Consider the following 253149-nt stretch of genomic DNA (forward strand, 5'->3'; position numbering starts at 1 on the left):
AAAAATTAATTTATGTACTTTATTGATATATATATAGGCGGGCAATGGAAAATAGATGATAAAGGATCATAGCAGCAAAAAAGACAGGCATCGGGAAATACATATAATATTAAATAACAAACGGGGCTTCTCATCATATTATACTATCTACATTACAAAAAGAGATACAGTTGAAAAGAGAGTTACATATTATAGGAAAGAGGAAAACATAACGAAATTGGCAGGACAGCGCATTGTAATCCGTCACCATACGTAAGTTTTATATTTACACATTTAAAAATATATTATACAAAATGATTCGCCAAGCATGCCCCGCTCCCGTTTTTTCATTTACTTAATAATACATTTATTAAAATTTAGATTCATGGAATTGTAAGTATACTACATTATAGACCATATTTTCAACTATTTATTATTATTTTTTTCAAGTGAATCTCAACGTTTTTTATTGTAAACTGTTAAGCAAATTATTTTTTTACAAATGTTTATATATCTTAATAAAAATTCAAACGATTTTATTATTAACATGTACATATTTATAATTAGTAATAATAACAGTTTGTAAAAATGGTTTTACAAAAATATAAAAAAAAATGTTTCTAATAGCAATATCTAATCTAGTATTACTTTATTAAACTTCATGAATTTTTAAAATTATAAATTTTTGATTAATTAATATTAATAACAATAATAACTGTAATTTTTAAAACTTCAATCTCTTCATATCTTCTTAGTTAGATTACTATCCTTAACACATAAAGTTAAATTTTTAAATCATTAGCTATTCGTTCAAGTTTAAAATTAGAAATATCAACATTAAAAAAAATCACGTAAGGTAGCAAATTCATGGAAAAAGATAATTCCCTTTTGAAAAATAATAGTTGATATCACTGTAGTCAACTTTTTAAATGTTGTATGGTATAAAAAATTAAACAAATTAGAATTCGAATAAATTGGTTTTTATTAAAATTACCCTGTACATATATATTATTATAGTCGACGGTGGTCGGTCGAGAAGGCTTGTTTGAAACTCAATTCGTTCAGTTACATATATATTATATACTATATAAATAGTGTATACATTATACATAATACATATATAATAACATGGAATTTATATGTACATAGTATAATAATACGTATACTGTAGAATCCTAGCAGTACCGTCCCGCCAATCAAAGATCGTTTGTCTGGCTAATTTCGCTTTTCATTTACACCCCGCCGCCGGCATTCAACCGCAAATTGTAGTATGTATATACACAAACATATTTCCTGTACGCGCCTTCCCTGCTTCAAATATTATATACGTATTGTGCCCGATTATAATATATCCATCTCTTTTACCCACCGCCTCTTTTTCAGTTTCAATTTAGCGTTAACGAGCCGCAGCTTTAACGTACATAATATACAACATTATATTATACCACATATATTACTGCCACACTTCCTAGATTCACAATTCATATTGGAATGTGGAAAAAATAAAAATATAAAACTCATATACAATATAAACAAAATAACGCGCCAGATAGTATTCGCATAAATCATATTACCATATTAAGTGCTTGAATTCCTTAACCATAATTCTTTCAATTATTATCTTCTAGTTCCATTCTCCAATAGTCTTCACATATTTTTCTTATCTTTGAATTGTAATATTTTTAAATAATATGTGTATGGTATTGAAATCTAGCATCCAAATAACATTGGCAATTAGCATGCGTACAAGGAATGGGGATGCACAGGAAGCCCTCGACATGTGATTAGTGCCCTAAAATGTAAGTCCAATAGCATATATATAAGTCCGTATTTTAAATGATTTTACTAGAATAAAAACGTAATTTTTCCTAAAATATCTGGTAAAAAATAAATTATGTTTTAATAAAACATAAAATATTTTAAATTTGCGTGGGAAAAACTTACTATGATTACAACAGCTAGATGTTATTGACTATGTAAGTACAAACAATAAATAAACAATGAAATTGTTTTAGAAAAATATACTAGGTTCAAGGAAATATTTAACTTGGTACTAATAATTACTAATTATTTACCATTGATTAATAAGTGATATATACTAATAAAGTTCAGTGATACGATTAGAGACCATCAATTGTTATTATGTAGGTAATAGAGTTATTTTTACATTTTGTGAAGTGGAAAATAAATACAACAAATTGATATATTATTTTTTATAACTATACAAATGAAACTATTATAAGTTGATTATTTTACTAAATACTAAGTATTAATCATGAGTTATTCTACAATAATCACTGTCTACTGAGTCAACATTTATAATGAAGTATTTTTTTTAAATTAAAATCATGCTATCTAAAAGCGATTCTCAAAAATGGAAAGAAAAAGTTAAAAATAGTATAGAATTAAGAAACACAAGATTCTTTTAATAAATGTATCCCCCCCACCTACAATAAATCGTAAGTATATAAGAGTAACAGTAATTTTTAAGTATAAATTCGTATAAATACTATTGAGTAATAAATGTAAAAAAAAACTAAAAGATATTTATTATTATTTCTTTCTACGATTATACATAATTTATTATTATTAAATTAAAAAGTTAATTACTTACTTGATAAAAATAGATAAATAAGTCACTAAAATAATTTAAATTATAAACGAAATATAAAATTTTAAAATAACACAAAAAAACCATGAACATATTGATGATAATAGTAAAAAGTGTATTATAATTATTAAAACAATAAATGCTCAAGTAGAAATTATTATAATATTTGCAATAAAGTCTGTAATTTATTATATTTTATTATTTTATTAATTATTTTCTATTATACAAAATATTATGCAACATAAATCGTAATCTCAAATTAACATTTTTATTATTATTAATGTTTCTAAATATATTATATTATAGCTATAGTTAACGACGAAAAGAAAATAATAAGTTATGACTAATGTTTATTCATATATTATAATTATTTATTAAATGTACATGTCTTATTAAGAGAAGGACAAAATTAAGAAAAAGTTCCAAAAATATTGTTGGCTACACCAAAATACAGGTCTCTGCACACCTATGCCAAAAGCCTGACCTGTGATAAGTTTCTAATTTAACACGTCCAAAATACGTTTTTGTACTACACAGTTGGCAATTTTCATTTAAAAATTAGATCATTCTCGGCATAATTATTTTTCTATTCACTCAACTTATACAATTCCTATCTTAGCCCCCTGTCAAAACAAAGCTGACCTTATTTTTGTTATGAGAGAACTGTTTAATTTTACTAAGTAATAATTTTAACTACCAACTAATTCCTAATAAAGACTTAAGTCCTTAAGACTAAAGTTAGTTAGACTAAAGTCAACTAAGTATTTATTTTATGATTTATTTTCAACTAAAATATTATTTTGCAGATGACACCGGAAATGTGGAGATGATAATCACCACTTTGTAAACTACTCACATCACGCACGACTTTTGTTCATCACTTTAGCTGATTATACAAAGCTTAAATTTAAGTAGACTTGTGTTTTTGGTTTTAAATAAATTGAGTTATATATTTATATGTAAATTAAACAAATATTGAAGTACTGGTTGCGCCATCTTAATAAAAAGACAAAAAGTCCTGATGTTCTGTGAATAAAATAATTCAGTATAATTAAGAATATAATATAATTGTATAATACGGTGTAAAAAAATTGCGTCACAAGATCCTCTTTTCATACGAATTACATCCCGATAATATTTAATAACTATATTAATTGCGTCCGATATAAGTACAATATTTTCTTTCCCATTTAATACAGATCTAAGACTGTCAATAGCAACATTAAATATTATAAATAATATGTTGCTAAAGGTAGTTTAAAAATATTGTTTTTTATCATTACGTCATTATGTAGGTACATCAAAAATATAGTTTTTGTCATAAAAGAATAAGTAAAAAAATAGTGAAAAGTATAAATTATATACTTATATGTGTTAGATATATTATATAATGTTATTTTAATATTATTTATGGTTCAGTAAAAATTTTATCGATAATATTATAGTTTTGACAAAATCAAAACGTGTTATTTCGTTCACGTCGTATTTAATCATTTCTTTTCTTAAAAATTCTTGTTTTTCGCATATTTCACGTCTTATTTTCTTTATTTGACTACTACTGTGAAATTTTATGTATCTTTTTGTGCATTTTTAAGCACATTAATAAATTTGTAGATATTTAGATGAGCAGAATAAAACATACCGTTAAATTTGAATGGAAAGCTTCACAGCTATTTATTGTTTGTGTAATTGAAAATTGAACATAGTAGTCGTTAAATATTATCAGGACGCAATTAGTATAGTCATATAGAAAATCCGGGACGTAATTAATATGCTACAAATCACAATTTTATATTGGGACGCAATTTGTATGCAGCCGTTTTATAGATGATTGATGAATACATTTTGAGTAATTTAAAAACTTGCGGTTAATATTATTTTAACTTTACTGGAGTTTAAAACCTATCAAAATTCCACATATGCATTAATTTATATTTTGCAGCTTTTATATTTTTAAATTTATGTAGTTACCGCTTATTATATTAGATTATAGAATCGTATTTACTGCATATTTAATTTTATTATAGCCGATTTAAACTATTTATTAACTTCTATTGACAGGCGGAGTTTATGTTAACACATTACAATACTAATTAAATTCTTGCAAGATATATTTTAGTCGTAAAAAAAATATATAACAAACTAATATATGTGTTTTTTCACTTTCTTTTTTTTCATTATAGACCGTGGGAATTATATATATTCCTATAAGAATAAAATAAATAAGTCGATCAGTTTACGTACCAATAATATAAATATTTACTATGTATAATTTTTATAAAATAATCACATTGTTTTTTTTTAATTAAATAGAATTTTAAATTGTTCTAGTTCATAAAATTATAACCATGGATTTTCATAGTAAAAGTAATATATTTTAATAATTTTCATCTTTAAAATTAGAGATGACAATATGTAGTAAATGCTCATTTTTATCCAACTATGTAGGTTTAACTAAAATTAAGTAGGGATGTAGCTATAGGACCTCAAAGAAGTAAACGCAGCTGCATCGGACCTTGTTGTTGTCAATGCATGTCACTATTGTAATTTGATTAAGGAAAGACTGGATAATTATTGCTAATAATGTAATATTTTATATAATTTATACTTTATAATATTTGTCATCGTCTATTTTATTATCATTGTTTTGATGATTTATTTATCTTTCAAAAAATATCACACGATAGTAGGTATACAAATATTTTCTTAAATTATTTTGAATTTAGTGTAATTTTACTAAATGCATTTTAACTACCATCCATATGTTAAATTTTAATTTTAATAACTGTGGAATCTGACATGCTGTAGTGACGTATTGTTTGTGATGGTGATTCTCAAAACATCCCTAAAATAACATGTTGTTAGTGATAGTTGATAATATAAATTTCATTTATCAATCAAAATTATAACTTAATTGTTTAAAGGAAATTTGGGTACAATTATTGCAATACACATTATTACGTACAAAAGTCGGCAAGACTCGAAAGATGGGTGTATAATACATTCATCAGCGGTGTCTAGAATTTCAAAGTCACACGGCGTAATGAATAGGCAATATAGGTACATTACAAAATGTTCAGGATTTATTTGTAATCTCATTTAAAATCATACCCAGTCACAGTTACCAGAGGGTGAATGTTAGCGATCCCGCCCACATGAAAAAAAATCTACTTAATAAACAGATGGGTGTGTTAATTATTATTATATCCTTCAATGTAGATACAGTAATCAGAATTCACAATTCCAGTACAACATAAAATTATCATATAATATAATATTTATGTAGAAACTAAATGCATGAAAGTATCTGTAGAAAAATGTTAAACATTAAAACCAGTAAAAATAATTTTGAATCTTTAATGAATTTTATTTATCTGGTATAATTAATTAATGACCGTAATAAAATGACGGAAGAAAAAAAAGAAGAATTATAATCAAAAACATTGCATACTTGACCAATATTACACTATTAAATTAAAGCTGTTCTCAAAAACCACTTAGATGAAGGTATACAAAATCCTGATAAGCCTAATCGGTATATACAATATGCTTGAAATGTATTTAGTGGTGGACCAGGGGAAGGGTATTATATATTATATTAACAAAAAAAACTTCACAGAAAAACTCTCAAGTATCGGATTTTGATAACTATTTTTTTATCTTAAGAAAGAATACTTTCTACAGCCCCACTAAACTATAATTTTTTATTTTGCTTCAAATAGTGATAAAAAATATTTTATAAGACATATAATAAAATTTAAAGTTAAAATATTGAAAAACAGACTTCAATGCGGCTGTAGAATATTTTCCTCTACTTAAAAAAAAAATCAAATTTTGTTGAGTTTATTGTATAATATCAATATTCTTGTATAAAATTTTTTTTTTTTTAAATTATTATAGCATCAAGTTTGGATTAAATAATTTATTTTATTATAAAATGCACGAACACACTCATTTCAATACAATATTAAAAACTCATATAATAATTATATTATTTTTAATTTCTGTCAATTAAAACTATTAATAAACATTTGATACATTTGTTGTTTAACTTTCATTTTATAAATTGTTTTTAATTACTTAATTAAAATAATTAAAAATACCTATAGTTTTTTTTCTTTTTAGTACAACTTAATAAATTTTGATTTATTTTTTTAGTATTAAATTTACAAGATTTACAATAATTTTTTTTTTAGTTATATGTACTAAATATTTTAATTGTATAGGTATCATCATAACTGAATATGAGTTATAATATTAAAGTACTATATCATACGTAATATATTTAAATCACTTGTTTTATTAATTCTATATATAGGGTAGATATCTAAGTATTTTTATAACATTTATAACTATAGGGTGAATGTTATTTGTGAAGTTGTGAGGTCCATATTGAACGCCTTAAGTCAATAAAGGGAACAAATATAACTATTGAGAACCAAAAAGTTTTTTTTTGTATTTATAATTTTAAAAATTATTAGTAAAATTAAATAATTAAATACATTTTTTTACACCCTATAACACATTTGTTGTAGTTTGGTGTTTATTTAATCATTATAATTTATTACACTGTTCCTCCTCAATCATAATTTATTTATACCTATTCTGTAAGTATCTACGCGTAAGTCATAGTATACTTTTATATTTACTATACCTATGCTTTTAAAAGAACTTACTTGAATGAATAAATAAACATATTACATGCTATCAATCTTAATTGTATATTTATTTGTAAGCTTCCTATTATAGTCACATAACATATTATATAGGTGTAAATTAGCGCTCTTAGATACGATAACAATAAACAATAGTGTTCTTACTGCTCAGACCGTATTAACTCAAACTACTATTTTTTTATATTTCTCTGTATACCTACTAGCTAATTTTATAGTATCTTAAATATTTTGTAAGTAGTAGGTAGTCTTCTTTTTATGAATATTTATAAATTGTATAATTAATCAAATTTATCCAAACTTTTTCTTCAAGAACTGTTCACGTGCCAACCATAGGTGAAAGTTTGTGTATAAATTGAAAAAAAAGAAGACATTCAGCGTCTTTAAATTAACAATTTTTGTTTATTTTAAAATCAAAATAAAACCTTTAGTATAACGCCGTAGTACACTTCAGTCGAGATTTAATAGTAGACACTGTTAAATGTAATCACTAGGGTTCAAAAGTTAATGTATTTTGTATTTTTTTTTTTTTTAATTTCTTAAACAATGTTTTTTAGCTGATTATGTGTTAATAACATCTGAAATTAAATAACTAATTTTTATTGTATAGAGTTACGGAAGAAATTCGAAAAACTTCCCAAAAGTAAATCAATCATTTTTTAGTACAGTCGTCACTCGTTAATTCAAAACTCGATAATTCGAAAAACTCCATAAATCGAACTAAACGCTAAGTCCCCTGAGAAAACCTCTATAATTAGAAGAAAATGCATGTATTCCGATCCCCTCGATAATTCGAAATGTCTGACGGTGGGACACACTCTACAATTTGAATTTTTATTCCATAAACCTCTATAATTCGAATTTCCTTAAACGCAATTATATGTAAGTTCATATACATGTACAGTGTACATACATATGAAGATAACGTACAATCTATTTGACATAATCGTATTGAAACTTATAAGTTGTAACGTTGGTGGTTTAATATTATCATAGTTGATAAACGTTATCGTACCTTACCTACCTAATCTAAAATTTTGTCAGGATTACATCAATTTTTTGAGTAATCTGAAATGAACGAAAAAAGATGCGATACAATTTTCAATGATATCAATAAGTTAGACAACGCTATAAACCAAATTGTGGCCACTGGCCTGCAATTTATCACAAAAAAAAATAACAGATTTCTTTAATATGTAAAATATAATAATAATATAATAAATAAATATAAATTAATAATTATAAAATATAATAATATATATGTATGTATATTTTGTATAATAAATAGATGTCAAAATAAATGTAATATGTACATACATACAATAATTTTTCACCTCTCTTTAATTCGAATTAGTTATTTTTCCTCAATTATTCAAACACTCGGTAAATCGAAAACCTCTATAAATCGAATTTTTAACTTGGTCCCCTGAATTTCGAATTATCGAGTGACTACTGTAATTAATATCAATAAAGTATTTTTGAAATGCCCATCACGTGTTCAATATTTCAAGAAAATGTAATTTAATACTTCTTTATCACCACAACCGGTATAGACCAGACAGCGTACTTGGCTAAAATCTGTTGCTTGTTTTAGTGAACATTTTATAAATTTAAAAACAATTTTTTTTTAATTATTTGTAATTTTTTAATTTTTTTAAAGTTATCAACTTCCAAATCCTAGTGATCAATATTATATACTTTAATAACAATATGAATGTATCATTAAATATACTTTGTAATATAGGCTGATAGTTTTTCCTCAGAATCTTTTTTCTTAAACAACGATTTATCATTGAACTAAAATTTAATACATACATTATAGTGACTTACTCAATATCGAGGTAGATTTGACATCTAACTATACTGCAGAGTAGTTACCTACTTCCCCTTTTTTTTGTATAATTCAAATTTTAAAAAAAATTTACCTTTAAATTAAAATTTCCATCAAATATTTTTATTTTTAAAATATTTCTTCGGAATATTTTTATGATTTTTTTTTTTTTAGATTGTTCACAAATTAAATATCATATTTTTATTTTTTATTTTTGTTAAGTTTAAAAACAAAAATTTAATAGTATTTAATAACTGAAATATTTAAATGCTTGTAATAATATGAATATAATAATCAATAACCATAATCTATCTTTAGAAATTAATGTTGATTCCTCTTTCTCCTTTTATCAGAATTTTCATATTCACCAAGTTATATTAATCCAAAATTAACATACTCATTACAGTGACCAATTCAATTATATAGAGTACACTTTTTAACTAACTATATAGCAGACTAAGTGTATTGGTTTTTGTTTTTTATTTTTTTTAAATTTAGTGTTGAAATCACGAATATTTAAATATTTCTATTTATGGGCCATTCAAAAATAAAAATATTTAATCTTAAAGTCTGAGACAAAATTTTTGGTAAGAGCATACATTATTTGTAACTGTATGGTAATTAAAATTGAATTCATATGATACAGCTGATGATACCCAACGGCCACACATATAAGATGACAATTTCATACATAGCACATTTTTGATATACATATTTGATATTTTTTAATTTTTAACTATCCTTTAGAGAAAAATGTTGTATGCATACCAAGGCACAATACAACTTTGTATAAATAAATTTTAAAACAATGCTCTAAAAATAAAAACAGATAAAAATCTATGCACTTGAGTTTGTTTATCAAAACTTAACCAGAGATTCTAGAGACAGACTCAAATTCAAAGAGGGTCTGATAATTAACATTATTTTATTGTTATGACACTACTGCGGGCCAGTGGGAATCCGAATGTACTATCACCACCAAAAAAATTATCTTTTCAGTTTAATTCTTAGAACTAAACATAGGAGAAGTTCATTTAAAATTTTGCCTAAATATATGTAGTACTAACTAACTAATGGTAGGAGTTTGTAACACATATTTTATATTACTAACTTATGTCTACTCAGATAATTATAAAATTAATGTACGAGTAAAATATGTGATAAAAGTTACTCAAGAATTATGACTAGAGTAGGATCTTTGTAACATCATTTAATATTAGGTATTAAATTGTTTACACATTGGTAGTGAGCTGTATTCTGCTCATAATCACTTAAAAGTGATAAATGTATCATAATAATAAAATAACATACATTAATCAAAATAAGTACCTATATTGAATTCAAAATGTACAAAATATTTTGAGTATAATAGTGTACAATACTATAATATTACAATATTTATGCTAACAACATTTTATGTAAAAATATTTGAACTAAACTTGATTAATAACATCCAGGAAATGGCTCTGGTCGGTTTTTACGTAGTACAAAATTAATCTTACGCTTCATATCTTCATCATAAATGGCTTTACATTTCTCATAATTAATTCTCCTTCTCATTTGCGTTGGTTTTTCATAAAACATTGTTCTTCTGTACTGATCCAAAAAACCTTCGGAACCCATTATTCGGTTCAATAAACGGCAGGCTTCATCCACATTTTCATTCCGTACCAACACAGTCCTCGAAATGAATTTTAAATGTTTCATAGCTAATGTTAAAACTAAAACTTTATGCTACAATGCTTTGATTTATATTTTCAAACAATAATAAAAGATTTGCATTAATTCAATTAGAAATTGGTACTTGGACACATAAAGCAATATCACAATTCACAATATTAGTCAACTTCTAAATAGTAAATAATAAATATTAAATAATATTAATTGTTATCTAATAATTATCTTTAAAAATCAAAATATCACACTATCAATTTTAGACAGTGTAACCACAAAGTAAAATATAATGTTCACATATGTATGTAATAAAGGTATCTTATACAGACTGATTTGCTCTAGTGTTTTTTTGAATTCTAATTTCTGAATAATTAGGTATTAGCATTCAGCAAAGCAATAATCAATAATCACTATTCATGAATAATGAAATGATGAATATTACATTAATTAACAATTATGAAATTTTTTTTTTTTTTTGAATGTATGCATAATTTACAATTTATAGTAGAAAAATCCTTCAATCTTCAATTTTGAAGGTAGTTTCTGATAGAAAATTAGACCTACAGATGGTACTTTGACTAGCCAAAATTATAAAACTACTAATACTTTTCAAAAAATAATCGAAAATCATTAAAATAAAGAAAAACAATTACGTGTGAATTTACTTTAAATTTTTTCAAAAATATGTTTATGTACTAGAATTTCATATACATGGTATAATTTTAAAAATATCTTAACTTTTTTTTTTGTTACTGATAAACATTAATATTCTTTTTATTTAAAAACATTATTTCTTTGAAAAAAATAAGCTTTTTAATAAAATGTAAAATGGAATACTATGTTCCACTTTGGTTATTCTATTAGTAATGTAAAATATTGAAAATTAAGGTACATACATTATTTTATTTATAAGCATTTGAAGTTCAAATTTTACTTTTAACAAATAAGATATTTGAATAAAAAATAACGATTCTAAATATTTTATTGTAACTCAAAAATATTTTTAATATTTTATGTTATTATATTTTTAATATTTGGTGACATCTTTGAAATTTCTTATTAACTGTTACAATTATATGCTAAGTACCTACCTAATACCTATTTATACTACCTATTCACACTGTGGTAACTGGTAACAGTAAAACAAAAGTATTAATATCATATTAAATGTTTTTGGTAAACATGATTTAACTGGCATATTCCTATTTATAAAACAAATTGCTATTTTAACTACAATATAAATATATTATAAAATGTACTTAGAAATATAGGTTTGCTTCAGAACTGTATTGAGATGCTGTTTTATCAATTTATTCAAATGCATTTAACTAACACAATACAATAAGACTCACTAATTTTAGTAAATACTGTAGCATGTGAAGTTTATTAAACACAGTATACAGTTGTACAGCAGAGCAGTTATCATTTCCCTCTTTTTATTTGGTTACTTAGAAAATTACCAAAAACGATAAGTACTCAATACACCTTGAGTATATACTCTACAAATCAGATCTACAAAATTATATTTGTGATTTTTCTGCTTTCTACTTATGTTTAAGCAATTAGGGAAAATACAGAATTGAGTTTTTTAAAGCCGACCTATTAACTGTGGTAGAACAAAAACTGACAAGAACCAAAATTATTTAACAAGCCAATTAACAGACTTCATAGTAAGATGACTACAAAAACAAAATAGTACAATATCCAGGATTAATCAAATGGATTACACATCATTATTAGAGAATACAATAATTAAAATATGCAATTGACATTTTTTATTAGTGCTTTACAATTTTTAATCTTTTTTTCTTTTACTGGGAATAATCAAAAACAATATTTTAATTACACAGTATTTAAAATTTAAAGTTGTACAAAATAATGAGTGATTTATTAACTTTCATCATCATCATCATCATCATCATCATCATCATCATCATCATCTTCATCATCTTCATCATCTTCAACTTCACTCTTTTCATTTTCATCTTCACTCTTTCCGTCTTCTGAAGACCTAAACTCAGACATATATTATTTTTAATATGAAACTTTTAATTTATAAATTTAAATTAACTAATAATAAATTAATAATAAAGTTAGTGTTGGTTTTTTATAAAGAATTACTTTGTTCAATTATCAAATGATCAAATGTTAGTGTTAATAATAATAATTATTATTTATTATAAAGAATGTTAAACTATAGTTTTATCTAGTTCTTTATTATTTTTAATTTAGATAATATGAAATTAAACCACATATCTAAAAGGTTAATCACTTGAATGTTTGATAGGCCTAGCATTAAAATTAAAATTGAATTTATTTTCTAAAAATGCCTTACCCAAAATTAGGCTCATATTCTTCATCATCAGAAGGAAATAGTTCAGCTGGTCCTCCACCATTTTCTTTTGGTTTATGTTTTTTTAAAGTAGGAATATTGAATTCTCCAAGCTAATAAATTAAAAATTATCATAAATCACTCATAAATAAATTTTTACTATAAATCAAATAACTTACTGCAATATTATTGGTTAATTTTCTAGCAACTTGCTGCTGATTTATTTTAAACCAGCTATCATAATATTGAGACATAGGAGTACCAGCTAACTTAATATCAGATTCCCACGCCTCAATACCTTTTAAATCATGAAGTAAAAGCCCACTTTTTCCTCGTTTTTCACATATAAAAGTTGATGTTTCTTTAACTTTATCCAACAAAGTACGTAACTTTCTAGTATAATTAATATTTTTACAATTTTTAAGAAACTCTTTCATCTAAATAAATAATAGTGTTAATGTTAAAATAATCTTGGTTTTAACCAAATTATATACCTAATAAGTGCAAATAAAACATACTTTGATAATAAATGGTACAACTATATCAGGAAAACTGATTGTATGTGCTTCAATTACAATATATTCCATTAAAGCACTATGTATATTTTCTATAACTGCATCTTTAAATACGTTTTCTTGTAATTGTGATTTTGATAAACGTAATATACAAGTAAAGTCCATAGGTCTCATTGATGTTTTTGAATGTCTCTTTTGAAAATCTACTATAGTAAGCACCTTAAAAATAAAAATAAAATTAATATATTGTACAAACCTTCACCTCATAGATTTATGCATAACTTAATCGATGAATACCTCTAAAATATGTGGTAAAATTGGTATGAATTTACCAGTTTCTCTACTAAGCTTAGTCAACATTGAAATACAATGAAATCTTAATGGCAAATATTGTACTGTTGGTATAAGTTTAGCACACCCAATAATAATCTAAAAAATATAATAATTGTTTAATATTCAATAATATAAAATACATTTTTTAAATTTCTTTTATTTAGTTTACTTGAACAAGAGGGTAAACCAAAGTTTGCAATTGTTTCTTATTTAATGTGGCACACAAAACATCTGTCCACAATTTAAGTGAATATATATACTGCCAATTGTAAACAGATTGTATATTTTCCTTAAAAATATAAGTTAAATAAGTTTAATATAATACATATTTTATAAATAGAAAAATTAATATGGTTAATGTACCTTTTTTTTTAAAGTTACAGCTGATCGAAGATGAATGGCTAATTGTCTTATATACAAAAATGCATGGTTATAAGATACTGATTCACTAATAGTAAACATTTCTGACAATGATTGTCTCATGAAGTTAATTCCAGGTAAGGCATTTGGAGTAACAAATTTGCTATTTGAAATATACCCCACATACATAGCCTAAAATATTATTTTCAATAAATTACATAAATATTTCCAGTTAAATAATTTAAATTGAATTACCTTTAAAGTCATTTCTAGATAAGATGATAAATCACTATTAGCTAACTTCAAGATACACAAGAAAGATACTACTTTAACTGTTTCACTTGCATTAGCACTCCATAGTGCCACAAATCTTTTTAAAACTGGTTTGACAATTGTTGGAAGACATGATAAAAATGGTATCATTTGGTGGTAATGCTTTAATAGAACACAGGTAATGTCTTCACTAGATACTGTAGTCAATAACTGAAATTATTTAAAATTATTTCTAAGTAATTTTAGAAGTTTTAAGAATTAATTAACTTTTGTTTTGTAAAATTTAGTTCAGTAATATTTTAAGTACATAAATATATTTCAATGAAGATATTATATCAAACTTATCAATTAAATTAACTTAAACAATAAAAAAAATAAATAATTATTACTCTAGTTAGATCTGTTAAATATGAACGTAGAGTCATTTTCACTTTTTTCCAATGCTTTGATTTAGAAATCATGGTTTTTGATGATGTACCAGGAGGAAGTTTCAAAAATTTCAAAAGAGCTGGTTGCAAATCAAACATACACATTTGAAGTACTGCATTGAATACTAAAAAATATATAACATATTAATAAAAAAAAAACATTTAATTTAAACTAAACTATATATGTACCTGAGCTTCCTTCAACTTTATAACATGTAGGCTTATTAATTTCATTTGCTGTTATACGTTGAAGTGCAGCTGTCATTGCCTTGGATGCTGTTGTAATGTATTTGAGTTTTTGTTTTCTAAAATAATAATTTATAATATTCGATTTTTATATGTACCTATAACCATATCATTAAATGAAATTTTTTTCATAAAAATTGTTCTTACGAATTTTGAAGTTTTTGTCTCCAAGTCTCTATCATTGACAATGTAATAACAGTTAAATCTCCTCCATTATTACTTGGTCCTTCATCATAATCACTTTCATCACTTCCAATCTAAAATATTACAACATTAAGGAATTTCCTTAAAAGTTTAACATCTACACAAAGTTACATATTAGTATAATACACATTATTTACTTCTAAATTATTAGGTGGTTTATGTATTTTTTCTGATTTTATTCCTTCCACATCATATTCGTCATAATCGTCATCATCATCATCATCATTAAAACTTTCATCGTTATCTTGTTCAGGCATATTTATCAGTTTTTTATCACATTCCTTTAAATATTTATAGAATTCTGGGTCAGAAGTTTTCAATTTTTCTAAATCTTCGTCCAAATCATCGCTGTCATACGCATTACCATCATTATCCTCACTTAAACTTGCATCATGATCAGATTCACCTGAAACAAAAAGAGTAGTTATAACTATAGAAGACAATGGTATCTTATAAATAATTTACTCACTGTTAAATTCAATTGCATCTAACGATCCATCGTCAGAATCATCGTTACTATCGCTCATTGCTTCTACTTTTTTAGAAATCACTTTTGAATTTTTTTTTAAAGATTTCTTGCTTTTTAATTGTTTTTTTTTCATGACACTTTTTGGAGCCATGTTAAAAGACAATTTAATACTTAAATGCTGTCTTGAATAAAAAGTTTAACTTACTTCGTCTATGGAATAAAAGTATTTTATTGAAATACGATGATAACCAAAAACACACGTGTTATTTATTTATTAAATGATGGGTATAATCGAGATATCTCAATTTTGAAAACAATCGATATATTTCGATTATGATAAAAATAATCGGGATATTTCAATTATGATAAAAATAATCGAATAAGTCAGTAAGTTCTTTTAAGAGTAAAATAATCGAATTTTGAAATGTTTTGAATTATTATCTGAAAATTGATTTAGTATATTTTAAATCTGAAAAATAGTATACATATAAAAAACGGCTATCCCCAAAAGATTTAGATTTTATTATATTTTTAAATAGCAATTTGAATTTGTTTTAAAATTTTTTGTTTATTTTTACATTTTTATACTTTGTCTAGTTTTGTTCATTAATTATTAATTATTTATATATTAACTATTACGAGCTGTTAAAAAGTTATTTTATTAGTTTACTATTATTTAATATTTTTAATTTAGAGGATATTTAATACATTTTATTTGAAACTTAAAATACATTGTTAACATTTGTTGGATTTGGTTGCTATACACATTTGTAATATACTTATAATAATGTTTCATTTCAAATAAATAAAAAATTATAGTAGTTTTTTAAAGCACTTATTAATAATGCATTATTAATATATCCTGATTATTATTATTCTTAAATTATAGTTTAATTTTTAACTAATATTATACCAACAAATAAAAAAAAAGCAAAATTTAACTAATAATTATTTACCATAAGTTTATTCATATTTCGAGTAATTTTTTGATTCTCTCAATTGTGAAAATGACTCAAATAGCAAATACGATTCATTTGATTATGCCCATCTGTTACTCTGTTTCACACTTCATAATATTAAATTTAATATCGTTCATGCATTATTATCATAAGTCGTTAACAGTGGTTACCATAAATTAAGGTACCGTGGTAGAAATACTTTATAAATGTAAAAATTTTAAATTAATAAACAAATAAACATAAAAATTGGAGTAAAAATTAGAAATTATTTTTTAATTAACATCAGTTAATAATAATTATCCAAACATTTAATAAAAATTGTATGTTTTTCCATAGAATATGTCTATCGTCTGATACATTACTATTTTTTTAAAGTATTTTGTAAAATATATTTGAATATTATTTCAGTAATATTCTTTTATTTTATTTAATGTAATAATAAAAATTAATAATATTATATTAATATGCTCCTGTTCTTTCACTTCTGTGATTTTTTTCATTAACATATTAATCGGTTTTATTAATTCCCAACTCAAATAAATTTATAACCACAAACTTAACTAAAGGGTATTAGCTTATAATAATAATACCGTTTAGGAATTATATTTGATGGTAGCACTGTAACCTGATGATGATTGTTGACAAACGAGAACAACAGTGCTACGGTAGTTATCGACTTACTCATGTTACGACTGTTATAAGTAAATAATAATTATGTTATGCCGTTGGTCCGTTGCTATACATTGATGAAAACTTTTTTTTGTCTCTCTTCCATTTTCGCGGTTTAATCGTATAGTACGTGTAGTGTAGTCGTGTGTAGTATGTACAACTACTTATTGCTATAACGATTAGAGTTGTGGTTACTTGTCAGTGGTTAATCTGTTCTTAATTCTTAATAATATTTATTAATCATTTTTAATAAAAAAAATAAATATTAATTGTATAGGTTTTAACCGAACAGGGTAAGTATTCAGTTACCGTGTATACATTTTTTGAAATATCTTCATTCTATATTTGTGAGTTTAACAATCGTAATTTTAATGGTAAATTCGTGAATAGTGTGTTCCGGTAACTGCAATAGTTGAAATGGATAGTCCTGACATGGAAATTGAAGATGATGATTACGAGCCGGCGAAAAACACTAAATCACTTAGTAAAAAAGACAATTTGAATAATTCAAAACTAGAGAATACTGTAAGTATTAAAACATATATTATTTTAAATGTATAGATACTATAACTAATTCCAAGATGTATAATTTTTTCAAATAGCTATTAATTAGTTTAATTTTTATATCTTAAATTTTTTAAGTTTATATTTTCTTGATTGCTGAGTTTCTAACAATTTAATTATATTTTACTAAAATTGTTGCTTGCATTAATATTTTAAAATATATTTCTCTTATAATTTCCTTGAAAGCTATCAGAAAATTCCAAATGTATGTTCAAGTTGTAAGTTCATAATATATGGCTTATAGAAACAAAAAGGAAACTTTTTATATGATTTTATTATTATTGGTATAATGGTATGAATTTACCTTTCATTAAATTTAAATAAAACATATAATCTGTGAATAGTTGAATATTTTCTGTGTAAAATTGTATTTATATTTAATGTGTAGCTGAAATATAAAAATTTTAATTACGGTAGAAATAGGTTTTAACTTGTTCTAAAAGCTAAGATGTTTCAATTAGAAGAAGTGCCTGTATTAAATGAAAAACAGAAAAATATCATCAAAAAAAGAAAAATCCTAATTTTGTATTATGTTAACTAACAATGCAACATAACAAGAAAATTCACTCTACTAACACAACTTTATAAACTTGACAACTCCAAAACCCATAGAAACATATTTATAAAAAAAAACCTTGTTTATAGTGCTTATGTGTCTATACCTATATATAGTTATTTACGTAATAAAAAATGATAATTTAAAACAATAGTAGATTTTTGAGTGTTTGACATTTTTAATATTTTGTTTTAAATATATTCATTATAGGTAATTGTTTATTTTAATATTCAATCACATAGTCATATGCCATGCATTAATATTTGTTTTAAGTAGTATCTTGTTTTAACCGATACTTATCATACAGATTTATACTGTTTTTTGTTAAAGTAGATTATTTACTTATAAGGTTATACTTTTGTAAGTTGGAAAAAACTAATTTGTGTTACTTTTACTCTGATGAAAACAGATGAGAAAATGAAAAATCACCTTTTTGAATATTACAAATTTATATTTAATAATCATATTTTACTAATAAATATAATAATAAGCAATAAAAAAAATCATCATTGTAAACTTAATTTAATAACTTAAATTTATTTTTTAGAACAATTCTGGATCTGAAGATGAAGTATCTCCATCCAAAGAAAAAGATGGAAAAGTTTTTGGCGTTAAAGTTGTAATAACAATTTATTATTAATAATAGTTAAATGACAACTTTTATTGAAAATCATTTATTCATATTATAGGAAACTGACCGTGGAAAGAGATTTGATTATCTTCTTAAACAAACAGAAATCTTTGCTCATTTTATGACAGCTAATCAGAAAAAAGATGGATCAAGCTCAGCTAATGCTACTGGAAACACACCAAAAAAAGCTAAGGGTAGACCTCGCAAGCCTAAAGCTGAGACCGGAGATTCTGCTGAGTAAATATTTTTACTATTTTTCTTGTAGATATAATGGCATATTTTATTTAAGCTTTTTACAAATAACAATTTTTTTTTAAATAGTATTTTTCAATTATTTCAATTACTTATTTTTAAGAATGTGGCAAACTCACCTGATAAGTATTAACTAAATAGTTGAAAAAAATAAAAAGATTGTCAGTAACAAGTGGTATATTCAGAATTTTTTCAATTAGGTGTCCTATACATAAAAAAAAAAATAATTTTTTAATAATTATTAAAATTATTTATTAATATTTATTATAATATTAATAATAATTAATATATTATATTATATATTATAATATAATATTATAATTTTATTATATATTATAATATTTATTATTTATTATTATTTATTAATATTTATTTTTTTTTAAATAATTTTTTAAAAATAATTTTTTCATACACAAAAAAGTTGATGGTAGGAAAAAGGTTTCAGTTTTCTTAAAGTAAATTCTACACATGATAACTAAGTTAAATCGGTTATCATATTACAAATATTGTTGTTAATTAATTAAATTTAATAATAATAATTGTATATTCTATGATAGTTATCAATGGAGTTATTGTACTTCCCTAATTTAATAAAAAATTGTTAGAAAAAAATATTGATTTTTTAAATGATAAAATAAACAGGTTGATTGGCTAACAAATATTGAAACTTTTATCCCGATTTGGTAACAACCAACTACTAAAAAATATGTTTATTGTTTTTTAGTTTTTTTCCAATAGATATTATTATCACTTTTGCTAATTGATAATTTTGTCAGACTTGTGACTTTTTAACTATTTTAAGATAATAATTAAATTAATAATAAAAATTTAAATTCATTCAAGTTTTCTCATTAATGATAAGATTACTTTGTATTATTAGTATAAATAATGCTTATTACATTGTAAAAACTTACAACTAGAAGAAAATGAATAAATTTTACAATTAATGGTATGATATCTTAAACAAGAAAATATTTAGATTTACTAACATCTACTACTAAGTTAATACTATAAATTAATTATGTATAATTCATATTCATAAATTTTATAAAATAACTAAGTGAGTGTATTATTATATTTTGATTTATTTCTAATTTTTCTTACCCGTTTTAAGTATTGAAATAATTAAATTTGTTTTGTCAAATATTTAACAATGTCTTTAAATTAAATATTATTAACAGAGCTCAGGAGTTAGTATACTTAGATCATAATAATATGTGCATACCTATGCATAATGATATATTAAAATAAGCACTTAAATATATGTTTACTTTTAATTAAAAAAAGACATGCTTGTATAAATAAAATGTGAAATTGATTATTACCCTATTGACATTATTGCAAACAAAGTCATAAGATAAAATTAATTTAGAACGAACAATGTATATTGTATCTACACATTTGTTTTCTAAATAATGTTTTTATAATGTGTTAAAAGGAAAAATTTACTTTAATATTTTTCAATTTTTTTGTAAATCAAATTTAAAAATATATAAATTTATAGAATATGCATTTAAAAAGAATAAATAATATTTGCAATATGCATATGATGAAAAAAACCTAAAATATGAAATAAAAAATTTTTGAATTTAAAATCCTTATATCAAAAAACAAATAGATATAAAATCCAATTTCTATTATCGATTTCCCGAATTTATATGGAAATCAATAAAGTACTGAACCCTAGTCATTAATATTATATATTATGGTTATGTATAGCCTTCGTCATCGCCAAACTGAACAAGAAGAAGATGAAGAACTATTAAAAGAATCATTGGCAGCAGATAAGTATATCACACAGTTTGATGAATCTCCATATTATATACAGAATGGGGAATTACGTGATTATCAAATACGTGGTTTGAATTGGATGATATCATTGTATGAAAATGGAATTAATGGTATTCTAGCTGATGAAATGGGCCTTGGTAAAACTTTACAAACAATATCACTTTTAGGGTAAGTAATAATATTTGATTTTGTAATTGCCTACTTTGTTTAACAACTTTATTTATTATTATTATTATTATTATTATCTGCTTACAGATACATGAAGCATTACAGAAATATACCTGGACCTCACATGGTTATTGTTCCTAAATCGACATTACAAAATTGGGTAAATGAATTTAAAAAATGGTGTCCCACGATTCGAACTGTTTGCATGATTGGAGATAGAGACGCACGGGTAAGTCAATATTAGTTAACTGTAATGAGCGTTATTGAATAGTATTTGATTGTTAGCATAAGCCATAAACTATTAAGAGGACATTGTACCTACATATGTTGGTTACATCTTTCCAATGCATGACATATTGAAATAATATACTTTTAGCAGTTTCAATTCTGTGTGTTTAGTTTAATTATTAGAGTGAAATTACCTGTAATCTAACTTAAAGGTAAAAACATTATCTATATTTCTTAGTTTTTTACAATCTTTTAATTTTAAAACGAGTTATGAGCATGTAAAATACTAATGTTTCAAAATTTTTATAGCTTTCTTAATAATTAAAATACTGTAACAAATTAACAAGAAAACATAGATAATGTATGTACCTTTAAATTTAATCATCTGAAAAATAAAATATTTTAAATGTTTAAAACTGTATCAAATAGTTTGAATATATCTAATTGCTAAGTAATTTGATATAACTATTGATATGTTTTTTTTTATTAATTATACACATTAAAAACTCAAAACCTTGAATTTTATCTGTCATGTACATATACATTATATAATATATTTTAGGTTAAATTTATTCGTGAAACATTTATACCTGGAGACTGGGATGTTTGTATTACTTCTTATGAAATGATTATTCGTGAAAGAGCTGTATTACGTAAAATTCAATGGAGATATTTAGTAATTGATGAAGCTCATAGAATAAAAAATGAAAAAAGTAAACTTTCTGAAATAATTAGAGAGTTTGAAACTACAAATCGATTATTGTTAACTGGTACACCATTGCAAAATAATTTGCATGAATTGTGGGCACTGTTGAACTTTTTACTACCAGATGTATTTAATTCATCAGATGTAAGTTATAACTTGGTAAAAATATTTTTTCTAACTATTAATTTAATTTTTTTCTTCAGGATTTTGATTCTTGGTTTAATACCAACAATTGCCTTGGGGATAATGCCTTAATTGAACGACTACATGCTGTAAGTTTATTTATAATACAACATTATATAATTATAATTATTAAATAATTATACAAAGTATAAATAATTTTAATATTTACATAGGTATTAAGACCATTTCTTTTAAGAAGATTAAAATCTGAAGTGGAAAAACGTCTGAAACCTAAAAAAGAAGTCAAAGTTTATGTTGGTCTAAGTAAATTACAAAGAGAATGGTAATTATGTATAATATACATGTATATTATTATACTTTAAATCTTAAATGTATTAGTTGAGTAATTTAAGTTATTGGTTTGTTTATTAAAGGTATACAAAAGTTTTAATGAAAGACATAGATGTAGTTAATGGTGCTGGTAAAGTAGAGAAAATGAGATTACAAAACATTCTTATGCAGCTACGAAAATGCAGTAATCATCCATATCTTTTTGATGGTGCTGAACCTGGCCCTCCTTATACTACTGATGAACATATTGTATGCCTTATCTTATGACTTATAAAAGAATTTATGATTTAACAATATGGTGTCTTAGGTTTATAACTGTGGAAAAATGGTTGTATTTGATAAGTTATTGAAAGCTTTAAAAGAACAGGACTCCCGTGTACTTGTGTTCAGTCAAATGACACGTATGATGGATATTTTGGAGGATTACATGCATTGGAAAGGGTATAATGTATGTATTAATTATTATTGATTTTATTAAGTGGATTATTTGGTATTAACCTTCATTTAAAAATTGCCTAATATTTTTAAAAATAGAATCTAAATTTTGTATTTTAGTGAAACATTCGTTTATATTTCTGAATATTCTTTTATGAATTAACTGTTTTGTTTAATTTCTGGTTTAATAATTTATACATAAATCATTATATTTCCAGTAGTGTTTATTTAAATTAATTAACTGTGTAAAATTATTTCTAGTATTGCCGTTTAGATGGTCAAACCCCTCATGAAGATCGCCAACGTCAAATTAATGAGTATAATGAACCAAACAGTAAAAAGTTTGTTTTCATACTTTCTACTCGAGCTGGTGGCTTAGGTATTAATTTAGCAACTGCAGATGTTGTTATTATATATGACTCTGATTGGAATCCTCAAATGGACTTACAAGCAATGGTTGGTATATTTTATTCTTTTAAAATTAGCAAACAATTAACAACATCTTTTAACAGGATCGTGCTCATAGAATTGGACAAAAAAAACAAGTAAGAGTATTCCGTCTTATCACTGAAAATACTGTCGAAGAAAAGATTGTTGAAAGAGCTGAAGTTAAACTTCGGTTGGATAAACTAGTTATTCAACAAGGTCGATTAATAGATAATCAAAAAAATACTCTGAATAAAGATGAAATGTTGAATATGATCAGACATGGTGCAAATCATGTTTTCCAGTCTAAAGATTCTGAAATTACTGATGAAGATATTGATACTATTTTACGGAAAGGAGAAGAAAAGGTAAAGATTTCAATTCAAACAATCATTTTAGTATTATAATATTAATAGGTATGTAAAAAAAAATGATTTTTTAACGAACTGACCTTATGCTCAGTTTAATTTGAGCTCTTAAAATTAAAGTAGAATTATTATAAGGATACATTTTTTAGAATCATAGTTTTGTTTAGTATTGTAACATATTTATATAGTAATCATTTTATAAAATATGAATTTATGTTTATTTAGACAGAAGAAATGAAGCAAAAGTTGGAGTCTTTAGGAGAGTCGTCATTGAGAAATTTTACATTAGATGCTCAAACAGAATCATCCTTGTACACATTCGAAGGAGAAGACTATAGGTATAATATAATATAACCATTGATAATGTTATGACAATTATTAAATATATATCTATGATTTAAATTAACTTGAATATTTACAGAGAAAAGCAAAAGTTAACTGGTATTGGAAATTGGATAGAACCACCTAAACGTGAACGCAAAGCTAATTATGCTGTTGATGCCTATTTTCGGGAAGCACTTAGAACATCTGAACCTAAACAACCTAAAGTAATAAATAATAATACTGATATATTTATAAATCATATAAGCTTATTTCATAAATAGTTTAAAAACTGAAAAATAATGTCGTTAAGTCAATTAAAAAAATATATATATGTTTATTATGTCAATATATTACATATAAATATTTTAACGTATGATCCTCTTGTGTTGATACATTGTTTCTAACAAGATTTCCATGTATCAAAGGTGTCACGACAGGTCTCTTCTGGAATGCCATTTAGAGAGTCCTGGTACATGTGTCTTTGATTTTGTCAACTGTTTCTAAATGATAACCTTTCTTTGAAATTTTCATTCGAGAAACAGAAATAAATCTAAAGAAGCCAAGACTGGGGTGGCTGGGGGAATTTTCGGAACCTTCAAATCAGCCAGAAATTGTGTCACAAGGAAAGCAATATGGACTGACACATCGTCATGGTGCAACTTCCAATTGTTTGTGTTTTCGAACCGGATACAATCACCTCTTTTGAAAATTCTTCTGAACTTCTACACAGTCCTTGGCTTTGATTATTGTATCTTGGATTCATGTAGTACAAGTTCTCTAATGTCTAAGAACATAACCATTGTCTGGATCTTTGACTTGCTCATTTTCACTTTCAATGGGTGAGAAGAGTGGCCTCTTCTGGTGTGTGCCATTTCGCACTCTACCTATTTGTTTCGGTTCTTATGTGAACACCTAAGATGTCTCTGGTGATAACATTATCTAAAAAGTGAGGGTACCTTCACCCAAATTCATAAGTTCCTGGCACACTTTAAGTCTATGCATTCTTTGATCGTCTGTTAACACTCTGGGCACCAGTTTTGCACACTTGCTTCTGCAAATTGTTTATCACAATTTTCTGAATGGTACTTTTTGAGATGTTCAATGTCTGTAACATCAAACTAAAGTCTAACCTACAATCTGTATTCAAAAGTTCTCTTGCACACATCACATTTTTTTTCGGTGGCGGTTGTTAATGGCTGACTGATGCAGACTTCATTGCTGAATATTTCACGGCCTTGTGCCAATAAAAGAATTGCTTTCCAATTAAGAATCATTACCAAATAATGTCTTTATCATACGAAAAGTTTTCACTGGTAAATCGTTAAGTTTTACTCTAAACTTGCTCTATCAAATACTGCATTATGGCTTGTACAGGAGACAAAAACTAGTATGACTATACACCTTATCATTTGTAGGATAGTTGGAGACTATTGGTGACTGCGTGATCGTATACCGGGATTCTATTATTTATTCTTAACTAATTTAATCGCGCAATGACAAATAATTATTTAAAATGAAATCACTGACATTACTTTTCAGACAAACCCTGTATATGCAAGTAAATTTATTATTGACTAAAATGAATTCTTTTCAATTTTCCTAGGCACCTCGACCACCTAAACAACCATTGGTTCAAGATTTTCAATTTTTCCCAACTCGTTTATTTGATTTACTTGATCAAGAAATTTATTATTACAGACAAACAGTTGGATATAAAGTAAGTTAATATTTAAATTCATTAATTATAATAAGAAATGGATTGAACCAAATTACTTAAACAATAAATAATCAATTACGTATTACTTATCAACCAATTTAATTATAAACTCAAATTAACAAGATTTAGATTAATTTTTAAATTTTAAATATTATTAATTTAATTAATTTAACAATTTTTAATTGAAATAGGTACCAAAAAATTCAGAATTAGGTGCCGATGCAGCCAAAATACAGAAAGAAGAACAAAGGAAAATAGATGAAGCCCAACCACTTACTGAAGAAGAACAAGCAGAAAAAGAAGTTTTATTAACAAAAGTAATTCATATTCTATTTTATTTTATTTTATTTTAATTATCTATTTGGTTTTTAGGGGTTTACAAATTGGAATAAACGTGATTTTAACCAGTTTATTAAAGCTAATGAAAAATATGGCAGAGATGACATTGATAATATATCTAAAGAAGTAGAAGGTATTTATGATTTAACTGTTATTATTTAATTATTGATATTAATTCCTTAACCTTATGTTCCTATGACTAAATAAAAATATGATATGTTTAAATTTCAGGTAAAACGGCTGAAGAAGTAAGAGAATACAGTGCTGTATTTTGGGAAAGATGTAATGAGTTTCAAGATATTGATAGAATCATGGGACAAATAGAAAGAGGAGAATCCAAAATACAACGCCGAGCTAGTATTAAAAGAGCTTTGGATGCTAAAGTAATATATTTTCATTTCTGTATTCAAACAATTTCTACAACTGTACCTTTTTTAATGTTATGATCTAATAGATGACTAGATATAGGGCTCCATTTCATCAATTGCGTATTTCATATGGAGCAAACAAAGGCAAAAATTATACTGAAGAAGAAGATAGATTCTTAGTTTGTATGCTTCATAAACTTGGATTTGATAAAGAAAATGTGTACGAAGAATTAAGAGCTGCTATAAGGTAAGATTGAGTTAAGTTGTTAATGTATTAATTAACAATAAATTTTAGTACCTACTACTTATGTTTAAATATTGTAAGTGTCTTATCATAAATATATGTAAAAATTTTAAATTAAAAAAAAAATTAAATCAACCTTAATTAATGAGTTACTAAAAATAAGTAAATTACAGAACAAAAATTAATTTCCATACTGTTTTATTTTATTTTAGTACATAATAATTATTATAATAATCTAAAAATTCATATATATGATGTATTTCTAATACATCATTTTTAAGTTTTCTTAACAAAGAATCATTGAATATTGTATTTTGAGTTATTAAGATTTAATATTTGTTTTAGGTGTGCTCCTCAATTTAGATTTGATTGGTTTATTAAAAGTCGTACTGCTAATGAATTACAAAGGCGCTGCAACACCTTAATTACACTAATAGAGCGGGAAAATCAAGAGTTAGAAGAAAAAGAAAGAGAACAGAAAAAATTGATTAAAAAGAATTTGAAGCCAGCTCCATCTCCTGCTCCAGTTAAAAAGAAAACAGACAAAGTTGAAAAAGCTGATGCAGGAGATCCTAAATCACCAGTTCCAAAAAAAAAGAAGAAGTAAAAATCTTTAAAAGGCATGTTTTTTTTTTTTTTAGTTTAGATTTAATGTATTTTTTTGTTTTAATCTCAAGTTTGTGAACATGTTTCATATACATTAAAATTAAAAAAAAACCATAATTAAACTTTTTCTTTTAAAAATAATTTTGTGCATAGTTATTAAAGTAACATTTGACACTTTTTTTTTTTTTTGTAATTTAGATTATACTCTTATTTCATATTTATTTTGATTACTTTTATAGAAATATTATTTTAAAATTATTAATATAACTTTTTATACATTGTGCTGGTTTCTCCTAAATTAGTTCTTATTAAAATAATTTCACTTTATTTTTTTGTTACAGCTACTAATTAATACATTTTTGTATTCTATCAATCAAATTTCACATTATTCAATAAAAATTTCAAACATACTTGAAATAAGTACTAATAGTTTTTGAAATGAACTATTATTTTATTTTAGAAGATCAAAATAATACATAATTGTATTTCTTTTCCTTCTTGTTATCCCCATTTCATGTTAAAAAAAAAAAAAAAAACCAATATGATTAAAATTCTGAATAATTAGGAATATATTAAATGGACCAAGTAATAACTTACTGTATTAGCATTTGCTGATAAGAAAAAATTTAGTTTGAAATATATCTTATACAACATAAAGGAAATACATGAATAGATTGGATGGAATAAAATAACATTTACGCATGTAATATAAGTTTATTTAAACAAATATTATATTTAATAACAAAACAAAGAGATGGTATTAATCAATATATTTTTTAATTTAAATTCTATAATATAAAAATAAATTGGATGAAGAATGAATGTTGAACTTTTATTTAACACTTTAAATCAATTGAACAGTACCATTTTTAACGAATTCCGCAACTGAACTATAAGGCATCAAATGCTGAGAACCATCTTCTAATACAATTTCTTCTTCCTGGCCTTCTAATGTATTTTTAATAATAACACTGTCTATATGCTTGTTACATTTTAAGAAAACAAAACTATTTAAATTGGGCTCGATAATTTTTTTATTTCTATCCAATTTGTTGTATAATTGAGGCATATGCCGGAGAATAGTATCAAAATGATTGTCTGCATTCAAAGAAAATTCTTTAGCAAATTTCAATTCTGCTGGCGATAAATACTTATCTTCTTCAGAACGAGTGGCTTCTTCTTCAAGCACACTCACACAAAAACTTTCTATTTTCTTCAACCTAGTTCGTAAATAGCTAGTAATTACAAATTTAATACGCTCTAGTTCAAGTTTGTGTAAGTCCACTTTTGGATCAGTTTTTGATAATTTAGCAAGGTTTCCTTCCATTCCCTTGATTTGTTCTAACAAACATTCAACATAGTCTGTCTGATGTGGCAGTATTTCTGGACTAAATTTTTCGTTTAACCATGCACGTTCAACATTTTGTAATACCTTCTGAGCAGTCATTTCTTCTTGATTTTCATCATCCTCATCATCTATCAACTCACGGATATCAATGTCCATAATAGTTCTGAAATAAAAATGGATATAGATCACTTGGTGAAAAATACTTAAATATACAATCAAATGATAACTAATATTAATATGCTGTTAAATATTTCATAGTTTTATTAAAATTAATTAAAACAAAGTAAACAATAATTTTTATATCATTATTAAATACATATTGATAATATATATGTTACGGTGAATGATGTAAATGTGGTAAAATACATCATTTACCTAAAAATTGGTAAACGTTGTAAATGTAGACATTCCCCGGTTAATGTCGTCAATTACCAATTTAATTGGAGAATGATGTTTAATACTTTTTTGTCGATGTGAATGATCAGTGATAAGCGTGTAGGTACCGAGTAATCTTCATTAGTTAAAAATATCATGACACAAGTAGATAGATAAACGAAAATCCCAACTAGCAATAACGTCGATAACCCGAGTAATAATGAGATAATCTTTTAGTTTATTAGGTAGTATCAACGAGCATATTATAACAAGTTGTATTTGCTACAAATGTGTGTTTTATAATATCATTTGTAAAAATTTGTGTACTAGTTGTGGTACTAAAAAATGTGCTTCAATGCAGCAGAAATGTTGTGCAGTTCAAAATGTCATGGTAACAAAAATTATACAAAGAAATAATTTGTAATATGCACATATTTTATTATTTTTAGTTAACCTATTATCCCATTCAAATAAATGTCTAAAATAAAAAAATGAAACATCCACCAACAATAAATCATTATTATAAATAGTACCTATACTAAAAAAATCAGTGTATTATTTGAGATTTATCATCATTTACCACTAGTTTTGGTAAATGACATCAATGACCGGTGAAAGATGTATATTTGAATTTAAAATCTGGTTTTTTACATAATTTACCTACATAATCGAATCATTTTGGTAAAAGACGTCATTCACCAATATTCATCTTTCACCGTAACATATATAGTATAAAAAATATTAGTGTTTTATATTTATAAAGCTTTAATACTATCAGTAAGTGGACCACCTTTGGAATTTTTTAATTATGTGTACATCATATAGATCTAATTTAAGTATACTGTTGATGATAAAAATTTCTGTTGATATAAAATATATTAAGTACTACAAATAGCATTCCAATCATTTACAACCATTCTGGCTCCTAAAATGTGTGAACCACAATTTACTATTCCATTTATAAGGAAAATTTGAAACAAACTGGACAGTTTGTTGAAATCTTCCACTGTGGTTTTATAATGTTCTATTCCTTCTTAATTATATATAGCATAATGTGAATAGTAAGATATATATTAATTTAATAAAAGTAGTTGGATAATATAGTTTATCTAAATACTCCATCATTAAAAGTATCTGAAAGTATTTTTATGAATTTTTATCCATATGATAATAAACTAGTGCTACATAGTCATTGCACATCATTAAATTTCTAAAAACAGATAAATGTTTTTCCACACATTGTACCTTGATATTGTTAAGACAACAAATTGCAATTCAGTGTCAGTAGTAAAATTAGGTAATGGTATACCATTTTTGTTGCCAACCATCATACAATCAACAATGTAACATCCAGCAACAGATGTATAGATAATAAGTTATCACATTTCTCAGGTTTAAATAGACTATAAAATGTCTTCAAAACATCAATTCCGACTAAACAAAAATTTGTCAACTTGCTGAATACCCCTATTTCGTAGTTGTTTTCAAACTGTGCTTGGACTGCCATAATTGTATTATAATATATTCCCAACTAATCCTGTATACAAAAATTGGCATAAATCACAAATAAAATCAAACATTTTAATATTTCTTAGCAAATACATTTTTATATAGACCATAAATAATAAGATGAAACTCATTTATAGTCTTATCATAAGATTGATAAGATTTTTCAATGTCAATTAAACAAATTCTTGATAAAATTGCCAGACATTTACACTAATTCACATTAAAAATACATTACCTCCTTCACATAATATGATAACTTATAAATCAATAATAATTTAAATTTCAATAGTACCTAATCAAAAATATTTATAATTTACACTTAAATTAATGAACTATTTTAATTAAACATCAAATTACAAACTATACATTAAACATGAAATAATATATTTTATTAAAAACTAATACATTCATTAATCACATAATATATAAATACATAACAAGTATAAACAATATTTATTGTTTTTTGAGATAATAATTTTGTAAATATTAATGTACTACTATAAATTAAATGTTATAATTTTTAAAATAAAAAATTAAGTTCATTAAATCATGATCAATGAACTATACATTTTAGTTAAGATTTTATATACCTATTCCATATAAATTATTTTAAAATTATAAGATGTCCACCATTTATTATTAAAATATTATAAATTATAGTTTATTTCAGAATATTCAAGACAATACACACTAAATATTAAAATATTAAACTTACAAATTAATTTTTGAAAGGAAAATTAAAAAAAAAAAATCTATTATAAGCCAAAGAGTCAAAGAAAATTTTTTAAGATTGATTATTTGATATTTAGAGTTATATTAAAATTTAATTTTAAAACATCCATCATTGTCTTTTGTCAAAATTAGGGAATCAATAACAGCGGTCAATAATTAATGAAAGTATCGTGTTCAAATCTTAATTATTTATCAATTTAAATGTATTTATAAAAATATTTACTTAACCGCTTTTAAAATTTGTATTTACAGTTTATCATACCTTTGGTTCAAACCACACAAAGACACGCATATTTCGACATAAACTTAAATATACTTACGTTTTCACAAATACTTTTTCCAAAAACAAATGGAACGAGATGTTAGTCCGTCTGAATTTTGAGGTAGCGAGTAGCGATGCTTGAGATTTGAAATTCTAACTTACTGACTTACTGTGATAGCAATGACAGAATTACTTTGTTTTGTTTCACTTGTTTTATCTTTTCTCTAACTTTTTTTAACCTAAAACTACAATCAGGAATAAATATTCAATGTGTTCCTAAATTAATCAACTAATACCAAGGATGTTTAGTGGATTGATAATAATTTAGAAACGCTTTTTTTGTTCATATGCTGGAACATATCGGTTAATAGTTATAACCATAATAAACCACAACTATTATCACTATCTTATCAATTGTGTGATTCATTGATATTTTTCATTTGATTTTTATTATGATTGTATTGTACTAAATTTAAAATTGTTTTCAGTATGTACAATTTTTTTTTTTTTTTAATTTTTGTAGGTGATCAAATCCCTTAATAATGAACAATAATTTAGTATTATTATATAGTTTAAATCACCTAATAATATAAATAAAACTTTAGATAAAAAGAAAAATTAATTAATTCATCTATTCTCAAAAAAAATCCGAAAGCACGTATCACAAATTTCATATTAGTGATAAATTTATAAGATAACATTGATTATAAAAGTCATTTTAGAGTTTTTAGACTCACAAAAAGTTTAGTCGAGATAATTAAATTAGGTTTATATAATATTTTTAATATTGTTAGAAAATACTTTATTTTTACTCCAAAATTACTTTTTATTTTTTTTTTTAAATCTCAAAAATACCATACTTACCATCCTGGGATGTCCACCTTTATTACAACATTTTTTTTTTTAGATGAACACAATCTTTTGATAAAATTGTATGTATGCTAGAACACAATACATCATTATCAAGATCTAAAAGTTTGTTCAAGATAAATTAGTACTATGTAGGTAAATACTTGACTGAATTTGTATTGTAATATATATATATATATAACAGATAATAAAAATTAATGGTAATATGATGCAGTGGTAGATCTAAATTCTAAAGCAAAGTCCTGAGCGTATACAAACTATGATCAAATGACGAAGTAATATTTGACATATTACAATCTTCTTGTGTAATATAATTTATATTTTTATTTTTTAGAATACAATACTAAATAAAACATGAAATGTTTATTCTCAATTACAGTCTTATTAACTCGATATGACGATTGACGAATGACAATATATAAGAATTGTTATAGCCTTATAGGTACTTGAATATTTTAAGATTTATAGTTCATAATTCATATCAGTGACTTTTGGCGCGAACAGTTATTATCAAATATATCTGATTTTAAATTCGTCCAGTCGTAAACTCGTAAAACCACTGATTGATGATAAGTTAATCAGCTTGATTACCTCCCCCCAACGGATTGGCCATCTGTTGTGTTTAAGAACAATCAAATCCAGCAGCTGACCAATTTGATGAATTTAGAACACACAAATTGTACAATATACAATATGTACAAGAATATCGGTTATCGTAGATGGTCATTTTTGTAATTCATAATATTAACACTCCACTTGTTACTATAATAATACACAGCACAAATACCCATACCGGTTTTGTATCTATTTACGTTTCTATAATCTAATTTGTTTACAAAACGATATCGTATCGTTAGGAATGATAAGACTCAAAACGATGAGCTAATACAATTTTTTAAAAAAGGTATCGTTTTTTCGTGACGTGTCTCATATTTGACAAAAAAACCTCTTAAAATATTTTACGCATATTATTTACCAACTATTTACAATGTAGTTAATAGTTTTATTTTTGTTGCTTTAGTATTTATTAGATAAAAAATTTTCATTTATGACTCAATTGCCCAAATCTGTTACCATTACTGAAAAACGAATGGAAGATGGTTTACACTCATTCAGAGCCATTGTATTCTTGGTTTTGTGGTATTTTTTCAGTGGGTGTACATTATTTTTGAACAAGTACATCCTTTCTTATTTAAATGGAGATCCTACAATACTGGGTAAATATTATTGTTATGAATGATATTAATTGCGATAAATGTTTAACTTCTGACTTTATATGTATTTAAAGGAGCATCTCAAATGATCATGACAACTATTTGTGGTTTTGTTCAACTGTATTTACCTTGTGGAATGTACAAACAACCAATACAGCGATCGACAAGGCCTCCAAACTTTTATATTCATATGTGTTTAGTTGGTTGTACACGGTAGTTTTGTTATGTTTACATATTTAAATTTATTTCCTTAAACTGTAACATTTATTTATTTTTCTTACAGATTTATTACTGTACTTTTAGGACTCATTTCACTAAATTATGTAGCAGTAAGTTTTACAGAAACAATTAAAAGTTCAGCTCCAATATTTACTGTATTTATTTCAAAATTGTTATTAGGTATGTTGAATATGATATTATTATTATATATATTATGTTTAAGAAAGTGAAAAACAGAATCAAGCATTTTTATCTTTTATAAATTTATAGTATTTATTTATTATTTAAATATTTAATGTAACTAGTGCTTTATCAGGCATTGAAATATGAAAATTGAAAAAAGAACATTTTTACAATAGAATAAATATGTATTTATTCATTATTAATATATGTTATATAAAATAATATTTTTATTAAATTTCAATTATTTTTTTTAACTAAAAATATAATTGTTTATATTAAGTAAAATATTTTTATTTTAGGTGAACAAACAAGCATTTTAGTAAGCTTATCTTTAGTTCCTATAATGGTTGGCCTGGCATTATGTTCTTCAAATGAAATTTCATTTAACCTACCAGGATTTATAGCTGCTCTTGCAACCAATTTTACTGAATGGTAAAAATATTTTTAAGGTTATTTTTTTCTTTGTATTCTTAGTACTATTTATTTCATTTTTCTTTAGTTTACAAAATGTTTACTCGAAAATGCTAATTAGTGGCGATAAATTCAAATATACGTAAGTATAAAATAATTTTAATTTTAAGTTTATTTTAATTGAATGTTTTTGTTTTAAAGACCTGCTGAATTACAATACTATACAAGTTTAGCTTCAATTATTATTCAAATTCCTGTGTCGTTGGTATTAGTAGATATTCAATCTGCGGTTTCTAATACTAGTTTATATCTTTTACTAATGTTTATATTAAATGGAGTGTTTTTCCATTTTCAAAGTATTACAGCGTACGTTCTTATGGATTATATAAGCCCAGTTACTTATAGGTAATAATCAATATAATTTTCAGTCTAATTTTTTAGATTCAAAATTTAAATTTCATATTTGATACAATTTAGTGTGGCCAATACTGTCAAACGTGCATTTCTCATATGGATGTCAATTATTTTATTTGGAAATTCTATTACTGTTTTAAGTGGGCTTGGTACTGTCATAGTTATTGCAGGAGTTGTAATATATAATAAAGTAAAACACTATGATATTAATCGCCAGTCAAATAATGTAAGTAATAGTTATTTTTTATTTTAAATTAAAACTTAGATAATTACTATTTTTAACACATTATGGCAAGACAACTAAATATTACTATTGTATATTGTACTATATTACTATAGTATTCATAACTATTAAAGTGTTATTTATTTTCTATTAGATATAAATTAATTTAAATAAATATGTATTGACAAACATTTTTAATTTTGTAAATTCTTGCATTTAATCAGTTATTTTGGATATTATATTTGAATTTACTTTAATACTATTTTCTTTTTCAGGAATTTGATAAAATACTTTTAACCTCACCATTCAAAATTCGAACAATTTAGTATAAATAATTTTATATTTTAACATTTTTATTTAATATATTTTATAATGATATTAAGATAAATATAGCAAAATTTTATATGATAACAGACATATTTATTCATACTTATAGCTAAAATTATTTTATCTAAAGGTCTGTCCTAATAATGTTAAAAACAGAAAACAGCCAACGAGGAATATGCCAACTGCCAAGGAAATCATACCTTAATAAACATATTTTGAAATATAAATAGTTATTATCTTTTGTATTTTTAATATTTAGAACTGACTTAATAAATAATTCCATTTCAAATGTAAAAAAAGTATATTTTTTTTAACAATAGTTATAAATATGTAATTTGAAATTTTAACTTTTTAATTAACTAATTAACCTTGGCTTGTTACTTCAAATTAATTAATAACAGAAAAAAACCAACCATTTGAATATATACATATATTTAAATAATATTATTTACCAATACTTTTAAGTATATAATTGTATGGTTTAAAAAATTTATAAATAATACTTAAAATCAAATTTTTAATCTTTTTTTATAATTTGTACTCACTCCACTTAAAATATGGTTAATCAAAAATAATATTGTACATAACAAGAAATAAAACTGTGAGCAAGTGGGCACTTATCATTAAGTAATAGATGAGTTAAATTTGAATTTAAAGATACAATTTTAAGCAAAATAATCTGTCATCCTATATCACTAAATATATTATTTGATGGTAAGTTTCTTCTTATTGGTATTAAAATATTTTTTTTTTTTACTTTTAGTTTTATTGTAAGTTGATTAAATTTTTTGCCAAAAACATTGCATTTATTATATTATTAATTTTAAATTACTATAATAATATGTATTTATACTAAACAACCATATTAAATTATTGTAATTAATGTGTTTGTATTTAAATACCATGAAAACTATCATAAAACGCTTCTAGCATGGGCATCCACAGAAATATTTCTAGGGGAGGGGAAATTAATTTTAAAAATAAAGATTTTTTAATACATTTTATTTATAGAACAACAATTATGTTTCGTCAGTATAACATTAAATTATTACAATTAGGAAACAAATTTAAAATTTTAAGGGGGGCAAGCACCCCGTCTTGCCCCCCCTCCCTAGAGACGCCCATGGCTCTTAGAAAAACCAAAAATAATCTTTCAATTTAATAATTCCTTTTAAAAAATGACCAAAATTGTATTTATAGACATACAACTATGCTAGCGGTAGGAAAACTTATTTACTTATCTACAATATTAAAAACACTTGTTTATCTTAACTAACAATAATACAACAAAAACAAAATACCAAAATTAGGTATACACAACAAATAAAATAAACAGTACATTTATTTAGTAAATTAATACGGTATTAATTCTCTAATGATTCTAATTGATCAATTAGTAGTTTGAATCTCTTTAAGATACCACATCTGATTCTCGTTAGAAATAAATAAATATAGTATTGCATAAAAATATAATTGATAGATCATTTTTAGCGTAAAGCCACATTCATTTTTTTTCAAATTACGTTGAAATTGAATATTCTCTCCAATTTTTGTTGTTTGTAGGTATTTATTATTTTAGATTTTGAACGGAACAATAAATACCTTGATTTTACAATGATGTGTTTTTTATTTCTCGTATAAATGATAAGTATTTAGAAGTTCAGATTTTTTCTATCTACATAATGCATACAATAACATACCTATTCAAATGAAGTGTTTTCGACAAATATTAATTTAACCTTGTTTAATATGAATTATAAAATAAAAAAATATAATAATATAGATAGGTATTAGAAAATATAACATGAAATATACTTATTGATATCATAGATTGATACCATACTCATAAACCGTCTCCGCACAGTATCCTTTTTCTTATACCTACATTGATATTTATTAGATTCAAATTTAACACCTCTTGACTTCAATCATAGTGATACACTGGATATCTATTGCACAGCAAAGCGGTACCCACTTGTCACTTTTTTTTATATAGGTACCTAGGTATTTAAAATTTAAAATTTTAATTCATGGTTTTTTATAAGTTTTACAATCTATAAAAAAAATTACTGTAAAGTCAAATTTATTTTTCATGATCGTTTGAAGTTAATATTTTTATGACATAACATAATATATTAACTTATAAAATAATAATTTATCCTTAAACAATTTTTTTTATTTTGTTGTAATTTAAAAACAAGTAACCCTAGGTCCCTAGATATTTGGAATGTTCACCAACTGTTTGTATATTTCAAAATACTTCGAAATGTAACAATAGGCTCCTCCATTAGATGTTCTTATACATATATGTATAACTATTTAGAAAAAATATTATGATTCTATACACTTACTACAATATAAGGAATCAATACTTTTTTTAAATTTAACCGACAGAATACCAACAAATAATATAATCAGATATCTGAGATTCTAAAATATCTAACACCTAAATATATATGACAATAATAATTGTTATTATTATTAAAATTAAAAAGGTAATAAATACATAACAAATAATATAATTTCAATGTTACCTACACCTACCTAATTCATAAATTGCGGCTGTTAGGAAATTTTAAGTTAGTTTTACGCGTCCGTTTACAAAAATAATATACGAAACGCATTTGAACTATTTCTTTTAACTACCTATACAACTTAATCGCTGATTTATCGTCGGTACCTACTCGTCAGCTTCCGAAAAGTATTGTTAGACCACTTGCTATCCAATTGGCCTCGACTCACAAAAAAATTAATTTTTGAATTTATTTATTTTACTATTGTTAAAAATTACACTATATACACTATTCAGTTAATAAGTCGGTCTTATAAATATTTGAAATTGACAGGTTCAGAGGGAAACATTAAAACTATACAATCAGTATAAATATTAATATTCTATACCTACAATGAAATTATTCATTTGATACTAACTATTATGATTTTGTTTTTTTAAAGTGAAGCTCTAGGAAATTGCCTAAGTTTCTTGCCGGCTACCATTAACGACAGTAATGTAAAAACTTATTTCGATCTACCAAGCTGTAAGAATTTTAATTCTCCGAAAAACAAAGTAGACTTTTAGAATCTTCTATAAATCAGCCAAAGAGACGTAAACGTTGAACATTGTAGAGGAAATGGCTAGGGAGGTGATTTACAAACAGAAATTAAAATGTGACTTCTTAAGTGGTGGGCTTAGACTTGCTCGCAAAGAGAACTGTGTCGCAGATCGTAAATGAAATGTTTAGTTAGTCAATTCTAATCAGTCCGAATAGACTATACATAAAGATTAGGAGAACCGGTAAGGGCATGTCCAGTGAGTCCTGTCTGCCTCCCATTAAGTTATATTAAGAATTACGCTTGCTGGGTATAAGTAAGCTGTGTGCTGCATATTTACTAGCCTATTTTCTCTAGCACTAAGGATAGAAGTTTCTGGCCTTCTTAGTAAGTCAATAATTTAATAAGATATACTATATATATAGTATAATATAGTATATTAGTATATACTATATATTGTTTTTTTCTCCGGTAAATGATACTTTATAGGGGTTTAGGGCCAAGTATTACAAAAGTTATAGGTACACCTCTATCTAATGAAAAAAATAAGGTATCTATATTAGCTATATAAATTTTAATAGATATTAGTAATTAGTATTATACCAACTATCCAAAGTAACTAAAATAAATCGATCATGTACAAATGAAAAACCAATTTCCGAATATATATAAAACTAATAATAAATAGTTAAAAAAAAAGCAACATACTTGATTTAGTGATTTTTGGATGAAACATATCTCTTCCCCCCAAAACAAAATATTAATCCTAAATTCCTAAATAGTTACTACACTGAATCTATTTCATAAAGATGACATAATTTACATTTACTATATAGTAAAGCAAGTTCCTCATTTTAAAACGATAAATTAAAAAACAATAATTTTGAAAAGAAACATGTTTTTTAGCAACTCATTTGTTATTATTTCTCTCCTAGGTCCAGAGACATTTATTCCATTTCACGTCGATTATGAAATTAAATGATTAAGAAACTAAGTACTAGCTCAAAATTCTATTAAATTAAGAAAAAAAAATTCAAAAAGGGTAATAGTTTAAGAACTAAAGAGTGTTATAAATTAAATCGGTGACTTTTGTAATTGGATATATTATTATAAAAAAAGAATGTTAGTAAATTACAATTTTAATCATAAGCAACCAATTAGCTAATAAAATTAGAAGTTTGTTAAGAAACCCACGTTTTATTTGTTAAATTTTAAAAATTAACAATATTCTCGTTGATGGTACAACACAACATTTAAAATATAATATTATAGGAATATATTGAATAATGTATAATGTTATTGTTGTGCTTCAATATTTATGAGTCATACCTTTTCTGCATTTTTGACTAATTAAATTAGTCTCTGTGCAGCAGCCATCAACAATCGTTTAAGATAAAGTAAAGTGGAATAAATGTAAAGATCTGGAACCTTATTATAGTATATTTCTAAACTCATAAATCTGGCTGAATAGCCTGAATAGTTCAAAGTCACAACTTCAACTCCGCTGGGTCTAGTGACGCTATCACTTATCAGTTATCACTTATCTGTCGTTTTTGAAGTTCACAAATAGGTATAGCGATTTTCAGTGGTTCTCAGCTACATGCCGTTTGGCGTGGGCATCGAATTAATCGAAGTGAGAAGAAATAATCGGCTAAGGAATTAATATACTTAATAATGAGTTTTTTCATTTTTGATCATCGTTTATTATCAATACATTTTAAACGCAGAATTTTTAATTTTCTATTTGATGACAATTGTAGTAAAACGATAAATTGTATACCTTTTTTTTTAAATTTAAAAACAAATAATTTAATCGAGTTTGTCGATAGTTACCATTTACCCCCGCGATCCACTTTAGACCACAGAGGTTGGCCGGTCTGGTGGCAGCGATTTTCCCCCGTTCACATGACAAACAAGCTTGCAGTGGCCAGTGACTGCATCGTGCGTATTGTTAAAAATTTCGTATGCAATATGGCTGTGTAAAACGTCAAATCTTATAACCCATTTTATATCATCTTTTTTTTATTAAAAACATTAATTGTTTCTTTTTTTATTATTACCAACGTTTTGTGTTATCGTTTGTATAGTGTTAGTATTAGTTCTTGTATTTTTTAAAGTTATTAATTTTTACCAAAATTTCGTATATTTTATATACATAATTTGTGCCCAACCCAATTTGGCACTGGCTGCCAACCGTATATATACATTTTTTGATTTTTTATCCATCCTGATCGCGTCCCGTGCGCTTCGCGTATATTTGTGATGACTATTTTCCGATCGGTTCGTCCATCGACGAATCACGACTGATACGATATGTTGACCAGGTTAATATCGTCAACTACCGGAATACCGAAGTTCAGCGTTAACATAGCACTGCACAAACGATCATAGTGAGCATGAACAATCGAAGCCAAAACCAGAGCCATCCAAGAAAATTCGAAGGGATGTATCAAAGTTAGTAATAATAAACTTCGACAATAAATTCCCAAATATCCTCGATCTATAATATATCACCTAGTTATTTATTGAGTTCGAATAAAATTCTAGAGATTACCTATAAAAAGAAGGTTCATGAGTAGTACCCAACTTTAATGTTATTAAAGTAGTAATTTTTCCCATTAACTAATATGTTCATCTGGATTGACTTTTGAAATCTTTGAAGTGTTTGATTGTGAAAAAATTGATTTATTGATGAATGATTCACTTACCACATAATATTAGTAAATGCAGATTAATGTGTGGAGCAATACAGATTAAATTCCAGTAAATTGATTACATTTGATTTAAATCATCTGCAACGGTAGAATGCCAGATTAAGTTGTTAGCATTTTTGTATGTTGTTATGTAGATGCCAAAGGTTATCTTAGAACTCCACGGATAGTATTAATGATAGTGAATACCTATCAAAAATTTTAATGTACCTATCTCAATTGGCTCTTCTATTCTATTGTGATATAATTGAAATCAATGTTTGCTTGTTATTTTCATTCAATAGTTTAACTTAATTTTGCCTTATAAAAGACATGTTTTTACTTACTTTTTTATTTATAATTATAAATAAAATAATAAAATTTATTTGACTTTTAGATGAAATACTTTAAAGATCATTTATATTTTCAAGAACAGTTTTTAATGCAAATGATTAACCAAATTATTTTTCCATCCTCATAGAATCTGTATAATTTCCAAGAAATTAGAATCGAGATATTAATTGATTATGTATTTGTTAGTAATTAGTATTATACTTAAATGCTATGTTCAAGTAGGTAATTAAATTGTTTTTAAGTAGGTAATTTTAAAGTATTTTCCCTGTATTTTGTATTTGTTTTAGTTTATTATTGCATTTCTCATAGCATATATGTATAAGATTAAGGACAGATAATTAGGTACCTAGCTTGGTCTTTAAATAGTATAGTTCTTACTAAGACATTAAATACTACCTATAAAATATTTAAATATATTATAGTATTTTAATTGATATGTTAACCTAATAGTATTATTAGGTTAAACATTCTTATCAATGATTATAATATATAATAGTTATACATTTAATACATATAAAATTATTTAAATTTGCGTTTCAATTAGAAAGTATTAAGTTAAGCATTAAATTATCTATCTGCAGAATAAATCACATCAAATTTAATTAATTAGGTAGGTAATTGATAAAATTTGTCTTTGTTATTTGATTTTAATTTTATTACAGGTAATATTAATGTATATAAAATTAAAATAAATTAATAGATCAAGTGATTCATCTTAGTATTGTATTATACATAACTTTTGTTAAAATTTTTGTTTATTTCATATTTTTTCTTTTAAATTTTACATTTTATTAAATATATATTTTGCTTTTATTAGCTTCTATAATGTCAGAGACCTAATAATCACTTATAGTATTTGGTAACAATGTGTTGAAGTAATTTTATTGCATAGGGATGGATATAGGTTAGTTATATATTTTCCATATTGAAAAGTACCTATTATTTTATAATAAATAAAAATAGCTTTTTATTTCCAATTAATCAAGAAAATGTTTTAGTTATTATAGTATTATATAATAATATATTTATTTGTATTATGTAAGTATACATTAAATTTATTATTTTATCATATTATTAAATGCAGACGGTACAGTCAAAATAATTTCATTTAGCTAAATAATTCTGTAAATAATGAATAATTATTCTTTTACTAAGTTTTAGATATTATAATACACGCATATGCTCAAAAATATAAGGTTTTTCTAATTAATTTTTGTATTATAATTCAAAATATGAATGTGGCATCATTACAGAACTTTACATGTTTGTAGTTGTACCTTGTCAGTAAAAACAGTATTTTTGTATAATTTAAAAAAATAAAATGAAAATGTTATAATAGGGGGACTTGCAACTAGTGCATTATTTCAGTTTCAAATCATATGATAATTGATAATAGTTGTGTTCCAATTTATATAGATAACTGTGGCTTATTGTAATACAGTGGCTATTAAGTATTGTTATTAATGAATACAACCAAGTTATTTAGGTAATATTTTGTATATTATTTTGGTAATAGTTATATTTTTTTTTCATTTGGCATATTATTGGCTTATAGAAAGATATTAACATTATTTAAGGAAAATTAATAATTTTAGTGGTAGGCATTTTTGGTAATCTGTTATTAAGTTTCAAAATTCAGTAATCTTTAGACCGTCTGTTTCTACACTGAACTTTGTTTTCGACAATCTTTATTAATGTGTCTTGATAGTTTGAACCTGACTGGAGCTATAGAGAGAAGAGGCCACCATTCCCAAATAATTTACCATATATTAAATGATTACTTTTCATGTTCAATTTTTTTCAGTTGAGAGCAGTTCATAGGTATCATTTATAAGATGTCATTTTGTACTTTTCCATTTCTCCTATTTGTAATTCTTAAGTCTTCTTTTAAGCTTGTATTACTTTGTATCATCCATATAAGTTATATAAGTTATCTAGATTTTGTTCAGCACAAAAAAAAAATTATTATTTTAATAATATATATTATCATAGATAGACATATTATTAACTGGATGAATTATTGATTTTCTAAATTGTTTTTAATGTTGCGGCATACTTCTTTTTGTTGAGCTATATTCAAAAGTCCAGGAAACCACTATTTAACAGATAAAATGTCATACCTAAATACATATACCAATGCATCCTATAATAAAAATTTCAATTATTTCATATTTTTATCATACAATTATTATATTTTGGCCCAATTTCGACTACTCGATACCAGTCAAAGGATCACTGAATTGGTGACCTACAAGCTATGCCAAGTGATGTGCATAAAGACAAATTAACCTTATAGTCTAGTTGATATAATAATTAATAATAATAAAATAAGTATATACGACGTATTTCTAAAATTATTAAAATGTAATCAATATCTATTTAAAAGAATTAAGTAACCTATAGATACCTCAACTATACTGTAGCTTGTAAAATTAAGTCATGCTCATAGACATATATGATCCTCTGTTACTAGATGTGCTTAAAATCCTTGTTCTAATCTTCATAATTATGTAATTATCAATAACAAAAATAAAAATATTTTGAAAACTTGAAAGATAAATAAAATCTACATAAACCACGTGAAAGGTAATTAATGGAAAATGTAATACTATAATAGGTATATATTTTTGGAAAGTCTAAGCTCTTTCAAGTCCTTTTTTCCAAATTACGCATAAGTTCATGTACTATAGTCTATAATTATTAAAATCTTGTATTTATTTTTATTTTATTTTTTAAATACATTTAATTTTTTTTTTTTTTTTAATATTATAAAGATAAGAAACAAAATTTAAGTGGTAAAAATATTGATTATTTAGATAAATAGCAATAAAAAACAATCACGCCATATAGTCTTTTTTTTATCTATAGCCTATCATTTTTTAATACATATTGTTGCCATATTATTTTGTTAACTATTTATTTATATTATGTTATTAAAACAATTTGCTTCCTACATATTGTGAATTATTTCCAACATGGGTTTAGCATTATTTTAGTGAGTTAAATAAAATTATCTTATTATTTAGAAATATTACAATAACAAGTAACAACCTAAGATATAATAAATAAATTTACAAAATATAATTTATGTAATTTACATAAAATCTAAATAAATAAATTACATAACTGAAAATATGTTTTATTATTATTAAATACATCAACAACACATTTTTAATAACTATTGTAATTTATTAATTATTACGTTGATATCAATAAATTATGTCTTGTAAGTAATTACTAGTTAAAGCCTGTATGCTACTATTATAAGTAAACTTGAATAAATAATATTAAAGTAATTGTAGAGTTATGATTATCATGGATTTTATTTTTACTGTATTTAAAGTTATCTTGATTAAAAAGATTCATTACTCATATAAATTTATAGATGATAAAAATACTTTACTATAGATTACGTGTATCTAGTATTTAGTATACTTAGTTGTAAGTAACTATTATCAATAATCATTCAAATGTCAAATTGAAATTATATGATAAACCGCTACATATCAATGAAAAACCTCAGTGTGTTATTCTTTATTTCTAAGGATATTTAATTATATTAATATTAAAGTTAAGTAATAAAATAGATCCAACTAATAATAACATAAACATTTCAAATTGCATATATTGTCATTGCTAACTTACAAATGAATACCGTGTAATATAGTATGAATAATTTAAAGTTATTAATTATTTTTCATAGTGTAAACAACTTGGGTGTATTAAAAGTAAAAATATATGGAACTATGAACAATTTTGAGTCCTTTTTTTTAATTAGGTACAGAAAAAAAAATTAAGTTCAAAATTTTTAATATTTTATTTCCTTGAAATTTAAACTTAAAATGTCTATTAATTTAAATTAAATATTCTAGCCTATATAATTTTTAAACACTAATACTGTATTAAAAAGGTGTCTATGTATTTTCAATATTATAAAATCCCTATGGTAACCTGTGAAAACTGTTATTTTAACATTTCAAGTTTTTTTTGTAAAGACAAAAGTATTATCAACATAATTAAAAATAAAAAGTTAAATATTTTAAGCATCTATGATGTGTAAGTGAACTAAATCATATTTAATAAGAACCAAAACATATTTGAATCATATTATATTATAAGAAATCTTAGATTAATATTTGTAAAATATTCCAAGATTTTTACAGTTGCTTGTATTTTTATTAACTACAAAAACACAATATTCTAGTTTCATAATACTTTTTTTTTTTGTTTTTACCGATTATTTTAAACATTCGCAGAAAGGCGTAGGTATTCATAGTTTATACATATTCTGTGAAGATTTTTCTTTTTATGACGAAGTTCAATATTTAATTTGCTAATTATAGAAATCTCCCTTAATATTTATATTTAGATCCAAGTATTTTTTATGATTAAGAAATGTGATGTCAGGTAAAAAAAAATCAATATATTCTCGCTTTACTTAGATTCTAAAATGCAACCTTGAAAAACCCTTCAGAAAAATGTTTAAAACCTTTAATTTAATTAATTGTAATCAAACTTGAAAATATTTCGATTCATTTATAACTTAATCTAATATTAGAATTATAGATAATTATTTATCACGATCTAAAAATACTAATTATTTCTCCCCCGAATTATTTAATTATATATATATGTGTTTTTTTTTATTTGATAACAAAATTTTATTTAAGAATTTAACATTGATGGTATAGTGTTAAATTTATGAGAATTCTAAATTTATAATACTTCTAATACTTAAGTTCAATTTATTTATTGGTCTTCATTTAGTTCTTCTGGAAAATCCTAACCTGAAAATAGAAATTAATATTTTAGATACTTTATAGTTTTCTGTGATGATATAGTCATTAAAAATTTAAGAATACAAATTGTTCGCAAATTAATTATTAATCATTTAATATTTTTTTTTTAATTATATATTTCCTGTGTTCTAAACCATTACATTTAACAACTATCTAAAATATTTTATCTATTAAAAGAATGTACTAATTATAAACCACCAATAGGAATTAATATTACCCAATATTGACAATAGCAAGAATATTTGTCATTGAATCGTAAAAAGTGTAATTTATAAAAATCAAGCGATTCTAAAAATTAACATTTAATTTTTACAGTAAAAAAGTGGTTACACTGCTATTATCATTATAATTTTGAATAAATTAATTAAAAAGTTGTATCATGTTAATAGATTAACAAGTTACTAATATCTTAGTACGTATATCTTCCCTATATTTTAATATTATTGTAATTCATTAATTTGTTAAAATATTGATTAATGTTCTTTTAAAATATTGGAAAATTATAATTTGTAGTTTTATATTATGGTTTAAGAAACCCTGTTTAAGTTATCGGTTAGAGGGGAGAGTAACAGCTGTTGCTTCATGTGCTGAGTTAGTGATTATCTGAAGGTAGTAGTGGTTATGCCAGCCTGGCATCCACGTTTGTTTAGCTATTTTAAACACAAACTAGTTGTCTAAAATATATTATAATTATTAATTTAAGTGAATTAATTGAACTATTTGTAAATCCTATCCCGATTTTTTTTTCGTGTACCATAATTTATGTATATATTTTTATTAGTTTTAATTTTTAAATATCATGAATGGTAGGATTATATTATTTTAAGAAATATGTTTTAATAAAGTTTTAAATATTCTGCACAATAATCTTTTTAATTAGATTAAGTATTAATTTGATGTATTTTATAATTATAAAATATCAAAATATTATTTATAAATTTTTGGTTATTTTTATTTATATTGCTAACTGGTGATATTATTTATTTTATTTGAATTCTTATAACTCTGATAACATTCTAAGTACTTAAATTAAAGTTTTTTTTTTTTTTAAGTATCTTATTTTAAAAACAAATTTTAAAAATACAAGTTGCTAATATCATTATTAATAAATCTTTAATTGTATGTATATTTTTTCAGACCCTAATCATCAGTTTCCCCAGGCTGTCCAAGTCCAAAATCCGGGGTATATAATTAGTGGTCCACGTAATTCAAGACATTATGTAAATCCAGGTACACATAACGTTAGTGATATGAAAAATAATCATATGACCAATATGACCCACGGTAAGTAAAATATAAGGAAAGAATAAGAAATATTATCACTGAATTAAAATAATACATTTCTAGGTCAAATCCAAATGGTACCTACACATATATCTCAAAGGCAGCAAGCTGTAAGTATATCATTGTAATTAAAAGTATAGTGTTTACCTATTAATATGCATTATTTTGCATTATTACAAATTAATAGTATTTATAAATTAACATTTTAAATTATATTCATAAACAAAGTTTATTTATTTGCATATAGAGTTTAAGTTTTGTATAGGTACTTAATGAATTATATTAAATTGCAGAAAAAAAAATCATTAAAAAGTTATACATGTATATTTATATCTCACAAATATATTATTTATTTCAAGTCACACCCGCATGTGTTGTCTTACAAATATATAATATAGAAAATTTAACTTTAGCAGAACTAATTATGTGTTATTTGTTTAAATATTAAAATTAACTTACTACCAAATTAAAAGGTAAGAACATATTTGTGTGTGTACATCAGATTTTAGATTTTGAGCGGAGCAACAAATGTATTAGTTTTGGATTTTTTTTTTTTTTTTTTTGTGGCTATTAAAGAAAATTTCCCATTGTCAGCTTTAGGGGGATTTCTGGTAACATATTGGATTTAATTTGTACTCTGGATTTATAATTTATTTGAAATTTTTATAATAAACATTACTTTTATGATTGTGATTAATGTGTAATAGAAATTTGATTGTGTTATGAAATATTCTATTATTATCTTATTAGTTAATATTGACATACTTAAAAATGTAAATAAAAATTTATATTATATATAGCTTTAAATTTTTCTAAATACTTTGAAAGTGTCATATATAAATAATAATTCATGTAGGCATATAGTGTGTCAATTAATATATACATTAAATATTGAAGATTTTTAATATTCAAGAATTTAGTGATACACACAAACTAACACCTTGTAAAATCATTCATTGATCCGTTCAAAATCTAAAATTTTTAACTGAATTAAAGCTTACTGTCATAAAAATGTTATATGGAGACAAAACATGGAGGTGCGTTTTAGTGATAAATGAAAAGAAAATAGTTTTAAATCTTAATGTATAATTTTTATAATAACTTTTAATTAAGTAAACTTTAAAAAAATGCATGTAATAATACAATTTATAAATTTAAAGATTTACATTTTATTGAATATAAGTAGCAGAGGAGCATTATTTCTAAGTTGTTAAATTAACATGATTGGGATTATGATATATTTAAATATAGAATATCCCCAATTTAACATTGGTGTTATGCTAAATAGCTTTTTTGTGGTTTTTTTATGGTGTTAGCAAATTCACTGATCTAATAGCCTGTTTCCCTTTAAGAATTTACCATTCAAACAATAATTAAGCCCTTTACATTGTTTTTAAGTATTAAAAAATGTTTATATATACCAAAAAAATTAGATGTATGAGCAAGAGGAATTTAAATTCAACATTTTATCTAATTGCATTAAATTTATTTTTATATATGTGTCAATTATAATTTTAAATATATTGGGCTAGTAATTGTCTGAATATGGTTATAAATAGTAATGAGAATTTGAATTTTATAGTTAATTTTTACTTAAGTTCTAACAATTTTAGAACTTGAAAAATTTATATTTTCATTCATATTTTATTTAACTTCAAGAAAATGTATTAAATCTCAATACTATTTAATACATAAATTAATACAAACAATTATTTGTTTAGTGATATGATGTCTAACTTTTTCCAAACTAATTTTTGTTATGTATATTAATGCTTGCTTTTTGTGCTCAGCTATCCCACCATATAAGACCAAATGCACCACGTAATTTACCAAGAGGACCCTTCCAGTATCAGGTAATTTTCGATGCAAATTACTGATTTGGTAAAAATAAAATGTATATATTATAATCTGTACATTTTCTTTCTGTTTAGTTAAATTGTGTCTTTTAAACAGTTCATTAAATATACATTTTGATAGACTCTTTTTTTTTCATAAGTTATAATTTCGTATAATTTTTTTTGTCCTTAAATGAAAAAACCAATTTACTAAAGATGTGTTTAAAATGTATTATGACATCTATTATAACTACTAAATATATTTGTTTTTAATACGAAAATAATAAATCCTTTTTAAATCTTTAATGTTAAATTTAATTTAATGCTAAAACTCACTATAATCTGAATTCAGAGACAAATATTTGGTCCTGTCAAAAATAAATTTTTATGTTTAAACACAAATTAAATAAAATAAATATTCATGATATCAAGATTTTGTATTTATTTAATTATTTTATTGTAATTAATGTTATACCCTAGCTTTAAAGCTATTAACATTTAATATAATTTTACTTAACATGTGCTTTATTAGTTACTTAGATATATTATATTAAAAAATAATTATTGTTAAATATACTAACATAATTATTGAAATTATTAAATATGGTATAATTTCTGTTGTTGTTTTGAACTAAATTTGCATTTATCTGGGTGTTGGACTTAAATAATACACATTTATTAACCCTTATTTTAGTTATTGGTTGTTATTAATTAACATAAATTATAATTTTAATTATTTACTTGAACTTGTACAATTTGTATTTATTTTTGGGCAGAACTATGTGTAAGCGAAACATAATTTGAAATTATTAACTTTATTAGGAAGACTAAAAAATATGGTTGAATGAAAATATTATTTATAGTAAAAAATTATTTTTATAGGTGTATTTGCCTAGCAATGTGGCTTACCAAGGATCCAGTAATCACCCTACAGCTTATTATCCATTTACTCCACAACAGGTACTTATTTGCTAGTATAAATATGATATAAAATAATTTCTTTGGTATACATTATTTTTTTCTGTATAATTCATTCTAATTTGCTAGTATTAATATAAATTTTAACTGTATTATTAAAAAGAAATTTCATTAGATTTTATTTATTAGTGTATTATATTATTTTTGTTTAGGCTTCACAAACAGCCTTACTAATGCCATATGTAAACTATCCTACCAATCAACAAGGTAATTACAATTTTGCTATTTTATTTTAAACTACATAATTGTTATTTTTATATTAATTACTTTTTTATGTTAAAAGTATTTTATTATAAATTATTTCTAGGTTCAGCTAAAATTAATTACTTATTCTTTAAAAAGTTTATATTATGAAATGTTGTAGGAAATTATTTTTCATTATTTGTACAGAATAAAATCTGTATTGTTTTATTTATTATTAACTTCTTAATATTACATTCATTTTATTTTTATCTGATTATAAAGTTTTTTTTTTAAATTGCAACTACTTTGAATTGTATTTGATAATCAGTAAAGTCATACTGTAGTTTCCTTCGAATTTAAGATTGTCAGTCTATTGCAAGCAAGATTATGCAAGATAATTATTGCTTGTTTTTAATGAGAAAATATGATTGATTTTGTTGGATTTTAAACTATTTTTACTCTTCGAGTTTAAACAAATATTTTATTGGTAAATTATAAAATAAAAATGTTTTGAATTTCAAACCACTAGAAATTTTAAATGTTAAGTTAATATTTCATTATTATATGATAAAATGTGTCATTTAAAATGGATGTTCTAAAATTATTATGAATTTATGTTAAAGTATCATTTGACAAAAGTAATGTATTAAAAAAAGAAGCAAGGAGAAAAACTAAGTTATACATTTTTAGTAGCAAATAGATTTTTATCTTAAAATAAATTTATTTTTAAGTGTTTACTAATTGTTTTTGTCTTGTGTTCAATTGATCAATAGTTCAGGGTTTCTTGTTGTGTCAAATTTAATTTCAATGATAAATAATAACATATATTTAAAAAAAAACCAAGATCTGTCAACCTTTATTTTCAAATTTTATTTTTATTTTATATTTATATTGCTAACATACTGCTCCTACTTCTTGGGATATTTTAATAACTTATTAACTAGCCAAACTTAAATCATACAACTAATAATTTATTGCTCCTTTTAGAATTTAAACTAAAAATATAATCATAAATATCAAATTTTATAAATATTTTAGATTCTCAGTAGATCAATGAATTTATTGGTTTTACAATTATATGTTTTTTTTATTTCATCATTTTTTTTTGTTAGTAAGAATGAGATATCTTGTAACAAAGTTAATCTTTTTTTATATTTTGTGGAGTTAAAAATAAAAAGTTTCTATTAATTTTTTTTAACCAAAATAATTATTGTTTTATGCAAATATTATTTTCCATTGACAATATAATTTTCAAACTATTTTCACTTTTAAATAAAAAATTTTAATTTTCTTAGTAGTTAAAACAAATGTTGATTAGAAATTGTTAGTTGGCTAAAAAAATGCTTGAAAATGTAATACAAAATTCCTCATTAATTGTTCGTTTCTAAAATTAATATTTATCTGTCACAACATTTTTTATGAGCGCTGAATATTTGAGTTTTAATATCAACTTAAATAGCTATGTGTCTTTGTGTATAAAAATAAACATCAATAAATATGTTTTGTGGTAATTTAAATTTAACACAACAATATAATCCTATGTGACATCTAATGTACAATAAAGTAATGCTCATGGGCTTACCTTTTTTTTTTTTTTTTTATATAATAATTTTATATAAATACTGTTACATTTAAGTTTAACACATCAAAATAAATTGTAATATTATTTAATTTTATTTGCTGTTTCAGGTATGTTTTTTACCCCACCTACTAGACCAATTCAGATGACTAATCTACCACAGGGACCACAAAATCCTCCTGTAGCTAATATGAGTAATGCTCAAAATTCCCATGGACAATCTCTGATTGTACAGTCTCAACCAATGGATATGACCCCTAATACACAACCTATGCAACAAGTACCACAGCAACCTTCAACTACTCCAATGCAAATTCCAGAATCGTCTCGACCTGTTCGGAAAAAAACTATTATTAAAATAATTGATCCTAATACAGGCCGTGAAGTTGACTTAATAAATTCACTACAAGGGCCACCAGTAAGATAATTACTATTAATATTATTAAACTTTTAGATTTATTAACTATATATTATATATTTTATTAAATTACACTTAAAAATACTTTTAAACAAATTGTATTAAAACAACATTTAATAATTTAGTAATAAATTTGAATTATACTAAGTATTTTTACCTTGTTTGTTTTATTAGACTGCTGATGAATTAGAAAAAATGAAAGTCCAAAGCCAATTCCAAAGTCAAGTACAAAGTGCTGTCAAAAAAGATGATATTAAATCATCTGATAGTAATCCGGTAATCTACATTTTATATTTCCAATTATGAGTTGCCTAGAATTTATTTATTATTTATCTTAAAATTTATTAAATTAACAAAATATGATTTTTGGTAATTGATAACTAAATATTAACCTAGTATTGACAATTTTTTTAATTTTTCTATATTTTTTTCCTAAAATAAAACTAATAATAATAATAATTTTACTTGTTTACAAAAATTTTAAATATGTATTTCAGAATAATGAAGGAGAAGATAAAGTTAGAAATGAGTTCCAATCACAAGTCAAAAAATTAGCAAGTGAAAGCACTTTAGGATCCTCAAAATCCATTGAAGTTGATGCTCAGGATTCTTTAGAAGTTATCAGTGAAGTTGAAGAGATAAGTGATGTTTCTACTAATGTAGAAGAAGTGCCCGCTGCAATAAGTGATACAACCTCTTTTGATGTTGGTTTGACTATAAGTACTGAAGATACCACTACTTTAGATTTTAAAGAAAGTGAATTAGTAGAAACACCAATAAATATTGTACCAAGTTGTACTACATCTCCTGAAGTACAGATACAAAATACTGATGTAACCATCATTTCAGAAGATCCTATTATTTCAAAAAAGAATATAGATGAAGAATCTACTAAATCAGGTAATAAATTTATGTTTGTTTATTTAAAAATCGAAAAGTTCTTTCATAATTCAATTTTATAAAATAATACTCGTAAAGAAAAGAAATATATAATAATAATAAATATAGTAGTTATTCCATCAAGTTGATTTCTTATTTTAAACTTCTCTTTAGTTTTTCTATAATTAACGTAATGTAGAAATTCAATTAACACTGTTAGAATTAAGATCCATGTTTTTTAAGTGCATAATAATTAAGAGGCTGTTCATTCATATTTTAATTTTTTAATAAAAATGAGATTGTGGATTTACCACAAATGGTCACAAATGCAAATTTCTGTTGTACTTTACCAGGGGTTGTCAATCTGTGCTCTTTTTGAGTAATTACTAGGGATTTTATGAACATATCCAAATTAAATCTAATATTAGTTGCTGCATTTTAACGTTTATATACAATACTACATGAACTATATTTTCTGAAAGTATGTTTAAAGTTAATAGTGTTAATACCTAATCTGTTTGAAAATAACATTAAATTAAAGTTCATAGTTAAGATTTAATAGTTTTGTATTTATTGACTTAAAACTAGACAATTTATTCAAATATTTTTCTCCTTAACCACTGTCTAATTATTTTACATTACTATTTATTTAGGCCTTATTATCATGTAGGCTTTATTATAAAACAAACGAATCAATTTCTATTAATGTCTGTATGTTATCTAAATTAACATAGCAATGATTTTCTTCAAACATTTATTAATATTTTACTTACAAAATTATGGATTTTATCATAGATTTTTTATACTCAGTCTAAAATTCCATAGGACTTGTGCTTTTCATAGTTAAAATAACATTCATTAAAAAATGTAAATAAAAATAAATTATATTACTGTGTGGAAGTAGTAAGATGTTTTTGTACATTTTCATTTTACAAAGTTGTATGTACTGTGTATCGAAAATAAACTATTCTTTATTATTTGTAAGGTTACTCCAATGATTCAGACTTCCTATAAATTATATTTTATTATATATTTATATTATAAGATTTAGGGATATTTATAAAGAATATTCACATTTATTTTCTTTATCATATTATGTTAACAGTAAAATTGATTAGAGTTAAGGTTCATTTTTATTAATATTATTGTACACTAGCTACACTGAATATTTATCACGAATTTAAGTTTTTTTTTATGAATGATACAAATAAATGCAGTTGGCATTACTGACCGGTATCAACTGTTTGCTGATGCAGAGGTCGTTTGTTGCCTTTCAAATTACTTTATTATTTTTCATACTATTGAATGCGCACGTGTTTTTATTTTCTTAAAACTTTTTATATTTTTTTATAAAAGCTATTTTACCTCAGAATATTAATATCAATCAGAAGAATGTCATTTTAGAATTTTGGAATAAATATGAAGGGACCTATTAGTGAGTACTTATCGATTTTTATTTAAAAAAGAAAAATTATTTCTCAAAACCTCCAGTCGATTATAATATTCTTTAATTAATTGAATTGTGTAATTTTATTTTAAATTCGTATTTTACATTAAATTATCGATGTTATTTTAGTTGTTAACTCATTTGTTTTATTCAATTTTAAGTTAAGGTCATTATAAAATACCCATATTTATGACCAGGAAATTTTATCTGATAATTAAATGGCATAAACCTATATAAAAAAAATTTAATTAAAAGGTTCATATATTTTTTATTTATTACTAATAAATAAAGTGTTAAGGATTGCTTATTTGGTATCCATTATTCAATCTATTTCATGTTAAATAAAATCAATGTTTAGGAAAAATAAATATTATTTTTTATACTTTATTATATATATATATGAGTGTTAAGTAAAAATAGTATTGTTTGTATATCTGAATTGTCATTTCCATCTTTAAGATCGAAAATCATAGTAAATATAATTTATTTTTATGTTATTTAGAAGAACTTGCCCAGTGGTTCTAAACTTTTCCTTGTGTTTTATTTTGATATAACCTATTTATTTTTAAACTAGTCTATACTAGTTTTATATTCATTTAAATTGAGTAAAATGTAATTAGAAAAGCTAAATTTGGCTTATATTTTTAAACTTAATTTATATTTAATTTCATATTTTTGATAGTAAAGTAGTTTTAAGAGGCTGACACATGATCCAGTAATATATAAATGGTATATCTTTCTCCTATTTTTAGTATTTTCATCATTGGGCTATTTCAGACTATTCTGGCAGCCTGTGTGGCTTGTGAATAGAACATCTGCTATGATGTTATTATCATAAAATTGTCACAAAATGTTGTTATCTTAATATCTTAAAATAATATATTAACTTAATAAGATAATTGATTATCATTTAATTTTTATAGTTAAACCTAAAAAATCTAAAATCAAGAAGAAGAATAATCAGCAAAAGAATTTGGTTAAATCAGATGTCAATGATGGTGCGAATGTAGATAATTCAATTGAACCTTCAACTATTGAGCCTGTTATAGAATCAAAAACAGTAAGTAAAATTACAGTTTCATTAATAATCTTTTAGTATTAGTTTATTATTGAATTGTATAAATGTATTGTCTAGCTAAGTGAAAACTGTATAGTTTATGGTAAAAAGACCTTTACAATTAATCAACAATTTAGTATACTTTATTTAATTCTAATTAAATAAGTATTAAAACTAAACAGTTATTAGATAATTATTTAATTTTATATTTAGATAATATCTATAAGAAACTAATATATTATAATGTTCCTATAAAATATATTTTAATATATACCTAACATTTAAACTTATTTAATAAAAACTAAGCTTCTAAAATTATAAAATATTTTTAATGATTTTTAATACAATTTATTTATTCATTTAATTTATTTCCTTATAAAGTATGTTAGGTAATTCACAGTCTTGTACCATATTTATAAAACTATAGTAATGAACCAAATTTTACCTTTTTAAATTAGTCCTTTATTTAACATAAATATATTTTACAGGATATTTTAAAACAACAAGAAAATAAAGAAAATGAAAATAATAACCATAACTCTAAAAATAAAGAGGAAGAGATTATTATTCCAAAATCAGAGGAATTATTACAACAACCAGAAGAAATCCAAAAAAATAATGGACTTAAACAAGAACCTGTTGAAAAAACAGTTCCAAAATTGCCTAGTTATTTAGAAAAATTACCCTATACTGAAGGTAGGATCATTTATTATTTAATTTGTTATTTTCACATAAGTACTAATGTATTCTATTTGTATATAGAACAATGGAGTATTACAAACCCAATAGGAAAGAAAGTGTATTCAAAAGTATTTTTGTTAGCCCTTGGTAATGAAGCCATTTGCCAAAAAAAACCTGATGTATTAAATAATTGGAGTAATCTAATTAAAACATCTGGTGCCACACCGTTTAATTCAGTAAGTTAAATAAAAAGATTACAGTACTTAATATTAAATTTAGATAATTTACATTAATATTATTGTTACCTATCTAATTATTTTATTATAAACACTTATTATTTTAAAATCTATTTTTTATTATTACCAGACAACAAAATTTATATAAATATTTGTTTAGATTCTAAGCGCAGCTATGAATGTATAAAATTGACAATATTTTATTTGATTTTCTGTTTATTGTCATTTATAAAGACAATAAAAATGCTTTAATTTTCAACTAAAAAAGTGGTTCTGGTAATAAATTTGGATTTTCAGTATTTCTCTTAATTTGAGAAAAATTAAATGAATCAAGTATTTTCTTCATTTGAAAGAATTGTGATTTAGTTGTAACATGAAATAAAAAGTTTTGGTAATTTAAGTTTTTTATAAACTGCAATATTCTATTAAAAATACAATATTTTTTAATTATTCATAGGTTTGAGAGATTTTTATTTTTCTAGAAATGTTGATTACAACTTTCTCAGTGATAGTGACAGATTGTCTCTTGCTCAGAAACCTTTATAATAGAATACAAATTTAACACACCCATAACAAACTCTTTACTTTATAGCCGAATGGGTACTTACTTACCTATTTTAAGTATTTCAATTTCTTGAGTAATAGACCTTAATTTTTGGGGATTATAACTACTATACTATATTAAAACTGTTTAATGTTTAAAGACATTAAAATCTAATAAGAAACTTTTTAGATGAACAAATTAATGTCCTTGTTTTAATAATATCTATAATTTATATACAAATCATAATTTTTTGTCTACACTTTGATTTTATATTTATTCAAATAATTGGTATTGTGTTTTAGTTTTAAATTTGTATTTTACAATTTTTATTATTATTTTTACTACTTTTTTATTTAAAATTATCTAAGATAAATATTCTCTTAATGGATTTTGATGTGTTTTAACATTTAATAGATGCTATTAAAAATCACAGTATATCTAATCCTGCTTATGTTTTAAAGTAGATATCACCAATTATTTATACTCGTTTCATTTCTTTTTTCTTCTGATAAACTTAATATTGTTTTATTTTTATAAGGGATCACTACCTCCTAATTTATCAAGGTCTCAAAGTGCTAGTGCAACTGGATTTATGCCTTCCTATTTTAAACCTGGTAATAGTCAACGTGGTAGTGGTATGCCTATTATGGTAAGTAATAAATAATTTGACAAAATCGATTGTTTCTTTAAAAAAAAACAATTTATGATCTCTTGTTATCATTTTTTTTTTTTTAGCAGCCAGGTGCTAAACGAAATAGTAGTCAAGGAAAAACAGCTAGTAAATCGTCAAAACCTAATACTATTCATATGTCTCTTTCTTTACGTGAAGAAGTTAAATTAAATCAGACTGAAAATGCTTGGGTTCCAACAGCTGCCAAAAAAGCTACCAAGTCCGAACTATCTAAAACCAAGAATGAAGAAGAACTAAAGAATGATGTAGGGTTTTAAATTAAATTAAACTTTTTAATAAACTAACCTATAAATTTATGTCATTTGATCATAAACTTTAATTTAATGTAAATAAGTTTGTATTCATAACAATTTTAGTAACTTTTCATATCAACCAAGTTTAAAAAACTCAAATGTTATTGAGTCAATAATAATATGAAACTTAAAATTTATTTGATAAGAATAAGTTAAAGTTTTTTAACTTAATTTAAATACAAAATCTCTTAATAATTTAATCAAATATAATTAATTTGACTTTTTTATCATATTAAAATGCATGTTTGAAATCTACTTATATTATGTAAATTATATTTATTGCAGGAAGTAAACAAAAACGTTCGGTCAATTTTGAATAAAATAACCCCTGATAATATGGTTTCATTAACTGAACGTTTTAAGGCATTACCTATTGACACAATTCATCGACTGGAAAAAACTATTGATTTAGTTTTTGAAAAGGTAATATTATATTTAAAAATAGTGTAATAAATTTGAATTAACAGTCTTATTTATTTGTAATACAATTATTTTATATCTCATGTGTCCAATTAGTAAATTATTTATTAATTTTTTTTTTTATATACATATAAAAAAATCAATTTGAATATGTAATAGTAATTAATTTAACTACCTCTAAATGTTTAAATTTAGAATTATATTCTTAATATAAAGACCTTTATGCTGAGTAATATTTTTTTTTTTCAGGCTATAGAAGAGCAAAGTTTTGCACCTCTTTATGCGTCTTTATGTTCTGCTATGCAGTCTGTACAAGTTAATTCTAAAGATGGAAAGACAGTATCATTTAAGAAGTTGATAATAAGTAAATGCCAAAGTCTATTTGAATTGGACAAGGCCCAAGAAATGGATTCTGCTAAGAAACTCGCTGAAATCAATTCATGCAAAGATCTAGTAATTTCAATAACCATCAAATATTTTAAAATGTATCATTGTTAACTTATAATGATTTTAATTTTTAGGAAAAGAAAAAAGAACTTCAATTAGAATATGAAGAAAATGAAAGAAGAGTACGCAAACGTTCTGTAGGAAATTGCAGGTAAAAATAAATTAATAAATAAATGTTTTCAAATTTCTATATTTCTTTATTCTATGTTATTAGATTTATTGGTGAACTGTTTAAACAAAAAATTCTTACTCCAAATATTATGTTGTATTGCATTGTGAATTTAGTCACTAAACATGTTGAAGAACCACTTGAATGTTTATGCAATTTATTAAAGACTGTCGGAAAAGAATTAGAACAAGTAAATCTGCTTTTATTTTATAATGTTTATAACAAATTTTATGTCCTTATATATATAATTTTTTTTTCAAATTAAATATATTGACTAACTTAGAACATGTGTTGATAAAGAGGAATTAAAATAATTTATTAATTATAGTCTGATTATCTGTTTAAGATCAAATGATATGATTAATATTATAATTTATCACATACTATTAAAGTTATTTCTTAAAAATAATTGCTATGGCAGGATTATAGCTAGGTAAAACATTTCGTCTTATACAATCTTACAAATGAATAATTAAAAACTGATCTTTAGGCATACAATGTTGTGCTTTATAATTAATATGACTTTACCTTTTATCTACCTAACTTTAAGTTTAAAATCGTTATTTATATTATCTTACATTAGCATTCTTACAGTTATTTAATTTTATTCAATTTGAAAATGTACAATATTATCATTTTGAAGTTAAAATTGTATAGTCAATATTACCATTTATCAACACAAATTTTTCTACTAAATTATATTTATAAAACTGAAATACTTGTTAGTGATTTCTATGTCAATGACTATGCTTATATTCGTAGTAATTTATACCGTTATTTAATTTATTTTTCATTTCTTTTTTTATAAATAATTTTTAAAGTTTATTCTTTAAGCCCTGAATTAATATTCTGTCTAATATTAAACTTTATACCTGCTTTATTATTGTTTCATTGAATTAATAATATATATTTTATTGTTTCAGTCATTCGATTTAAATGAGATCTTTGATAAACTAAAAGCTTTAACATCTAGAGACATGAAATCAAAGATTCCATCAAGAATAAAATTTATGATACAAGATGTCATTGATTTACGTAGGGATAAATGGGTACCAAGGCGTACTGATAGTAAACCTAAATTGATAAATGAAATAGAAAATGATGTTAAAAACGAAGCAATCGAACAACAGTCTATATCACTAGGTTATAATAGATCAGAGAAACGAGATCATCATCGTGGGGATGAAAAATTCAGGGGTGGGGAAAATAAAAGTCGCCGTACGTATCTTAAATTTGTATGAATAAAAATTTTAGAATATATTTAAAAAGTAATGTAATATTAAAGTTATTTTTATTATGTGTTTTTAAATGATTTATTATGTCTAATCTTCTCACTGAAAATATTAATTGTTGATAAATTACTCATGATAAAAACACATTGTAGTCACTTAAGTTCAATGATTGTTACGTTTATGTTAAGTACATATTTAATGTTGCATTAATTAGTATAATAAAAATATTTTTTGTAGGTGGAAATGAAAATGAGTGGAATGTTGTTCAAACTAATACCAAGTATAAACAACAAAATTACGTTATTGACCAAAACAAATTGCAAGGAATTAAGGTAATAAATTATATTAAATATTTAGCATATAGTGTTAATAAAATATTAAATACAATTAATTTTTAGGATAACTCATCTATGACAACCTTAGGCCCACCTAAATGGTCATTTTCCACTGGTGGTAAGAATACGACATTTACTAGTAGTAACCCATATGCTGTTCTAAATGATGACAAGAAATCATCAAATTCTTCACAAATGATGTAAGTATATTTGTCATTTTAATTTTATAATAATTATTATTTATACTTCTTACCTTATTTTTTAGGTCTAATAAAAACACATCACGAAAACCAGTTATATCAGAGTCTGAAGAAAGACAAAGAATGATGTCTGGTATGGCTTACTTTAATACATGAATATGTAACAAATAATAACTATCAAATAATATTTTGTCAGGTGTAGCGAGTATGATGCCTCAATTTGCTCAACCCACTCCTTCAATACCTTCTTCAAATTCACAGCCTAAAGAGCCTGTTGAAGAATCAGCATCAGATTTATATGCAATTTCTGAAAAAATTAATATGAAATGTAAAAATATTCTTCTTGAATATGAGCAATTGCAAAATTTAGATGTATGTATTTGATTCTAAAATATTAATAATGTATAATTTGAATCATAATATATATTCTTTTTTATAGGATATAATATATTCATTATCAGAAGATAAGTCTTCAGTAATCCGCACAAGACATGAAGAATTTGTTAAATCAATGTCACTTATAACATTAGATAATAGTCCAATCACTCGAACAACTGTGGCAGGAAAGATTTTTGCAGAACTTTTATCTAAAAAAATTCTTTCTATGGAAGCCGTAACTCATGGGTAATTTTTTTTACAAATTATGTAACTTATAAATTTTTATAAATTTTTTTTTTTTTTAATAAGAATTGATGCTGTTCTTAAAGATTGGAATGATTATTTGATGGATTACCCTCAATTTTTCTCTTATATTGCTGCCATTATTGGTAATTTTATATTTTTTTACTTAATCAATTATTCAAAGTATACAAGCTTTCTATAAATAAAACATTTTTTTTTTTTTATATATATATATAGCTCCATTATTATTATTACAAAATGCTTCCTTTGATTTCAATAATTTAAAAGATTGTTGTACGTCAATACGGCCAGATAATTCTAGTAAATTTTTCATAGAAGTATTAAATAAAATTCTTAGTTCCAAGGAAACGCAAAACATAAAAGAAGTAAGTAACAATTACCTGTTTAAATATTATAAGATCCTTTATAATTTATAGTTACATGTTTTTGACCACAATAAATTAATTTTTAGTTTTATTACTGGCTTATCAGAAAAAATTTTTTTTTGTTTAAGAAATATGTTAAGACAAAAAACTTATATCAAACATTTACTAAAACATTTTCTTGTTATCGTAAATTTTAAATATGTCCAAAGTTCTCCATAAGTTTTTCTCGAGATTCTATAACATTAAAAATGGGCAAGAATTTTTTTTTATGGACATAAGGTTATAAACATTAGGTTTAAACTGATATGATCTGATATTTAAATAAAAATTATACTTTTAGCTTTACATTAAATAAGACTAAAATCTTTTTCTCATAATTTCTGTATCCAATTAAAATTAAAATAATATTCTATTTATAGAAAATGTGATATGTTTAAAGCTTAGCCTTAAAAATTTTTTTGTATGTTATTTGATAGATATTTATTTCACTATAATTAATACAATTTTTGTATTTTTAGCAACTAGGTGGTATATTATGGATTTACAATAAATGGAGGACGTCAGAATATGTTCCTCTTGATGTATTTATGCCTAATAACCAAATAAATAATTTTTTTAAAAATGATGTAAGTTTTTTAGACCTTATTTTGTTATTTTAATTTTATTTATAAAACCTATTTAATTTTAGCGAATTGGAGTATTCCTCTTATCTATTGCTATGTATGATAAAATGAAGCTGACTGATAGTAAACTACTGTATGATATATTACATAGTTGGATAAGTGTGAGTAAATTAACTACTTAATAAAAATTGCATTATATTTCCTTTTTGCTTTTTGATAAGTGTTATCACTTTTAATTTTTTTGTTCTTAATTAAGGTTAATATCAGTGCAGAAATAATTAAATGCCCTCAATTTGTGCGGGCATTAACTATAGCTATTGTTATAGTATGTTCAAGTAAGTTACTACTTTTAAAACTATTGTAAACTAGTTATTAAAATATTAAATTTGAACTTTTAGAACCGAATCATTCTTATGAAGATTTCTTTGACCATGTTCATGTGAAATTATTAACTTGTTATATTCGGTCAGAACCACTTCCAGAACCTGAAATCCAGGCACGAGAAGTTCAATGTCTATATGGCATTCAAATAATGTCTGCTGCTCTTGAACATCCTGGAGGTCAGTAGTCAACTTTTAAATTTTTAGATTTAATATTAATACATTTGTTTTTCTATTAGGAATGGTGTTAAAACTGTTCCATAAACTCTATCAAGATAGTGTAATAAGTAAAGAATCATTTGAACTATGGAAAAAAGAAGATGAATTCAAAGCAGGATTTGATGAAGATTTAGAAACAAAAACCATGGCTGTCGTAGTTTTAAACTCATTCTTCCTTTCACTAGCAGCAAACGATTCTGATGAGGATGAAACAGTTGAATAGTGTAATGACACTATCTTAAAGCTGCATGTATTCATCAATCGACACAAATTCTTCTATTTTTTTTTTATTTTATTGTAGATACCATGTTATAAAAAATTTATATAAATAAGAAAAAATTCTAAATACTTAGCCATTTTTCATTTATTTCCTTTGGAATTCAATTATTTATAAATTTGCAAATATTTGTATACAGTGTTTTTTTGTTAAGGGTTTTATTTTAATTTATTTATCTTTTATACATCTGGTTTTACTTTATATTAAAGCTAGTCTCCTTAACATTAAAAAAAAAAAAAAAAAAAAAAAATGACCTAAATTGTTGCCTCTCCACTCTTCTCTTTTTGACAATGGGATTATGACAAATTTATTTTGTTGGTATATTTATATGAATTATTATATACAATTGATAATTGTGTGTTTTTAACTACATTAGTTTTTAATACACACTTCAGAAATTATGGAGACTATGCTATTTCAAAATTTCATTTCAAATAATGTGTCTTGATACAAGTTCTTATAAAAATTTCGAATTTACAAAATAATAATTGTTATGAAGATAATTCATTGAAGAAAATAACTATATTTTTCTATGTACGTTGATACCATTGTCGGACTATTGTGTACAGTTATATATAAATCAATAATGTGTAAAGTTGCGGTTAATGTTATTTCTAAAATATAAAAAAAAAAATAAAAAAAATTGTAAAAAAATAATTGGCTTTAAATATTTTAGTTTTAAACATTCTTTTGTTGATATCTGTATGTTTTAACCATAAATGTATACTAATCTTACCATATAAAAAATTAATTACCTGCCATGAGTGACCATTCTGGTGTATATGTTGTGGTAATTATGTTTAATTGGTCCTAATTATGCTCAGTGAGCAAAAACTGATAGATATTTACAAAACAGTTTTCAATTGTTTATTTTTATGTAATATGATTGTTAAAATTATGCCACATTATTTTGAAATATTAATTGAAACTTTTTCATAGTATTGAATATTAAATATTCTAATTTCTAACATTAAAAATAATATTTTGTTGTAGTTTATACTATTTAAAGTTCTCTGTATCACATTTTTGATTTAGGTTTTTATCAGCATACTCTGATGAAAATCATTATGCAATAAACATGCAAGTGATTACTTTCACCATATTGTAAAAGATATTGAAATCAAACGATATTACCTTACATGCAATACATTCATTACTTTGACACTAACGTGTAACTCGTGTAAGTAATACTTACCAAGTATATTAAATCGTCGACTGTCTTAACAATTACGTACCAATAGAAATTAGAATGCTATATTACACTTGGTTCAATTAAGATACTCGGCGGCAGACGCGCGCACTATCACGGTATGTCCACAGAGAGTTGTTACTGGTTTCGGTAGAACCAACAAACCAATGTTACTTCTGTTGCTTGACCAATACCTTATATAAATAGTGACCGCCAAATACTTTAAAATTGAACAGATATTATAATGATGAGTGATGAGTAGGGTCCCGATTTTTTTATAAATTTGCATGTTTTTTCTGAATAGTCCAAAAAATAGCTAGGTATGCTACAAGTTTGATTTTTAGTCAATAGATACTAAATATAAAGTTTTATTTTGCATATTTTGATATGTACTGTTTATTTCTGATTTTTACAATTTTTTCATTGCATATATACGGTTTTCGAATGCAAATATGTAATATTTTGCTTGTTTTAATTAAAATAACGTATTTTATAGTCTATGTAATTTGACAATATCGTTTTCCTATCTTATCTGACACATATATATCGGGACAACTGACAAGTAGTAATCTGTTATTGAGTAGATTTTAGTGAATCGTACACTTTCATGATCCGTGTGTGCATAACTTTCATTCGATTTAATTTATTTATACTTAATGAAAATAAAAGATTTTTTTGCATATTTGAATGATAATCAGTACATAAATGCATGCATATTTAATACATTTCTAGTGCATAAAAAAAAATTTGGCCATTATGATGGTTAATTTTATACATATATAATATTATGACAATATGAGTATGTATATAGTTATAGTATGTACTTTCTAGGATAATTCATTAGTCATTTAATATTCAATCTAAATTAAACGGTGTTTATAAATTATATTTGACAGTTCACTGGTATGTTTGTTTTAAATTCTAACTATGTCAGATTTATTGTAGGTGCTAAGGTATAACTATGAGGAGTGCAAATAATTTTTAATTATTGCTTATAAAAATAGGAATCTTATTTTTATTCTAGTTTTTTTTAGTTATTATCGTTGTAATCCTCTCTCACTCCATTCGCTTATTTACTACAATTAATATTATATTTTGTAATTTTTTGTTTCCATAATTTATAATATTATCATTAATATAAATATCTTGGCTATATTTAAAAAGTTAAAGAATCGAGATATGTACCTATCTATTAATTAAAAATTTTTGTTTTGAAAATAATACTTCAATTATTATTATAACGTTCAATATTTATAAACTAATAATTTAATTATTGATTAGATTGGGGAATTCTAGTCACGAACTCACGAGTATCACGACTTAAAATTTATTTAAATAAATGCTTAAACGTTTTCACATTTGAGCGCATGACGGCAACTAGGTAAATTGTAAATGAATGTGCTAAACTAAGACTGAACGTTCGTACCTATTATTATATTTTATACAATCGAATCGTGTGTGAACAATGAAGTAATGAACATTAAACATTAAACCGATTATTAACTAGTTACTGGTAAAGTCGGATAAGTATAAAACCGTAAGCAGTTCTCGCTGTAGCGAACTTGTCTAACAGCGCTCGAAGACATATTTAATGTGCGCCGCCGTAGTGCCATTAATTCATTTGATTATTCTGTGTTTCGTATAATTTTAACATTTTATTATTTTAAAAAATTGGGTACCTATAAACTATAAAGCTAAAATAAAAGTGAATAATAAAATCGAAATAAATCACGTGGTATTTAATAATTATCATTTATCATGTTGTCTAGGGTATTAATACTGAATAATTTGAATAGAATTTCCATGAACATAGACCTATAAACTAGAGTAAATAATTAAAGTTTAGAGGTCCATGTTCATGAGTGGATTTAGTATGAACGAAGGGCACAACAAGGGCATATCATAATTCATAGGCAACTCATCATCCACGACCAGTATGAGGACCATCTTATCAATAACTAGACCTTTATTATCAATGGAAAATTGAAAAACATTGATATTAAACTTGTTATTATGGATGGTGGAAACCAAGGTCATTAGATACTACATACTAGTATCTAAATAATAATATTAGGTGCCGGGTGGAAATGAATTTTGTTATCTCTAATTAGTATTCGGTATTTTCAATTTTGGCATTGGCGCATTATAAAAACTTCTGTTTCGTCTACTGTTAATCTGTTATATCTTATATAGTTTATAAGATCTGTCAGACCAGACGTGTTATTAGCTACTTTGAAATTTGAATAATGGTATGTCTTGTTCACTTTGTTAGTAGTTGATTTTAATTTAAAAAAATATTACATTGGGTTAAATCTTCATACAATTGAAATAAGAGTTGTTATTTTTAAATTATTTTTCAGTCTACGATTTTTGCAGCCCGACAATTTTCCACTTCGTCCGTTTGTAATCACATAATGAAACTGACCCGTCTGCGTGTAGTTGACAACAGTACAATTGGCAAGCAAGCGATGGCTGAAGGTAAACCCCCGCGTTGCATACACATTTATAATAAGAAAGGTATTGGCACAATTGGTGACAAAATATTGGTTGCTATCAAGGGTGAAAAAGTAAAAGCCATCATTGTAGGCTGCGTCAAGGAACAAAAACCCAATATTCCCAGGTTTGATAGCAACAATATAGTATTGATTGACGATAATGGCACACCACTTGGAACTCGTATTAATGTCCCCATTCCAATTGTTCTCAGAACTATATTAAAAGAAAAAACTTTCTCAAAAGGAGCTGATTACACTAAATTGTTGGCTATTGCTTCAAATTTTGTTTAAATATTAGTGTTAAGTATATATATATATATAAACTTAGTTGTATATTTTTCTATGTTATTTATGTACTGTGAGAATAAAAATGTATTAGAAGCTAAATTTTTTTTTTATCAAACATTTCCTTGTGGTTATAGTATGCTTCATATAATAGTTAATATGTGTTCAAGAAAATAAAAGTTGGACATGCATACACATTATTTCAGAAAAAAAATCTTTTTTATTGGGTGTCTGAGCACTGGTACACCAATTTACTCTACGCTTATGGATTACAGTATAATCAATTGTCATATTGCAACAATAAAATAAATGTATTTATTTAATTAAATTTATACACGGTTATCGAAGCAATCAGATTTTATATATTACTCGTAGAAAATGTATATACAATAAAAGTGTACATATACATTATCAATAGTTTTCAATTATCATGGTTATCAATAAATGTTTTTTTAAGCAACATGAAAATAATTCAAGGTTTAGTGTATATAAAATTTACCATTAACTGAAAACTGTTTTTAAACTGTTAACAATTAAAATGGTTTAAATTTTTATCATTTTTAATATATTGAAGCAAGTATTGAATTCTATCAGTTTCTATATTTTTATGGTAGTTAAAACAATGCTATAGTTATATTAATTGTTATGAGATTTAAAAATATTTGATTTTAAGTATTTCTATTAATTCTTTTATGAAATAAAAACAAAAAAACCTTCAAAATTACATTTTGTAATTTACAAATTTTAACAATTCTGTTTAATGAAGTTTTTAAAGTCAACATAATAAATATATATACATAAAAATGTAAATATTGGCTAGTAATAGAAAATATGCGTAACATGAATAATTATAAAAATAATAAAACAAAAATAATTTATTTAAAAATATAAAAATGTTTTCCAAACATAATATTACATACAAAATAAATGTATATTGAAAAAAAAAATTAATAATAATGTTGATCTTATTATTTTTAATAATTTTTTATACCACATTGAATTCAATTTCATATTGTTGGTCCAAACCAAGGTAACAATCTGACATCATATAGAAAGTCCAATTTAAATAACCTATAAAAATAAAAAGTAATACAAGATTCAAAATTATTATGCAATGTTGATAAATGTTAGGAAATAGATTTCAAAAACAATTGTAAAATTATTCACTTGGTTTTTCAGGTGTATTAAATGCTAATCTGCTAGAAGTTGTTCTATAGCGGTTATTAGTATGACGTTTTAGAGCTATCAGCTCCCATTGCTCTATAGAACCAAGAATCATAAACCAACCTACGTCCTTTGGTTTGGAAAATTTTGGTGCATATGCTTTTGATGGTATTAAACGATTGAGGACTTTTACCTCAGCAACTAATGTATACTCTGATCCAGCCATAATTTTCATTCTTTTACCATTCTCTACCAGTTTCTATAAAAATAAAAATATTATAGTTTTAATTTGATTCAACTAAAAAATGTAATAAATCTTAAAAAAAAAAATGTTCTATTACCTTTTGAACTTCTTCGCTATCAGACCAATTGCCTTGAATAAACAGATGGACTTCTACCACTGGCATATCTATGATAGTTTTATATACCTAAAAATTAAAATTAAATTAACAAAGCTTAAAAAATATTACTAGTTGGAATATTTTTAGTGAATTTTACTTTTTCGATTTCTTCATGTTCAAGTTGAGTTTTTAGCATAATCTCTTCAAACATTTTATAACTTTTAAGTGCTGTATTACATAGATGAGGTAAGCAAAGCAAAGGCAGCACTTGTGATGGTATTAAATGTTTTTCTACATTAGGTAAAGTGATTACAGGTGGGTCAGTGATCCATCGGGCTTGAATAATCATTTGCATTAGTTGCACTAATCTTAAACATGACACTAAGTAACCAGCTTCCGCACTGATATCTATCATTGCTTGTAGAATACGTATTGATTGATCTAATACTGACTTAAGATCAGTTATATAATCTGAACACGGCATTTTCAAATGGGAGAAATGTGCTTGAAGCAAAATCAATGTTTTGGTATGAGAAGATTCATACAAACGGCCGTCAATATCAAGAGGACATTGTTTGTCTAATTCACTGAATACAAAATAAGTGTTAAAAAAAAAAAAATTATATTTTTTTTTATTACTTACGTATTCATAAGATCTTCATTATGTCTAACTGGAAGTAAACTAAACTCCTCGGCATCAACTAAAACTTTTATTAAATCATTTATATCAAGTTCACTTTTAAGCCTCTCTTGAAAAGTTTTTACTGTTTTATGTTGTAAATAGTAATATGAAGCAATATGACCCAGTGGAGTAGATCTTACAGTTCGTTGATCCTAAATTGAAATGTGATTAAATGTTCTATTTTAAAAGTTCTATTAAAATAAATAAAAATATACTTCATCGATTTCCACACAGTAACTGGAATATAGAGTTCCAATACATCGTTCCACTAAATCAGAAAGAAATTTGTTAATAGAACTTTCTTCCAAGCTATGTAATCCATAATATTCTGGATTTTTCATCAATCTTTGTATAAGATAAGTCCAAGTCAAATATTCAATGGCATCTTGTTTAGTCTTAATAGTTCCAGCTACTATTTCAGCATTGAAATGGTCAGGTAATACATCTATTAAAGATGATTCAACAGGAAAAGGTTCATACAAAAATTTTTTATAAAAAGTTTTTTTTATATCATGGACCTGGAAACATAAATGTTTATTCATCAGTCATAACGCATAAAACTAACAAGTTGGTTAAATTTTTTTTATTCTTTATTTTTACCATGATTAGTGCTATTCCCATATTGTCATATTGAGGCCTTCCTGCTCTTCCCATCATTTGTAACACATCTGTAATTGGCATGTCAATATATCTTTTGAGCTTGCCATCATAAAATTCAGTACCTTTTACTATAACAAAGTGTGCTGGAAAATTAACACCCCATGCTAAAGTTGATGTAGCAATTAAAACCTTAAAACAAATAGAATAATTTTTATTATTTGCTTATATTTAAATAATAAGAAGATGTTGGTATCTTACTTGAATATGTTGGTTAATAAATAATTCTTCAACAATTTTACGGTCTTTATCTTGTAATCCTGCATGATGTAAACCTAAGCCAAAAGCAAGACAAAGCTTCAGGTTTGGATCTCTAACATTTTCGATGATTAGATCCATTTCCTACAAGATAATAATTTTAATTAAATTTTTATTCATAACAAAATAATAAATATTGTGCTACAATTTTATCTTACGTAATCACTTTTGCGAACCCACTGTTTAGGGTTATCTTCACCACCTAAATATGCAATCAGATCCAAAGCAGTTAGTCGAGTTTGTCTTCTAGATGACACAAAAATCATAACTGGTTGTGTTGGAGAGTGTTGTCTAATAGCTTGATAAATTGGTTTGTTCATGGTTGCCATTCTTGGACAATAATTTCGTCCAGCATAGCCACTAATGTGTACTTCTAGAGGAACCGGCCTGACAGATGGACGAAAGTTGTAAAGACCCATTTCCCCAATATGTAACCAAGCTGCAAGATCAGCAGCTGTTGACAGAGCAGTAGTCAAAGCTACAAGACGAGTATGTTGTCCTGTATGTGTTGATATAAAATTTAACCTAGAGATTATTATCTCTAACACTGGACCACGATCTTCACCCAAAAGATGGACTTCATCAAGTACTACTAAAGCCACTTGGCGAACATAGTTACGTGTTTGCCAACTACGAGAAACACCATCCCATTTTTCTGGAGTAGTGACAATAACTGATGAATTTGATATAGCTTTTATATCGGGCGTGACATCACCTAAAAAAAATAATTATTTAAAAATTAACTCAAAGAATTAAGTAAGTCAAATCAAATTTTAGAATTTTTTGTTAAAAAAAAAAAAGTGACTAAGATGGAATATTCAGGATTAAATTAATTGTTCTATGTATTACATATTTAATAATACCTGTTAATTCTACAACTGATTTTTTTAATTTATCTTCTAATCTAATTTTCCAATCATTCATTCGTTCTCTCACGAGTGCCTTTAATGGAGCTATGTATACTACCTAAAAACACAATGATATTATTTAACATGAGCAAATTATAATTTAAATTATCTAATTATTTATTACTTTTGCCTCTGGCTGTTCATTAAACACTCTGAACATGGCAATTTCAGCAGCTATTGTTTTACCAGATCCAGTAGGCGCTCCCAAAAGTACATTATTATCGGTATGATATAAACAGTGAAATATTTGTGTCTGTATTGGATTAAAGTGTGTAAAATTATATAAAGATTGATAACTCTGATTTTTAAGAGCAGATAGTGGTAATGGCTGAAGTTCCAATAAATCTAAAACACAATTTTTTTTTTTAATTAAAAAAAATGATTAAAACATTGTTGATTTATATACCTGTCACTGAAGCATGGCTATGTGGTATTATAAGATGCTGGAATGTTAATGGTGTAGTGAAAGTTGTACCTAACCATCTGTCTGAAGTACAATGAAGTATATATTGAGATGGTAATGGTTCAACTAAAGGTATGGTAAATATTAACTTTTGTGTTTCTTTTCTAATAACCTTAAAAACATAAACATAGTCTTAAGAAAATGCACAAGAAAGAAATTAATGGAAATAATGTTTTTTTCAATACCTGGTTTTTAGTGATAAGAAACTGTTCCCAATGGTATATCATATCTGTTTCTGGATCTTCGATCCAAATCCAAAATGCAACTGATGTTTTACCATGAAACCTATCATTCCATCTGAATTACAAAATAATACAACTTATTAATAAAAAAAAATAAGAACACAAATTTAATGAAACTTGTCATGTTACATACTCAAATTCTGGGAATAGTTCTAAATTTATCCTTAAAATAGTTCTAGTTATGGGTTGAATACTTTCAACAGCTTCAATATATGGAAGTTGCATAGCACACTTTTTGACAGCAGCACCTACATTCTGATTTCTAAGTAGTATCCCTAATTCTTTTGCGTTCATTTCTCGAATACGACTAAATGATAATTTTCTTTGTTCAATTTTATCTATAATTTCCCAAGGGAGAACATCAGAAAATTGTCGTAGTTCAGATTCAAAATCCCATTGAGTCATTTCAAACATTTGACAAATTTCCAATAATTTGGCAGACATCATAGCATTATTACGTCGTAACACCATGTCAAATAACGCACGTGCAATCCTTGTTGCATTCTATTAAAAATTTTTCTTTTACATATTTTAATTAAAAAATAACAGGTGTTTATATGAATTTTAAATTTACCTGCGAGATATATACCAGGTCAGATATTAATGAAAAAGATTTAGCTCTACCACGTGCTAGATATGTTTGTAAAAGTATATTAACTTTACCATTCACATTTACAGCTGAACTTTGACATTGAACATGACAATATTTACGAGACAATGTTTCCAACTCAATAACTTCATCATCACGAACCTTTAAAATATAATTTAAATTAATATGAATATAAATTATAATTTATGACATTAACTGTACTCTATCCAGAGAGAGAATGTACCCATTCTGGCATCCCACCCTAGTCAAACTGGTCTTGAGCGAGGATGCACAGAAAAAATAATTTTTATAAGGGTTGAGGCTTCTTCTCACACTGAACAGAGTACATATTTATTTATTATAATAAACCTTTAACTGATCAAATTCTTTTGCACTAGAAATCATTGATAAAATTTCTGACATATTCATAAAAGGCTTTAAACTTTGATTAAATATTTCAACACTGTCATAACTAATATAAAAATGACTAGCTGTGCGACCCATGTCTGTAAAATAAAATAAATATAATATAAATATAAATACACACTTAAAAAATAATTGAAGTTGGTTAATAATAAACCTGTAGATGAAAGATCTCCAGTTCTTTCATTGTAACGTAACATTTGTGCTCTATCTAAAGCCATTGCTGCATTAACAATAAACTCTTTTCTTTTGTTTACTAACATTGGATCTAACTGAAAGTAATAATCATAAAATATTTAAATAAAAATTACTTATACATAATATAAGACTGTTCATTTACTTCAACTTCTTCAAGCGATATGCCGTAAACGTGAGGATTTATACGCATTCTGACAAATAAATAAGTATAACTAAGCCACGTAACAGCTTCCTCGACATTTGATATTGTACCTAATACAACCTACAAATTAAAATAATACTATTAAGACCAGTGCTATTACAAAATTTTTAATTATTTGATTCATTGAAAATAGCTAAAACTTATTATATAATAATGCAAACCTCAGCATTCAAATTATTGACAAGATGTTGTACAAAACAACTTTCGATTGGTATTTGATTGGTAAGCAATGATAAATATTTGTGAAGTTTGGCATGTGGGGTGATAATCATTCCATGTCCAGAAGTATCAAATTGGGGTCTTCCAGCACGACCAAAAATTTGTAAAACATCAAGCATACCCAGATCAACAAATGTCCCATGTTTTGAGTCATATAATTCTGTTCCCTATAAATAATTTTATTTATTTATTTAAAATATGATAATATTCATAACAATTACAATATTTTATTTTTAACATTAAAATTAATGAAAATCCTATAGAAGTATATTGATTTTTCTTGAAAACAAAATAATGATAAATCTATAGGTTTATAATTTACCTTAATTATAACTGCATGAGCTGGAAGATTAACTCCCCATGCTAAAGTTGCTGTGCATACTAATACTTTAATAGCACCTTCAGAAAAGTACTTTTCAACAAGGTTTCTGTAAATACAGAAAAGGTAATTTTATTATGATTAGTCTAGACTTGTATGTCCTTAAAAACATTAAGAAACAATGCAATATGTATTTATGCACCAAAAAACTTTAAACACCTAAAATAAACTGTTTTATCTACCTTCTAAGTTGTAGATATTAACCATTTTTCTAAACTTCAATAAAGCTACAATACACTTAAAAAATATACATGTAAATTTATAAATTATTTACCTGTCAGATCTCAAAAGACCAGCATGATGAACAGAAAATCCACTATTTAATAATTCACTTAATTCTTTTGAATGACAACGCTCAAAAGCTTTTTTAGCTATACCTATTCTATTAGAATCTTGGGGTAAGAATGCAGTTTGATGATTTTTCTGGGTTGAAAGTTCCCTGAAAACATTAGCTGTTTTTATTGTAGCATTGCGAGCATGAACAAACACCATAACCTTAATACACAATAAACAAAAATTAAACTACTATATATTTATCAATATTACCAAATAAGCTTACCTGATGGCCTTTTTGTACCATTTCATATACTTTATCATAACAAATTATATCCATTTCTTGTGCCATTTTTATAGTTTTGCTGCCACGAACACCAATAAATGTTTGAACTAATGGTACTGGTCTAAATCGTCCATCAAAATAAAATAACCCTTTATAAAGATTGACTCTTAAGAAACGAGCTATGTCTTGATAGTTTGGTAATGTAGCAGATAAACCAACAATTCTAATCATGCTTTGAGAAGACTCTACTTGTCTTAAAGTACGTGCTACAAGAGCTTCAAGGACTGGACCACGATCACCATGTAATAAATGTACTTCATCTATAATTAATAGTTTAACTAAACTTGTTAACGCAATATCCCCTAAAATACAAACATATTAGTATTTATGATACATATAATATATATAAAATAAAAAAGCCTAACCAGTTCCTTTACGGGTAGCTACATCCCACTTCTCCGGAGTTGTAACTAATATTTGAGTATTGAGCATTTCTGTTTTAGTAAGTGACATGTCACCAGTAAATTCACGAACAGAAATCCCTAGGCTAGAAAGACGTTTAGAAAAATTTGCAGTCATTTCAGCAGCAAGAGCTTTCATTGGAGCTACATATACAATCTGAAACATAATATTAAAAAGTGAGAAAGGATATGATAATAAAGGTGAAAGTGTATACCTTAAATTCATTTTTATTTATTTCATTATTTTTTATGTGTTGTTTAATTTGATGGATTATAGTTAACAAAGCAACATTAGTCTTTCCAGCTCCAGTTGGAGCACATACTAGTAAATTTTCATTTGTATTATATGCTGCGTCAAAAACTACTGATTGTATTCTATTAAGATTAGTAATTCCATGAAATGCTTTCTGTCCAACCTTTAAATACAAAAATAAATGTAAGTTATACAATGTTTCATGACTAGCACACAATCAAATAACTTCATCAAGAGTTTTAATGGAAATCAATTCTTTTCCAACAGTCAGTTCTTGTGTCATTTTTGTAACTGGAATATAAACTTCTTCATGTGTTTTATGGTCTGTTCTTTTGGCTCCTGCAGGGATAACACATGACTCTCCAGATATGAAACCTATTTGATAAATATCATATTGTATAAAAACAAGAAATTAAAAAAAAAATTAAAAAAAAATACTTACAATTTGATACTTTTGATTCAAAATTCATATCATACACATGTGGGTATTTCTGAACTGAAGGAGCTTTTCTACTTTTCGGGTCAATAAACGTAGGAACATTTGCTGCACTTGTCCTTAAATGCAATAATCAACAATTTATATATTTAATTCATGGTTAAAGCAGATTAAGTCTAGTAATTTTTCTAACGTTTTAGAAACCATTTTTAAAATTTCTTCATCTGAATCTGAGTCATGACGGCGATTTAGTTTTTGGTAAGCCTTTTCTTCTTTTCTTAATTCCTTTCTAAGTAATTTATCTTCTTCAGTTTCAATAGTAATCATTTCCATATGTCTAGGTCTTTTTTCCATTTCTATTTAAATAATTAAAACAATTAAGAATTTATATTATATTAATATGCTATACTTTCATTTTCATACTTAAATTTGTTGAAAGCAAATTTTTTTTTTCATTTGTCATTAAACACTGTTTTAAAATATCTTTTCTGTGTTTTAAAAGTGTTTCAATGAGTGTAAGTCTAGTAAAGCCGAGTAGATTAAACAACTATAAAATAATGAAACAAAGTTAGTTTAAAATATAAAATTTAATAGATTTTTTGAAAAGTTATAGATACACTAGTTAAATTTAAATTTATATTGATTATGTATATAACTATATAATTAATATAATATTAATAGATAGTATGAATATTGATGTAGTGAAGTTTTTAATATGCAATAACAATTGATAAATGAATAATAAAAATTTAGCTTAGTTGTAACATTAAATATTATAATCAAATATTCAGAACTTTGAACATGTTCTGGTTAATTTGGTGCTAAACACACTTTTTTTTTACTATTCTTTACATAGATTTTTAGATTTTTTACTTTTAATTAAGGCAATCTAAATTTTTTATTCTTAATTTTTAATGTAAATATTTATATTTAAGTGAATTTAAGTTCTCGAAGCTTAAATAAAAAGTGTAGAGTACTTAAGTCTATATTATCTATCATTTGAGATTACACTACTTCAATGTAACTTTCCAATCATTTTCTATAATTATAATATTATCTTAATATTTTAAACATTATATATAATTAAAATACTATATTAGTTATTTTTATTAAAAAAAGTTTAAAAGTGTATTAACCTTTTTCTTAAATTTAAAAGTTTTAGCTTTTCAAAAATCATGTTTATGGAATCAACTATTATAATCATTGTTTATTTGTTTATTTTAAAATTTAAACAATGAAAAGATTATAATATGATAGATGCTAGATATTATGAATAGTATTATATAATACATTTATTGTTTAGAACAAAAAATAAAATTTTCACTTCAAAACACAAAATAACTTTAGTAAGACTTAGAATCAGTTAAATGAAAATTTCCCACAGCCACCTAATGCCCAAGGAAAAACTCAATTTGATCCGCTCGTAGTGTACAAGACACCACAAAACACATAATAATTGAATGCCGAGTATATATCAACCACCTGAATAATTTACATGCTTCCTGAATCAACAGCCGAAATACTTAATAACTATCCTCGGTCAATCACAAGCATCTTTTAAATTCATTACCGCTACCGCCTCTAGTCTACAACCTAAAATTTAACAATTCAAAATTAAAGTTTTTAAGAATTATTTTACTATGCGAACAGTGAGTTGTCTACACTGATTTTTATCAATTTTATTTAGCAGAAATCTGAAATTTATACATCGTGATACTAACTGTGATAAAAGTATAGACCCTTTAATATTAGATCTATGGATATTGGATAGTAGTACCATCATATTTATAAATCACTGAATAATTATAAATACTTAAAAGTAAAAAATTGGATGTAATTATAATTTAATATTTTATATTTAATGCACAAAACACAAAATTGTAAACAAATACACTATACAGTAAGTTATCACCACAAACTACAACATACTATTTTTTTAAGATTAGATGCAAGTGCTTACTGATTATTTGATAATTTTTGTTTTGATGAATTGTGATCGTAAATTTTAATTTTAAAGTTCATTGTCTTATAATAACTTTTGTACTGAGTGAAATTATTAGAAAAAATGAATATAAATATGAAGAAACTGACATTAAATGTTATACCTGGAATGTCTTTGTCTAGTATAAAACAATTTGCTAGCATTGAAACAGGTATGTTACAAAAGGACTTTTACTTGTTGTTTAATGGAAAAATTTTAAATGACGATACTGTTCAAAATGGTATTGTTTATATTGTACCTCGGGTAATGGGTGGCAAGGGAGGATTTGGTTCAATGCTACGAGCAATTGGTGCACAAATTGAAAAAACAACAAATCGTGAAGCTTGTCGAGATTTAAGCGGACGTCGATTACGTGATATAAATGAAGAAAAACGAGTTAAAGATTTTTTAGCCAAAGGAGGTCCTAGTACAGAAGATCCTGAAGAGCGCAAAAAACGAAAATTACAACGCCTATGTCAAGCACCCAAAACAGAATTTAAAGATGAACATTATGAAAAGCAAATGTCTGAAATGACAGAATCTGTATCAGATGCAATAGAGTGTGGTTTCAAAGCAGGCACATCGGAAATTCCAATCAAGAAAAAAATTAAATCCAAGGGATATTTTGATTCCGATTTGGATACAGATAGTAGCTGTGATGAATTAGATGAAGAAAAAGTGTCTATTGAGTCAACAAAAAAAGAACAATCAAATAAAGAACTAAAAGAAACAGAAAATGTTAATAAACGTAAAAGTTTAGATTTAGAATACACTGATACTGTTACAAAAAAAAAGATTAAAGTTTAACAATTAAAAAAAAATATATGTATATTATTAAATTAACAGATAATGTTTAATGTTAATTAACATTAAAAATGATTAATTTTTGTTAAGATATATAAATATAGATTTTCAAAAAAAAATAATTTTGAATTTATATTTTTAATGATTGTCTATAGGTATTATTGTAAACTTAAATAATATATAGATTAATTAATGGTTTATTTTTAATCATATTAAGGGAACATATCTAGTTATTTAAGATAAGTTTATAAATTTAATTGATTATGTCTAATACTATTTATGTACAAAATAAACTTATAATTTTAATTCTAAGCAAAGGGCAATTTTGTTATTATCCTATTTTTGGTAATATATTCAATTCAATTTAAGAAACATACTAGAAAGGGACCGGTTTTTATCGGACAGTAGTAGTCAGCATCACCTAATTTCCCCACCCAGCAAATTAACTGTATATCAACTATGTAGTGAAGTTATGCTTCTGCAAACGAATTGGCTATCAAGTACGTATCTTAATTTAAACAAAGTATAAAAGTGTTTAAAAAATTTTAATAAGCAACATTTAAGTTTAAAGATCAGATATAAATTAAGGATGTTAATTCAAGACAGCATTTTAAAAATCTAAGTTATCAAAGAAAAATAAACATATAAAAAGAATTTAAAAGGGAGATTTTAACTAATTTTTTCTCCAAAACATTTTTATGTATAAATATCAAATTTTAAATCTCAATTTGTCGATAGAAGACCCAGGTCTGAATTAAGCAGTAAGAAGTCTAGACTACAGCTTATAGAACCATAAATGATCATTGATTTAAGGGCACCATTCAATCATTTTTAATCTATATCATACAAAAATAAGTTAAAAATAATATCCTATTATATGTATAGTTCAAATTTTTTCAAGAACTATGAGGTACAGTAAATGTTAATTCGTAACCTATTTAAGCTAAAACAAAAATTAAGCTAATAATAATAATGTAAGAATCTAATCAGATATTTATTTTATTTAACAATCATTTTTCTGATACATAGAATTTTATGAAATTTAATATTTTTAAAATTTATTTAAAATTATTTTTTTATATTATATTAATTTAATTCTATGTTTATAATAATAAATAAATTATAAAATCGCTTACTTCATCTTGAAGTTCAGTATCAGATTTTTGAGTTGAAAGCAGATCTATGATATTAGTATAATAATCTTCATCTGAAACGCCTAAATCTATTGATGAGGTTTTAGTAATCTGTTTCAATAGCCAAGCTTTACCAAACTAAAAAAAAAATAAAAATAATATTTAAACTGTTCAACAAACTAACTTATTGACTATGAAGATAATTTCTAAAATATTGGGATGATGGAATTCATCTTAAAATAAATACTAATATTTTTAATATGTAAATTATTGTAAAATAAAAAAAGTAAGTCAATTTACATTTGGAGATCTATGATTTATTCTTTCTTCTTCGTTATAAGCCATGGAGAATAACTTAGAAGTCTTTGAATCGTAGTTCAGAATAGGTAACTTATCAAAATTTGGAGGTACCCATTTGGAGTTTAATTTATAACGTATTATATCAACAACCAAAGAATTCTGAACTTGGTTTTGATTTTCTTCATTATTAACTTTATGATCATCAAGCTTCTCCCAAAGTGTTTTCAATTGCTTCAAACTTTTTTCGTTCATCAACTGTTCTACTTCTTTAACCAACTGTGAAATTTAAATAAAATTATATTCTTATAAAATAGGCAAATTAATAAATTAAAAATTACTTTGTATATTTGATCTGCGTTATTATTTGATACTTTTCCAAACATACTTTTAAGTTCTAAAATATGTTTCATTAATAGTCCAGAAACGCCAATAAACAATTTGAAAAAAAACAAAACTGATGAACTCAATATTTCTGGTTGTTCATCTTTTGCTAGAAAATTAATAACATTTAGAATGTGAAAAATGTGTTATTGCTAAAAAAGAGCATAATATTGTATAAGAAAAATTCAATTTTTTTTACAAGATTATGAAATGTTATAAAAAGCTAAAAATACTTAATTATTTTAAAATGAATAATTATGTTAAAATATTGGTATGTTATTAATAATAACTACATTACTTAATACTTACAAAGTTCTTGTGCTATTCCATACAACATATGCAAATTCTTCATAATAATATCGTTTTTAGTTTCATTGATAACATTGCAAAGTTCATTAAATGTAAGGAATCTGAAAATTAAATCCATATTAAATATAATGAATTGTCATAACTTAATAACATTAAATGTATACAAATTACAGAAAGTCATAAAACTAATCTATAAAACATATTGACAGAATACAAAGTATAGGTATTAGGTGTTTGGTTTGTTCACTTCTGAGTAAAGTTGTGGTATATCTAATGAATAAAATTTAAAATTAAAAAATAAAATATTTTGAGCAATTAAAATGTACTATTTTTCTAACATTTCTTAAAAACTGTACAATTTTAAATTATTTTTCCATACATGCGTTAAAGTAAAAATTATGTTTTCATAGATTTTTAATTAGTAAATGGTGTTATTTGAATGTTGTAATATACTAATTTTCATCAAAAGCATATATAGACTAACACAATTGAAAAATAAAGATTACTAGGTACTATGTATTTAAAACTTAATTTTAATTAATAAGTAATTAAGTAAAAACCTAATATACCTTTATACATAAAAATTAAATATTAATAAAAATAATTACTTTTGAAATTTATTTTCTTCTTCATCTTTTTGTTTTTTAATAACATTAAAGTTATAATTCCAAATGTTAATTGGTTCCATATATTCTGTAATATCGTTGTTTAAATATACACGAATAGATCTTGAATATCTAGGTAGACTAATGTCAATGTGCTTACGCACATCAACTTTTACTTTTGCCATAGTTAAGTAAATGATTATCAGACCACCTATTTTAAAATAAAATTAATATTTAAATATTTGTATACTGAGAACTGTATTTTTAAAAGTGTTCTAATATTTTATCATACTTGACTTAAAGAGTTTGACAATTTCATCAACACAATATATTATATTAATTAATAAAAAAATTAATAACTACATACACACAAACATGAAAAATAAAACAGCTAATAATTTCAAATCTATTAACAGGCTTTATTTTTTTGAACGAAATTCAAAAATACTATTAAATGAATAATGATCGCTATTATACCTATTCAATACCTATTATATTATAGAGCCATGAGTGCATATATTGACATAATAATATATTTAAAATAATTCTTATCACTACCCAACTTCAACCATTTAAAGATAAGAAGATGAGAGAATTTGGTTTGAATTACTTTTTATCATAGTCCGTTGTTTGGATTGTACCCACAGATATATATATATATATCTGTAATTGTATTTACAAGCCATAGCTATAGATAACATCTAACTATCTTTAATCGTGTCACGAATCAAATTAATAAGATAATATATTATTGTAGTTTGTAGTTTATGGATTGTAAAATGATTGTATAATATATTCAAAATCTTTAAGTACCTAGTTTCCCACAGATCACATTTTAATCTGTGTAATGTATAGATACCCCGATTGACTTGATTTAAGTTAATCAAGGTAAATGTTAAATGGCAAATACTAAATAGTAAATACAGATTACGAAATTACAGCTGGTGTTAGGACTGTTAGGAGGACATGACTATATAATTTGAAGTAAGTGGTAATAATAATTACAGTTATCGTGGTTTATACCAGCATCAGCATGACGATAATATTATCAATAATCAAATGCGCAGTTTTGATTATTTTTAACTAATTTTTCTTGCTGTTGTATAAATGTATAATTACTTCGTAAATATTTAATTTAATTTTTTATTATGTAGTCGTCTTATTTGATCTCGTGCTTAAAGTAATAGGATATGAAATCCATTAATGAATGTAAATAGATAACATTGATCTCATATAAATCAAGAGGTACCTGTGCATTGAAGATTCTGGAGAACAAAGGTTTTTGAATTAATACCATACAGTATTATAGTCTATTATACTTTGACCTCCTATCATTATGTCCTTTGTTTTTTTTCTTTTGCAACATTCTAAAATAATTGTCAGTTTCATTTATTTTCTTAGTACTTTTTCTCTGTGATTTGAAATAGATTTTATTTTATGCTATTGTATGTTCTATTGTATTACAATTTCTTATATCTAATTATTACTATTTTTAGACACAATTATGCCTGAAACTGGATATCAAGTTCTTAGTTCTGAAAGAGAAGAAGAAGTTCATTTCCAGTTTACTCCTAATGTAGCTAGAAGTGAGTGTTCTAAAATATTTACATTTAATTTGAAGGAGATGCATAGTTATAATAATTATAGAACTGTTTATTAAATATAAACTATAATATCTGCATGTTATAATAATTTATTATTAATGTGATATTATATATTGTTTTAGACCGATGGAATCATATAGAAGACTTAGATACATTTTTTACAAGAATCTATCTTTATCATCAAAGACATGGATTTATTTGTCTAATTCTTCAATCGGCATTAGATCTTTTGCAAGTGATATTCTTGTTGGTGTTTTCTTTATTTCTGTTTTATTGTATTGACTATCCAGTACTTTTCAGGTATGATTTTATTTAAGTTATTATAATGACTGTTATTTAAATAATATCTCCAACAAGTCTATTTTGATAAAATTTTTTATTCAAAATATTATTAAACTACTCTATTATATCAATAAGGTATTTTAAGCTATAACATTTTAGGTTTGATGTTAATACTGCTAGTATAAGCCATAAATTTAAATTGTATTATTATATAATTGTAACAATTGCGAACAATAATCTGCAAACATCACATTATAATTTATAAATGGTGAGTCCAAAATTTTATCACCTTTATTTGACTTCAGTAATAATTTAACTTTAATAATAATATAAAATTAAATTAAATTTCCCTGTATAAAATCAATCTTGATTTAAATCTACAAACCCTGTTTCCTAAAATCTAATTGATTTTGGTATCTGTTATTATTTTACTGAATTAAAATGTTTTTATAATTAAAAGGATAATTCTGTGAATGTTATAATTACTTTCTAAATGGTTAAACAATAAAATACTGATTTAATACATTTATATTTATTATTAATTTTAAATCTTATTCAATATTTAGAGACAAACCAGCTGATTCAAACAGAGTAATAAATGGTACTGATAAAGTACGTTTATCTGATGTTATTCTGCCTGCATCAAAATGTACTAGCAAGTTTACAATTTTCACATATCTATATATGATACCACTATTAATGTTTGCTCTTTTCCGACTCATGAAAGTGTTCAATGTTGCTTATCATTATGCTGATATCAAAGCATTTTATAATGTTGCTCTTCATATACCTGATGTGAGATTATTAAAATAGTATCTTTCAGAATGTTAAAAAAAATTTTAATTAATCATATTCTAGAAAGAGTTACAAAACTACACTTGGCGAGAAATTATCCACAAAGTAATAGAAGCACAAAAAGAACAAAATATGTGTATACATAAACTTGATCTTACAGAACTTGACATTTATCAACGTATTTTAAGGTGACTTGAGCATATTTTTAGTATTTTTTTTTAAATAATTTAATACCTATCTAATTACTTTTTTTTTATTATTTGTTAGAACAAAAAACTACTTAATTGCTCTTGTGAATAAATCTGTGCTTCCTACACATTTTAACATACCATTTCTTGGTGATGTAATCTATTTTTCTAATGGAATGAAGTACAATTTAAATTTGTTGCTTTTCTGTGAGTAATTAAACAAAATAAATATATTTGAATAATCTAATTAAAAGTATGTTCTATTTTGTTTTACAAAGTTAATATTTATGTTATATACTTATACATGTATATTATAAAATAGTAAGTATAACATATAAAGAGTTGTATACAAATAACATATAGGTCCTTTATTAGTTATACAATATAACAGGAAAGCTCATCAAGTAAAATAGCTTACCATATGTATAAAACTCTAAAATGTTAATTTTGTGTTTTCATGTTTTGAATACATTTATTTTTATATATTTTCAAGTACTTGCAATACATTTTTGTCATACTAATTTTTAGGTTGTTATTTTATAAATAAAATATTACATTATTAATTGTTTATTTTAAAGATCTAAATATTTATTATTATTATTATTATTATTATAAATAATTGTGTAAGCTGTAAAGTACTCTAGATTATTTAAAAAATTATCTTTTAAAATATATATTTATATATATATTTTAGTAACAATATTAATTTCAGGGGGTCCATGGTCACCATTTGAAAATAATTGGCATCTGAAACCAGATTATAAACAACCTGGAAAGCGTTTGGAGTTGGCACAGTCAATGCGTAAAACTATTAGTTGGGTTGCTTTAATTAATGTATTGCTATCTCCAGTAATTTTTACTTGGCAATTAATTTACAAATTGTGTGACAATGCTCAAGTAAGATATTTAGTTTTAAAATATTATTCTTAACGTTTTAAATTTGTTGTATTAATTAGATGGTAAAAAATGAACCAAGTGTACTTAGTATTCGGATGTGGTCCTTATATTCAAAAATATATTTGCGTCACTTCAACGAACTAGACCACGAGCTCAGTGCCCGACTTAGTCGTGCATATGTGCCTGCAGCTAAATATTTACAAAGTTTTGCAGCGCCTGTTAGCGTTATAATCGCAAAGTATGGTTTAATTTCAAAATTAATTATTAAAAAATTAAAAATTTGTAATATCTTATTTGAATTTTAGGAATACAATGTTTTTCACAAGTGCTATCATGGTACCAATACTTGCACTAACTGTGTATGATGACAGTATTTTATCAATTGAACACATGATAACTATATTGAGTGGATTATCACTATTATTTTTGATTTGTCGGTTAGTTTAAAATGTTTAAATACATTAATATCATAACTAATAATTTAATTTTTAATAAATAATTGATTTTATAATTTTAGAAGTCTTGTTGATGATGATAAGGAAATTGTTTGTCAAGAATCATTAATGACTGCTATATTGACTGAAGTTCATTACCTACCAGATTCATGGGTTGGGAAAGCACATACACAACAAGTCAGTAATCAGTTTTCTCAAATTTTCCCATTCAAAGCTGTAAGTACTGAATATATTATATTAAATATTTAAATTCAGTATGTAAGAGATTTTTATTTTCAGAATTATTTGTTTAACGAATTAATTTCACCATTAGTCACACCATTTATACTGTTTTTCTGGCTTCGTCCTAGATCTTTGGAAATTGTAGATTTTTATCGTAATTATACTGCAGAAGTAGCAGGAGTTGGTGATGTATGTGCTTTTTCTATGATGAATTTACGGAAAAATGGTAACCCTGCTTGGCGTTCTCCTGGCCCTTCATCGCCTGGTACCCCTACAGCAAAATTGCCTCAAATAGATCAAGCTGAAGATGGGAAAGTAGAAATGTCTCTTCTCAGTTTCTCTGTACGGAATCCTACTTGGGATCCAGTGGATATTGAAGCTAAAGAGTTTGTTGATGAAATAATTGCTAAGACGCGTCAAAAATATTCATCCACTAGCAATTCTATAATAAATCCTGTAATTTTTTAATTGAATATTCATTATTATTGATTTTATAATATTTATATAATAATTTTTATTAATAATTTTTTTTAGTTTCAAAATCATGATATGATTGGTAGTACATTACATATTGCAGAAATACCTTCCTGTTTAATTGGGCTTGATCAGAGCACACGATTGTTGCATAAAGAAGGGTATATTATTTTTTTAAATTCATTAGTTATTTTATTTTAACAATAATTTTTTGATTATTTAGTTTAACTGGTCGACCAAACCGAATCAATAGTAGTTCTGTAATGTGCTCATCAATATTTTCTTCATCTGACTATTTAACTTCAATAGAAGTAAATCAAAGTGCATTGCTTTTACATAGCATTCATAGAAAGTAATAATATATTTATTAAATTATTAAATGAGTAATTATACTTACATCTGTTGTACTTTTTTAGACAACTTGAAGAACGAGGCAATCATGCAAGCACTTCAGTTTCTCAATCTGTTCTTAAAACTAACACCAATTTACAAGAACGAACTCCTTTGCTAAAACCAGTTGCTAGGATTATCTGATTGTATTTAATAAGAACCTCAAAATTGCTGTGATATTAATTAAGGTGTAGTAATATTCTTTTCCAATATTTTTGAGATTATATTCAATATTTCAAGGAACTGTTTTTATTGGTATGACTATTTTTAAGAAACTGAGATTTTATTGTGTGACACTAGTTTTTTTTTACAATAAGCTTTGTAATTATATGTTGTTTTTTTTTAATATAGTTATTTCATAATTTTTAATCCCGATTTTGCCCAATTGTTATAATTGAAATATAATCAATATTATAATATAGTTTTTATGTTAAATGATTGCTTAATCTGTAATAAAAAAAATTCGAAACTGTTCATCTTAATATTTTCTGTAATCAAAATTGTCTTGAGGGATAATATGTTTCATTTTTATTCTTTTTTTTCTTAACTCATGCTCTCATTTATATTCAGACAACTAATGTACCTACTACAACTTCCATTAGCTTCTGTTCATGATATTTTTACTTAATCAAACTATTTTCTGTCTATCTATTTCTCCTCTTGTCTTCCCTTCCCTACCACTCTATCTTTTTCTATATCTTCTAACCTTTCATTCTATATAATTTTAATGGGAAGGATTGTAATGCAAATTTTAAGCTAATTTTTACGTACTACTTATAATTTATAGCATATATACGATATGCTATCGGGCTATAATTTAATTTTTCTAAGTTTTAATGCTATAATATGCCAATTGCCTACATTAATTCAGCTAGCATGGAACAAGAATAAAATTAATTTCGTTTTGTAAAGTGTAAATCCATAGCCTGATATCTCCAAACTGTTATAATAGTATTGATAATAGGTGAATGCTAGAACGAGGTTAATATAAATAAAATTATAAATTATATTGACCTTGCCGTTCCTCAGAATATGCATACCTACTTAATATCATACTTAGCTGATATCATATTTATCAATATAAGTACGTATGTTTATCTTATCATTATGTGTAGATTATAAAATGGTATCAATACATAACTCGTATCATCACAGAATATTATAATTATTTGTGTGGATTTAAACATATTAAACGTTAAACATTTATTAACATTCATTCAATCATACTTAATTTTAACATCTTATTATTTTATCGTGATATTAATTTCTTACTGTTTATTTACCAAAACTAAAAAATTAACAATAATAAATGTAAGCAAACCAAATACAAGACAATTCATATTGTAAGTATGATAGTATGATAAATTATGATGCCTACTAATTTAAACCTTAAAGTACCATAATAAGTTTTAAATAAATAGTAATAGATGCATTGAAAATAAATTTAGGTCCTGCGTATAAATTCAGTTAATTTCTTGTTTACTTAAAATGTAGAATTAGGTAATGTCATTTCTTAAAATCTTACTGGAGATATTCCCCTAAAACTTTTCAATAGTTAAAGTAATAAAATCTCGTATAAACTGATGTATTGATTAGTTTTAGTTTCGTGCATTTATCTCTAGTGTATGAGTATTTAAGATTTTGAATTCGTAATTTATAACAAATATTATTAAGTCTAATAAAAAAAATAAAATTGGAAAATTATACCTACTACGACCTACAAGGATATAATATGTTTAAAACGTATTGGATTATTATTTGAAAACAAGCATTTACGTAGTGTTGCTTAAATTTCTAGGAAGTTTTTAAGTATACAAGAAAATTAAATAATACCAAAAAGTGTAATGACAAAAATTCTAAATTTCAAAAAATAATTTAATATGTCTTATTTTACTGTGGATTTTGTTCCGTGATTTTTGTACAGTTTTTTTCCCACAAGTTATTATTGCTGGTTACTTCATTGTGTAATATTTATAAAAGTGTATATAACTTAAGTAAATAGTATACCCAGCTAGTATCGATTCGTGTTCTAAAATAATGTGTTAGTAAATATAATAGTTATACATTTATCCTCGACTTAAGCTCTGTTTTGATATAATCACGCTTATAAATAGGTATGTTTTAGTATGCGATTAACATTCTATTATCTACGTTATCACGTGGAGTGAAAAAAAATCAACAATTAATGAGTTATATAAGCACACAATACACATCAAGTTAGAAAAGCAAAAAACGTGAAACAAATCCATCTATTTTGTTGGCCTATACAATTTTAGAAATTGTATATTGACATAATGTGTTAAAAAACCAATATTATAATGTAAGTAAGACGGCCCCAAACCCTTAAACATTTGTTTCATCCAATCTTTCCAAAATATTGCCCTACGCACTATAACTGGTGCTCCATGATACATGACAAACCTTTCACTTCACAATGACCTCGAAGTAATTATTAATGTCACAGACTACGCCAAATTTCACTACCACCATTTTTACTCCAAACTCAACCCCACCACAAATTCTCTCATTAAAAACATGGGTTTCATTTTATATCCCAGGCAACACCTCCACGCACACTTAAACGTAATTGGAATCGCGATCTACTTAAGTGATCGTAAATCCAACTAAAAGTTCGTAGGTGTCACCAGCGGCCAGCGGGCGACTTCCTTAAAAGCTGTTCTTGATATTATGTCATGTTTTTATTATATTATCTAAATTACTAATTGTGCTTGTTTGTACAGATCGTTTTTTTAAAATAAGAGGGAAAAAAAGTAATATATACATGCGTTATTATTATGTATTATATATGTATATATCGCAGGCACGAAGGATCAATTTGAAAGCGAGGGGTGAAAACGATAATCGCGAGCTATCAGAGCACGTCACAACAACATTAGGTATATAATAATATATTATAATGACGGACGAAGATCAATCGCCCATAAACGCACTGCCCGACGAGGTCCTGCTGTACGTATTCCGAACCATGTCCGCCACCGAGTTCGTCGCGATCCTGCCACTCGTCTGCGAACGATGGTCACGGATAATCGCGTCGGACTCGTGCACGCTAAAGCGGATCGGCATGCACCACGCGAACGCGATCGCAGCCGTCGAGTTCTTCTACTTCCGGGACGACAGCGAACGGTCGCAGATGTTCCACTGGCCGCCCGACGATTACGGGCGGCTGTTGCTGCGGCCGTCGGCGGCGGCGCGTGTGGGTTACGCGAACGCGTTCTACCTGTGCGCCCGGTACGCGGAGATCTGCGGTCACGTGGCCGCACTGATCATCTCGTCCGGCCTGTCCGTGTACGCTACCGACGGGTACACGTACGTGGACAGGCTGACCACGTTGGTGTTGCACGGCGTCCGCGTCGGCGAACAGGACCAGTACACGCTCGCCGAACTGGGCACGGTGTACTGCAACGTGCTGGACGTAGTGTACGTGAAGTGTTCGCTGGCCCCGCGCTTCGATCTGAAGTTCCTGTACGCCGGGTTCGGGCGGCTGCGGCGGTTCCGGACCGATCACAACGCCGTCGGCGTTCGTTTCCTCGGCGACCTGTTGAATGCGCACCGCCACACGCTGGAAACGGTCGTGCTGTGCTACTGTACGGTGACCGGTGACCGGTGGATAGACGTCCTGTCGGAGAGGCTCCGCGGACGGACCGTCAACCGGCTGACCATGCACAGCGCGTACTTCACGGATAGGTGCGTGAACCGGTTTCTCACCTCTGCCGACTTGGTCCTGCCCGACGACAGGTCCAACGTGGTCATCGATGGTAATCTAGGTCGGATCTCGTTCTCCATCGACATCGATCCCTTGCGATGATTTCGTTCATCGGCCATAGTTCTGCGAAGCATTTGATGAACTGAACGGTAAAATCGAAATCCTATTATTTTTCTCGTCCAACTACAAGTACTACATATACAACGATTCAGGCCCGATTTTCCGACAAATTGTGTAGGTTCTCATATAATACATAAATAATTTTTATATGAAAACATTACGATTTACAATCAAAATGTTGATAAAATTACACCAAAGCCAAGCATATTTATTTTAATCAAAGAGTTAATAAACCAGGAAAACAAACTTTGAGCTTGATCTCATAGCACATAAAAAATTGCAATCGGTCACCAAAAACGAAAACTAAATATCGGAAATTAAAACTTATTTTTTCAAACTTTAGAATTACAATTTTAGGCTACAAAGTGGAACTAATGTTTCATTTTCATTTAGAAAATAAAAGTTCATCTTAACTTATAACCTCATAATACTCATACTATATTATATTTTATATTATACTACTATATTATTTACTGTTGGCAAATTGGGTGTCGGCCAATTGGTACGACACGGTATATAGGTAATGATTTACTTTGTTATGCTTCGGATTACTGTGCGCTTAACGGTTATTTCATATTTGTCATTTGTCATATTGTGACAATACAATAACGCAAAATGTACTAATATGGGTACGGTTACCTAAATGTAAACGGATTTGTAATATTTTCATGTTTTATTTTTAGACTTAAGTTCATGGGTTTAAGCGTTAATTATTTATAGAAAATATAAAATTATGGTTTAATTTAATTATATTTTTTTTTTTTTGGATAATTAAAAAATTAATAATTATGATGTATTTGTTATACTAAAGATATTATTAAAAATTTCAATTCAACTGATGCATTATGAATTATACCGTTACACCGAGTACTGCATACATATGTATTTTAAAATCGTATATTTTAATGTTATTATTAAAAATTATACCATTGTTATCGATAAAATGAAAATAAATTATAAATACTATTAAATTACTGACTTCCTAACTAATGACATTAAATTATGTAACAAAAATAAAATATATACTCAGTGGCAAAGTTATCGGGACTCCAATCCTCCCACATTAAACTTAAACTAATTGAGAAAAATATAAAAAAAATGCATTTTTTTCGATGTTTAAGCCTTTATTTAATAAAAAAAAAAAACTATTACGTTCATTTTGTCGATTTATTTTAAATGAATTTAACTTATTTTACTATACAATGAGGTCCATCATTTTCAGAGCTCGTCAAACATTTTGTAGTATGGGTTTAGCTCTTAGTAATCGAATAAACAATAATTAGAGATTCGAAAAGTGGAAACACAAAGAGCCAGATCGTACCTAGGCAGTAGGCGTAACACCGTTGACCATTGCTTATAGTTTGTAACTTGTAGCTTTGTTTAAAAGTATTCAACTAAATAAATAGGTATATAATATGTATTGTTGGATAAACAAAAGATGTTCAAATTTGCCGAAATACTTTTTTTAAGACGAGAACTTTTAATATCAAATTCTGGTGGAACTTGAAAATTTAACAATTGAATCGTTAATATAGTGCATATACATATTTATATATTGTGATAAAATTCTAAAAGTTATTGAGGCTAAGTACTTACCAACTTGTAGTCACCTTAATTTTAAACTGAACGTTAATAAACAACTTCTGATTAAAGGTAATTCTGATCACTTCCAGTTCTATTGCTGCAAATGCGTAAATTATGAAAACGAAAGATGTGAGAATGGCACAAATCCCAAAAAAGGAACAATAAGCGTAACTGTCCTACAAAAACATCAACATGTTTTATGAACAATAGACAATAAATGTGCAAACGGTTTACAGCTGACACAACATTTGGGATCCAACTAGTATACTACCCTGTAATAGTACAACAATCCTGAATCTTCTCTGTGTCTGCCTCAACAATATTCTATAATGAAATTTTATGGGGTATATCTGGTATGAAAATATTCAGTCAACTACTTTACGATTTTATTATATAGGGTAATTCGACAAATATGCTTGTCTATTTTTCTTTTAATTCTAATTTTTGGAATTTTTAAACACACCTACTTAAACAAATTATTTTCAAGTACAAATACTTTTTAAATCATTTAAGAAGTGGTCCTTTGCGTTGATAACAGCTTCTTACTTTCAAATAAGAAATGGTCTTTTCTTCTATAAAGTGTTATGGTTTTAATAACTTTGTACTTGAAATTTTGAACTAAGATAATGTGATAATATAGAAAATTATATAAATTTACTAAAATTGTATAATAATGATTTTCTGTGGCTACAATCTCAAGAAATATAAAGTTCAAGATAATATGACCAAATCTAATTAAAATAAAAACAGTTTTTTTAAAGAAAATAATAAATATTCATTTTAAATAATATATTTAAAACATACACAATATATTATACATGAATATGTGTAAATTTTTATTTGTACATATAATCATCGGTAATTTGTATAAATATAAAATTTAACTGCAGAAGCTAAGGCGATTTGCTAATATACATAAGTGTTTTTCCATTGACATGAGATTTTATAAGTATTTAATAAATATAATTTTACATTTATAATTAATCTAATAGAAAACGCTTCATGTACATTTTGATCAAAATATAAAAATTTAAATAATGTTTTATTTATAGCAATCAGCGTTCATTTCATTATACACTAGTGTATACATTTTAAAATCTACAAAAAAATTATATTGGAAAACAAAAAAAAAAAAAAATGTTTTACATAGGTACATTTTCTATTGAAAAATATTTTGGTGTGTTAATTTGTAATAAATGTATACATGTACATTGTACATAAGATAAATAGTCAAAAAATATTATTATTAATATATTAAATAACAAATATAATATTTCAACAGCTCTTCATTTGACAATATCACACGGTCATTTGAAAAATCACGTAATGCTTTTTTTTTTAATGTAGAACTTTTAGACATTAAAATAATATTTATATTAAAAATTCAGACTAGTTCTTTCTAAAAAAAAAAAAATAATAATAATAATAATAAAAAAAAAGACATTGAACATATTTTTCAACTAATACTTAGAGAATGAACATTTTGTTGTCTCTAAAGCGCTGTCGTATAATACTACATAGGTAAATAATACTTGTACAAATAAAATTAAACCAGATCATCTGGTGTTATGACTGCAGACTATTAATTCTGTTCCCGTAACTTATAGTGTCACAGGATTAAATATGTTTGCTTACATTATGATTGTAATAGTATTGGCTCTATGACTGAATTTAAAGCATTAGAACTTTCCACGTTATTTTCATATAGATCTTTGGCTTTCAATAACCGATCAGCTCCTTTAAATAGTAGCATAAAAATATTATAAAGGAATGTAAAACATTAGAATAGCCACTTATTTAAACATACCAGAAGGTCGAAGTACTAAATAGTGTAGGATATCAGACAATGAGAGTATTCCAATGACTTTGTCCTCTGTGTCCACAACAACTAGCCTGTGCACCTGAAAAACAATTGGAAAATTAAAAATAAAATCATAAAAAAATTAATTTAAGTTTTCTTACTTCAGCACGAACAATTTTTTCAATTACACTAAATAATGTATCAGTCAGATGACATTTTTGTACACCTTCAAACCAATCACTTCGATACTCATTAGCTTGTTTTAGGGTAACATCTAAATTATTATATGTACGTTCAGCAGCTAAATTCTAATAACATAAAACACCAATTAAATATATATTTTAAATTATTAATATTTCATTTTGTGACTAATAACTTACAATAACATCAAATTTAGCAAATATATCAACAAGTCGACCTTCTTGATCAACCATAGGTAAAGCAGATACTCTACGTTCAACAAATTTTTTTAATGCTAATATAATAGATGTTTCTTCAGACACAGTCTCTATATTTTCATAAGTGCCAATTTTTAGTTCTTCTAGACTCTGAGATAAATATGCAGGTTTTGGTAAATCATTTATCTAAAATTTAAAAATAAGATTAATTATATAATATACAATACACTGTCTACCATATTAATAAAAAAAAAAACAAATATGAAAAAAAAAATAAAAAATAAAATTCAATACCCTTACGTAAAGAAGAAGAAATCGTAGAATGCGTTTATGTGTCACAATATAAAGAACATTCCCAGTTGCAGGATCAATTACTGGAAGCCTATGTATTTTATTATTTATAAGGGTTTGAATAGCGAAATATAGTGACATATCAGGGCCAATTGATATTAATTCTTGAGGACGTTCTTGATGTAATTCATCTGAAACATGAATTATTATCTTTAAAAACTTTTCTTTAAGGATATACAAATACTATATAATATTTTTTACTTCTCCAGGTATCCAACTTATGTTCTTCTAATTCTTCCATACTTGAAGATGAAGAAGAATAATACTTCTGTAGTATTCTGATAAAATCTGTAATAGTTAGCATGCCTACAAATTGTTGACGCTTATTGTCCCATAATGGAGCTGCTCGCACACCATTGTAGACCAAAGCGAAAAATGCCTTTTTTACAATTAATTGTGTATCGAATACAACCAATTTTGCACTGGTTGGTATGAGATCATAAGTTTTATGGAAGCGAAAAAATTTCACAAATATCTGACTTTCGTCTTCGACTAAAATTAAAAAGTTAGCAATTGTTATTTAACTTAATCATGTTATAGATAAATTTCTAAAAGTTTAGTCTATAACTTACCCAGGTCTTTTATTTTCACTTTTTCTAAGAATGGATCAGCAACAGGAAGCTAAAAAATAAACACAAATATTGAGCATTTATCAAATACATTAAATTGTGAACAAGGGTATTTGAATACTTACTCCTCGGGAATCTCTAAACAATATTGCTGCATGTGTAGGATCTAAAAGGCCATCAGAGTTTTTCCTTGAGTTAGATATAGTGCCCAGGGACAATCGACGAGTTTCAGGGTCTAGAGAACTTCTACGTAATAGGGCTCCTGGTAAAAAAAAAAAAAAAAACAAATAAAAATAAAAATAAATATTCAATACATTATTCATTAAACTTTTAAGAGCAAAAATGATGAAAAATATGAATTATTCATATGAGTATCATTTTATTTTATGATAAACATTGCAACATAATTTGTACATTATATTTATTCTTGTAGTGGCCTTTCAATGTCAAAGGGTCATGGTGATCATAATACAAATATTACAGACGATAATATCAAAATTAAAATGACAAATTAAAGACAATTCGTATGTTATACATGTATAATATAATGTTTTGATCAGCATTTGATTTTGGTATGTTAAAAAAAATATAATTATAATTCTTATACACCAATTGTAAAGAAATAAAAAGATTATTAATACTATTAATATTAAAGCAAAATGTGTCATCCTTGTTACATGATATAAAATACAAAATATTTGATTAATTTTATAGAAATCTTGAAAACAATTTTAATGATAATCATTATCTCATGTCATAAAAGGGCAAGAAATATAAACAAAGTGTCAATTAGAAAAAAAAATTATCTTCATCATTATACAGTACGATATACAATAAATATATAGGTACCATTTATTAATATTATTCAATATTAAATAAAGTTTCTATGTAGGCACATCAAAGGTCTAATTTCTCAGTATTTTCAATTCATATAAATTGAAATAATATATGTATTTACGAGTATGTATAATTTGTATTAAAATATAAATTGATACATATTTTATATATTATGTCTAAAATTATTTAACTAGCACCAACCAAATTATACAATTTATATTTAGTGAAGCAAAATTATGTTATTAATCATTAAAAGAGTGACACAATATGATTATATAATTACACGAGAAACAATATAATATTATGTATGTATGTAAGATATAATAATGTATTATTGATAATTACAATGTATACTAATCAACAAAAGCAAGTTATAAATATTCTTACATTGATATATATAGTGTATCACGATAATCTAATACATTTGAATGTAAAATCATCAAATTTTACTGATAACAGACGTTTAACTAGTATTTTCCCAAATTTAGTTTTAACTTTAAATACAGCCATTGATTTAAAGATAATGATAAAGAGGAAAACCCGTTTACATATAAATTTAAGTTCTGTAATCTGTATACAAGTAAATACATATTATTTACAATTTACAATAAAAAATGATAACAAAGAAAAATTTAAAATATATGGAATCTAAATTTCAAAAAAAAAAAAAAAATCAGGATTTTGATCACACTAATAACCAAAAATAAATAAGTACAGATTTAAAAAAAAAAAAATTTATTTCGCTATTTTATACTTCCAAAAACTAAACATGGAAGTAACAATAATTAAATAAAAAACGAATGTAAACATAAAATTCTATCAAATGAATGTGTATTTTTAATTTTCATTCATTAAATTAGCAATATAATATACCTATCACTAATACGTTTCAAACAATGTAAATAATTGCCCACTATTAAAAACTACTATAACACTCGCAAAAAGTATCTTTTTTTTTATATACATATACTAAACAAACAAATAGGTATTTCTTTTTTTTGAAACTCGAACTGTGCTAACATCAATGATAATCTATAATTGCATTATAAGTAATTAAAACTCAATTATTGGAGATCTGTTAAAATAAAAACGACGCAGCAGTCATATTTAATTTGGATTAAATGTTACAAACGCTTTTTAATATTATATAACCATTAACCAAACACATAATATATTATACTGTCCAGAACTTTAATATATACAAAGCATTTCTATTATTCTACTTTAATTATTTCAAGAATTCGGTATTTATTTGATTTGATTTAATTTTTTTTTGTATTTACTGTCAACTGGTTTTTAATAATTCTTATAATTCAGTAATAACTAGTAACATAATATTATACTGTATCTCCAAAACCTTATTCTTATTAACATATTTTTATTACCATTATTTTTATCATATTCCTATTATAAATGATTCTAATAGAGCACAGCAAATTAAAAAAAAAAAAAAAAAAAAAAAAAAAAAATTGAGTTCCATATAAAAACGAATTAACAACACTATAATCTCTGTGTAGTGTGCCAATATATATATATATATATATATATATATATATATATATTCTTACGCGTTGTCGTTTTATCAACGGTAATTATATCGAATAATGACCAAGTTATTTCATGATCTTCTTTTTTTTTTCCGTGAATAACACGTCAAGTCGTAACGTTGTACACTTAACACACACGATTCCAACACAAACGTCTACGCAATTAAACAAACCTAAGAACAAACACGGCCATTTAAACAACGAGAACGAGACGAACAAGATTTTATGACGTAGATACGTGTAGGAACGTAATATCCACAAAATCTTAGTTCGCCAAACAAAATAAAAAAATAAAAAAATAATAAAAAAAAAAAACCGCGAAAATAAATTAAATAACAAACAGACAGAAGCAGACAGGCGTACGCATTTTCTCGTCATAATTAATATTTATAACAAACGTGTTTAACGATTCATGCGTATGACAAGTGACAACTGTTCTAGTGTCTATAATGAAAACAATGCGAATCTTATCTGTAATGCGCTGACGTAGGATTTTACATCCTCGGTCATTATTATTACTTTTTATTGGTCACATTACTACTTATTTACCCTTCGCGAGAAAACGGCTCCGAACGCCGTCGACGGGTACGTATTGGTTGTTCTCGTTACCGCGCGGATTGAAACCGGTTGCGCGTTAAACCAGTTACACAAAGTTTCATGTGTACGGGCTACCATACACAATATTATATTAGCAATGATCGCATGCGATCTGTGTTTTGCGATTACTTATTTTTCTCGTTCACTTACGGTGAAGTAAATAAAAAAAAAAAAAAAAAAAAAACCGAACCGCACTGAAACTCAAGCCACTCAAGGACTTTGGTTCGCAATGATCGTAATAATATTTTTCTAGTCGTTAACACTACATACGTAAATAATGTATAATATAATATATTATCTACAATGAAAAGATCTCCTTTGACGTTTGTTTTCCTCTTCACGGTGTCCGATGAGAATTCTAAAGTCACTACTACCTACAGTGGTCTGTCTCATAGTGCAGGTTCACATGGTGTGATTATAAGGCGTCTATAAAGCCGGGTTTCACTATATATCACGCGTAGAAGGAAATCTGGCTTTATTATCTATAACTGTGTTAACCCTAGTGGCATATGTAAAAATAATTGAATGGGGTGGTGATAGCGGGGAGGGGTTAAGCCTGAGTGGCGTATGCACAATGCATTGTGGCAAATGTTTTACAGTAAAATTTATTATGGTTATTGCTAACCACATTTATGGAATACCCTTAATATCGTTTTTTAGTGGAATCTAGGATAAAAAATGCTACAGACAAAAAAAGCCATGTGATAAAAAATCCATCGATAAATTTTTGTGTCAAAAAACAACGTATACATATAGTATATACAATGTATTATATTTAATTTGAAATTTATGATCATTATATATTAATACGACTAACAAAAATAACCAAAAATAATAATAATTAAAATAATCGTATTATATAAGCAATAGCTGTAAAATATTCATCAATTGTTCCATTGCATCACTACATATTTTATGTACAACAGTCATCGATCGTGGAATTAAGTGCAAATAGTCATTGAGTCGGAAATGATCTGCGTCGATGACCGGTTAAAAAAAAAAAAAAAAACGAAAATAAAATTCAAGGTTGCTTTGACCGCCGAATATACGTTTCTACGATGTTCCGCGTTATATACTATGCATATATATTATTTCAAATGTTTGATATTATGCAAAAGGTGACCACCGCAATCGGAAAACTATACATAGGACATATTAATTAATTAGACCGATAAACTGCACAATAGACTTTATTATTATTAATTATCGGTGTGAACTAATTTTTTTTTTAGACGTATAGACTTCGCACACGATTGAAAATAATAATAATAATAATAATAATAATATGGAACATACGATGCCAACCAAAAGAATAGTAATATTGATATTATACATAGTAATATTACTTTTTTGTATGCCGTATAAGCCAATAAATTATGTAGGTAAGGTACCCACAGCAAAAATGTACCAAACATACTACTTACTACGGGTACACCGACATACCGTATAAAGAGTAAGTTAAGGCGAGTACAGGTCAATGCGACGATGGAGAAATCCTGGAAATCGTAGGTAGTCGCCTTTTGTACCATATAAGGTATATTATTTATTATACAGATAAATACGTCAGCGGTCACTGATCAGTACACGTGAGTTTTCTTTGTGATTTTTCGTTATATTTACGATTATTTCATTTTGGTTATTTTTATTATTATTATTATTATTATAGGAAATCAGTCTTCCGAAAAGACATCATTAATGTTTATACGGTTTATTGCGCCTCAAGACATAATTATTTTTAATAAACACTGTTGTTGTGAAGATATTTTTTTTCACTAAGTGATAAAAAAGAAAAACGGGTTTTCTTGGGTTTGATGACGAACATTTATAATATTTATGAGCAAAGAAGAAAACGAGTGCCAATTATTCGTTAGTATAGATAATAATATAATAAATAATACCTAATGTGATGCAAAATATATGCAACATCATAAATAAAAACTTTAAATCTTACTCGCAGAATGAATTAAGGAAGATATTAATTTAAGTGATAAATTTTGATAGGGTAGTAGAAAAAAATTATTATTTTAGTAATACAACGATTTTCAACTGATCCGCGGTATTACAAAACAATCGATGGCCTGCAACTTGATATCACAGGTATATCTGTAGTGTGTCATAATAAAGGCCTAAAGTTTAGTATCATTTTAAATATCTCAAAGATGAACCACGAAACTTTAATGCAGTTATTGCTCACACACTTCATAGTACCTTCTTTCAAAATGCTTTCGAATATCTTGTACGCGTCGCCGCTGTCAAGCCGTTGCCGACCTGAGGCGGCCTGTTGCTGCTGCAATAGCGTTTTCCTGGTGCCGTCGTCCAAAGACTTTGACCGGTTCCGGAAATGTCCGTCCTTGGGCACGTCCAACAGACACGACGCGTGCTGGTGGCCGGTCGCCCGGTCCACCGACAACGCCGAGGACGGCAATCGCTGCTGCGGCGTCGGCACCGTAAGCGCGGTGCTGTTGGCGACGGGCAACGGCGCGGCGCCATTCTTCGGGGTGCCGGTGAGCGCGCGGTAAGCGTCGTGCAAGAACGACGTGCGCGGCGATGACCGCCTGCTCGGGCTCGGCGACCGGGACGACGGCGACAGCGAGTACACGTTCTTCGGCACAGATTTCGGCGCGACCGGCTCATCGTCGGGCGGCGTGATATGGCACACCACGTGCGGCTTGGGCACGACCAGACGTAATGGCTTGGCCGCCTCCACTTCCATCGTTACGCTTCCGTTACCGTCCGTGGCGGTATAACGATAATTATTATATTGACGACGGCCGTCCGAGAAAAATAATTAAACAATATTTCTGATCGGACGACGGACTTGTGCTAAGTGTGTCGATATATTCGGCTTTTCTTCGTGTATTATTCGTTCGTCACACGGCGTATAATATAATATATTAGACTACGCGTGTATGCACACCGTTCGGTCGGTTTTGCGTGTACACAATACGTATGATAATAATAATAATTATAATATTATCTTGCCGTGTTCGCAGAAAATTACAAACGGAATCGACGTACGACGCAGCAGTTCTGCGCGACGACTGCGGTAGAACGTGCAACGGTCGTGCGATACTATAATAGCACGTTGCAGTGCTGGCCTGACGCGCGCGCGCGCGAGAAAAACGAGCGTGGCGAAAAACGTGCGCGTACGACTGGTTCGAAAAAACGGAGCGCGGCGACCCGGGCCACTGTGTTCTACCACCACGACCGGCCACCGACGATGTTGCGACGGCGGCGGTGGTGTTTCCTTCTCCCGAACGGCACGAAAACAAGTGCAGGGGAGGGGCCGGCCGACAAAGCAGGAGACGAAGGCGACGCGCGACCGGTCACACACGTACTCACTAACAATATATTTCGATACGATGTTGTACAATGATAAAATATGTTTGGTTCCGATGATCGACTTTGACCGGGTTCGTGGCTTACAGGTATGTGTGTGCATGTAATATTAATAATACTATATGGTAAAAATATTGGTAACCGCCTACGAAATCAGAGCTGTAACGCGCGAGCCTCAGAGTCAAAGGTCAATGACGAATACATTTTCATTTATTTGTTATAGCGTGGTAACTCGGATACACGCACTGTAATATAATAAATACAAACGACGAACTTTAGAACCGAATACAATTGTAAGTATAAAGGTCGGGAAATTTTTTCTCAATATATTATAATTGCTGAACGCGTGAAATATAATAAAATAATATCGGGTTTCACAACAACCGTAAATCACGAGTGTGCAAGCAAACTGCATGTATATTGGTTATTGCATTATAAGAATGCATTCGATAAATTCGGATACTGTTTGAATTGTTGAGTAGGACTATTATACGCATGTGATTCATTATAAAATGTTAACAGAAAAAACACTATTATAACACAAAATCTATATAAAAACATACGCAGTAATCGAGATAAACAAAAGTCAAATATAATAGTTTTTATTAGTTTATTTGTAAAAAAAAACCAAATTAAATACGTAGGTTATTAAGATCATATGACATATAGTATATACAGTTGTAAGACAGCTCAGAGTTATGTTTGGTTTCCAACATCTGGATCATTATTTACAATAAATATTATAAATGAGCATGGTTGATAAATATAAAACACCGGATTAATTTGTTGTGTTTAGAATGGAACTTTGGTCTATTATGATAATTCAAATAATAATATGACTAGAAGAAAGTTTCGTACATTCTCGATAGGTCAGTTAACTACTGTTTTTCTAAACCTATTTTCTTGATCAATATAAACTAATCAATAACATGGTAATTTAATATCGATTATATAACTTTTTATTTTAATAGATTTACATATTTTATAACATGTACCTATAATAAAATTATAGATATTTCTTGTCTAATAATGTATATTTATTCTTTGCAAAGCAACAAAGTTTTTAATTTTACAGTGTTTATTTATGTATTTAAAAAAATCTTTTAATATATTTTATAGTTTCCATTTTTATTTTATAAGCTTTTCAAAAAATAGCAGGAATAGGTTTAAATACATTTAATAATGCAATGGTAATTTTTTTAGTTTATAAAATGTTGATTATAGGTTACTATATACTAGGGGTGGCCAACATGAATAGGTTTGCGGGTCACATAGATAAATACAATGATACCAAGAGCCAAAATATTTAAAGACACATTTTATTTAATTTGATAATTTTAGTAAGGTAATACATAAAAAATTAAAATTCATAATAATATTAAATAAATTTTGATTTTATAAAAATGACATGAGCCGTATCTAACAATAACGAGAGCCAAATGTGGCTCGCGAGCCACAAGTTGGCCACCTATGTTATATATAGGTACGAATTTGAGTATTTTAAATAGGCAACCAAGAATTTTGATTTTAATAATAAAATAAATATTGATAGTATTAAATAAAAATTATGCTTAGAATATAATTTTGAAGTTAGTTTCAACTTTAAATATTACTAAATATCCCAATAAGATTATAACAAAATGTACCTAATTATTTTTTATATTTTTTACTATAGATGATAAAAAAATATCAATCTTCTATTTGACATTTCATAGTTCATACAACACAATATTATAATTTTATTATATAAGAATAAGATAGAAAGTGTTTATAATAAATGTTTTAATGTTATCAGTTAAATTTTTAAATGTTAATAGAATAAACTACTTTATATTTTTATTTTTATAATATAATACATATATAAATTGTTAATATTTTCTAATAAAATAAATATTTTTTAAACACGTTAAATTGAAGATTAAAGTTTGGATAAACACTGCTTTAATAATTGAAATTCTAAACCAAACGTTTAATGTAAAAACAAGTAAGATATGATTTTCTTGGGTGGGTTTACAACGGTTCAACGTATTTTTGGGCCATAAACTACCTGTTTTTTTATTTTAGCTATAATATTAGTAATACTAGTAATTCTTAACATTTTAAAAGAAAAATAATATTTATCATATAACTATTATAATTAATGAATTAAGAAAATATTTCTGAATAAAAAATTAATAAATAATTATAACTTTTATCTAATATAGTATTTATATAATTATTGAATTTTAAAGCACAGCGATTGATTAGAGATTAGACGGACAAAAAAAAAAAAAAAAACACTGAATTACTGTCAAATTAAGTAGTATAAAATATCTTCAATTTAAATTTTAATATTTATTATTTATGAAAATTTCCACGAACTCTAAAAAATAATTACAGATACTTATGAGTTATGACTTAAAAAATATTAAGAATATTGATCACCACATTAAAAATTTATCTTACATATTATAATTTTATACATCATAATCCCAGAAAAAAATATGATTACTGTGGTAATACTGAGATTTGAATTTGTTATCTCTGACTATCATATTACTCATTTTATGACCAATACTGTGAAGAGTTCTAGGTCGTCAATATTTAAGTTACTTGACCTATTGTCAAATTTACATCAAAATTAAAAGTATTTGGGTCGCTTGTGTATAAACAATATTTACAACATAATATATATCGTTACGTTAATTTTTTCCAATTTTTCAATTTTAAAACGATTCATATATCATGTTTCACTTTTCCAAAAGAAAAAAATATACAATATTATTCTATGGTAGAGCCATTTATTTTTATAATGCTTTATTATACATATTGTACATCAGTATTAAAGTTGGATTATATTATCTAAACACGATTTGATTAGTAAAAAAAATATAAGTCTATCATTGAATATTTAATGAGGAATAAAGGAAGTTAGAGGTTTTAAGGGGTTTAATTGGGATTTAATTAGTGTTTATTTTTACGAACTAATATTAGGGGTCAAGTTAAAAATATGGAGAAAATTTAATGCTACATAAAAAAGTAGTATATCTATACTGTTATGTCTAAAATAAAGTATTAACCAACAAATATTATGCGAAAGTTTGTTGTCTATGTTATTTAGTATAATTAACGTGATCACAAACCTACACATTTTAACAGAAAAACCATAATAATTTTTCAATTAAGTACTAATTTTTGTATCATTTTTATCTATGGAATATACTCTAGGGGAGGTTACCGTTTATAGTATAAAAGATAAATGTATATCAGGGTACAACGGGACGTATGTTAACGTAGGTAAAGTAGACAGTATACAATAATATAACAAATCGTTAAGCAGCTTAATCTCATATATTTACACATTTATCTATACATATATGAGTGTAGAAGAGTTTGATATAGGGAATTTTTTATCCATAATTCATGGTGAATATTATGATGAGTAAAATATTAAAAGATTAGTGAGTAACGTATGTGAGAACGTGTACAGTCGCGTACATAATAATACAATACAAACGAATCAATTTTATAATAAGTACCATGATAGTGAAAAATAAGTTTTGATTTCATTAACAATCGATTTGGTATGAGAACATTTTAATTTTATCAACTAAATTTTAAGTAGTTGTAATAATTTATAATTATATTTAAACGCAGAAAAAATATTTGAATTCATACATTACAATCATTACATGAAACATTAATAAAAAAATATAAATATATTATACACCTTTTATTTACTTCAAGTAAATATTATAATTAAAAATTAAAAATTTATAAATTAATTTAAAAAGAAAATAATATTTTAAAATATTAGACGTAAATTATTTATTAGTTGAAATGAAAATAACTATAGTATTGTACACAAAATAAAAATTCATCTAATGCTATGAAAAAAATGCTGTTTAAGTAAAAAAAAAAAAATTTTGTTTTTGCGTTTAATTAGGAGCACTACGTATTGAATAATTTATATATAGGAAAAAATATATAAGTTTATTATAATCATATGAAATTACGTGTGCAATTTATTTCAATTAAGTATGAAGTAGTAGGTTACAAGATTATCACAATACGATTATAATATTTAATTAATTATTATAAGTGGAAATTTGGTTATATTTTTAACGAGTTACCTAATTAAAATGAATAGTTATTTCCATGCAGTGAAAATCTTCAAAATACATAAGTCAATATGAAGTCAAAATCTATTGTTTAGGCCAATGATAGGTTTATTATGGTTGCAATTTGAAAACATAAAATTAAAAAATGTAATTTCTATTAATATAAAAACTATATTATAATTATAATAAAATGTACATAATTTAATGTATTTGAATGTATATTGTAGGTACATGTAACTTTTAAATAAATGATAAAAATTGATGTACACTATGTCATTATATAGACTGAATACTAAATTTTACATTATACATACGTTTGTAAACATCTAATTCAGAAGGTTAGGTTAGGTTAACTAACTCATTAGACCGGCAGTACCCACTGCGTGAACCTTTAACAAATTTTGTGCGGCCTGCACTAAAACTAAATTGTACATTCTAAAATTCAAAATAATGAAATAAACAATCGTTTCAATGATACCAAACACTTCTGTGGTGCATTTCGATTTATTGAAAATTTGTTAGCAGTAACAACAGAGGGGGTATCTGAAATTAATGTTTTTAATTAAAATGCCGGATTGTTGAAAAGCAAATTAATAGATTTACAACAAAAGATAACATCAGAGGATATTTTTAATGATAAAAATAATGCAATAGAATTTTGGAACGCATTGAAAAAAATCAGTATTCTTCCATTTAGGTACTTAATTTAAGAGCAATTTTAACATTTTTTTTGGGTCAACATGTTTGTGGGAAGTGACTTTTAGTAAATTAATATTTATCAAAAACAAAAATAGGAATCGTTTGTGTGATGCACATTTGGACAATTTATTGCGTTTGTCAATAACGAAATTACCCGCAGACATAAATAAAATAACAAAATAAACAAGAGAGGTGTCGTTCATCGTCATCAAAAAAACTTTAAATAAAAAATCAATATAAATTTGATACTATTATTAATAAACTAATACTATTCTAATAATTTTTATGAATTATGCATTTTTTATAACATTATACCTAGTTATAAACTAATAAACTATAATCAACTTAAATTTATTTTTTAATTATTACCGTTAAAAATGTATACGGCCTGCAAATAATTTTTAAAATTATTATTTTACCCTTTCTAAAATCCTAGTGAGAACCGTAGAGTACTTTGATTTTTGTGAATCATGTTAAATAAATGTATTTATGTTTGAGGAAAATAATTAGAAAAATGAAATAAACCTTTCCATAATTAGGTTTCGTCAAGTCACGTAAGTAGGATTAATTAATTTTTGTACCGAGAAAATTTTAATCACATTTAAAGCATTTAGATTCAGATAATTTTGTAGACACCACTTAAATATTTAAATTAAATTATTTTTGTCTACTGGATTAGACATAAAATAAAATAAAAATTATTTTATAAATTTAATTTAAATTAAATTAATAAAGGGATGAAATTGAATAATTATACGCCATGCCCATAAAGCACACGCATATAATATTATCAGAAATTAATAAGGAGTAATAAATACATTTTTAAATGTAAAGATAATAATAAAAAAAAGGAGAAAAATAGATACTGCAATATACTTTAAAAGTAGGTTCTAAGGGTGCCTCGTTAATGAGTAGTTCCTATTTTAATTCAGTATACAATTCTATATAAAAAATAATTTTGTTTGAAGATAGTCTATATATTACAAAAGCAAATTTCATGAACTTTTTTGGATTGTGATATTAAATTAATTAATTTTACAATTAACATTACAGTATATTGATTTATTTTTTGGTGAAAACTACGAAAACATTTGTTCTATTGTTAATATTCAATTATTACATAATAGTTTAATATATTTATATGATTTATTATTGTCATTAACTTTTGACTTTTGAGTCAATATCATTATACGGTAGTAACGGTGTGATGTCTATAATATAAATAAGCAATAATTTAAAATTTCAAGTTCCTATGAATAATATTTTTAAATTACAACAAAACAATTAAAATTGCTGCTATTCTTGGTTTAAATATCTAATTTTATCAAATTTAAACTTCAAACGACTAAAAAAAAAAAAATGTTACTTATATATTTTTCGGTTTCAGCATGAATAACTTATAAATTTATAATAATAAGAAACCTTGTAATAAATTTTCGAGCTTTTTGAATGAACATCTACAGATTTTTTTCAAATTTCATGTCTATACATAGCACAAAAAAAAATAGATATTGAAAATTATACTATGTATAGAAAACATTAGAATAAATATATGGTAAAAATTTCAAGTATATGTAGCTATATAGTTTTTTAAATTACAACAAATTAATTACGCAATATTCTATAATTTTTTTTACTTTTGTTTTTGATTATTTTAATTATTTAAAAAAATGAATAAGAATTTTTCACTTTTGACTCCTAATGAACTAAATAGGTTCAATTTCTTACCAGAAAAAAATATGGAAGTCTCTATTTCAGACACATAAAAATAATTATACAACCATTAAAAAATCAATAAATTCGCCGGTCTACTAAGAATCTTAAATGATTAATGGTTGGTCTTACATTAATTAGATAAATATATGTTTAATATAGATATAAATAATACATAGGTAAAAGTAAGAAACTACTTATTAAATTAAATATTAATAGTTTGTAAAATACAATATTATAGCCATAAAAATTATTAAATTGTTTTTGCTATTTTGAATTCATATTGACATTTTTAATTTATAGTAATTTTTGATAACAATTAATAGTTTTTAAATACAATATTGAATAAATGTCCTCAAATAAAATGTATTGTTGGATCGCCTCATTTTTACATATAATGAGAATTATGGGATATACTCGTATTATAGACTATAATATTTTGAGTAGTAATTAACAAATTATTAAATCCGAAAATCTATCTTTTTAATACACTAAAAGTTATTTTCAAACGATTCAAATTTTGAACAAAATGAATAACTAAAAACTTACAATTGGTAAATAATAAAGTAACTCTATGAAAATATTTTTCATTTTTTCCTGTATTAAGTTTTTAATTAATTTTGGTTTGACTATAATGAAAAACACGAAGAATGTTAAATTCCTGAAAACTCTCCTTATAAAATACGAAAATATGTTATCTTAATGATTTAAACGATACCTACTTGCGAAAATGTATCAGAACTACTAATTACTAAAATGACATATTTAAGTTACAGATTTCTAGAGACTTCAAATTTAATATTATGTAAAATAATACATGGATATTAAAAATAATTAAACATATAGACATATAAATTAAATAATATTGTACACTGGAATATCATAAAAGTATAATTTGTGAGACACAAGTCTTAGCATTTTTAAATTCGTATTAAAATGATTTTAATATTTATTTTAGAAACTTAAAACTAAAAATTCTGACTTGGGAATTTTAAAAACATCAAACATTATATGATTGTTCAATTAACTATTATAGTATACGACCGTATAAGATTTTTACATCACAATTCATAATTATTAAATAACATTCATAGTAAGGAATTTAAAACTTAAATAATAATTAGTTTTTTTTTGCTCATGAAAATATGTATTATAAATCAAATTATTAAATTATTGATAAATATTTATTTAAAAAAAACTATTTAAAATCGATTTCAAGTTAAATCCACAATCATAGTAAAATAAGTTAAGTCATTTATAAAATAGCAACTTATTTAAGGTTCATCTACATTTAATTTAAGTTGATCAATTAATAATATTACATTTTATACCAATACTAGATTTGATTCTAAAGTATCATAATTATTGACGTCAGAGATTAAAACTTAAATAATCTTGACCCAATGAAATGACCTATAATTTTCGTCATCCTATAATTATTAATAATAACAAAAACAAAATTTTTACTATCACACAAACTTAAAAATTAAGTGGTTTAGTATTTGTTATACTAGGTAAATTTACTATGTATTAGGTTAATAAGTTGTAAGTACTCACCTTGTGCAAAATTTGTCTGTGGAATATTGGCTGCTCTCTGTAAAAGAAAACAAAAATTTTTTAGTCCCAATAAGAATTTATGTAAAGTTAAGTAAAACAAGGTCGGGTATTCAATGTAAATTCATTAACAGGTCTTCGTATTATATCAAGTATTTCTTGTTTTAATAGTATCACAATAAAACAAATAACTTGAAAAATCTCAAAAGTATAATGAGACATTTTTTTTAGTTTAATAATCAAATTATTCATATTTTTTTATTGAAACTATTAGATGATAATTTTAATTGTTTCATAATAAAAAAAGTAGATAAATTCTGGTAATCTTTATTTATCATTATTGTTATTTGTTTATATTTATCATTTGCATGTTGGTATATAAAATATATATATTATCAATAATCAGTAATTATTTTTCAGTATAAAATATTTAACGTAATTTGAATGTATTTATGTGGAATAATTACACTATGACATATTCGATAAAGTATATGTACCATTTAATGTAACATTGTTCAACAATTCAACATAGTAAAAAAAAGGTACATAGTTTTCAACTATTAAATAGCAATTTTCTATTAATGTCATTAATTATTTTATATTAACAATTCCTTTGGAGTTTAATAATTTTGATTATCTTTATTACGTACCTATTGGAATGTAATATATACAATAATAAATAAAATATATTATGCTATTGTATAAAAATCTATATATTATTTCTTATGATAAATTTAAATGTTAATTGGTAATAATTAAATAATATATTTCTATCACAAAAAGCCAAAATAAATAGAAAAGCCTAAAATATAATATAAATTATTAATTGGCGTTGTTCTAGTACAGGGATCTAAAGCCTTTTTGTGCAAATGAGCCATATTTTTAAATAACTACAAGATCATGATTTTTTAAAGAGCATTAGTTAAGAAAATAACAAATATAATATAATATAATAAAATGAAAAACCAATTTCACAAATAAATTTTATCGAGAATTGGTAGGCATTAAAATATAATAAGTCTAATATTTAGAAAAATTTTATTTATATCTTATGGATCTCAATAATTGATGAATACTTCAGAGTCACATGTTCCTGACCTTTGTTCTAGTAGGTAGGTAAGTTTTTTTATCATATATACAGAGTGAATCATAATATACATATATGTATGTATTAGTATTTATAGTTAAATAATTCTAAATCTTGGAATTTTTAAATACACTTTAAGACCATAAATTAAAATTCTTTAGATTTCTTAATGGTGATACAAACTACTGTTTTTAAAGTAAGAAACACCATTTATTCATTTATTACTGTAGATTAATTATTAGTGTATAAGTATTTTTAAAACTTAATGTATCTAATTTAAAACTCGAAATAGAAGTTTTTTGAGTTATTTAACTTTGTGTTCTAAGGATAATAGCTCCATAATAATGTATTTGTAAGCTATGGGAATTATAGTAATTTATTTTAATTTTTCAATAAATTAAGAATCAGAATTTGAATTGTCTAATTCATTATCAAATGAAAAGTGAAGGTAAGCATGCTTGGTGAACCATACGGTTCATTAAAACTTACGAAGTTACGAAGGATTAAATATTTATAATTAAAATATAATAAAATATATTATGTGTTATTTTTTGGAGGGAGAATTTTTTAAAATGTAAAATAATATTTCTTATGATCTGAATAATCTATAACTGTCTAACACGATGAAAATATGGCACAAAAAAAAAAAAAAATGGATAATTTTTTTTAGAAAATCAGACATTTTAACCAATATAACTTTGAGGAATTGACTCCTCAAAAACAGGCTTGTAGTATAGATAGTGTATCTGAGAGTTGGCTATTATAATTTTTATCTCACTAATCAAAACATCAAAATTTGATTGATCCACCATACAAATATAAGGGTTATGAAATGTATTAACATGATACGAATTATTCAAGAAGCTTATAAAACATCGTAATGAAATCAATTTATTTATCGATAAATGCATTTTTAATACTGAATTATTACTAAATTATACGTACACACAGACGTGATAACTTCATAATATTATGAATAAGGAATCATTATCTTTTAGAAGTAATGCGGAACTATATACCTACCAAATATAATATTATAAATAACTCATATTAATTATAATTATTAATTAAATATCGAAAATAATATAAAAATGAAACAAAATATAGATTTATAATGATTTTTAGTAATAAGTTTAATAATTAATACAGAAATAGTTTTGATATCATTAATTAATACCTAATGGCTATTTCAGAATCATTACTGTTTAGATATTTAGTACATCAAGAAAAAAAATTGTAAGTATCTACTTATTATTATTATTTTTTTTTTTTACGAAAAAAATTATTCTATTAATTATAACTGTGTAACCTTCAATATTATTTTTTGAATTATGTACTTGTGTTATATAGAACGTGAGTTTCAAATATTACAAATCTTATCGAAATTGTTGTTTCTGGAGAGGTTATAATATATTAAATTGAAATCAAACGAGCTAACTAAATGGAAATAAATTTGAAAAATCACTACGCGACAATTTGTCTTGATTTTAGTAAAACCTTTTTTGTAATACATTTAAAAAAACAAAATTAAATTAATTTATATATTACCATAATTTATTAATACAATAAATATTAATGCTAATAGGAAACAAAAGTTAATATGACATTAAAATAATTACATTGACAATCACTATGTGCCTAGTGATAAGAGGAGAATCATATGCACATATCATGTTTCACAATTAAACCTCAACTCGTAGTAAAATAATATATATCATATTTTATAATGTATTTCTTATAAAATTAAGTTGGTTTAAACAAAATTAAAAACTGTGTTCTTTATAAAACACCCTATATATATTATAATATGAAATGCACATAATTTATACTATAGCACATTTAGGGCACAATATTTTAATTTCATTGTTCCAAATCATTACAGGAGTTTAAAATACGATGTATTATGTATAAGAAAGTTTAGTGTGTAAAACGAGGTTTTTTACTTGTTCTTCGATTTAGAAAGTACGAATATTATGAGTGATAAATTGTGGTGCATTAAATAAAATAATTTATTATATATTTGGGTTGTCATACAGGCTGTTCAAAAATGTATATATATAAATTATACATCGATTAGATTACGCCTGTATCTCAATTCAATTACATTAAACTATTGCTCTATTTCTAGGTTAGATTTAATATATGATCTATTATAAAGAGAAAACTTTGTTAAAATTTTAAATTCAGACTTGAATTCCAAACCACTGATCTAAATTCGAGCTCAGAACAAACTAATGCGTAGTATAATTTTTTAACAATGAATATTATTAATTAATTCCTTTACTGTTTCGATTAATAAAACCCAAAATTCTAAAGGCTTTTACACAATAAATATTTATATGTGCACTAAAAGTAAGATCTAACGATAATAAAAACCCCAAGAACTTAATAACTCTATAAATACATTTAATTAAACATTATAATTACGTAATTGAGTAACAGAAGGTTACATTGTGATAAAAAGAAAATGTTAACATTCATCAATGATCATACATAAAAACCAATTCGAATTTTCTAATAAATAAATCAATTTAGATCACTCATATTGAAGGAGTTCTTGATCCTAGCGATTCTTTAAAAAATTAAAATCATAAATAGTCGTATACCATTAACAAATAACAGACATTCACTATAACGGAAAATATAACTTCAGTAATTTAAAAAATTAAGACTAACCTAATCTAAGAATAGAGAATATGACGTGTCCTCCTTGTGGAACTTCGGAAGTAACTGTTATGGGGCCTGAAATATTATTATTTAACTATATACAATGATTACCGAGAAAATATAACTCGTTGACGCATCCAAATGAACGTTATCTACTATCTCAAAGTCTAATCTCCTTTACCACATTATACTACTCGGTAGTCAGCGATGGCAAAGACGACAGCGTACCATGCGAAACGATCGCACAGTAAACTGGTGGGAATGCGCTAGAATAAGTGAATTTTGGGCGCTGCCCAATGGTGTTCTTTCGATGAACAAGGTATTGTTATATTCTATTTTTCGGGTACGATAATAATTATTCTAATAGTTTACCATTTAATCCATGTTTTAACTAGTGTAACAAAAATATGTGGGTCAATCGAATCAAATTCTTTTTTTAAATCAGTATATACCACATCTTTTAGTTGGTTACCTTTAACTACATTATCAATTAAAACTTGATAAAATATTACTATACTCTGTTCGCCGAGAGACAGTATCACTTCGCGCATCTGTCTGACGGATATACAGAAACTCCATCAAAAATCCTCTCTCCGTCGACTAAAACTATTTTATACATAGAGTGAGTTAAAATAAAATGTTTTATAATGCGGAATGCGGGCAAACACAACATTTTATGGATCATAATCACTACAATAAAGCGCAAAATTGTATAACTTGTCATCACTCTAAAGCAATAGGTGATAAGTAGGCGAGTCGTAGCCGTCAAGTGTTATAGTAGGAAGAAACGACGAGTTTTCGTCCATCGCGCCGGTCCGATCTCTCGGTGAATTTACTTTAGATTGCAGGTATCGAACGATTAATTTTTATAGAACCATGTTATTCATCGGTCAGTATACCATTATACATTTTTGATAATTTTAGTAATAGTAGTTTTTTGAGCAATTTGAGTAAAAAATTATGTTTAAAGACCAGTCGATAATTTTTAATATCTGATCGTTTACTACTTTTGTATATAGGCGTTAAATAATTAATTTATTATGCTTTTATAAAAATATCCAAGTTAATTGAGTAATTAAAAATACAAAACTCGGATATGGCAATTTTTCCAAAAAATAATAAGAATCCTAGTCTGAACCTGGAACTAAGTCATCTTCAATCTATATTATTCTATCGAAAATTTCTGTGAACGAAATTATATGGATAACTGCTTAAAAATTACTATTTCTCAATTAAAAAAAAAAAAAATAATAACATATTTATCCACGTCAATTATAATTTATATTATTTGTGTTATTATTATGTAAAATGGACGTTTTCTGGTTCTTTTTAAACTAATGACACCCAATATATCAGTATTTAATATTTATAGAATGCGATGATTTCAAGTTGTTTATAATTCTTTATAAATTCCTAGATATCTGCATATTATAACACCTTACCAACTTGAAAAAATATAAATTGTTTATTTTTTGAGTTTTTCTATGTTTTGAATGTATTTTATCAAACATTTTCAGTGTTAAGAAGTAAACACGGTCTTGGGCGGTAGTAAATAACGGTTTCAGCTAATAGTCATGATAATAATTTATCTATTAAATATATTTAAAAAAAAAAGTTAGGTAAAAATTGTACTTATTATAAGTGAAATGAAGTTCATTCTGTATGTTGATTGACTACTTGTAAAAAAAAAATCAAAACAGTGCCAACAATAAATTTTACGACATAGATGTAAAGTGTAATGTATATCTTTCTAATCACATTTAAGTTACTGCAATGTATAGATGTATGTTATTTTAAGACTTAAAACATATACTTAAAATTTAAGTGTATACCAATATGACAATATATTATGAAGGTTGGTATAAAATTAAAAGATAAATAAGTCTATTTTTATTTTTTCTCACTATTTTATTAAGTAAATCCCCCAAGGAAAACTTAATTTATAAGTATAAAAAAACCATATTATATTTTAGACACTATTTTATGAATTTACACCAGAATTATGTATAGCGTGAATTATTAACCTAAACTGATGAGTGATTACAATATTATTGTAAGTAAATAGCAAGGTATAATACAATAATATTTTATTGATTGTATTTTGTAACTTATTTAAACAGTGATTAATAAGAAACTGATAGCATAATTTTTAATGAAATTATACTAAAAGTGTTATTCAGTTATAAAAGTTGATGGATTATTTTGAAGGTTGAGATTTTAAGGTTAATTCTAATTAATTGAAAATTACATAAAAGTCAAGGAAGTCTAGTAGGTAGTGTAAATCTAATCAAAAATATGAAGTTTATATAGACAATATACCAGTACTTATTTTTATTACATTAATATACGCATATATAAATAACATACAGGGCGATTCTTTTATAAACGAATATTCATTATTTGTCAATCTATTAATGTTTTTGAATATTTGTTTTTTTTTTACATAAGTTCCAATTGAAATAAAACAATATATTTTTAAGTTTATCAATGACAACATGCATTTTTAATTTCATATTTCATCGTAGAAAATTTTTCTTCTGACCATATTAATATGTAGAAATTTAAATTCAAACGTTTATGTATTATAAGTATTTAAAGTTTAGGTATGCGGAGTAGTAAAACATATTAAGGAATACTTTACTTTAACTTTAAATATTCATTCTACTAGTCCAAATTTCGATTAATATGTATCGAAATATTCGAAAAATATTCTGTTTTAGAATATGAAATTAAAAATGTATGTTGTTATTCCAAAAAGTAAAAGTTTAAATAATATGGTTATTTTTTTAAAAAATGTTATTTTATTTTGACTGAAAAATTATGTAAAAAATATATTTTCAACAGCATAAATAAATATCAAAATAATGAATATTGTTTGATAAATAAAAATCAAGACAATATACCAAACCATTTGGTATCCCGAACTAACCATATTACGTATATTTGTCGTTTAATTTGCTATAAAATATATATAGGCAATCATATATTGATATTATTATCATATATTAATAGTTTGTTATTATCCAAACTATTCTATACAATAACAATATATTATACTGGATATTTTTTTTCCATATAATTTGTAATAAATTGGTATGCATTGTGCAATAGCCAATAGGTTTAAATGGTTAGCAAAAATATATGATAATCATTCTAATTTATTTAAATATATAAATCATAAATCTATAAATTAATTAATATAAAAAATATATATATAAATGGCTTGAAAAAAAATAAAATAATAATTTATATGAAAATAATTTAATAAAATGTTGACGTATATAAGAGAAATAAAAGAAATATTAAGTTTAAAAATATTGTGTTTCTGTGTAGTAATTGAGTCCAATATTTTATTTAAATAAAACTTCATTAGTTTTGCATACTTAAAATTCAAAATTTAGCACGAAAATAATCGAAAAACTAAATAAATATTAAATGCGACATTTTGTAATATTAAAATAAAGTATCTACTCGTAAGTATATATTATATACCATATGTATTACCATTTAATGTACATTAAATATTTGTGATCAATATGAAAGTATTAGTATTCTTAAACAACTATAAACTTTAAAATGTAATAATAAAGTGCATTTTTGGAATGTAATATTATTAGGTTACACATTACAAAATAAAAAAAAAAATAATTTAATTGTTGAAATTGATCCCACAATATTGGTCAAATCTTAATAATAAATAAAATCACATCTATACAATACTAAAACTAATTATCAGCTCTTTTTAAGTGAACTTTTTACTGCTTATTTATTTAATTTTTTTATTAGAATTTAACAAGTTAGTTATTCTAGCTAAACACTAAGTTAAATATTATTTTAATGCAAAATCAAAATTATTTCCATTTACGTCAAATATTCTGTCAATACTTAATATTTAATAAATAACTTTTATATTTTATCGTTTAAAATATTAAAAAAAAAAAACTTATCAAAATTGTTAATGATTTCGTTGCTTTGCAACTCAATATTTAAAACATTTATCAAATTATTATTACATGGCTACATCTTAGTCAATAATTATGTACTTGAAGTGAAATTTCTTCTTAACACGTTCTTGATGTTAGCCATATAAAACTTTTTATCAAATTATTCTACATTATAATATTCAGTTGTCGTGACATTGTTTATTATGATAATATAATGCTCTTTATAAATCATTCTTTTTTTTTTACACAAGTTTTATTATTAAAAACTTAATAATACGATAAATATGTAATTTTAATCTATTATAAAAACACAAACATAATAATTAATTATCCTATGTGTAGAGAATGCAGTTATAATATTATTCTATTCAAGATCATTTTTCAAATCCACCACCAATATTCATAATATATACCTAAAATATAATTTTGAAAAATATAGCTTAAGTTAATAAATTATTATAATTCAAAAGTTATATGATGCGATTAAATTTAATGTTAAAGTTGATTTCAACATTCAAATAATTCAACGTTTTTGACTTCTATTAAATTCAACAAAAATTAAAAATAAAATAATAATTATAAAATAAAATACTTCAGTAAAATATTGAGGTGCCCATTATCTAACATTAAAAAAAAAAGTAAGCAAGTATAATAAAGCCGGTAAAAAAGGAATACTTCTCTAAACGCTTTAAAGCGGCAATTTTCTTCTACTTCTGATACTTAGGAAGTTTATTTTTTTGATTTTATTCAAAGGCATCCTCAGGAAAATATTCTAAAGGGAAGGGAAATTCTTTTTTTTTTTAACTAGAAAAAAATGATTTTTTAGGATTTTAATGATATGTTAATTAACCTGCTATTAATTCAATTCAAACATTTAAAATTGACCAAATATTGCATTTGAAATTTCATAAGCTATTGATAAGTTCCTCCAACAAACAATATATGTAAGTAGGTACTTTAATAGATCACTGAATATAATTGTACTAGATTCAATATCATCAAATCAATGTATCACCAAATTAGCATAATACTTAAATATTTTAAATAAATGATAGTATTTATTTATGTATAACGCATTGTCAATTTTAAGATTTTGTCTAAATATCTAATATATGTTCTTAATTAGTATTTTATTAAATTTTACAAGTGCATTATTTTACATTTTTAAGGGCATTTTCTTAGTTTTTATGGTATCAAACATCCAGACCAATTTATAAGTATATAATTTTAAAAATAATAATTAGCGAAATTGTTTTAACGTGAAATATAAGACGCACCAACAAAACTACAGGGAAATAAGATGGTAAAAGTAATTTTAATCCATAATTCATTGACCATTATACAGAAAACTATGTTTTACTTCAATGTGGTTTATCAACAACAACAAAAAAAACATAATATGTATATTATACAAGCTACGCTATTTAATGGATTTTTGATTAGTGGATATATGATTTTTTTTTAGCCTGATACTCGTATCAATAATCCAGGGGAGCATTCTTTGAGTAGGTACTTTTATTTTTTTGTTATATCAACTGCAGTTAGTAGTTAAGTGATATATATTATAAACGCATTTAAATGATTTAAGGTGAACGTAGTATTTTTAACGTTTCTTATCAATATATATATTTTTTTTAATTGACTAACATTAATTATTTGAGTCTTGAAATACGTAAAAAGTCATAGACATATACGTATTAAGTAATTTACTCTTTTTATGAACCTCACCACCAACGCATCAAAGATAACATTACAGAAGTATGAGTATGACACAGACTTTATTGATAAGCATTTTAAACGCATGAAAATAATATAATACGTTAATGCCGGAGGTTTATGAACACGGAGATTTTGAAAACGATCATTCAATAATAACATTACAACAAACTATAACGATAGTGATATATGTGCTGCTGTAGTTTTTACACATACAGCAACTGATATAGTATAATATACTATAATATAGTATCATTATAATAATATTTCTATTAAAGCATATGACACTGTGGTCATACAAGTCAAATCCATCAAAATTATGTAACCTGTTTATTATAATATTCATAGTGATAGTATATCCAAAGACCGTCCAATAGGATAACGTAAGGGGAGTAGCCAATTGTGGAGAGAAAACTACGGTTTATAAACTGTAGATTAATACATCAATATAAACACCACACTAATACGCCTATATACGATAATAATATACCTTATAACAAGTAATAATAAACATATTTACACGATGACTGTAGCTATAATATTGAAACAATTAGACACCAGAGCACTTGTCGTTTTATTTTGAAATACGATATGTTATATAAATGAATTATAATTTATAAAGCATCGAATATAGAATTTGATAGTCACGAGAGATACGGTAAACATAAACAATAAAAGTAAAGGCATGCCCTTACTAAATGTGAACATTCAACATATTATAGCTTTGTAATCGGTTAGGTTAGGTTGACTAATTGACCGAGTTAAATTATGGATATTACTTATTCGTTACTACTATATCATGGTGTTATAACTCACCTATGCTTCTAGCGATTCAATCGAAAAATAAAATGTAGCAGATGTAAAATCATAATTGATTTTTTTATTATTTATGACAAACAATACCAACTATTAATATCATAATCAAAAAATTCTCAATTACAAACAGTTGCTTACATGGGTTATGATATATTTGAGTATAATTAAATTTGTTACTATTATATAAATTTAATTGGATACAAACATTACAAACAATAAACATTATTATTATTAAAATCGTAACAGGATTGCAGGAAGGTCACGAATCGCGTTAATTATATTTCATAATTAAAGAGGTAGTTTCTTAACAGGTAAATAAAATTATTATAATCTTAATATGAATAGGAAAATGCATTGGCACTCGTTTCACTCTCAATTTACTTTATTTATTTCATATTTTTACAACAACATAACTAATTTACATTTAAAACAAAAGTAAATCTTATAATTTATAAATTGACATAAAAATAAAGAAAATATAAAATCTGTAATATTTAGTAAATTATTAATCAATAGGCAGATAATCCTGCACATTATTTAAACAATTTAGTAATCTAGTCAGTTTTAGATTTATCTGTAAAATATGCTTGTTTAATTTTAATTTTTTCTTTTATTTAATACTTGGAAGTTTTGTAGTATTAATCTGTTATAATAATAATGAATAAACCCTATTTTTTTTTACTTTTAATTTGTTTTAAAATTAATATAGATTATATACATTAAAAAATAAATAATCGCCCCCGGTACAGTGGTTTAATGCAGATATAAAGATATATTGTCTACCTGTAGGAAAAAAAATGTAATAGTATTAGTTTTCTAAGATTTATAATTACATTATATATCTTTCATAAAACGAATGCCAATACACTATATTAAATATTATAGGAATTATTCACCTATAAGATTTAAGATAGGCATTATAAAGTTAGAAAATTATTGTTATTTTATATATTTGTTATGTCAGAATAAGGGCCACATAAAAATGAAAAAACTAGGTTAGTTTACCCGGAAGGGAGAGAGCTCCCTCAAGAAAACATTTCATATAAACCAAAATAAATGTTTTTTATAGAAACACAAAAATTTAATTTGTCAGTATCTATACATTTTATTACAGTATCAATTATTTTTAAATACGCGTATTATTATTCAACTACACGAGTTTATTAATTAATACGCATCTGGTATATATACTATATACACAAATATACTTTAATTTGATAATAGCGATCTTGATTTGTTATAAACCGCATAAAAAAAAATTAAAAAATAATATCTAGAGTTTTAAATGTTTTAATTAGTTTAATTTGGCTGTTCAAAACAACTATTTGTCATTTTTTATCATTGCTCGTTTCTTGTACCTAGTAGGTTTATGTCTTCGACTATAACTACTAAATAGCTAAGTAGGTAAGATTGATTTTTTTTTTTTTTTAACTTTGACATAATACTCGAATTATTTGCTGAGTACAATACTTGAAATCGCCTTTTTTTCTCGGTCAAAACACGAGTGCATAAAATTGTGTCCGCGTATACACCGAACATGTACACTGCACTAGTGTACTATACAGTTCTTACGCAACAGGTATACGTGTAAAGTAATAATAATATTAATAATAGCAACGGGTATTGTGTAAGCACTATAAACGTACTCTGCGGGCAGAGATAAAGTGAACCAGACAGAGAAGGAGGAGTGATATGGAGAGGGGGCGTAGAGAGCAACGAAGAGTTCCGACGGAGGGAGCGAGAGGGCGTATTACCGAGAGATACATACGAAGGGTAACGCCGAAAGCATTGTCACGGGTAGCCGGATGGGTGACTGCGCGACTGCGGCCGGCTGTAGCGTGGCCAGATGAAAGGTGGCCGGGGCCGCGGTGGGCGGCTGCAGATTGTGGTGGTGCTTGACGAAATCAACGGGATTTCCGCCGTCCAGTGACCGGCTGCGCGGCTTGTTGACGGCCGGTACAGCCGCGGACGGATCCTGTTGCTGGCTGAACATCCATCGGAAGTACCACGACATCGCCCGGGCATATTGCGCCGGTCCGCGCACACCACGCTCGGTGATGGACACCACACTGCGCAGCGAAAACCGATGACAGTTATTAGTTAAAGATAACGCGGACAACGGGCACGAGACAAGACCACGGTGACGGAGCGACAGACGGCGGACTGACGCTGTGACGACGTCGGTGTGCGGACAGCGTACGCCGTGTCATACCTAGGCAACGCGGACGGCCGCGGCGAGGACCACTACCACCGGCCGCCGCACAGAAGCGGTGGATGGATGGAACCCACCACAGACGCGACACTGATTTTTGGAGGAAGGGAACCGGTTTTCGGTGTTTGCGCGAACGAGCGGTGCGTGCTCTCGCATGGAAATAGACGTGAGAAAAACAGAAATAGTAATATCGTCGAATATTACAATTATTATGATAATAGTAATGATGATGAGGATAATAAAAACAGAAACAGAACAGCGGTGAGTGAGTATCTTTAATATATTATACCAGTACGAAAAAATATGTTTGCAGTGCACTAGAACGCGTGCGCCTGCCATAGCCGACAACAAAATCCTTGGAGGGGACACGATAAATAATAATATTATAATAATAATAACATATACGAGCAATTAGTCGTGTTGTTTACAAGGTCTTTCGTGACACTTTCACTAAACACCGGCCACGACTCCCACCCACTCGGAATGCCACTTCTACAGTGTAATGGTGCCCGCCGAGGGTCATTCGGAAAGACAGTCGTAGAACCCGGAGTCGTTTTCGAGATTACCTACCTACTTCAAATATTTGTCCAAATACTAATCACCATGTATGAGATAATTTATTAAATTATTATAAATATATTACAATTCGCTGAACTTGTAGACCCCATAGTAATTCACTGAAATTCCAAATTGTCATAAATAAATACAGCATGGGTGAGTCGACTATTATTGTTATGCTGGACGATTTCATAAATTGGGTCAGTGGGCTCACATAAAAAACTGGTTATTATATCATCGGTTCACCTTCCCCACCAAACCTGTCTCTTCACTCGTTAATTTCCAATGGAGTAAAATTGTACAAAAACACTGTTGTTCTATTTCTACGTGAATTACAAAAAATGTATAACAATTAACAATGATTTACATTTTTATAACTACAAAACGTATAAATACACCAGTACAACGAGTAATGACAAACTCATGTAATCAAAAGTTACAAAAAGTCACGTACCTATCTTGTCATCTAGACTCATTATATTATATATTATAATTTTTAACAATTAGATTACCTACTGGCCACTATTATTTTTTATAATATTAACTAAGCTACTTTGTATAATAAAAAAACAATTTTAAAATTTTAAAGTCGGTCACTTGTTTAAAAAAAAATATTTATAGAAGACTTCTCCCTCCTACTTACAAAATACACAAGTAAAAAATGTCTATAACAAATAAATAAACTATCCAACTACTTGTTTACGTCCATGTGTTTTTACTTTTCATTACCTAAATAGCAAAAATGAAACGTCTATAAATTAAAACATTATACTCGAATACGTTAAGAAGGACTCCTGTTTAATGTACTAATGTGTGTATACATTTTTATTTTTTTTCTACAATACTTTTTCAATAATACTTTCACACAATTGTTCATTTAATATTAGTAGTCGACTAGGTAAATTATCTGAATTTAAATTGAAAAGAATTCAACTTTTATAAATTCTAATATTCTTAATGTTATAGATTACATAAGGTCTGATGACTGAAAAGTAAACACATAAACTTGGCTTTTAATAACTTTTTACATTAAAAAAATAAATACTGATTCTAAATAATCATTGATATTAATATTATGAAACAAACTTATTCATAGAAGATTTACAGTTAAAAATATTAAATTAAACACATATGTTTGATACTGTAATCTTAACAAACCAAGGTCACAAATAGTCAAGGATCGGTGTCTACATTTTAGTAAACATTATAATATCATTAATGGAGAATATTCATTGTATAAGACATATATTAAACATGTTAAATATATTAATTTTTTTTTTCATTTATAGTTATTTCTTAAGTATTTTTGAAAGCTTTTAAAATGTTTTTATTTAATGCTTAAAATTTCCTCTCACATAAATAACACCAAAGTATTAATAATAACATTAATATAAATGTATAATAATTTTTTTAGATTAGAATGATTAGAGATCTAAGAATATTTTATTCCAAGTATACATTAGGTAATTAATTATTGAACTTACAGCTTTTCGTTTGTCTTCCGCAGAAACAGCACTTTGAGATCTATGTCTAAATAAATCCATCATTTTAGAAACAGCCCCTTTAGTACTAGCACTATCTGATCCAGCTCGTGGTCTTGCAGCTACTGCAGTTTGCTTATAACGATTTCGAGTTGGAGGGGGCACCAAATTATTGAATTCAACAGTATCACTAGATAAATTTGATCCACTAATACTATTTCGAGCACTTGAACCAGGTGATTTAAGAGTTTGCTGAAAACATTAAGAAAAGAATAATTTATGAATTAAGTGTATCTACTAATACATAATTTGTAAATAATAAATTGGCTTTTAATAATAAATTATTATTCTATAGAGATAATTTAAATTATTAACTGGCTTGCAAATAACAAATTAAAGGAAAAAAACATAATCAACTTTAATTTTAAACTTACATTATTAGTTTATCCTCTTACAAGATAAGATATTAATGTGTACTTAATAATTAATATAAATTGATTAAAAAAAAGAAAAACACTGAATTGTAAAATATTACAATAATATATATGTATATTGTATACAATATACATAAGAATTAATAATAATTTGATTAACAAACAAACTTAACATCTAGAGGCTAAACAATGTTTGAGTAAAGTAAAGAATGTATTTTTTAATACAATAAACAAACAAATAAATATTTTTTCATCATAATTATAGTTATTAGGTTTTGGCAAGCAATATTATATATAGATGGAGTGCTCAAAAATTTTTATGTAACACCATCTAAGACGTTTCCAGAGGACTGTGAGCGATTGTATTATTGATAATAAATAATTTTTCTAAGAAATATCAACACAGGGCTACATGTATAAGATTACTCTAACTATGATTTAAATTGTAAAATAAATAATTCTATGACAAGTTACTTGATATTTGAATATATTTCTATGAGAATGAAACAATATACAAAATCTACGAATCAATTTTCATAAAGATAATAAATTTAGGTTTTATAAATTTAAAACAAAAAAAAATAATTAAAAATCATTTTGTAATTATTCCATACAATAAATATTTTTTATTTTGTGTTTTTATCACATTCATGATTAGTATATTATCATGTCTATTTCACATATAGAGAATGGTTTAACATACATTTCTTAAGCATATACCTCATTTAGAATATGTTAGCTATATTCAAATATTCTATAATGTATGACACCATTAAAGAATTATAGATTGGAGATGAAAAAAATAAGATTAGATTTTTTATTTTTCTATAAAATAACCATCAAAATATTTGAAAAAATATCTATAAGGGTGGGGGACTTAACTTCATTCAAAATCAATTTTTGATGATACATGATTATTTTTAATACTATCTATCACTGAAAATGGTAAAGCAAAATTAAATGTCTAATCAAATTGTATAATCTCAGTATTCTGTCTTTCTTTTTTATCAAATTTTTATTAAAAAGTCAGTAATCATTAAATCATTTAATCATTAACTAAAATAAATTAATATAATACTAACTTGAATAGAGTTTTTCATTTGTAATATTATAGTGTTGTTCTTTTTAGATGCTGCATCAGATTTTGATCGAGGTCTAAAAGCATCTAAAAGTGTATTTGTCTTACGAGTATGAGAAGGAGATTGTCCAGAACGAGGTTTTGGTGACATTTTCTTTTGGATATTTTGAGATGGTTGAGTTTGTTGTGATTGCAATTGTTGAGTTTTATTTTTTGATGGTTGTATTTTTGGAGTACCTTTAGCTAAAATATCATCACCAGATTGTCGTCTTTCTACACCAGCCGATGCTTTTTTAGTTTTAGCCAGAGCAGCTACCACTGCAGGTAGCAGTATAGGGGCTGAACCACCTTTACTCCAAGTACCTAATTAAATTATAAAAATAATTTAAATACGCTTCTTACTTTCAAATTTTTCTTATCATTAAAAATAAATCAATATTTAATTAATTATATAGTAAAAACACTAATATTATTTACATCAACAAAATCCTTAAGATAATCATTATTCAGAATATTAAATCAACTTTAAGTAGAAACAAATCTTAAAAAATACAATTTTTGTACATTACCTGAAAAATCATACTCGGATATTTCAAACATTATCAATAATAAATTTGATTTTAAATCAATGTTCAAATTACTTATTTTTTCAGTTCATTAAAAACAAATAATATAAAATAAACAACAAAGAAAAAAATATTGAATGTACTTTGTTAGATTATGATCTATGTAGGCAAAAACTAAAAGTAGATTTATAATTTTCTAGTTAGCCCTGACTTTATATTGAAATAACTGTTTATTTTTTCCATAATTGGAAGTAACAAATAAAATGAGACAATGATAAATTCAAACAGATTGATAAGATATGAATTAATAATAATGATTAATAATTATAATGATTTTGATTAAATTAACAAATACTTATATACTATTTTTAAATTATTTAGTAGTACAATATAATTATTGGTTAGTTTCGTTCCTTGTTCAATTTAATTAGGAATTTAAATATTTTACAACAAAATTCAATAATGTATAAAAATAATATAAATAAATAAATTTTACCAGATCTTGGACGATTGATTGATACACATTGACCATCTGATTCATCTGCTGTAGTTGGTAAAGGTTGTGATCCAAGTTCCTGCAAAAAAAAATTTAATAACGTTTGATATAACTATAAATTTATCAGTGCTCATTTATACAAAAAAAATAATGATTAACATGGAGAGGTATATGCTTAGTGTCAATTATATCACCAAATGTATAAATAAATCATATCATTAATTGTTGGTAATAAAATTTTGAACTAATTTAAAATAATATAATTAATAGCCAAAGAAACATACTATATTTAAACTTAAAAATTAAAATAATCTAGAAAAGTCTAATGTATACATAAAAATATAACAGGTACTCAAGTCATTTAATGCAACAGGTTTTAAAGCCAATTAAGTAATCTTTATAAATGTCATTAGTTTAACTTTTTTTGTTTGCAAATATGTAGATTAAACATAAATATATTTATAAGTTTATAACTAGGTTTTTATCATTAGTTTATTTATTATGTTTTTATTTGTGAAAAAAATTTCATTTACGAAACAATTTATATGTATATAAAATGTGTAACTACTACATAACTAATTTTATCTATTTATAAAAATTTATAATACATTTTATTTTCCATAGATAAAACAAAATTAATAATTTATTTTGTAACCATTAAAAACCATAAACTAAAATTAACTTCTATAGTATTTTATATTATTTGTATAATTATTGTAGGTGATAATTTAAAATAATTCTTAGAAACATAATTAATTAAAAAATTGTTTTAATTTCTTATATACTTAGTAGTAATTTGATAATTTAATTGTTCTAACAAATAAAGGCAATTTAATGTTTTTAACAATTTTCTAAAAATATATAATGATAATAACTTTATTTGTAAATAATTTTATGTTATTGGAAAACAATAACATCTTAGAGTGTTTTATAACCGATTGAATATAATTTATAAATAATAAAAATGATGTAGATAAAAGATGGTTTCCATAATATAAATATATAAAAGACATGAATAGGTTTTGAAAAAAAAAAAGTAATGTTTTGAATTCACAATCTGGATTCTATTTGTTAAATAGAAAGTAAACTATGATAATAATAGAATTCTAAACACTTTTTAAAATGATTTATTACTTATTAGTAACAAATGATTAATACTATTAAATGAATTTTGAAGTCAGTAAAAGGTCAGAATTCATTTGAGATCCAATTGAAAAAGACTTAATAAATAAAATTTTTCTTGAAAATAGCCAAATTTATTTGGTTAAGTTATAACATTGATTATAAAATAAATTATAAAAACAGTTTTGATAATCAATGGTTATATTTAACTGTCTTTCAGAAACAATGTTTTTCAGAAGTATGAAATTTTTTAAATAGAAGAGTAATTTGTTATAGAAGAATATTTACCTTTCTTAAAATTTAGAGAAATATTTAGTTTTCCAGATTATAGTACTATACAGTTTTACAGCATATTTATTTTTGATTGTCTACCTTCCAACTATATTTACAATTAACTTCTTTATAACTTAATAGCTTTCTACTTATACTATAAAACTTAAATTATCAAATTTAAGTACTTATTTAATCTATGAACAATTTTTAAGAAATATTAAAATAAATAATTTAATCTTTAGCCAAAAACTACTAAACTTTAAAATAATTGGTCTATATTTGAGGTTTACCAAATAAAAAAAAAAACAGTTTTTCCAAATATAACCTTAGATCAATAACTGGGGAAATAAAATATTTAGATTAATCTTATCAAGACAAGAAAATATCGATTATGGCCATGATTAAACACTGACATTATTTCACTATTGTTCAAAAAATAATATTTTAATCCATATTTTTTTATTTTTTATACATATTTATTATTTTTTTTTACTATAAGAAACTTCCAACTCCACCCAAATATTTAAAATTCAATAATAACAAATAAACATAAAATATATTTTATACATACTGATCGACGTTTTGATGTTTCTGCATCATGGCGTTTAATCCATACATCATCTGTTGAATCATAATCTAAAGTAGATGTTGAAGATGCTTGAGACTTCATTTCTACCAAATTAACATCAAAAAAGTGTTTATCTCTATGATGTGATGGTGGTGATATTGGAGGTGTTGATTTAGCACTTATGTTAGCACTATTTTGTTGGTCATCTGTCACTGGTGATTTTAAATTATTTTCAATATGTTCATCTTCTTCTTTACATTCTGAAAGACGTCTAGCAACAAACTGATGACTTCTTGATGGTAAGCGATTAACGTGGCGCAAAAAATAATGTTGAAACCAATCGGCGTCTTCAGGACTATCTTGAGCTCCTTTAACAAAAATTATAATTCATTAAAGACTATTAATGGAAAAAAAAAAAAAAAAAAAACAGTATAAGTTAAAACTAAAATTGAGTACAAAGTGTATAAGTTTGAAGTACCTAATCAGAAAACATAACATACAATTCAGTTTAATTTTCATTTAAAAAAGCAACTAAAAAATATAATTTATACATTTATCAACTAAATTTAAATACATGCAATTTTACAATCTGAGAATAAAATAAATAAAATTTTTAAGAAAAATAAATAATAAATAGTATTTACATATCAACTCATATTGAAGTTTGATACAAGTCGATACATTTTATTGATATATCACACATATAACTTTTTCAACTTTTAATATAGAAACAATATGTATCTAATACTTCAATATCTTCCTTGAAAATATTGAAATTTTTATATTATTTAAATGACATTCCATTAAACTGATATTAACTTTTCTTAATTTCAATAGTGCATGCATTTAAAAAATGTTATGATTTAATTATAATTAAATAAAAAAAAAAGTAAAACTTTTTAATATTTTATAACACTGTGTACTTAAAAGTGTTCAATATATGATACTTACAGTCATGGCTAATTTTAATATAATAAAATAAAATAGTTATTTAAAATTTTTATACTATAAATTATTTAAATATAATTATATATTATAAGTAATAATTATACATTTATATTAGGTATATACTAAATCCAGAGAGAACATACCATGATAGAATAAAACTCAGTTCTTCTACACATCCCAACACAAAATCTTACTATAGTTGAGTTGGTGTTAACAGTAGGATGTCACATCAGGATATAGAGAATCACTGTGTTTTTTTTTTTTTCATTGAACAGTATATAGTTGTAATTAATTTTAATATAAAATTAACATAAGAATTTAAATTTATCTGTATCAAAGCTCTTCTAATGGAGGTTTCTTTACCCTGAGAATATTTTATTTTCTATACCACATTTATTTATTGTTTTAGATAATAAAATAGATTGTATGATAAAAAAAAAAATATATTTATTTATGAAGTTTGGACAATTTATTAAAAATCCAGTAATTTTATGAATAGAATGATTTTTTACCAAACAACACTCATTATTTTGATACTAATTAATGTTTTAAAAAATATATTTTGAGCCACTTATTAGTGACACTTTAGCTAATCTATTGTAGAAAGTTTTGGCTTCTTCGTTAATTGTAAAAGAAGGTTATTATGGAGTGTATGATTTGAAACGAAATAAGGGGCATTTATAATTTTGCAGAGTAAAATACTTTGGAATGTTGTTGGTATTTGATTTTTTGGCTATTTTCCAGAGTTGTAGTCCATATAGGTTTTATTAGAGATTAATATATTATTATTTTTGTTTATAAATTTGTGAATTGGTTAGAATAAAGTGATTTGAGTAGGCGGGAGCGTAAGAATTTAGTAGAAGTATTTTAGGTTTTATATGATTATTTCATGTTAAACATTTTTCAAGATGAAGACATAAATATTTGACTGAATCAGATGTGGGGATTGGAGTATTATTTATGAAAACATTAGGATAGTATTCTAATCTTAATGTGAAAGTAATGTAGACTGATTTTCTACTATTAATTTTGATCCTATATTTTTTGTCATTAGGTTTTGAAGAGTAACTGAAACTATATCTGGGTTTTCATGCATAGATATAATGGCTTTATTGTATGCATAATCCACTACTAAAGTTTCAGTGAGCTTGGGTTGATCAGAGAGGAAAATATTAAATAATATAGAGGATAGTATACCATCTTGTGGTACTCTTGCATTAATTGTTAAACCTTTTGCCCTTTTTCTCTGAAATTTGCAAAAAACTTAACCTTAAACGATTATTCTCACACATCATCCTCAATAATATTCTCCCTCACTCACAATTTAGTTTGCGATGTAAGCATAACACAATTCACCAAGTGCACAGTCATGGATGCCATCTGATTTTCTCTAGAAAAGAAACAATACTGTACTACTTTTTGACATATCTCAAATGTTTGACAGGGTCTAGCATCAGGGTTTATTATTTAAACTCTAGAAATGCCTTCTTTCAGCACTTTTTCTATTAATAAAATTATATCTAGACAGATGTCATTTTCAAATTCGTCACAGCTCAGCCATCTCAAATAAAAACTTATAACTCATAAACTACTCGTCTGAATATCAATTTTTATGTATTAAAATACTCCAAAAATATTTTGCTTCAGAACGTGAAATTAAAAATATGTGTTAGCATTCAAAAAAGTAAAAAAAAAAAAAAACCGTATTGTTTTATTTTGACTAAAAATTATGTACGAATTGTTTTATCAAATGCTTTAATAGATTTTAAAATAATTAGTGTTGTTTGATAAAAGAATCACCTATTTGATAGAGAAGGTAAATTCGCTCTTAATTATAGTTTTTGTATATAGTTTTATTTTTGGAAAAATACTATTTAATATGATAAATTGATTACATATAGATTACTACAATTAAATAAAATGCATTTATTGTAACTCCTAGAATTTTAAAAAGCCAAATAGAAAATTTTATAATTTTATTTATAGAGCTATGTGATATTGAACATTAATAATATATAACTCTTCTCAAACAATGCATGTATTACACAATTTTAACGTTTACTATTAAATCACATAAATTAAATAATAATAAACTATTAATATTTAGTTTCTATCTAATAAGGATTTGATTCATTCACTGAAATAAAGTTGATACAATCAAAATTTGTATTTGGTAACACATATCATCATTAGGCATCATGCACTTAACTAAAACAAAACTCTGTTAATCGAGAAATAATACATATAACTACTAAGAAAAAAATTTGTTCATGTTTTCATTAATTAATTATATTGGTACTAAAATTAAATACTTAATAGTTTTCAGTTTTTAAAATATAACAGCAAAATATGATCATATATTTATTAAATATTTCTCTAACCTTTTTTTTTTATAGCGGGCCAAAACTTTTTACTTATAAATCAATAAATTAAAAAATGATGAAAACTAATATATTATTTTTTAAACATTAATTAGTTTAGGCCATAGATTAGAGACCCCCGATATAAACTACAAAAAAAGGTTAGGTTTGAAAAAAAAAATTTAATTTAATAATAAATAGTATAAAATGAGTTAACTAAATAATATTCATCAATATTACTGATCATTTATTTAAAAATCTTAATTTATCAATAATATTAAAACATTTTGGTTTTAAATTTTAATCTTTTGTTCTAATTCATTAAATTTAAAATTTAATATTGTTGTCATTGTGTTAGGTATTAAATAATTTGAAAAAAATAACAATAGTTCAAACATACAAAATAGCTTTGGAGTTATAAATAAACTTAATGGCAAATCTCTAAATTATGTTATAAACATAATATAGGTAGCTAATATAAGTGTAATCAGCAGTTAAAATATGATACTCATTAAAATTGTATTGTCATATATTTCAATAAAAACTGTTTAAAATGAAGGTGAAAAACTAGATATTTTTAATATAGCCTGACAGCTCTAATACTTTAAAAGTGTTAGATTCAAATTGATGTAAAGCTTTAAATAAAATAACTAATATTAAAATACTTATAGATAATTAACATTTCAAATTGGCACCTATTCATAAATATATGATTAAGTTATACTTGTAATGTTAAATTGAAATAAAATAGAATATTATATGATTATAAAAATTCAAATGATTTTAATTTAAGTGTTATAAATTCAGATTCATTTATTCAAATAATAAAATTATATGATCTTTTCTTTGTAATTAAAAATATGTAAATGCATTGTAAATATTAAGGTATCTCTTATAATAATATATCAAATAATTAAGAAAACATTGAGAAAAAATAAGTTTTATATTTAAAAAAATAAAAGTTAATTTAATATTAAAATCACTGATTAGTCTATTAGCTATATATAAATTATATTAAATGAATATAATTGAATTGAAGACCAATAGATCAAAACCAAAACACATGTTTCATATGGACCACCATAAAAATAGGTAATATGATCAGCTGTTGATATCTATGTGCAAATTATATTTATTATTTTTACCAAGTATTTCTTTGAGTACTGCCATAGATGATATAGTGTTATAATTAATGGTGTTGTAATTGATGGCAGACACCAGGTCTCCGACTTCATCGTCCTCTTCTTCACCCTCATCGTCCTGTCCAGTGTTGTTACTTTGCTTCCCAGCTGTTGATGACATTTTCACCTTAATTTCCAATACAAAGCATCGAAACACCAATGAACATTTTGTAGGAACGAATACCAATCAATAAAAGAATTGCCCCCACAAAACATTCGGTATGGGGATCCCTTTAGAAATGAAACAACACAAGATATTTATATATATATATATATAAGAACAAATACGATAACATAATATGTATACAATGTACATATTATACACAACACACACGGTATAATTGAGTTTATTTATTAGTCATATTTTAATAACAAAATTTGATATGTACCTTAGTTTCTTAAAAAATGTGCCGGATAACCATTATGATCCGAGGCTCTGAAACAAAGCGAGTGAGTATCGGAACACAGTCGTACTCTCGGACTGGACGATGTTCGGTGTAGACCGATCATGAACAGATTGCCAGTAAAGAAAAAACCTTTGCAACGACAATTTACTTTACGAAAGCCGAATTTTTATGTTATTTTCCCCTGTGTTTTTGTTTAGCCATATCGATGTGCATGATGAGGGCGGTAAGAAGCTGCAAACCCGGCCGAAAAGATGGCGCCACCGACTGTATTGTTATTGTTCTCATTAGCGATATGACTTGTTAAAGTATTTCTCGGCATTTTAAAAATAGTAAATACAGGATATTATATGCAATACACAATTGTTATCCATCGACACACACACATGCAATACCATTTAACACCCACCATAGTCCACAATCTTAATAATATGTAATGTTCTTTATGGCGATTTTTCGTCATTTTTTTTTATAAAATAATCTACGAAACACCAGAGTAGTAAATTTATAAGAAACGCGCAAGCGCAGTTTGTGATTATAAAAATTGTAGCCTGTTGGTAGTACATACTACTTACCGTGGTTATGGATCTTATCCGATCGGTCAATTTTACTAACCACTAATCATCGATTCTGAATAATATTTTTTTTCCGACCGTCGTTGTTCAACTTTTCGCGTTTGTATTTATTGTTAATTTACTGACAACTTTCGGTTACTGATATATTATTATTTTATTTTTGTCGTCATAGGATCATTTCTATCCGTTTTCTCTCATCGACTAATTTATACATGTATATTATGCGCTTTTATATGTATGCAGTACGCGAACGTTGTCGTTTGTTTACGTCAAGTTTTGACCGACTGCGAGTGAAGTGCTGCCGCCGCTGTTGACCAGCGACGACAACAACGATGCGTTATAGATGAAGCTCATTACGTTTGCAGACCACTGCCATCGAAAACAACTTACTTTTGGACCCTCGCGAATGCGCTCAAGCGACAGCAAATTCAGACCCGTCGAAAGTATGCACTGCTGCTCCTGTTGCACAATACCATAAAGCCGACCGACTGACAACCACAGTGATGACTGAATGGAAATCCAGATCGTTACCTAGCAATTTTGAAATACTTTCCCTGTCAAATGTGCCAGTCGGTCCTTCGTGTTTACGTTCAAACTCCAAGAAAACATACATCAGCCGCAATGTATCCTTTCCGGACGATGAAAGTCAAATTGTCACTGGCGTTCTCGAAACCATGCATCCTTGGGAATCCAGTAAATAACTAATTATATAGAATTATAACTGTCCTTGATATAATGTAGTTTTAGAAACATAGTGTATAATTAAATTTATCTTTTATTTTTCTCAGTGGAAAACGTAACTGTAGAGTTACTTATAGCCAAGTATAAAGAATCATGTGAAAGACACAATACTAATCCATTATACTCTGTCCTGAATCAAATAAAATCTATAAATACAAATTTGGAGAGGAACGAGTGTCTTGATTTAAAAGGCGTTTTATTAACCAGTGTCGACTGGGAGAGCCTTGAAGAAATTTTTAAAAGAGTTCAATTTAAAACTATAAATGTTGAAGCAACTGGATTAAATGACGATGTAAGAAAACTTAAATATTTTATTTTTTATTAAATTTGTTTTAAACTATTTACAATTATAGTCAGGAAATGGAGTTTTTGAAAGTAAAACTTAGAAAAGTCTATTTAAAATAAGTTTGCTTGTTAATTTTACCTGTAAGAGTTTGATTAAATTGCTTGAGTTAATTAGTAAATCATAACTAGTGTATTGTTAATTTTTTTTAAAAATAATTTCCTGATAACCAATTTTTATAAATTTCTAAAGTAATTCCAACATAGGTATTAGGTACTACTTTGAGTATTAAAAGAAAATACATGACTGTCTTTGATCAGCAAAAAATTAAAAATAAATAGATATTTCTTTAAAATTAAAGGAGTTCAAGTTTATTATGAATACAACTTAATTCAAAATATTTTAATTGAAACAGAATTAAACTACTTATTTCTTTGTTTGCTAATCCATTTTTAATTTAATTGATATGAATTTTTTTTCCCTAATATATATATATTTGTATTTATCTACCTATAAATAAAATCATTTCAACACTTTCCATATCAACAAATAATAAATACCTACCTATTGAATTGTGTAATAAATTTCACAAATTTTAAATAAATGTAGTTTTGATAATATAAATTGTATTGTTTAAAATGTTATATTATGATATTTAATTAGTATAATACAATTTCCATTGATTACATTTTTGTCTTTGATAAACAGGTGATTTATACCCATTCAATTGTACTCCATAGTAGTAATCTTCTAAACATTGGCTGTTCTGTAGAAAAAAATTTCCTATAAATGGTTGAACTTAGCAATAATAGAAAGATATTTCCTAGTTTTCTTTTTTCCTTATATTTATTTTAAAGAACACAATAGTTTGTTAAATATTAATATTTAAATTTTTGAAAAATATTTTTTAAATATATATTTAATTTTTAGACTGCAATTGCATTGTTTGATATGTTAGACTTTTATGAGTCTGCCATTTGTCTAAACATATCTTCTAACAATGATATTGGCACTAGAGGATGGCAAGCATGTGCTCGTACATTAAAAAAGGTGAATAGTAATTATAATTTGGGAAATAATTCATTTTTAATTTAATTTAAATTTATTTTTAGTCAAAATGTTTAGAAGAATTAGAAGCAAGAAACACAATTCTTAATGAATCAAATGTGGCTTCTTTAGGCCGTTCATTAAAATTTGGTTCACAATTATGTGTCTTAAAACTTGAAAATTGTAATCTTGCAGACCGGCCATTAACATCATTAGGTGATTATTTTTAAATACAATATTGTATATTATTATTTATTTTTATTTAATTATTTTAATTAATTTAAAAAAACTTAATCAAATGATTTTTAATTATATAAACCTTGAAACAGTATATCACCTGTAGATGTTTTATGTATATAATAAAGGTAAATGAAAAAATATCAAAATAATTATATTAAATTTATTGTTACAATTTGTTTCAGTTTCTTTAATAAAATTAAATAATACATTAAAAGAACTTTATTTGGGTGAAAATTATTTAAATGAAAATGATGCTAAACAACTTTCAATTTTACTAAAATGTAATACCACTTTGCAGTTGTTGGATTTAAGGTAAACACGTAGATTTTTATTAGTAACATAATATTTTTGAAGTATTAATATACATATCAATACCTAATTAATTATTATTTCTGATTTTAGCAATAATAATATTCAAAATAAAGGTTTTAAATTACTTTGTGAAAGCATTGTGAATCAAAATTCTCCTTTGACAATTTTAATTGTGTGGAATAATAACTTGAATCAAGAATGTTCAGAATGCTTGTCAAACTTATTGGTAAAATATTAAATTTTTTTTTATTGAAATATTAGGTGGGTTTGGATCCAATTTTATAAAGGAAAAATAAATTTAGTTAAAATTAATTAATATTTAGAAAGAAATCCTTTAGAAATCAAAATGTACTCTACTAATCATGGTATACATATATATTGTTTGTATATTTTTTTTTATTTATAGGAGGCAGAAACCAAATTAGAAATGCTCAATGTTGGGTTTAATTGTTTACTTGACACCACAGCCAGTGCTATTGAAACACCATTGAAAAACAACAAAAATTTAGTACGCTTAGGATTGCAAAGTACTCAAATTACTTGTAAAGGAGTCAAATATTTAGCAGAAGCACTGGAAGTCAATACTTCATTACAAGTAAATACCCCTGTTTGGTTTTACACATTTTATAACTAATTCATTTAAAAATCTATCTCATTTAAAGTAAATATAGTGTTATATACAAAATAATTATTTACCATTTTATTACTCGTATAATAGATATTACACAATAACATCAACTAATAAAAATTAATTTTTCAAATATACACTTATCAATGTTATTTGATCTATTATTTTCATGAATTAGATTTGAACTTAATGTTTGAAACAAAAGAAAAAAAAAATATTACTTAAGAATTGTAGTAGCTTTAAATTTTCTATTTTTATTTATTATTAATCAAGAATAAATATGTCTATTCTAAAAATTACTAAAACAAAGATATTTTTAATTATCATATCTTTAAATATTTAATTTTTTTCCTTCATATGCCATAAGTTCTTATATATTTTTACTTTAATTTATTACACATTAGTTGGGACCGGATTTATATGCACAAAAAATCCTTAAAATTTAATATGGTTTTAAAAATGCTATAATATGCTACTGAAAATTTAATCGAAAATATATTATCTAAAATTATGTAAAAAAAATATATTTAATTATTTAAATAGGTTTTAAAAGTATAAAGTATTTCATCATCTTCGCCATTTAACATTCTTTATCTTCAGTATATTAGCCCATATTAATAAAATATTAAAACAAAAATTTGATTTATATTAATATGTTATATATATGTTGCATGTGAATGTGATATTGTATCTTTAGCAATAACAACGAGTTGTAATTTTATCGATATTATGTGGCTGTGAACATGAAAATACAATAAAAAACAAATATAATATGTGCTATAAAACTACTGATATGCATTAAATATGCATTTAATATGTAAAATCATTGAAATATTCAAAATATGCATACTACAATTAGTGTTATTTTAACAAGAATAATCTAAATCAGGGACAATTCTCGTCAGATTTCAAAAATCTTATTCTAATACAGTGATGACCAACTTCTTTGGCAGGCCACTTTGGTAAACAATTATCTTCAAACAGGCTACAAAGTATAAAAGTACAAAAATAATTTTATATATTGGACTTGTTTTCTTATCTTTTATTGTCTATTGAAAAGATTATGAATTGAGGTACGCATTAGTTTGATCAGTATGTTATTTTAAGTACACGGGTGATATCGATATTTAATTGTAAAGTTTCCGTATGAAAAATGTCAGACAAAAAAAATGCAAATATAATGATGATTTTACTTTGATGAATTTCAAAAAATGAAACAAAACAATATTTTAAAATTTTATTCAAAACTTCCTCATGAAGATTTCCCTGCTTTAAGAGACTTAATAATGAAAATGGCTACTGTATTTGGCTCAACATATATATGCAAAAATATTTTCATGAATGAAACAAATAAAATCGGTTCATAAATCGTGATTTATGAATAAACACCTTCATTCAATTTTGAGGATTGGAACCACTAAATTTCAACCAGATATTTCATTATTAGTAAAAGAAGTATAAACTGAAATTTTACATTAAAAATAAGAGTAAAACATTTTTGTATAGTTTTTAGTTTTTTTTATTATTATTATTATAATGGTATTTTTTGGAATAATTATTAAACAAATTCATGAATTTAAATAAAAATAATTTATATGAAAATTAATAATTTAAAATTTTTTTCATATATTTTAAATTATTTTTTTTATTTTAGAAAATTCGTAACGGGCCACATAGAATACCTTCGCGAACCACGGGTTGGGCACCACTGTTCTAATACATATATGCATTTGCATATGAATCCTGTCCCTACACATCAGTTTTAAAATGTCTTATATTATAGTTTTATTATAGTTAATCACTTATCTTGTTTATCTATGTATCAATCACATGAGTAGTATTATAAACCTGGTAGTTTAAGTTAAGTAAAGTATAAAGCTCCTATAGTATATAAGGATAATCAATTCATAATTGTTATTATAACTTATAAATTAATAAAAAAAAAAAAAGTAGTCTTTAGTTTTGTATTTAGAAATGTTTTTAGATTTTAAACCTCCTTATGTATTGTAATATTGTTGGCTTTTGCAGAGATTAGATTTACGTGATAATAATATTGAAGTTGAAGGGCTGAGAAATTTAAAAGAGTCTATTTCAAAAAATTTTAGAATTACACGCCTAGATTTAGATCCTCTGCCACGTAACAAATATGCAGCTGTAAGACATTGTTTTTATATTTTATAATAATAATAATTTTAATATATTATCAATTGTATATCTAAATATATTACCTATTTCAAATTATTTATTTATTTAATTTAGGACAAAACTAAGGAGTACACAAATTTAACAGAGCAGATCAAACAAATGTGTGAAGAAAATGAAAAAAAACACTGTAGTAAAGAAATTGATGACAATCTACTTGACCAGATTACAGATGAGTCCAATATAACAAAAGCTATCAAAATACCAAATGTAGATTCTAGAAAAATATCTCTTACATGTGAATCACTTATGATGCAGTATACTTCTCTTAAAAATCCCAATTATCTTAGTTCAGGCGATTACTCACCTATATCACGAGGAAGTAGTGGTAGATTAAGGAGTCCTGCTCCAAGTCCTATACACAGCCCAATTGCTAGTAGTCCAATGTGCAGCCCTTCATTAACGTCTACACGAAATCGTTTCCATGTATCTAAAGTGTCTGAACAAAAACAAAAAGAATGTCGATTTAAGGTGACTAAATTGAATAATTTAAATGATAAAGCACCAACAGCTAGTAACGAATCATTATCTGACGATTCTTTTGGTCCTACTAATTTGGAACTCACAGTTGATAGTTTGGATTTATGCAAACATAAAAATGATACCAAAAAAGAAGATCAAAGAACTAGGAAAGTATCTTGGGTTATGGGTTCTCGACCCTTGTTGACTTCATTGCAAAATATTACCTCGAGTTTGGATCATGCCACCTCATCTGGAGTTGACAAGCTTCTTAGTTTATTTAGTCCTTTTTCTAGTGCTGATAAATCCTCGGCATCTATTGACACAGTTGAATCTAATGATTCTGTTTTTGAATCAGACCCTGAATCAAAGAAACCAGTTACACTGGATCAAGCTACTTGGCCACCAGTATTCGGAAGCTTGAAAAAAACCACTTCTATTTGCAGGCCATTGTCAGATAAAGGTAGACGTAGTTTAAGCGATTTACGTACTTTTTAAATTTGATGTTAAGAGAGGTAGTGACCATACTCAAGCAATGATACTAGTAGATCAAATGCATTTAGGTTGTTTATTTATATTATAAGGTCTCTTCAGAGCAAATCTCGTTTACAGTAGTATCTTTTACAAACTACATTGTGATTCACAAGCACATGAGTACAAATTTTGTTTTTATCATTGTTGAACAATTTATAAATATTTATGGAATCGTTTTTAGTTGTTAGTATTATATGTATAATTTAAACACCCTCTAACCAAACATACGACTACTGTAACGAGAATTCATATAACAATTGATTATATTATCTGGTGTGCAAACAACTGTGGACTTGAAACCATTTACAATACATTAATAAAAAAATAATTACCTAAAAATTTGTACAATTTAATATGAAAATAAATTGCTTTTTTGCATACAAAATAATTTATTGAACTCAAATATTTGAATACTGATCAATACAATTTTTTGTGTTTAATATTATTACTATGTTTGCATTTTATTGATTGGTTTCTTGTCCAGTGATGTTTTAAATTAATGAACTGGTCTCAGTATGATTACAATTTAATTTTAGGTACTTATGCATATAATAACATTAATTATTGTAATATTAAAAGTTACCAACCAGTGTTTAAACAAACGGAACAAAAAGATAATCATATTATTGTTATATTATGTACATGGCTAGTAGGTATCTTTTCTGTATTATTTGAGCACAAATTTTTTGTATATTTTAGTTTCTTGAGTTCACTTGCCAATTCTTTGTGTTTTAAATTTAATCAAAGTATCTTGATTTTTTTCTTAACTAATGTTGTTTTAGTCATCTGATTGTTAAAAGTGCAATAATCTATGTCTGAATTCAACATGTAAAGCACAAAATGTTTTCAGACATTTGAGAGTTAATAATTATCATTAATTTGTTTGCAGAATACTATTAAAAATACTTATTTTTTATGAGTTTGTTTATCTACAGTAAAACATTGTTACAGTTACATATTTTATTTTCTATTTTTCCGAATTCTTGGATATTTTTATTGTCTGTGATTTTTATCTTGGGTTTTTCTTTGTGATAATTGTTTTTAATAATCATAAAAATTAATAATGAATATATATGATACTGTTTTTTTTTTTTTTTTAATTCAGTTACTTAAATTTTATTGAAACGAAAATATTCCAAAGACTGACATTTTCCAAACAGTATTTGGAAAGACTTTTAAGTCAATTTATCCATTAAAAAAAAACTTAACTCTCATAATATCATATATTTCTTTACAGGTGCCATTTTCTTTTACTTTATATAATGTTTAAGTCCAAACTAGTTGGAAAATATTGTTACCAAATTTACTATCAAATAATTATTAAATAGTAGTTAGTCTATACATTATATTAGAGTTATGTATAGTTTAAAATATATTATGAATGTAGCTTTAGTGTACTTAAGAGGTTTATTAATTTTTTATTATGTTTTATAATATTGAACGAACATATTGTGTTCTTATGATAAATAAAGTTGCTACATATGTTTATGACCTTTGCATTTAAAATTAACGCTCTTGTCGCGACATGTTTATATAATATTATGTTGTTATTTACATATTATTTTTTGTTATTTCAAAAAAAGAAAAATTATTACTATTTTAAAATACGTCCTTTATAGTTTTTAAACTATTAAAAATGTATTACTTTACTTAAAGTTTATTGTATACATTACACACATATATAATATATAAAACATACATATTGATTTCTGTTATTTTTATTTTTTTATTGGGTTGTCTAAAATTAATGTTATGACATGCGTTATGTTATTTGAACAGATTAAATTTTATCGTTATTATATATATAAATATATTCTGTAGAAAAAATCTTAATTATATGTATAATGTACGACACACAACTTGTATTATGAAATCACGTGTCAAAATTAAAACTGAAAATGTTTTCAAATCTGTGTATAATACAACACTATATAATGAAAAATAATAATAAACAAAAAATGTAGATTGTTACTCATTGTATATAGATATTATTTTATTCTTTAAATTATTTCACCTACTGCTCATAAGTGCAGATTGGTAAACTTGTTTGGAAACACTAAGCCCTAGTTTTATTTTCTTGTGAACTTTATTATTTAAATAAATAAAATTTAACTTAATTAAAATAGGTTGCTGCTCTGCTCTACAACATGAGATAAGTGTTAAATTTATCATTACATACAATTAGCGATTCTGAATGGAGACGGTCTGTCTTTGTTATATTCTGTGATATTACCAAGTATATTTAATCATATATTAATATTGTTACTATAGTAATTATTTTTCTATTAATAATATGGTATAAATAGACAATTGGTTAAAATTAAATATTTTGAAGATGTTATTGAATATATTAAAAAATAATAATATAAGTATTTTAAACAGCAATAAAATGTACATACTTAATAACATCTGATGTGGGATATTGTATTTTAATTCTTAAACTCGATCTAACATATTTTTTTTTTATCGCCATTTATAGAAAAAAAAATGTCCTATTATTTTAAATGTATAGAAATAGTTTAACAAAATAAAAATAACATGTATAAATAATGCTAATATAAATGATTGGTGAAAATGTCTTGACATTTTTCTTTTATTATTATAATATAAAAAAATCAATTTTATCAAACTAGTTTTGTGTAAAAATCTATTTAATTAAAATTTTTATATAAGCAAATATTAGAAATCTTTTACTTTTTGATCTTAAAAATGTTAATTAAATTCAAACCAAATAAGGTATTACAATTGAAAATTTAATTATTTTTACTATTTCAAAAAGTGATGATAGATACTAAAATAAAAATATGTTGTAAAATAAACACATTTATCACGTTGCTCAGAATCCAAGAATTAGAATATATCATCTGAATATTTTTCCATACAACACGATTCAGCAATAATAATTATAGTTCACTTTCATTATTTCTAATTATTTTAATTCTCTTAGCTGAACATAGATTTGTTATATTGTTAGTTTATAACATGAACTAAGAAGATCTATTTTTATTTTTTTATTTTTTCTTCGTGGTTTATAAAATGATTACAATACTTGAGAGTATAAGCATTCATTTAAATAAAAATAAATTTATCAACTGTAATAAGTTTAACTGTTTTTGACATTACTTGAACTTTAACGCTCTTAATATGAGAAACACTAATAATATACACTAATAATAGCTAATATATATTTGAAGTAATAATATTCAATGTATTATATTTGTAATATGAACACCCTTTAACAATAGTAAGTTACAATAATAATAAAATCAGTCAAACTGAATTTATAGATTTTACTATATATTAATTGGATTACATAAAAAAAAATTTTTCAACATTAACAACTAAGAGTATTGTATGATATATTATTTAAGCTATTTCAGATGGCATATGTGATGAAACACTTTCAGGAATATTTTCTAAAAGTACCTGCAAAATTTTTTTAAATATTTATCATTAAGGTTATTTAAATTAATTAAGATAAAAATAACTCACTTTAGTTACTTTAAGTGCAACTCCTTCAGGTAAATTTCTCTGAACATACTCCAAAAAGGTTTCCGCAGTAGAACCAGTAAGCTTATGAAAATGAATAAATCTAAACCACGTTCTTACTTCATATTGTACTCTACATCTTTTATGTACGTGAATGGAACGTAATAATGTATACCGCTCATGATGAGCTTTACGTGGTGACCAGCTAAAATAAAATTGTACATTACAACAATTTTTATTACTGTTAATTCTAAATTAAATGTTAGAATGTAACAAATTAAAAAAATTATTCTAAAAATTATTACAACCCTCATCAATAATTAAAATCTACAATATTTCATATACTGATATTATATATGTAAAATATAAATGTAGCAATGGTCCGTCCTAATGATTTTGAGTATTTATTTAAACATGTCATGTAAAAAAAATTATTAGTTTTAACATTATTCTTCTAAATTCATAAAATAAATTATTTAATGGATTATTTTGTTGAAAAAGTAAATATAAAATTCTATAACAAAGTCTTAAAGTATTGGTTTTAAATTTTCATCTTATTTAGATAAGTCATAAAATAAATGTACAATTAATTTACATTTAAGATACCTAGTTAGAACGAGGTAGATAAGAGGGTAAAAACAGTTCTTCAATATTATTACACAGAAATATTGATCACTTATGATTATTTTATAATATATCTACCTTTTATTTTTGTTTAAAAAAATAATACATACCATTTTCCAATTTGAATCCCTAATTCATTTGCAGCCATTGTTGCAAATTGGGTGTAACTACGCAACACTGCAGGATCATTGCTGCGACATTCAAATTCTATGGTTTTGTATAATTTATCTAACTCTTCATTCTAAAATTATAAATATAAATATATAAAACCAAGTTCAATACTTCAGTAAGTATAATATTGTAAACATAATGACGACAATGATGAGCAATTCACTGACCATTGACCGATGACCATAGGCGAAACTACGGGTCAGGCCAGTCAGGCTATGGCCTGACCTAATACTGGCGGAAAATTTTTATAATGTATATTATATATTTTAATAATTATTTGGGCACATATTTTTTTATATTTATTTTATTTGGCCTGACCTAATAAAAATGTCTAGTTTCGCCTATGCCGATGACAATTATTAATCGCTGATCTATAATTATAATACATATTACCTGAGCGGTAATAGATGCCGAATCATTTTGGTCGATTTTACTACCCTCGGATCTTTGTGGCTTGGCGCAGAACCATCTTGTAGATAAATTATAATTAGAAGGTAGCAATGCTGACGTTTTTCTACTGTTCATCAATAAGGTTTTCAAGAAAGTCGTCATTATGTTGTGCCGTTGTAAACCGTCGAAAATTAAAAATTTAAAAAATTACATCAAGATCAGTTGAATGTTGAATCGTATGATTTACTGTCATCGAGTAAATCACACATACCTCAGTAATCAGTACTCCGAAGTCACGATTATTTTTATTTTTCTTTATCGTTATCACACATCTGTTATCATAAATAATTTTATAATTTTTTTCCTCTTCTGTTTGCTATAAATAAAGTTTGTGCAAAAGTAACAAATTATAACGAAATCAATAAGCAAACAATTAGATGATTGTTACTAATGTCATAGAACTATAGTGATTTTTGATACGACTTATGAAGTTTTTCATTATCAAAAGTCAAAAGACTTCAAAAGATCTTAAAGTCGATCAGAAAAGAGATTATATGTATGAAAAAACACGTTTCATGCGATATCTAGGGGAATAAAAAAGATTTCACATTCCAAATTTCATATCCATCATTAGAAACGGTGCTTGAAACCTATTAGCACAAAAAAGACGAACAATTGTGAAACATTTTTTTTTTAATGGCCCACCGGTATTTTTGGGCGTTTTTACTTGTAAAAAAATCACTATTGAGGTAGTAGGATGTGAAATTTGCGTTTGAGTTAACCAAATATGATGAAAACGGTGTCGCTCTACATTATTATGTAATGAAAAATATGATTTTCGAAAGTCTAACAACCGTAGGCCCTTAAAAACCGTTTTTTTGAAAAAACACGTTTCATGCGATATCTAAAGGAATAAAAAAGATTTCACATTCCAAATTTCATATCCATCATTAGAAACGGTGCTTGAAACCAATTAGCACAATAAAGACGAACAATAGTGAAACATTTTTTTTTTTAATGGCCCACCGGTATTTTTGGGCGTTTTTACTTGTAAAAATCGAAAATCACTAAATTTGAGGTAGTAGGATGTTGAAATTTGCGTTTGAGTTAACCAAATATGATGAAAACGGTGTCGCTCTACATTATAATGTAATGAAAAATATGATTTTCGAAAGTCTAACATTCGTAGGCCCTTAAAAACCGTTTTTTTGAAAAAACACGTTTCATGCGATATCTAGGGAATAAAAGATTTCACATTCCAAATTTCATATCCATCATTAGAAACGTGCTTGAAACCTATTAGCACAAAAGACGAACAATAGGAACATTTTTAATGGCCCACGGTATTTTGGGCGTTTTACTTGTAAAATCGAAAATCAAATTTGAGGTAGTAGGATGTTGAAATTTGCGTTTGAGTTAACCAAATGATGAAACGGTCGTCTCACATTATTATGTAATGAAAATATGATTTCGAAATTAACACGTAGGCTTAAAACCGTTTTGAAAACACGTTTTCGATATCTAGGAATAAAAGATTTCTCATTCAAATTTCATCCATCATTAGAAACGGTGCTTGAAACCTTTAGACAAAAGACGAACAATGAAACATTTTTAATGGCCCACCGGTATTTTGGGCGTTTTACTTGTAAAATCGAAAATCACTAAATTTGAGGTAGTAGGATGTTGAAATTTGCGTGAGTTAACCAAATATGATGTAAACGGTGTCGCTCTACATTATAATGTAAATATGATTTTCGAAATCTAACACGTAGGCTTAAAACCGTTTTGAAAACACTTTCATGCGATATCTAGGAATAAAAAGATTTCACATTCCATTTCATATCCATCATTAGAACGGTGCTTAAACCTATTAGCACAAAAGACAATGAAACATTTTTAATGGCACTGTATTTTTGGGCGTTTTACTTGTAAAATCGAAAATCACTAAATTTGAGGTAGTAGGATGTTGAAATTTGCGTTTGAGTTAACCAAATATGATGTAAACGGTGTCGCTCTACATATATGTAATGAAAATATGATTTTCGAAATTCTAACAACCGTAGGTCTAAACCGTTTTGAAAACACGTTTCATGCGATATCTAGGGAATAAAAAGATTTCATTCAAATTTCATATCCATCATTAGAAGATGCTTGAAACCTATTAGACAAAAGACGAACAATTGTGAAACATTTTTAATGGCCCACGTATTTTTGGCGTTTTACTTGTAAAATCGAAAATCACTAATTTGAGGTAGTAGGATGTTGAAATTTGCGTTTGAGTTAACCAAATATGATGTAAACGGTGTCGCTCTACATATTATGTAATGAAAATATGATTTTCGAAATTCTAACAACCGTAGGCCTTAAAACCGTTTTGAAAAACACGTTTCATGCGATATCTAGGGAATAAAAGATTTACATTCCAAATTTCATATCCACTTAGAAACGGTGCTTGAAACCTATTAGCACAAAAGACGAACAATTGTGAAACATTTTTAATTACACCGGTATTTTTGGGCGTTTTACTTGTAAAAACGAAAATCACTAAATTTGAGGTAGTAGGATGTTGAAAGGTTTGAGTTAACAAATATGATGTAAACGGTGTTGTCACATATTATGTAATGAAAATATGATTTTCGAAATTTAACAACCTCCTAAAACCGTTTTTGAAAACACGTTTCATGCGATATCTAGGGAATAAAAGATTTCATTCCAAATTTCATATCCATCATTAGAACAGTGCTTGAAACCTATTAGCACAAAAAGACGAACATAGAAACATTTTTAATGGCCCACCGGTATTTTTGCGTTTTACTTGTAAAATCGAAAATCACTATTTGAGGTAGTAGGATGTTGAAATTGCGTTTGAGTTAACCAAATATGATGTAAACGGTGTCGCTCTACATTATTATGTAATGAAAATATGATTTTCTAACAACCGTAGCCCTTAAACCGTTTTTTTGAAAAAACACGTTTCATGCGATATCTAGGGGAATAAAAAAGATTTCATATTCCAAATTTCATATCCATCATTAGAAACGGTGCTTGAAACCTATTAGCACAAAAAAGACGAACAATTGTGAAACATTTTTTTTTTTAATGGCCCACCGGTATTTTTGGGCGTTTTTACTTGTAAAAATCGAAAATCACTAAATTTGAGGTAGTAGGATGTTGAAATTTGCGTTTGAGTTAACCAAATATGATGTAAACGGTGTCGCTCTACATTATTATGTAATGAAAAATATGATTTTCGAAATTCTAACAACCGTAGGCCCTTAAAAACCGTTGGATATGTGGGTGTATGTGTTTGCCATGGATTTGTCACTAAAAGCTCGGGTAGTCACTCATCCGAGAGCTAGCGACGCTGGCCAGTGGTTGACCTCGAAACACATTAGTGAACGAAACCAACCACCGCGCCACACCAAGCAACTGTTAGATTTTATCATTTGTATTATATGAATTATAATAATCATCATGATTATTGATTTTAAGTACTTTGTATCTTGTATTATAGACGAAATTCATGATTTGAGTTTTTAATTATGATTAGGTAAATATTTATTACCTATAATTGAAATTATGATGGTAATAATAAATATGTAAACGATAAGCATATGTAATATTTTAGTAATTAAGCCATGTTCTCACGGTTAGGAAATTAAAATTATATTCTTATTTTTCTATGTCTAAACAATTATTTAAGATAAAATATTTTTGTATATTTAGTTATAGCTTATAAGTAGTTTATAAGCATAGTTTAAATAAAGTTTATACTTGAAATTTTTAACACGGTATTTGATTATTCCAGTACTAATTATTTACAAATAGTTCTCGCATAAGGATGCACTATAGCTTATTAAAATCTTGTTCAAATTCTTTTTTTCACCAAAATAAACCTTTTATATTCTATAAAAAACTTTTAGTTTTAGAATAAATCATCTTTTAGTTATTGAAATAACTAAAAATCATATTTGACAAACAATAAAGTATCGTATCAAAATTACTGAAAACTCTATACATATGCGCATAATGTATAATAAAATAAATCTTAAATAGTTAAATGCGAAATTTGGTTACTTCCATCAGTTTCATCCGCAAAAGCTATTAGTTATTTTGTTGTAATTCATAAACATTCGCGGGGACTCAAAATGTATATGTATATCTATATATGGCATATATAATTACACATTTATTGATCGTAAAAAACATTTATTGTAAAAACAAATAATATTTAACAAATTATAAATACACTTGGTACTGAGCTCTAAGCGCTTCGGCGTATAACGCACAATTCACTACAATAACATTTAATAGTATCAAGTTATCTGAGTATTGAACACTGATAAGCATTAATATTTTACTATACACAATGACATTTTCAAAATATTTAGATTAATTTTAAGCTACTACCCATTTTTAGTTTATCCCGTAACACTAATGGTAAATGAATTACTATAATACAATAGCAATATAAATATATTTTGAATATTGTCAAATATACTTAATAATATAGACTAACAAACGTCTCCGCTCAGAATCGTTTTTCGTTTAAAATTATTTATTATTGAATTCAAATTTAACACATCTATTTCAGTGACCTACTCAAAACCTCGAAATCTATTTATACTATAGATTTTTAATTTTAACGTATCGGACTTCTGCTATATGACGTCAATTCAGAATCCCTAATAATGCATCATTAATTCAAGAATGAAATATTGGAACACAATTACACAAATACTGAATTTTACATTAAAAATTATTGCAAATTTATAACAAGTTTCCAAGAGGGAAGCAAGTATGAATCTAGACTGAGCTACAGTGATACAAATGTTATTTATACATCTTCAAAATTAATATTATAAAACTAATACAATTATAAGTAACAACAGTTCAGTTAGGTAGTTAAGTATCACTTGTAGTGGATTATAGCGAGTTATTTCAACCAGTATATATCTATTAAATACTTGTAAAATATAATCAATCTTTTAAAATGCTTATAAAATAATTTTACAGTAGGTTTATTCTTAATTAAAAAGACTAGTTAAATTAAATAATTAAAAATGATATAATTATGTATATATTTCTATTTTAATCTATAAAACCATATAACTATTTTAATTTTAGTAAATATATCTACCTAATTATTTCAAAAAAAAAAAAAAAAAATCACCGAGTTTAATACAATTTATATTGCAGATCACATACTATAAATTACTATTATACGGGTATAAAATATAGTATCTAATTTTTTATAGTCATGTATGAATAATATATCCTAATATTTTTACCCGTAACACATATCTTATTTATTTAAAATATACTATTCAGTATTCCGTTTAGAGTATAACAATAATTGTCAACAATTATGTGTATCATTGATTTAAAAAAATATAATTCAGAAACACAGAAGATAAAATCGCCTACAAAGTCAATAAATTGCGGATTTTACATTTTTTTTTATTTTTTTTTTTTTTAATGCCAGTTAACGGTTTGGTTTATAATATATATTACATAAATCCCAAACCAATAATAAACGCTTACAATTTCTTACTTAATCCATACGTGACAAGAAAAATAATAATAAAATTCTTACAGAACAATTGCCCAACTATATAAAATAACTGTAATTTTTTCAACTCCGTGGATGATTTAGTTTTATTTTCTTTTTTTTTTCTTTGTATTTTTTATTCATCTCTATATGTATCTCAAGTTATTGTTATTTATTTTCTTCTTTCACAAAAATCTAAAATGCTTACCTATTCAATGATTCAATTGATTTAGTCATATTACTCTACCAATATAGCATCAAGTGAATATAGAAACCTCATTCTTCACTCGTTAAAATGTATTCAGTTAACAAAATAATTATTTCCAAACCGATATGATTAACCTTAATTCTTTTGGATCTACGTGCTCAACACACCTTATTAAACCTTTAGAGTTTTATTTTTGTTTGTTCAGGCATAAGTACAATAAATAATATTTGTGAAGTTTCCTGGTAGCGCTAGGTAGACATAAAACATTGATCAATAAATTGAATTAAGCACAAATTATTAATAAACTCCGTAGATATTAGTTAATGTTTTATTGTTTTCATACATAACATCTAAGCTAAATTGTATGCTATAATGCAAATATTAATTTATATTGCACTGACAGAAATTATTATATGTTTTAAATTATCATTTACGTCCTTAATATAGTAATATTTACAAGTAGTCAGTTTTGGCACTAAATTTTTCAGTTTCTAATTTCTTCATTGATACTTAATATTTCATATTAATAACTTCTAAAAAAAAAATTGTTTTTTATAGAAACATTATAACATTAGTATTACTAATGAAAGGTGAGCATTACTTCGTTAATAAATTTTCTATACATATGAACTTAACTAGTTTAACTTATAAATATTTAAATATACTTAAATAACATTTTTTATACCTAGGGATGTTAAATCATGGTTTTTTTTCCGTATAATAACGTATTATACCAGTATTATAAATTTATACCATATAGAACTTTGTAGCATCGGAAATTTAACACAGGTTATAAAACCATTATTAATAATGAAATATGAGTCATTGTAAAATTAGTTAATTGAAAAATGGCTATAAGGTCAGAAAACATTTAAAAAATATATATACATAATATAAGAATTATTTTAGACCAATTTTACCAAATGCATATCTAGTCTTGCTACCGATTATAATGTACTATGTACCAAAATTTCATGTACCTAGTAACTAGAAATGATTTAAATTTAAAATATTTTCACAGTAAATTATATTTTTAAAATATCAAACTAAATCTTCTTAATATCTTTAAAAATAAATAAGGATTTTAGCCTTATTATAACCTTATTATTTAATAAATACTTAACATAAAAATATATCTACTAACTTTTTGATTCCACATTTTTTACTTCTTTTAAAAAGTACTTCCATTTTATATTTAGAAAGTAAGTAAAAAATGTGTTTTATCTTTAAAAAGTTTTAATAAACAACGGTATTAGGGTATCTGTGAGTTAGATTTTTATTAGAAATTTATCTTAAACCATAATTAATACTTACATGTCTTACATAGGTACTATCTCATTATACCGATATTTACAATATTAAAATAGTGAAATTGGTTTTCATCATTTCTAACACATGAATACTAAAATAAACACGTTACGATTATAAATAATAATAATAAAAAATTAAAATATTGTTAATAATAATAGTAACTAAAAAATAATGCCTTAATTTTTTTTACGCCATCTATATAAAATGACTTAATATCTTATATAGGTAATACAAACCCACATCTCTAGACTTATACCTACTGATTAAATAATTTTTAAACTTGATTTAAAAATCAAAAATAAATTAAAAATGTATTAGACATTTTTAGTTTTAATGATTTTATAAATTAATTACTAAAATATGCATTATTATTTTAAATAAAAATATAATCTAATACTTTAATTTTTGCTTTCTTAATAGCACAACATACTTTTTATAATATGTTCCACGTACTTTATAGTAGATAATTTTTTTTTTTTAAATAAGTTTAATTTACCAAACCTTTGATCGGGTGTGGCGCAAAAGATCATTTTTTAAACTCAAGCTGTATTTACCTGCACCTTACTATTTAATTTAAAATCATACATAAAAAATCGCAGATTTATTGTACTCTATTTAAATTTATGCTCAGCTATAAAAAATATAAAAGCAGGTGTTTTCAAGGATCTATCACCTGTTATCTATAATGTATTCACCACTGATACATCTACATCCACAAAAATACTACTTGCCACATTTGATAATGACACTGCAATTCTAGTAGCTGACAAAGACCTAACCATAGTAGTAAACTTTGTCAAATCACATTTAAACAATATTACGCAATGGGCAAAAAAGTGAAAAATAAAAATAAACAGAAAAAAATTCATTTAAGGAAATTATACCTTGAGCTGAAACTAATGCCCCAACCCCATTTTAACGAAGAGCCAATCGTAATCCATCCCTTAACAAAATATTTGGGTATCGTCCAAGACAAACACAACACTAAATTTAAACGTAAATAGGCAAATTCTTGTCTTCATCTCCAAAAACACAAAATGTGTTTCAAACACAAAACTTTAATTTATAAAACCACAATTAAACTAATCTAGTCTTATAACATTTAAATTTAGAGTCCTACCAAACCTTCTAACATTCGCCAACTCCAAGCTTTCCAATCTATTTGCCTCAGAATTTTAACGGGAATCCCTTGGTTTGTTACTAGCGAATCTCTCCATAAAAACCTCCGTATTACAATAGTCGCGGAACTTACCAAAATGTATTATAAAAGATTCCACGCTAAATTATTAAACAATCCCAACCCCTTCATCAAAAATATGTCTTCCTTTTCCCTTCCCGGTAATGTTCAATGACGTCTAAAACGTAACTGACAAAGACATCTACTTAGGTTAATTTTTTTTTTAAGCGTGAACAACTTAATGTACAATTCTGAGGTATCATTAGTGAACGACTTCCTTCTCAAATGTTCATGTGTATTTTATTTTAATTTCTTTTATCTATCAAATTTGCATTTAAATTAACATATTGTAAATTAAATTAAATAATAAAAAAAAGAAAAAAACTTAGTTTAATATTTTTATTCATATCAACTTTAAACAGAGGAGTTAAATGTATTATTTGTTAACTATTAAATGTTAACTTAACAACCTTTTATTGATTTAATTAAACTTGAGTTAATACTTTCAATTAACCTTTCCCTCTTTGCTACTAAGTGTTATTATGAGAATAAACGACAAGATTAATGATAAGTTCTACGTTTATATTAAAAGTTTTGTTAAACATTACTATTATTTCATCACATTTAAATATATAGTAGGGATATAATGTATACCAATTTTCTTAATAACAAATTTTTAACATTGAACTCTTGCTTAATTTTAAAATAGTTATATTTTTAATTGTACGAATTGTTTAGAAATTCAAAATTTTTTTAATTTTAATTTTGAACATTATAGGTAACATCGTTTTCTTGGTTCTAACAAACTCGTGGTATTATAATAAACTTTGTTTCTCACTTTTTAAAATGCGTTATATCACGAGTTTTACTCATAACTTCTAGATCTGTAACTTAATTTTTAAACATAGATAATATTATGAGGATCTTCTTATAATCATAATTATTTCTGTTAATTGTTTTTTACGTTTAAACCATAATCAGAATAAATAGAACAGAGGATTTAAATGTTTTGCTATTTTAATTGCGAAGTAGGTTATTTTATTACTTTATCTAAAGGAAAGTTCTATAGTAGATAAATAATTACTAAATATGTACAGAAAACAAATCTTAAATTATGTTTTCCAAGTCCATAAAAAATATTTATTTGACACTTAAATTATAATGTCCTAAAGATACTAGACTGTAATCATGATAAATATAGTACCGATAAAGTAGTTATAAGTACTTGACAAAAGATAGTAACACAGAATTTTCTTCCCACGCAGAAAACTTTTAGTTGTGTTATTCATTCTAACTATGCCAATTTCATATATCCATTAATGAAATTATATTTAAAGTGTTATCAAGTATTTGGTTATTACATATTGGTAATTAGTCATCATTTTTGTACTTATATCATCAGTATCCAAAACACTTTTTTTATACAATAATATAATTCACAAGTCATATAACTATCAGCAAAATATAATATGATAATTTCATCATAAATAATTTATCATTTAAATACTTATAGATTATAATTCATTGTATAGAAGTAATTATTTGTTAATTATTATACTTAATAGTTTGATACATGAGAAATACATGATACTATAAAATTGATAAAATTCACAACACGAAAACTTGAACTTATAACATGAGATTTTTATGTAGTGATGCTATTAAAAATATTTTAACTACCGTTAGTAAACAATAATGTAAATATAATCTTATATCAATAAATATTTTTTCAATCGTTAATACTAAATAAGTTTATGAATACAACTTTTGATTATAATCTAATCATAAAAAATTAATTTTTTCAAAAAATATTATACATATTATAAGAAATTATCTTAAAGCTGGAATTATACTAGGAGAAAATGATTAATATTATAGTAATATTTTACAACAAACTGTGTAACTGTACATAAGGATTTAATATTATAAGGCATTAAATTTGCAGTGCTTAACAAAAGTTTTTTTTTTATAATTTATAATATTAATTACCTATCAAATATCTACCTATTTTTATAATAACATAATATCACGTTGAAAAATATTAAAAGATAAAAATTTGCAATAATGTTATATGAATGCGATAGAAATGTGAGACAGGCATGTCAAAAAGGATAATTTATTTTTATTACAAATATTTTTTGCTTGACCGCAAAACAATATACTGTAATATCATATACTTATTTATTCATATTGTTCAATTGTCACATTGTCTGAGATACCAAATCTGTAAGCTTCACAAAAATATTCATTTCAGAGATTCCTATTTTGAATTTTGATACAAAACCATTTGGCATAAGCATCTATGAGACAAAAATTGCGATAATTCTGAAGAAAATAAATTTAATTTTCAAATTAATAAATTTTTATTATGCATTTTTGATAAGCAAAAATACAGGAATTTATTTAATATTTGAAAATTAGGCATATACTTAAGTATTATCCAATAAAGTATTAATCGTTATATATATTTCAATCACAATTGTAATAAATTAAAAATTATTAAAAAAAAAATAACTTAAATTAAATTATATCAAGAAGGTGTCAGCGCACTATTTGTTCTCTCTTTTTCGCCTACATTGCAAATTTGCGACAAACTCCTGCAAAATCTGTATATTGCATTATTAGATGAAACATAAGAGTTAATTAATTGATAATAAAATCAACTTACAAACAGTATATCTATTTTTTACGAATGATATTTTTATAATATTTCAATCTATATGTAGTTATTATAGGTATGCACTGTATTGAAATTTAAAATTTCGCATTAATCGCGTAAACAATTTAAAATATTGTAGTTTTATAACACAAAAAATAATCTTGAATTTTTTTCTACCATTTTATTAGTAAGTTTATTTGATCTATTATTAATTAATATAAATACTAACATAATACTAATTCTTTTAAACAAAAATTTGCTATATTGCGCACCAGTCAAAGAAAAAAACAAACAGTGCGCTAAAATCTTAAAAAATAAAAATAAAATATGTTAGTAATTTTTGTGTAAGTATATAATACATAAGTATAATTATTGTATTTATAACTAAGCAATAAAATTATTTTTTTTTCGTGAATTTTAATTTTTTCCATTTGAATATTTATTTATTTTTTCTACTTACTATAATTTATCATTATAGTAAGTCATACGTTTATTTAACACTTTAACTATCTTCATAAAACTTAAAATTTATTAAAAATGAATTTAAACCTAAACATATTTTAGCAATTTAAATTATTAGTAACTAATAAAATAAAGTAGGTATTAAAAAGATTTTGAGAAGTTGTTTTATTATACTACTGCAATTATTTGTATAGAATACACATATTTAAATGCTCTTTGGTATTCTAAAAAAAAAAAAAAAAATTGATATATCAATTAAATAATAATCAATAAGTATGGTCAAAATTTCTATGGTTACCATATATAATAATTTATACCGATAGGCGGTATAACTTTAAAATTATATCGTCATAATTACATTGAAGTGATTTCTCATTATCAACCAATTTATAAACATTAAAACGCATGTGTCAAATACGTGAATAGTAAAAAATTGTGAAGCGAACTCGTCATGTTTTTAACGTAAATTTTACACATTTTTTAGAACTAAATTTTAAATTGTATAAAAATGTAAAAAATAATATGGTTTTAAAATAAATTTAAAAACTCGATTGTTTTTTAAAAAAAATATCAATAAAATTGTACAAAACACACATATGCGCATAGTGCACTTAACCATTTATCAATATCATCGCTGTGATCTTTGACTGTCAAACAGCAGAACAATTCCAGCAAGCTGAAAGCTTTTTTTCGTCATGCTTAAGCGATTTTGATGAGGAAGAAATTTATTTTTATTATTATAGTAGATATTATGCACCAGAGAGTATATCAACGCCTCTCGTTGAAATCGAGGCTATTATGCTATTGTCATTCGTACATACAATATATATTTATGCACAACGCGACAGTAGAATAACTTTTTACCACGATAACTTTGAATAACGCATTGTAAATGGTTATGACTTTATGAGCCCATATTTCTTTGAGCTTTTATAGATTCCGCCGATTTTGCATCAACTCCGCCTGCTCCTTTATTAATAATCATTAGCCATATTACCTATCAACAGAATCAGTGATAACATCTGATCACACCAAAGTAAACTAACTTTTTAAATTTCTTTTTTAACCTATACTTTAAAAATGTACGATGATACGAATGTATACAGTCATATCCGTATGAACCAGTATTGTTCTAAATTATAGTTACATATACAAGAACTTTCAGAGGTGAAAATAAATATTCAACAATTATTTGTAAGTAATTTTCAATACCTATATTGTATTTAGTAGAAATCAGGTGATTATAAAAAATAGTTTAAAACCAATTGACTTTTTTATCTTCTTTATCCCATATTTATGGAACTTATATTAAATTTTATCGTAGTTACATCCTTCTACGCTTATAATATAACCGATAAAAATTAGCATATAAAACATATTATGAGTTTTGCTAGGACCTTTAATTTTAGGTCGTTAAGCCCGATGGCTAATATGTCACTAAAAGGCTGAATATTATAGCATTGCAGCATTCCAAAGATAACTACGAAAAAAAGCCTAATCCGAATTGCGGGTTTTAATTTATATTAATCTAAACTGCAACCCGATTAATATTAATCATTTTAAGATGATCATATCATACTAAAATATTATTGCTACCTTTTTAACAACAACAATAACTATGAACTACTAATGGCTATGAAACTTTTTATTCAAAGTTCAAAAACGGCATTTTCTACTATGATCATTCAATTAATATTCTCGTATTTTTCAATGTTTGAAAATACACAATACAATTCATATATTTAACTATGATATACTTACTTAAATAATCACAGAATAAATACAATACACAAATAAACATTTATTAGAAATTCTATGACATTATAAAAAGACAGGAAATTAACAAATTTAAATTTAAATAAGTTTGTACCACTGCTACAATATGACATAATCAAACAAAATGTATAGCATATTTAAAACAAAAATATGGTAGCAAATTAAAAAAGGTAAACAAGTGAACACTGTTCTGTCGTACAGTAAATGTTATGTGGGCCACTGTAATGAATTTGTTAAATTTAATTCCAATAATAATATATACAAAAAATCAAAAAAAAACGATTCTAATCAATGACGGTCTATCAGCCTATATCACTATTCACTAAATATATTTCATGATATATTCATTAATATTGCTATTCAAATAATTTAAGTCATCTTTTATTCAAATTAATGTCCACAAAATTTTCAAATAATTTTAACTCCAATAATATCATAAGTAAATTAAAATTAAAATTCGTTAAAAATTATAATTTTTTCGGGACAGGAGTGTTTGAGGGGCGCAGGATAATATTTTAGATACCTATAGGTACATAACTCAGAAAATGTATCTGCAGTATGGCTAGAGTCACCATTGGTTTTAACTTTAACTCACTGGCATGCAATTAAATATTATGGTATAAAGTTTTTCAATAAGTTGGTCCAAAAATTACTTTTTAAATACAAAACATTTAAAATTTTAAATAATTACTAGATATAATTATTATTGAAATATATAATGCTATATATAATGTTATATACGCATGATTATACTTATATTTAATGAGTAACAACTTACCAGTAAATGATAAATAAATATATTTTTAAGTATGCATTTTTATCTGTCTGTGAAGTTCCTTCTGTACTTACTCTGAAGCTTCGCACTTAAAGTGAGTTGAATGTTGTTGCATAGACCACGCTTTTCCCATTCCCGTACCAAAACAAATACAATTAATAGGTGAATCTAAAAGCTGTCATTAATTGCATCGAAGCTAACCAGCTACTAGAAAATCGCATAGTGAATAAATTAAACGCTAGTCAATTAAGCACGTACTTTTCTCAAATAAATAATATAAAGGTTTACAGTCTTGTGACTACAATGCTACAATTCAAATCAGCATTATTTTTAAAATAAGTTCTTATACTATGAAATCATACAATTAATTAATTAATTGATTTTTTCCCATACTAACAATTTGCTTAGATAGGTACTTTACAAATGTAATTTAAATAGCTCAAATTCGAATAGGTACTTAATTTGGTAGGTGACCGCTGCATAAGCCAGCTTAAAGTTTTTGACCTCCCAAAGTAAGTTATAATAAAGCTTCAGCTGTAAAGTTTAAGTAAAATTCAAAATAGGTACTTGAATTTATATCAGCAATTGAGCAATTTATTGAAGTTTTTTCGTAAATTTATTATTATAGTTATAAAAAAATATAGTAAATATACAGGTTACACATAGTGGCTTATTATTATTATTAAACATTAATTATATACATTTGAATTTATAATAATATAATACAAAAACGGTTTTAAGCAAGAAATTAAATAATTTAATTTAATTTAATTTAATTATTTAAATTGAATTCATGAATTCGTAAAAATACATTATCGACACCAGGATTGTGGGACATTTTTGGTCGACACGTTTTTTAGGGTGGTCGGTATAATTGAGCCACATATTTTTATCTACCAGCTTCGTATAAAATATTCGTTAGCATTTTATTACCCTGGCATTGGACCATAAATGTATAAAACGAAAATATATGATTTGTAATATTTATTAATTTTAGTACCTTTATAATTTAATTTTTTAATTGATATACAATATAAATTAGGCAGATACATAAAATTAGTCAAATTATTATTAATTTGTTTTTAAATAATACAATACAGATTTCACAAATTAAAATCTGGATTTTCCTTTTCTCCGTGAAATTTAATATTATTATTTTTAATTTAAATTAATTTCTATGCTTTAAATGATCATAGGCTTCTTTAAAAAAGTGACCCAATGACCGAAAACTTTTTTGAAAAAGGTACATTGCAGCTTAATTCCTGGGTGCCTATTTTTGTGCCATTTGCGGTCAATTTATTTTAATCAAACTTAAATAACAAAAATAAACAATATAATTAAATAAACACACTGTAATATAGATTTAGATATATTTAAACTTTCCTTTACACTTTTCCATACTTAGGACTAACGGCAGTATTTTTTTGAGAAACAATATTTCTAAATTAAATTGGACATAATAGAACCTTTAAGGCCATAGGCTGTAATTCTATATTCACTTCTGTCATCAAATGATAAAAATTCAGAATCGTTAGGACCTACCTATAACAAAAATTTAAAATATCTTACAATAAGGGTTTTAGTTTCAATATTTTTAAAAACTTTCAGTTCAAATACCGATATTATTAATTTTAGTCTCAAACCCTGACAGCAATAATTCTCATATTTATTTTGTGGGCAAGTATATTATCATACTTTAGTAATTTACAGAAACATATAGATACCTAGTCAAAGAGCGGTGTATAAGTCAAATAATTGTTTAAAAGCCTTCATAATTATTTTTAGTTTTGGGATGTAGAATATAAATTTAAAAAATGTATTTAATTTCTGAATACAAATTTACTGTATTCAAATTTATTGTTACATATATAGTTTTTAAAAATATGTTAAACATTATTACTGTTTAATATTTTGATTGCCTTGAATAGTTAAATATTATAAATCATTGTACACTTACAAAAATACTAATGTCATCTAGCGTTTGAACTTGTATGCACTTCAAAAGCTTAAAATAATATGCATTTATCATTTTTGCATCAAGTCTTGTAATGTGCACTTTCAAGGCTCTAATCTTTTTAAATAATAAATAAAAATATACTGCAAACAATTTTTAAACTTTGAAATAAGGTTTTGAATCCTATATAAAATAAATAATTGTTTTTTGTTCTTATTTGATTTGCGTTTTTAAGCATTACTATGTAAAGCTATATCAACGTATTGTACTTGAAATATTTTTGTACAAATGATTTGTTTTTGACACAATTGACAAAACCTTACCAAATGATCTGTGATAAACAAGATATGGTCTGTTCTATTTTAAAATTTACAAATGTACTAACAATAAATATAAATATAAAACATAAATTTATACATTTATAAATGTATTTATAAATGAAAAATTAATAAGAAAAAAATCATACATAAAATTATATACATAGAACAAGGATCGCGAAACGATGTCTAGTATATTCTATAGGTGATTAGTGATTACTATTATTGGTGATTATGCCCAACAACATATTTAAAAAAATCACATATTTAAAAAATCTAAGAATAAAAATGGTTTAAAAATAAAATTTAAACAAAATTGCTATTAACCACCTTGCATTATATGTACAAGGTATAATTTGAACAAAAACCATCCAAAAATGCGAAGATTACAATTTAATTCCATACAATAAACTCAAAAATTATAATCTGGTTTGTACAATGAAATAGAAATAAAATAACTGGCATAAAAAACGTTTGTACAAAATTTTGTAAATGTACTATCATGCTTAAAATATGCATTATGTTTATGCAAGATTTATTTTTTCTATGGATTCTCTGCAACACAAATCATCCATACCTTTTAATCCCATCAAACTCTGTATACTCATAAGAATGAGATAAATTAATAAGAAACCGGACCCTAGTCTTTTAATCAATAACTTATAAGGTGTATGACAATTGATTAATTAATGAAGTCTCACTTTGTTGATTGTTCTTATTATTGAGACTTTTAATATTCAACAGCCCAATATTGATGTAGTTTATTTGCATAGTCTTCGAAATTCCAGATACAGCTCATGTTTAAATATGGTTTGTGCTTAGGTAGTCACTTTTCAAGTTAAATTCCCCTTTCAACGTCAAAAAATAAAATGTGATTTTTTTTGTTAAAGAAACTCTTACTGATTATACCTTCCTTTATAATTTCAAACCATAAGAATACTTGAAACTAGTTATAATTAGAGTTATTGTGTCTATACATATTTAATACAAGAATATAATTATCTTATTTAATAAAAATACAATATATTAAAAAAAGTGGATCTAAACCATTTAATAATTAATTCGTTGGTATCTTTACAAAAAAATTTTACATAATGAATAACAGAACTTCTATTTTTTATTCTTTTTAGCAAGTTTGTTAATTTCATGAGCTTGATTTGCACCCCAACTGTAAATTTGCTTAACTTTATTACGCCTCTCCGCATCACTAAAAGTTAATGAGAATATTAATGTAGAATAGAATAAAATGTTTTAACAATGATAAAATATAAGAATATTTTTACTACCTTTTAGCTTGTTCATGGTACTTAAGTTTAGACAAGAAACTATTATCTTTTCTAATTTCTCGAACAGCAGATTTCATCTCACGTTTATATCGATGCAGAAGTTTTGATCTCTCAGCTTTTTCTTTAGACTCAGTTTTGAATGTTCGGCCATCATATCTGTGAAAAAAGAATATCAAGAATATATTTTACTAAAAGTTTTTTGACATTAATAATCAAAACGTACACTTTTTGAATTCTAGGTTCATACAAGCGAAGGGCTTTAGGTCTATTAGATAATGTTTGAAGTTTTTCTAATTTTTTATCAATCGTCTGTAATTGCAGCTTTGTTTTATCAATTTGTGCATTCATTTCGTCAGAATTAATCTAAGAAAATACATTAAATATAGATAAAATAACTACTAAAACATACAAATTTAAACTTAAAAACAAAAATATTAATGAATATTTTAATTAAGTAAAATATAAACATATATGAGTTAGTTTTTGAACAATTTTTTTATTTATAAAAAAAAATATTATACTTTTTTGGGTATTTTAATAAAATCTGTATAATTTTTTATAAAATAAAATTTTTTCAGTATATCATACAAAGAAAATAGCTAATATAGAGTATACTTAAATATGCTATATAAACTACTATTAAAACACAAAGTAGTTTATAAACATTGTAATCACTAATCAATAGAATACATTTTTTGAAAACAATTATTAAATAACTTACCTATACATATAATTTAAATAAAAATCATATTCTATCTTTCACAGTCATCGTTTCATTTATTATTTATCCACCCTTTCTTCATTTTTCTTAAATTATTTTGCTTCTACACATCATATACCAAGGAAATTAATTACGATATTAGTCTCATTCTTTTTTATTGACTTACATTTAGGCCTGCCTAGTAATTTAACCTTTTATGTCATTTTTCTATTCTCAGCTACTCTTTTCCTAATAACACTATTCATAGTTTTCATTAACCTCTTGTTATAATTTTCATACATAATTAATTTATTATTAACACTTACATCTTAATTAAAATTTTTTTTAGTTATTCATGAATAATGAATTATCAAATGTATTCCTAATATATACTATTTACTTTAGAACAATGTTAGAAATAATGAAAATAAAAAATTTTAATTACCTTTAATACAGTTATAATTGATAAATGGGGTGCCCAAATTTCATTAACACTATGTATATCTTCACATAATTTGCTAAACCTAAATATTAAATCTAATACAACATATAATGAAGTAAATTTGAATGCATCATCTATATTTTCTTCACTAAATATTTCATTTATGCTCAATTTTTTTGACCATTCAATTTGAGTTGCATTATTTTCTATCATTAGTAATTTCATGTTAGGCTTGAATTGTTGTACATAACTAACGGAATTGTTTTCACTAGTAGTCATTAATAACATTCCTCGTAAGATATTTACTACTTCTGGTATGTATCTTTTAGACAACTGAACATACTAAACACAATTCAAAATATTAAAACTTATTAAATTACAATTAACCATTAGAAATAACTTTATTATTTGATTAATTTTTATACAAATCACACTCACTTCTAATAAAATTGTTGTCAGCAATAAACAAGATGCTATGTCTGAACGTTTTTTAATTTTGGTTTGTGATAAAATCTCACTAGCTATCATTACAGCAAATGTACAAACTGGATGGTAATAGTCAGATGTTGGGAATAACAGAGGAACCAATTTAAAAAAAATTAACTATAACAAAAAATAACAACATGATTTATACTTTACAATATTTAAATTAATTTAAATTAACATATCTGAAGTTATCTGTTTTAGTGATGAATCAATAAAATCAGTATGTTTTTCTTTTAATACTTCAATAAAACATTTGGCTGCATGTTCTGGAAAAAACTGTGTTAGGTCATACAAATGAGGGGCTAAAGAATTAAGTATCTTCCAACCATCCTAAAAAGAACAAGCAAACATACATAGTATAAAAAAAATAAATTTTTTTAGTTTTGAAGTAAAGAACTCACTATAGAACATGAATTATCATTCAAATGTTGCAAAAGATAAGGATACAGACGCTGTAAATTTGATCTGTTATCATTACCTAAGCTTGGATGATTTACTTTGATCATTCGCTCAATAATTACTATTTGCTCTTTAATAGATCTATCTTCCAATATTTCTTGGAATCCTTCATATGATTCAGCAACTGAAATTTAAAAATACATTTAATCTAGTTTTTTATTTGTTGAAGTATACTATGTTTTTTTACTAGTTTATGAACAAAATATACATAATATTGAAGTTGTGATAAGAAGTACTTTAAATAAATGTATAAAAAATATAAATATAATCATATTGTATATGATATCATTATAGATACTATTCATAATCATTACCTGTAAAAGTATAAGGTAATTGTTTTCTTGCTTCATCCATTAATACTTTTTTTTCCTTCAACTTTTTAGCAAATAATTTGGTTGATTTATTTTTATCTGTATTTTCAATACATATATTTGTTTCTTCATCATTAGAACTCTCGTCATCTTTAAGATCACTCATATCATTATTTAAATTATTCTCATTTTCATCATCATCATCATCGTCGTCATCATCATCATCATCATCATCGTCATCATCATCATTATTTTCTTCATCTGATTTCATTTCATCATCAACATTTTCAGAATAATCATCATTTAAACCTAGAAAATTATCATAAACTAAAGTATTAAATTAAATAGAAATTAATCTACACTCAAAATTAATTTATAATTGATAATAATTAATAACAAAAATACTTAAAACAAAAGTATTTTATTATAAAATATTTATTAACATAATTTGAATAAATATTACCATTTTGTTCTTCATCAACAGAAATTAAATCAGAATTGAGTGGTTTTCCTTCAGAGTTGTAGGCTAAAGGCTGTACCTCATCGTCACCAAAATCAAAACTAAACAATAAGTTATTTTAATAAAAAAAGTAACAATTATTAAGCCTTGAAATATTAAACAAAACATAATACATACCCATCATCCAAATCATCAGCACTTCGATGTTTGACAATACCATCATCTTCAATTCCTTTCATTCTTTTTAATCTTTCAGATTCTAACTTCTCAAGTCGTTCCTTTTCTTCTTTAGCAATTTCTTCTTCGGATTTTAATTTATCACTAGCCTACCAAATAAATAAATATACAAATTAACTTAAAGTATAATTACTCAAACTATTTAAATAAAAATGCAATAGTTTTACCATTCCTCTGGGGTCAAATTTTAATGATCTCATTAAAATATCATAAGAATTTTTATCGACTTTCTTTTTAGTAGGAGGCTCATCTTCAGTATCTGTTTCACCACGATTCTTTGTAGGTACAACGGGCATGAGTTCCTTCCAATCTTTATCTAACTGTTCAGTCAGCTCATTTGTTTCTTGTTTAAGTTGTTTTTTTTCATACTTTCTCAATTTAGATTCAGCTATCAATTTATCAATCAAATCTCGGTGACTAGTTTCACCATCACCAGCTCGACTTAAAATGCCTCCACCAAAATGAGCTTTTTCAACAAACTCAGCTAAATAAAATTAAGACACTACTCATAAAATAAAATACAATATGCAATAAAAAAGTAAACAGTAAAACACAAATAAATGTATTCCAAACCTGCCAACTTTCCACCACTTCGATCATCATCTGAATCAGAATCATCATCACTCATAGGTTTTTCAAATTTTTCAATGGTAGACAATGATTGACCATGATGAGTAAGATCCTCTTCTTCACCCAAGTTATACTTCATTTTCTTTTAAAATTAATATAATTATGTATAATAAATAATGATAATTAAAATTATAATATAAATAATAATACTAATAAATATTTTTTGTGCCTTGACTCTGCTTGCTGTAAATCGCGCAATAACACGATCATCAGCTGTCATTGCTTGATTTTTTTCACCAATTCGACGATCCACGAATTTATTCGATTTGTCTTTAAGTTTGTACTCAAGCAATAATGATTTTTTTCTCTGAAATTAAAACATAAATTAAGTCTGAAAAGATTTTGTTACAAAAACACTCGTATACCTTTTGAATAGACTTCGATCGAGCAATACCAGGTTTACCCACTTCATTTTTGGATTTACGACCTAGTATAGTGAACTTCTTGTTATTTATATGTAATTCAAATGGATTAGGTTGTTTTTCTTTATTTTTTTTAACTTTCATTTTAAAATAATAGCAAATATAAAAGTAATTAACTAATAAATTACCTACTTAATTATTAAAATTAAAACGCACGTGTTATTAAGTGTTAAGAATTTATACAACTATATTTATGATAATGCATGATAATAAATTTGATTATAAAGATAATAACAGTTCTAAGTTATGATAACGTGTTTTAAAACCACAGATAAGACTCATGGAAGAATTCCCGGGTGATATAATGTACAATGTTATATTATAATTATGTTGGAACCATAAAGCAGCAGTTTCCAACCTTTTTCGTTATGAGGATCATCAATTTTGTAAAAAAAACTTTGAGACCCATCTATGTACGTTAACACATACACACACACACACACACACACACACATATATATATATAAATATATATATGCATACAGCAGTTATTAAAAGTAAACAAATTAAATATTATTAGGTACCTATATAATAAAAATATGTAATACTATTATTTTAAATATATAGGTATTATATAATATTTAATATTATATGGTTCACGGTTGAATAACACTCTGCTCACGGTCTACAAGTGGGTCGCGGCCCATGGATTAGGAACCGCTGCCATAGAGTATTACTGATTACTCTATGGTTGGAACATTAACAATAGTTATATAGATAGTAACACTATTTTTTTATTTTTTTATCCATTTTACTTTCCATCACGGCACCGCATAAACTAAATTTTAAAATAATTATGTAGACTAATTTTTTTTGACTTATAGTTTTTCAAAACATTTATAAGCACAGAATATATTGATCTATTCATTCATAAGATTATATTATATGTCCATTGCCTGGTACCAGCTAGTTCATACACTAAAAACTATCGATAATATACGCTTAAAATCACTAAAAGAAATGTACTAAGTGAATATTCGTAATTTTATTTACGTTTAAGAAAAAGGTTTTTAATGTAAATTGTATAAAAATATATTTTTTGTTTACACTAGAAATATGTTCTGAATTAAGATAGCAAATTATAAAAGTAATAAATAATGTTCCTAATAATTGTATTTATAAGTATTTGATTTTAAGATTTTTTAAATATATTTTAAAACATTTACTTGTACATACCATAATTCTAATAATTCTAAGTATTAGTTACATAAACTGTAATCATTTAAATAAACTAAAATATTTTCGATTTTCGTGAGCCAAGACAAAACGCATGCGTCATCAAACTCATAAAAACCTTCCTTCGACTTAGTGATAGGTATTACTTTTATTGAAAACGGTCCAATAGTCTTGGAGTCTATAAATAATAAATAAATAAACATTAATTTATAAATATATATACAACTATAGATGATCGTACTCGTTAAATTCGTATGGAGCAATAAATGTAGTAATTGATTTCACGTAATTAATGTGTGTGTTTTTTGTTGTTGTCATCTCTAGGGCTCGGAAGTTATTGCAATTCCATGGTTTTTTTTTTTTTTGGAGCTATTATATTTATTACTAATAGAAAGCTTTAAATTAATTTCACAACTCCACGAAAATAATATTAAAAGTTTATAGGACATATTTTTAAATATTTAATGATTTTTGTAATTTAATGAGTATATTTTTCAATTTTACCATTTTTCAAAGCATATTTGATCGACTGTAGTTAATTGTTTAAAAAATCTATTAACATTAACTGAGTTATATACTTTTGTAATGATATGCACACATATCATAATTGTATATTACTTAACTATTCAATAAAATAAATAACGGTCAAGTTGTCGCACACAGATAGCTGTTAAAACCCTATAAAGTATAAACACTATTAATCACTGATGAAAGAAACGATTTACATTATTTGGCACGTAGGAACTCACACTTAGTTATGACAATGTGGCGCAATATGTGTAATCTATTTCGTATGCCACCATAGACAAGGGTAGGCCTAATGAGGGTCTCTATTGCCAAAGAAAAAGCCAATTTCTTTGGAAAACGCAAAGACCTTTAATGGAGCTGCCTGCGAATCTGGCTAGCTTTACCCGGTCGTCTTCTCTCATCAGTGTATGCGCACTTAACAAGAACTCTCTACACAAGATTCTACGAGCGACAACTGGACTTCTTCTCAATAAGCTAAACCAGAGTTGTTTTTTTTTATTTGAACTCAAGTGTTTCGTAACTTGTTTCTTAAATTGTATTACGTCTACCTTTTCCCAAAGAAAATACTACATATTTACTGCTGCGAATCTAGTAAAATGCATGATCATTAAATACTTATTATATTTAGCCATTATAGTTTTTTATGTTTAATTTACTTAACGGTGTACTTAATCACTTTAATAAGACACGACCTCGAGAATCCTCCGAAGATCAGGAAGAAGATAATAACTTGAATTTAATATAAGTATTTGATGAGTGATTATAATTTCCTAGCACTTATAAGTGTAGAAGTATATTGCCACATTTCTCATATTTTTTAAATTATTATACTTATATTTAATTTCAAAACATGGCAATTTACATTATCACAATTAAGGATTTTGATAAATTTTCAAATAATTAGATTGTGGACAACCTAATTTCAAGATTTAAACTATTTTTGTACATGCTACCATAGACCATAGTATGTAGTACTTATATGTGTGTGTGTGTGTGTGTTTATGTCTTTATATTACTATAGTAGATTTTAGCTTTATGGCTAGCTTGCGTGGACACAAAAATATTATATTCACAGATTGTCATAAAAATGAACCATAATTTGTGAATTAAATAAATTTTATTATTTCTTTTAGAAAAGTTTTGTAGGTACCATTTAAATTTTTCAATTAACTGTAAGAAGGGATTGTTCTAAAATGTTTTAAAAGTGGAAGTGCTGTATATAGTACAATATGATACTTTCACACAGTTTAATGTGAAATATAAAACATAGCTGAAGGCAAAACAAAAGATAGGTTATTAATTACATTAGTGGCGTAGTTGGAAAAAAGAGAGATCAATGAGATACTAATTTTTTAGTTATTACAGACCCGTGATGGTTGAAAAAGAGAGTTGTAACCTAAAAACTATCCCTTACATGCACCATTTTTGTTGTCAAGTACTAAAATAATGTAAAAATTAAATCATAGCTTTTAAATGTAGGTAAATAATAATGAAATATTATTGATAATTATTAATAGTATATTTATTATACGCAATCAACGTATTTAATATTATATTTTTTATTCCTTAATTGCACTAAATATACATTTTTAATTAGGTAATAAAAAATTTCTAGTTGCCTCGGTTCCTTAGTTATCTCATCCAACACTTCATCTGGTGTAATAGGTGTTATTTCTCTATAGATCGCTGACATAGTTAAACCATTTAAATAGTCCTAAAACAAACAAGATTGATAATTTAAAAATGTGTAATATTTAATTAAAATTAATTATTTTAAAATTTTATCTAGGTTATTGAATTCTTCAACCATGTCTTCACTCGTTATAATACAGAAAATGTTCTTTTAGGTGTTGATGTCAATACAGGTAAAGTGCATACAATTTTCAATGCCTAGTTTATTTTGTATGGTAAATAAAAAAACAACAAACTCGCAATGCATTTAATGCCGTTCTTATAACCATTTGGTTTTAAAATAATTTTGTTCTCCAAATATTTTATTTTACCAACTGTTGTCTTTGTTTACATAAATTAAATAAAAACCAAATTTTACTAGCCTTCAGATTAAATGTTTATTAAGTTAATGCATTTTAATTTTAATATATAATATATACCTACTGCATAACCTACCTTTGCATTTATTTTCTTATCCTAGAAATTTAGCAATATTATAGAAATATATGCAGTAAATTTACAATACTTTATAACACATTTAGTTGCTATCAATTAAGCACATTAGTTATTACTGTTATTAGAAATAACAAGATAAAAACAAATTTTTTAGAGAAATGAAAAATATTTAAAACACAAATTTGTATTTTGAATTATCTATATACTTTTTCAAATTTAGGTAAAACATTAGTAAAAAATATACTCCAAAGGGAGAGATATGACTCCTTTAACTCCCTACCAGTGAACATATCACTGAACTTCATTTAAATATCTAAGTAACTTTGTAATTTTCTTACAATAAAAATATCAATAATTACTTATTAGTATAATAAAAATGTTAATAGTGAAAGTGTCTATGTATGCAATCAAGTTATGCAAGCATCAACATGCATTAATGAGAGCTTACTGCGTCAACATTTTAAATATTATGTAAAGCTATATAGCAGTACTAATGTACTATCATAAACTATGAAAGTATAAGACGTTAAAAAGATGAGATTATGATTTATGAGAATGAGGGCTATTATGATGTTGAATAGATGCCTTCATGATAAGACGAAATACCAATTTATAATTAAAATATTTCAGTAAGTAATAAGATTGTAAAACAACACAAATGATACTACTATCACTAAACATTTCGAAAGGATAGTCTTGAATTTAAATTAAGTTTTTAGGAGGTAAAAAGAAGTACTTACAGAAATACACATTGTAGAGCATATTTAAAAAAAAAAATAAAAAAAAAAAAAGAAGGAAGACTTTTTGGTAATTTTTTTTCTACAAAATGAAATAAAAAATGCAAAAATTGCAGTTTTTTAACGAATTGATGTTTTGGACCGTTCCTCAACACACAATACAGACAGCTCTTTCATTATATTCAATGAAAAAATAATTTTCATTGAAAAATTAGCAATAACTACTATATGTACGTTGTTTTATATAAAATATTTTTCAGATTTATCTTTATTGAAATATAAATAATAATATAGTATTTTCTATAGATTATTAGTATAAAATACAATAAAAACGAAATATTGCAATATAAAGTGTAAAAAATTCAAAAGTAAAAGATAGTACATGAATCACAAGAGTATAGGTACAATATGGTAATTAAATATTAAATTTATATTATTCGTAGTTACATTTTTCTAATGTGGCTCACCAAAAAAAAAGTTAGATAACACTGTTTTAAATTTTAAAAGATACATATATAACGTACATATATAAGTTTTATAATGAAGTGTGTTTTTTTATGTTCAAAGACACTTTATAGTGAAAAAAATAAACAACTTCAAGGAAGTAGGTTTTTGATAGCAAATAGGATATAATTTGTATTCAGACATTTTTCAGTACTTATTAAAATAATTGGGTAAAACAAAAACAAAATTATTTTTTTTTAAATCTTAATATTATCAAAACAATTGTTTGGTAACTATGGTTGCAAAAATATTATTTTAAATTCTTCATTGAATAAAAAACTAAAACGACTTAAAAAACGTGAAGAATATTTCCCTATGATTTTAATAGGTAATATTTAACTTTTAATATTTTTTACATTTTTATATTTTTTTTTTTTTTTATTATATTTGGTAAGTAATATAATTTCAAAATGTTTCATGATTATTTTTAGTATTTTTAGGACATATTATAACATCATTATTTGATAATTTTTAAAGCATTATTTGAGGTTTTCAATGTGTTAAATTCTGTTTCCTAATTATGAACCGTTATATTGTTTTGAAAGTTGTTTAGGTTGGTTTAAATATATATAATTTATACGTCTTAAAAGCTTTAAAAGTGATAATTAACGTAAGTATTGTTTTTATTTAACGTTTTTCATACACAGTCACGACTCACGAATTACAATACTGACTCTATTACGAATTTTTAAAATTAGAGTTCATAATATACAGTTAGATGTTTGCCAACACTAAAATATTATATGCTTAAATTAAATAATTATAAAAATAAAACATTTAATTTTTAACATTTTATGATCACAATGTGTAATTTTAATTTTCAATAAAGTAACGATAACCAATAATAATTGCATAATTAAAATTCGTACAGTTATCATTTATATTATAGCAGTTACTTTTAGCATAATTTTCTTTGAGGATGCTATATTATCATAAATTATAATAGTATACTTCCAGAAAGCTCCAGATATACTTGAAACATGTCCATCATATTATATTATTCGACATATACTATGTGTTTTCATAAATAAACATATACTCCCCCACACCGAACTCGCGCGCATGCGCGCACGCACGTGCTTCTATAGATACATAATGTTAAAATGTCTATTACACACATTCACAGGGCCACAAAGGCGTAGTACAAGCCAAGTGACCTACTGAAGACTACCCTGTAGATGAATAGGCTTTTGTATTACAAGGGTTCCTTTTACCTATGATACAGGAAAGTCGGACATTAGATTATAAAGAATACTTTCTAGGATTATCTATAATACGTATCATGGTATAAATCTAGGTACATGTGCACACTACATTAGTTTATTATGATCGCGGGATGCACTATATGTACCGGAGCTGGTATACCATGTTTCGTTCGTAGGATGAATGAACGTAGTCTTTGGACGACTAGGAGCCACTGCACGAAAATTAAAAAAATCACTGCAGGCCTTTACAAAATAATAATAATAATAATAATAGTAATAATATGACGGGCCTCGCGGAACGCGCGTAGCAGCGGTGGCGGCGGCGGCATTAGCGGCGGCGCCATCGAAATATCGATACGTTTGCCCGTGTTGTTACATATAGAAACGCCACTCGACTTTTGCGGATTCGCTGCCGAGCTTGCGCTTTAGCCGCCATATATATGCAAGCGATATGTACGCACACAGACAGTCGCGGACAAAACGAGCGCACGCACACTCGCGCGTAACGCCGAGCTATATTGCCCGCAGTGTATGTATAATAGTCACTCACCCCTCCGCGTCGAAAGTGCACGTTAAGCGCTGTTTTAGTGCACCTTACTACTACCATATATCGTCTATTTTTCATTTTAATATTATTATTGTCTATTAGCGTATCGTGGTACAAACAAAAACAAACCCCGTGAAAATCGTTTTTCGACTTTCGATTTCCACACATCAAACGCTGCTTACGCCAAACGGTACGTTCGAGAAACGCACAGCGGTCACTTGAGCAGAACCAGTAGCAGCAACCCGCAAACTGCACGTGAACTGCTCGGACAATAGTCAAAAGGTAAAAAGGAAGGGAACGGAAAAGCTATGATTACGATACTCGGCTTTTATGATGATCGATAACTTTTTACGATTATAAAATATTGGAGAAATGGGAAAAAAAATAAAACGATATTTTCACGCATCCGTCCATATAATATTACTATTATTGTTAGGTATTTAAGTATTGCCTCCTCTTCTCGATCAAACGAAATGTTCGAGACAAGCGCGCGCGGTAGACGTCGTCGAACTTGCAGCTTTATCCCCGATAAACGTCAGGTGCAGCGCTGTCGACGTCTTTATAACGACGTGTAATTGGGTTTTCGAGCTGGCTGCGAATTTTGCTGACAGGTGCCTTTTCCTCTCCTACTCACACACAGACGCACACACACACACACACACACACACACAATTATTATTATTGTTATTTACGTGGATTGACTGCTGCCGCGGTAGAAAGTCGAGTGGGAGACAAAACCGCCGTACTTTACCCATCTCACGACGAGTGGCGCGCACACAGCTGCGGTATGGCACTTGCTGTCTCATTAACAACACAAAAGAGATTATACACGCTCGCTTTAATATTATAATGCCCGTTAGGGTTTCCGACGTGCAAAAACGTCACCCGAACTGTAGTCGTATGCTCATAGGTATCCCATCTGTCATCGATCTACCTACGTAGTTAACTATATCGGTCGGTTTACGCCTGTGTTGTGAGCGGGTGGGTGTTTGAAATCGTTTGAATACGTCGATTCGTTTTTACCCCCATGATGGACAGTTTTTTTCCGGTGAAATTCGATAATGTGTACAAACGTACTATAATTGCATCAACCAAAAAAAGATAAACATACTATGTTATCAAATAACATAACGTAATCGCTCGAGGAAAACAATGCGGGACGTTACGTTAAAAAAATATAGTAAAAACACGTCATAATATACGCACATGAATAATGTATTTTATAATATAATATTATAGGGGTAATCGACCGACACTAAAATGCATCATGCACGTCAGAGTATTTTTTTTTATTTTTTTATAATACGCAAAAACTTTTTTTTCAAAAATATTACAAACATTTACTGTATATTAAATTATTATCATATATATATATTTAGTTGTCGATGTATACTACAATGATTATATTGTTGACATTGTTAAGCGCTAAAGATGGGTCAGCAGTGTATGTAATATAAGATGTATAAATTGTATATAGTCACTGACTGTGGGGAATATGAGTGGAGAGACGGTGGAGTAGAAACAGTTGGAATCAATAAAAAGTTTCGGGGGGCGTATAAACTCAGCCGTTGTAATAAAGTCGCCAATTTTACTTATAAAATATAGAGTAACCTGATGTGGCTCACTTAATGGTCTGAATCAACGAGAATGTTTAGTTATAATTATATTTTGTCACCCTTTCTTTATTTTATATTGTTTTTCGAACAAAATAAATTATACAATTTAAATCCAATATGTATTACTACATCATATTATTATCATCTTATTTAAAACATGCTTTAATTGTCACAAACAAGAAATTTAAGTACAATTCGTTGAATTAAATAAACTAAAACTTACTATTAGGATGGATATGGTACATATAAATTAAATTTATCACAATCACGATCCGGACAAGAATAATATTTAATTTGTCCATAAACGATTTGGAATTTTACAAACCCATTACATTCCTTTTGCATTAATAAACGTCCTGGGTATGCAAAATACTATTAGGATTATTTTCCTCACCCTATCATATTTTCTTTTATATCTTCTCTGAAACGGACATTCTTCTTACTTGTAAAATTCCAAACATGCCATTGATGGCATAATTCTGTTTACGGGTAAACTACTCACGAGAATCTGAGATTTTATTTGTAAAATATTTTCAATCATATATAAACAATCAAGCCATAAAATTACTTTTATCATGCTATCAACATGCATATCAAAATTGAGTTTATATTTTATACAAATACAATTATGGATAAAAATATTTAAATTGTACCTAATGTTTAAACATTTAAAAAATGTAATTATTAGCTGTAATAATTAAATAAATATTTTTAATTTTAAAATAGAATCAATGGCTTATTTAAGATTGTTTTTCGAAGGAATATAAAATAAAGTAGTGAAGGTGATCAAACGTTTTACTAAATGTAACAAATACACCTTTAAGTTTAATTAAGTTTTTTATTTAAACTCAACATGTAAATTATATTAAAGTGTATTAATACTTAAACATAATTCATGATTCATATAATACAATATATAATAAATTAAATCTTTATCATCTTCTTTTTTCAAATATAATATTATTACTACGTCACTGAGTGTTATTTTTAATGTATTTTAACACACAGTGGCATGTTAATTTATTCAACTCATTTGCAATATAGTGCGATAAATAATACCAAAAATTATAAAATAACATTTAAAATTTATTAAGATAATACTTTATAGTGATAAATATAATGTAGAACGACAACATAATACAGAATTTTTTCATTATCGTCCTATATCAGTATTTACTATTCAGTAATATGTAATCGGAAACCGATTCATTCTCTATGCTATATGTTAACAATAATTAATATACTATAACACTATATGTGTAACATAATGATATTGTTAAGTTTTTAAATTCAAAAAATAAAAATTTGAATATTTCTAAAATATTAACCACATAATTCAAAATTACGTATATTTCTTAATTTGAAAATTAGGGAAAAAATTTAACAATACTAAAATTAACTATTACTATCAATATCAAAAATCAGTAAAAATAATCAATACTATTAAGCATTAAATATTTGATTGCTTTTGATTTAAGCTCAAAACTAAAAATTAAGTAAGGAGAATATATGTGTTTCCTAGCACCTCTTCCACCACTGCATTAATACAACATATTTTAAATTTCAAATATTTCCCTGTCAAAATGTTTAGCCTATAATAAGGATATATTTACATGTTATTACTCTTTACGCAAAAACCATTTTTTTTTATTTACACATATATCCTAACCCTCAACTTCCTCCAAAAAAGTTTTATTCTAGCAAAAATAAAGTAAAAAGTTTCATGAACAATACATCGTTAACCATTTAAAAAAGTTAAAGAATACTGACAAATGACATAAACTAAACTTACCAGTCAATTTAAAAAATAATAACTGGAGTCTGACGATATTATTTACATCGCTTGTTATTGTCTACATCATAGAATTTCCTACATTGAAGGTAACATACACAATATACATGTAGGTATTGGAATGTGCATGAAAAACGCTATTTCCAACAATCCAGAAACATATTTTGTTAATATAATTAAATGATATGCGTATAAACATTATAATAATTTAATGTCAGTGTTATAGTTGCCTCTACAAAGACTGACCGAAAACATTTTTCTAGATATTTGATTATTTATTATAAAAATTTTAACCTATTTCAATGCAGAATGTTTATACTTAACAATTTTCTTAATTAGTAATATTTTTTATTAAAAATTTAATTCGAATTTTCTTCTGAAAAATCATGTTACTTAACCAAAAAATTATTTTAAGCCCGCGTTTGAATTAAATTATTAATAGGTAGGTATACTCAAACAACTTCCAGACACATTTAAAAAAAATCATTTAAGATATAGGTACTTCAAATTATTAACATTCTTCTAGAGAACTAATTACTAAGTATAACGAAAGATTTTTTTCATCACTTAAAAGAATAAAATATTATTATAGGTAACTCTTATATTAAGAACTATTAAGAACAGAGAAATTTAACAACAACAAAATAAACTTTAACGATTAACTTTAAATAAGTATCCTAAAATTATAAGTAGGTGGTATAAATTAGAAATGTATACTATAATACCTATGACATATTATAATTAAATTTAATCTTCTACATAAATAATATTAATTTTCAATATAAGATTGCATAATTGGTACTATTATTATTTATAAAAATTAAGGTACACGAGTATTAATACAATATTATGAATGTCATGATCATAAATTAAAAATAAATTGTATTGGTTAAATGCAGTACTTAATGTATATTTAATATTTATATGTATACCAAAAGATAAAAATTTTAATTTTAATTCATCAAAATAATTAAAAATCTAACCCTTATTCAACTCCAAAAACATGCGGACACTGAATAAAATACATAACATATATAATTTACCTATATGTATTTATTATGATGAATTAAAATTAAAAATTGGTCTTATAGAAAAATATTGACGTACTCAAATTTTGGCACATATATTCAAAGCCATTAATGGTACCACTTCACTAAAATTATTATTTTTTGAATAATAACCAAATTGATTTTGTTAAGAATGGGTGTGGCATAAGTTGCAAAATTGTTCACGGTTTTTTATTTATATTCACAATTTATCTACTTATGATAATCAATAGAAAGGCGCACACAATAAGTAAACAACTATCCAAACATATGTTTTAATTTTTCTATTGTAACTTATGTTTATATAAATAGGTATCATAGTCATAATATTATATTATTTGAAAATCTCTTTTTTCGTAACGTTTTATATAAACTTTGTTCTAGAAAGAATTGCGTATCTGTCATATGGTTGGACAGAAGAGGCCAAGTAGATCATGTTCAATATTGATATGGGGTGGCTTCCTATTGCTTTACGCCGGACTTACGGCCATCATAGATTGCACTCAGAGCAATGGGACAAGCACGACAGTTATTCCATTGTCGTACAATGTCAACCAACTTTTATCCGCAGCCCCGGTGACCACGGATAATATTTCTACGTCCGAAAACGGTCAAACAATTCTTTCAACACAATCTTCACTTCAAAATGAAAATCAAACTATGGAGAGCATTTCGGTACATAATTATAATTACAATAATATTATACAGTTGTTACTTAAAAGTTAAGAACGAATCATATTTAATCTTTTTGACATTTAATTTATGTAGTTAAATAATTCAAAGATAAATTAAATGCAAATAAATAATTCATAGTAAAATAAAACAAAATTTTAAGTTATAATAGCTATGACACTATGTAGTAAGTATCTAATTCACATAGCTGGACATAACTATAAATATATTTTTTTTTAATTATATCATTCTATTTTTTATTATACAGCAATAATTTAATATAGATAACAAGTATTAAAACTAAACACTATAAATCATATAAAAATGGTTCTATAGATAAATAAACAAGAAATACTTAAATACTAATAATACCATTAATTGTAATTAGTAGCTGTTTGTCGCTCTAATTACTTTTTTAATTACAGTAAAATACTAATATTTGTGTTAACATGCTTGAATACCACTAAAAATTATTTACAACTTAAATGTATAATATCCTTTAAAGAAAAAATACATTAAATACAATAATATTAAAGTATTGAAAAAACTAACAATAATTAATAAAAAATCTATTTTATAACACAATAATATGAGTAATACACTATATTGCGTTAAGTATAAAATGTATACTTAATTTATATTTATATAATATTGTTATTTAATAACAATATTATATAATCAAAATCTTCAACCTACTTAAAATACCTAATAATTTTTTTTTGTAATATCGAAACAGATAAACAATACATATCACGTTTAATACCACCTTGATTTTATAAAAGACGAATAACATACCTACGTATATATAAAAAAATATAATTTTGATATTAACACTTTAGGGTAATTCAATTATATCAATTTTAGGAAATTAAAGTTTGAAAATCAACTTTTATTCATATAATTTTTTGATTTTAGTAAAATCATATATTTCGATTTTAATATTTGTATATTTCATATTTGTATAGAATTAAAATATGAGCATATAATAATTTAAACACTACCTATACTTGAATTTTTGTGTTTTTTTTATTTACGTCTTTTCTTATTTTTTTTCTGCTATAGATTTATTTGTTATTTATTATTTATTGATATTATGTTAAAAAAATAAAATCAAAAACCTTACTTTTAATCTACATGCATATAAATTTAAAAAATTTCTTGAATTGATTGAAAATTAAATTATGAATACGTTAAAAATATAATTATTTATAATAATTAATAGAATATGGCTAGCTTGAATATTGAAGGTGATTCTTTTAACTGATTATTAATTCAAAAATAATTTTCTTTCATCATTATTTTCTCTTGAGAAAATTTACAATACACACAATATTCTAAAATTTGACAATGTTCACCAGTATTTTTATCAAAAAAACTTAGAAGACCCTTTTTAATGTTTACAAAAATAAATCGTAAAATTAGAATTTTATTTTTTTCCATATATTTTTCAAATAAAATTAAAATGTTATTTTTCAGAATTTAAGTACAGCAAACACATCATCAATTATGAGCAACGAATCGTCTGAGAAATGCACTCCACCAGCAATAAAACAATTCCCCAGACCCTTTATGAGACCCTCAGTGCGACGACGAGGAGGAATATTAATCCACATAATTATATGTATCTATAGCTTCTTAGGATTAGCAATCGTATGTGATCACTATTTTGTAAAGTCGTTGGATAGAATTTGTGAAGGTAAATATAATTATATCAGTGTACTCAGCCTAAACAGTAAAATCTTCTGTATCTGATACCTCTTAATAGCAGTCAAAATATCAATGACTGAGGTGTCAAGTATTTAGAAGTTTCGCAGTAAAATATATAATGCATTTATACAACACGACTAGTTTCCACTAATTTCTTGCTGCATATGTATGAACTTACATTTATTAAGACTGAATAAAGAATCATTTTAAAAAATCAAATATTTTGTGTGTATTATGATGTGTTATAGTTTTTAAACTAATAAAAAAGTGTGATAAAAGATACTATATACTTATAAGTTAATTTAATGTATACATTTTAAATTAATAAAAATTATAATTTTCAATTATTTTTTTTAGAACTAAAAGTAAGTCCTGATGTTGCGGGTGCAACATTCATGGCAGCTGGTAGTTCTGCACCTGAATTGGCCACTGTTGTCATTGGTGTATTTCTAGCCAAAGATGATATAGGTGTAAGTGGAGTCATCGGATCTGCCGTATTCAATATTATGTTTGTCATAGCTATTTGTGGTTTAGCATCCACAACTGTGACTTACCTCAACTGGTGGCCACTTTGCAGAGATTCGTTTTTCTACACCATAAGCATACTCATCATGCTGTTAGCTATTTACAACGAAACTATTTCATGGTATTAATAATTTTAAACTTGTGCTTATATTCAATTAAAATAATCTATTCATAATACTTAAAATTAAAATTTATTAAACACTATAGGATTGAAAGTTCTATGTTGCTTCTGGCGTATGTCATATATTGTGTAGCGCTGTACTACAATTTGTATTTGGAGGCATGGGCCAATACTTGGAACTTACCATTTCCACCAAGAAATCACGGACAAGTTATTAAATACTTATTGACTATAATGTACTTGATATTGAATTGCAATTATACAATTAATATTTTATTTAACAGATAAACGAATTATTTGCCGATCAACAGACTTCAGATGTTAAAGAAGGCCAAGAACAAATTCAATTGACCGGTACTAAAAGTCCAACGGGTTATGACACTACTGGTTCAACAGGGATAGACCAACAGGAACAAAACCAACAGCAAAAAAATCAACAAACCCAACAAAATCCAGACTATTATATACCTAAAGTGTATCATGAAGCTGATGAGGTTTGTGCAATAGTTTTTATACCTATTTATTTATTACAATGTATGTTCGCAGTTGGTTTATGCTGATAGTCATTTGTAAATAATATATACTATTATAGATAATATACTAATTATAATACAGATTAAGTATTAGGTTATATGTATTATTCATTTAAATTATGTTAAATTTAATTTACAAAATTTGTTGATCTCTTAATACGTAGACAAAATCACTTAAAATATTATATAACTTACTCGTAATATAGGTAAATTTAAAGTGATACACCTATGACCTATACACATAAATACATGAATTATAACGGTTGGATAAATTGAATATTAATATACTTACCTTATAAATAATAAAATCGTTTAACACTTTTTTATTGTTTTTTTGTTTTATTTAATGTAGGTAAATCCTTTGCTTAAGCCGGAAAATGGAAATATTTTACATGTTATTCAATGGGCCGTTATGTATCCAATTTATTTTAGTTGTTATTATACAATGCCAGACTGTCGGAAAGAAAATTTCAAAAACTGGTATGGTTTAACATTCGTCATATCAATGCTATGGATTTCAGTGTATTCTTATATAATGGTTTGGATGATTACAGTGATTGGTAAGTTCTGTTACAAATACTTTGGTGCCTATAATGATTGACGTATATTAAGAAAAATAATGTGAACTTTAATTTATTTTATTGAAAAGTTTATAAATATATAATTTTTATTGAATAACTAGATAGTTACATTTTAATACTAAATTAAATTTAACTCGCAGGTAATACACTTGGGATACCAGACACGGTTATGGGTCTAACGTTTGTTGCAGCTGGAGTTAGTGTACCAGACGCTCTATCAAGTCTTTCAGTAGTTAAAGAAGGTGAGATTAAAATGTTAAAAAGATATAATAAAAAATATTTTCTTTTTTTTAAAAAAACTAATACTTTTTAATGAAATATTATTATAATACAATGCATTGCAGTATATGATTTTAGTATTACCGTGTAAAAATAGTTTAATCGCTCAGGATACGAATTTTGTATATCATATAGGTAACCAACATTTGATAAACACACGTCATACTATACAAACATCAAAATATTTATAACTAAAACTATATTAATTAGGTACCTACTGTAAACAGTTCCAAAATAGAAAGACAAATATGCTATGTTCTATATTAATTCTGAATACAATTTTTAATTCGTCAATTTGTTTCTTATAGGTTTAAACAGAAATGCACATTATTAATTTTATGTTTTTTCTTACTTGTATATTGCTAATTATATATTATGTATATATGCAATATGCATAGAAAATTTAATTTTTTTCAAAATATACTTATATTTTATACTATTACAGAATTAAGTCTAGGTATATAAGATACTTACATATTAAAACTAATTTACAAAATTAAAATCCTACAACTGAAAGTATATTTATTTTTATTCAAATAATTGGTCTAAACATATGAAAAATATGGATTTCTACAGTCACTTACCTATAGTATATATAAATATATAATAATGAAAATAAAAATTTTGTCCTATTCTTTATAATATGTTTCATAAATCATAATTTATAATCACATTACCAAATTTATTTTTAGGGTACGGTGACATGGCTGTATCTAACGCTATCGGAAGTAACGTGTTTGACATATTAGTATGTCTAGGACTTCCATGGTTTTTGCAAACTGCTATATTTAATCCAGGAAGCACTGTAAAAGTATACAGTAAAGGTAAGTAAATTTAAATTAACATTATTTATATTAAATTAAGTTTCAAATAAAGTTATACAACTAAAACATTTAGCAATACGTTTAAACGTTTGTTATTTCGTTTTATATAATTTGTTTATATGAATTTAATTTTATAAAAAAAATACCTAATAAAAACTAATAAAAATAAACTATTATTATAGTTTCAACTTGCTCTAATTTATAATTGATTCTTTAATGTAAAAAAAAAAAATTGTGCCTGTAATATGTATACTTGTTTTAATACCTTCATATACATGACATATTTTTGTTATTATTTTTATAGGTTTAACTTATTGCACATTAACACTTCTATCAACTGTAGTATTTTTGTTGGTGGCAACGCACATGAATGGATGGAAGTTGGATAGAAAATTTGGAGCTGTCCTTATGTTGTGGTATTTAATTTTCATCGCAATAGCTAGTTTATATGAAATGAACGGTACTATGAATCCACCTAGCTGTTTGACCGACTATTAATGTTATTTTATACAAAATATTTAAACTGTAGGTTACGTATAATTTATTTATTTTGGTTTTAAATAAGTTTGTTTTGTATTTTTCGTTCAAAATAATGTTATTCTCCTGTCGTGCCTGACAGTTCAGCATCCTGTGATTTTTTTGTATAAGTAATATATTATAAAGAAAACATATGATATAAAGTATAATGCATTAAGCTATTATACTTGAATTGCGTAAATGCGTTTTCTGGGATTAATGCTGATATTATCTGGAATAATTATTTTTAATTGGAAATGTCAGAAAACTTAAATGCTACGATGTTTTCTTACAATAACACGCTGTTTTTATAGTTAGAGTTTTATTTTATCGATTTGAATCATAAGTTAAACTTATACAAAAGTTATGTTATTATTAATCGCACAATTTAGATTAGTTATAAATGAGTATTATACTGTTCTTATTCTATTACATTCAATGTGATAATATTATGGAAGACTTTGTTTTCCAATTTAAGATCCATGTTTTTCTGTATAATTTTCAAAATCGCTTTATTTAAAATTATAATAAATCAAAATTAATTTTCATAATTATTAACATGTGTTTTTTTAGTTGAAAATAATAATAATTATTGTTATTATATTTCCAATTATAAATAAAATACCTAGATATATAGAAGATAAAACTGTTAAAAAATGTTATTGTTATTATTTTATTATTTTTTTGTTATTTAAAAAAAATATTCATTCTTTTTTAATTGAATAATTATTTAGATACTACCTTAATATATTTTACGGTTTTTTTTTTTATTTTTATTAAAAAGTTTGAATGTTAGCTATTATAATTAATTGCAATAAAATAATAAATTTAGAAAAAATTATTATTGCCTACTCTAAACTTAAGTGTTGATAAAATTTATTTAACTTCAATATCATTAGATAGAGTTAAATTACTTATTTGAAACTAAAATAATCGAGACAATAATTAGTTTCATAAGTCGTATAATATTAAATTTGTATTGATAGTTAATTTTAAGATAATGTTATTAAACTTTTAGCTTATTTACGTCATATTGTACTTACCTGTATAATATGTATACCGTATTATGTACCCGCTATAATTACTTAAAACAATTCATAAACTATAAAATCCTTCATATATATTATTACCAATTACCATATTATATTCTGTCTAATTAATATCTTCGTGCTTTTATAATATTCCTATATCCTTGTTGTCTATAATTCAAAATTTTCTAAATTATTGTTTTTATGTATAATCACTAATAATCAGTAATAATTGTACTTGTAACCAAAAATTGTTACTTGTTTTTTATTTAATACTATAATATTATATTAGTTTTACAATGTGTTATGAACTTTATATTATTTAAGTTATAGTTACATGACATATATCTATGAAATGTATTTATAGTATACCTAAACAATACCTATACTCAAACATTAAAACATTATTGGTTATGATTATTAGATGATATTATATTTGTTTTGTTTATTAAGACTATTAAAACTAATAGAAAGCACAAATAATATATACCTAGAAATTGCCAATCAAACTCATTTTTAATTACTTAATTAATGTTTATATTGCAGTATATGAATCCCATGAGTATGTGTTAACTACTTTTATGTGTGTTTCAAATTATCTTAAATTAATTATAAGATGTTAATATTGTAAAATATTTTAAAATTTACTATACTATATTACAATTATATATTAATATATAAATATATATTATAAACTGATATTCAGTTAGTAATATACTATTGTTACACCGTTGAAATCCATTTATTTATATCGAAAAAACATTTAAGTAAATATACTGCATATGTTTATTTTCTTTGACGTCCTCCTATACAATAATCTAAACTATATCCTGATATTCCTAATCTAGTATCTACAAGTAATAAGCTATTTAACATCACCATCTTTAAGTAATTCAAAATATATAATATGATGTTTCTCTTTAGTTATCACTTATCTGTCTATATATAATGAATGGACCGTTAAGTTTGTGCTTTTTAGTTCATAGTATAAAACAACTCACAAAGCTTATAAAAAAATATTCACAATAATACCACCCAATCAGCACCGGATCTAGGGGGAGGGCAATCCGGGGCACGTGCCCCGGATACTAGTCATAAAGGGGCGCAAATTTCTAATTATGTAATAAGTAAAAAAATAAAAAAAGGTTATTGATATAAAAGGGCGCCAATTTCATATTTTGCCCCGGGTTAAAAAAATGTTAGATCCGGCACTGCACCCAATATCTATTTGACTTTGTTCTTCGTCGTAAATTTTTAATTTTAATTTCAGAATTTAGTAGGTATATTTTTCTTTAATCTTAAAAATTATAAGAAACATCCAACTCAATTAAAAGAAACCATTAAATTTAAATGTAATTTAAATTTTAGAAAATACCATAAAGCAATTTTTTATTATTAGTGTACGTAAAATAAATTTCATAAACCCAGTGGTCGGCAATAGGCGGTCCACGGGCCAAATCTGGCCCGTGAAAGAAAAATAATTGGACCACAAAAAATATTTTTTTTTTAATAATGCTGGTTTTCCACACATAATATATATTTTATCTATTTTATGATGTATTTAGAGATTACGATGCAGTGTTTATCGTTTATTGCTATTTACAATAATAGCTGCGATAACACTGCAACAATTATTAACTAATATCTGAGTTTTTAGTTTTTACTGGCCCTCGAATTTTTTTTTTTTTTGTTGATATTCTGGACCTTCATAGAATTTAATTTCCAACCTCTGGTATAAACTATAAAATAAGTATACAATGATACTATGAATTGAAAATATCGGTAAAAACTGTCTAAATAACTGAAGCATCTAAACGTAGCAAAAACTCTCGAACTCCTCAAAATGTCTTTTATAAAAAAATACTTGTTATTTCAAAAACTATTAATTATTTCGAAAATATTTTTACTACATTATTTCTATATTTTACATTTCTATTTTTATCATTATAATTTTTCATGACTCGTTCAAACTTTAATTTTTTTAAGAATAATATAAGTTAATTTAATATCTATTGTCTATAGTTAATTTCCTGTGAATAATTTTTATTCTAAGAATTGATAGGATTTTAAATTTAAATTTTTATAATTGTATCTATATGTATTTTACAATTTCAATATTTTTATGTGTATTTAAATAATCTAATAAAATTTATAAAATGTCATCATTAATATTTACGGTATAGGAATTTTTTTTATCAAATTCTACGTTACTTATTTTTACGAAGAATAGAATTATAAAACTAATTGACTATTTTCATTGCGGATGGATAATATTTAACAGTATTTTATACATTTCCAGTTAATATTAATGACGTGTTTATTTCTAAAATATTCACAACAAAAAGAACATTACAAAGAAATAATATATTGTTTTAATATTTCAGAATAAATAATTTATTAATATTTAGGTCAATTGTATAATATAGTGCTATAAACATGGTCCATGGATGATTATTTTTTGATGATAGATTTAAAAAAATTGTCATTGATAGAAAGTACTACATAAATATTTTATAATAGGTATAATTTACCTACAATTATGTAATGTTTATCATAAAAAAAAAAAAAAAACAAAGAATTATACTATATTATACTTTTTTTTATAAAACGGGTATTGGGTATTAGATTAGTTATTTTAAACATAATAATTATTTATCAAAAAAGAACAACTTGATATTTGATCTATTTATAAACTTATTTTCGTATTTTTTTTTTTTAATGGAAGGTACATTCAGTATTCATATAAAAATAAGAATATATTCAATAAACATATTTTCATCACAACACGTCCAAGAACTTTGAAAATATTAAAATGATTAATATTTCTAATTAGAAATGAAGTGGTTATAAATACAAATTTAAATATAAATAAACATCATATAATACCACAAAGTATAGTAATGTATTAAATTGTTTTTATAAAATTAACTGAAATACATATCAGATTTTTTAAACGTTGAACACCATAAATAAATAATTCACTAAATGTGTTTTGTGTAAATTAATAAGTAATAATTATTAAATTCTGTCGGTTATTTGTTTTTTAATTGATTATTTTATAGCATGCTACCTGCAGGTAATTAGATAATATTTAAAAAATTTCCGTAATAAAGACAGAACTCAAAACATCTAAGATTTTTTCTATAACCTTTCGTTATTTATAAAATATATCGCGGTTAATTATCGGTTACAGAAGATTAGTGGGTTGGACACACATGACATATTGTGAAGCAAAAACTAACTTTAACACATGATTATGGAAGAATCCAGTAGGAAAAGGCCAATTAGGAAACTCCGTTTGAAACAGAAAGATACCTATATGATTTAAAAATATATAAAATTATAAATGTAGGACCAGACAGAAAGCATAAATAACTAATAAGGTAAATTGAAGAATTTAGTGTATGGGTGCATGAATGCATGATGATCTAAAAAGCCATAGATTTGAAGACAAGAAGATATATACCTAACAATAATAGCAAAAAATATTGTGTGTGAAAATAACCCTACTTAACGTACCTAGTACCTACTAACGTGCTACACTTGATTTTTTTTACACTGCATGGAAAAACATTAAATCATTATTTATCATTATTGATTTTATATATTCGTTTAAAAATTATAAAAAAAAAAAATGTAACATTAACACGCCTATTATAGTAATAAAACCATTCAACACCTAATATACCTACCTACAACATAACGATACCCACTTGCCTATCTTTATAAATAAATTTAATTATTCATCGGCCATCTCTACCCTATAAGACTAGGTATTTGATTATTTAGATTTAAAAAAAAACTTTTAAAAACAATTTGGTACTATCATTTATTATAATTTATAGAATATTCTATTCTATAATCAATGATATTATGTATGCGTGTGGTGTGATATTAAAAAGGCTTGGCTTGAATAGATCCTGTCCCTGAGTAGAAATGTATCTACATCAAAGACACGGTGTGATAGACTAGGTAGGTAGGTAAGTACTGATATCATAACTGGTACTATGTAGGTAATGTAAGTACAAAACATAGATTATTAGGTACCTAACTAATTAATTAATTAACTATAACTAACTAATATAGTACCTACCTACCTAAGACAGTAAGTATTGATTGATACTTTAAGTTAACAGACAATTATAAATAATATTGTTATATTTACTTACAATTACAAATACTATATTAACATTAGTTTTTATGATGCGGTACTTATTTATCATTTACATTTTATCGTTTTATGACGTGATAATAATTATTTATTATGTCCAATAAACGTAATAGTTGTTCACCTGCGACCTGCCGTCGCTTCTCCAACAATAAAATACTTTACTAGTTATTAAGTGGTGTAGGTAGACATATAAGTATACAACATTGTTGTTATTTAGGTACTAATTTTATAACAATTATTTAGATCGAATCGATACATAAAATACCATTCATAACTCTTTAATAACGCACAATAAAAACATATTGCTATTTAATAGTAATTAGATAATATTATTTCGCGATAGCCCATTAACATCTATTGTCGAATGTTGTAAAATGATTCGCGAGGAAAATGACTGCATGTAATATTGATTATACGAATGTCCGCAATAGAGATGTTTGTTGACTGTTGTAAATTATAACACGTCATGTGCAATGTGCTATCATGCTATTTTGATTGCATAATATGTTTGAAAAAATAATATTAATATAAATTAATGTACTATTGTGAGTATTGAGTATTGTCTATCGTTGTTGTGATATTGTTTATCAGTATAAAGTATAGATCAGGGGTCACCAACTAATTTCTATGGGGGTCCGTTTTGAAACTTACTAAACTTTACGCGGTCCAAACAGTTTTAATGACTTTTGCACACGTTAATAAATAGGTATTTATAATTTATAAATTTGTGATTATACTTATTTATTTATTAAAATTGTATTATATACACGTTAATAAATAGTAGGTAAATACATTTTTTAAATTTGTATTTATATTTATTTATTTATTCATATTAAATTCATTTATTAATATAAAATGAAAACGCGCTCGCGGTCCGTAAAAAAAGTACTCAAGGTCCGTATCCGGACCGTGGTCCGCCAGTTGGTGACCCCTGGTATAGATCATAGAACACAATTACAGCATCTATGTTTTTGAGAACGTTTTGGTGAATGAGATGTCGAGTGTCGACGTACCTACTCGATTAGATGAATAACAAAGACGGAAAGTAAAAAAGATTTACTAGGCGAGCAGGAACTGGCTGCACTGCGATCTCTTGTAATGGTATCGCTATTGATATAATAATATATATTTATTATTATTGTTGTTGATAAGACAAGTGGGAGTAATAAGATAATAAAAGTCCTCTTAGCCGGAGGAAGTGGAAATGGTAAAAAATAAAAATCGTGATAGTTTTTTTTTTTTTTAACAACGTTTAGTTAATTATTGTTCGCTCATCTGTTCCGTCCGCTCATGCGTAGGGTTCGGCTCGTCGCACGTGAATTAATTAAATTATATTATAAGATAACTGTTTAATATTTAATAATATCAATGTTTTCATTTTCTGCTATTGTTGTTTAACTACAATGTTGAGTATCACACCATTTTAAAATATCATTAGTGTAAATCGGTTGATGATATCAACATATTTTATCCTCACAATTGTTTACTACTATTGCGTACCTATTGAAAATTTAACTACCGACTGAGCTTGATGAATGTTCATCAGCGATATGCTCACCTCAAAGGATCTTCATCGCATACTGCCTATCATTAAAGTGCTAATTATCATATTTTTAACATTAGTTCAAATTCAATATGTTTGCTGTAAGTATTTTTAATTTTATAACATTTTATATTAATTATATCCATCACAAATATCATAAAATCTATAATAATAGGTATTCTAAAAATGAATCTATGGAGTTGTAATTGATTTACCTTTTCTTTTTGATTATATGATATCATAAGTTGTAATTACACTTGATGTAGATGCCTAAATAGTCTCTCTAAAAATTGTTGTTACTATTTTAAATTAGATCATTTCCTGATTAAATAAAATATAATTTAAGCACTTCTTACTATATTATCATGGTAAAGATTTATCATGTAAATGAATTTACTAAGTACAGTTTACTGAATTGAATGCATAGTTAAAGTTATCATTTTTTTATTCAATGGGGAAAATATTTATTTTAAGTTCTAATTAATGCATTTTTCTTTGAAATTACAATTTTGAAGAAATTTAATTAAACAATTTATTATTTATGTCATGAAATTATTGACTTAGTAGGTGATATTGGAATTTTGCCATTAGAGCTAAATACATAACTGCTATTGACTATATTATTTATCTTAGGGATTTTTTATTTTTTATTGTAGACTCTGTTTAAATAATAATTGTATGTTAAGCTTATGCATAATATTTATATTCTAATAATATTTGCTGATTTTAACTAATGAAAATGAATTAGTTGTATTCATAAAAAAGTCATAAAGCAATATAATTGATTATACAAGATTACAAGCAGTTTTTAAATTGTAAAATATCCTTTTTTTCTCATAATATTAATCCAGATATCCCCATATATATTTTTGATGAAAATATTATTGTGTTTATAAACAGATATTGTAGGTAAAGGTCTTAAGTCCCCTAGGATGTTTTCAAACTTCTTTTTTAAAAACTTAACCTACAATATTTATTATATTAAATTAAATATATTATGACTCATTAGTTACTTTATTTATATTTATATAACTCTATACATAGTTGAAGACATAATTTTGGTAGTTGAAGGTTAAATCTAGCTTAATTTTGATAATAGGTAAAAATATGCCCCCTATTTTACTAAAAAAACTAGACATTTTAATCAGTTTTGATGTTTATTCCGCATGGTTTTCGTTATGTTATTTATCATTTAATAGTTTTTTTTCTGCTTACAACTTTTGGTACTCAAACTAATAATTATAAACATTTTTAACTTTTTCCATTTAATTTGTCATATTATAAACTTCCATTATTATGTAATAAAAAAACATAATAGTAAAAAAATAAACTTGTAAATTATCACTTTTAACACTAAACTTTAATAGTACCTATAGTGCAAATTATTAAAAATGAGTTATGTTCAAAATGATTCAATAATATCAAACTCGTGATTTTTTTAATATCTTTGATTGAGAATATCCTTGTTCATAAATTAGGTACTTGTCTATTTTACTTATAAAAATAATTTAAAACCAACATTTTTTTTTTTTTTAATTATTGAAACCTCGATTGAAACTATTGATTCATTTTCTTAATACCATAGATAAAGATGATAGGTAATTTTGTGTTACGTGGTGTATCTTTTTTACAATAAAAAAGTGAATGCAACTGATATACCTTGTAGGAAGCCATTCAAGTTAATTTTAACTTGGTACCTGATATTATTTCTTTACTTATGTATCTAACTAAAAAAATGTTTAACAAGTACAATAATCATTAATTTATGATATGTATTTATGTATTACCTATTATTTATTCTAGTACTCATTGTTTTATGTTTATAATATATAAAACTACATATATATGTATAAATATCTAATCTATTTTTTATTGCTAGTTATTATCAGTGCAATGTTTGAATATTAGTTATGTCCTGTATGTTTTATATTACTTTTTTTTCTCTGTTATAAAGACAATTATTTTTATTTTGTGATATATATTATGTAGGTTAGTTACTAAACTCAGCAGACTCATATTATTTATATAACAATCATTTTTGTTCCTGATCAATGATTCTTACATAAACCAATAGTAATCCTTGACAAGTCTCAGGGGAAGAAAATGCAAAAATATTTTGCATTTAAATATTTCACCTTTTCCTTGATGATCACCTATATGATACCTATATGATACCTATATTGTTCATAAGAAATAAATTGAAATGCTGTACACAACATATTCAATTCTACACATATTTATGATTATATGATATAATTTGTATTTATAATAAATGTTTTGTTTTGACTGAGATGATTGAAGACTAATAAAGTTACTATGTTTTAACTCATTTACATAAAAATAGACAAATTCCTTTAATAATAAATTAATTGCTCTTAAAAATGAGTGATAAATAAGTATAAACAAATGTCTAAAATTCAAAATTAAGATTTGCATAATTTAGTAGATTAATAACAAGCACACCATATAGTTTTACACTGTATTTCATAATAACATCTCTTAAAATTTTTCAATCCAAAAATGCTGTTTAAAGTAGCGTTCAACAGGAGTCATTTCTCTATTCTTTTTCATTTTAGTTATAACTGTATCAAGATTAAAAAATGTCTACTTATATTGTTGATTACCTAATTTCGACTCTGTTATAATTATTAGTTGAACACTATTGAAGTTCATGGTGATTGTTTCAGTATAATTAACTATTTAAGAAGACATCACATCCGCATGTGTTGTCTCCGTCTTATAAACATGCAACATAGCAAATTTTTATTAAATTGAAGCAATTTTTTGTGTTTAAGTTAAATACTTGGTTAAATATTAAATTAAAATGATCTATTAAGTATCTGTGTTTTCTTATCAGTTTTATGTAAGTGAATTATGAGAATTTTAAAATATCAATATTTTACATACTTGTAACTCGCTTAAAAATTAAAACATCATAAAAACCTGACAAAAGGATACAGATAATATTCTTACCTTTAAGTTTAATTATAGATCAAAAAAATTTTGTAAATTTAAATTAATACTTTATTTTTTTGAGGTAATATTTAGACAAATCTATATGTCATAACCTCAAAAATATTATTCTCTATTATTTGGAATGGGTGATTTTATTTTTATAAACCTGTATACCAAAATTTTCTTTAGTGATACACATTTAATTTCGGTATAATATATTATATTTTAAAATTGTATAATTCAATAAATAATTCAGACAATAACACTCTACTCCTCTCAAATAAACTTTTAATAGGTTCTATTATGAGAAACCTTTTATTGAATTTTCAAGCATTTTGTCAGAACTTAAGATTTGTTATCAACATTTTAAAAATAAAAACTATATAAATTCAAAATTGTAAATTATCAATACATAGCTTAAAATTAGTCTGATTATATTAAAAATGAATTTCATTGAATCAAGAAAAAAATTATTTAAATAACAATAAGTTGTTTTAAGTTCTACAGTTAATACTTTTTTGAAAAACAACAATAAAAAAGGTAAATAAGTGTATTGTTCTACTGTATAGGATAGATTAGGTGTTGATGAGTCACTATTTTAGGCGAGTTAAATTTCAATTTGATTATGAACTTTGTATACAAAAAATCGGTTTATCTACCTATAACACCAAATTATATATATTTTTTTATTATACCTATTAAAGTCATTTACTTTAATTTTAGAACTATAGCAGGTTGTTATAATTTCTAACTTCGAAATAGTTTGCAATTTTTTACAAATTTTACAAAAATTCTAAATTCTAACTCCAAATATATAAAAATAAAAGTTGTGCTCATGTATTTTTAATATTTTTGTGTAGTTATAACAACAATGAAAAATCTTGTATTAATTTTTCAAAAATTTTAACCCAGTAAATAATTTTTTGATCGACAATTATAAAAATTTAAAATTTAAATTTATTAAAAGAGTTAAAATATTTTGAAAATGTTATCATATAATGAAAAAATAATATAAATATTTGATAAAAATTTCAAACATCTTCTATTATTTATTTATTTAATTTTTTAAATACAATAAAATATTAAAATCTGTTTGAAAAGAAATAACGGGTGAATATCTAATGTACAAATTTGATTTTCAAATGCTAATTAAAAATTGATTTCGTTTTTTGGTGAATTTTTTGTTTCATTTAAAGCTTAAAACACTAATAAAAAAATTTTAAATCACAGAAATAAAAACAAAATTTTTATTAATTTCTATTTTATAAAAATTTATAAAAAACCATTTATTATATTTTCTAAACTTAGATATAAAAAGAAAAGTTAATGAATTTTTAACTACAAAATAATTATTGTGATTATGTATTTTTTACATTTTTCATTAGTATATGTACAACTCATAAAAAACCTTGAATTAAATTATAGGTTTTTTAAACAAAACCAAAAATATTAAATAATTTTAATCTCGCTTTTAATTACGTGTCAAAATATTTTAAATTTTTTTTCGTGACTAGTAAATTTAAATATGAATATTTGTTATAAATTTTAAGTAATATAGATTCTCTATTGTTATTTATTTTTAAACTACATCAAAAAATATCAAAAATTGTAGGTTATCCGTTAAAATTTCCCATTTTTCTAAATGCTAAAATATTAAATACCTGTAGGTAAATAGTTTAACGTTACTTTGAATATTTATAAAATTCAATCATGAATAATAAAATGTAATTTAAGTAATGATGAAATTTTTCAATTTTCTAAAATTATTCATTTTTGAATTGCAATATAATAAAAATCATCTAAGAACAAAGTCGTTATTTTACGTTTGAATATATCCATATTCGAAAAAATTTAAACTTCAGACAATCAAAAAAATATATGTAGCTATATATTTTTGATATTTTTTTATTGCTTTAAAAACTATAGTAAGTTATATAATTATAAAACTATAATGTTGAAATTTATTTAAAAAAAATGTATCAATGTAAACAACAATAAAAAAAAAAAATTAAATACAACATAATTGTTAAATATTTATAAATATCTAAAATATTTTGAAAAATATAACATGTCTCGAAGATGATAAAATAAATAATTGGTATTTATAGTTTTTAATAATCCCTCAATATTGAAAATTAAAGAAATTTTATTTCTATCATTAAAAGTTTCTTAAGACAAAAAAAAAACTGTTTGTTGTAATTTCAATATATTTACCACGATCATATAGTTTCAAAATAAAATATTTATGTATCAAAATCTAAAATTATAGGTAACTTGTAAATGTAATAATTAAAAACCAACTAAGCAAGTTTAAACATTTTTTTTTTTTTAATTTTATTAATTTTACATAAATTATTATATATACTATAAACTGTAATACATGTAATGGCATAACTGTAGCCTGCATATAATCAATTCATATCCCGTCATGTTTGTTATTTTTTATCATTTATTATAATGATTTTAAATACATATTTTTATTAATTATAATAACAAATTATACCAAATTTAAGATAAATAATTACATTTCCTTTGTGTATTACATTTCTAACATGTCTTATCGTTCTCTACACATGTTATATAAAGGATTTTATTTGCATCTGTGACAATCCATTTTCAAAGAAAAAAAATTGCGCTCTTTTAAAGGGTTCAAAATGTAATACGAGCTTGATATGAAAACTTATTCTATAATAATCATCCCGCATAATATTGAATATTTACATAAAAGAATAATGTACCTATGTATCCAACATAATGTAATATTATAAACCACAGTGAAAAGTACATCATCAACCCATAGTTACTTTAATCTATAAATTATACTTCTTGTAAATTGAACTATGACTCTGTGTACTATTATAACTTATAAGTTATAACTGTATACATTAGTTTAAAAAAAAATAATGTATGTTTTTGTTTAGTGAAAAAAACAAAATAGGTATTTATTTTTATTAAAATACGTATTAAGCACCTATCAAAAAAATAAATAAAGCAAATTAACTATAAATATATAGATATAACTTAGCGGAAAAAAATCAAAATTTCAACACGAATAAATGCTTGACATAAATCAGCATATATGCGTATACATTATGACAAATTATTATAAGAAGTAAAAACTAAGATGTTAAAATTTATTTATTTTTTTATTATTTTGTTAGTGTTTAGTATTTAAAAAATATGTTGAATTACTAGAAAATTTAAAGTATTAACGTATTGATACTGATATTTCACAACATTTGCAGACTTGGAGTATAAACTTTCTAATCGTTTTAAAATTTTCATTTGGAAATTTTTTTAAGTATGCACTCATTTTTAATAAATTTTTGATTTTAGGTATTATATATATATAAAAAACGACACAAATTCAATGTACGAAGATATAAAAGAACAATACAAATAATTTCACCTGATCAGTATCTATAGTCATTTACTAAAACGTTACCTACTTGTCGGTAACGTTTATGATAATGACATTTAAGTTAAATATGTAAAAATATATGAAATAAATTTGGACTTATTTAAATTAGAATTATCTAATACATATATCGGATGTACATTTTTATCTAGTTAAATATATCTTTTTTTTAAATATATGTTTAAAATAAAATAAAATATAAATCACATTTATAATTATAAATGTGTGGCTATTTTCAAAATCTATAGTAGTCATAAAACTAAAAGAATTTTAGATTACATCCGAATTAATTCCTAATATTTTATGCAACAGACGTCCAAATCAGTTCCTACTGGTGTTGAATGAAAAATGTAATCTCATTGTTATAAAAAAATATAATAATGTCTTGAGTATAATTTTTTATTGAATAATTTATAAAATTATTTTTAGATATCCCTGGATATCCTGTTTGACTTATATTAGATTTTTTAAATTCCCATGATACTATGTGTCTATTATATGTTCTATATAATACCTAATGCTTGTGGTGAATTTCACTAGAAGTAGGTACTGTACAAAGCACGTGTTTCGTGTATATGTCATAAGATAATAGAGTATATAATTAAATTTGTGTGAATAATAATTTATTTTTTTTGTATTCACGGAAATAAAAAAAAAAAATCTTAACAACCGTTTCGGTCGCAGTGTTTCTCATCGCTTAAGTTTAATACTAGACCATCAGTAAACACATTGGTTTTTTCATTCTGTTTATTAATTCAATGTTTTTATTTTATTATTTTATTATGTCACTGTATTTTTAGTCACACATAATCTTTATTATGAAAATTCCTTGTTTTGTTTTTTTATTTATTAATAAAAATATTTTTAAACTATTAATATTATAATATATTTCTGTTTGCCTTTACTATGTATGGATCTACATACAATTTTAATTTTTAAAGCCTTTAACATTTTATATCGTAGTAATAACTATTATATCTTACTAATAAAAATATTAGTTTCTAATAAAAACGACACCTAATGGTTGGCAATTAGACAAATTCATATATCAAACAGACAAAAGTTGTAATATAATATCCTGTCAATATTTTTTAAAGTAACTTAAGAATCAAATTTCAAATGAAAAGTTAATTTATTTATTACTTTATGAATTTATAATATATTGTAATTATCTAAAAATTTAAATCAGAGGGATAGAATAAAACAGAATTACTCCATAATTTTTTTTTCCATATTTCGCGCTCATAAAATCTTTAAATAGGTACTTATAAATATATTATAAGTTATAACTAATAATTTAATTTTTATTCATTTGAATGATCAAAAAAATATTAATATTGTAAAAAATATCATTTTTTCATCAAAATTGTTTTGTAATGGTCCAAAATAATATGAATAAAATATTTCCAAAAACTTTGTAACTTTGAGAAAATGAATTTTTACCTTTTGAAAAACCGCATAGTTTATACCTATGATGTATAATATTTAATTTTTATTTGATGAAAAGTTTATAAATAATACGCTTTTTCTCTCGAAATCTTGTGTATGTATATATAGATTATACAAACGTGTTATTTTATCATAACATTCATAACAAACAACATAAATATTTAAAAATATATCAACAGACTTTGTTTAAAAAAATATTTTTAATGTTTGTTTTCATTCTCCAAAAAGTTCTTTATACAATTTTTGTTTTGGTAACCATTTGTGTATTTCTAAAAATTTCTAGTTATTTCTAGACTACTAGTGACGAAAAATATTAAAATGAAATTAATTTCGAAAATACCTAAATCAAGGACACAATTAAACACAATGTTTATAGAAATTTATTTATTTTATAGCTGTTATGTATAATATTTATGTTTATGAAACCTTTTTAAAAATTATACTAAACGGTCTTTAATTAATTTCAGCAATATTTATATGTAATATGTATACAAATTAAACTTGTTATATTTAGGCCAAATAAACTAAACGAATGTATAATATAATATATAAACAATATTTCAAAAGTATAGTGATAGTATTAAAAAAAAAAATAATAATACTATTTAAAGACAAAACCGGAAATTGAATCATGTAATTACTGGGTCGCTCTGCCTTGAGTTTTAATTTGTCATTAAGAAGTCATATGAGTCATAAAAACGAATGGTATCAATAAGCAATAATAGTTTCATTCTTTGGAATCTTAATTTTTTTTCTTAATATTTATAAATATTATTCAAATTTAAAAATGTAATAATTTATTGGGATTCACATTTAATGATTTAATTTAATTAGTAAAATATACATACTTCTTATGTAGCTCGCCGTTTAGTACAAGTCAAACTTTTAATCACAAGATTTTTTTCAAGTAAATTAATTAAATTTGTATTATTAAAACATTTCTTTTCTAACTACTTACAGAATTTTTATTTTTAAGTCCAAATTTTTGATGTAGACGCTCATATCTTCTCTTGAGATGATATCATGACAAAACATCTATCTTCCACTTTATTTCGGGTTTGTTTATTGTACTTATGTTATGTATAATGAACATTTTATATCGTATATGAATTAATAGTAAATTTTTCTATTTTAATGTAAAAATGTTAATCTTTTATCTATGGTACGATTTTAGTTTATTCAATTGGTCATTGTTCCGTTCTATACAGGATGTATGTATTGAATATATTATTCGAGTATTATTTTATTTATATACCTATGACATATGCAATTTATTTAATTTGTACTAGTTTGATTCGCTGTGTCATTGAAACATTCAATCATTATAGTAGTTAACGTGTCATAATTTATGTTTAGTAAAACTGTTAGCTATACTTAATAAACATTTACTTTAATTTGTAACGGATTTCCACAATTATGCACAAGTAATAATTCTAAGAAAGTAAAATTATTAAGATAATATTATACAGCTCAAAGTTTTGTGTAGGTACGTGTTTAAATAAATCATTTAATTAATCAAAGCATTTAATTATTGTTTGTAATTACACTGTGGGAACGAAGTGTACAAAGTATAGGATAGGTAGATTATTAATCCAATATTTACTACATTTTACTTTTAAATGATGTACACAAAAAACTAATACATTTTATTAATCTAAAATTAAATCATTTTATTTTAGAGCTTTATCCTATTATTGGAAAGTATTTTTATAAAAATATTCATCAATAATAAACTTTCTAATCAATATAAATTATTTATGTATATATTTATTTCTTCAATTTGTGTTTTATAAAACATTAATCTTAATCATAAGAAAATGTCTCACCGACATTTGTTATCTTCATCCTATAAATGCATAATATAATAAACTTATACTCTGTAGTTAATGTTGCGCTTCGTTGATTTTAAATTTTATTATTAGAAAATTGTGATTTATCATTTACAGATAAGTGAGTTATAATCACTTTTAAATTTTAATATTCATCCCTATTAAACTTATTTCAAAATTATAATATCGGAAAAAAGTTTCTATTAAACCACTGACAATGTTGTTATCTTTAGGGTTGATAATAACTAATTAGTTTACTTTAATTAACAAAACAAAAAGTGAACTGTTATTCTTACATTTGCCATATATCACACTAACAAGTCTTTCAATACGAGAACAATAAATTGGGTCAAAGTTCTTTTTAAAGATCTTAATTATTTCAATCATTATTCAGAATCGTATTTATAATTAAGAATCGAATAAATATTCACATTATTACATTATTTATTGGCATATTAAATTTAAAACGATTGATTTTAAAACTATAAATTTATCTAGATACTTGATATTGTATTGAGTTTTTTATTTATTCTTTATTTCAATTTTTATTATGTCTCTTTTCGAAAATAATTTTATTTTTAAATCGTATTTTTCCTATACCTATAATCCGTATACTATTAATTAATTAACATTATAATGGTGAAATAGTACATCTTTATAAATATAATTTAACTATATCTATTTTGTATTGTTAATAAAAAAAGTAAAACAAATTTTTCTATTCAAAAAATAGTTGACGTTTGAAAATAGCTTCCGGAATCATTGTTTGATGTAAGATTTTATATTATTTATTGTAGCCCTTTTAGTATATTATTTTATAGTTTTAATAATATCATGATTAAGAAAATGCCACACCCACAGTATTGCCTCTGTCTTACTAACGTAGTACAATATAGCGAATTTGTATTCAGTAGAACTAATTTTACGTCAATAACTTTAATATTAAAATGAATTTACCAATTATATTATCTTATCAAATTTAAAGGTAATGAGTGAGTTATTAGCATTTTAAAAATGTGAAGGTTAATAAAAGCCTACGTGATGCCAAACTTGGTTCTTCTGAAACACATTTTTTTTTTTTATGTTATAAGTTTGTAGGATAAATGTAAGACACGTGCGGGTGTGGCGTTCTCTTAACTGAGAGTTCATACTAACGATTATATACATTTTTTTGGAAAGCTTGATATTTCCTGTAATCAATAAAAAAAAATTATATGTACTAATTACTTATTAGTTATAAATTATAAATTTAAATTTCCATTAAATTTACGTAATTTTAAAATTATTGTATGAATTCATAAACCAATATTTTGTAAAAATGATCTTCGTAAAAAAAAACTTCTATTTATTACAAAGTGCATATTAATTTATTCACTGCATGAATGAATTTTTTAATTTTTATGTGAAACATTATTAAAACACTATTTATTTTTTATCAGGGCGTATATTATTAATAAATTATTTTGAGATAGAGTGAACAATACGTAATTAATTCTAATAAGGATAACTTATAAAATAACAATATATTCTTAATTTATTGATATGCATTAATACTAGTAAATCGAGCTTCCCTTAAAATAATTTTCTCAATATAATATTATAATTAACGTTTTTTTTCAAAATTAATTTTTAATTTTTCAAATACGACGTTGTACATTAGTAAGTACATTGTTCCAATGTTCCATTTTTTGCCTGTGTCAAGGTGATTAAAATAAGATGAGTACTCATAACTCCCAATTCTATAAAGTCCTATATCTCACCTTTCTAGTTTTCAATCAATGTTATAGTGAGATTGAGTTATAAAAGATAAAATAAGAAATTTAAAATGATGATAGCATTTGGTTTCTATCTTTAACAAGCGCTTAACATAACATATTTTCTTTTGGAATTTCATGTTTAGTTTCGTTTGTTGAAAATCGATTGAAATATTAATAAATTTAGAGATAAGACCATGAACATTTTCCTAAAAAGTTTTTTTCAATAATTTAATTTTTAAGTGACTTTAAGTAAACATTTTTTTAACGTTATTTTAAAATATAATAAAATAAAATAAAATATAAAATATAGTAAAAGCAAATTGATAATATGTTTGATTTGATCCAAAAAAAATAATAAAAATAATGTAAATTAAAAGTTTCATAAATTTAATTAGAATATTAAAAACCTATGTAATATACATAGTTATATAATATATGTTATTTTATTTTTAGGTACTTGCTTCACTTCCCTCACATTAGTAAGCACGTATTTGTTAACAATAATAAACAAATTGATACATTTTTACATTTCTTAAAAATATCCCGTAGGCTGTAGGTAGTTTTCTCATATTATATATTTGTAAAATACCAGAGAGATAAAAATTAGCTTTTTTAAATACTATTTAGAATAATTTTTTGATCTTAAACATTATTGTAAAACTATTAAATTCTTAGCTTTGCTCAGAATCTAAAACTGTATTATTGAATATGCAGTTATCTAAAAATGTTATTTAAATTTAACTGATAATATATAATTTTCACCATAATTATTAATTGATTAATAATAATTGAGGCCTATTATTAAAATTTAAATAGATTAAGCTGTGTTGAATTGTAAGACTATTCATATTTAGTTATTATAAGTTGAAATTAGTTATCCTTAAATATACACTTTTATCTATAAAATAAGTGTGACTATATATTTTTAGATCTAAAGTAAAGAATTGAACTTCGAAGAAAACAATTCTTATGATGTGGTATTTTTTATTTTGTTGTTTGGTGTCACAACATGCTCACCAAAATTTTTATGAAAAACGTTTAAATTATTTTATTTTAATTTAGAACTAACAACCCTAAAAAACTTTTTATCATATCAATTATTAGTTAAACTCACATTTTATTGATATAAAATAATTGCCAACTAACTAGTCTCGTTTTTATATTAAGTATAATTTTTTAATTTTGTTTGTTTTACATTTATTATTGTAGTATTTTAAATAGGTATAACCTTAGTATTGTTTGATTTTTTTTTAATCCGTACTACCAAATATTATTTTTATTTAAAAATTGTATTTTAATGAATAGTTGATATAGTGTAACAGTATAAAACTTTATTGTTGTTTTTGATTTACACTATTGAAATTTTATTAGTAAATATTGTTGATTTTTGGTTCAGAATGAAAATAAAATAAAATTTAGGTCGTTCAACAACAACAAAAAAGAAGACTAATTTTCAAAAATTTTGCTGTTAAATAGTTAAAAAAGCAACACTAGGCGGGACATATATTGATATGTTGGAAATATAATCTATACACCAAAAATATTATTTATCCACATACGTTACGCTAAATGTTAGCATTAGGCAATCAAATTTAACACGAATGCATTTTGTACGAGCAATAAATGCATGGGGATAGCTAGTTTTTGATAAATATCAATGTAGTAAGAATATAATGTTCGAATTGGGACATAACATCTCTGATTTTACTTTTGTGATATAAGTGGATCAAAAATTCAACATTTGTTTTTTTTTCCTAATTTTGTAAAATATTTTTTTAACTTTTCCACTATCTTATATTTTTAATAAAAATTAACAAAAATATGAAGACATTTTATTATGACTTAAATATATTTGTGGAAAATATAAAAATGTAATATACCTATTTAAATACTAATATTTTTTTATTTTGTCTATTTTTATCATAGAAGCGAGTCTGAGACTCACTTGCCTAACCTAGCAAGCAACCACTATGATGAGAATCTATTTGATTACTAGTATATGTATAATAAAAGAACATTGTAAATTTCCTTAGAATATTATTTTAAAGTGTTTGTTTTGTTAGTGTTAAGCATTTTAATAGTAAGTATATCTTATAATTAGATACCATACTTCCATAACAGATTTAATGTTAAAACATTAGAACATTTCTATTTGTTGATTTTATTTTAGTGGACCCCTGATTAATTTTTACAGAAGCTTTTTTTGTGTTAAAATGTATTCAATTATATGAAATTAGTATTAATATAGATATACCTAACTGAATATTTATAATTTTCAGGTGGAATAACTGATCAAATCGACAATCAATTCAATAACTATGCATTTATCGAACCAAAATTATTTAATACAAGGCATAAAAGAGAAATTCAATCAACCAAAATAAATCCGGTTAGTTCATATTATACAATATAAATTATATTAATTTATTTGAAATTCTATGAGAATAAAAATACTAATATTAATATTGCTTATTGTTTTGTGTAATTTTTAATAACTGTAATCAATAACTCTATATTTATACATTATATTATATGCACAATTATTTCAAGTAAAACATTTTAAAATATATTGTTCAAATAATTTTAAATGTGACATTTATGTAATTGGGATTCCGCTATTTTAATAATAAAAATGAATATCAATCACATGAATTATGTTCAAATTATCAGTTTTATTTGATAATTCCAATAGTACTATAATGATTGGTTATACTGATTAAAATCCATGATAATTATTGTATGTTTCTTGATTACATACCTATAGTCTATATGTAGTACTGAACATTATAAAATTATTTAAATTCTTTCCAGTATTAGACTATTTAATATTTAGTTAAGCAGACGATATTTGATAAGGAATTTGTAAAGTTTTTTATAAAAACCGACTTATAAATTATATACAATAGTGTCCACTATTCAGACAACCTTTCGTTAAATGAGAATTTTTCATATATCCTAAGTTTATCCAATTGTTCCAATGAATGTTCTTAGGATGATTCATAATTTAATATGTATATTATGCCGCACTTACAAGCTTTTGTTGTGAGGTGATTGGTTTATGGGATTAAAATACAGGCACTAATTACATTACCTCCAATCGACGTACACGAATATAAGATGTATCTAAAAATTAAAGTAATAATACCTATCAGTGAATATTTCGAAATAGTTTTATAATTTACATGTTTCTGTTTGATTAGGTATACTGAATTTTAAAATGTAAGTTCAAAACACATTGAGAACATTTAATTTGTTACTTTTTTACGCAATAATTTATCTGTGGATTTTGATACTTAATACCAATTTGCAACGATGAGTTAGTCGTTGGAAATTACTACACTAAAAGAAAGTACCCATCAAAGGTATCAAATCTACCTAGGTAAATTCAATTTTACATTATGTGACTATATAGCGCTATGGTTTAATTATAGCATGCCTTGTTACTTTAGATATTAATTTATCTATAATATTATTAAAACAATTTTATCTGATATTTATACTTACTTATTTAAAATATTAGTCGGTGATAATAGAGCCTCTTCATTTATTATAATACATCTGCTATTAAAGTTCGCGAGGGCACAAATGATAATATTATTTTTTAAACTTTAAACACTTTCAGTTGTTTATTTGTATGACTTTAAGATAGGTTTTCGATATTATGTAATTGTATCTATACCTAACGTTTATGGGTCTCTTTAAAAACTTTTAAATGAGACTCATAAATTATTGAATAATAATGTTTTAATTCATCAATAACAATAAATGATAAGTAAATTACAATTTGTTGAAATGTAGTATCAACATAAAATATTGATTAAATTAGATATAAATTTGTCGGTAATCGATGTCTACTAAACTTCATATCTAAGAAAATATAGTACTTAAAAATGTTTAAAACTATTTTAATCATAATTCATTTGTACATAACCATGACAATAATATTTAACCAACATAAACAATTTTTCAAATATAATTTGTACATCTCATTTCCATCATACTTTTCTAATAAAATGATAATATTTTAAATGGATTTATTGACCCCTTAAATTTAAATTTTAGTCACAATAAATAAATATGTATTTTCAAAAATGCAAACTTACATTAACATTTTTTTTTTCAATTACAAAACCTATAATATTTTGTATACCTCTACGATTCATGTAATATACGAATATGCCTTTAAAATTAAGTATTAAATAAAATAATAAGTCAAAATTCAAATGAAAATTATTATAAATGTATTATATAACATATAAATACTAAAACAAATAATATCGTATAACATACTAGCATGTTTGCATCAAAAATGGACAAATATCCCGTAAAACCATGTTTTTTTACAAAAGTAGAATTTTGGTTCTAAATTATTAAACTAATGGTTTAAACAAGTTACAATAAGCAACGTTTATTTATTAATTTACCATCGTATAGTTGTAATTTCTTATAAAATTATAGTAAATTCAGAAAAATAAAATATAGTATAAAATAATAATTAAATTAGTAGAATTTAAATTTATTTTTTGCTTCTACTGGGTTTACATTGGACAGGCTTTATTAAAATCTTTTTTTTTCTTTTTTTTTAGTGCTTTTATTTGAAACATTACAGCACAACAATTACAAAGTAGTATAATGTACCATAATAAGATCATAAATGATCTTAAGATTGTAAAATATGCTTTAAAACCTTTGAAATGTTGAAATACGCTTAAATATATACTCTCGAAGAAGTAATAATTTTAATCATCCTTTTATGAAATATATTCTTTATTTACTTATCATACAATTTACTATGATCAGCCATATACTCGTACTTATAAGTAGAGCGCCGTTACGCTTACCTTGAGGCTTGAAGAATCGTCTTTATTATGGCATCGTTCAAGATCTTCTAATCTTCGTTCACATCAAGGACGCTTCTAAATTACTACATTGTTACTAATTCGTTAGGTTCAAAAAATTATCGTCCGTGCGCATCATTATCAATGAATAACGTTCTCTTTTGAAAGTTAATATTTCTTTTTAGACATCATATTAAACTGTCTGATTCATTCTCAATGACATAATGTAGTCAAATATATTTAGGTAAAATAATATTATAATTTATTACAATATTACAATCGATTGTTTAATATAGAGTTGTGCTTCAAAAGCTGTTTACATTTTAAAATTACTCTAAATATGGTCGTGAAATTAAAAATACATAGACAGTTTTTAATAACTTAAAAATAGACTCGCCGGGGTGAACGTATCTGATTTTTGACCAAATTTTGAACACGTATACGAAAAAGTCCTATTTTTTTATTTTTAAGCTTATTGTATTGGGGGGTGGGGGGGTGACACTATGTAGAAAATCAGACATTACTTTCTATTATGTCTGAATATTGATTACTTACTAAATGTCTGTTAACTTTAAAACACAAATCTTGATGTAAATTACAACATGTAATTAATATAATATGTGAACTATTTAATATAGATAAATATCTTTTATGTTTATATATGCCATAAATTTATTTCTGTTCTGCATTTTAATTATATAAGTGAAACAGAACAATTATTATCAGTGATCTTATTTTTTATAGTTTGACAAGATATCTACAGTTTTAATATTACTAAATAAGATTTGTATTCTTATGATATTGTTTTATTATATTTTCTTGTACTTTTGTAGAATGGCCTGGAGCATGCCCATGATATTACATTAACATTTGTTGACAATGGACAAGACTATATTATTGATCTCAGCCTCAATAGGTAAATCAAAATATTATTTAATCTAAACAATAATCTTAATAATAATTATAAAATTAATTTATTTCATAACTTTTTATTATCCACAGAGGACTAATTCCTGTTAATTATTTTGAAAAACATCAGAAAGATGGAGCTCATGTGATAAATAGACCAAAAGCTGATGTAATTTACATTTTCATTATATCATAACAATTTAATCATATTATTTAGTTAATTTACATTTATATTAATAGGAACTTGAATTCTGTAATTATAATGGTAAAATTCGCAATCTACCAAATTCCTGGGCAGCAATTTCTACTTGTGATGGCATAAGGTTATTATAATAATTACTTATAAAATAATCGAATGATTAAATAATTATTAACTTTTCTTTTTACAGGGGAATGTTTTTTGATGAGATTTCATACCATTATATTGAAAATGCTGAACGCGAACCGGGTAATAAGTTTCATATTTTATACAAACATAAAGATTTAAGAGCTAATTTTACTTGTGGTAAGTGATTGTAAAATTGTATTTTGAATTTTTAAGCATAACCTTTTATTTTCAGGATTTCCTAGTACTCCAGAATTTACACCTAATAAAATCATTAAACGTGTAAGTAAATTTATCTTTATTAGTGATAACATACTATGAAATAAGTTCTTATATGTAATATATGATATATATATTTTATATTTTAGAATAAAAGAAACACAAATTCTTTGAAGGGACCATATCATCAAAATGACAAATCTAGATTTATTGAATTAGTACTTGTTGTTGACCAAGAAGAGTATTTGTCGTTTAATAGCGAATTATCTAAAGTTTATCAACATGCTAAAAATATTGCAAATATAATAAATTCTGTAGGTGGTATCTATTCATTAATATTGAGACATTGCATGACATGTTATTGTTATTTTTCAGCTTTATATACCATTGAACATATTCATTACACTTGTTGGAGTAGTTGTATGGACTGAATATAATGAAATTGCATTAGTGTCAAATGGTGACACTACGTTGACTAATTTCTTACACTATCGTCGTGATCATCTTGTCAAAGATCATCCTAATGATAATGCTCAATTACTAACGTACATTTAATACTTTGAAAATCATAAAAAATGATACAATATGTTTTTTAAATTTTGATTTTTTTCTTTCAGAAAAATCCAATTTGAAAATGGTGTCGTTGGTAAAGCTTTAAAAGGACCTATATGTACTTATGAATTTAGTGGTGGTGTAAATAATGACCATAGTATTGTACAGGGCTTGGTAGCATCAACTATAGCTCATGAAATAGGCCACAACTTGGGTATGGAACATGATACAGCTGAGTGTGATTGTCCTAGTGAACGTTGTATTATGGCATCTTCTTCAGGGTATGATGATAGTTAAACTTAAATTTTACATAAACTATACCTATTTAATTTTATATTTTTATTCAGAACCCCAGGTCCAACTCATTGGAGTTTGTGTAGTATGGAATATTTAGCGCTTGCGTTTGAACACGGAATGGACTACTGTTTGAGAAATAAACCTAATAGGTAAAGTTTACTAAACAAAATTTTAATGTTTTTCCAAATTTTCTTTTAAATAATATAAACAGGGTTAATATTTTATCAAACAATACTCATTACATTATTCATTACTCATTATATCTATTAACTTTTTTTGAAAATATTTGTTTTTTACATAATTTCTAGTTGAAATAAAACAATATTTTCAAAATGTTAATAGATATTGAAGTAATGAGTGTTGTTTGATAAAATATCACCCAGTATACTCGTATAATTAAATAATATATTTATTCATATTTTATGCTTTTATTTTTATAGATTATTTGAAAGCCCAGTGTGTGGTAATAGTTTTGTAGAAGAAGGAGAACAGTGTGATTGTGGGGTAAAAGATATGTGTACCAATCCTTGTTGTAATCCTGATACATGTATGTTTTATAAAAATGCCACATGTGCCACTGGAGAATGTTGTGATATAAATGTAAGTGGAAACTGCTTACTTGTAATTTTAATAAATATTCAATATGTAATAGTTAAAATTTAATTTATTTTTTTTAGACTTGCCATTTTAAGTTAGCCGGTGTGGAATGTAGATCGGCTCTACATGAATGTGATTTACCTGAATACTGTACAGGAGATTCAGAGTATTGTCCAGATAACGTGTTTAAATTTGACGGGTCTACTTGTGAAGCAAATAAGGTATGTTTAAAATAGGCTATATTTTAATTTCTAAGGGTAACTAATCATGTTATACATTAGAATATCTAAGATCATCCATCCATCCATTAGGTAAGTCGACCACTAGGACCATGTTGATATACAACCTTGCATCTAGTTTTCCCTATCCGATACTTATTGTATCGTCTTATTGAATCCTCCTCCTAATGCTTCCATACCTTTCCTTACTATAATCTTCCTTCTCAATTGTGATCTTTTTCCATAAGGAATTTTTTCTAGTATTATACATATGACATGCGAATTGATTTGAACTTTTCTATGCATGCTCAACCCATTGTAATGTTTTTGATCCTTATCACTCCTCGTATACTCGTGGAAAAGTGTTTCTAATTATTCATCATTTTTATTCTCCACTCACCACATAGTGAGTTCTTTATAGGTCCAAAAATTTTTTGCACTTTTTTTTCTCTCCAAAACCTAACGGCCATGTCTTAGCTCCATACAAAATTACTGATTGTATTAATTTAATGTATAATTGTATTTTCAAATCTTTTGATAGTGATTATGATCTCAGTAATATTTTTCAAAATTATATAAACATTTATTTCCAACCTAAATTCTTGCTATTATTTCTTTTTCAATTTCATATCTAAGTTAATAAAAAGAATATACTTTTTAATCAAAAATTATACTATTCAATCTTAAAACAATTACATTCCAAAATATTATAAAAATTAAAATTTTTAATACATATCATAATTAATAATTTTATTTCTTTTATAGGCATATTGCTTTAATGGATCTTGTCGAACACATGCAGATCAATGTCGTTTATTATGGGGTCCTACTGGGGAATCATCAGAAAACATGTGTTACTTAGGGAATACTAAGGGTTCACCACAAGGAAACTGTGGTTACAACCGTCTAAACAAGACTTATGTCAAATGTACCCAAAAGTTGGTTAATTTTTTTTACTAATAATTTATTGAAATACTAATTTTTAATTTTGGTTTTAATGTATTATATGCCTATTTTTTCAACTAGAAATATTAAATGTGGCATGTTGCAATGTAAGCATAAAAATGAACGTTTAGAATTTGGTATGGAAACTGTATCCATCATATCGCATACATTTATAGACGTTAATGGATCAATGACACCTTGTAGAACTGCTATTGTGGACTTGGGTTTAAATGATGTTGATCCTGGTTTAACACCAAATGGTGCAAAATGTGGTGAAAATATGGTTTGTATTATAATTGTATAAAATATTATTTTTATATGTATAGAATTATTTATTATTTTAATTTTAAGATGTGTGTAAACCAAGTATGCATGGCTGTAGAAGAATTCAGAGCGCAAAGTAAAAATTGTAAAAATAATTGCAATGGAAATGGAGTGTGCAACAACAAAGGCAATTGTCACTGTAAAATTGGTTATGCACCACCATACTGTGATTATCCTGGTCCTGGAGGAAGTGATGATTCTGGACCAGCATCCAGTCCAAACAGTACTTTAATGTTTTAAAAATTGTATTCATTGTTGGTATTTATTTGTTTTTAATTTCAGCACTCAAAGGATTTATGACTGGAATGTATGTTCTAACATTTGGAGCCATTCCACTCTTGTTAGCTATTTTGTTATTTGCCTATTGTTCGAAGAATCATCGTACACCATCTGACTGGAATAAAACTAATCGCCTAAAGCTATCGTATGTATCTAAATGTTTGCCATTTATCCAACATTTGCAACATTTAGTCATTGATGATGGTGATGGTAATAGTAATGCTTGCACTACAACTACTACTACAACTAGACAGCTACCTAGTATAAATACTGTGTCATCCCTAGTTACGCAATACAACAATGATATTTACTCAGAACCATCTAAGATTAGTAATTTAAATAAAAATATGTCAGAGCCAATTTTAGAAAATACTTTTATCAACAATGCATGTTCTATACCACCACCAAATTACATTGATGCCGTGAAGTCTCGTCTAAGTAAAAGTGATATTATTATTACCAACCTTATGTCTACAACTAATCCTCAAGTGAATAGTTATTTGCAAAATGGTGTATGGGGAAATTCAAAATAATTATTCTTTTAGAGTTAATTATCATTTTTATAGCTTATAGCAACTGTAAAATTGAGATTACTTATACTAAACACAAAATTCTCAGTGATCCGGCTACTTAATAATTTTACACATCTAGTAATCTGCCCCTTTTAATTTTCAATAATAATTAGTCTATGGCTACAGTTATTTATAAATTTGCATGTTTTTTTTTTTTTATTTAAGTTCACTATGATTAATAATACTTATTCTTTGCATATTTTAAAATTTAAACTTAAATTGTCAAAATGTGATTAACTACTAATTAATTTCTAATTTTTGTGTAAAAAATATTTATAACATTAATCATTGGGTATAAAATTTATAAATTTAAATACAACCTCAATAAATTAATTAAATATTTTATCCAAAAAAGGTTAAGCCTAATCTCAACAAACATTTCAAAAAAAAAAAAACTATATATAAAGTTTAAAACCATAATAATATGTATATGTATACTTAATTTAATATAGTTTTTTTCCAATACTTTGGTTCTGTGTGTGCTAGATTACCAAGAATACTGTAATTTCAAAAGACTTAATATTAAGAATAGTATCTAATAAATTAATAAGTATACATTATTTGTATTATCATTTATGATTAATACTTTCATTACAATTGTATTTCTTTTCTGTTAAATTGTTTATAAATTCCTATGATATTTAAACTTTAAAAATTATATTTAGGAAACATTTATATAATTTAAAATACCTGCTATTGTTTAACTAATTAATTCTCGCTTAACATGTAATACACATATGCTTTAGATGTGGATTGCGGATATGTATTTTGCTTTTCTTAACTACTAATGTTTATTAGTATTTACACTTGATGTTATTTTATAAAATGCTTCATTTGTGTTTCTAATTATTAGTCTATGAGATGTTAACATTATCTTATGCACGCTATACAATCATATACATTTTATTCAACTGAACTATTGCTATTGGTCTTACACTTGCTGGTGTTAAATATTCTCAAATTTTCTTTTAACAGCAATGATTCAGAAATTGGTAACAAACCTAATGGTATCGTTTCACCTTCAAGTACATTATTGATAGACAATCAAAAACCGCCTTCACTCCATGCGGACCTAGTAGGTAACTACAAAGGATTTAGCATTAAGCCGTTAGTGCAAAGTGAACAACCAGTCGTCTGTCGGACTCCAATCAGACCGGCACCTTCTGCGCCTGCCACTGTTGGCGTGTTAAACGAAAGAAGTGGTAGATTGCAAATAAGTCAACCGGTGTTGGACGCAACAACGTCGTCTACCGTACACAAGTTAGTGTCTATACCATCTAAACCGGCACCACCAATACCAACTGCCACCAGGCCTACGTCGTTGATAGCCGCGGAAAACAAAAATAGTGGTGTCGGGGGGGGAGGGTATCCAACATTGCGAAGGATTACATCATTCATGAAAAATCAGAAGACCGACGAGAAAAAACACACGATCCCTCGTGCCAATGCCAAGTTCGACAAGGAAGAATTGAAAAAACTGGAAATATCCCACCCAATCCTCCAGAAGGAGATAAACGTACCGTCAGAACCGTTGCCACTGGAGGCAGATCAACACAAAGCGGTCGTGCTCAGAGCTCAGAGCCTGCGCGTCGCTAACCACACTAATCATAAGCCACGCGTACCGAATTTTGGGTCAATGAAGTATAAGCGGCCCACCAGCGTTGCCGCCCCAACGGCGGCGGCGTCCGCCACCATCGCCTGTTCAAGACCCACTTCGCCGCCTCCACCTCGTCCGCCGGCTTTGCAACCAGTTCAGGTCCAAGCTGACTATCAGATACCTCGACCACTGGCGACCGACTGCAGAGGCAACAGTTTGGAGACCGCAAATGTCAGTGGTGAAGAACCGCACTCGGAGAATATCTATTCAGTGATCGACGAGCGACCCGCGGCGGACGTAGACGAGGACGACTCGTGTACATACAAAGTACCCAGATCTTTAGAGAGTTCGTTGCTGGGCGAAATCGTGTCGGCGATACAGGAACGCAATCAGGAGTCCATTTACACCAGTAAACCAACCGTCGATCTTCCTCCGCCACAGCAGCAGCAGCAGCAGACTTACGAAAACTATAAGTCTTTGTCGGCTGGTTCGACCACCAGTTCTGGGTACATGCGCCCCGTGGACGTCAAGTCGCGGGTCGCCTCATATGACCAGCCGGACTTGGTCAAAAACTGTGATGACAACCGATCATTAAACCCTTCGCCAGACGTGCTCGAAGCAAAAAAGCTACCCTCGACGGACAAACCGACCGTACTGTTTCCAAAACCAGTTGTCGGTGTGGCTAATAAGTCGGCGTTAACAGCTACGGTAGGTCTGAAAAAAAAACTTTCGGACGGTAGCCGATACCCATCAAAAGGTGTGGCCGATATTCAAAAGAAATTTGAAAACCGCGGAAATGTACTGAAAAATCCTCCAGTGTCGACTAAACCGACAAACTCTGGGAACAGGTAATGGTGGCCGACATCAGTACAAAGATGTTTTATTATTATTAATTATTTATTTTTTATGGGGTGGACGAAAGACTGCTGTCATGACATCCGCTTTTTTGTATACAATTTTTTACATACACAATGGTGCTTATATTTATCATTTTTATTTAGGAGTTAATTATTACTTGTGTGTAATTATTTCGGTGTACATATGGCATTGTTTTATTATTATTTTTTTTGAACAAAATGACTTATTATTTAAAAAAAACGATGTGATAAATTTTACTCAAAATTAATTTTATTTGTGTTCGAAAAATGTTAGTTCCTTTAAAGAAAATATTGCAAATTTCAATTTTTTGGAGTAATATTATAATACTATTTTCATTTTATAGATATTCTTTAAACTACGCATCAAACTATAATATAATAAATACCTAATTAACCATACATTATTTAACTATGGCTTCATGGCATACAATTTTTATTTATTTTCTCTATTTTTTATTTTACTAGTCATTATGTTTAATACTTTAATGTGAATTTATGTATATTATTTTATGTGTTTTGTGTTCATGTACTATTCATTTTTTTCGTCTATGCTTTTAAAAGCTTTATTACCAGCTAATGATCCATGTATACAACTATAATAATTACAATTGCTAATTGCTAAACAGTATATATTTCTTTTTATTAATATTAAATTCCACGCTGTTAGATTTCTATGAATTTTTTTTGTTGCAAATATACTTCAAAGGAAAATAAAATAAAAGACACTAATGTTATTGACGCCAAAGGCTCATGTTCCTCATAGTCTATTATTATATTATATAATTATTTTATTTATTATTATTAATTGTATTTGTATATATTGTACTTGTATTTTATATTTTTATTTGAAAATAAAATTAAAATTTTATACTAAATTTTTATTAGCATTGATTTTTCATTTTGAATTTATGCTAAAAGTATAAAAATTTAAATTAAAAAGTCAACTTCTAACACTAAAATTATTATAATAAAATGTTATCATTATATTTTTATATAGTAGACTGCATAGTGTATTTACATACATTAAAAAACTATTCATAAGTAGGTACTGTATAAAAACATTCAGATAATATTCTATGAGTGTTACAAATTTTTCCCAGTACAAAAAATTGATGTTCTATATATATTTGAGGTACTTAAATATTTCATTTTTATAACATAAAATAATATGTATAAATAATATTATAGTGTGTAATTGGTAAACACTATGAAAAAATGAGAGGAAAAATATTTTGAAACAAGTCTGGCAAATATATGAAGAATTTTCCTTTATTCTTGCATACCTAAGAGTTATTGGTAATAAAAATAATGAACTTTCAACCAAAATGTTAACTGTTTAATTATAATTTAGATGATTTTAATTGTAAATATGATATCACCTAAAAGTGGAATAAAAGATGTTTGATAAAATGTTAACATTAAAACAAAGTGATAATAAGAAAAAAAATACATACAAAATGGAAAAAAATATAAACTTTAGTGCCTTCTTTAAAATGTAGGTAATATAATATATTCATATTAATAATAAAAATTATGCTTATCTTAAAACGAATCTAAAATAACTATTGATAAAAAAAAAAGGTAAAACGTATCACCGATTATCACAAAATACAAATACAAATTGTATTTTATTCAGACTTATATATTTTTTCTAATATATTATCTATTTTATTTTTAAAAGCTCCAAATGAAAAAATATCATTGAATCTTTTTTTACCATGTTTCCCAAATAATTCAGCTTTTCCTTCAATTTCTATCAACTGTTTTATAGCATCAGCAAAATCTTCAGGTTCAGCATTTCTTAAGTATCCATTATGATTGTTTTCAATAGTTTCTTTGGGTCCACCATTATTAACTGCTACAACAGGTTTGCCACAATACATAGCTTCTAATGGCACAATACCAAAATGTTCATAGGATGGAGTATATACTAAGCATAAGCAATACCTAAGGAGTGATATTTTTACAGTGTCTGATGGTGATTTCAAAAATATAACACGTTCATTGAGTTTCATATTTTGAACAAGATTCACCAACTCATGAAAATATTCAATATTTTCTAAATTCAAAGGATCATAACCTCCGGCCAAGACAAGTTTCATTTTTTTATCAGATAATAAATTAAAACTATGGATTGCCAAATCCAGATTTTTCTTCCTCTCAAATCTATTTATGGATAAAATGAACTTACAATTATCCACATCTATTAAATCTTTCAACTGTATGGTTTCAGTATTATCAAAAAACTCAGTGTTAATGGACGGGTAGACGACTATTGGCACTGTCTTAATACTTTTAAACGTTTTCCTGAAAACATCTAATGTGAAATTACTGTTGACCAAGATCGTGTGAGCACACGCAGTGGTTTTCTCTTCTAACCAGTCCAACGGTAGACGATAATATCGTTTCAAGGTGTCGTCATGTGCAGCTAATAGTTGATCGGGATAGTGGCAGTAGAATAGTACTTTGCACGACATCCAATTTAGTATGGGGATGCAAGCCGATATCTGGTCGACAAACACTACATCCGGATGGATGGAACTTAAAAACGTCAAGTACAACGCGGCGTACACCATACGTACGTAACTGCACAGCGCATAACACTTGCCGAACACCGTTCTAGGTAGCCAGTCGCCGACAACAGTCACTGGCAAAGTACCGTCCCTGGTCTCTTCGAAACAGTGAGAGACACTGTGATGATTGGTGACGAACCTAACGGAATGGCCCGATTGTTTCATCGCCATAGCCGCGTCGACCACCAATCGTTCGGCACCGCCGATGCCCAGATCTGGGTGCAGGAAAACTACGTTTAATTTCATTGTGAAACGTCCTCTTCAAACGAAAACATGTAATTATAAATAGACAAAAGACACGTCACTAACACATGTATTATTATAAAATGTTATAAACCGCCAAACATTTATTCATATAAATATTTAATAATTGCTGCGAAAATCAGAAAATGTGTTACGTTTATTATTTATTATTATTATATTTTATATTTAAGTTGTCTCAAAATCTTAAAATTACAAAAATTCAAATAATTTTTATCACTTATCTACATTTTTTGACATTAACAATAGATAATATCTTTGTTATCTATCTCAGTCCCAGCCCGTCGATTTCATGAACATAATAATATATACTGTAGTTGTTTCTTATATTCTGTGATTATATTACCACTGTTCCGTGATTGTGATACTAATATATGTATAGAAAATCATGGAAACAAATATAATTATCAATGTATAATAACATTATTGACTTATCAAAAACAATAATAATAAATAATAATTAAAAATATTGTTGCTTCTCAAATCCAGGATTTGTATCGAAAAATTTAAAAATTATCATTACATTTTAAGTTGTCTAAACAATTTACAATGTCCTGGCAAATTTGTTAACGATCTTGTTTACCCACATACCAAGTAAGTTTATTGCGGCGTACACGTAAGACATATGACGCAGTTCAAGGACTATTTTAACCCACTTTTCATACTCGTACAATCTTTTGAAGTTGTTTTTTTTTTCTCGATTAAACAGACCAAAATGACTGATGACCTTTCACGTAACGAAGCTGCTCGCCAACGACAAGAACGTTGGGAGCATCATATGCACGGCCTTTGTATACTTGACAATCACTTAAATGTCGAAATGGAAATTGCCTCTCACCGTTCATCTGTACTCAACCATCTTGTCGAGCAAGCCAACAGGGTTAAAGATTTGTGGCTTGAATTTCAACGGAAATCTGATAATGGACGTGTATTAGAAGATACTGCTGTACAAATGGCTATTGAACAACATGGTCTACAGAGCCATAATTTTCATCAGCCACAATTACAAAATAAAACGGTTAGTACCTAAATGATTATCTTAGTAATGTAATTTTTATTCTATTCAATAAATGTTTTCCTTAATTTTAGATTGTATCACAATCTCAAAGTAAACCTCCTGAAATAGATTGTGATGATGTTTTCAATCAAGCTGTATCTGCAGCAATTATCGCAAATGGATTAATAACTACTACATCTACTCAACCAGAAAATTATAACATGTAATAATTTTATGTAAATAAAAATGTATATCATCACTAAGGGACAACATCTTGGAAAGAAAAAAAATATTTCTACATCATTACTTTATACATCTTTTAGAAAAATTTGAAAAATATTAACATAAGAATATTTAATATTTGAAGTCTTAACATGTGATAGAAACGTAGGTACCTTTTTTTTTTTTAAGTATTTATAACTTTTTAAGTCTTCATTTACTTTACCTATTATTTTTAGTGAAATGATTTATTTCATTTTTAAACTGTTTATTTCTCAGACTATTATGTATTTTCTTTGTACAAAGTTTGAACATTACAACATTTTATTATTAAGTTTTTTCTCTTATTTTACAAAATTAATTTAATTTAATCTGCAGACGGTGATGGAAATAATATTTTATATATTTATAAAACAAAAATAAAAACTTGTATTAAAGATGATAAATATATTAGTCCCTATTGTGATTGATATGAATCAATAAAAGGTTTATGTTAACTAAATGTGGTTTGATCCACAATTAATAAAATATATGTCTACAAATATATTTTGTTTTATAGATGTGTACAAATTATAATAATGATTATGTTCATAATACATACATATATTATTATTTTTACATACTATTGTTGTTATTACTTTAAAAACACATTATTAATTATCATAGATTGCTATTCCATTTATATATTATATAATATATTAAAATTACAAAATAATCAATTGTCTAATAAAAATATTAAGTGTTATAGTCAAAATTTTTATTTTTAGAAAAATCAATTTTTCTAGAAAAGTCTTAATTAATACAGTTACTCTTAAAATAAATGTTTTTGTGATTTTTGTTTTTAATTATTATTGTGTTTTATGTTTTTGATAAATATTATATTTAGTTTTTATTTTATAATTAATTTCCTATTTTTATTGTGACAAAAGTTAAAGCTATACATTATTCCTTATTTCTTAATCATATATTATTTTTATTTATTTATCTCAAAACTACTGTATATCTGGTTTATTCTAAAAATTAGTGAAAATAAATGAGTAATTTTGATTAATGTATATTTTAATGTTAATTAATTTAATGATATAACTATTGTAAATAATATTTGAACTGTGTACATAAATCTACTTGCCCATTTGTGACTTTAAAAAAAAATAATACAGTTTACACTTAATTATAACTAATTGAAATTTAAAACCCACCGTTTGACTATTAAACAATATGTACAAGTGTATAAATAAGATTTTCAAAGGTATTTAACTCAACAACTCAAGATAGTTGTTTTAAGAAGTAACTTGTACAATCAAAGCACCATTAAATTTATTTCTCCTTTCAAGGGTTTCAATATCAAAATTGGTTTCTTGTTGTTCAATAAACGTGCTCATTATATTTGTTTTATATGCAAGTACTCCTAAAAGCCGCTTTTGATTACGTTCAATCTAGATTATGCTAAAATTGCAATATTTTGATGAGGATTCAAAATGACTGAAATTTTTAAATAGAACTAGACAAAAATAAAATAATTTGCATTTTTTAACAATTACAAGGTATGAAACCATAGGTAGGTAACCTACACATTGTATCATCGTATTTCGCAGTATTATTTTGCTTATATTTATTATTTTTTTTGCGTAGCATTCTTTATTTGCTTTCGTTAATTAAATAAGTAAATACCTAATTAAAAATCGGTTATTCTTATTTTCAATCATATAGTATTGTTTATTAAACATCTATACCGACTATACCCATCTCACAGTTTTAAGTATTGTTTCAAAGAGGCTAAAAAGCATATCCAATAATTTACTTATTATCATAACATTTATTTATTGTGAGTATATTTATAAATATATCATTCAAAATAACAAAATCACTGAAGCATTGACACAAAACTTTTCCAGTGAACCATCAAATGGTCAAGCTTCGAAAAAAAGTCAATAACACCGAGTTTTAATAACTAAGCGATATTATAATTCAATGCCAATCATCAACAATTATTCAACATTGATAACATCTCGCAATGACGATGATTCAATTGAGCCCAACGTCGTCTCAATGCAATCGATTATGAACGCATCTCCTACAAATAACCAATCACCATCGTTGCAGCAGGTATCTGATAATCCTAAGGAAGAGGACCGTTCAAACGGGATATGACGAACCCTGAGTTAGCGGGTCCACCACTAAGATGTATTTCACTGCCGAACATTGCATTATACACAACGCTTAAGAAAATTGAAGTAGAGTACACCACTACACAAATTTCGGCAGAATTTTCCAGTACCAAAACAAGTGCGGGGACAAAAATGTTTCTGTGCTCTATATTTTGTTGCGCAAAACACAATCGGCAGCATAAAACATTTCTAGAAAAATTTTAGTATCAAAAACTTTTACTAAGGTTGAGTCAATAATTTTTAAACAATTTTTAAAGTTTGCTTAAATTCTAGTTTATGTTTTGTTCATCAGTGTTACAGCGGTTATCAAGAAAATCTATTTGAAATGATATAAAATTGTGAAAACTTCAAAAAATCATAGAAAATAAACGCCTGAATATTTTTCATTTTTTTTTTTTTTTTGCGAACACTTTTGAAAAAATCATATAAACAAAATGGCTATTTTGATTTTTAAAGTTTTTGCGATGTTGTTTGTATAACTTTCTATTCAGTTAATTAACATTTTATGTGTTTAAAACTGAATAATATAAAATAAAATGATGTACCTAATAAGTTTATTATGATAATATATTACTGTTTATATAATTAATACGAATAATGTACGAAAAAAAAATACAAGTTCTTAAAATAGCTTTTAGTAAATTTTGTTTAGAAATTTTAATTGTCTGACTGAGTAAATAAAAAAGAAAATATGATGATTTGTAAATAACGAAGTATTTGCAATAATATATTTTCAACTATAAACACATTTTACAATTTTAACTGATTTTATGTCATAATAATATATTGTAGTAATAAGATACAGTGTACTGTCAATTTTTAAATTGTTGTCATCGCCGGTCAACCAAACAAACGGTATCATAACAAATATTTATACATAAATCTATAATTGAATTAAAAGTTTTTAAGAATAGACTCAAATTGCTGAAATGACTTCATCAAGTGCACGAAATGGTTATCGTCCATCTTCCAGAATTGATCAGCTGGCTAAGCTGTTGGCGCGATTTCGCAAACCGCTTATTCTGTTGAAAGCCGTTTTCCGGGGTAAGCGAAACTATTGCTAGTAAAACTATGACAATAATAATGTAGTATGAATTACGAGTAAATATCCTGGTTAGTGAATAAAAAATACATACTCCTAGGCATCAGCATATTATCTAAATCTGCAATACCTCTAAAACAGATTTTCTTCACTGTACAAATTATTATACTAATAAGTAATAACTAAAATTTAAAATACGTTTTCAATAAACATTTCATTCTCTTTAACATTAATTGCTTTTGAATCCAGGAATATTAAACATTACAGATCAAACAAACATAACAACATTTAAAATAAAAGTACATATTTATTTAATTTATATCATAAACCGTGAAAACTTTTTTCTATGATATAATACGTAATTTTCTATAGGTACCAAAAACTCTTTATGATAGTAAATTATACTAGCCAGAAGATCCGTCGCTTAAAGTTTAGTTTTGCTATTTATTTGTTATTTCCCAAAATATGATCATAAGGATACATTAAAAATATCACAACTTTAAAATGTATACGATTCAACTAAAATTAAACATCACTGGCTCCGAATTTCAATCCAACCGTGGTTATCAGTACGTTCTTACTAAATTTATTTTTGTTATTTTTTATTTCACCCGAGTTTTTTTTAATTTGAGTTCGTCTTTGTGTTATCTACAACGCTGTGTATATATAAATTTATATATAAATTACAAACACATTACAATATCATTTTATCATACATACTTTTTCATAGAAATTGATCATCAGATTCCGTAGTGCAAAAAGGGGCCCCGATTTTCCCGATTAAAAAATTCAAGGTATACATTCACCACCTCAACGAGAAACAACCGAAACTGGTGTATCTCGTACAGCAATTAAGTATGAAACATCGGAAAATATTAAATGATTGGCCAAACACCGACCAATACTTAAAGCGGACGACGATAAAAAAGTGTTTTTCTGTGAAGCCATTGTCACTTATTTACAAGCCATCGCTTCGTATTCATCAACTCTCCAAGCCCCGGATCCACGTGGTGAAGACATGATCATCGTTTCAATTGTTGTTATTGTTATTAGTAATACAAAATAGCCTGTTCTTAAAATATTAAATATCCTTAATATGCAGATTTCATTGATAATAATTAATATTAAATTCACCACATATTAATGCATATCGCGGATGATCTATCGACTAAAAAAATTATTTACTCGCATTCATGGCACATTTGCTAAAATATAGCAACCACAGATCATTGCAAATGCAGCTGTTTAACGTTCAATAAGCGTTTATTTTGTTTCGTTTTTAAAGTTAAATCCCATTTTATTATTAATTTTATTGAAATGACAACTCGTTGTGCAACTAGCTGATGTAAATATCAATGGCGTACTTACAAACTTATTTGGGAGGATAACAGGAGAGAATCTAGAAATTGTCTATGGGGGTAGCATAAACAGCAAAAAAAAAAAGGTCATAATAATTTTAGTCAGCAATTCTAAAGACTGCAGCCCTCACGATTATTTTCTAAGATCGTCCCTGATAAAATTATTTATAAATGTCCAAAATACTCTATCAGATAATCTAATAATACGAGTAAATTGTTTTTACCTCAAACGTCTTTTGCCTATTTTAAAATAAGGAAAATAGCTGTTTAAAAATTTGAAACTATACAAATAATTTATATATATTATTCTACAAAATGGTCTTGAAAAAATTTCAATTACGTATTTTCAGGTTCACGTATTTTATTAATTGCGCATTCGGGAATAAAATATGCATCTACGTAATCCGCCGGGTAACAGATAGTTCACCACAATAAATATATGTTTATTTTAAGTCTAAAAAGTAAATTATAAAACTTCAAAAGAATAGGAAATTAAACTTACGTAAACATAGAACTCTTGGTGAGATTTAGTTGCGTCATATTTAATGTCCAATTACATCGCTACCAAAGGAACAGCTTTCGTCATCTGTCTTAATCGTATTTTGAATTAAAAAAGATATTAAGATATTTAGTTATATTTAGGTATATAGTACAGTACGATTTAATAAATTGTAGGTACGTCTATTTTTTTCTAGATTGAAATTATTACAACAATACAATTGTTAATCGTTTCCGGTGAAGAGCGATGATTGAAGATTGTCATAGATGATAGATATTTTAATATGACAAATCCACAGACCATATATTGCACTATGTTGTAATATCATTATTAATTAGATTTTAAACAATAATAAGTAATAACAATAGCTATACAATTGTAATTTGTAAAATGTTTAATACCTACCATGATATACCTAATATCCATACCAAATACAGTAATTACTAAATACTATACCCAATTTATAAACTGTTTTAAATATATATTTAATTATATGTTAAGTAAAAAACGTTATTAAAATTTGGAAGAATTAAAAACAAATTAAGAACGAATATCTTGTATAATATATAAATAAGTAAACGTTACTGGACTCGTAATATTGGAGCCAGAACATGATATTTTATAGTCAATAAGTTTATATGACATAGATGATACTATACAAAAATTTGTTTCGATTGTAAAAGCTATCAAACAATTTTTAATCAAATACTTACCTACTTTAAAAAACGCTGTATTGCTTTAAATTGCTAGGTAGGTAATAAACATTTATAAGGACTAAAATCCTGAAATATATACAAATTAAAAAAGCAGTTATGATGTAGGATCTCCAACTTTAGAGTATTCATAACCAAAATGTAAAATATAAATACCCTACAATCTTTTTAACCAATCAATTAATACGTTAAATAGATGCACCTTGGTACGTTAGCAATAACTCTCCTTAACCGAAAAGATGTAAACAGGTGAAATGGATTCAAAAATAAACAATGGATTATTTCGTTCAATTTTTTGTTTTTATCAAAAAGAATAAGTAGCGTTATATATTTAATATAAAATTTATTGTTATATTATTATTATTATTAACCGTCTGCAAACGAATTGTAATCATTACAATAACATAATATAATACTTATAACACTATTGTAAAAATATTTATGTACCTATATATAATATTATAAACTCTAATATATGCGTTAGTTAACATTAATTATAAATAATAAGTTATAAGTTAAATGTTAATGTTACAAATTAAACTAAAAAGAACAAATTTTAAAAACAACGCATAAAATGTATAAGGGTACCTAATGTTAGTCGTTATACGCGCGGAAATAAAAAAAATGTAAACGTTCTGTTTAACACGTATGGGGCTATATAGTAATAAAAATGAACGAAAATAGGGAGTAGGGAATTGAATTCCACCTTCTTGAAATATTTTCAATGGAAAAGCATAAAAATTCTAAATTAATTTTAAGTATTTTTTTTTTAATGATTAGTGATAATTATGAACTCTACCCACCCCCTCCACCATAAAAAATTCCTGCAATCCATTATGACACCGATCAACACGTACCTATAATACAATATTATAATTTAATTATTAGCTTTTATAAAATAATCTTCATGTATTAATATTGTATACATACAGATCGGGTAAGTGTTAATCTAAATAATTAATTCCAATTTCAGAATTAAAAACGATATAAGTATTATTTTAATTCAAAATAGCAATTTCGACGATTCAGACTGCGCCCGAAGCTCGTTGGAGTTAAGTTATAATACCTATATGTATTATGACTTATATCTAAGATTTATATCAGTATTAATATTCAGAGCTCGAATTATGTGGATAAGTATACAGGGGTGAAAATACTCTAATAATATATTTTATTAATACGAGGGGACGGTGTACATTCTTTTGCAAAAATATTTTTGAAAATTTTATTATTCAACATTGATATAATATTATTTATATTATGTAACTATTTCAGTCCTTTATTAACTCGGATAAATTTAGTAAATTATGAATTTTATTAATGATAAAAACCATGACTTGAGATCAATGATACATATATAATAGGTAATATGTTCCCAATGATACGAATAAACAGTCTCGAAATCGAGTACTTTCACCATTTGAGGTCAAAATATTGAACGGTCGAGTCTGAGGTTTAACATTTTGTCATGTTAATACATATTCAAATTTAATGTACTCAGTGTATATCGATCGGAGTATATAATATTAACAATTGTGCTAAAAAGTTTATGTCATTTATTGCATATCCCCCCTCCCCCCAGAGAGTTATCTACATTGAGTTAAATCATTGCAATGGACGCCAGTTTTGTTTTCACGTCTCATTTTAGCACCCCCCACTGTTTTATTTTTCGAATTCGAGCACTGATTATTTATTATCAGATTGTTGTCATCGTACGAACGAGACTTGAGGACGGAAATGTTTGTGACCAGAGAGATCGCAGTCTGCGGGGTCGGGCGACGGCGGTCGTCCGTCGTGGCGTTGAAACGGTGGTGGCGGCGGTGGTGGTGGTGGTGCGAGTGATGGTTAGTATTCGTCTCCGTCGTCGCCGTCCGCCGAATCGGTGGCTACCTCCTCATAATCCTTCTCGAGCGCGGCCAGGTCCTCGCGAGCCTCGCTAAACTCGCCCTCTTCCATGCCCTCGCCCACGTACCAGTGGACGAAAGCCCGTTTCGCGTACATCAGGTCGAACTTATGGTCGAGCCGAGCCCAGGCCTCGGCGATGGCCGTCGTATTCGACAGCATGCACACGGCCCGTTGCACCTTGGCCAGATCGCCGCCCGGAACCACCGTCGGCGGTTGGTAGTTGATGCCGACCTTGAACCCGGTCGGGCACCAGTCCACGAACTGAATGGTCCTCTTCGTTTTGATGGTGGCGATGGCCGCGTTCACGTCCTTCGGCACCACGTCGCCCCTGTACAGCATGCAACACGCCATGTACTTGCCGTGCCGTGGATCGCACTTGACCATCTGGTTGGCCGGTTCGAAACAGGCGTTGGTGATTTCGGACACGGTCATCTGTTCGTGGTACGCCTTCTCGGCCGATATTACCGGCGCGTAGGTGGCCAGCGGGAAGTGGATACGCGGATACGGCACCAGATTCGTCTGTAGCAAATCGGATACGTACACGCAATTTGTATTATTATTTGTACATATATTTTTTTTATAATTACCCACTGGAGCTTTACCTTCTCCCTCTCCCCTTTCTATTCAAATGTTTAAGACTTGTTTCAATTTTTTTTTTAAGAAATTTAAAGTTAGATGATGTATATACGTAGCTATCATATTGACCGATTTTCTAAAAAGGTGGTTCCTCGTACTTAAGATGTATGCTATTCATTTTTACTGAATACAGTTTATAATTAACGTTACTCATAATGAAATAGATAAATTCATAATTTGATAACAAATCTATATAAATACAGAAAATTTTTACTAGTGAAAATTACAAAACGTCTTATGAAGTTATCATTATCTATATGATGATATCGTTGGTATTAGTATTAAATATGTGTAGATCACTTGCATTATTTTACTGTTCAATGTTAATTATTATTTATTTATTTTGAACTGATATCGTATAAGTTCAAAAATTAATTTATTTTGAAGAATTCATAAATAATTTAATTTTAAGAGGAAATATTATGAGCACCATAGTTACATTTATAGTCTTTCAAGCCTCACCTATAAAAAATTATAAAAATATTCATCATATTATTTTATTTCATAAATATTTTCCAAAATATCCTTAGAAAAATTTAACTATAAATATAAAATAAAATGTTTTCTTAGTATAATACAATATACAAGTATTGGTAACTAGTAAATATTATTTTAACTAAAATAAATTCAAATTTTTAGGGACAACCAACTGTTTTTATTTTAAAAGTAAATTATAAAAAAAATAACAGAGAACTTGCTTTCGCTGCATATAGTTTAATTGAATATTTTCAATAAATCTTTTAGGTATACAAATAAACCATTAGAATAATTCAGAGTATGGCTAATTTTAACTTAAAATTCCTAATTAAATAAAATTGTAGTCATGTTTTACGATATTTTTAAATTTTTGTAAGAATAATTTCAAAGAGATATTGTTGTATCAATTTTCACACCTTAGGTATTTTAATTGAAAATGAAATGATGTTTTAAATATTAAATAATTGTACATTTTTGGGATTTGAATACATATTACAATTATAGATTGAAATAATAATAATAATTTTGTTATATTATCTACGAGTTATAATGGAATGTTAATATCAGTAATTCGAAAGAAGATTAAATAAATATTACGGTAAACTTAATGAAAACAATTAATTGAATTAGGTTAGTTCTCAGTGCCGTAGCCAAGGGGGGGGCACCGGGGGCACGTGCCCCCCCCCGAAATCCGTAGTATTCTATTATCTTGTACAGAGCCACTACAGACATTTTTATAAATTATATCATTAATATACATATTTATATAATTCAAAGTAAATCCATAATAACGATAAATTATTTGTAATTTCAAATTTGTATTTTGTTTTCAAAAATATCAATTAATATTAAATAGTGATATGCACGAAATATGATTGAAAAACCGGGCCTAAACTGATTAAAGATTTATCTGTGATTGTGGTGATAAAATAAATACCGACCACGATGTAGAGAAGAGAAGGTGATAACACTCGACTTGATTGAAAGAAAAAAAGTGGCTTATTTTTATACTTTAAATTTAAAAATGTTCATAAATTTTGTTTAGTCTTAACTTGCTAGTATGATATATTCATATTTCATATGAATTATGTCAATTATGAAATTTGAACAATATTATTATATTATAAAATTCATTTTCAATGCACCTTAATAGGAAATAATAATTAACGTAACCGGCCTTCGAGTACTGTGGCGGTGCCTGGTGGTATTTGTGTTAACTAAAATAGTGCCGTCGGAAAATAAGCCACTTTTTTCACGGAGTGTTATCAACTAGTGAAAATAGACTTAATGGACTAGCACTACTCAATGTACATAGAGATATAGATTTAGACATAGACTCATTAATTGATGTTTTTGCAAACAAAAAAGAGAGACGTCTAGATTTTAAATTATAAGTAGGTAAGTAGATACAAGATAGTAGATACCTAATATAATTTAAAAAAAATTATGTCTGTAGATAATTTATTTTAAAACTAAGTTGTTATTTTATTTTATCAGTTGGTCATTGTTACTACTTTATTATAATATCAAAGAATAATTTGTTATTTTTAATATTTACATTTTTTTTTAATCTATTTGTTATATTATAAAATAAAGAAATATTTTGTTGAGTTTTTAATCATTTAACATATTTTTTCAGGTTCATCACAATCTCCTTTATTTTTAACTATCCCCTTTCTATCAACTAAGACTAGTTTTATATAATATGTTTTATAAAAGTTAAAAGTTATGAACTTGTATTCTTGTTAGTAAATAGAAATAATATTTCCACAAAAAACAAAATGTTGTGTTTACAAAACATACAATTGATATAATGTTATTAATATACTTATATAGGTATACTAACTAATGCATTAATATATGGTTAACATTTTACAATTACAATATTATTTATACATTGTTATGTTAAATGTATGGGAATCAATGGAACCATAGTTTGTTAATATAATAGTAGTCATAAAAAAAGTATATGTGCAGTAAAAAAACTATTGTTACAAAATTTGAGGTGCCCCCCCCAAAAAAATATTCTGGCTACGGCACTGTTAGTTCTAATAGTCAAAATAAATAACGTTAAGATAGAAGTTAATAGTATTAACAAGTAATAAATTTAACTCTATAAAATTAAAGTTATAATATAGTGAAAAATATTAATTTATAACTGTCTAAGTTTTTATATTTTCACATATAATATAACGAAGGCAGAACTTTAAATTGTTTTCAAGTGTACCTACTTATTATTGCATTTTACTCTTATTTTTGTTTTAAAACTTTTATAATGATAATTGCCATAAATCATTTTTAAATATTTATATATTAAAATAAATTAATCAAATGGAAGGAGGAATCGCTCCCATCGGTCGAAAACCAAAATTATTGCCTTAGATATAGAAAGTAAGTATAATGTGTGTGCTTATATATGAGTGACGAAGTAGGCTTTTTTGAGACCATTGGCTCACGCCAAAAATGGACAAATGGGTAGATAAGTATCGAGAAATAAAACGTTTTTAATAATAATATTCATTCTATCAACTATTAAGTAAAAAAAAAAAAAAAAAATGTAAATTAAAAGTGGTTGATGTGGTCAAACGGTTTTCCTCAACCTTAAAAATTATAAGCACGCTACTGCTTATATCTATCCGTTAACCATAAAGAAGTACATGGATACCTAAGTATAAAACGACGCTTAGATAGTACATCACAAAATATTTTGTTTGAAATCCGAAAAGCAAAAGCGTCAATCGATGATAAAAATAAAAATTGGCAAAACATAATATAATGGATTGCGTATATATAGGTATAACTCACGCACGGGAATAGCCAAATCTTGGAACTCATGATACGTGCATGACGTGCAAGAACTTATTTTAATTACTCTACGAGACTTGAATGCGGTTGGTGTTTTTGTTGAGACAACGTTATTTCAAATTACACGTTCAGAATAATTAATTTAATTATTTTTTTTTTTAATAATATAATAAATTAATCTATTATCAATTTTAAAATTAAGATTATTTTCTAAAGGATTCTTTTTATACTTTATTTTTAAAGGGGTGATTATTATGAATTATAATCGTCGTATGTTTTTGGTAAATTTAAAATGCTTATAACTTTCTACTAAATTATAATATTAAAAAAAAACTTTGGTATAACCCTCTATGGCTTAATTAATATTTTTTACTTTTTAATTTTATGATTGGTACTCTTTATTCACTTTAATGGACTATTCTGAAAGTAAAATTGTCTGTGTTTATCTAACCTATCATAGAAAAGAATAAAAACAGTATTATTGTATACTTCGTATCAACATTTATATTATTAAAACGATAAAACTACGATTTTATACGCAGTAAATACAACAATGGCAAATTTTAAAATTTAATTAAATATTATATAAACTGAACTGGAAATTAATTTGTTTAGGTACCTATATGAACTCTATAATAGTCATGCTGATACCATTGATAAAATATGATCATTTTTTGATTTAAATTATACAATTATTTGAGTAAATTTGTAAATTCATAATATTTTATCGTCTATTTTCAAAAGTTTTGTATTTAGGTATATAATTTCTCACAATAATTAGAACAATTTAAGGTCTAACATGATTTCTATCCAGTTAATATACATTAATTTATATTAAGTCTATGTTTACATGTCCAAGTCCCAAGAAACCTTTACTCATGGTCAGAGATCAAAGAAAAATATTTGTTTAAGGGTGATGAAAAAAATGTATGCACCTACTCTAGATACGATAATAATTAATATATTATAAATAAAAGACAATCTCGGTTTAATTTTAAAATTGTATTAAGGGTATTCATTAATTTTATTATAATTTTTACTTGAAATTCTGTCAGGTCGACGTTCAACGCTCCGTCAAATCTTAGCGACGCCGTAATGGAAGATACGATCTGGCCGATCAATCGGTTCAGGTTGGTATACGTAGGTCGTTCAATGTCCAAGTTTCGGCGGCATATATCATAGATAGCCTCATTATCTACCATGAACGAACAGTCCGAGTGCTCGAGGGTGGTGTGTGTGGTCAATATGGAATTGTACGGCTCTACCACGGCCGTGGACACCTGCGGCGCCGGGTAAATGGAGAACTCCAACTTGCTCTTTTTCCCGTAGTCCACGCTCAGCCGTTCCATGAGTAGTGACGTGAACCCGGAACCGGTACCGCCGCCGAATGAGTGGAATACCAAGAAACCCTGCAGCCCAGTGCATTGATCAGACAGCTTCCGGATCCGGTCCAGCACGATGTCCACAATTTCCTTACCAATCGTGTAGTGGCCACGAGCATAGTTGTTGGCAGCGTCCTCTTTGCCGGTGATCAACTGTTCGGGATGAAATAATTGTCTGTACGTACCGGTACGCACTTCGTCTACAACAACAACATATAGGTGATGATTTGTAAGGATTTATCACATAAATTATATATTTTATGTTATACGTTACGATTCGTTAGTATTTAGTGGAAATTACAGTGCTTGAAGCGAAGAAACTACGGGCTTGTATGTATAAAACAGTAGACATTGTATACAATTTTGGAAGGAGTTTTTAGAAATATTTAGGCACGTGATAAAAATAACAAATAATAATTCCGTTGAAATCAAAAGGTAAATTTTATAAAATATTATAACTGCAAAACTAGCACAATGTTTTATGGATTGGAATATTAAGTAGTGGACAGTAAAATAGATGAAGAGATGAATAAAACAGATATGTGAAAGCTAATTTGGATCTGTAGAGTGACAATGAAAGATAGAATAAGAAATTAATTCATTATGAGTAGTGTAAGTGCCGCACGAATTGCATACCAAATGAAGGGCGGTGGTAAACTCTCCCGATTTTTAAAAATAGTAAACTCTCCCGATGGTAAACTCTCCTGGGTTAATATTATGTTTACCTGAAGTAAATGTGTAAACTCTTCCGGGTTAATATTATGTTTACCTGAAGTAAATGTGTAAACTCTCCCGGGTCAACTTTATAGTGAGTCGTTCCATTCGCATTTAAATTCATATTTCTCAAGTACTCATCCATCTTTATTTATATTTATTAATGCTCTAACGGATTTTCAAATTGAAATATATTTCAATAAATAATTAAATATTTTGTATTTGTAATTTATATTATTATTATTGACTATTTTTAAAAGAAACTTAAATGTATATTGGATTTTTTGAAATTTTATTTTTTATTGTATTTTGACTATAATATCATTTTCATAGGAGCTAAAGACATTAATTTATATTGTTATTATTATTATTATTATATATTATGATTGACTATTTTTAAACGCAACTTAAATGTATATTAAATTTATTTTATGATTTTTACTAGACCCGGGAGAGTTTACATGTTTCCGTTAGGTAGTACAGGAATAAATCCGGGAGAGTTTACACGTTTCCGTCAGGTAGTACTGGAGTAGACCCGGGAGAGTGTACCATCGAGAAAGTTTACAATCGCCCCAAATGAAGGTGAATATAGCATGAAATGGTTCGGTTACATTATGAATAAAGGTAAATCGGATGAAATAAGAGAGACTATGGGCATAAATGTATTAGGAAAAAGATGGAAAGTAAGCCCAAAAAAATGGTTAGATAGATTAGATAACTAAACGATTATCTATTCAAAAAAGTTAGGGTGGAGTATAGGAAAAAATTCCAGAAATCAGTGGATAAATTCATTATTAACAAAAAAAATTAAGGTAGCATGTTTGGAGAATAAATCAAATAATATAAATTTTATATATAAATATATATATATAATTTCTTCTTCTTCATTGGCATTACAACTCTTCAAGAGTTTTTGCCACCACCGACACCGCCTTTCACTCAAAATCCACCAATTTAGAAATACTAAATTGGAGAGAATATATATATAACAGTTATTTAAAAAAAATGAACAACTTTTAGAAATAATGAGTGTCATACGTTTGAAAAATCAACATGGACGATTAAATACTTTGATAATTCAAGTATAAAGATTCATCAAACACAATCTGTTTGTGGAGTACAAATAAATTATTATCTTTATTTTAAAACATATATGGTTATTGACTACAAATTGGTTTATGATGATAGTTTTCAGTACGTTTAATATTATAGGTAGAGAAAAAATTGCTTACCGACAACGGTTGGCTCCAAATCGACAAACACAGCTCTCGGAACGTGTTTTCCAGCTCCGGTCTCACTGAAAAATGTGTTAAAACTATCATCGCCACCGCCAATCGTCTTATCCGATGGCATTTGTCCGTCAGGTTGAATGCCATGTTCCAAGCAATATAACTCCCAACACGCATTACCGATCTGGACACCGGCTTGACCAATATGAACTGATATACATTCACGCTAAAAATAAATATTTACATAATATTAATAATTATTATTATGTCGAACAAAATGTTCAATTCACTACAAGTGAAAATATTAGAATGCAAAAAGTAAATTATTATGTTTTTCTATACTTGATTACTATTTATATAATAACCTGAATTACATTTGGTTAAATTTCGATTATTTTTGGAGTGGGGTATAATTTTTATTATTTATATACATTCTATCTACTCGTATATATGTACTCGATAATGTTTTGATTTCATTAATCTTTTAAATTTCCTAGTATTTAAATTTATTTAGACGTTTTTAAGGAATTGATTTGGATTTAAACAAATACGAATGTACATAACTTCCGTGAATGAAAATTCTTCAGCAAAAAAATAAAAGAAGCAGGAAGTAAATTCAATTGATAATAATAAATTATCGATAAAGATTATGTATAAAAAATGATTGGTAATCAATCATCACTAATCGTATATTGATAGCTGGAGAAATATAAAATCTACGAGTATTTTTTAGAAACAAATAGAAGATTTGAAAAAAAATTATATTTCAGCATTGGTTTTATTAAAACTATGTCTTTTAAATATCAAAAGCGAATAACATTTTGTAAATATTTTTTTCTTTCAATCGACGTAACTTATTTGCTGATTGTAAATTCAGATGAAAATAATATATACTGATTAATATTTTCTATAATATTTGAAAATATTATTATACACACATGCTATTATTATAATTTTTTTAGCCTGTTACATAATTATTCATAATCTTCATTTCACTTTATAATTATCAGAACTCAAGAGTAAGTATTATTATGTATGACTAATTTATGATTGGTAGATAATATTAATAATATTTTTATTCGATTGTAAAATGGTAGATATACAGTATACATCCATAATGTAGTAATAATAATTAACAGTAAACGTAAAATAACTACAGTGCAGTGACAAATTTTGAAAATGTATTAAAGACCTATAATTAAGCTATAAGTCACCGATCATTCCCAGTGTAGGTATACCAGGAAACAGATAGGTGTCTATCGTTATTGCTATCGTCTTTGTACACACGGTATTATTATTTTTATTTTAAATAAGCAAGATAAACAGGTTCGATTTGAAATTTAAAAACCTATGAAAATAAAAATAATAATGATTGAAAATATACGTTTTGTTTTTATCTGAATTGCTTATTTTTCTTAATTATGTTTTTTTTTTTATGATTAAATGGATTTTTTTTCTGCACATGTACCACTATTGACGACGGTGACGCGTTAAACCGTGTCTTTGCATTCTGTATCATTACCCAGTATTATTATTTTTATTTATTTTACTTTTACGTAGTCGTCATTGTCGTCGTCGAGTCGTAAGATGACTAGCGATCCGAAAATGGTTCGACTGAAATCTATGAAAACGAAAGGCAAATGATAATGATATATACAAGAGACGTCGCGGTCGAAGTGAACGGAAGACATAATGTTAACGTAATCCCACCATAACTAAAATGGAAGAACCCAATTGCGAATTACCCTGGAACGCAGGAAACCGTCATACGACACACAGTGCCTATATATATATATTTAATACAAATCTAATATCGTAATCAAACTACCGTCTACCGGACGGGAGCGGCAACAAAATTAGGTATAAATTGGTGTATGTGGGTATATTCTCTCTCTCCATCGGATATGATGAAAAAAATATGATAATATATAAGGACAACGGTGATAATAAAAATGAGAAACGACAGAAATCTCTAATGGAAACAATTACCATAATTATAATATTATTGTTAAATGGGTATTGTCAGACATATTATACTATAATAGGGCATTTATATTATAGGTATGTATAATATATAATATAAATGTATGTACGAATGAGGCATAATATACCGGACGATATAGGCGTTGGGCTAGGTGGATAATTACATGGAGGCCACCGTCTTACTTCTAAGAATTAAGACGTGATCGTGATGATAAAAATAATAAATATTACATATGGAGTTGTATAGAAGCATTTTTATGCGACAAATCCTTGCATAAACTTAAGATACGCTGTTTTGATTAATATTTTAACACGACCGTTTTGGATGAGCGAATAAAATATTATATTAAAATTTTTTTTTAATTCTACTATCTATATTCGAACACTTGATAACAATATATAAATATTATGGGAAGAATTTTGGTAATTTTTTTTTTTTGTGGAGTGGGAACAATGAGAGCTACTATTTCTAAAATAAATTGTCTCTTCATAATGATATTTATTCTGAATATTCTTTATTCTGCAGTAGTGCAGCATAACAGTAGTAAAAAAATGAGTGTATACCGATTCCATCAGATATTGATTTCGCCAATTACATTTAAACAATAGTTAATATTAACTACTTATCAATTTTTACAAAGCCTCAAGTTTAAAATTATATGAAATTTAAAAATGTTGACCATATAGTTGATTAGTTTTCAAATGTATACATAATATAAATCTATAAATCATTACGTTAAATAAAATGCTTCTATATTAAAAATATTATAACTTATTTATTTGGCCCTAAAGCCATTTAAAGCTTAAATAAATAAATGTATCATTTGAATCACGATATAGACTATTGACTATTATAATCTAGAATTCCGGGTACCAATAGTTAACGGAACTCATTATACTAATACAATAATACATTATAATATTATATATTAATAAATAAATTATTTTAATAAAAATTCAGAGAAATATTAAAGCAATCTAATATGCTGATGGCTAATTTTTACCGTTTTTATAAATTTAAGACTCTGTGGAGTCGATAAAGGTAAAGAGTATGAATAGTTAATAGGTATTTTTTCCGAAATATGATATTTCAACGGAGTCAATAAAATACACATGCACAATTAATTTTTTTTTTTATAAAAAAATTAATTTAAGATAAATGCCCAACATACCGTAACATAGCAATCACACAGCTAGTGACGTATTCTTTTTTTCAACCGTCTTAGTAAATGCCTTCTAATACACACGCATAATTGTTATTATTAACCTAATAACCTCGATACATCATGATATCTCGTAAATCATAATAAATATTATGTGGTTACCTACATTCTATTTACACTTCTCAATTTTCTTCTAGGTACTGTTTTATTAATTGCCTTGACACTAACCCTGAAAAAAGCCTAATAAACTTTATGTCCCTAAATATAGTCTATAGACAACACCCTATATTATGTCATTTTCATCAGTAGGTACACTCCCAATTCATTTTATAGAGGAGAATTTATTGTCATCGATATAATTTCAATTAAAATACTTCTTAGTTTATAAAATTAAAGTGTATAACTAAAAATATTTCACACAATATGTGCCCATTTCCTAAATATAATATATTATATATGCATATTATATATCATGTAATCGGGTAATTCAATAATATAAAGCCATTCTAAATAATTTAATGAAAATAAAGAATATCATGTATATTACTATATTACTATTCTGTTTTTTATTTTTGCATTATAAACCTATTTATAAATATGCTTAAGTGAATTTAAAAATATTGCAATGAAAATGGAAAATAATAAAATAATCAGATTACCTTCATTAATTAGAAGTTATAATAAATAACAAGGTACTTGAATACTTATTACTTGATACAGTGACGGCTATCTAGAAAAATTTTACAGGCAATCATTTAAAAATCTAGTAGGTACCCCTTCCAGTATTATGGGTAACCTAAAAAATATTCATTTCATAAAAAAATTTTAATCTACCGACATTTAAAGTGGTTTTTAATTTTTTTAGAATTTATCTTATAAAAACTTTTGGACTTTTAAATGCATTCAATTCACACATATTATGTACTAAATCTAAGTATGAGTGAATACATTTTATTATTCACTATTATATCTATTACTCTCATTCCTTAGCTTTAAATACCAGTTTATTAAAAAAATAAGAGTCTTGTGAGTTGATAATAGGGTCTAGATTTCCGAGATCTAATGGTTCCAACCCATCCATTTCAATTATGAAAGAGATGCTTGAGCACCTTTTTAGGTATGTGATAGTTGTCACTGATATTATAGTAATTAGTTGATGGTTGATAATCATATTATAAGATAATTTTGGATATTATATGATATTGCTACCTATTTAGAGAAACACTAATACTTTATGTTAGACAGAATTTCAATTTAATTTAAATAATATACCTTAGGTAGGTATTTGAATAAACGTATCTTGATAAATTGATTAAGTACTCGTTTTGTTTAAAATATTGTATGACAAAATTAACATAATTTCTGTTAAGCAATAACCTAATAAATAATAATCATTATAAATGTATTAAATTTCAACTGTATTTTTAATTTTAATATTTACAAAACCTTATAAGTATTCTAAAACATTTAATACTTGCTTATTGTTTACTATTTTTCTTTTGATAATCAATTGATAATTACTCATTATGATAAGTAGTAAGTACTCATTGAACTGACATTGTGATATTTGATTACCAATGAACAAATATAAACACATTTTTTAATGCATCTGACCTATTTTTAAATTCTTCCTCACTCTTTAAAACTAAATTGCAATTTCTTTATTTAAGGCTAAATAAATACAAATTATACGGATATTATATAACAATATTAAAAAAAATTATTATGGAGTATTAAAATGTTGCTATTTTAATTTTCAATGCTATAAATAAATGTATTTTCATTTTCATATACATATAATTAATTTTAGAGCTTATCAGAAAACTGCCACTATCCTACCTAATAAAATACAATATTATACCTTACCAAACCTAATTAAATCTAAAAATAATTTTTATCATAATTTTACTGTATTTTTATTATTTTAGTCCAATAATAAAATTTGTTTTTTATGAAAGATGTTCAAATTTTTTAATATAATAATATTTTTGCAAGTTAACACATTTAATTTTTAATGTATTAGGTAATAATGATTCTTTAGGGTTTAATCGGAAATATTAGTTAATTTAATTATGTAATTCATGCTATTAAAATAATTTGAATAATATTTTTAACTATAACGACAATATATTATTCTTCACTCTTAACCTTAAAATATAATCAATAATCTTTATATAATCCGAAATCAATCATAAAAAAGTTTTTATGGAGGAGTTTTAAATTATTTTTAAATAAAAAAAAATATAAAAAAACTCTTTTTTTTATAAAACGCATAGGTATTACATAAAATGTCATAATTGAGAAACACTTTTAATTCTATATGTTTGTACCTAGTTAAAAATATAATTAATACTACTCAACTCCAAAGTATTACAACTAAAAAAAAATACATTAAGTAATATGTACCAATATAATTTTATATTCCATTGTAAATATTTTATGAATTATATATAATATTATTCACACTATTATTTCTGTCACCTGTCAGCTATCATATTATATATTATTAAGACCTAACATACGTATTTGTAATCCTCATCACTGCTGTATTTCTTTTTTAAAGCCCGATATAACGGGATTGTTTTCATCTATTATATACTTTCGATCTTAAAAGTACGTATTATCATGTATATAGCATAAAACTCCTGTTGAAACCCAATATACGAGTATTTTAAATTTTAATACTGCAATACATGGTAGATGAAAAAAAATATTTCACACCCATTATGCTTTTGTGTGGCTTATCGTAGATGAATAAGCAACTTTTTTTTATTTGTTGTTTTTGCATTTTAATGAAACCTAATATACATATAACTATTTTATTGTTGCGAAACAAATCATGTCTGTTTAAATTACTATCACACAATAACGCAAATGACTTTGGATCACTCATATTAAGTATAGTTGAATTGGATGAATAAGAAGATAGGTACCTAACCTATTATAAGTGATTTTAATAATTTATTATTCATATCGTTTATCGATACACACGCCACTATTTTGAGGTATTTGTGTATCAAAAATCTTAAACAGTCAATTGTCATAATATATAACATAAAACTCGTAATAGTGTAACACAATTTCTCAAATTATATTCTACACATTTTATTTACATATATACTCAATATCTACTAAACATAGACATTCGAATGCGATCGTCAAAAAAAGAATACACTAAGCTACTGAGCTATTTTTTATTACAGCCCATTAATTCTCTGTAAAAAGTACTCTTATCTTTTATTATTTTTCCTATACAACTATTTATGAAATATTATTATAATATATAATCACTCGTCAAACTTTAAATATTTAGGCCCATCACTTATAAATAAAAACTACTGAGTATTGGAAAAAAATAATTACTTATTTATTATTCCATTGACTATAGACTATAGTATAGACCATTGACAACTAATAAAATTTTTTATGTTGATAGCGTGATAGATTTGTATTATGAAATTGTGAATTATTAAATATTTAAATATTTATGTTTACCAAGGTACTTATTAAACATTTTATTGAGTATTTTTATACTAATATTATATATAAATACAATGATTATTATAATTATTTTATAGTTAAGTGTAATATCTAAATATTATATATATATATATACACCCATTTTATAAGTTGTCTTTTTGTCTTTATATAAAATAAAAACTAAACCAAAAATAAGTCGTAGTAAAAGAAAAGAGAATTCTTTTTTAAGGTTACACCCATAATCATGAAACAAAAAATACTGTTTTATTTGATTACATCCTAATTTGTTAACCACAAAAATATTTGTGTCACGCAAAGCAATTTTCACTTAAATACAATATTATTTTGATTCTCATTATAGGTTTACTTTTAGTTAAAGGTTTTCTTCTTTAAACAAAACTATTAAATATGTATACATTTATATCTACCATATATATATATATATATATATTGTTTTTACAAGAAAAAAAATAAAAAAGATATTAATATTTCATAATTTTTAAATTATTTCCCATCAAAAAATAAATTTTATGATTTAAAACAAAAAAATTTGCTTATCAAAATTGAATACCAAGTTTTTAAAATATATATAAAATTTAGAAATGGAATATTTTTAAATCTACATTCCTTATATTTATTAAATAATATAAGTAATTAATGTAAAAGTTAAAACTTGCACTTTACTGTTCTAGTTCTACACTTATATGCCAGAAATTATCAATCAAATTAATAAGTACCTATATAAATATTTCGACTACAATATATTTTTAATAATGTTGAAGTATATTCACTTTTCTTGAATTGTTGAAGATATTCATACTTCTTGGTGTAAATATTTATGCTCTGATTTAAGATTATATTAATTTTTTTACATTTACTTAGATCTCAGACAACATATTTTAATATTAAAGATTAAACAATTTTTTGTTGTAGAGATGAAGTAGAAATAGATAGTAAAATAAATAAAATAATTTAAACATTATTGTATACGATAAAATTGAAATCACACATAATGAAATATATTATATCAAATATTAATTATGCCTATATAATATATGAAAAAATGTTCACGTATAACTAAGCCTTTTATTTTATATTGTTTGGAAGTTAGTTGAACTAATGAAAAACTTGATTTTTTAGAATTTTATCATCATTATAGAATATAATAACGAACTTTTTTTTGATCTATTGGAATTTGTTTTATATATTTAATTTCAATAACATTGGTATACTCCGAATTTAAACAATATTTTCTAAGATAGTTTAACTCTTAACCGAAAACCTTTCATAATTTTACATGTTCCCACGACATCTATAGAATGTATAAATCTTTTAGATTTAATGTGATGTGATGGTGTATACACTCAATACGCTCACGGTGTCCACCGCAATTATTAGCGATTTGTTACACATGCACATGTATGTGTACCTATATGACAAGCTGTTAATATAATGTGTAGCGACTGTCATCAACATAAAATATGTATATGTATTATACCTTTTCTATGGGGTTCGTTCACTCGTGTAGAATCAATGATTTTTACTTAAGTTTGGAGAAAATATTATGTAAGAAATTTATTATGTATACGTGTTTTATTTTACTCTCCTTCATCTGCAGTATTCATAAAAATGGATTTACAGAAACAACGAATCGAAAAGGAAGTGAAAACCGCAGATGTGCAGCGTTAAATGTATATATTGTGTATGTACGTATAATACATAATATTGTCCATTGCAGACGACGAACGGTCAAATCGATTAGCGACGGTTTTAGTGTAAGACGTAACCGTCGTCCCGGGAAATGACAATTTTCCTAAATGGAAAGCGCGCGATAAAAAAGACGAAGAAAATCGTGACTAATGTCGTCGAACGTTCCGGAACGTCGGCGACGCAACGATTCAAAAGTCTGTTCGATAAAATTTGAACGACAAGAAAAACAAAAATAATAATAATTATAATACTAATAAAAAATAAATAATAAAAAAACAATAAAAAACTCTAATATCCGCTTACCATTTTCGTCGGATATCTACAGCGGTTTTGATCTCAACAGTAAACACTGTGTATATGAGTTTTCGGCAACGTTTGAAGTTGTTTCGTATGGGCTTAATGAAAGACACTGAGACACTTCACTTATCGTGCTCACCTTCTTATATAGACGCGACCGCCGCCGCTACCGCTGTACACGAGGACTGCAATACGGGTATGCGTCTTGGTCGGTTGCACCCGCGAGTCAGCGGCCCCTTCCACCGCCCTCAAATGAATATACCTAATGATGAAAAAAAACAACAAAAAACACGAATTGGACGTTTAATATGTGCACTATTAAACCATGTATGTAAATAATAATATAATTTTTGTATATATATATGTGTGTGTATCTACCCACTATTAATCCATTGATAGGGTTGCTTGCATCACTTGCGGGTCCTGCAGTCGTCGGCCGATTACCACAAATGGATTTTATCGAGGTCGGTCCACGAACGATTTACATGAAAAAAAATTATACTTACTTGTGTTATTTGCATTTTTATGAGCCTGCACTTGATTTTAAGATGAAAGGTATGTAGGTATAAGGTATATCCAAAATACGACTACATCAACGCACTACGCCTTATCGTTATCCCACACAGGACGCAGTTTATATTATTACAAAATAAATTATTTCCTTTGTATTAATCGTTTTATGTTTGTCTTTAAAGGAGTAATAGGAGTTATTAGAAATTGTTAAAGTCTAAAGACAATATTTATAAATTTTATTAATTTAGTATTATGCATTTGTATTTATTACACAAATGTTATTTTCTTATTAGATATTTTGCAAATAATATGTAGTATAAAATTAATACTGTACAAATTAATAATTATATATTATGTTGCAGGATAAAACAAATGCACAGCATTGAAAATGTCATAATTTTCATATTATTTAATTAATAGTGAGCTTTAAATGATGACTTAGTATGGGTCGTTTCTGATAATGTTTATGCGTTTATCTATATTGAGTAGATAATAATCATATCCATTAACTATTTATATTATACTCTAGATATTTTTTTTTTAGATACAATTATTTTAAATTTTTCTTCTCGTGACTATTTCTAAAATAAAATTAAATCAGGTGTTACTACGGGTAACATCATTGTCATTTATTTTGGTTGTTAAAAATATATCTACATATAAGCACATCAATACTCAAACATAGTTACCTACATTTCGGTATTTTAAAAATAGTCAATAACGCTTTATTCATTATTGAGTATTTAAGTACCCAATAGTACCTTGTACCTATTACTAAAGAATAAAAATATATTCTTACAAAAAGTTATAATAAAAATCCAAGTTAATCATTTCAATTATTTTACCATTATTTATGTTTTGCAAAAACTTAAAATTATATACCTAAAATAAATATTTAAAAAAATTTTGTTTTCTAAAATGAGTGTAATAAGATGGTATATTATAATTTATAAGAAATGTTTTTTAAAAAAAAATAGTTGAAACTAACAAGTTCAGAAAACGCTAATAATAAATATGTAATAAACATAGAGATTAAGAAATTGATGTTTATTCACCCATCACTTTAACGTAGAATTATTTTGTCAAATAAAATGATTTTATTATTTGATTCAAACAATGTAACACAGTAACACATCTATTACAGTGATCTTCTTAATGATGAAGTACGCACAAAACCCACTTATTAAATCTACAACAGAGCGAGTTGCCAGTTTTTTAAAATATTTTTAAATTATACTAAAAATCATGTGATAAAACCTCAGAAAGTTTTCTTATTTATAAAATTTAAAATTATATTGTATACACTAATAATATAGTAATATATAACTTATGTATACGTAGTATGTTATATAATTTATATCATTAATATTATATACCATATGTGTGATGTATAATATATAGTATATAGCATATGTATATAACATATCAATACGTGGAACAGATGGAAAAATTAAAATTTATAATATTGGTTCCTCTTAAAACATTTAAAATGTTATGTAATACGCATTTTTTTTACTATACCTACTAAATTTCTTTTAAAAAAATCCAAAAAAATATAGTCTAATGATATTTACTATTTTTATAAATTCAATCTAAATTGAAATTCTAATTTAGCTAAAAAAAGTAATCTGATATTTATTGCTAGGAAAAATTCCAACTGAAATGTACGACATTGCTGTACGATGAGCGTAACTTTTGCCTGTGTTATCTAAATATGTATAGACATGGACAGTTGGAGAAAACATTTCATGGTATAATATAGTATATTAAATTATTAACACACAATTTTGTAAAAATTTCTAAAGATTAAAATAATATGTTAATGCCTAATGGTAGGTACCTATATAAAACATTATTCAAAATATTAGTGAGTCGACTATCCAAAGCAAGAATAACCTATCGTAATTTTCAAAGTCCATTTTATTTTTAGTGCCAAGCATTAATAAATAATAATATAATATCCAATTTAACTTTAGTAATAAGCTGAAATATTGCACGTTTTATCGCAAACATTTTTTTGTTTTAGTTTATGCGTAGTTGTTAAAAATATTCTATTCCTACATATTCATTTTAATTTGTTCTTATTTCGTATTATTTTACTTTTACAAAACATATATGTAGTATTTCCTTTTTAAAGTGCGTTTATAATTAAATGTTTGGAACAATCATTTTAAAAATTTGATGAAATTTGTCACTAATATTATTTATTCAATAATTCCTTTACCTGTAAAAACTTAACTAAGATTTCTTTTGGCACTATAATAGTGCCCTTTTCACCCATTTGTCCATTTATCTTTATAAGTACTTAATTTTCATAAAATCATGGCGAGTTTTAAACAAAAATTATATATTTATTAATATCAATATGAAATTGAGAGAAAAGAAATTTTATTACAGGAGATATTTTTTGACATTATTTATTTTTATAGCAAATTATAAAAATTTGACATTATTTTAATTAGAGATTTTACTAGATTCCGCTAATATGGAATTATGCACTAAATTTTTCGAATTTAAGCTGCTATAGGCAATACTTTAACTTTGATAAAACACCCACTATAGTTGTAATTCTCTCACAAGGTTTTTCTATATTATCTATTAGAGAGACTGAGATAGTAAATGTTGGTATAATGTCCTTTTAAACAATGTAAATTGAAACGCTCCGCGTACGTACGCGTCCATGTGAAGCGGGCCTCTAGTTAGATTAAATGAGCAAAAGCAAGTCATAGTGTCGAGACTGTACAGGTGGGATGAACCATTAAATAAAATAAAATAAAAGTGATTCATTAGAAAAATTTAAATATTTCTAGAGATAAAGGAAAAAAATTAACATTAAGTTCAACTTTAAACATTACAAAAAACTAAAATGTACTTATCTATTTCTGACTGATTGTAAATTCCAGTTATAACACAATTTTAAAAATTTAATTTTTATAAATACAATGCCAGATGATTTTAAAAAAATAACAATTTCATATCAAAAAATCTTGTATAAACAAATGCATTATTATTTTAATGTTTTGTAATGTAGAATATTCTAGTATTCTGCCGTCGTATAAAAAACTTGATAACTAAAAATTTCTGAAAATAGTTCACAATATTTACGCATAATTGAAGACATAATATTTAATAATATGACTGAGTTATGGTTTATTTCCTTAAAAGAAATATAATTTTAAATTATCTTAATAGATTTTGTGAAAAACTGCATAAGCTATTTAATTCGATACCAAAATACCTTGTTTTTATGTATCAAAGCACTAGTTTTAATTGTAAAAAGTTTATACATAAGTGTAATTTTGTAGATAAACTATAAGATAAATATTGATTACGATTTTCAAATTCATAACTAAAAATACTATAATGATATTCTATTGTGCTATATGCACTAACACGATATATTATTATCGTACCAACATTTACCCAATTCTTATCATTTTTAAATTTATTAATTAAGAAAGGCATTTAGTCAGTAAAATGCTTTTACGGGATAAATCATAAAAATGATCGATTTATGTATACAATAAATTAGTTCCAACATATTTTATACATATTATCATTTATATAATAACGAGGAAAAACGAATGTTATTATAACATTTTCTTGAACGAATCAATTTGTATTTTTAAATTCAATACAAGTGAAAACCAAAATATTTTTTTATACCTATGTGCTTTAGTAAATTGCGTATTAAGTATTAACATGTAAATGTATTAGAAAATTTAATCAATAAGACTTGTACTTTTATTTTTTATAGTACCAATGTATAAAAACATAAATCATGTACAGATTATGAAATGCATGCAACATGATAAACGATCTCCTCTGGAATAAATATGAATATGTTACGGTTAGAGTATTTAAAAATGTTATTTTGTTACAAATTTACTACAAATTTAGTTTAAGTGTTTAATCATAAATTTTCCAGAAAAATCAATGTATATCAATATATCATAGTTCAGTGGAGGGAATTATTGGCTAAATCAATAATTCTCTTACAAATAAAAATGTCTAGCGAAATTAATAAACACTCATGTAAATTTCTCTTAAAATAAAGGTATTAATTAATTTAATACTAAATTGAATTAAACAAATAGATTTTTTTTAATTAATTCTAATGAATTCTTAATATACAAAATAAAATTATTAAACTAAGTTGAACATTAATAATAATATTCAAAATGTAACTTTAACATATTTTTTACGGATATTTTAAACTAAATACCTATAATTTTTATTAAAGATCTTGCTCAATAATCAGATACTAAATCCAATTAATAATATAAGCATTGACATAGGTATATAAATATATTTTTTAACACATTTTGTAATTTTTTATACATTTATGTTACATTTAGAGCTTCATTAGTTCTTAAAACTCAAAATTGTAAAAAGTTAAACTTCGACACATTTTATTAAAGATTATTTTTCTAAAATATTGAATTTATGGTTTGATTAGAATTTACTTAAATGTATTTAATTGTATATATACGATTTCTAAGCTGAATTTATCTATAGACTTTTTTTGCTTACTCATATTAGGTAGACTTTATATAATGCACTATTATTTCTTACAAATTTCTTGGGGTTTAAAATAAATTGTTCTAACGTAAGTAAGTATGCACATAATAATGTAGGTACCCAGTGCCTAATTTAAAGAAATTGGACTAATTGCAAGAGCCAACTAAGTTCTATCCATTCATGTTAATGTTAATGTATCTACTCAACAAAACACCCTCAAATATCCCTAAATTAAGATTCATTTATATTGAAAAATAATTTTAAATTAAGTGTTTTACGTAAAATAGAACCATATGTCGTATTGTGTAATAAAAATTTTGCATTCTATTAAAATAAAAAAATTATAATACGCCCATACATAAAGACTAAAATTCTTCATTTTTGGAATACACTCATACACTGACAACAGTTACAAAGATTGTATGGATATTAGAAACAAAATAATTATTAATTATTACCTATATTACAGTAATTAGTCTATTTAATATTGATTTTAAACAACGCAATACAGCTAATACAAATTTAATATATTAATTAAAGATTAAATATTTTATTATATCCATAACCTATATAAGTATAATATTTGGTTATTTTGGATATTTGGATTATGAAGTCACTAAATTTTTGGGGCCAAATGTAGGTGCACTCATTTTATTTACGTTAATCTGAGTACGGATAGTACCTATATTGTCCTAATAATAATATCAAAGGTAACATTTTAAAATATTTTGTATATAGCTGGCGTTAAATATAAATACAGCAGAGTTCATTATAAATAAAGTCTTTGAAATATTAAATAATAACATTAATTAACTCAGAAATCTAATAGCTCAAATCAACAATAATCGCAAAAGGGCGCACAATTTTTTCAAGTTTAATAAGTAATAGGTACATACGCATGTACATTGTACATAATACATACATTCTTAACTATGTCCACGCAATATAGGTATAAAATATAAAAAAACCATTGTTTTTAATATTTAATGTATTCAAATAAATAGATTGATGAGAAATATATGATAATATTGTAGTTATCTAAGCTTAAATTTTTTATTGTTTAGATTTGAGGTAAGTATTTAACATATTGTCATATAAGTATTTTACTTTAAATAATATAAGATATAACAACAACAAAAATTATGATGCGAGTAAAGTAATACAAACTGATTGATGCAGTTTAAATCGTAATACAATACGAAGGAAAAAATGGAGTAATATATTAAATCTACGTATAAATAAGTCGCGTGTATACCAGTAGATACACCACACCTGTTTTATGCAACATTATGTACTAATACAACCTATTATAAAAATTATTACTTAAAATTAATAAATTTATAAACTATGTACAAAATTTGCTGAATAGTGAGTTATTAAAATAGTGATTGTTGATTATTTACTATTAAATATTCACCTTAGTTGTTTAGTTGACAGTTGTATATAATATTATATAATAAATATTTTCTGATGTAAATCAAAAATATTTTTTAATGTTTTTCATAATTTTAAGACACTACAAAATATTTTTTACTTTTTGAACACAACATACGTTTTATATTCTAAGCGAAGCGATGAATGTATTGATTTTATCATGATATCTTTTTTCTGGATGAGTACACAATAAGTTGTCGATAAAATGTTTCAATTTTCAAAAATAAGAAAAGTATTGGGTATTTAATTGAATCTAGTTTGCTCTTTAGAAAAGTCAAGTTTAAAAATTTCCTGTACTTATTTTATAATTGAAAAAAACAAACGAAAAATTAAGGGGAAACGGGATTTTTTACCCAATCCATATTTTGACAAAATCGTTTTTTTTTTTTTTTTGCAACTCGAAAATAAATAACCGTAGATACATACACAAGGGGGTGTTTTGGGTGTTCAAACACCTCCCGAAATATTTCTTTATTTGTATGGTTATTTACTTATTCAATTTTAATGTTAATCGTTATATTATACTTTTAGACAGGCGTATAATATTACGTTGTGTTTGTGAAAAATCGGCTAAAGCAAAATAAAAATGTAATACTAACAAATTAACATTTTAAAATAATTTTAAAAATAAAATTAAAATACTTAAACAGAATTTATAAAAAAAATAAAATTATACATATTGTGCATTATTGGCATATTTCCTATTAGGTATTAGGTATTCCTATATTAAATTTATTAAAAAAAGTTCTATTTTTTAATATCTGATTTTCAAAAACACCCCAAAACTTTTTATGTACGTCCTTGAATAGATACTTAAAAATTTCATCAATTTTTTTTTTTATTTGCGATAAAATTATCAAAATATTTTAACTATTTTTGATGAGATATTTATTGACAAAAGATACTTTAAATTTTATTTTTATTAATGTCGATTAAAAAGTATTTACTGAGTAGATATTCTTAAAAATTTAATATAAAGCTTCGCTTAAATTGTTGATTTCTTGATTAAAAAATATCATAAATCTATAGTCACTATATATTCTTATAAGCATTTTAAGTTATAATTTTGACAAAATTAATAAAAATCACGAAAATTAGTAAACTATTTTGTGGTTAAAAATTCATAAAAATTTTTATTCTTATACCTAAAATTTAAAAATTTAATACAAGATTTTTATTAGTTTTTCAAATTAGATATGAAAAAAAAATTCTACAGCAATGTGTAATTAGTTTTTTATGAGCATTTTAAGTACATAAATAACATTCGATATTCACAGTAAAACAATTATTTATTTTGAAACAATTTTTGATATTTTATTGTATTACAAAGTAAAATAACAATTGATATTTGAAATTTTCAGCAAATATTTATTTAATCATTTTTCACTATACAATCAAGTTTTCAAATTGTTTTAACTCTTTTTGAATTATTTATAGGTAAAAGATATTTTTTTGAATTATTTTAATTTTATTTCTTTAAATGTCGATAAAAAATTATTCGTTGAATTAAAATTTTTGAAAATTTAATATAAGATTGTCAATATTCTTTAAATGTTATTCTTATATCTATATAAAAATATTAAAAATATATAGGCACTATTTATATACTTTTATGTGCATTTTAAGTAAAATAAATTTCGTCAAAATCGCAAAAAAAAATGCTAACTATTTTATAGTATAAAATTCAGAAAAACTTTTATTTTTGTACTTAAATTTTGAAAACTTTATACAAGATTCGTCATAAGTAATTTACATTAAAATCATAAAATCTAAATAATATATTATAACAATTATTTTTAAAAAAATGTAAGTTCCAATTTAGACAAAATAACGTCTTATTTAATAAATAATGATGTGTTAATTATTTTGTGATGATTTAAAAATATTCGTGGAAACTTAAACTTTTAATTTAACTTAAAATTCGATAAAGATTGAAATACTCAAAAACATATTCTACTTCGGATACCTACTAAATTAAAAATGTATATTTTTATTAAAAACTTAAAAATGATAAAAAATAATAAAAATCAATAAATTTTTTCAAAAATGTTATTTTGTAATCATATATAACAATATAAAAGAATATTTTCAAAACATATAACTTATGTAACATAAGAAGTTTTTAAGATGTAATGCATACAAATTGTCTAGTATTAAAAAAAAATCACATCCAGTAAGAATATATTTTTATTAATATATCATCATTATTCGACACAAACAATGTTATATATAGTTAAAATAGAAGGATACCACTCTGTATAGAAATTAAATTCCTATATACCTACTTTTTTCCCCTTCTCATTGCCCCTCCCCTCTCAGCCGATACCAACCCATCCGGCTCAGTTATACAATTAACGTCGACAACATACCAGCATACACACGCACATGAACATAAAATAAGTATAATAACTTTTAGCTAATAATACATATATATATACTCGTATATAAATGAGTCGGGGGTAGTCGCATACTGGTACAAGGAACGGATGGATTCTCGTATCATCGTATACCCGAGTACCTATACATAGTATACATACATAATATAGGTTATATAATATATATATTATATATATTATATACTAGGTATGTATGTAGTATATATGTTTATATACATTTATATCAAGCTATTGCATGCATATATTTAAGTCGACAATCGCCGTACTTTTCCATAAGGACTGTTATTCATTTGTCATTTGACTTGTCATAGACACAATACACTATACAGTATTATGATTTTATATAGGCGGACCACACACAATCACGTGCATGCAATAATAACGCATACATGCACACACGACATGCCAGTACACAGCTATATCTTTTTTAATATATAAGTTTTTAAATAATTATAACTTATAATAATAATATATTAAGAAAATTTATGAAAAAATCACATTTCCATATCATATATCTACACTAGCAAAAGAATATTATCTACTAAGACAACCGTTTAACAAATGAAACATATTTTTAACCTTAAACTGAAATTAATTGGTTATTAACGCCATCGCCCCATTTATTTTAATCTACTTCTATCATTTAGTATACGATACTTGTCTAAAAGTGAATTCTTGTTTAATTAATATTTAAATTTAAATCCTTTTAATAATTATTCAAATAAAGCTTTGTATGGTAGATACACAAAAAGTTAACAAATATTAAAAATGTTTAGTTTTGTCTAGGCTTTAATTAAAAACTTGTTTTACTGATATGTGGTAATAACGAACATACCTAATCATCTAACTTTTATGTTTATTTATTAGTTGATTTGGTCTTAATTATTGTATTTTTCGGCCCATGGGCCATGGTACCAACTACCATTAAAATATTTAAAAATATTTTAAAATCAATGCTATTAGGTACCTTTCTATCCACTTTTCGAACCATGACAATCTCTATACGTACTAACAACGAAAATGTGTTATATTTAGTAGGTACATACTGAGTTTTTCCAGGATATTTATGCACCATCACGCCCTTTCAAAATATGTGATTTTGCTTTTATTTACCATTATATACTTCATTGAATTTTAATTTACTTTTTATAATTTGAGTAAATAAATAATTAGTAACATTTTTTTAGACTGATAATATAAACTAAAGATGTAAAAAAAATTAATTGGAGATAAAAAAATTAATTATATGTTTTTGTGTTTTAATATGCTGTTTTTTGGTTATCGCCTCTTCAGTATCAATTAAATTTATGAGAGCTATTTTCACAAATAAATAGATACATAACCTATGAAGTATGCTATACAAATACAATTAAATGCGTTGTGATTATATTATGGCCGTATATAA

The 253149-nt window shown here is 25.3% G+C and overlaps 20 protein-coding genes across 35 annotated transcripts; 11 read left to right on the forward strand and 9 right to left on the reverse strand.

Annotated features, from left to right (window-relative positions):
* Positions 1–10456: 10456 nt before the first annotated feature.
* On the reverse strand, positions 10457–10964 carry LOC112599075 (28S ribosomal protein S21, mitochondrial). The gene has a single exon (XM_025345795.1). The coding sequence runs from the start codon at positions 10799–10801 to the stop codon at positions 10538–10540; it is 264 nt and encodes an 87-aa protein (XP_025201580.1). The 5' UTR covers positions 10802–10964; the 3' UTR covers positions 10457–10537.
* A 1694-nt stretch (positions 10965–12658) lies between these two features.
* On the reverse strand, positions 12659–16989 carry LOC112598807 (nucleolar complex protein 2 homolog). Of its 2 annotated transcripts, XM_025345429.1 has the most exons (14): positions 16885–16989; positions 15929–16138; positions 15597–15865; positions 15403–15512; positions 15199–15314; positions 14971–15134; positions 14564–14791; positions 14312–14500; positions 14118–14237; positions 13913–14044; positions 13619–13834; positions 13280–13537; positions 13104–13213; positions 12659–12779 (listed from the first exon to the last, which is right to left on the reverse strand). In XM_025345429.1, exons 2-14 carry the CDS (start codon positions 16077–16079, stop codon positions 12659–12661), a joined length of 2184 nt encoding a protein of 727 aa, XP_025201214.1. In that variant the 5' UTR covers positions 16080–16138; positions 16885–16989. The 2 variants fall into 2 exon arrangements, with proteins under 2 accessions (XP_025201214.1, XP_025201215.1); XM_025345430.1 differs by lacking the exon at positions 16885–16989 and having other exon boundaries at positions 15929–16171.
* A 593-nt stretch (positions 16990–17582) lies between these two features.
* Positions 17583–28134, forward strand: LOC112598760 (chromatin-remodeling complex ATPase chain Iswi). 3 transcript variants are annotated; one of them, XM_025345357.1, is made up of 21 exons: positions 17583–17849; positions 17947–18081; positions 19224–19295; positions 19366–19544; positions 21279–21518; positions 21606–21747; positions 22309–22596; positions 22656–22724; positions 22809–22918; positions 23010–23175; positions 23234–23374; positions 23623–23817; positions 23874–24155; positions 24381–24493; positions 24577–24703; positions 26083–26196; positions 26388–26513; positions 26569–26668; positions 26767–26918; positions 26990–27150; positions 27493–27754. In XM_025345357.1, exons 2-21 carry the CDS (start codon positions 17974–17976, stop codon positions 27752–27754), a joined length of 3147 nt encoding a protein of 1048 aa, XP_025201142.1. In that variant the 5' UTR covers positions 17583–17849; positions 17947–17973. The 3 variants fall into 3 exon arrangements, with proteins under 3 accessions (XP_025201142.1, XP_025201141.1, XP_025201140.1); XM_025345356.1 differs by lacking the exon at positions 17583–17849 and adding an exon at positions 28095–28134 and having other exon boundaries at positions 17974–18081; positions 27493–27767; XM_025345355.1 differs by lacking the exon at positions 17583–17849 and having other exon boundaries at positions 17974–18081; positions 27493–27950.
* Positions 28135–28517: 383 nt separating this feature from the next.
* Positions 28518–32256, reverse strand: LOC112598780 (DNA replication complex GINS protein SLD5). 2 transcript variants are annotated; one of them, XM_025345392.1, is made up of 2 exons: positions 32038–32256; positions 28518–29264 (listed from the first exon to the last, which is right to left on the reverse strand). In XM_025345392.1, exon 2 carries the CDS (start codon positions 29255–29257, stop codon positions 28598–28600), a length of 660 nt encoding a protein of 219 aa, XP_025201177.1. In that variant the 5' UTR covers positions 29258–29264; positions 32038–32256; the 3' UTR covers positions 28518–28597. The 2 variants fall into 2 exon arrangements, with proteins under 2 accessions (XP_025201177.1, XP_025201176.1); XM_025345391.1 differs by lacking the exon at positions 32038–32256 and adding an exon at positions 30722–30953.
* A 1241-nt stretch (positions 32257–33497) lies between these two features.
* Positions 33498–35906, forward strand: LOC112598916 (solute carrier family 35 member E2-like). Of its 2 annotated transcripts, XM_025345583.1 has the most exons (9): positions 33498–33753; positions 33871–34066; positions 34138–34276; positions 34347–34462; positions 34765–34897; positions 34965–35018; positions 35078–35281; positions 35354–35516; positions 35789–35906. In XM_025345583.1, exons 2-9 carry the CDS (start codon positions 33898–33900, stop codon positions 35837–35839), a joined length of 1029 nt encoding a protein of 342 aa, XP_025201368.1. In that variant the 5' UTR covers positions 33498–33753; positions 33871–33897; the 3' UTR covers positions 35840–35906. The 2 variants fall into 2 exon arrangements, with proteins under 2 accessions (XP_025201368.1, XP_025201367.1); XM_025345582.1 differs by lacking the exon at positions 33498–33753 and having other exon boundaries at positions 33762–34066.
* A 4915-nt stretch (positions 35907–40821) lies between these two features.
* On the forward strand, positions 40822–64219 carry LOC112599213 (eukaryotic translation initiation factor 4 gamma 3-like). 4 transcript variants are annotated; one of them, XM_025346029.1, is made up of 31 exons: positions 40822–41345; positions 47872–48018; positions 48082–48128; positions 49809–49871; positions 50736–50813; positions 50984–51038; positions 52704–53011; positions 53186–53287; positions 53509–53911; positions 56261–56397; positions 56883–57090; positions 57157–57311; positions 58394–58504; positions 58591–58791; positions 59125–59262; positions 59509–59712; positions 59781–59857; positions 59921–60065; positions 60799–61093; positions 61345–61439; positions 61506–61642; positions 61708–61775; positions 61839–62014; positions 62082–62266; positions 62330–62409; positions 62501–62649; positions 63168–63275; positions 63338–63433; positions 63529–63607; positions 63671–63832; positions 63892–64219. In XM_025346029.1, exons 1-31 carry the CDS (start codon positions 41288–41290, stop codon positions 64092–64094), a joined length of 4470 nt encoding a protein of 1489 aa, XP_025201814.1. In that variant the 5' UTR covers positions 40822–41287; the 3' UTR covers positions 64095–64219. The 4 variants fall into 4 exon arrangements, with proteins under 4 accessions (XP_025201814.1, XP_025201815.1, XP_025201817.1 ...); XM_025346030.1 differs by having other exon boundaries at positions 58594–58791; XM_025346031.1 differs by lacking the exon at positions 40822–41345 and adding an exon at positions 47519–47540.
* A 3159-nt stretch (positions 64220–67378) lies between these two features.
* Positions 67379–68180, forward strand: LOC112599028 (39S ribosomal protein L14, mitochondrial). The gene is made up of 2 exons (XM_025345732.1): positions 67379–67586; positions 67698–68180. The coding sequence occupies exons 1-2, from the start codon at positions 67584–67586 to the stop codon at positions 68121–68123; spliced, it is 429 nt and encodes a 142-aa protein (XP_025201517.1). The 5' UTR covers positions 67379–67583; the 3' UTR covers positions 68124–68180.
* Positions 68181–69056: 876 nt separating this feature from the next.
* Positions 69057–82450, reverse strand: LOC112599062 (activating signal cointegrator 1 complex subunit 3). 2 transcript variants are annotated; one of them, XM_025345780.1, is made up of 34 exons: positions 82357–82450; positions 82068–82275; positions 81460–81560; positions 81108–81259; positions 80770–81045; positions 80473–80607; positions 76975–77098; positions 76745–76907; positions 76558–76670; positions 76342–76490; positions 76078–76278; positions 75827–76019; positions 75402–75763; positions 75117–75337; positions 74786–74891; positions 74406–74630; positions 74185–74304; positions 74002–74116; positions 73791–73927; positions 73407–73583; positions 72966–73336; positions 72776–72887; positions 72534–72702; positions 72252–72472; positions 72083–72185; positions 71378–71934; positions 71163–71303; positions 70905–71093; positions 70520–70822; positions 70266–70456; positions 69780–70209; positions 69623–69709; positions 69285–69540; positions 69103–69188 (listed from the first exon to the last, which is right to left on the reverse strand). In XM_025345780.1, exons 2-34 carry the CDS (start codon positions 82247–82249, stop codon positions 69103–69105), a joined length of 6468 nt encoding a protein of 2155 aa, XP_025201565.1. In that variant the 5' UTR covers positions 82250–82275; positions 82357–82450. The 2 variants fall into 2 exon arrangements, with proteins under 2 accessions (XP_025201566.1, XP_025201565.1); XM_025345781.1 differs by lacking the exon at positions 82357–82450 and having other exon boundaries at positions 69057–69188; positions 82068–82249.
* On the forward strand, positions 78612–79375 carry LOC112599064 (replication stress response regulator SDE2). Its single transcript, XM_025345785.1, has one exon. The coding sequence runs from the start codon at positions 78617–78619 to the stop codon at positions 79337–79339; it is 723 nt and encodes a 240-aa protein (XP_025201570.1). The 5' UTR covers positions 78612–78616; the 3' UTR covers positions 79340–79375.
* A 343-nt stretch (positions 82451–82793) lies between the features above and the next one.
* On the forward strand, positions 82794–87741 carry LOC112599063 (autophagy-related protein 9A). Of its 3 annotated transcripts, XM_025345783.1 has the most exons (15): positions 82794–83048; positions 83219–83342; positions 83561–83650; positions 83791–83968; positions 84517–84745; positions 84809–84933; positions 85013–85140; positions 85646–85830; positions 85890–86068; positions 86136–86267; positions 86348–86501; positions 86565–86963; positions 87042–87142; positions 87205–87333; positions 87398–87741. In XM_025345783.1, the coding sequence occupies exons 3-15, from the start codon at positions 83569–83571 to the stop codon at positions 87513–87515; spliced, it is 2139 nt and encodes a 712-aa protein (XP_025201568.1). In that variant the 5' UTR covers positions 82794–83048; positions 83219–83342; positions 83561–83568; the 3' UTR covers positions 87516–87741. The 3 variants fall into 3 exon arrangements, with proteins under 3 accessions (XP_025201568.1, XP_025201569.1, XP_025201567.1); XM_025345784.1 differs by lacking the exon at positions 83219–83342; XM_025345782.1 differs by lacking the exon at positions 82794–83048 and having other exon boundaries at positions 83134–83342.
* Positions 87742–88623: 882 nt separating this feature from the next.
* On the forward strand, positions 88624–91939 carry LOC112598882. The gene is made up of 2 exons (XM_025345540.1): positions 88624–88714; positions 90193–91939. The coding sequence occupies exon 2, from the start codon at positions 90289–90291 to the stop codon at positions 91195–91197; it is 909 nt and encodes a 302-aa protein (XP_025201325.1). The 5' UTR covers positions 88624–88714; positions 90193–90288; the 3' UTR covers positions 91198–91939.
* Positions 91940–94063: 2124 nt separating this feature from the next.
* LOC112598942 lies at positions 94064–134479 on the reverse strand. Of its 3 annotated transcripts, none has more exons than XM_025345612.1 (15): positions 134201–134479; positions 133776–133938; positions 129326–129690; positions 127360–127438; positions 126302–126660; positions 124789–125037; positions 110308–110344; positions 96044–96180; positions 95922–95970; positions 95551–95841; positions 95293–95480; positions 94981–95184; positions 94762–94908; positions 94607–94700; positions 94064–94536 (listed from the first exon to the last, which is right to left on the reverse strand). In XM_025345612.1, exons 2-15 carry the CDS (start codon positions 133930–133932, stop codon positions 94436–94438), a joined length of 2457 nt encoding a protein of 818 aa, XP_025201397.1. In that variant the 5' UTR covers positions 133933–133938; positions 134201–134479; the 3' UTR covers positions 94064–94435. The 3 variants fall into 3 exon arrangements, with proteins under 3 accessions (XP_025201397.1, XP_025201395.1, XP_025201398.1); XM_025345610.1 differs by having other exon boundaries at positions 133776–134042; XM_025345613.1 differs by having other exon boundaries at positions 94065–94536; positions 95299–95480; positions 133776–134042; positions 134201–134478.
* Positions 134480–134786: 307 nt separating this feature from the next.
* LOC112598944 (protein phosphatase 1 regulatory subunit 37) lies at positions 134787–141614 on the forward strand. Its single transcript, XM_025345614.1, has 9 exons — positions 134787–135483; positions 135579–135823; positions 136745–136864; positions 136927–137077; positions 137284–137413; positions 137504–137639; positions 137820–138008; positions 140070–140195; positions 140301–141614. Exons 1-9 carry the CDS (start codon positions 135294–135296, stop codon positions 141198–141200), a joined length of 2187 nt encoding a protein of 728 aa, XP_025201399.1. The 5' UTR covers positions 134787–135293; the 3' UTR covers positions 141201–141614.
* Positions 141615–144397: 2783 nt separating this feature from the next.
* Positions 144398–146208, reverse strand: LOC112599017 (28S ribosomal protein S10, mitochondrial). The gene is made up of 4 exons (XM_025345717.1): positions 145914–146208; positions 145460–145590; positions 144729–144930; positions 144398–144662 (listed from the first exon to the last, which is right to left on the reverse strand). Exons 1-4 carry the CDS (start codon positions 146070–146072, stop codon positions 144603–144605), a joined length of 552 nt encoding a protein of 183 aa, XP_025201502.1. The 5' UTR covers positions 146073–146208; the 3' UTR covers positions 144398–144602.
* A 16944-nt stretch (positions 146209–163152) lies between these two features.
* On the reverse strand, positions 163153–167644 carry LOC112598757 (nucleolar protein 14 homolog). The gene is given in 13 exon segments (XM_025345352.1): positions 163153–163307; positions 163387–163542; positions 163610–163749; positions 164532–164870; positions 164967–165344; positions 165416–165597; positions 165788–166093; positions 166248–166345; positions 166422–166570; positions 166649–166965; positions 167055–167193; positions 167272–167418; positions 167477–167644. Coding segments are annotated over 13 exon segments (2589 nt in total). The 5' UTR covers positions 167618–167644; the 3' UTR covers positions 163153–163210.
* Positions 167645–174290: 6646 nt separating this feature from the next.
* On the forward strand, positions 174291–185057 carry LOC112598753 (probable sodium/potassium/calcium exchanger CG1090). Of its 3 annotated transcripts, none has more exons than XM_025345345.1 (10): positions 174291–174639; positions 179196–179486; positions 180960–181179; positions 181548–181836; positions 181923–182046; positions 182121–182330; positions 182722–182929; positions 183091–183192; positions 183922–184053; positions 184358–184551. In XM_025345345.1, exons 2-10 carry the CDS (start codon positions 179217–179219, stop codon positions 184549–184551), a joined length of 1749 nt encoding a protein of 582 aa, XP_025201130.1. In that variant the 5' UTR covers positions 174291–174639; positions 179196–179216. The 3 variants fall into 3 exon arrangements, with proteins under 3 accessions (XP_025201130.1, XP_025201131.1, XP_025201132.1); XM_025345346.1 differs by having other exon boundaries at positions 179200–179486; XM_025345347.1 differs by lacking the exon at positions 174291–174639 and having other exon boundaries at positions 179217–179486; positions 184358–185057.
* Positions 185058–190972: 5915 nt separating this feature from the next.
* Positions 190973–215478, forward strand: LOC112598766 (disintegrin and metalloproteinase domain-containing protein 9). The gene is made up of 18 exons (XM_025345367.1): positions 190973–191412; positions 204999–205108; positions 208391–208473; positions 208560–208635; positions 208707–208789; positions 208856–208971; positions 209027–209073; positions 209160–209324; positions 209386–209555; positions 209628–209843; positions 209910–210008; positions 210300–210459; positions 210537–210677; positions 211440–211612; positions 211701–211902; positions 211971–212166; positions 212226–212367; positions 213770–215478. Exons 1-18 carry the CDS (start codon positions 191304–191306, stop codon positions 215241–215243), a joined length of 3762 nt encoding a protein of 1253 aa, XP_025201152.1. The 5' UTR covers positions 190973–191303; the 3' UTR covers positions 215244–215478.
* A 1419-nt stretch (positions 215479–216897) lies between these two features.
* LOC112598938 (alpha-1,3/1,6-mannosyltransferase ALG2) lies at positions 216898–218289 on the reverse strand. Its single transcript, XM_025345606.1, has one exon. It carries the CDS (start codon positions 218086–218088, stop codon positions 216898–216900), a length of 1191 nt encoding a protein of 396 aa, XP_025201391.1. The 5' UTR covers positions 218089–218289.
* Positions 218290–218545: 256 nt separating this feature from the next.
* On the forward strand, positions 218546–219513 carry LOC112599065. The gene is made up of 3 exons (XM_025345786.1): positions 218546–218697; positions 218813–219121; positions 219193–219513. Exons 2-3 carry the CDS (start codon positions 218819–218821, stop codon positions 219325–219327), a joined length of 438 nt encoding a protein of 145 aa, XP_025201571.1. The 5' UTR covers positions 218546–218697; positions 218813–218818; the 3' UTR covers positions 219328–219513.
* Positions 219514–226033: 6520 nt separating this feature from the next.
* On the reverse strand, positions 226034–243056 carry LOC112599184 (tubulin alpha-1C chain). The gene is made up of 4 exons (XM_025345996.1): positions 242887–243056; positions 234251–234473; positions 231963–232504; positions 226034–227523 (listed from the first exon to the last, which is right to left on the reverse strand). The coding sequence occupies exons 1-4, from the start codon at positions 242887–242889 to the stop codon at positions 226945–226947; spliced, it is 1347 nt and encodes a 448-aa protein (XP_025201781.1). The 5' UTR covers positions 242890–243056; the 3' UTR covers positions 226034–226944.
* Between the last annotated feature and the right edge of the window lie 10093 nt (positions 243057–253149).

This window comes from Melanaphis sacchari, unplaced genomic scaffold (genome assembly GCF_002803265.2).
Source record: "Melanaphis sacchari strain LSU unplaced genomic scaffold, SCAv2.0 Contig4_pilon_pilon, whole genome shotgun sequence".
NCBI classification, from domain to species: Eukaryota; Metazoa; Arthropoda; class Insecta; order Hemiptera; family Aphididae; genus Melanaphis; species Melanaphis sacchari.

Bases quoted from the DNA above. Each gene is read 5' to 3' on its own strand.
- LOC112599075 (XM_025345795.1), bottom strand. From the start codon at position 10,801: ATGAAACATTTAAAATTCATTTCGAGGACTGTGTTGGTACGGAATGAA.
- LOC112598807 (XM_025345429.1), bottom strand. From the start codon at position 16,079: ATGGCTCCAAAAAGTGTCATGAAAAAAAAACAATTAAAAAGCAAGAAA. The intron at 13,835-13,912 runs GTATTCATCGAT...TTTATTTTTAAG, and splicing joins TTTTACCACATATTTTAGAG to GTGCTTACTATAGTAGATTT. The intron at 13,214-13,279 runs GTAAGTTATTTG...TTAATTTATTAG, and splicing joins AATTAACCAATAATATTGCA to CTTGGAGAATTCAATATTCC.
- LOC112598760 (XM_025345357.1), top strand. From the start codon at position 17,974: ATGGATAGTCCTGACATGGAAATTGAAGATGATGATTACGAGCCGGCG. The intron at 23,375-23,622 runs GTATGTATTAAT...AATTATTTCTAG, and splicing joins TGCATTGGAAAGGGTATAAT to TATTGCCGTTTAGATGGTCA. The intron at 24,494-24,576 runs GTATAATATAAT...GAATATTTACAG, and splicing joins TTCGAAGGAGAAGACTATAG to AGAAAAGCAAAAGTTAACTG.
- LOC112598780 (XM_025345391.1), bottom strand. From the start codon at position 30,807: ATGATGGTTGGCAACAAAAATGGTATACCATTACCTAATTTTACTACT. The intron at 29,265-30,721 runs GTACAATGTGTG...TTTTTATTTCAG, and splicing joins GTTGTCTTAACAATATCAAG to AACTATTATGGACATTGATA.
- LOC112598916 (XM_025345583.1), top strand. From the start codon at position 33,898: ATGACTCAATTGCCCAAATCTGTTACCATTACTGAAAAACGAATGGAA. The intron at 34,463-34,764 runs GTATGTTGAATA...TTTTTATTTTAG, and splicing joins TATTTCAAAATTGTTATTAG to GTGAACAAACAAGCATTTTA. The intron at 34,898-34,964 runs GTAAAAATATTT...ATTTTTCTTTAG, and splicing joins GCAACCAATTTTACTGAATG to TTTACAAAATGTTTACTCGA.
- LOC112599213 (XM_025346029.1), top strand. From the start codon at position 41,288: ATGAACAATCGAAGCCAAAACCAGAGCCATCCAAGAAAATTCGAAGGG. The intron at 53,288-53,508 runs GTAATCTACATT...TATGTATTTCAG, and splicing joins AATCATCTGATAGTAATCCG to AATAATGAAGGAGAAGATAA. The intron at 57,312-58,393 runs GTAAGTTAAATA...TATTTTTATAAG, and splicing joins GTGCCACACCGTTTAATTCA to GGATCACTACCTCCTAATTT.
- LOC112599064 (XM_025345785.1), top strand. From the start codon at position 78,617: ATGAATATAAATATGAAGAAACTGACATTAAATGTTATACCTGGAATG.
- LOC112599062 (XM_025345781.1), bottom strand. From the start codon at position 82,249: ATGGCAAAAGTAAAAGTTGATGTGCGTAAGCACATTGACATTAGTCTA. The intron at 74,117-74,184 runs GTAAATGAACAG...TATTACTTTCAG, and splicing joins TATCGCTTGAAGAAGTTGAA to TTAGATCCAATGTTAGTAAA. The intron at 70,457-70,519 runs GTATATTTTTAT...ATTTCAATTTAG, and splicing joins ACTGTGTGGAAATCGATGAA to GATCAACGAACTGTAAGATC.
- LOC112599063 (XM_025345783.1), top strand. From the start codon at position 83,569: ATGCCTGAAACTGGATATCAAGTTCTTAGTTCTGAAAGAGAAGAAGAA. The intron at 86,069-86,135 runs GTATGGTTTAAT...TTTGAATTTTAG, and splicing joins GTTAGCGTTATAATCGCAAA to GAATACAATGTTTTTCACAA. The intron at 87,143-87,204 runs GTATATTATTTT...TTGATTATTTAG, and splicing joins CGATTGTTGCATAAAGAAGG to TTTAACTGGTCGACCAAACC.
- LOC112598882 (XM_025345540.1), top strand. From the start codon at position 90,289: ATGACGGACGAAGATCAATCGCCCATAAACGCACTGCCCGACGAGGTC.
- LOC112598942 (XM_025345612.1), bottom strand. From the start codon at position 133,932: ATGTCATCAACAGCTGGGAAGCAAAGTAACAACACTGGACAGGACGAT. The intron at 96,181-110,307 runs GTGAGTACTTAC...TTTTTTTACCAG, and splicing joins ACAGACAAATTTTGCACAAG to GAGCCCTATTACGTAGAAGT. The intron at 94,537-94,606 runs GTATGTTTAAAT...TACTATTTAAAG, and splicing joins TTTAGTACTTCGACCTTCTG to GAGCTGATCGGTTATTGAAA.
- LOC112598944 (XM_025345614.1), top strand. From the start codon at position 135,294: ATGACTGAATGGAAATCCAGATCGTTACCTAGCAATTTTGAAATACTT. The intron at 137,414-137,503 runs GTAAACACGTAG...TTCTGATTTTAG, and splicing joins TTGCAGTTGTTGGATTTAAG to CAATAATAATATTCAAAATA. The intron at 137,640-137,819 runs GTAAAATATTAA...TTTTATTTATAG, and splicing joins AATGCTTGTCAAACTTATTG to GAGGCAGAAACCAAATTAGA.
- LOC112599017 (XM_025345717.1), bottom strand. From the start codon at position 146,072: ATGACGACTTTCTTGAAAACCTTATTGATGAACAGTAGAAAAACGTCA. The intron at 145,591-145,913 runs GTAATATGTATT...TTATAATTTTAG, and splicing joins CGGCATCTATTACCGCTCAG to AATGAAGAGTTAGATAAATT. The intron at 144,663-144,728 runs GTGAGTTATTTT...AAAATTTTGCAG, and splicing joins TTGCACTTAAAGTAACTAAA to GTACTTTTAGAAAATATTCC.
- LOC112598753 (XM_025345345.1), top strand. From the start codon at position 179,217: ATGGTTGGACAGAAGAGGCCAAGTAGATCATGTTCAATATTGATATGG. The intron at 181,837-181,922 runs GTATTAATAATT...TAAACACTATAG, and splicing joins TACAACGAAACTATTTCATG to GATTGAAAGTTCTATGTTGC. The intron at 182,331-182,721 runs GTTTGTGCAATA...TATTTAATGTAG, and splicing joins TGTATCATGAAGCTGATGAG to GTAAATCCTTTGCTTAAGCC.
- LOC112598766 (XM_025345367.1), top strand. From the start codon at position 191,304: ATGTTCATCAGCGATATGCTCACCTCAAAGGATCTTCATCGCATACTG. The intron at 211,613-211,700 runs GTTGGTTAATTT...TTTTTCAACTAG, and splicing joins TATGTCAAATGTACCCAAAA to AAATATTAAATGTGGCATGT. The intron at 212,167-212,225 runs GTACTTTAATGT...TTTTAATTTCAG, and splicing joins ACCAGCATCCAGTCCAAACA to CACTCAAAGGATTTATGACT.
- LOC112598938 (XM_025345606.1), bottom strand. From the start codon at position 218,088: ATGAAATTAAACGTAGTTTTCCTGCACCCAGATCTGGGCATCGGCGGT.
- LOC112599065 (XM_025345786.1), top strand. From the start codon at position 218,819: ATGACTGATGACCTTTCACGTAACGAAGCTGCTCGCCAACGACAAGAA. The intron at 219,122-219,192 runs GTTAGTACCTAA...CCTTAATTTTAG, and splicing joins CACAATTACAAAATAAAACG to ATTGTATCACAATCTCAAAG.
- LOC112599184 (XM_025345996.1), bottom strand. The intron at 232,505-234,250 runs GTAAGCAATTTT...TTGTTGTTGTAG, and splicing joins TTTGGAGCCAACCGTTGTCG to ACGAAGTGCGTACCGGTACG. The intron at 227,524-231,962 runs GTAAAAATTATA...GATTTGCTACAG, and splicing joins TCGACCTGACAGAATTTCAA to ACGAATCTGGTGCCGTATCC.